The following is a 282,096-nucleotide window of genomic DNA, read 5'->3' as shown; positions in this document are numbered from 1 at the left end:
TTGCCTTTCTAAGCTCTTCATTTCGAGGCGACACGAGCACTTTCCCGGCGTTTCCTCTCACGTCTTGGAAATTCTCAAAACTTTTCTCTTGATTCTCGTGAGCATCTTTGCCCCGAATTGCCCCTATTCCACCATTACATTTACATTGCATGCCCATTTAGGCCTCACTTTCTCCTCCTCCTCCTCCTAGCTTAGTACATGTTCTTGTAACATCATTTATATGTGTACACGAATCAATGATGTAAGTATTGCTTGCACACCAATTGAAGCATAGATTTTATCACATCCATCAAACATTAGGAATTAGCTCTGCAAATTGAAATTTTAAAAGACATGTTGAATCACTCCTAAGACTTTCGGTCGACAAATTATGTACATCTTGCATATAATTTAGAACCAAGACATTACATCCCACAAAAAAATCGTACATTGTAAAGGAAAAAATAAATGGGGATGAGTCACACAAGATTCCCTTTCTCCTCTTGTTTTTCTTTTATTTTATTTTTTTACTAATACTTTATCTAACAAAATCACACCCATTCATGTTTGATACGAACTTTAACAAAATAATAATAAAAATAATCTTTAGCCAATGAGCTATAGTTTAATTGACACTAACACATCTTTCCTTCTAAATATTTTTTAGCTCAAACATCTTCTTTGTAAAAAAAAATATTTTAAAATTCCATATTCTAACTCATCGATGATCAAATACAATATGCAATCAAGTTCTTATACTTATCTTTAAATTCATCCAATCAAAAACAACTTTTTTTTCTTTTATTATAGAACTTAATCAAGAGTAATTAATTTAATGAACTCTTTGGTTTCCTATTTGAAACTTAGACAAGAGGCAGATTGAAGGGTAATATAGTAACAAACTTAAGTTATCTGGTCATAGAATGGTCAAAGTAGTGCTTCTATTTTGTGTTTTTTTGTGCAAAGCATGCAAACCGGATAATTGGCCCTCCTCCTTCCTCCTCCTATCTCTGCCATCTTTCAAAAGTCCAAGAAAACAACAACTAGCACGTGTCAGTCACATTCCTCTGCATTTGGCCGCAATATCTGAAACGACGTGAGCCCTCTCTTTGATTTAATGGCCGGTGCCTTCTCTCTTCACATTTTCCAAAACATAGAGAGATAGAGAAGAGAGAGAGAGATGAAGAGATTCTTGTTTGATTACAGGCTTTGAATGTAAGTAAATGTTTTTTCTTCTTTCTTTTCTATTAAATTACCATTTGTGTGTGTGTATATATATAATAAATAAAGAACATTTATTTATTTATTTTTGTGTATTTTAAAATGGTTGCTGGATGTATTTGGAGAGAAGGCTCAAAGGGTTAATTATATTTTTGTGTTTTTCTACAAGATTTGGGTGAAGGGTACATGCAATCTGGTTTATATATTTTGTAGGGCTTTAGGGTTGAGAAAACTTGAAGAGATAATTAGAGAAGAAGAAAGAGAGAAAGCGAGAGACGTGGGTTCTGCTCCCTTATTGTGGTGCAATTCAGTCAACGTAGTCTTATATATTTATGCTCAAGAATTTGAGGGGAACTGTGTCATCAACAATGGCAGGTGATTTTGTTTTCTTTTTTGATGATCTCTGATCTTTACAGCTTGATGTTGTAGAACGTTGTCTTATTTATTATTACTTGGATGATAGGTTAATTTAGTTCATAGAAAGTAGTACTACAGTCTACTAGAATATTATCATGATCCGAACCCTGAAACTATGAAAAGTTACAGTTTGTAAATGATGTATAAGGAATTTTCACACTTTTCTGGCCAAGAGTAAGCCTAACTTCATGTGCATATCTTGAAGCTTCAAAAAATAAAATAGAATTAGTTCTTACATTTTTTATTTTTATTTATAATAGTTCTTACATTTCTCAGTTTTAAATATTTTACAATACACACGTGATAGATGTAATTATAAAATATGCATGAATGATCTTTTGTATGTATTTATAAATGCATGTGAAAATAGATGAATGAAACCAAAGTTATTAAATCTAACCCTACTCGGCCCATGACCCAACTTCAGATTCGGGTTATGAGTTGAATAGTTAAGTCGATTAAATTTAAATGATTTAATTTTTACTTTTGTTTAAATAAACTTGAACTAGATTATTAGAAGTAAGGCATATCAAGTTTAATAACGAAACTCATGTAAATATGCTTGTTCATACATGCTAATCTTGTAACATGAACTTTAGTTTGCTCTCATTCATGCTCATAATTTTAAGTTTGAAACCACGATATGAATATATTTGTGATGTAGTCAACTCAGCTATTGAATTTGTAGCTCAATTTATGTATTTTTGTCTAAAAACATAAAATATAAAAAGTTGGTTGTGGTAGTGAAAAAATTAAAGTACCCATATATATATTAAAAACAAATTAATTGGAATCCAATTGTTTTTGTATAACTCCTATATATATATAGGCCTTGAATTTTCATCTACATAACATATTGCCTAACTGACCATCAATAGTTCGATGGATATCATCAATCAGTCATGGCTTCAGTTGATGCTAAACAAGGCACATAGACGAACAACTTTTGAGCACATACCATATAATACAATTTTTCTTAATGTGTAAAGGACATGAACAGGAACTTAATTTAATCTTTAAATTCTATCTTTTGACGGGGCACGAAGATCAATTCGGTGGTCAACAGATTTCTACTCGGGGAAACCAAAACGAAATCCTTCAAAAAAAGAAAAAAAGAATTCTTAATTTCATTTGAACCAAATTATTTTTTTAGTGGTCCAAATTTTGAACTAAGGGTAACCCTTACCCCTTTCTCAAGTACTTTTAATATTTAATATGTCGGATTTTAACCCTAAAATATTACATGTCCGTACACATGCATCTTTAACACATGCAGGGACTCGGGGATCCACAAATTTGGTTTTTGGTGATACCCAATTGTGAGAGAGATGTAAGATCTTATATGGTTAATGGGTTTGATCATCCCATATATATAATCATAGTCTCTTGAAGATGAGAGAGAGAGAGAGAGAGAGAGAGGGAAGTAACTTTGCGTAGAGTGGTCGATATTTAGAGTGAGAGATGATTTGCATAGTGTGGGAATGCTGGGCTATGGGGAGTCATACATTGCATTGAACGAGGAAGAGAGTTCCAATAAATTAACCAAGTGGGTGTGAGAGAGAATTTTTATAAAGAGTTGAGGGTGGTATTGATTGGATTTTTCCAGTTGGATTTGTGGGTTTGTCTCAATACAAAGACTGATCAAAGAAGCTCTAGCTACCTCAAATTTATATTTTAATATTTAGAACCAAGAAAATTAAAATAAAGAACTTATAGTGATAGTTTAATTTGGCACTCGTGTCCTAATTGTAGATCGATTTTGTATTATTATAGTGTGATAATGACTTGGTTTTGAAGTGTTGGAAAATGGTGCTGAGAGTCAGACCGCTTAAAATGACCATTGCAAAAGGGGTGAGAAAGGAACTACTTGGTTGGTTTGTGTGTGTCTCTGAGAGAGAGAGAGAGACATGCAGAGAGAGAAGGTAAGAAAGACTCTCGCACTTTAAGTACTTTGTATCTTTCTCAAAATTCTTTCTTTTCAGCCTCTCCTCCTCCCTTCTCTTCTCTCATGTTCCCTAAAATACTTCCTTCTTTTAGGTCAAAAGCTTAAGAGAGAGAGAGAGAGAGTGAGTGAGTGTGAGAGAGAGCACAATTGCAAACCCTAGCTACTTATATAGGTAAACATATATGTTGCTACATAGATTTGATGTCTTCTCTCACGCTGTCTTTATTTTGTTTTCTTCTCAAAAGTTTTGTTTTTGAAGCTTTCTTTATGTTATATCATGTCTTACATGCAGGAGGTTTAACCTTTGATCTTTGAAGTGCAAGCAAGTTTAACCTTTGAAATTATTTTCAAAGAATTACGGGATCCATGAATTCTAACAACTGGCTTTCATTTCCTCTTTCTCCTACTCATCCTTCCTTGCCTGCTCATCTACATGCATCCCACCCTCATCAATTCTCTCTAGGGTTAGTCAATGATAATATGGAAAACCCATTTCAAACTCAAGGTACATCTCTTATAATTTCTTCCTTTTTTTTCTTCTGGGATAATTATAAATATAGAATTCCCTATTCACTTTTTCTCTGTTTGCTTCCTTTTAGAGTGGAGTCTTCTTAACACTCATCAAGGCAACAATGAAGTGCCAAAGGTTGCAGACTTTCTTGGTGTGAGCAAATCTGAGAATCAATCAGATCTTGTAGCCTTCAATGAAATTCAAGCTAATGAATCTGACTATCTCTTTTCAAACAATAGTCTAGTACCAGTCCAAAATGCTGTTGTAGGCGCCACTAATACCTTTGAGTTTCAAGAAAATGCTAGCAATTTGCAGTCATTAACATTGTCTATGGGCAGTGCTAGTGGTAAAGGTTCTACATGTGAACCCAGTGGGGATAATAGCACTAATACTGTTGAAGCTGCTGCACCAAGAAGAACTTTGGATACATTTGGGCAAAGAACATCCATATATCGTGGTGTAACAAGGTGGACATAATCATAGTCCTAAAATGATTTTTTCTTATTTGTTTCTCTTTTCTTTCAATCTTGTGCTCATAGTTTTGGATTTTGAATTGGGTTGTTCTGCACATATATATTTAGGCATCGATGGACAGGAAGGTATGAAGCTCATTTATGGGATAATAGTTGCAGAAGAGAAGGTCAATCTAGGAAAGGAAGACAGGGTACACAACATTCAATATCGACCTTCTAGCTAGGGTTTATAAATTTTTACTTGTATCCTAATTCCAATGTTACTAACTTTCTCTCTTTATTTTCATGATGGCTGTCTTTGGTTCCATTCTTATTGCAGTCTATTTAGGTGAGTAAAGTTCACTTCTCTTTGATTATTTTTTGTTGAGAACTCTTACATATGTACGTTAAGCCTATCTTCTGTTAATTATTGTCAATGGCAGGTGGCTATGACAAAGAAGAAAAGGCAGCTAGGGCTTATGATCTTGCTGCACTTAAGTACTGGGGAACATCCACCACTACCAATTTTCCAGTAAGTTTTTGATAGTTTGAAACCATGACAAGATCATGAATGCATGCCGACTTGTTCCTTGATTTTCTTCTTGCAGATCAGCAACTACGAGAAAGAAATAGAGGAAATGAAGCACATGACCAGGCAAGAATTTGTGGCCTCCATTAGAAGGTAATTAGGATATAAATTAATAGTTATAATTTAGCTAATTGCCAAGCAAGGTACTAGCCACTGCAAATTTGCACCAGAATGATTACATTTACACCAAAAAATTGTTCTTATGCGTATGATTAAAAGTTTGAAACAGCATTACTATACATAATTAATTGTTTACTTGCTGATAAATTAATCACAGGAAGAGTAGTGGCTTCTCTAGGGGTGCATCCATGTATCGTGGAGTTACAAGGTACCGCATTTAACATCTGTCTCTCCCTTTCAGTACCCCCTTCCCTCTTTCCGATCCTGATCTCTCTCATATGAATATCATTGATTAGGCATCACCAGCATGGTAGATGGCAAGCAAGGATAGGCAGAGTTGCAGGAAACAAAGATCTCTACTTGGGAACTTTTAGTAAGTTATTTTGCTCTCCATGCACAACATTCTTTACTTTCTACTTCTTATGGTAAATTTACTATAATTTTTTTAGTAACTTTTGCAATAAGAATTTTTTTTCAAACATTTTTTTTACTAAATAAAGAAGTGAAACAAATCATGATTTTAATTTGATATGCAGGCACTGAGGAGGAGGCTGCAGAAGCTTATGACATAGCAGCAATAAAGTTTAGAGGGCTTAATGCAGTGACTAACTTTGACATGAATCGATATGATGTGAAGAGCATTCTTGAAAGCAATACTTTGCCAATTGGAGGAGGGGCAGCCAAACGGCTAAAGGAGGCTCAAGCAATTGAATCATCACGAAAAAGAGAAGAAATGATTGCTCTTGGCTCAAGTTTTCCATATGGATCAACTTCAAGCTCTAGCAGGCTACAAGCTTACCCTCTAATGCAGACACCATTTGAGCAACCTCAACCTTTACTTACTCTACAAAATCAAGACATTTCTCAGTACACTCAGGATTCCTCATCATTCCACCAAAATTTCCTTCAAACACAGCTTCATTTGCACCAGCAATCTACAGGGTCTAATTTCCTGCATAACCAATCAAACCAAAACCCTCAATATTACAATAGTTATATCCAAAACAATCCAGCTTTACTTCATGGATTGTGGAACATGGGTTCTTCATCATCTGTAATGGAGAATAATGGAAGTTCTAGTGGGAGCTATAGTACTGGAGGTTATCTGGGAAATGGGCTGGGAATGGCTTCCAATTCAACAGGGTCTAATGCAGTAGGATCAGCCGAGGAACTTGCACTTGTCAAAGTTGATTATGATATGCCTTCTAGTGGCTATGGAAGCTGGTCTGGGGACTCAGTCCAGGGATCCAATCCAGGTGTTTTCACTATGTGGAATGAGTGATCATCAGATCTTGGAAATGGAACCAAAAATGTCTATGATCAAGAGATACATGGAGGTAAAAGGACCATGCATGCATGCATGCATGATGGGGACTACATATTTACTATGCTTTCTTTATGTTTCATAAAGCCCTAGGAGTTGATTTTTAAAGAAAAACCCTAAAGAGGCACGTAGCTAGCTAGCTAGGGCCTTCTTTGATAAGTTGAAAGCTTTCTTTTAATTTTGTTAATGGTATAACTGCTCTTTTTTAGGAAATGTAGCTACGGTTTTAACCGGAGAAGATGAACTGACTTGACCCTAAATAAGATTTATAGGGTTTATACTTTCCATGTCAGTTGTTTATGGGTCTAATAAATGTGACCCAAATTTTGTACTGTGCTAAATATCCACCTTAAATTCTTACCATATCTATGAGTCTTCCGGTTCAATGGTTGCTGTAGTTTGTTTATATATATCTTTAATTATCAACAATGTGGGATATTACTCCTTGGGTTGTACTGTTCATATATATATATATATATATATATATTCAACAAATATAATTTAAATTCAAGATAAATTAATTATAAATTATACAATACAGACACAATGCAAAACAAATATAATTTTAAAATTTAAAATATTCTTAAATAGTCAAAATTAAATAGGTTTTTAACTTAAAGTAATTCAACTTAAACAAAATATCAAAATATTATGAAAATAAAATGTTTTAACACAAATATTTTAAATATAAAGTTAGGTCAATGTTATCAAGACTAATGGAATCTAAAGCATCCCTTGTTTTGCTCAAATTCCTACAAAGTATAAACATGAAAAAAAAATAACATGAATATAAACCATATATATTAGTGATAAATCTAATTTTAAAAAATTAATATCATTTTTAATGAAAATAGTAATAATAATTTTCAATATTATTATCAATATCATTGTTATTGAAAATAGTAATGAAAAAGAGTTTTTTTTATAATTGGGTGGTTTAATTAATGAAATTGAACAAGGTTCAATTTGATTCAATGGCTTTTCAAGAGCGGAACGGAACATGTGGAATGAAACCGGAACGTTCCGGGCAGAATTTAGCCAAAAAATCCGGAACGAACCAAGATTTAAAATGAGATGAAATTTGTTCCGTTTTGTTCCGTTTTTTGAATTGGTATGAAATGTTTTGGTCATTCCGAACGAAACGGAACGGAATTGACAAGGGATAAAAGAAATAGCTCATTTTCCCTTTTGTTTTGATGATTTGTTGTTAGTTACATCCATGGCATGGTAGTACCCAGTAATCGTTTCAATTAATTCGATCAGCTACTGCAACTGCTTCGGACGAATTAATTATTGCGTTGGAAAGAACCATCACTGTTGCTTTCGTGGATTTCTTGTTTGTGTAAGCCAATATGATTAAACATCGTGAGCAGTGATTCACGTTTGTAAGCAATTCTTGTTGAAGAGATATTCATCGTTCTGATGATCTCCTTCATTGCATTCTTTGATCTTTTGGTTAATCATTATCCTGGTAAACAAGCTGTATCTTAATTATGCTTTGTTCTTGATGAGCAAAGAGAAGTTAGAATTAAATTTTGCGTTGATCTTGGAAATTTAGAACTCGAAGTCTAAGGTTGATTTTTAATTGAATTAAATAAGATATTAATTTAATAAACATAATTGATTTAGTTGAGTTTTTAATGATTTAGTTGAGTAGATAAAAAAATAAAATAAAGAAACAAAAATATAGCTTTTTAATAAAAATTATTGATTTGGGTTGGCCGGAAACAGGGTAGAAGAGCTGCTGGGAACAGGGCATTCAGAAGGTGCTGGTAAACAGGGCAACCAGAGGGCGTTTCCAGCTGAAATTGAACTGGAAGAAAGAAGAACAATCATACAAGTAGGAGGAGAAGAGAAACCCAGAAATAAGAGGCATCCTGAGCGGAAGAAACACCCCTAAAGTCTGCCACTCAGCCAGCCAGGCTTTAATTCCTGAGTTAGTCTACATGAATTAGTCAAAGGTGTATGAACACTAATTCTAAGAATCAAGAAAGAAAAAAAAAAGCAAGAAATAAAATATTAAACATCTTTCAGAAACTTTTCTAAACCCATCTTTCTCGTGCTTTCATTGATAGAACCAAGCGTGGCATCCCATAAGAAGCGAATTGAAGCCCACATCTAAACTCTCGGATTGGATTTGCAAGTAGGTTTTCAAGCGAACAAAGAATGAATCGCATGAAGGAGATGCTTATGAAGCTTTTAAATCAGGGTAACAAAAAGCTCTGATCCACAAAATCAGGATCGGTGGAAGAAGACAGACCTGAAAAGTCTCCCAATCATCTTGTTGTTGACAAGCCATCAAAGATGATAACTCTGTGGTAGCTATGCATCCTACTACCATGGAAAAGCTTTAGTTTTTTGGTGATGGCACTGTGCTAATTAAGACAGACAAGAAGCCAGCCGAAAAAAGCTAGCTAGTTCTATTCAAACTAAGGGAGTGTTTATTTTTATGATTGAACCTGTTTTCTAAATTATTTTTTTCCAGAAAATGCATCAATTAATGTCAAAAACTAAAAAAAATATTTTCAATTGAAAACATCTTCCATCTCATTACCAAAAACACAAACGACAAGGTCTTTCTTGGAAGATGAGACAGGAGGATTGCCTAGCGGTAATCATCTACAGATGAGAAGTGTGAACATGCCTTTTAGGATAGAGAGTTCACCAGCAAGAAACATGTAGTGAAAGATACAGAATCCAAAAAGGCTGCTGAAAATTTTGTGTCCATGAAGTCTGATTCTACAAGCAAGAAAAAGCGTATTCCCATGCAAGAGGTAGTCCAGTCTGATCCATTGCATTTTTTTAGAGGAGCCATCACCTCTTCCAGGCTTCTCAGTGCTACCAAAGAAGTGAACCCTTTAATTCCCGGGATTTTTAGGGGCAATACTGCTACAGTTTTTGCTTAAGGGGCTCCTGGCAGTGAAAAGACCTACACTATGCTGGGGACCAACTGGCTGCCAAGGCTAATGCCAATGGCCTTGTCCACTATCCTATCTAAATGTCAGAGAACAGGAAGGAAGACATCAAAGCTAAAGATGAGTTGTTGTGTAATACTCATACAAAAAAGCAAAGCCATGTCAGATCCTATCAAGGTGGATGGTTCAACAATAGTCGTTGGCTGCCGGAAGGGTAGATCCAATTTGAGTGTGTTGGTCGCGACAGATGAATGCCAAGAATTGCTAGAAAGGCTTTCAGTTCGCATGGAAACCAAAAGAAAAAGGAAAATGAAAACCTCTTTCAAGAAAAAAGTTCAAGGTTGATGAATCTATACTTCTCAGAAGTCGACCATGGGGACAAGGATCGTCTTGAAGGAGTAGGGTTTGATGATAACTAAGGATTTCCAGGTGACAGCAAGTCCAATTTAAAGTTAGAAACAGAAGTTGACAGGATCAGAATTCCTGACTTGAGTTCTGAGTTCTAATTTGTTACAATTTTTATTATTTATTTTTTAGCAAGTAGAATAGGATATAAGACTACATAAATATTCAATCAAGAATTAAACAAGAAGAAAATATCAAGCACTTTCCAGAATTTCTTAAACCTTTCTCTTTTTGAGTTTTCATCAGACCCAGAGAACAAGCATACTTTATCCCACATCCTTGATGTTGATACTTTAAATCATAAGCTGGATCCTGAATCTGTGAAACTCTACACGACTCGGGCCATTACATGCTTTTGGGACATGGTGTTGAATCGACACATGTTAATGCCCGAACTAAGTCAATGCAACTTACCACTCGCAACATCAGTCTCCAGAAGTTCTCCAGAAGATCCCTATGATCCTCACCCGGATAATCCAAATTAGTGGACAGTATGCCAACAGGAGACTAGCATACGGATTAAACCATTATCACTTATCAGCACTGGCATCAATGGCAGAGAAGGTGAAGCAAAAATATTCCGAAAAGTTCATGCAGAACAGTGCCAAAGGTTGAAAGGTTATGGAGAGAATGTGCAAGCATCTTGAAGCTGAACCTAGGGGCTCTGTCATGTGATCTGGTCTCCTGGTTACGATTTCACTATCGTCAGCCCTTCAGGCTATGAAGCCTTTTAGACTAGAAAATACCAAGACCTTCTTAGAGTAGAAAATAATTACGGTGCTTCATGGATCCATGTGCAAATTTTGCAGTTAAATTAAGCCAGATCGGGTTTATCTATATCGTAATCATTATCTTTCATGTTAAAAACTTAGATATTAATACATTATTCATCATCGGATCTCGGGTATCCGTTATCCAAATATTATTTATTATATAATAAAAGATAAAACAGTAATATATATATATATTGATGACAATGAACAGATGGTGCTGAACAAACGTAAGGAAAAGAAAACAAGTTGTGTGGAAGATTATTTATTCATTGCATAACTCTCTATTTAGTTTTTGTCTGACAGAAAAACAATCAAATCTGCTGATTACATAGCAGACTTCTAATACAAAACCAAGAGAATAAAAACAGAATTTTATTCCTAAAGAATTGGTCTTCAAGTAGAAATCTCCCCGCGGATCTTCTCCTTGCAACACTCGTGATGTTCTGCAGCTTTTAATATCAATATCAATGAGGTTGGATCTAATAGAATATGGATTCTCTCTTCCACTGTGGAGTTAATTTAGCTAAATTATGTCCAAAAGCTTCGAGTTCTTGTTCACTTCTGCAATCACGCTTTTGGTGGAAAAACAAAATGGCCGTAGCTTGTCTTTGAGATCATTTCAGTGCGCAAACCAGAGCATGCTATTCTTACTGAAGTATTAAACTCAATGCTTGAGCAACCTGCATCCTGCTGCTATAGAATCTTTCTCCTCCATTCCTGGGACCTGTGCAGAAGTTGGTCCACTTGATAACGAAGTAACATACAAATCTAGTAGGATAATGTTAATCTTTTCCAAATATTCTTCGTAAAATAATGGGATCCACTCATTCAAAAATCCACCCCTCTTTTTCAAAGTGGTTAAACTTGGTATGTCCAGAAGGTTAGCTCAAGAAATTTAGAACACAGATTTTGATCTAATTCGAGTTTCTAATTAAATTAAATAAAATACTGACCTATAAAACCTAGTTAATCTAAACTAATTTTATATTCAACAAGTACCAATTACTAACAAGACCCGTCGAGTATTGAAGGAAACACAGCCCCCATTAAGAAATGCCGTCTTTATGGCTTGATAACCTTTCTCATATTGGCATATCATTGCCCATGAAGATAACCAACCTCCAAAGAAGATGATGTAATAAAATTTAGGTACAGCATCTGCAAATCTGAAATTAGATACCAGTAGCAGCCACACCATAAATGGGATTCAGGAACGCTAGTAATGCCACGAAAGCCATAATTAAAATTTACAAAGGTACACACGAGCGTCCATGGATGTTTTATGATACTGCTAGAGAGAAATGCCATATGAAACAGGATGACACATTACAAACTTGACCATGACAAAGTCCTTCAAACCAGAGCATAGATTAAGACTTAAAACATTGGGGCCAACATACAAACTCTCGGCAATCATAAGATATGGAGTTTTCATACTGCAGAGATGTCCTAAACTGCCTTGCTTCTCCCCATAGACGACAATTAAAAAAGGGCGCCTGATACGACACTCGGCCAACTCAGAAGCCCCAAAGATAAAATGTGCATCATATTTCAGAACATGAAACTTCATCCCATCAGATCTTCAGATTTTATCAAGCTTCTCTGCCTTGACAACAGGATTGGCTTTTGCTATTGCTTCACGGGCAGCAGTACGGTAATCAAATGGGCAGTCATGTTTGTCTGAGTAGCGATGAGATGCACAAAAGAGGTCACCACATCGACACTTAAACCCTGTTAAACCAACTCTTTTCTTGCAAGAGGTGCACCGGCTTGGCCCCTCCTTCGGCTTTGCCTCAACTCTCTCCCCTGAAACTGAAGCACAGGATGGCTGCACAGTGATGGTCTTAGGCTCCACTGCATTGATTTGGACATTAATGGTGTCAGCAATAACAGGTTCATTCACATTGCTGCTTGCCGATCCATTCACAATACTTCCAATTGATGATGCAGCAAGCTTAGTCTGCTCCTGTTTTAACAGCATATCCTTGTGGCACTTTGAACACATGTTCATAGTAGCTGCACTTCCAAAGAAGCCACAATTGTTAATGCACAAAATAGGACGTTCTGGAGGAGCTTGGCATCCTGTCTCGTCACGGTCCATTTTTTGCTTCTCCTGCATCGCACCAGAATATCAATATAAGCAAGAGAAGATGAATATTAAAAAAGGATTTCAATTTATCATAACAGTGGTTAAGAATGCATATTCAAGCACCAGGTAAATGCAAAAGAAAAGTTATCCATACAACAATGTGCCCAGTCAAATGTATTATAACCTCTCTTGCCAGAACAAAAGCTCTGACAGTAATTTCAAAAAAAAAAAGTTGAGTACACCCAAAACAAAATTTCAAAAGAGTTCCAAAAAAAAAAGTGAACCTTTAAGCTTTTGATGGATATTAAGTAGCATCAGCTGAGCAATACCAAATAACATGCACATAGACAGGGGCAAATTTGACATTTCATAATTTGAATCATTCCTTCTCAGTATGCCTTTAGATTCCTTGAAAACAAGAGTTTCATGTATAACCACCCACCCCCTTCCAAAAAACCAGGATTCTTGAGAGCAAAAGACGAGGAACCATGTGACTTCTGTGAACCTTAGGCAGGTTTTAACTTGCACAGTTAGGTATATTAAGCTGCTTTAATGTAGTAATGAGGAAACACACAAGATTTATATGATGAGGCTTGGAAGACAATAGGAGAGGAGAAAGAAAGAATAAGGCAGCATAAGCAAGGTAAGGAAAAGTTGAGGACATAAGAAAGGATTGGAAAATTTGAGGATACAAGTAGGTATAGAAACATCAAGGGAACTAAGTCATTTAATTATGAAGCAAGTGCTAACCTTAGATGATCATTGTAATATCTACAAGGTCTCACAATTCATGTGGTATCGACATAGAGCTACATCTTTCAATTCAGAAAGATAGTCACACAGGGAGAGCTATATACTTCAATGTTCAAAGAGCTAGATAAAAAGAAGGGAACATTCCAGAGGATATTAAGACCTTACAAGCTGAGATACAAGTCAATTTTGGTTTATCTAGAATGAAGATCAGAACATCTTGTCATGGCAGACAAGATCATGTAATGGTGGAGAAGGCAGTTTAGCAAGGAGTTTACTGAAGACATCTTGTAATCTAACCAGCCCATGAGAGGAGACAAAAATGTTAGCTATACAAGTGGGATTTGGACAGCATATATAAAGATATTTCTAAAGAAGACCACAGGATGTGAAATACAATTAAAAGTTTGAGTATTTGGGGGAGGTGGAATTGTAATTGGTGTTGTTGAACAAACCATTCTAGAAGATACTAAAGAAGAACAAGATGCCTGATGATCAGAGTACCGTGTATAAGGATGGTGGAATTGAAGAAAGAGAAAAGGGATCTATGTTTCTATCCCAATTAAGAATGAATCTTATTGAGGTAAATCAAGCTCATAGATATAGCTTCATGGTGATTCTATGTTTAGCCTGATTTCACAAATCACAATCATTATAAGGAAGTAAACTCATTCTTTCATGTTTACCTCTATATGCACACAAAAAAATAATTTATTTTGTCTCACACTCATGCCTGAAAGTATCTTTCTAGAGATAGATTATACCAATCTTCTTCACATTCTTTCATGTTTACCTCTATATGCACACAAAACCAGTTTTGAGGTTTGAACTGAAGACAACTCTACCAACTGGAAATGAATCTCAAAACATTTCATTACATAAGTAGACATAGTAAAATTGAATAACAAAAACCATCAAAAGTCAACAACATACATATCACAAGCGACGAAACAGCAACAAAGACCTTAACATTCATGTTCTTTAAACAAATCCTCAACCACACCAATAGTATCAACCATAACTAAAAACAGAAAACCAGACCAAAATAGCAAAACTAGAAACCAAAAGCACAACCCCAGACCCCCTCCCCCCAATAACATCTCCTTGTTTTCCCTTTTGAACATTAAAACCTGACAAAGTCCTTAAATTTTTTATCTTTTTCCTTCATCATGCCAAAACCAAACCAGAACCCATAAAAACACTCATGTCCATAATCCTACAATTGTAAAAAAAAATAAAAAAATTCAAAAGGTACCAGCAACAAATATATGCATATACATGCTCATAAACACCTCACGTGCATGATGTATGCATATCAGGTATAGAGACTAACCTGGTTAAACAATTAATGGTTCCTTTTGAGCCGATCTTAGCTCAAAACTGCATAAAAAATCCCTGCTTTTATCAAATGAAACCAAACAAACAAATAAATAAATAAATAAAAAGGCAAGAAACCCATTAAAACACTAAAAACAGAGAAAAAAATCATAACCTTGTAAGAAATGGACCAGATCACCCAGAAGAGAGAGGGGGGGAGAGAGAGAGAGACAAGCCAGTCAGAGAGGAGGGGGAGAGAGACAGACAGAGAGTTTTTTGTTTGAGTTTTCTCTTCCTCTTTTGAGATTTTCTTTTTATTTTTATAATTTTGATGGTCTCCTACTCAATAATTTCTCTTTGATTTTTGAAAGGGTAAAACTATATTTCAGTCCCTAAAGAATCATATAATTATTTCACTTTGATTTATATAGTTTGAGATTGTTTTATTTTCAATCCCATATTATGAGTAATTACTATATTTTAAAGAAAGAAATCATAAGAAGTAAAAATATATTGGAAATGGAAATAGAGAAAAAAAAAAAACAAAAGGAAACTAAGTTAATGACCTTGTCTCATATTATATCTTAATAAATCTCTTTGGATTCCACACTAATTACAATAACTATATTTATCTCAACAAATATTTAATTTATATAACATTTGTATCAATTCATTCATGAAATATATTATAACTCTCACATTAAATGCTTTCAAAAATTCAGCATGGTCTTGAATTAAATAGCAAATAGCATTTAATTATGAAGAGATTTTTGAAGTTTTTGGAGTTTTTTTAAAATAAATAATCATTTGAAATTAAAATAATATCAAAGACCCCATTAATTAAAAAAATATAATCTCATGTGGTGTGAAAATATATTTTTCTATTAAATTCCTCCACGATGAAAATTAGAATTGATACTAACTTATAAAATATTTAGATAAAAAAAAAATATTACATGTGTGTATATCTATCATATTAAATAATTTCTATTTTTTTCTGAATATTATAAAAGATATGAAAGTTATCTAATAAATAAATAAGAGATAAAGAAGGTTTGAAATAAGGAGACTTCAATAATTTTCTTTTTTAGCCATCCATGATGCCGGATTCGTAGAAACTTTCTAAAAAAGAAATATTATAAACTATATAGATTGACATGAAATAATTATAAATATACAAGGACTACAATGTAATTTACCCTTTAAAATACCAAAAACAAATAAATAAATAAAAAGATTTCTCTTTCTGCCAGCCAACCGAGCCATCTTTATTGATGGGGGTATACGTGTTGGCATTCTACTGGATGCGCGTGTACCTTTTTAGATTTCCTTTTTTCTCCTCATGATGCTTGCTAGTTAACGGCTTTTGCCATTTTAGAAACGAGACATGTTAACTCCACCTGCCTGTTGCTATACAGGGCAGGAATGTGCTGACGTGCCACCTTGGATGCTCAGACGACATGACATGCTTGAAAATGACATGTCGTTGCTGTTGTGTCACCTAATCCATCCATAATGTGACATTCCATATTCCCATGGCAAAAAATCACCAGCTTTGCCATTTTTTGAAGATACTTTTTATGCCATTACTAGACTCATATTCATATTGGGATTGGTGCATTAACTATAAAAAGATTTAATTAAAATTTAAAATAATTAATTGATACAGTTATTATCAATTTACTTAAACAAAATTAGGTTTCAAGATTTATGTATTTACTTTTATTGATTGATAATGTTTCCATATATGTGATATACTATAAATTAATACTATTAAACTTGGTTCAGTTTAAGAAGTTGATCTAGGATCTGGTTAACTCAAGACTTGGTTTCGGTTAGTTTTCAAATAATTAGATGGAAGTTGATTTAATCAAACTCGAGTGATTCAACAAGTGAACCCTCGATTTATTAACCAAATCAAAATTTAAGTTGATTTTAAAAAAAAAAATTCAAAACAACATTATTTTAACTTTAAAAAAATTAAAAAAATATTAAAAAAATTAAAACAACGAAATAACCTCAGTCAATCCACTCAACCTATTATCCAGGTTATTTGTTAAATCTGATTTAATAATTTTATCACGAAAAATTAGATGAATGTTTATGCAATATTAATTGATAGTTGGTAATGGGCATGAAAGGGTGAATGGGTCAATAATAACATGTACGTAACCATAACAAGTTAGCTTGATATATTCATTGACTTTATGATTATTATTATTATTTTTTGAAAAAATAAATATTGCAAAACTTATTGAATTTGGACTAAATTAACTCTTTCATATGTCTAAATCATGCTCCTTTCACCATCTTAGATATGAATTTTTAATTATTAGAATGTGTTCTCGATGATTCTTTACTCTCAACCTTCCACAATTGGGTCGAAGACAATATTTTAAAGCTATCACTCTAATGGAAAAACTTTATCCATTTTTTTTTTAATTTATGCTATTTTTTAATTTTTAATTTCTTTTTTTTTTGGGGATAAATACTAAAAGCGGGAGGATAAACACAAGCAAAGTTGGACCAGCAACACTTTACCACAAGACCACACAAGTAAAGTTGATTTTCGAAGGCAAGAGATTTTTCCTACTTATGAGTGCCTTTTGTTGTTGGCTTTCAGAGCAGTGCACGGCGGCGGATGTTTGAGGCGCACGCGGGCCTCTTGTCACGGCCAAAATTATGCTTTATCAAAGAGTAAACTAGGCTGCTTCTTAACTCCATTGCCGACAATGTTTGGATTTACCATAGTTCTTTTATTTAATTATACAGAAAAAGCCTTTGATTAGTTAAATAATTTCTATTTCTTATACTAGATTTTATATATATATATAATTGTATTTTAAAATTTTGGTTTTGTAGAGGTTAAAATAATTTATTTCTTATTCATGAAAACTTGATTTTTTTTATTTTACATATAAAAATCTATCTAATAACAATTTTAACCAATACACATATTTTTTAAAAACCATGATTAAAATTATTTTAATCATAAAATCTAATTATTGGGGGCAATGGGTGTTAGGTGTGCGTGTGAGAGATCCTAAGGTATTTCCTTTCCCGTTGTCTTAATCTATGGTTTTTCATGCTTCTCTTCCTTTCTTTTTCGCTAAATAGTTGTTAAATCTAGTATGACTTATGGAGTTTTTAATGGAAGTAGATCAAAGCTAAAACTTAATTTATCTGACTAAATTTTTAATGACTTTGGATAAATTAAGCTAGATTAACGTAAAAAAAAAATTTAAAAATAAAACAATGTTATTTTTTATAAAAGATAATAATTGACTAATTTTTTAAGTCAATCATGCACATGCTAGTTTCACCTCTATGATTTTCTATTAATGTCGTGCTCTCAATCCTTAGCCGCACATTTTTTATTATTATTATTAATATAGGTGTTCGGATCAGCTTATATGCATCTTTATTAATCCCATAAGCTTTAAAGTTAACAACCATGTAAGTCTCTAGTGACCATCATATTAGCAACCACAGGGTTCGAACCTGAAACCACAGGGGAAGCAAACAACTTAGTCTCAAGTTCTTACCACTGGATTACCTACTAGATGATTACACATATTTTTATTATCATGAAAAATGGTTTTGCTTAATCATCTCATGTATATCAATGAAGTGTTGGTCTAGCGGTTAATGTATTGTTATATTTCTACAAGAATGAGAATACAAGTTCAATCCCTAAAAAACACATTTATTAAAAGGGACAACCATAAAACTAATCTAATACTTTAAAAGGATATACTCGAATAAAAACAAAAAAAAATCTCATATGTACAATTTGTTTTTTTATTCCCTTGACATTATTACCAAGCTGACGCTGTTGACATAGACAGTGAAAATGTTTTTTTCTATGAATTCTTTAGTTCTAGACACCACCCGATCTGTAAATAAATAAATAAAATTAGCAAAGATACAGTTAATAGTTTTTATCTTCCATGAAAATTGGAAAACACTTTCTTCCACCTAAAGCTTCTTTTTTTTAACTGAAAGTGAACCCTGACCATATATTTACAATGTAGTCAAATATAAATAAATCAGGAGAATAATTAAACCCTTTTCAGCAAACAAATAATATCACAAAAGGTTTCTTTTTAATCCCAGTTCAATGCTACTTGTTTTATTACTATTAAAATCTTAATTATGAAACTCATCCGTCAATTTTAAACTTAAATTAAACTAAATTTTATAAAAAATATAAAAATTTAACCTTCTATAATCCTATTTTTTTAATTTTTTTTTAAAAATTAATTATAAGTTGACCCGTGCTACTCCTGAACCAAACTTTATAACTATGGATACCGAATCAGGTTAATTGAAGAATGATTAAAATGAACTTACACTGATAGCATACACCAAGAAATTATTATAAAAACTCAAAATTCAAAGTCCATTTTTTTTATATATCAGCTGCTTGATTGACCATTCATTCATATCCTTCTTAATGGGAAGAATTCCTGGAGGTGTGGCGTGTGAATCCAAGCATGGGTACAAAAAGCTATGGCCCTACCACATGGATGAAGAATTAACAAGATTGAATTGATGTCAAAATGCATGGGTACAAGAGAGGTTTTTCAGCCCATTAAAAGCTCCAAAACAGTGTAGATAATGCAGCCATGGAGGGAAGAAAAACAACAGCCAAGGCATCCTGTTGTAGCCCAGATAAGAAGAGAAAAGTTGGACAAACCAACAAAATGCCCCCTAAATTTTGGATCAGTAACAATTTTATCCTCCAACAAATTTTTGTGTCCATCTTGATTCCTCAATTAGAACTTCCGGTAGAGTACTTATGATAACATTTCTTACAAAACAAATTTCATTTTTAAGAGAAAAAGGTATGATTTGAAAGGTATCCATTATCAAATGTGGAAGAAAAGGATTACTTGAAAATATATTAAGATATAAAATTACAGTAATTAAACTCGATTTGAGATATGGATTGGACAGATTAACTGGAGTCAATCAAGACAATTTTATTTTAATTTTTTAAAGTTAAAATGATATTGTTTTTTAAAAAAATTATAAAAACAATTTAATTTTTTACTAGGTTTTCATCGCGTTGAATATTAACTCGTCAAGTTAACTAGATCAGGTCTGAGTTAATTTTTCTTGAACACCTAACCTCAATCACGGTGCGGATCAGTCAAGTCCCAAACTTGCATGTTGGGCATAGCCAGATTGGACAAGCTAAGTTTAATAATTATGCATAAAAGTGATATAAAAATCTGTTGAGGCTATCTATGTACTCAGACACATTTTTAAGTTTGTCAAAAGATGTTTGATTTATAGAATGAACCTTTAGTTAAGAGGATAGTGACCCACCAACCACTCATGGCAGTAATGATATGCTGGGAGTCCCAAAATGCAAGTAAGGCTATGCTTTCTTTTCTATTTCAAAACTGTGGTTGGCATACCTGTCACGGCAGGAAACTAAACTTTTGCCTCAAATTTGGTCCTCCTTTTGAATTTAAAATTAACATTCAACGTGTTCAGTTTCTTTCCTTACACATTTTTCTTGAGCTCAGATGACAAGTCAGGATTCTGTTTAGAAGGGGTTTTTTTTTTAACTCTTTATGGGGTAATTCTTGAGCAGTTCTGTGTGGTGTAAATGCAGAATTTATAGCACACTGTCTTCATGGTTGTAGCATGATTCCTGTTTGTGATCTCTGAACCACACAGCTTATACCGTGACATTGTCCTCTGCAAACAGTTAATGTTTCTGTTGTGGTCTTGAATTCAGTTTAATGGTGCTTGTAGCCATTTAATGTTCTGGCTTGCTTGACATGTAGCAGTCAATGAGGTGCACAGGCTGGAGGGGCTAGTGGATGATATATAGCTTAAAGTTGTGTTACTTTGCTCAGCATTGAAGTTAGTCATGGAGACTAAGAACAAAGAAATGGTATCAAAGATGGATGATTATGGACTTATAGAGCAAATTGGAAGAGGAATTTTTGGAGCTGCATTTCTTGTTCTTCATAAATTTGAGAATAAAAGGTATGGAGTTTCTCTGCCAAATCTTCCTTGCAGTTAAATTTCATCAGGTATCATGTTTGTTTCTGTTCGCGCTTCAAAAAGAGGGGTCAGTAGAAGAGAACTCTCCCCTGCAAGTTCAGGAAAGGGGTAGCCTGATGGGCTCAATTTGAGTCATGTCTTGCTCCACTAAGAAACAGAAATAAAAAGGAGAGAAGAAGAAGATACTTGGGAAGGATACAAGGGACTAAAATTGATCATTGTTTACTTAATATCATGCAGCTTTTCTGTGAAAACTGAAGAGCTGGATGTTACTGTGGATGCCTTGCGAGGGTTAGTTAATGCCAAATAAAGTTCTTAGCTCTGCCCTTTGAGAGATAATTGAAAGGATCAGTCACCTGTTTATTAAGTGTGATTAGGCCCACATATTTCATGTATTTCCTCCTGCTCTAATTGTTACAGAATAAATATGCTTTTGCCGTATAAAGCTGTTTTCAGAAATCTGACATGACATATGATCCAGCTTAGCCAAGTTATCTTGGAAGATTTACTGTCAGAAAATTATTGTTGGAAAAACTAATATGTGGATCAAAATCTATTTTCATGTGAAATGTCTCATGCAAATTCAATCATTAGTCTAAGCATGAACACATATTATCTAAACATGAATCATAATCAATATTCACATACTGAATGTATTTGAATTGCAGCGTCCGATACTTTTCAGAGTATGGAGGAGTTTTTGGTTTTCCTTCTTGAATGCCAAATTCCTTAGAAAAGTTTACAAACACTTTTATCCTCTCTCTTCTTCTCAAGTTATCGAATTCTCGGAATCCTTTGAATTATGTAAATAGTATTTAGTTACTATCTCGAGAAAAAAAAATAGTGGGGACAAAGAAATATAATTTATTTTATTTATCTATCTTTGTTCCTCCGATTAAATATATTTTTATCCCTTTTGTATATGTGTTTTCTATATTGGAACACTAACCAAATGTAACTCTAATGTTCAGTTTGTGTTGAAGATAACTTCCCTCCCCCCTTTTCCATTACATGAGATCATGATCCCTGTTGACCCGTCATGGGTGACATGGATCCATAATCCATTTCCTTCATTAACTATGTTTGGTTACAGTACACTGTTAAATGAAATCTACCTGTATTCTGTAGGTATGTATTGAAGAAGATTCGTTTGGCTAAACAAACAGAAAAATTCAAGCAAACAGCATATCAAGAGGTTACCATCAGCCTCCTGAAAACTGCTCAATTCACCATTTATTCAACTCTGCTATCTTTTCATGCATTGCACTGAGGAATATAACTTGGTTACTGATGGTATATGATGCAGATGAATTTGATATCGAAGCTGAATAATCCCTATATCGTGGAGTACAAAGATTCATGGGTGGAAAAGGTACCCCTTTAGCAATCTGCTATTGTTTACACTGGTTTTACCTCACAATTGAGGGGGAAACAGAAGAAGGAAAATTTATTGAGCAAATCATCTCTCCCAAGTACCAAAAATAGTATCATCACTCTCTGCCTATGTTTTACAGGAATCCTATGTATGCATCGTGACAAGTTACTGTGCGGGAGGAGACATGTAAGTTACTATAGTATAGAAATTTGAGTTCAATCTTGAATTGGCATGCAAGATCCTAGATATTTCAAAGTGCGTACTAAAACACACGTTGCCAATAGGGTTTTGCGTGGTGGGGTTGCGACTGCGTGGTTGCACAGATCCCCACCATCTGCGCACAGTGTGGACGACACAGATCCATGCAGTAGTAGCTACTGCCTTGCCATGCATGTTGATTTTTTATTCAATGCTTGAACCAGACTCAATTTTGTGAATTTCCTAATCATGGAAACCTATATCCTTACCTTCTATGCTTAACCTGATACTGTTGCTACAGGGCTCAGATGATAAAGAAAGCTAGAGGGACGTATCTTCCTGAAGAGGTAAAGAACATGTGGAATATCTACAAGAAACTAAAGTCCTTGGTGACAATTTTCTTTCTCATGTTAGTTTTGCATCTAATGCAAATTATTTTCCAACTCTACTCCAGAAACTCTGCAAATGGCTGACACAGTTGTTGCTTGCTGTGGACTACCTCCACTCCAATCGTGTCCTTCACAGAGATTTAAAAGTATGTTTCAGTAGCAATTTTCATTTGAAAAAACTTGTTCATAACATCATTCTGATATGAATCCACTCTCCAATGCCAGTGCTCTAACATATTCCTTACGAAAGATGGCAACATCCAGCTAGGTCAGGATGCAAATACACAGAACTCTTTAACATTTTATTTGTTTCAATTGCACAGAAACTGTATTATCTCACAGTACATGTCCAGGTGACTTTGGACTTGCAAAATTGTTGAACAAGGAGGATCTTGCATCCACGGTAATGGTTCAATTATCGATCTGGTCCGATTGTGCCAAGCTCCTATGTATTGCTAGTTCTGCCATTGGTGGCATAACAAAGAGGATCATTTGTTTATCTGAACTTTCCTGCGAAATGCTGACAGTTGACTAATACAGCTTGTTATTTCTGTAGATTGTAGGCACTCCCAAGTATATGTGTCCTGAACTTCTTGCAGACATACCTTATGGCTACAAATCGGACATTTGGTCTCTAGGTAATGAAAATCCTGCTGACACATTTGTTAAATTTTCCAACCTGGTAGCATAATCTCTTGAAATCACATTTTCTATGATTTTACAGGTTGCTGTATGTTTGAGATAGCTGCACATCAACCTGCATTTAGAGCTCATGTATGCGTCACATGACCTTGTTCGGACAAACATTAGACTTACTTTTTCTGATACATGGTCGATAACTTTTACTATGTTTATGCACAGGATATGGCTGGACTGATTAATAAGATAAATCGTTCTTCCATTTCTCCACTCCCAGCTGCTTATTCCTCCACATTGTAAGTCATACTCTCTGTAACCTCTTATGCATATGCACTATATCAAGGAAAATACAACTGAAGGGTTAGCTTCTTATCTGCAGAAAACAGTTAATCAAAACCATGCTGAGAAAGAGCCCAGAACATAGACCAACAGTGAGTCTGAGATGCCCTTGCTGCTTCTCTTCTCTTATTATGAAAGGTTATTCTCATTAATGTTTGCGTTGTCCTAATTAGGCTGCAGAGTTGTTGAGGCACCCCCATCTGCAGCCATATCTTGCTAAATGCCAAAATCTATCTCTCGTGTTCCTCCCTGTAAAGTCCGAATACAGCTTCCTGGATAAACCAAAAGGAACCCGGTTACCTAACAAGTCTAGTGTTCACAAGAATAACATAGGTTTGAAAGCAAGTCCATCAAAGGGGTGCAGATGTTTTAAGCAGGATGCTTTTGAACAAAAAGTAGCAGCCAGTGATTTGTACAACAGTGCAGAAAAAACCGAAAGTGCCAACTCTGAAACCTCTTCAGCAAGTATTGCAAGGACTCACCCTGAAGACGAGAAGACAGAAATTGCTTCTAAGAAGTCACAAATAGTCCAAGAGAAGCTCTGTGGAGCTGGACAAGCTAGCATGGAATTCAAAAATGCTAGTCTTGGGATTTGCAAAAGAATGGAAAAGCTGTCTGAAGATTCAACAGGCTATGTTGGCCTTTCTGGTTACAAAAAGGCATCGGCATCCGCGATGGGTGACAAAACTGGACATGATATGGAATTGGAACCCAAATTCTGCAAACTCCCAGCAGTAACAGAAATGAAATCAACACCATCAAAACCGCCCTGCGGAAATGATGTTGGACAAAAGGAAATGAACAGAACCCCTAGTGACATCTCATTGATCAGTTCACTGACTTCCCTACATGGTGATGAAATAAAGATTGAATGGAATCCTCAGAGCCTGCAAAGGGCAGATGCTCTGGAATCACTGCTAGAGATTTGTGCAAATTTGCTAAGACAGGAAAGGTATGAGGAGCTATCAGGAGTACTAGGACCCTTCAGCGAAGAAGCTGTGTCATCAAGAGAAACAGCAATTTGGTTGACAAAGAGCCTCATGAAACTCGAAAAAAATGGCAATGGAGCAGCTTAGCAGCACGAGATTCTGAAGACTCAGTTGGCTAATTTAACTTGAACTGACACGGAGAGTGTATACAGTAGATTGTCAATTGTCAAATTTCTGTCTTTTTTTGTGGATGCTGACAATGCTCATTAAGGAGTTCTTCAAAAATGGGAATGGAGCAGCTTAGCAACATTTTGCTTGTTTCTTATAATCATGATTCGATCTTAACCCCTGACTTCATTTCAGCTCAAAATTATGGAAAAACCAAATTAAAAGACATGCTATACAGGCAAGATCCTTTTCATTAATGTTGAAGATTGAATCTACCACTGCTAAGGTATCTCGAATCAAAAGAAATCATGATTACCTGCAGAACAAGTTAGAATTTCGAATCATAAAAATGTCTTAAATAAGATATAGTTGTAGACATCAAGGGTGAGAAAATTAATTAAATTATCCAAAATATTTGTAAAATCTTGCACGAAATTAACTAAATTAAATGGTTTTTTGAATTTGTTGGATAATTCTAGTCATTTTTTTTATAAAAAAAACCAATTTTATCTGGTTTTGGTTTCATATTTTAGAAACAATTAAAAAAAAACAGAATCAAATTAAAAAAAAAAAAAACTCCTTATAAACTAAAGACTCGTTAAATCTATAAAAAAAAACCTAACTAAAGACTCATTAATTGTATAATTTTAATAAATGTAAAAACAAACTATTCAGTTTAGTTCATTTATTCGGTTCAGTTCATATCAAAATTAGAAAAAAAATATTCGGTTAGGAATTTTTTATCCAAACCAGACCATTTGAATCAAAGATTTTTTTGTCCAGGCCAGACCATTTGAATCAATGCCCACCCCTAACAGATATTACACTTAGATTGCTTGGTTATGACATTGAGCTTGTTTATTTATAATTAGATATTGCTTAGAAACATAAAATAAAATGTCTTAAATCTCATGTCTCAAAATCTTTATCCCAATATAGCCTATCTTGCTCCCATTTCTTGTACCGTAACTGATAGCAACAATGCGGATTTCCCTTAACTATGTACATCTGATAATCCAATGTCCATAACCACAAGCACATAAATCTGGAAAAACCAGCTATTCAATATTGCAAACCTAAAATAAACACCAACTCCTTCACTTGAAACCTGGAGTAAGTTAGCAGTTCTTCTTTGTCGTTTAAAATATAGCGCCTTCATCGGCATTTTCTGATCATGCATCACCGTGGGACATATGGTGTGTGGCCCCGTCACAGGGCGATGGTTGCTGGGGCTGGATTTGTACAGGTGAGGAGTGACTTCATCTGGTGTCTGTCTTTGCTATTTATATACGCTACTTAACTGCTTATTTGTACTTACCCTCATATAGTATGTCTTTGCTATTTATATTTCTTTCTTAAAATATTTTGTACGTGTAATGGTTATAAGACCTATGATTATATGACCTGACCCAGAATCGATCCGGCTCGGGACCTGGAACACGGATTACAAGGCTAAAAAAAAGCTTGAAGCGATATCATTTTGGTTAGAAAAATGGATTTTTTTCACCAAATACACCCAGTTGAAACGTTGAAGTTCTGCCACTTGTAATGATACAATGACCATTCCTTGAATGATGTTTACCCATCACTCTGTTAGTGTACACGAGGAAAGAATAAAGAAAATCCAGAGAAAACTGCATACCAAACTTCCTCCACAACACACAAGGGCAGCATGAATTCCCTCACCTGAATATCTATCAATTTGGTTTCCAACTATCCACTGTTAACCTGATGCTCATGTACCATATGGTAGCATTTGGTTACTATATCAAAATAGAAGAGATGGACACAATGAGGATAGAGAGGACATGTCCCCTTGTCCTTACTGTTCTGAAAGAGTATAAATTCACTCCAAGAACTATCCTAGAAACAGATTTAATTTATGTCATTGTCTTCAAACCAAACATGTTTTTGTCCCTTCTATTTTCGGATACTAAACAAACACAACCTATAGATGACGAGCAAGTTGGCGAGAAAGAAAAGCAAATAAAGCCATGCTCATTAATCAAATAACACCATTTTTTCAAAATTCAAAGAAAACTACCTATGCACCACCTCTATACAAAGTCATGATCCACTAAATATCTGAACTTTCAAGCAATGCCCATCAATGAACAATCAATGATTTGTCTCCTTCGTAGACTCAGCCAGCCTAGTCTCAATAGCAGCCATAACCTCAATAACTGCCATAACCTCATCATTACGCATTATACTTCTCATCATTCTTTAGCCAAAGCTGACCAAAGAGTGATATTCCCCACTCGTGAACTTGCCAGCAATACCACCATTTATGTCATTGTTCTGAGCCTAGGTATAAAGAGCCAAATATACCAGTTTCAAATTGTGTTTCCTGGTATAAACCCAAATTAATGACTGATCTCAAAACCTGCTGATTAAACTATCTGAAATTCAGGTTTCTGGACAAAAACGGACATCATCATCTCTATGAGAAACTCAACAGCAACCACTGCAGTAATATGTTTCTAAACCAAATACAGCAAACCATATCTATGAATGTCCTGAACTTCCAGTGAGGCAGAAGCAACACTATAATGGCACGATTTAACTAAGATTTTTTTTTTATAAAATGACTTGCATAAACAATTTGGGAATGCAAAAAGGAAGCTTCAATAACAGTCATCGTAGTCGAGTTATTTGGTCATTGTTTGTATGATGAACTAAGAAACGTATTCATTTCCCCTAATTTTCAGCAGAAAAACTACGATTCCACTCTAAAATCAGGAGGGATTTCCATCCGAGATGGACTGGAATCATGGGCTCAACTTTTATCAGCCATACATGACACAGAAAAATCAAATATCGAAACATAGGGAAAAAAATCCATAACAGAAACATTAGCATAATTATTGAAAACCAATTCACACTCATCGATCCACAAGCACATTCATTCATTGATGGAGGTTATTCATTATTGCATTAAAGTGAAAGATTATTCATAAGTCAATATGCAATTACAAAAGTTGCCGCCTCAATTGATCAAATTCCCTCTCCCTCAAAATCCAATAACTATCTATCCTCTCACCTCAAAACAATGCATAGATAGATCCGAGAAATGTATTGATAGCTCCCAATTAAATCCCTCCCATTTCATATATATTCTTATCACTAAATATCAGATAACATCCGATCAAATACACTACATTACCAAAAACAAGTATAAATCATAGAATAGATCAAAAAATAAAAAATTTTGAATCATACCGATGATTTCACTTCTTCTTCTCAGCTCCACCTTCCCCAACTTCACCAGCCTCGATCAACTTCTTATTCCTCTCAATCGCGGCCGCAACTTCTTGAGGCATATACTTCTCATCATGCTTAGCCAAGACATCAAACGCCTTAAAATAACACTCTCCACTCCTCGCCTTCCCAGAAACATTCTTCAACCCAACTTCCTTCCTCACCTTATCATCCAATTCCTTCATAAACCCTTCAACAACAACAGAATGTCCTTCTCGAAACAAATCAGGCAAGGACCCTTCATACTTAACTAAAATATCTGTAATCAAATCAGTGACAACGAATTCCATTTCAGGACTTGTTAACGGATGAACTACGCTACCTTCAAGGACTAAACCACCTAATCGGAACTTGTTCTTTGATGGGTTGTTCTTGAATTTCTCAACCGCATCACTTGGTGTTATGTAAAAGACTAATTGATCTTGAAAGTTGTTAAGCACTATAACGATGAAACCTGCTATGCAGCTGAAGGTTAAGGCGTAGGTCCAGAGACGACGGTTTTGGAGTTGGCGGGCTCGAGCTCCGATGTCAACTGGTTTGGGGCGAGTGGGGCTGTGGCGGCGGGAGGCGGAGAAGAAGCGGAGAGTGGAGAGAGAATGTAGATCCGAGAGGGAGGTAAGGGTTATGGATTTTGATTTGGTGGAGTTGTGGAAGAGAGCGGTGGCTGTTGTAGTGGTTGTGGTGGCGGGGATGCGGTGGAGGAAGTGGGAGCGGAGGCGGAGGATGGAGGAGAGGCGAGAGGACATTTTTTTGGAAGGGACTGGGTGTTTGTTTCTCGGGAAAGTGAGAGAGAAAGTGGGGAATTGGTTGCGTTTTCTATTGACTATTGAGTGGGGTTTTCAAGAGGGTTCATTGAAGGGAAAAATCATATGACGCCAAGTCAACCACGTCGTCTTAATATTTAACCCTTGAGTTAATCATATTATAATTATTTTTATTTAAAAAACTGTTAAAGTTTTTTTTATTATTAAATATAAAATATTCTTAGCATGAAATTTTGAATTTTTTTTATTGTAATAATCACTAATTTTGCTTTTTGATCGAAATAATAATTATTAATTAATCCTAACAATCTATGTAATATAAATAAACATCCATAAAAATTCTACTTATAAGTTTGTGGAACCCGCGCATAATTTATATGATTGTGTTTAATTAAAAAAATAGCTATAAAAACTATAAAAATATTTAATTAAAAAGATAATAATATTAAATAAATTTATATTTGTAATAGTTTTGAAATAAATTTACAATTTTTTAAAACAAGATATACTTTTTTTTTATTTCAAAACAATAATCAAAAGTTAGTACTTAATAATTATATAGTAAAATTGTTATAATAACTATATAGTAAAATAATATATCAAAATTACCTAGTAATATTTTCATAAATGAAAATATACCTTGGATAATTCCTCTTATTACATATTTCAAAGTCTAGAAACCACATCAAAAGGCACAAAACTCAAAAGCCCGACCCATAGGCTTAAGACAAAGTTGAAGGCGAACATGTCCGAATGTTGAAAAGGCTTGAGAAGGGAAAATAAAAAATGACAAGGGTATACATGTAATTTCAATTCAACATTAATGGGACGACAGTTTCTAATTTTAATTCAATTTTGTATATCTTATAATGTCATTTATTTTGTTTCTTAATAAACGGTTTCGAATAAATATTTTGCAAGTCAAAAGTTAAATAATTAGGCTTTTTTTTTTTTTTTTACAACTTTTGTTGTATTTTATTAATTTTTTAAATCTAATTTTCTAATCATAATTATTAAAGTCGATTGATAAATTCATAACTTAAAATTAATTCAGATCGAATTTTAATCTGAACCAGTTTTGATATTATATAACTAAATTCGATGATCTGGTGAGTTGATATTCGATCTAATTGATTTGACCAAACTCAATCCAAACATAATTGGATCAAAACAAGAATTTTTTTTAAAAAAAATTAAAAAATTATCAGTTTAAATAAAAAAACTAATAAATATAGATTTACTCAATAGCTAGAGGTTGACTCTAACACAATAATTTATGGTAATATACTTCTTATCTTATTTAGAGGTTGAAAAGTGTACTAACAGTTTCTTTTTAAAATGTTTTTTTTGCTCGAAGATGCATTAAAATATATTTTTTATTTTTTAAAAATTATTTTTTATATCAACACATTAAAATGAAAAAAAACATATAAAAAAATTAATTTTAAAAAAAAATTATTCAAAATTTAGGGTAATGTGGTTTGAAACGCAACTCCAAACAAGTTTTAGATTTCATTTAAATATCTAATCTTTCAAATTTTCATTTGAATACCTAGCTATTGCAAATTAAATTATATTAAATTGATATTAGATACAACAAAACATTAGGCTAATATATTATATTGCCCTCCAAACCTTGGCCTTGCTCACAATAATGTTTAGAATAATGTCTGGATTGCTTTTCAAAGTTTGAGACATGATATAAAGTGTAAACTGCTAATTATTTATCAGAATTTCAATTTTTTTATTTGTCTAAGATTTTTTTAGAATGTGGTCTGAAATTCTTGAATCATGTATGAAAACTAAATATTTCTTAAATTAAATTTTAAATAAATAATTTACATTTAAATAATGTATAATTGTATATACGATAAATATTTTTATCCAACTCCTCTTAATTTAAAATCCAAAATAATAGATTGAAAATAAATTTTTTTATTATCAAAATATATAAAAAGATGTTTCCTAGTTGGTACCCGTCCTTCCAAAAACTTTCAGAATAGAATAGTTATAAGACTAGACATGTGACAAGGTCTGAGTTATAGATTACAAGGATAAATTCGAGTTAATTCTAATTTTTTTTTTAAAGATCAAAACAATATTGTTTTAATTTTTTTAAAAAAAAACATTAACGAGTTAAGGATTGTATTTTGACTCGGTTAGACCCGAGTCAATCACCGTGTTAACCTGAGTTTTTAATCAGGTCAATTAAGTTTGTTTTTTCATCTATTTTATTTTTATCTAGATCAATTCAAGTCTTCATCAATCAATTCTAGATAAACTTTATAGCTGTTCATGTTAAAGAGTATTTACTATTATGTATTAGTAATATTTAATTTAATTAATATTTAATTTTATTTTTATTTAAAAATATGGTAAAGAAGTTAGTTAAAGTGAATGTTTACGGGTGAGCTAAAAGTTATTTTTTATTTGAAAATATATTAAAATAATATTTTTTAAATTTATTTTGAAATCCATACATTATAACAATTTAAAAATATTATAAAAAATAATTTTAAAGCTTAAATGTTTTTTAAAAGTCTTAAAAAACGAAGTTTTACCGCATGACAAACAGATAGACGGTTGAGTAAGGAAACCGTACTTCCTTGAACATTTCATGTTCCTTTCTCTCAAACCATCCCTTTCTTTCTCCTCTTTATATTCTTTTCCTCTAAGCACAATCATTCCTTCAGTGGAGTGGTTATATAAACTAGCTCTAAACAGTACTTGGGTCATTGTCATATACAGAAAAGAAGCATTTCTTTCAATGGATTCTCAGGTCATGGTAGCTTTGGCTCTGTCTCTTGTGGGTGGATTAAGCACTTCTATAGGTAAGTTATATATAAAGCTTGCAACTTTTTATGTTTTTCTATGATGGGTTCAAAATTCTTGTTTTATTTGAAAATTTTAAGATACCATGATTAAGGATTTTTCTTTTTGTGCTGATATGGTTGCGTACGTAGTCTTTTTTAGGTTCTTGATGTTTTCACGTTGTGGACTTTGTTTTACTATCATTTGTTTTTTTTAATGGAAATATGATGTGGGGTTTAGTTGGTTCATGGTTTTTCATGCATTTTTACTATAATGTGGAAGACTCTGTTGTGTTAGTTGGTTTAAATTGCAGTTTTTGTTGTATTATAGTCGGATTAAATTTGGTCCTGATTGTTCTTGCTTGTGGACTGGTTTCTTGAATCTGAATTGTAACAAGAAGAAGATTAAAATTAAGGGATGTTAATTTAGAAGTTGATTGAGAGTTTCTGGCTATGTATAATGAAGACTAGTGATTGAACTGATAAATGGAGGGATCCTTTTTTCGGTAAGATGATTGTTGAGGAAAAGACAACGATTTTTTTTTTTAATTTCAAGGAAAAGAAGTAAATCCATTAGCCTTAATTCTTAACAATTTCTGTTGAAGATTAGAAAGTTGCCTAATTTACTTGGTCTAGTGTTAGAAGCTCATGTGAAGAGGCCTATAAAATTTACTTCCCTAAAGTTGCCTGGAATCCATAATTTTCCAAACACAAAAGGCCCTATAAAATTTATCAAATCCTCAGCACCCACTACACCTCCTACGTCCTAGCACTCATATTTTTCTATATTGTTAACGTTTTGGTCTGAGTGAGAGCATCTCCACGGACACTTTCATGATTATTGTGCTTGGCGTCTCTGTTTTGGGTGGTTCGAGTACTTCACTAGGTTAGCAACGAAAGACTTGTCTACATGAATATGGCATGAAATTCAAATATTACTATTGACTAATTGTTTTACTCTTCTAGTTTTGATGGTCCTGTTTACTTACTGAGGTGTTTTTTTGATGCTCACTGACTTTGTGTATGGACACCAGTTTTTCTTGTTTACTATGCTTAACACATTTAACCTATCTATAACTCTTTGGACTATGAAACAGGTGCACTCTTCGTAATTCTTTGTCAGACTCCCAATTTGAAGATGCTTGGGTTATTACAGGTGGTTTTCAGAAGTTGAAGTCTCCATATGCAAAAAGCTGTTTTGTTTTTGCCCTTCTTTATTGCTTCTTCTTCTCACAAGAAAAGAACGCCACCTTTTAGTGTTTTATCTACCTATGAAAGGATAGTGGCTAATTAATTTCCTGTGTCTGCTTAATTCTGGTATTAGTACATGCTTATGAGAGAATGCTGCGGCATGGAGTTTCCATGAATGATCCTAATGTTGTATTAAACTCCAGGGGAAAGTGTTTGCATTAACACTTTCTAAGCTTCTCTATGCAGGGTTTTGCTGCAGGCCTGATGCTGTGCATATCATTCCTTGATCTTGCTCATAATGCTATCAATTCAATTGGATTCTTAAAAGGCAACCTCTGGGTTAGCTATATCTTTCCTTTTCTTCATCAAATTCAAATTTTATTGCTTACTACACATTATTTATTCATTTATACCTGTCATTTTTTTTCCTTGACGGAACAGTTTTTTGGAGGTGTTGTATTCTTTGGTATCATCGCCAATTTTATCCCAGAGCCAACACTTACCTCAAGCTTAGATGTTAAAAGTAAAAAGGTTCTGGATGATACATTTTCCTAATACTTAATTGCTTTGTCACTTCAACAATGGCTGCTTTTCTATGCAGCTAGAATATTAGAAGGTAATGTGACAGTTTGGAACTTTGTTTGGTAACAGAAAAATGGTGACCAAGGGGGAAAGGAGATTTTGAAAAAGCAGCGTCGCCAAGTTTTGTTCAGTGGCATTATCACTGCAATAGGTATGACTGACCTTCTCTGGTCCTATTCTATCACTCTCTAACTTCAATTTTGCTTGCTTGTGCTCTGTTTTTTTTCTTCTTCTCTTTTTTTAACTAAACTGGTAAAGATATCAGGGCCCCAAGAGTTGAAAACAGTAAATTTAGTACCTTTTAGTTGGAAAAGTTCATAAACTAGTCTGTTCAGATTGAATCTTGTCTTTCATGGACTGCAGGAATAAGCTTGCATAACTTCCCAGAGGGAATGGCAGTGTTCCTTGGATCAATGAAGGTAGCATTAGCCTTATTTATATTTCCTCTGTAGTGTTGGTATTCTGTTCGGCTAAAATATATATGCATACACAGATTAAAGTCTAGTACTTGTGTCACTCTTAAAATACACCTGTCTTGAATGAAACTCACCCATCAAAGCTTCATCCTGAAAACAGAAACACGAAGGGTTTTTCTTAAAGTCTTAATATATGATTGTTTAACAAATTGGAGCTTGTTCAATTCAGCACCATGTTTACTGTTTAATTTCTTGAAGAAAAAGACTTGTTTCTTTAATGATATTTTTACCTTCTTTAGTATCGCGGGTTGCATTTGCATGCGATTTTACTTGTGCTTCCTGTGCTAAGAAGATTGTTTATTTGACTTTGGTATGATGAAGACGAGAAAGCGAACCATTCAGTCGCACGATTACTCAATGGCACCAAAACAAGGAGTTTAGTTCCATTTTTTAGAATCTTTTTATGAAAAAATTATAGTCCGCATCTGAAAGAATCAAATTTGTTGCTTCTCAGTATACTATTATGAATTGCCGAATCACAATAACCAAGGATCTTTGGTTAAGATGTCGTAGTCTTTTTTCATACAATGTTGCCTTCAGTCACAACCCACTTCAATACTTGTTGGTTCCTGGATGCAACCAATTTGGTACCACATGGTTTTAGAAATTAATCTTAGTGTGCATGTTATTTCCATTAAATACAATTGTCAACTGGAAGCTAACAATGATTGTTTTAATCTCGGGTCTTGAGATCCAGAAGCTATTTTCTTATTCTTTGGTAAGTCAATTCTGTAATCTTCTTTTATAATTCTATTTTAGGGCCTCCGTGTTGGTATTAATTTGGCTGTGGCAATTGCTTTGCACAACATTCCAGAGGTATGCTTACATATGCTATCAGTTCTTCAAAGAGGTTGCTTTCTTCCTGAATGATAGTTGGTTCCTTTGAACTTTGAACATTTTAAGTGCCAATTATTTATGGATTTTAATACAAAAAAATTGAGAGGATGTCTTCTGCTGCCAGCATTAATGGGAATTAATTGTGTTTTTCTTGCCTATAGACATAATATGCAATTTATCTTATGATAAGATGTGTCTAGGCACAGTGGATATATTTGGTTTTCATTTTGAAAGTTCCATAATGTCGTGCTTGAGAAGGATATTTTCTGCAGTTGGACTGTTGTGCCAATTAATATCCAAAACCTTGTTTATCACATTTTCCTGTATTTTGTTAATGCTTTTTCCCATCTACAAATATAAAATATGATGTTGTGGTTGGTCAACAAGGCTTTGTTACCATGTTAAAAAATCGGTTGAATCTAAAAGCTTAAGTTGTTGAAGATATAATTTATATTATACTCCGACAATCCTAACTTCTTTATGTTCATTTCCACAGGGTGTTGCTGTTGCACTACCTATTTATTTGTCCTAACTTTTTCATGTCTATTTCCACAGGGTGTTGCTGTTGCACTTCCTATTTATTTTGCAACACAGAGGTAAAAATTTCCCAAGGCACTGCTCTATTCAGCTTTCTAAAGCTTCAGTAAAAACCCCTTTAGAAAGAAATGGTCCGAAGCATGTTTTCTGTGGAAGTAGCCTGAAATGGTACTTTATTGGAAATAAGAATCAACAAATAGGGAGGCGATTACTGGTGATAGTGGTGGAGATAATTGCCCTGTTGACAGTCTAGAATCTAGAGATAGAACTGTAGAGTGGCAGAGTAATGAATATAGAGGTCAGGAAGCTGTGCTGGAGTTTGATAAAAAAATTTGGATATCCCATGCACTGCTGAAGATGGTCAAGGTAGCAATTTTATTCTTCTACGTTATGTCCTTGTGTTGTAGCAAAATTTTAAAGGGAGTCAGAAGTGCTGCTTTTTTATTGGGGTAGCATTAGTGCCTACCATAGTAGCCTGATCTATTCACTAACACTCTTGTTTGGCCTCCACGATTTTTCAATTCCTGAAGAAAGCAAGGATCTCAAATAAAGGAAAACAAAAAGGAAACCATAACCTGATTTTTGCACATATCATTTAATAGTATGATATAGTGCAGATACACTCAACAATTTTTGGCTCCAGACTACTGGCTCCTGCCTAAGGGGTCGGAGTGGCTAGATATACAATAGCTACCCTTATTTATGTGACCACAGTGTTCTTCTGATACCTTTGGCTATATTGTTTTTGCTTCTATGTCAACAGAGTAGAATTTATTGTATTATACCCATAATATAAATTAACTAGTTAGTTTCTGTCCACATTTCAGCAAGTGGCAGGCATTCAAATTAGCTACACTTTGTGGTTTGGCTGAGCCACTTGGTGTGGTGCTTGTTGGTATGTCAACTTCTTTTTATTGCTTATGTTGCTAAAGCATGGGAAGTCATTTAATTTCGACCAATAAGAATGTCCTTTTCCTTGACTGTAGCTTATCTATTCCCAAGCAGCTTGAGTCCTGAAATTCTTGAGGGTTTGCTGGGATCAGGTATGCAGTACCATTTATTTCTCAGTTTCTCCAGGTGTTTGGAGAAAATCAATGTGCTCTTTTAATCTCACTATAAATTTTTGTTGCATTTGCAGTTGGTGGAGTGATGGCTTTCCTCACCTTGCATGAAATGCTGCCACTGGCATTTGATTATGCTGGTCAGAAACAAGCTGTTAAGGCCGTATTCTTTGGTATGGCTTTCATGTCTGCAAGGTAATAGAACTCAAACTATACGTGATTCTGTTTCAAGATCTGGATTATTATTTTTTTTGTTAAATTATTTTTCTCACATGTATTGCTGCTGGTCTTCAGCCTGTATTTTCTTGAAATCAGCCTACCTGATGAGATGAGCTTGTAGCTATGGATCAGCCAAATCAACCTACATAACAATTTGTACATTCCCAAACTAGAGCACTAGGCCATCTTGCATGGTGCCCGCTTAATCTCGCCTTGACATCCTATAATTCGACCTCATCAGCAGGTCAAACAGGCAGCATTATACTTACAGGAGATTACAGCAGTTTCCATCCTTAATCAATAACTCAAAATTGTACTAACCTTCTTACTTTAGTTAATGTGAAAATGTAAGTGGGCAAGAAGAGTTGACAAGTGGGGAAATTATGGATTGCATAATCTTCAATGAAGTTCATTTCATTATCTCAGTGTTGCTACTCAGTGAGCTTCTATGTATTCTGCGTGATGCTTGCATGGAAAATAAGTGGTTTCTCGGCTGATTACATGCTGTAATTCTACAAATTGATCTAAAGGAAGAACACTTCTTATTTATTTATTTATCACAAACTGATATCAGCCCTTCTTTTTCCCAACATTTTCTAAGAAAATCTAGAACATACTTATTAAACCTAGTTCGACTAGTGAATCATGTAACATTTTGTAATTTAATTAAAACTAAAGTTGATCTTTTTCTTTTCTTTTCAAAACTTATTTTATTTTTAAAAAATTAGAATGATATAGTTTTGATTAACACGAATCAACTTAGTTTAGCTTGTTTCATTCATAATTTAAGCATTGGTCCGGGGCATGGGATGGTCTGGATTTCATTTCCATGATTTAGACTCATCTTGGAACACAGCGGCATAAATAATGGGAAAACAAGAACAAGAAAAGAAAAAGGAAGCAACCATGGATTTGGTGGGCATGGTCCCTAGTATTTGAGAAGAAGATTATGGTTTCTAGGAAATGTAAATCTTCAAACAAGCAATCATACAAACAAAGATCTCATCAAGAGATTCATGGGATTAGAGCTGTCTATTCCTGTCTCTCATTACAAGAGAAAAAGGTTGGCTTTTGACTGAATTGGCAAATTGAAAGAGGGGGGAATAGTACAAGGGCAGATAAAGAGACACGCACTTTACAGAAAAAGAGAGAAAAAGTGTATCATCAACTAAAGGAGAAACAAAAGAAAAGATCAAGTTTCATTTATGGGGAAGAGGAACAGCATATCTAATAGAAATTTTGATTGAATGTATTCACTAAAAAGTATACCATAAACTATATCATCCAGAAAAAGTAGTCAGCATAAGGATTCAGATTCATGATTTAGTGTCAATAATGATGAAACTGAACAAATGGACCCTTTGTTGTTGCATGGTAAAGCAGGATCCCTGCAGGCTCATCCCAGTGGCTCCCATCTCAACTCAAATTATTTGAAAAATGTAGTCGTGTATTGCCATGGCCATTTCTACTTGTTTAATTGAGATTAATCTTGAGTTGGGGATACATGCAAATGACTTCAAAGCTTGTGGAAAGCAAATAAGCTTACGGAACTTCAAAAGACTTTATACTACCTTTTTTTAATCAAGGAGACTTTGATACAATATTTTAAATAATCACTTAATCTTAAAAACAATTGAATCTTAAAAGTAAAAGTATCATTGAAACAGTTTCCTTTCATCAGGAGTAAGTTTCTTTTTACTCAAGTTTTAAGCAAAATTTGTGTTTTAAATGATAATATACATCATTATAAACCTGATCTATTACCTGCTTCGATGCCTGGATCGTGGGTTGATGGGTTAACTTAGATTAATTTAAAGTGATATCATTTTGATTTTATTTAAAAAGTTGAAATGATTTTGCTTTGAAAAAATTAAAAATCAACTTGGGTTTATATATTTGTTTTGTGATGCACTCCTGCGTTGCTGGTTACGGGCCCAGGATTCGAGTCGTGATAGTGGGACCTGAATCTTTCAAATATTCCTCAAAACCAATAAAATAATTTATAATTCAAAATACTTATTACATTAAATGAAATTCAATCTTTGAACAAAAACCTAAAATTTATTGAAAAGAATATAATAGTGGCGTGTCTAAAACATTGAATTATAAAAAATAACAAAAGCCTCGTAGAAGCAAGGAAAATATATCAACAAACAAAGTAGCAGGAACTCTTAATCAAATGTCAATATACTAACGAAAGTTAAGAATCTCAAATAATATTAAAATGAAATGGTGAGTTCAATTAACTCAGGAAGGGAATAACATTTAATATATATTTTAACTATTTATAAGTATAAGGATTGAAACAAATATATATATATATATAGACACACACACACACATTAAGTATAATAACATATGGTAATGAAATACGTGTCAGAGATAAGATGAAATCATTGGCTCAGATAATAGACAAAACCCTAAGGTTTCGATAACAATTGAGGTTTGTGGCCCTAATTATTATGGGAGGATTAATCGCCACAAGCTGGTGCCTCTCTTACCAACTAGGTATACATAATACTATGTGCACATAAACTAGATATTCTTTGTTAGCATGAAGTTACTGATGAATATACCAACATCAAGATATAATAGATATTTGTATAATTATCAATGCAAACGAATGTCATATCGAATATAATTTAATTCAACAGATTGCGAATGTGATTTCAAGAATAGATGAATATTCGGAAAATAAAGCAATAACATATATAATTATTCAAGAAATAATCAATTATACTCATCATCTAATTAGCACACATAAACCATTTATAATACATGCATATTAAAAACGACCTCACTCACTAAAAAAAGAGAGGAAAAGATAAATATAAGCAGAACCAGAGACCATTAGGAATTGCTAGTAGGAATCTATGACGAATACTGAAAAACACTAAAAAATGACTTGAAAAAAATAACATAAGAGATTGAAACACTAAGCTTAGAAACCAAAACATAATTATAAAGCCGAATTGACTCACCCGATCGATCTCGAACATACCTCAAACTGATCTAACCTAGCAAACTCGATTAACCCACTACTGGGTCAACTAGTCAACTAAAATGATCAACCAATCGACCACCACCACAAGCCAATCGATTGGGAAGTTTAGACCAACCAATCTACCAGAAACATCAAGCCAATATCAAGCAATTCAATCGATTGTTCGAGATTTCTAAAATTCTGATCTACCAGTTTTTAAATTTACAAATCTTAAAAATGATCGATCTGTTCTTCAAGACCCATAATGCCGTTCATCTAATCAGTTTGTTTTAAGCCAACCAACACCCTAAAATATCAATTAAATCTCTTAAATCATTCAATCATCAAATCATAATAAAAACTCTAAACTCTTCTTTAATCCTTTAATCATCAATTTCCTAATAAAAAACAATAAAAGAAAGAATCACTTACTTGCTTCTTCAACCCTTTTTGAAACCCAAAAGCTTAGAGAAGAAAAACAAATTATTTGGTAACTTTCTTTTTAAATACCAAGGTTAGTTTGGGCTAGGGTTTGATGGGCCAAGAATATGGGTCCCGGGTCTTACACCTACCTAATACGTGTTTGTTTTTGTGATTCAATTTGCTTTTCACCTTAAAAAAATATTAAATTGATGTTTTTTAGAAGTTTTTAGATGAGTTGATGTCAAAAATAAAAAAAAATTTAAAAAAAATTTTAATGTATTTTTAATTAAAAAATATTTTTACAAAAACACCCTACACCATATTATCAAACACACAACCAATTCGATATAAAACCTAACTTGGAGCAGCTCCTAGGTCAACAAGGAGCTCAACAATTAAATCTCCTATATTAGGTTGAATATAATAACACTGCTAATACCAATACGAATACGAGGAAGAAGGAACACATTTGCTTTACCAATCATACCAAGAATATTCAAGCTAGAAATCTAAATTATTAGTAGAAACTTCTAAAACTAATTTTATAATCTTGTATTATATTCTATGCAAGTGATGTCATTGCGAGTTCACATATATTGGTTTTAAGATAAAGTGAATCATTAATCAATTTTAATGAATCCAAATCAAGAAACTACATCTCGATCCAATCCAAAAAAGTAACAAATTTTGCTAGGCATTTACTCTCAAATTACTTGGCAACAATCAAGATGTCAGGGCAGGCATTTCCCTCCTGCAACCTAATAAAGCACTTGTATGATTGCTTGTCCAGTATGCAACTAAGATTGCCCTTCAAGAATTTTCCAGTCTTGTTTCTAACTGAAAAAAAAGGAAGATGGAATTCTCTCACACTCAGGGTTCATAAAAATGGTGAAACAAACTTCTCTTTCAAGCTTTTTTCTAGATTCTCCAACACTGAGACCCAGTTGGAGAATCTCCATAAACATCAAAGGAAACACAACGATTGCTAAAGGACATTGCTAAAGGCAAGCATATGGCATGTGTGATCATGACATTGAGAGAGAAGAGAGAGACAGTCAGTCCAAAAGAAGGGTTTTTTTTTTTTTTTTTTAAAAAAATACTATATTAGTTTCATGTTCTTTGACTATGCTTTTTTTTTTCCCTCTCATAATATATTTTTTTCCAAGAAAGAAACTTATTCTTCTCTAAATCTGGTATTAGATATAAATGAATTTGAATCACATAGTTTCTAAAAGGATAAAAAAAAGCACAGTCAAATCTTGAAAGGTTTAGCTAGTAAGCTTGGATTGTGTTCTTTATTTCCCAATTTGTTTGATTTCCTCGAATGAAAACTGTTTTTTATTTTCTTTGTTGTATATTTACTGGTTTTTCACCCATTAGATGACCGGCATAATAAAAATTCTCATCTTTCATTAAAAAAAGTTTAGCAAGCTATATAACTTTAATAACATTTGTCTAAATTTTAGCATCAATTATGGTGTGTGTGTGTATATCATTTGTTTCACATACCATTACATTTTAATTACATCTGAAACAATATTTTTAGATCTAATTAATATCGATAAAGTTCTATCATAATTGTTGTTAAAATTGCTATAATTATATTTAAAGTAATAAATAAATTTTGTTTGAAATGTCATTATAACATGTATGTATTTATAATGATATTTTACTCATAATATTGGTATATATAGAACATAATATATATATCATCAGATTAATATAAAAAAAAAACTCACTTGAAATTCAATTACTATATATAGTGGGATCGACATTTATTATTTTCTTTACATACATACACACACATATTAAACTCAACATATCCCACATGAATTAGTTTTGTAAACTTTTTTTAATAACCAACTATCATATGATTGACAATTGAGTATTCCTATACAAAAATGTTACTCAATCGGGTCCCATGTCCATAAAAAAAAGTATCCAATTAACCATATTATTAAAATTCAAAACAAAACTGATGTCTATGAAAAAAAAAAAACATTCATTACGATTTTAAAGTTAAAAATAATAATAAGTGAAGGGTACTAGTGTCTAATAAATGTGGTACTCAATTGAAATTTATTTGTTAGATGAGAAGCATCTTTTACCTTTTTAATGTCGGCCTTGATTGAAATTCGCACCCTGCAAGAATTACACAATTATTGATTCTTTTTTAGTATTTTATTAAAAAATAAAAGAAAAAAATACTTATTCGTACACCTATAGAATATTTTATCCATGAGATTACTCTATAATTATTGGAAATTAAATACCCGTAAAAATTAAAGAAAGTATAAAAAACTATGCTTAAAATCATAGTTCTACTCTTATTTTTTCTTATAAAAAATATTCTCAAACCAATTTATACATTAATTGAAAACTTTTTTCTAAGAATCATACGAATTCATTCATCATATTTATCTAGCGCAATATAAAATAAGATTTTCTTAACATTGATTTCAAAATTTAAATTTAGAAAATTAAGAAAGAAAACACGCCTCTTTGACATTAAACCAACATTTGAAGTTTAGTTCTCCTCTTATTAATTATACATGAAAGAAGTAAAATCAATACTATGTCTTGACAAACTTTTATATTTCTTCCCGTGAGATCATGATTTCTTTGAAGTAAAATTTTAGCCATTTTCATCATTAAGAAGTTAGGTAAAAAAAATAAAATCATGAGGATAGTAACTCAACTGGTTAGGTTCTGAGTTTATTCCTAAAAAATCACTAGTTCGAGTCTCACAAACCTCAAGGTCATTAAAGACTTACATGGTTGTTAACTTCAGCACCCGTAAGATTAGTCAATGTGCGTGCATGTTAACCCGGATACCCACATTAATCTATAAAAAAAGTTAGGTCAAAAACCTTTGTATAACCACACATAGCCTTACTCATGTGAATTATTTGAGAACATTTTTGTTCAAGATTTTTTCAATTAGGTCCTGTTGTAATATATCTTCACTCTCATCTCTTTGGTACGTCCTTGCACATCAAACTCCTTTTCCTTTCAATCATAGAAATACTTTTACCAAAGCCAGCCTTTAGCTTTAATCTCTACCATCACTCCATGCCACGCAAAAGGACTTTGGTTGGTGAAATAGTACAAAATATTGGACCGGTATGCATAATTAACTCGTAGGAGAAGTTTTGAAGGGAATAATTACTTCCCACTAGAGCGGGCTCACAGGGGAATGAAAGTTTCGGGGAGAATTATAAATGAGATATTTAAAAATATTTAAGAAATTTTTTTATATGTGTTAGACAAGTACTGTGATTCTAATTAGTTTTTATTTTGTATTTGGAGTGTTTTTTTATTAAGTATAGTTGCAATCTTTATTTTATAAAATATAATAATAAATATATTTTACTTATTTTCAAGGCTTTTTGATAAGTGAAGGTCTTAGGTTGTTGTCCAAGTAGCCCTTAACTCTGGCCAGCTCTACTTCCTCTACCACCAATTGTGATAGGATTGTCTTCAAATTTTCCCTTCAACCATCCTATTTTGGTAAGAGATCATTTTTCCATAGATAGACTAATTTCTTACATTATACAAAATCCTATCCACTTCACGTGATCATAACTAGCCTTATCTAGCCAAAATCATGAGTTTTACAAAAGTTATTAAACTACTCCCGATTTAGTCAAAGATCCGAATCATGGATAGAGTGAGTTAATGTTTGTTTGTTATTGCATCTTCAACTGTGTTTGAATATGTTTTAAAAATGCATTTAACTTGAAATAACATCAAATTAAATTTTTTAATGTTTTTTGATGATTTTGATGTGTTGATGATAATAAAAAATTTTATCTTAATGTGTTTTTAAATAAAATATATTTTTGAAAAGGATTTGGCACCTCAATACCAAAAACACACTTAATCTAGGTCAATTAAAATAAAATTGTTTCATCTTTATATATAAAATGTGATATACTGACTTTTAACCTAATTAATTAGGTTGAGAATGGTTCTCTCAAGTCGTTTGGATTTGACTAGATTAATTTTCATTTAATATTTTATAAAACTCATTTCAAGTTAAGTTTTGGATTAACCCACTAAACGTACTAGACTGAATTTAATAATACAAAATTTAACTTTTACCTCAACTCACTACATAAATTACCTATAAATAAATCCCAGAAAGGATAATTGCCTCTTATTGCATATATTGGTTGGAGAAGATCACGAGGCCAGAATAAATTTAATAAATTGATGATATTTACTTTTACCTCGACTCACTGCAGAAATTACCTTATAAATAAACAGCCAAAAGTGCTCAAGTTACGTTCCTTTAGGATAATTGCCTCTTATTGCATGTATTGGTCAGAGAAGATAAAAAGAAAAGGAAAAAAATGAAAAGAAGTGGGGCAGGCCTTGTTTACATAGAACTATGAAAGGATCCATCATTTGTCCATGGCTAGATGACAGCTTGGTGACTTCATTAGCATAAAAATGATGGCTTGCTATGACAAGTCACTGAATAACAAAGAAAACAAGAAAAGAATCGCAATTTTGTTATTGGATTCATCACCACCTTTTCTTTTCTTTTCTTCTCATCCTCCTCCTTTTTTCTCTTCACTCTCTCCTGTAGAATCTCATAATGTAGAGTGTAAAACCTATAACTACTTCAGCTCTGCCATTACTGAGAGAGAGAGAGAGATGGGAAATTTTTGGAGCAAAGGTGGTAGAGACAAGTACTGAAGAAACCCAACAGACATGGACTCTGACTAGTAATGTAGCATGACAAGACATGTCAAAGAGCCCTTTGACTGCTTGCACACTATGTATCTTTCTCTCAAGTCACGACAATTGTTAACAAAGCTGCCAACAAGATCCATTTCCTTCTATTTATCATGCATCCAATCCATCCTTTGTAGCTTCATCAGTCTCTCTGTTATGATCTATCAACAAAAAAAACTGTACTATGTTGTATATTAGATCACGCTCTCTTTCCTTTGCTAATCATTTGATTTGGGTTTTTATATGTTCTGTCTACCAGTGAGAACTCACCATCTACCACTAAACAATGGTGTTATACGTTTGACACTGCAGCAGTCACTGTTTTTAAAATGTTTTTTTTTCAATATATTAAAATAATATTTTATTATTTTTTAAAAAATTTGTACCAAAATAATTTAAAAACATAAAGAGAATATATTAATAAAAACAATTTTTTAAAAAACACGCAGAGAAAACAAACTAGTAAGGTGGTCCAAGTATTTAGATGTTACTACAGTTTTGAAAGGCCTTTCTCACTGCATTTGCCCCATGCACCATGTACTTATTCCCCCCTTTTTTCATCCCTCCCGGGTTTCCTATCACCTAAACCTTCAATGTCCATTTGTTAATTCATTGGAACACAAGACACTTACAAAAGGAATTATCGAGGACAAGAAATTGACAATACCACATGGATACAATAAATGGAGGAAATCATGTATTGTCTGTAAATATTATTAAAATTGGGACTCGTGAATGTACAAAGAAATAAATATAAAAGATAAAAATGTGTTGGGTTGGAGAAATAAAGACAAAAATATTAAATAAATTTTTATATAAGATAATTTCGAAGCATTAAATGTATATCTTTTAAATCAAGAAGTATAATAAGACTGTCCACTCTGTCATGACTGTTTTTATATATTTTTTTTGTTATGATACAATAAATTAACAAAAGCTAGCTACATGATCCAAAGGCATTATTCATATCCTTTTCTTTTCTGTTTTCATTGTGACTAATAAAGTTCTTGAAAGTTTTTATAGTGATATTGAATACATATTTTTTTTTTATTGAAGATGACTTTAATTTCTTCGGTTATAAATCATTTTGTTAAATAAATTTAATTCAATAAGATTAAATGATGATTTTTTAACTTCTACTTCATTTTTAATTATATGCTTGGTATTGCTGTGTAAATTGATTTTCAAAAGTATTTTTCCCATAAAAATACATAAAAATAATTATATATATATATATATATTTAATATCACTACATTAAAACTATCAATTTATTTTTTTTAAAATATCAATTTGATATTTTTTCTTATGAAACGGACATAAAAGACAAAAACTACCACTATTCTAAACATCTACTAATTATTCAGGAATGAACTAAACATGGCCAAGCATCATATGTTATATATGGGGTGTAGGGTTTTTATTCATATCAAAATATGACTTTCACCATTGATTTTTTCCCTAATTAACATCTTGAATATTTGGCATGCACTATGTACCAAAAAAAGCTAAAAAATGCATGATGCATTATCATCTATGTTTTGAAATGGGGATCTAGAGCCATCCTCTAGCTAACACAAGCAAAAAAATAAGTGATGCATATCATATATACCCACACATCAATAGAAGATACCAAGGAATGGCCTTTTTCCTTCTCTAATATAAAGTTCTACATAAATTATATTCAACCTAGTCCATGTACCTCTAGTGACATAGGCTTCATACGTTTAAAATTCTTGCGCGCACACACACACACATATAGAGAGAGATGAAGTTGCAGAAACTTAGTCTAACATTGATCAATTAATGAGGAGTCTGCTAAACTAAGCAGCTACTAAAGTGAGAAAGGGAGTAGCAGAAACACATAAAAAGAAAAAAGAAAGAGAGAGAGCATGGGATTTAAAGTAACTCTAATGCTTAAATAGGCTTCTTGCTGATCTAAAGAGCAATGGTTTTGTGTGAAAACACAAGAGGTATCAACTGAGAATTAACATGATCTTGTTTCCAACAGCTATTAGCCTTTAGTTTCGCTGAGTGGAATCATTGTCTTGCTCAATTTCAGAGGCTGGCTCATCATCTTCTTCGAAGAAATCAATGCCATTTGCTGAATGGCCATGCCCAAATGACTTGATGTGATCTTTGAGGGACCTTTTGTGCTTGAAATCAGATCCACAAGTGCAATACCAAAGCTTGCCACAATTCTTCTCATGAGTTCTCCAATCACCTCTCACAGCAAATGCCTTGCCACATTTTCTGCACATGAAAGGCTTGATTCCATGCTTTCTCTTGTAATGAGTTTGAAGCGTTCTAAAATCCTTGAGCGGCTTTGCTCTTGGATGATCAATGTTGTTTCTGCACCCCGGTGCACAGCAATAACAAGGGAGCCTAAGCATTGCTGTTGGCTGTGTACCTCTTAGAGATTCTGGCCCTTTCCTATACTGAGATCCATGCCCCCACATATGCATCTACACATTCAAGGTATACTTACATATGAAAAAACAACAGCAAAAAAAAAGCAAAAAACTTAAACTTAAAATTTAAAAGAAATACTAAATCTCTAACACACTTGGCAGCTTGACCATTTGAAAGTACAGACAGATAAAAAGGAGAATCCAAATTTGAACAGACTAGGAAAGATGCTACAAGCTTTTGACATATTTGCACTGAGTCAAAGTAAAAGTTATATACTATTCACTAGTATTCATCAAAAGATCACTCCATAATTATCATTACATAAATTTAATTAAGTGTTCTAACCTGATCATAGTTAGATTATCATAACCTAACATGGGCTTATCCTTAATTATATTTACTAGGGAAAGTTTTTGCATGTATTATGCATGAAACTTTTGTTCAAAGTCCAAAATCAATTTATTGCTTTAAAATTTTCCCACGCCAAGAACTAATGTTATTAGACTAGTGTTCAAAAAGGAAGAAAAGGGAATTCTTTGAGAGAAGGCAAGGCACTCCTTGACCCTAATCTTGCCTAATTTAACTGAAGTTTCGTTTTGCGTGTTAGAAGCAATGAAAGAAGAAAGGGTGCTTGAAAATAAATAAAATCTCAATATATTAAAGAATTGAACCAAAACCATGTTTTAGGCTTTTCATGTGCAAGCAGTAGTTTGGTCATGAGGGGTGAGAGTTCAGGTTGAGAAAATTTTCCTCTAGCTTAGCTAGGGCATTGATGAAGTTTTTACACACCTGTCAATGTGTGAAACACAAACTCCAAGGAACAAAAAGCATAATGCCTGAGTGGTTCAATCACATAAAGAGAGCTACTGATCTTATTCGCAGTTGGACCAGGTTGATTTATTCTTATTTTTAAAATCCCAAAGCAACAAATCATGCAAAAATGGAGAAGGAAAGGGGGGAAGGAGAGAGGAGAGGTGTTGATGAATAATTAAAGACTAAGAAACATAAATTAAAGGGTATAAAAGAGGAAAGATGTGTGTTAAAGTGGAGAAAAAAGAAAAAGGAAAACCCTAATAAGGTCCCATTTACTCTTCTCTTCTCAAGAGTCTAAATTATAATAAAAGTGAATTGTTGAATCAAGCAAGAAAAAGAAGTGTGCTATCAAAGGATAAGAATTGGTTCTCTCTCTTTTCCTCCAAAATCAAAAGGAGAAACATAGAAAGGGATAGGAGAGGAAGGGAAAGGTAAGCTTTTTGAAATTATCACGGGTTCATTTGATATATGAAACATACCTGCATGTTGTTGTATCTGTTGAAGGTCTTGAAGCATAGTGGACATGAAAACTGAGTAGGACCAATCAGAATCTGAGAAGGTGTGGGGATCCAATACTGACCCTTGTTAAGAGTACTGCTTGTTTGATAACCAGAAGCAGCAGTTACGTCTTCTTTGTCTGATGAGATCTCAGAGGAAGACAGCCTTGAGACCAGATCAGCAGAACAAGGACTAGGTAGCCCTAAATGTAGAGCTACAGTCACAGTTTCACCATCACATAGGCTTTCTTCTCTTTCCTTGTTCTTGTCCACTTCCATGGCACTGCATGAGGACTCCTGTTGATGTTCATGCCTCGTTGGACTTAAACTAAGAAGTGGAAGAGCTTCTCTTAGAGGAGGAGAGGGAGGTGATGAGGACTGACAGAACTGAATGAAAGAGCTGTTGTGGATAGTATTATTATCTGAGTACGTATTGCATCCATAGGATGCATATAGTGATGGATTGGAAGAAGACGCTGAGGCTGATAAATTGTGGTGGAGCTTGAAGTTATACCACCCATTGAAGTAATTGGAATAGGGATCAGCCATGATTGAAAAAGTGGGAGGAGAAAACAGTTACTTGGTAGATGGATAGGCTGTTAGAGAGAGAGAGAGAGAGAGAGAGAGAGAGAGCAAAACAAGGACTAAAGATGGCTAAAAGTTCTTATAAGGTGGAGCCTGAACAAGATCACCAAATTAAAAGAAGTGTATGAGGGAAGGGTTCAAAGAGAAATGAACAAGATCAGAGTTGATAAAGCAAACCCAATATTTGAGTAAAAAAGGAGAGACAAGATATCACTTGTGAGGTGTGACTAAACAATAGAGAAATATGCTAAAGCAAAGAGAGAGACTGGCTGAGTGATCACTCAGTGTTTGTTTGGGATATCGTCTTTTAATTTGTTTTTTTATAAAAACAAATAATTTTTTTAGTGCTAAAAATAAGTATTTTTTTAAAAAATATTATTTTAATGTATTTTTATATGAAAAATGTTTTTTAAAAAATTATTATTATATTTTTAAACACTCTAAAATATTATAAGATTGGGGGTGAGAAAGTGGAGGAGAAGAGAGTAATAGCACTGGATAATCTTGAGACTTGAAAGAACAAGCTACTTATTGAATAGTGTGTGAAAAGATGGTGAGAACAAATTAATGGCCAAGATGATGAACTAATTAATTGTGTATTTGATGAAACTGTACATAATATTTTTATAAAAAATATTTTTTAACTCAAAATATATTAATATAATATTTTTTTTCTTAATTTTTTATTTTTAATATCAATCTATTAAAATGATAAAAAAACACATACAAAATATACATTAACTTGATATTTTTTCAGGTGAATAACAGAAAACTGAAAGAATTAAACACTAAGACCTTAATTATTAAAATAAAATTTAATCACCAACCGATCAAGATCATTAAAAAAATATTGAAGCAATTGGAGTGTAAAATAGACTAAAGACAAAGTTAGAGATTAGGGTTTGAGGCTTGTCTCTCTTCATCATCCCAATCCTAGCTAGAATTAATTATAAATGAACATTTGCTTGGTAGTACAGCCCCTTCTGTTTTATCTTCTTGCATTCCTAATTTATTTTTTCTCTTTCTTGGGAAACAAACAGTTTCAAACCAGCCCAGCACTTGCTTTGGTGGGCGCGCCAATGTCGGCTTGGCTCAGTACCAGCTGAGAACCTGTCCCAACCAACCTTACTGTTCAGTGTTTAAGCTCTTACATGCACTCCACAACAAGTGGCTCTCCCTCTCTAGTCTCTACATCTCTCTCTCTCTCTCTCTATATATATATATATATATATATATATATATATATGCTAGCTCATCAGCCCCACATGGTTAAACCTCACCTTGCTGTTCAGGTCATTCTGTTGCAAATACTACTGCATCAAGCTCCAAGTCTCCATTGACCTAGCTAAGAGGCTATGAGTATGAATCACATATGTATATATATATGATACAGTATAGTACTAGCCAGTGGAAGAAAATATGTAGCGAGATCCCATTTTTTTTATACCTTTTTGAAGTAGAAATTCATGATATTGCTTGATGGGTGTTTTTCATGTGTTAAAAATATTTTAGAAAAAAGAAAACAATATTATTTATCACGTACTGTTCAAGAAAAATTCAAATGATTTGATCGTCTTTGATTGTGAAAGAACAAGAGATAGGAGCATGGATTTTTGCTATATATATATACACTCCCTAGCTCTACCATCCTTTTCCTTGCAGGCATGTGGAAGTATATCGCAAATATACAGTCTTGTCTTAATTATTAATCGGATCACTAATGTTTCAGTATATTCTCAGTTGAGTCCCCAATCCATACAATGGATTTTGTTCAAATTGCTCCTTTTTTTATATATAAGAAAATGGTTTTTAAACCTTAAAAAAAATCGTTTTGAATTCCTTCTATCGGAATATATAATATATAATATGAATCCCAATCCTCCACTCCTCTAATATATAACCCCTCTTACCATCTATCGGAATAGCGATCCTCTTTGATTCGACCTACAACTATTCGGGGGAAGTAAAAATAAATAAATTCTTTGAGGACTCAATTAAGATTTGGATCCTTTTCTGGGATTTAATTGAGATCGGGATTGTTATAACTGAGGTTCAGAGCTCATTTGGGACCTCGTTTTTCAGGGGAAAAGGTGAGATCCATATTTTGATAATTTGAGCTGCTTGCAGGAAATGTTAGGGCATGGCAACCAGGGAGACAAATTGGAGAATTGGCAATCTTTTATGACATACTGTACCAAAAGAGCATTTTATGTACCACCATATTAGGCTTTAGGACTCAGCTTTATAAAGTCGATCACCTGCAATGGTAGAAAAATGTTGAATGAAGCTTCACAGAAAATAAACCTTCCATGTAGGCCCCAATTTGGACTGTATAACAGTACTATCATATACTCTTACATTTTCTCCTTAAAAGAGCTGCAGCTAGAATGTCTAAGAAGCAGCTATCATTTGATTTTTTTCTTTTCTTTTTCCTTATTTAAACGATCAAGATAATTTGGTTTTTTTCCATTGATTCTTCACACTTGTTTTACAAAGGAAAGAGCTCATGTCAAAGAGACATGTCTTTTATCTTTTCTTTTCTTTTCTTTTTAGAAAAGTCTTCAATATCATTTCGATAAATCAGCTCATCAAAAAAAAAATCATCAAATCACCATTTATTCATCACATTTGGTCAATTCAATTCAAGTGACTAGATTGTAATTAACAAATCATGAGAATTTAAATGAGTTGAGTTACAAAATGTGATATATAGAGATGGATTTAAATGAGTTGATCAGTTACAAAATCCGAGTTGATTTGCTAAATTGACTGTGAAATCCTATCTAGTTTAATTTAAATTTTAACCTGAAATAGATTCAAGATATCAGGGAGTCCTCCCAGTTAATCCACAAGACAGGATTATGTTTGATAAAAATGACTATATATTATCTTCATAGTGTACGTGCGGGTTTGTGTGGAAACATCCCCTAGTCAAATCCCAGCAGCCACAAAATGCCTCTCTTGATGATCTTGAGACCCTAAGAGAATCGGTGACTAGGGACAAAGCTATAGAGGAAAGTTACATCCACATTGACCTTATCGTCTAAGCATATACTAGCTATATACAATGTATATATATTTGGACAAACTCACAAGTTTCTCAAGCTCAAACTTCACTGCAACCATTTTGTTTGAATTCTAGGAAGACAGGAAAAAGTAAAAGAAAAAGTTTGGCTCCACTAGCTTTGGAAAAGTTACACCTATTTTCTGTGAGAAAGATCGAGAATTGATTAGTGTTTATTCCGTACATGTCAAATTTTATAATGACCTAATCGATCGATTGATTGATTAATTGATTAATTATTCAAGTTTAAGTTGAGGTGTTTTTTTCCTGAAATATATATCTGAAAGAATACAAAGTGCTTGAAAGAGTAACATCAAGGTCAAACAAAATCAAAATATTGGAATAATGGAGCACTCTAGGGTTGCTCATGTGGTGGCTAGGTTGGGCTGAGTTGGGGAAGAACTTAATTTTGTTGGTTGTTGTAAATCTAAAATGGATTTAATTAGGGGATGAATGAATTGAATGCTGGATGAAATGAGAGAATTAGGGTTTGGAAATTTCAAATCTTTGTGGACCTATCAAGCTATTACACCCACCAAATTAAATAAAGAAAATAAAAGAGAAGCAACATCTTGGTCCACAAATCCCACCCCTGATCTAATTCACCCAATTACCCTCTCCAGCAACCCATTTACCCCCTGCATCAGCTGAAAACATTTATGCATTGTTATGTGATAAACTACGAAGAGCTTGTCTAAGCATTTTCTTGATCTTCCTGCATCAAAGAATTTTGTCATATCCCACATTAATTACAACATTTCCTTGCTAACATGATTTTATTTTTAGTTACAAGGAAAGGCTCCATTTCAAAACTTATTTTTAAAAATAAGATACTAATACCAGTTAAACTATAATTTATTTATTTATGTATTTGATAAAATTCAAGCTCAAAGATTATAAGTATGTATTTGATATTATAGTAGCTTTTATGATATACTTGACAATATTAATTGGATAGGACAAATAATTATCTTGTCATGTGTTTGATGTGCTTTGGGTTGGATTGAATAATTTGTTTTATTTTGTGTTTGCTAAACATTAATTGGATGAGATTTGACCAATCCATGTTCTAGATCTTTCCAAGTTTAAGAAAAAAAATAAAGGAATGATTGATATGACTTAACCCGGTAAAAAATTCAAGTTAACTTGCAACCTGGTTGACCCGAGATAAAACACGAGTAAAAAATCCATCGACTTTTTTAATATTTTTTGGTTAAAACAAGGTTGTTTTGATTTTTTTTAATTTGGGTCAACTCGGGTTGATTCTTGCAAGTCGTGACTCGGGCCTTACTCCAGGTCGATCTCCAAGTCGGGTTTTAAAACTATGAATAATCAGTTTTATTATTATGCTGCTTTGGGTCAACCCACATTGACTATCCCGACCCAGAGCCTTGACCCTGCCTTAAGTTAACCTATAAGTTGAGTTTTAAAATTATGATAATAATCATTTTTATTCTTACGTTGACTCGGGTCAATAGTCAACCCAGTCCATGAGTCGAGTTTGGACCTGGGTCAATCCCTGGATAGGGTTTTAAAATTATAATAATAACTATTTTTATCATTATGTTAACTCGGGTCAATGGCCAACTCGGCCTATTATGATCCGAGCCTAGCCTTAGATCAACTCTAGAGTCGAGTTTTAAAATTATGATAATATTATTTTTTTTATCTTTACATTGACCCGGGTCAATGGTCAACTCGACACGTGACCCGAGTCTTGCCCCGGGTTGGCCCTTAGTCGAGTTTTAAAACAATGATAACAATTATTTGTATCTTTATATTCACTCGGATCAACCAGATTAACCCTTGTGCAGTGAATTGAACAAGTTTGTCCTACTTCTTTTATTGAGACACAAATTTCTCTATTAGAAAATTATTGGACAAGGCAAAAAATAATTTTTGTATTGGCCAAAGATATAGCAAATAACTTCACAAAAGAATTATCATGTCCAATCCATCATTGTCACTACACCAAACACTACCTTATAATTACAGCTTGAAAAAGTAGATTTAAGAGAAATTACAATTTTTTTTCTTAACTAAGATTTTAAAAGAAAATTTTAAGTGGAATCTATATAAAATTATGATGTATATTTATTAACTAAACACTTTAAAATCTATGATTATAGCAAAATATAGACCACACCATATTGTACCACAAAAACTACAGGAGCATAAGCAAGAAGAATCAACATCCTAATCACTTCATCAAGCAATTAATTTGTTAGATGATATCATATTTAAAATTTATATTAATTATCGATATTGATAATTAATTAATTTAGGTTATCATCTTAGATAGATCAATGCAACACTATATTTAAAAAAAAATTGAAAGTTAATCATGTTCATATACAATTTAATCATGGGGATGGGAGCAAGACAGGTATGGAAATTACCAAAATCTTGCATAGTTTGGATGAATGCATGGAGAATATTAGTAGGAGACATTAAGTGCACCAATTGTTGTAACATGTACATGTGGGTAAAATTGTGTGCCCTAAAGCTTAAACTAAACTATAATAACTTTTATAGCTGAATATTATAAGTGTAATCTCTTATCTTAATGCTAAGAATATTATTAGAATATTGGAGATGTAACAAAGTAATTAATTACCAGAGAGTCCCTCCTCTCTGACCAGATTTTGGGCACCAATCCCTCGATGTTTTCCAAGACAACACGAGGGGATATTGTACGAGTTCCTTGAACATTCCTGTCTATGTCTTGTTATGGCATTTTCAAGCATCTGCCTCTGTCTCCACAACGCTACCAAAACTTTGTCTACGTATAATGTCAATTACTTTTTCTTGGGTTGTCATAATTTCAAGACATTGAATATATAATATATGACGGTGCTTTGCATGGATTTCTCCATTCCAAGAAATAAAAGCTCTAGTTCATTTGCATTAGGAGATTGTATGACGAGTGTGTTATTAAATCGAGTCTGAGTTAATAGATTAATTCAGTGATTTATTGATATAAAATCTAGTATAGATAGAGTTCTAAATAATATTTATTTGAATTTTTTATATAAATAATATGTTTAAGGTGTGTCCTGAAACTTAGCTTAGACCAAGTTTAATAACTTTGATGACAAGAGAAAGAAAATAAGGGTAAATAGAAAGCTATATCAGTCCCTATATATTCCTAAATGTTTCATTTTGGTGCTTTTATAGTTTAAATTTTTCCAATTTCAACCTCAACAGTTTTTAAAAAGTTCCATTACAACCATTTCCATTAAACGACCAATATCGGCAATGACGAGATCATTTCTGGCATTCTTTCATTGGATTCTTTTTAGACTATGAAAGTTTTGTGGGAAATGGGAAAGATGAGTATTGCTTTAGTCCCTGACAGCTATTTAACAATTAGGGACTAGCTAGTGAAATTTATGAAATATTATAATATTATGAAATATTATAAGAAATTTATAATAATCTACAAGTATCAATAGATTGGAAGTGATCTTTCAAGATGCATGTTGGCTTGAAAATATATCGATTTGATGATTTTTTTTTGTTATTTTTTATGCTTTTAATTAATACATAATTAAGAAAAGACAATAACCATGCATGCATGCATACTATCAAAATAATGTTATCAAAATCAGATCCAACCGGTCTCTTTAGTCGGAAAACTGATCTCTTTAGTCGGAAAATTGAGAACATCAAAATCGAAAGACATTTGGAAAGCAAAGATCATAATAGCTTACTCTTCGGCGAAGATCAGTAATGTGTTTTCAGGAGCAATCATTGATTAATAGCTTACTATTCAGCCATAGCCATGACGTGAGCTTTTAATAGTTCCTACTTCTTCTCTGTACAACCCAATGGATCCCTGCCATCTCTTCCACTCTTTATCTTTATTAATGGGCTGGCTTCCTTTGTCTCCATGCATCTTCTTCAATGGCAACAAGTTAACTGGAAAAGGACTCTGTTACCTTCACATGGAGGACATACCCTTTAGATGTACATCCATATTCTCTTTATTTAAACACATGCAATCGGCACAACTAATCCGGTGTGGACAATGATTATGGTATGCAATAGTTTATAAAATTATTGAAAATTATTTATAAAACACCAATAATTTAGTGCTTCTTAAGGGTTAGCCCAGCGACTCAATCCGATGACCTACTGATTAATTTGGGATATAATCTAAGTAGATTATGTATTAAAAAAACAGTAAATTCATCTAGATTAACTCATATAATCATGGTTTTGAACCGGTACAAATTTAATAATTTTGAGTTAAAAACACTTTTACAAATTCGGACGTTTAAACCAGTAGAACAATTCTTTTTATTTTTATTATTATTTTTCTGTCAAATTGAAATGACAATTTAACTGAGCTATCTGGCTAGGCTTAGATCGCAAGAATGGCTACTTGGAACTACTTGGAACGTATGGTAAAGGGCCACATCACAAGTACTCAAATCATAAATTAGACAAGTACGATTTTTAACCTAAGCCTTTCTTTCTTGCTGGTGCATGTCATCTTCTTGGGTATGGTTTGTACAGTTTCGTGTGAAAAATCAAAACTACCCTATTCATTGGTTTTCTTCCTATTTTACAGAAAACCTTTTTCCTGTTTCATTTTATTTTTACATGTATTAAAGGAAGTGTTGATTTATAGGGTGTGTATTATTATAGCAATTATGTTTTACCATACATAGTGTGTACGTAGGTTGTATCTTGTCTTTACATTAATTATATATATATATATATATATATATATATATATAGAGAGAGAGAGAGAGAGAGAGAGAGAGAGTATGATGCCTAACTAATAGATCAAGTCTCCTATTATTCTCAACTTGGCATGAGAGCTCTACATACATTAAAACTCTTTCTTCTCTTCCTATGGGTTCAATCAACACGGACCTCTTTACTGCTACTACAAATCCGATTATTAATCCGACTACTATCCGTTCTCAATCCATGGCTTTTGTGCTGGTGTTATCTTCCCTCTCATCTTCTGCACTGACCGGTGATTCTTCATTTCCTTCGACTGTCATTGTTAGTGCCATTGATCATTGTCTTGTAATTGTTGTGCCTCTCTCCAACACTTAGCAAGTCATCTCTTTAAAATTCACAAACACCTATTATCTTTATTGGAGAATACAGATAAAAGGCAAACATTAATGCCTAATTCCGAGGATAAAATGAGAGATCAACAACTAAGTCTAACCCAACTAGAGAATCATATATGGAGGCTGACGGGGCAGCAACAGAACTAGGTGGTGCAGCAGTGTCAAAACCTGAAAATTGTCCTTGAATAGGTAGAACTTGTACTTGGAGAATGGACTAGATAAAGAGGCAAGTGGGGACATATATGCAGGACTGGTAGGAGAGGTGAGGTGCAGGTGATGTAGGCAGCACGAGTATGGGTCGAGTTGCAGGCATAAGAGATGTAAATGAAGAAGAAGTAAGTTGGACAGGCTGGCAATGACACTATGATGGGGAGAGGGTGGGGAAAACGTAGTCATCTGTTCAGACTTATCAAAAGGATATGCATGTTCATGAAATCGAACATGACAAAAGATGTAAATACATTGAGATGACATGTTTAGCTAATGGTAATCTAAATGAGAGGAGCTATAGCCTAAAAAGACAAATAGAGAGGACCAAAAATCTAATTTATGAGCATTATATGGAAGAAAAAACAAAAAGCATAGACACCCAAACATACTTAAAAAGCCATAATTAAAGGTACAATTAAAAAGACACTTAAAGAGGGATTTATTTTGTAACAGAAAAGTAGACATACGATTGTGAGATACATAAAAGTCTAAAGCACATAATTCAAAAAATGCAAGGGTGTGTTACACTGACCTCGAAGAGTGAGACCAATTTCGATAATATGTCAATAACGACGTTTAACAAATTCATTTTATTCATATGTATAGGAACAGATTAAGCGATGGTGAATACCGATAGTCTAAAAGAAAGTGTTTAATCTATGGTACTGACAACCCCAATCGGTCTGGACAGCTTTTATTTTACATGAACATTGGCATTCAACAAGAACTTGAAAACGATGAAAACTAGAAAATACATCAAATTTCACAATAAGAGGATAAAACCATATATAATTAGTATGAGCATCCAAAAAAATGACAAAATAGCAAAAGCATCAAAGGAAAATATAAGAGTAGGGCCCCAAACATCACTAAGAAATAAATCAAGAGGAGCAAAAGTGTTGTGACTCGTAGGTCCTAATGACAGACGCGACAATTTTTCTAATGGACATGTTTGACATTGAAAATTGGAAGGTCTAGAATTATAAGCAGGTTTGTTATTTGACACTAATAAATTTAAAATACAAGAAGTAGGATGACCCAATCAACGATGTCAGATGTTAGTAGAGGCACAAACGCAAGCAGACCAATAAACTTGAGGAATTGACGTGGCTGAAGACTCAAAAATAACATAAAAGCCATCTTTATTATGACCAGATTGAAGCATTGTCTTAGTGATAAGATCCTTAACATAAAAAACAAAAGAGTAAAATTTAAAAAACACATGATTGTCAAGATAAATTTTTTGAACAAATAATAACAGTTTGGTAATATGAGGCATATGAAGAACATTAGATAAAGTAAAAGTTCAGTTGGATGTACATAACTTTGTATGACCAGTATGGGATATGAAGAGATCCTTACCATTGCCAACATGTAAATGATCATTATCAAGATATAGTTTTGAACTCATTAAATTCATAATATTAGAAGTGATGTGTTGATTCGCACGGGTGTCTGTATAAAACTAATTATAGAGAAAATGCATAAAAATATAGAAAGTTCCCCTATTAAAAATCTCTTAACGTTCAATAACCCTATCTAAGGTGAAATTAACCTCCAATTTGAATAACGTTGAGGTTAAATTTAATTAATTCCTCTTAATAATTCTCCCTTTCCCCTTTTTGCACCAAACAACCTTAATAGTTACTCTTATAATATAATATTTATTCCCTTAGCCATTCATGTTTTTTTCTCTTTATATGAATATCCTCTTTTGATACATATATGATGTTATTAAAAAAAATGCCCCTACAATCAACTACCAAAATTAAATCAATTGTCCTTAATTACTGAATAAATAAAACAATTAATATTGTACATGCCCCACTTAACTACTCTTGCTTTCCTCTTCAATTATTATTCCTTGGTGCAATAGCATTCATTTCTTCATGAAGCACTATTTCAGTGCTGCCTACATTAAATACACACCGTTTTTTCTGCTTTAACTAGTTGAGGTGCTATGGATAATATATTTTTTTTATATAGGAAATGGTACGACGAGAATTAAATATTAATTGAAGTGGGAGACGGACGTGGTAGGGAGCCAAATTTTGTAATTTTAAATGGAATTATAAGTAAAAAAATAAAAAATAAAAGACAATTTCTATGCTTTATATGTTTTCTTCGTGGGGAATGTGAGAGACAACGACAAATCAAGTTGATTTCAGTCTATGGCACCGTCCTCCTCATCCTTATTTTTATTGACTATGCATGTGTAAAGGAGGGTTGTGTGGTGGAAAAATTTATTAGGCAAAATTTCATAGCAACCAGATGGGTAATGCCTTTCATCCTCTAATATTCCTCCTTAATTAGTAAATATAAATAACGGTAGGATGTATTTTCAGATTAATTTATAAATTTATCGAAACTAATATTTTTTATCTGAATGATGATCAACAACGTATTCATATATTGGTTTGGTATACTTGTATAAATTTAATTAAAAAAATTATTATATCATTTAATTTATACTTTCGGTACCTTAAAACAAATAAATAACGGTAAGATGTGTTCTTATATCAATTATTATATATATATTTTTTTTTTATCTAAATGATCTTAGTAATGTGTTTATATATTGGTTTGATGTATTCATAGTAATCTATTTTTTTTTATAAAAAAAACTTGGGCAAAGAAATTGAATTTTCTGCGCTTGAAAACAAGGTCCAAAATCATGGTGCCTTAAGCCTAAGAGCCTATTTATTTTAATGTTTTAAAAATATTTTTGAAAAAAATTAAATTTTTTTATTTTTTTATTTTAAATTATTTTTTGGTATTTTTAGATAGTTTTAATATACGGATATCAAAAATAAATTTAAAAAAATAAAAAAATAAAAAAATTATTTTAATATATTTTTAAATAAAAAATATTTAAAAAAATCATAATACAAAACAATCTTTAAATAATGAAGGGTCAAATATCTCTTCCACGGGGGGGCTTTTTACCCAAGGAGGTCTTGATTGCTTGAGGAGAGAAGCCTCCTGGAGAGTCAAAGGCCGCCAATAGAAAGATGACTCTGACAGAGCTAGAAGAGAGTGAAGTTTCCCCCTTCTATTTGAGACCTGACGGGTTTAAGAAGACGACAATGGCAGGGTCTCGAGCCTCAAGACTGCACAGTGATTGACCCTCAGATGGCTTACCGTTTGAGAAAATTGTGAGCACTAACACTACAAACTTATTTTTGGATTGTAGACATTGAAACTCGAACCTTACTATTCAATAGTTATCAGATACGCAATCACGAAAAAATTTATACTGCCTTGGTCTCATATTAAATGTTTTTTTTTTTTTTTAGTTTTAGTAATTTCAATTTACATTCTAAACCTCCAACTATAATTTTCACCCATTTTCTTAATAACTCTTTAACAAGCATTTAACGATATAAATATTGTACTTAATTATAAAATTGACGGGGTTGATTTTTAAAAGAAATCAATATGGAGTCGACCTGTTTTGATATAGTCGATCCGACAAATCAATCTCATGACATAATTAAAATCCAATTTAATTTTTTAAAAAATTAAAATAATGTTATTTTTATTGACCTCAGTTAACCCGCCTAAGTCTTGGAATTTGTTTGTTTTGTGTAAAATATTCTTCAATGTTTGACTTGAGAAATATTTTTTTATAAATGTTTTTTTATGATAGTGGTGACATGACGGTAATGAAGAAAGTAGTTGTTGTGGTGGTGGTGGTAACATGTCAATGATGATGGAGGAAATGATGTTGACGTGGTTATGATGATGATGATATGGTGGTAGCGGTGGTGGTAAGATGATTGTAGTGATAGTGGTGTTAGAAGAGAAGAAGAGTGGTAACATAGTGATGAAGGTGAAAAGAGGTGGTTGTGAGGAATTTATGATAGTGATGAGATAATAATTGTGGTGATAGTAGTGGTGAAATTAAATGATAATTGAAATAATTAAATGATATTATAAATAAATTATTATTTATGAAATTTCATGAGTTAAAAATATTTTTTAACAAATAAACTAAGTTTGAAGGTTAATTGTAAAATATTGTATATCAAATAATTTTCCTGTAAAATATTGTACAAGAAACAAACACAAAAATCATTTTTCAAAAAAGTATTTTTTGAGAAACAAACATAAAAAAATTTAAAAAATATTTTATTATTAATTATTTTACATGAAACAAACAAAATTTTAGATTAAGTTCTAAATCAGGCAGGGGTATAATAATTTTAATGTGCCCCAGGTTAGCCTGATCAAGCCTCATGAGTCAGGTCAGCACTCAGCAGGTATAATAACTTTGATAAATATAGTTAGGAATGAAGGTAAATAATGTTTTTAAAACAAAAATCATTAATGAATTTTGTTATTCCTAAAAATTTGTGCAAGGATAATTAGAGGAGATCTATCATGGAAAGTTTACCTGGCACATCACGTTCATATATTAATTAAGTCTTAATCCTAAATTTATTGTTCAGGAAAATATGATAAGAAATTTTATATTATTTAAAGAATAACTACCAAGAGACAGACACAAGAAGGAGAATATATATATATATATGGAGGTTTTTTTTTGTCTATCTTTTTTTTTTTCATTTCAAGGAATTGCTTAGCTTTCTTCAACCACAGAAAAAGTTTCCCTTGCGCTTTGGTGACTGTTATCTATCCATTGAAAGGGGGAAACAGAACCACAAGCTTAGACCATAGACTTCAAGCAAAAGAAGATGAACATTGAAAGGAAAACACAAGGAGCTCGTCTATTCAATGTAAACCATGTTCCATTGTTGATGTGAAGGTGACCTACCATAAAGAATGCACAGATCAAAAATCAATCCTGACTGTTTGCTAAATCAAGATTGATGGGGTGATTAAAAAGGTCAGCGCACCCCACAGGGCCTCGAGGCCATTGATGATAGAATTAGAGATGCATAGAAATAGAAACAGAAATAATGAGCCTCTACAACAAAGCAAAAGAGTTGATTCAAAAAAAGTGCTAGGAAGCAAGCTGCCCTTAATTTCGGTGACCTACTCCAAAATGGAATCTCTTTGTGTGCCTGTCATTAAATGCATATTCAAGCCGAAGAGGGCCTAATGGTGAGTCCACACGGATGCCGAAGCCATACCCATATCCACTTCCAGGCTTCAGCCTTGCCCCAGCAGGATCACCTGCAAAGAATGACCAAAAACAGAGGTATAGGTGAAATGTGCATCATTTTAGTAAAACTCATCCCCCCAGCAATGATAAAAAAGGATACATCCTTGCACACGCAGCATATTTGAAGAACGAAAACTAATCAGTTCAGCAATCAAGCTTGATATAAATTAGCCGGCAAGTTACTCTATTAAAATAGATCATGTTGAGGTTAGAGTCACGCCCTACATAACAAGCAGTCATTAGCCTGCCCCGTATTGGACGGGGTTGCCAATCCCATCCCAGTCCAGTAGTGATAGTTGCATCAAGGGCCACCAGCTTTTAATGCAAGGAGAGAACAAATGACTCGTGCCTATTTTTCAATCCTTTTTTGCACAAATAACATATCTATACAGACAGAACCAACATCCCAAGTAGTGAATCAAGAAATCACACACACACAAAAAAACATACCAGGCACTGAGGGTCCAGATCCAAGGTCTGTTCCATAGTCAGCAAAAAAAACTCCTTCCACTGGTCCCAACTGCCAAGAAAAGAACAGAGAAATAACTAAAGCTTTCCCTTGACGTTTGGATTATGATGACATTAGTGTCAAACATGCACAGCATTCATAAAAGTAAAAAAACAAGGCCAGTACCATAATGCCAGTGGTACAACATTCATAAAGACCAAAACAAAAGTTGCCAGCAGTGACCTACCACAGGGAAAGAAATTTCACCCGAGCCAACTGCATAAGATCGACCAGAGCCCACGGCCCCTTCTTCATATCCTCTCACACTGTTTGTTCCACCAATGGCAAATGCTTCATGAGGAGAGAAATTACCCATCACATGACCACCAGACAAACTGGAAATGAGAAGCAAGGATACTTAACCAGCAGTACCAGATTATTGCTTGAACTTTGATATAAATAAGAGTACAAGCAGGAGCCAATAAAAAAGACGTATCCTATTGGCTATGATACAGAAGCATAGTGGACTTTAGCATTCTGAATAGTACACTGTAATTTACTATAGAGCTTTAAATAATTTTGTAACTCTCCCCGACATATAAACACATTTTTTTTTCCAGACAGTAAATAATTTGGTAATTTTCAATAGTCAAGAACTTCATTCAAAGCTGCTTAACGCTTTGCAACAACTGTTTATCATCTGAAACTTTCCTCATATATACCGCAGAAAGGCTATTTAAGCCACTTTACAGATTTGCTCACAGGTAAAAAGTACAAAAAGAAAGAAATAAATATCAAACCTCAGAAGACAAAGAGCAGGACCAATTTCCACACCCTTTCTAGCACGAGTATTAACTCTGTTGAAAAACAGCCACTCGGGCCAAAGAGGTAGTCCTTGTTCCATGTTAAACACAAACTGCAAAGACAAAGAAAAGAAAATGCCAATCCATAAAACAGTAAAAACCAAAACTGCAGACCTTTTCGTTCGTTTTTTTCTTTTCATTTTTTAACAAGCATATTACAATAAAATGCCAGGATAAGAAATTCCTGCTTAGTTATAAATTACTAACCATTGAAGAGCCATGGTCACCAGAACCTGTATATACACTTTCAAATTTAGCAAGCAACATATCATCATGATTCTTGCCACTGCATGACACAAATGTAAACAGAAAAAGTAAATCACAAGGCAAGTATATTCGCAATTGACAACCAATAAAACATTGGGAGTTCAAAATCAAAAGGCTTGATGGCATTTTCCACCAGAGATGTGTACCTTGCAGTGAGGGGGCTGTTGTAATGGTCTTTGATCTTAGGGTCTCCTTTTTCATTACGAGCACCAGCATGCTGAGATATTAGAAATCAATAAACAAAAATAGGTAATATAGCTTATGCCATATTGTTATCTAACCAAGAGAATAAAACTTTCAAAATTACTACAAGCAACCAAAATAACATAAAGGCATTCTATATGTTTCCCATGCAAGCCTGGTGAACATAGAAATATCTGAATTCCTTAATTATTTTGAAGCACTGATTAAAGCCATTATATAATGGGCTTTCAATATAGTTATTCCCTCTACTAGTAGAAACTGTTTTATGGGGTCACTCTACCAACATAATGTCATATTTTATCCCTGTATAACAAAGTTTTCATTTAATAAAAACCCTCCACCTATTAACACTTCTGGCACTTAATGGTTAACCAGTGAAAATCACAACACGTGGACCAAATACCTTTTTTCCAACTAATTTTCCACATGTCAAGATCTCATTAGTCAACCCCTAAGTCCTAACTGTGTTAACAGACAAGGGGTTGTGATTAAATAAAAATTGTGTTGTACAAGGACACAATGTCACATTATGTTGGTAAACAGACCAAATAAAACACTTTCTACTAGTAGAGGGAATTTGAGATGTTAACCTGGAAAAGCCCATTATAAAATGGAAAACACATTCAGAGATTCATGGACATGGACATGGAAAATATAAAATAATGAGAACAAGGTTGGTAATCTATGAATTTATGAAGACAATTATTCATAATGTCATTATTATCAAGGGAAAGCTAGAAAGCCAGATACAGCTGTTCATTTACGCATTAATGCTGCCAGTTTTCAATAATTAAGTACCTGAAAAATAAGTCCGACTGTTCCACTCCACTTTGGTCTGAGTGGTCTACTAAATTCTATACCAGCTGCAACTCTGCCAATCGTCAGGCTATTATTTACAGGTTGATTACCATGAACAAGATTCCCAGGGGTTCTTGAATTCTAGTGCAGGCAAAATCAGTTCACAAAGCAATGAGCACTTTTACATTATCACCAAAAAATTATTGCAAGTAGAGGCAACATGATAAAAGATTACCTGAACCATAATTGTTCTAGAAGTCCGTTTGTCGTCCCCTTCAATCCAGGGGTCTGTGTAGTTTATTCGAAAGATTGAGTCAATTTGGCCCCTCTCAAGGGAAATATTAAGTTTCTGGTTTCGTCCAAAAACATTCCTATGAGAATATGCAAAGCTGCAACAGATACAAAGGCAAATGTGGGGTAAAACAACATTCCTCACAAGTTTCCACGTAGTAACAAAGCCACTAATTAAAGATTATCAAGCATTTTTTAGAGGAAAACTAAACCGAGCACGTCATGTTTTTGGTAAAATTACCTTCCAATAAGTCCTGGTAGAGAGCCACTTGTAGTCCTAGAAATTGCAATGTAATCAGTATATGATGTTTCCAGTCCACCAAAGATAAGTCGATATAAATGCAAATGAGGAAAGGCATGGGATCAAAGCCCTCTATGTTCATATCACTCACCCACTTGATATCCCACCACCAGCAGAAAATCCTCCATTTGGACGTTCAACAACATTCATTATCAAATCAACTTTGCCAGTATCTAAACAAAGAGAGGGGAAAAAACAGTTTCAAGTTCAATGTTTGGGATAGAACAGCTGTATTATGTATGCACATAGGCACCTCCATTCAATTATGCTAACATAAATGATTATTCAGAAAATATGTATAACACAGAAGAGACACTCAATGACTAGCAAAAAGTATAGACCATGTCAAAAGGTATCATTGATAGAACATTGAATCTTCGGTGTTATGCTTGATACACCAATTGATATCAAATCACACAAAAACCAAATTTATTTGAGAATACTCTCAAGTGGATTGTACCCATGGTTCTCTAAACATGGGTCCAACGTTACTGCAACGATGCATGGACACACACAAATAAGCGTGTGATGAGTGCCTGCAAACAGACATATATGTGCATGTGTGAAAGTGAGTACATATATGTTCAAAGATGTATATTTCAGTTAGCATTTTTCGGAATATAATATTTCAAAATATGCATCTCATCGTGACACTAGTTACAATGTATAACATCCTCTCTTTTTTTACCTTCAGCAGGTTGGGGAATAAAGCTAACATCTTCCATGATTCCCATAGTTAACACAGTATCCACATCTCTTTTCCCTTGAAGCATGCTGTAGACCTATATGGGAGCCATTTCAAATAGAAAAACATGTCAGTGAATATAATTAAGCTAAATTTAATTTCCATAAATGACAATTTGAGTAAAAATCCTTTTAAAAAAAACTAAGGAATTGATGTTAAATAGAGTTAAGGAGGCGTTAACTTTTATTTAATAACCACAGGAAAAACATAAATGAATGCTACAAATTACAAAAACTAAGACTTTGAATGCAGAAAAATGCTGAAGCCCCCCAGTTTGCCAGAAATGATCATTATATACATGATGTAATGAGGAAATATCGTTTGAAAGGACAAAAGAAAAAAGCTATGCCAGAATTACCTGTCCCTTTTTGGTTGTAAGTTGCCTAAGTATCGTCTCGGGCTTTGTCTTCCCCTTGGTTGGTTCACCACTGGAGCATTAAAGCACATATTAGTAATGAGTCTTTGTCTCCGCATCTGGGTGCTTGTGACTGTGAATGAGATTCTGTAACAAATTGAAGGAAACCTCTTACGTTTTTCGGTCAAGAAAGCGTATGGAAATGTCATTCACCTCCGCTTCTGCAATTTGTAACCTTATAATACCCCCAGAGAGTATCTCAGCATTTGAGACCTATAAAAATGAAAAGAAAACTGATGCTAATGTAAAAGTTGTGGTCATAAATCATGGAGAACCTGATATTTTAATCCCAGGTTATCATGATGATGATATAATATCATGAAAGATGAAACACAAACCATGCCAAAAAGACCACGCTCCATGTACCAGCTATTGATGGAACTTATCACTTCATCCAATTGCTTAATATTAACCACTTTTCCTGCACAGCTTGACACCAAAAATAAAATCAATGAAAGTCTCCTATTCAAACATTTTAAGTTAGCATGACAACACCCGTCACCACGTGCCTGGATAGATACCTAAAAATCACCACAAAATAGAATCATACCATAACTACAAAAGACATGCCTATATTGTAGCATTCCCTTAGTTTGAAACATTAAACATTAGAGGAAAGAACACAGAAAACTGGAAGGGCAAAACAATCTACAAAATAATGATTATGAGAAGGGCAAGAAGGGAGAGATAAAAAATGGGCATTAGACTTGGTCTACCGCATCACTCATAGATTAAGCTAATAAACACAAAACATGTTGACAAACTCATGTGAAATGCATACATTATTCAGTGGGGACTACCATATTTTATCTAAGTATCTTGTGTTCACTGATAAGGGATGATGTGGTCTATGTAATAATTTCTCCAGCTCTACATACAACATGTATCATTAACCTCTATAAATGTAATACGAAATACAACCTACCATATCCGCCACGAAAAGCATCCTGTAAAAACTTTGTCGGAAGAACACTAGCCCCTTCGCATACTAGCCCATGAAACTCCTGGTTTGGCTCTACCTTATGCCACAACAAAGCAACATTAGCCATTAATCCAACCCATACCATTGCATTGCCATCTCCTCTTGTTTACAAACAACCTCACACAATGCACGAATGCAAGCCACAATGCTCAAAGACATTAACTTTCTATAAGCCCAACATCCCAATTATAACTGAGACTGAAAATCCGTAATTTGGTGGGTCCCACCTACCTGAAAAACCAGTCGAATGCCATCACGTGTGTCAACAGCAACAGGCATACAGGAGCAAAAGTACCCACTACTAATAACCCTATGCACATCCTCCTGAACTTCACGAACCGTAAGAGCTGAGTTAGCACGGCAAGCTTTTAACGCAGCTAGAGCTTCAGCTTCCAAATCCTTCCTCTCCAGTTCCTCCCCGTCTTTATTCCTCACCAACACTTCACTTATCAACACCCTCTCCTCATCATACCGACTCGGCCCATGAACCCCACTCGCCCCACCACTCTTCTGCTGGGCCACCACCGAGTCACTCTGAGTCGAATCACGGAGTTGAGACTGACTCAGAGACAATGACGCGGAGCAGAGGATCGGCAGGGATTTAGGGTCCGGCCCGGGGGAGGAGGGCCGAGTTAGGGAGAGCGAGGCAGAGCAGAGGAGGGGTGAGTTGGGGAACCTGGTGCGGGTTAGGAGCGAGTCGAGGAAGGTGAGTTTGGTTTGGACAAATTGAGAGAAGAAAGGGAGAGAGGGTTTAGTTTGGTGGTGAAGGAAAGGTGCGATTTTGAGAGCAGAAGAAGTGAAGGAAACGTCGTCGTTTTTTATCATTGTGGAGAGAAATTTTGCGTAAGGATGTGAATTGGTGAAGAAAAACGAAAAGACAACCCTAATTGGAGAACATTAATTTGGGGAATTTTTTTTTTCTGAAGAAGAGATGAAGATGAACCCTAGAGAGGGGTGTCAGTCACTTACAGCAGCAGGAAGCACCTGATGCTTTATTTTCGCAAAATGAATAATAATATATATATTAACAGAAACAATAAAGTGCGTAGGCTAAAAACTGTGCACAATACTGTACACACAGACACAAAAAACGACTGGTAAATTACGAGTTTGTTCTTTGAAAAATTGGGGTGCCTATAAGGGTGATTTAGTCTTTTACAAATGCATTAAAGGATTGTCGGACAATTTGTCCTGTATTTTTTTTTTTGTCTTTTCAACTTTTTTTAACAATCAAATTACTGATTTACCCCACATAAAAAAGAATTAAAGTGCTGGCCAAGTGTATTTCTGCCCTTTTGTTTTTTACAAAATAGAAAAATAACTTTTGAATTGAAAAAAAAAATAAAGGAATTATTCGGGGTGATCTCATCTTTCACATGAAAACGTTATCTTGCCCTTCTCCTCGTAGCACTGCGCGCGACAACTGTTATATGTCATCAGAGACCTTTTTTTTTCTCTTTTTTTCTTTTTTATATCCTAAAATTACACTGTATTTTAATTCCTATCTTTTTTTATTATTATTTTTTCTTAATTTTTTTATAAAAATATTATTTATTTTTAATTCAATCATTCAATTACAATTTATCATATATACATTAGCCTTTATATTTTTAGTGTTTTAATTCAAATCCTTACTCTTTTGATTTTTTATTTTTTTTCTCTGCTTGTGTATAAAAAATTTAATTATTTTTAATTTAGTCATTTAATAATAATTTTTCATGTATTATTTTTTTAAATTTGGTTCTTATTCTTTTATTTCTAATTTTTTTCCTTGGTTTTTTTTGTTAAAGTTTTATTAGTTTTTAATTTCATCATTTAATCAAATTTTATGGTGTGTTATTTTTTCTAATTTGACCCTCATTTTTTTGTATTGTGTTTTTCTATTTGTTAAAGTAATTTTTCTTTTCAATTTAACTCACCAATTTATTTATTTTTGTTGCCCTCTATTTATGTTTTATTTTGATTTTCACCTTTATTCTTTTTATTATAGTTTTTTTATATCATTTTATGTAATTGATTCTGCTTCCGGTTTCATCCTTCAACGTTTGTTTTGTTGAGAATTGAGTTTCATAATTTACCCATTTACTGTGCTTTTAATCCAATAATTCAAATCACAAATTTGAAAAGTTGATGTGGGTCAACATCTTTTTTTTTTTTGCTTATTTTCTTTTATAATTTCATCGTTTGACATTATTTTTTTAAGAACAAATCTTGTGGTTATCTTCATTTTTTTTATTGATTTATCTTAGTCTCATGACTTAACTTACGAGTTTTGCAAAAAAAATTTGAATAAAGGTTTTTTATAATTGTTTTGCATGTGTTTAGTTTTTGAAGATATTATTATGATTCATCTATGATTGTTTTTTGTTTTATACATACTGAATTTATTTTAAAAAATACTAGATATTTATTTTTAGATAATATTTCTAATATGTGTAACATTGCATGATGTTTTTCTCTTTATTTTATTCAATCATTTTATGTGTGTGATTATTTTTATTGCCATTTGATTTAATAAAAGATTAATTTTAATAAACAAATTCAATGAACACATTTGAGTAAATATCTCATGTTACGGTGCCAAATATTTTGATCTACACCTATCGTTCAATTTTTTTTAGTTAGTTTTACTTTTAGTTATTTTTAACAACTTTTTTTTGTTTATTTTAAAAAAACCTGCATATCCAAATTTTTTTTGAAAAGAAGGATGTGTGACCTGCGGCGAAGCGTGGGTCAAGTAACTAATGTGTGTATTAAATTTTTTTTGATATGTTAAGCTATTTTGGGGTGTGTGACCTGCTACAAAGCACAGGTAAAATAATTAGTGTGTGTATATATATATATTAAAATTTTTTAGGCATGTTAATTTATTTTGGGCAATTTATTTAGGACTAAACACTTTGAACCAAAGTTATGAAACCTTACATGTTCAAGATCTAAATTATGAAATGTACAGGTTAATCCAAAATAAAATCATTTCAAAACTTTTAAAAAATAATTAAAATAATAATATTTTTTTAAAATCAAACTAGATTTTCACCAAATTAGTTTTTTAAAAGCTAAGTTTAATAACAGTGCTCGAAACTTGAGAGAGTGGCTCGAAAGGTTTGGTTGTGAGCATTGTTGGCAGGGGTGCTTGGTGTCGTTTCGTTGATCTTCTACATTTTTATGTAAATGGAGAAAGAGGAGGGAGTAGAGATGATAATTTAACTTAAACGTGAATGACTTTAATTGAAATGATATTTACATGCCCTTGTCTCCCTCTCATTCTTTTGTTATTAAATAACCAAAAAAGTTTGCTAAAATCTAAAGCCCGGTTTCTCTCCTGTACACAACTCTCTGGGAATTAAATCTGCTTCAGAGGTAGTAATTGAGCTCATGTTTCTTCTCTTATTGCTGTGATTATAAACACATACATAATACATGCCCTTAGTATATACACAATAATTTAGTGTTTTCATTATAATTTATTGCTTTCCTGATTCTTCTACAAGTTAACATTCACATGAACAAGGGGAAGATGGAGTCTCCTCTTGGAAAATAAACTTGCATTTTGACATGTCTAGCTTGTATTTAGTTAATATTTTTTCGTCCCGAGATAATAACCAAACGTTATTCTAGTTCCGATATCCAAAGACGGTGTTTGAACGGTGACAATGTAAAGATTGGAAGAGCTAGAGTGGTCCTTCCTCCATGCATGTCCATTTCCAGTCTTCCCAGTTGCAAGTTGCAATAAACAGAATGGATGATGGAGATATCGAATCTACTGTCTAATTTAGTGTATTCATTGGAAGAATTATCAAATAGAAAGTGGGAAATTCATTGGGAACATAGCATGGCGTGTCATGTATCATGCTTTTCTTTCTTTTTCTGCCCCCACACAACTGTGCCCTCCCTCTTACGTGACCAAGCAAATTTTCTTTGATCACAAGTTTAGCAGAGAAAAAAGAGAATTAGCACGGAAATTACAGTAGAAGGGAGCCAAGACAAATTATTGAGATGCATTGCTGCAATTTTTTTTTGTTCATTGCAGTAGGTGGGCACATCACATATTTTTTTTTATCCGAAAGGACCTCAACGCACCTATGTCAAGGCCAAAACTTAGGATAAGTTTTGGATTGTGATTCCGGTTGTATTTTAAAGTGTTTTTATTCTGAAATGTATTAAAATGATTTTTTAAAAATTATTTTATAGTTTTCGATGGTGCTTCCCATGCTTCCTTCTTATGGGAACTGGTTAGACTACAAGATGCTCACCATTGGTAGGCTTCTGAGATGGATCCTTTGCACACCAGTGCAGCTTATTTTTGGCCAAAGGTAAATACATTAGTTCTGTTTTTCCTTTCCAAAATTTACTATTATTGGAACTGATAGGGTTATGTTTTCTTCTTTTGATTACTTTGACAGGTTTTATGTGGGAGCATTTCAAGCACTGAGAAGGAGATATGCTAATATGGATGTTCTAATTGCACTAGGCACTAATGCTGCTTATTTCTACTCTATATATACAGTGATAAAAGCATTGACTTCTGACAGATTTGAAGGGCAAGATTTCTTTGAAACTAGTGCCATGTTGATATATATCCTTTATTCTGCTAGGGAAATATCTGGAGGTTGTGGCTAAAGGAAAAACATCAGATGCTATCGCAAAGCTGATAAACCTTCCTCCTGACACAGCTTACCTGCTAATACTAGACACTGCTGGAAATGTTACTTCAGAGATGGAAATCAGTACTAAACTGATACAAAGGCATGATATAATCAAGATTTTTCCAGGGGCAAAAGCTCCTGTTGATGGGATTGTTGTTAGTGGTCAAAGTTATCTGAATGAAAGTATGATCACGGGAAAGGCAAGGCCTGTTGCTAAAGAAGCTGGTGACAAGGTATTACTCATTTGCACTGCCAGTTTCAGAAATAAAATTGTCGCAAACTAAGAACATTAAAATTTTGCCTCTCTTTCTAATGTCTTCAACAGGTTATCGGTGGGACTTTGAATGAGAATGGATATTTACTAGCCAAGGCAACTCATGTTGGATCAGACACTACACTTTCCCAAATTGTTCGAATTGTAGAAACAGCTCAGCTTGCCAGAGCACCTGCTCAGAAACTTGCTGACCAGATCTCAAAATTTTTCGTTCTTATAGTGAGTGTACTTGTGTCCTTTGAATTTTACTCTACACTTTTCTTTCATTTCCAGCAATTAATGGTTACTTACAGGATACCATTGTTTTCTTTCCATCCACAATCAGGTTGCTGCTGCTGCTGCATTTATAACATGGTTGGGATGGTTTGTCCTTGAAATTTCTGGATTTTTTCCGAAACATAGGATACCGGAAGCCATGGATGATTTGAATTTGCATTGCAGTTTGGTATTTCAGTGCTGGTGGTTGCTTGCCCATGTGCTTTAGGCCTAGCAACTCCTACAGCAATAATGGTGGCGACAGGAAAAGGTGCTTCCCAAGGTGTGCTCATCAAGGGTGGAAATGCACTTGAAAAGGCACACAAGGTATGACCATCATTTCTGGGAAAAGAAGTAGCCAGTTTCTATCCAACAAAACAAGAAAAACAAAAAATGAAACCTAATAAAAAAATAGGACTCAATTAATGTCTGAAGTTTCCCGGTTGAAAAGAATCCATTATTAAATCGTAATGTCTCTTTTGACAACCAGAAATTTAATTTTGTCTGCAGGTGACAGCAGTTGTGTTTGATAAGACTGGGACACTGACAGTTGGGAAACCTGCTGTAGTTAGTGACGTGCTGTTTTCAAGTATTTCATTAGAGGACTTCTTGTTAAGTGTGGACACAAGATGGTGGTGGTGGCAGCCATGTCAAGCATGGCTGCTGTCAAACATGGCTGCAAGGTTAGGCATGGTAGGTTGCCTAACCATTGAAAATGGTGGCTGCCATATTTGACTAAAGAAGAGTGTCTTGTTTATATATAGAGATGCTAACAGAGAGACGTAGGATGAGAAGATCAAGAGAGAAACACAGAGAGAGAGAGCTAGGGAGAGTTGAGTTGAGTAGAGAATTTTTCTCCTCCTCCTTGTTTTGTTGTTTGTATTGTTTCCAAGCTTGATTAATACAAACCAGTAGCTCCGTGGAGTAGGCAAGTTGCCGAACCACGTAAATTTGTGTGTGTTTGATTGCTAGAATGTCCCAACAACTGGTATCAGAGCTTATTCTTGACAAAGAGGGTGTTTGATCCAAACTCAAAAATCAAAGTTCTCAAAAAGTGTTTTTGAACATACCATCGTGTAGAGGACAACCGGACGAATCCACTGTTGAAAACCCGGCGAAGAACCGACGTCCTGCATGCCCGCACGCGCCCACACGCGCCCACACGCGCCCACACGCGCCGACGTCCAGACTGCCCACGCGCACCAACGCACCGTACGCGCGCCACGCTCCATCTTCGCCCGGCTTCTGCAAAACGGGTCGGGCTGACCCGCCACGTCATCACATCCGTACGGTCAGCGCCCGCGTCAACTGCCACGTCACCTGACACGTCATCATACTGAGTTTTGTTCCGATGTGTCGCAGAAGCTGATAGTCTGACACGTGGCTACATCATCACCGTTGAGGGGTTTTGATCCAGTACGACACAGGATCAATCAGTTGACATGTGGTTAAATCAGGACCACTCTTGAGTATTGATCCAGTGCGACTCAGGCCATCATCTGCTGACACGTGGCTTCATCAGAACCGCTACTGAGGTTTTGATCCGGTGCGACGCAGGCGGTACTCTGGCTGACATGCGGCTGCATCTGCACCGTCCGTTAATCCAAAACTTTGATTGCTAAAATCTGAGCCATCCGAAATCCGATTGGGGTGATCCCAGTGTCATTTCCAAGGTTTTCGGCTGTTCCGGACACATCTGTAAGGTCAGATTTGGGAAATTCGAATTGGAGAAGTAGTAAAAATGGCAGATGAAATAAAAGCAGCTGGAATTGAAAAATTTGATGGGACAGATTTTGGATATTGGAAAATGCAAATTGAAGACTATTTATATGGGAAGAAACTTCATGTTCCTCTGTTGGGGAGCAAACCAGAAAATATGCCAGAAGAAGATTGGCAAATTCTTGATAGACAGGTTTTGGGCATTATCCGGCTATCCTTGTCGAGAAGAGTAGCTCACAATGTTACAAAAGAAAGATCCACTGCAAGACTAATGGAAGCTTTGTCTGGGATGTATGAGAAGCCCTCAGCAAATAACAAAGTGCACCTGATGAAGAAGTTGTTCAACTTGAAGATGACAGAAAGCACCTCTGTGACACAACATCTCAACAACTTCAATACCATCACAAATCAATTGTCATCTGTTGAGATTGAGTTTGATGATGAGATCCGTGCACTCATTTTGCTGGCTTCACTTCCAAGCAGTTGGGAAGGTATGAGGACAGCCGTGAGCAACTCAGCTGGAAAATCCAAACTGAAATATGATGACATTCGAGACTTGATTTTAGCTGAAGAAGTGCGAAGGAAAGACTCAGGTGAATGTTCAAGTTCAGGATCAGCTCTCAACATTAACACTCGAGGGAGGAGACAGGATAGAGGCTTATCCAGAGGTAGATCCAAATCAAGATACAGAAGTAAAAGCAAGTTCGGACCCAGAAAACAGGTTGAATGTTGGAATTGTGGCAAACCTGGTCACTTCATGAGGAATTGCATAAAACCGAAAAAACCTGAAGCTGACTCTGCAAACGCTACCACAGATGAGGTGCAAGACGCTTTGATTCTTGCTGTACAAAGTCCAATTGATGATTGGATTCTTGATTCTGGTGCTTCATTCCACTGTACACCACATCATGAGATGATGCAAAACTATGTTGCTGGAGATCACGGTGTAGTCTATCTGGCCGATGGACAACCAATGAAGATTGTGGGTATAAGAGATGTGCAAATCAAGACAATGAATGGATCTACATGGATCTTGCAAAATGTAAGGCATGTTCCTGGACTAAAGAAGAAGTTGATCTCAGTCGGACAACTTGATGATAGTGGTCATTCAATTCTTTTTTCTGGAGGTATGTGGAAGGTATCAAAGGGAGCAATGGTTTTGGCTCGTGGAAAGAAAACCGGCACCCTGTATATGACCACAAGATTTGAAGACATTATTGCCTCTACTGAATCAGAAAATCAAGCACATCTATGGCACTGTAGACTCGGCCATATGAGTCAAAAGGGGATGAAGATACTTCAATCAAAGGGAAAGCTGCCAGAGCTCAAAAATGTTGATCTAGACATTTGTGAAAGTTGTGTTCTTGGAAAACAGAAGAAGCTCAGTTTCTTAAAGGTTGGCAGGACCTTAAGACCAAGAAAGCTAGAACTGGTACACACAGATTTATGGGGACCGTCTCCAGTAGCATCTCTTGGAGGTTCTCGGTATTACGTCACATTCATTGACGATTACAGCAGAAAGGTATGGGTCTACTTTCTGAAAAATAAATCTGATGTGTTTGAAACATTCAAGAAGTGGAAGGCTATGGTTGAAACTGAATCAGGCCTGAAGTTGAAATGTTTGAGATCCGATAATGGAGGAGAATACATTGATGGAGGTTTCAAAGAGTATTGTGCTGTTAATGGCATCAGAATGGAAAAGACCGTTCCAGGCACACCACAACAGAATGGCATTGCTGAACGGATGAACAGGACCATCAATGAACGAGCTAGAAGCATGAGGTTGCATTCAAGGTTACCTCAAACATTTTGGGCCGATGCAGTTCATACTGCAGTTTACTTGATCAACCGTGGACCATCAGTTCCTTTAGAGTTCAGATTGCCCGAGGAAGTATGGAGAGGAAAAGAGGTACAACTCTCTCATTTAAAGGTCTTTGGGTGTGTTTCCTATGTGCATATAGATTCTGATGCTCGCAACAAGTTAGACGCCAAATCCAAGAAATGTTTCTTCATTGGTTATGGAAATGAAGAATTTGGATTTCGGTTCTGGGATGATCAGAATAGAAAGATTATCAGAAGCAGGAACGTGATCTTCAATGAGAAAGTTCTGTACAAAGACAGATCAAGTGCAGAAACAGATAAGGCTGATTCAGATACAAGTCCACAAGGATCTGAATTCATAAGATTAGAAGGCCTTCCCGATGTTACTGAGCAGAACAACAATCAAGAGTCTTTACAAGAAAATTCAAGCACATATGTGCCCCCTGCTACACAAGAAGATGCGGAGCAAATTGAACCAGCTGTTCGCAGGTCTTCAAGGACGATAAAGCCCCCGCAACGGTTCACACTTTTACTGAATTACATTTTATTGACAGATGGTGGTGAACCGCTAACTTATGAAGAATCCTTACAAGATGGAAACTCAAGCAAGTGGGAGTTGGCCATGAAGGATGAGATGAGTTCGTTGCTGAAGAACAAGACTTGGGAGCTAACCACACTGCCTGAAGGAAAGAAGGCTTTACAAACCAAGTGGGTTTACAGAGTGAAGACTGAGCATGACGGAAGTAAACGGTTCAAGGCAAGACTTGTTGTCAAAGGGTTTCAACAAAAGAAAGGCATTGACTACTCTGAGATATTTTCTCCAGTTGTGAAGCTCACAACAATCAGAGTTGTTCTGGGGATAGTAGCAGCAGAGAATTTACATCTTGAGCAATTAGATGTAAAAACAGCCTTTCTTCATGGAGAATTGGAGGAAGACATTTACATGCAACAACCAGAGGGGTTTGAAATACAAGGAAAGGAGAACCAAGTCTGCAAGCTAAAGAAAAGCCTATACGGTTTGAAGCAAGCTCCAAGACAGTGGTACAAGAAGTTTGACAACTTCATGTGCAGTTCCGGGTATACAAGATGCCAAGCTGATCATTGTTGCTATGTCAAACATTTTGACAACTCTTACATCATTCTACTATTATATGTAGATGATATGTTGATTGCAGGATCCAGCATTGAGGAGATTGATAAATTGAAACAACAGTTGTCAAAACAGTTTGAAATGAAGGATCTGGGAGCTGCTAAACAAATACTTGGCATGAGAATCTTCAGAGATAAAGACAAAGGCGTACTAAAGCTTTCACAAACAGAGTATGTCAAGAAGGTTCTCAGCAGGTTTAGTATGGATAATACTAAACCAGTAAGTACACCACTGGGGAATCATTTCAAGCTCAGCAAAGACCAGTCACCAAAAACTGAGCTAGAAAGTGGATACATGGATAAGATTCCATACGCCTCAGCTATCGGCTCTTTGATGTATGCTATGGTCTGTACCAGACCAGACATTGCCCATGCAGTGGGAGTTGTAAGCCGATATATGAGCAATCCTGGAAAGCAGCATTGGGAGGCGGTTAAATGGATCATGAGGTACTTAAAAGGGTCATCAGAAACATGTCTCACCTTCACAGCTGGTGGTTTGAAACTTGAAGGTTTTGTAGACGCTGATTTAGCAAGAGATGTTGATAGCCGAAAGAGCACTACAGGATATGTATATACTCTAGGAGGTACTGCTATTTCCTGGAGTTCTACCTTACAAAAGATCGTCGCTCTTTCAACAATAGAAGCTGAATATGTTGCAGTCTCAGAATCTGCAAAAGAGATCGTATGGTTGCAGAGTTTTCTGAAAGAATTGGGCAAGATGAATGAAAAGGGTACTTTGTATAGCGATAGTCAGAGTGCAATCTTCCTTGCCAAGAATCCAGCATTTCACTCAAGGACGAAGCATATTCAGATCAAATATCACTTCATCCGACAATTGCTAGACGAGGAGCAACTGATGCTAGAAAAGATCTGCGGAAGCAAGAATCCAGCTGACATGTTAACCAAAGGAGTTACTCTTGATAAACTGAAGCTGTGTAAAGCTTCAGTTGGTCTCAGAAATTAAAAGACAGATCTAGCACCATTTGTGTCCAAGTGGGAGATTGTTAAGTGTGGACACAAGATGGTGGTGGTGGCAGCCATGTCAAGCATGGCTGCTGTCAAACATGGCTGCAAGGTTAGGCATGGTAGGTTGCCTAACCATTGAAAATGGTGGCTGCCATATTTGACTAAAGAAGAGTGTCTTGTTTATATATAGAGATGCTAACAGAGAGACGTAGGATGAGAAGATCAAGAGAGAAACACAGAGAGAGAGAGCTAGGGAGAGTTGAGTTGAGTAGAGAATTTTTCTCCTCCTCCTTGTTTTGTTGTTTGTATTGTTTCCAAGCTTGATTAATACAAACCAGTAGCTCCGTGGAGTAGGCAAGTTGCCGAACCACGTAAATTTGTGTGTGTTTGATTGCTAGAATGTCCCAACACTTCTGTGATGCAGTCATTTCTGTAGAGGTGAGTGCCTATGTTCTCCATGCCATTTTTTATAGGAGAAGAAGTTACGGACTTTGACGCAACTTGAAAGAGGTTTTGATGCCAGTACACAGGGACTTGGCAAAAGTTATGAAAATTTTACAAGTAAAATTGACTCTCAAATCTCGAATTATTTTGTAACATGATGAAAGAGGAAGTTGACTTCTATCCCTTGATTACACAGGCAAATAGTGAACATCCATTAGCAAAGGCTGTGGTGGAGCATGCCAAGTGGCTGTGGCAGAAGCATGGTTCATCAAGAGAACAGGTCACAGAGGTCAGGGACTTTGAGGTGCATCCTGGAACTGGGGTGAGTGGAAAAGTTGGTGACAGAAGGGTTTTGGTTGGGAACAAGAGGCTCATGAATGCTTTCAATGTATCTGTTGGTTATGAAGTTGAGAGCTATATCTCTGAAAATTAGCAATTTGCTAGAACATCTATACTAGTCGCCATTGATGGAAAGGTTGCTGGAGCTTTCTCTGTGACTGATGTGATGAGACCAGAAGCTCAGCTTGCTGCGTCTTTTCTCCGCTCACTGGGCATCTCAAGCATCATGACCAAAGGTGACAACTGGGCTGCAGCCACAGCCATTGCGAAGGAGGTTGGAATTGAGGATGTGTATGCCGAAATAGATCCCGTCGGAAAAGCTGCAAAGATCAAAGAGTTACAGGTAACTTTATTTTGAAACAAACACTCACTGTAGACAATCTGATGCCAATGAATTTTGAAGCTCCGAGTCATTCTATCTTCAGTATCCATTTAGTAGTAAGATGATAGTTTGGCCTGGAAAAGGGAATGAGGCACAAACTAATCTGAGGAGAACTCGAAAGAGCTTTTGTCGATTACATGTTTACCTAAGTAGAGTTCTCATAACATCACAAATTTCACATCAACTATCCTGTCACCCCAATGCAAATTTTGCATGGAGAAATTAAATTCTGACTTGAATTTTCTGATTGAAACTGTAAGCAGATGAAAGGGATGAACGTTGCAATGGTCGGAGACGGAATAAATGACTCGCCAGCCCTGCTTGTAGCTGATGTTGGGATGGAAATTGGTGCTGGGACAGATGTGGCTATAGAAGCAGCTGATATAGCTCTCATCAGAAGCAACTTGGAAGATGTAGTTTCAGCCATTGATCTATCCCGAAAGACCATCTCCCGAATTAGGATTAACTATTTCTGGGCACTTGGCTACAACAGGATTAGCTTGCCTATTGCTGCTGGCATTCTGTACCCTTTCACTGGAATTCGGTTACCTCCTTGGCTTGCTGGTGCTTGCATGGCTGCTTCATCTCTTAGTACGGTTTGTTCCTCTCTTTTGTAGCAGTCTTATATATGTAAAGCCTCTTCATATAGAGCACTGTAAAAGCACTAGCTAGAAGGCCACCTAGGAGCTTCAAATGTACAAAAAATGTTGACAGGCTAGCTTAGAGCTGGACTCATGACTTCTGTCGTTAATTACTTCTTTCTTCAGCTGATACACTGTAATTTACTTCATATAAAACAAAGTGAATACCTTTAGTTGCATGTTAAGATTGACACAAGTCTTTTCTCTTTGTAGTTCTAAACTAATGCACCGTTTGGCAACGCAATGCAACACATAAAAAGAATCATTTTTGATGTTTTTGCTAGCGTAATGCAGTGCACCGCGTTGCCAAACTGGCACTAACAAAACAGGGTTCAAGCGTTGGTTGCAGAAAAGGCATGAAACAAGTTTAGAGTTGAGGAGGCTTGATTAGATTATGTCCTCTTCAATCATTACTTAAGTTATTGAAGAACACCAAGTTAATAATGCCTCATTCTTCAATTAATTTTCCAAATGGAAACAGACTGAAATGAGAAGATTGAAAAGCTTTTCAAACTCGAAAGGGTGATTGAGACAAAAACAAGTTTTAGAGCTAATTTAAGAAGAATTTAAATTCAGGGGGCAAATTGAAATTTACCCTTATACAAAACGTTTGATTATCAGGAAATTAATATCATCCCTTGCCTGTGGCAAACACCCTTTTCACCGAAAACATCTCAACACGTGGCATATCTAATCATATTTTTTCTCAAAACCCTCTTTCTCTACCTAAAACCTTTCTATTCAAAGCTCTCTCTCTTTCCCACAGTGACAAGCTCCATGTGGATCACTAAAAAGGTTAGCTTGTGAAAAGAACAACCCCTTTTTTAACATGTTATATAGTACAGTTTCATTTGTACTGTGTTTTTTGTTTTAGTTCATCAAAAAATGATCCACTTTTTATCAATTTATTAAGGAAAGTTTCAACCTTTATTTATTGGAATAAAAAAGATTGGATCTTGTTGGGTTGTTTAGTTGATTTTGATTAAAACGTTTCTCTTTTTTTTGGTACATTTGCAGATTTAGAAATTATGGGTTTTTTTTATAAATATTGGAGATTAAGCCTGTAGGGTGATTTTTGATGATTGGTGATTAATCCAATGTGGATTAGGTTGGTGGTGAACCTTCTTTTTTTGGCTGGTGAGAAAATGAAGGAAAATGGGATTTTTCGGGGTTTTGTTTTCTTTGGCTGTTAAGTTTTTGATAATGGAAACTTGGTTTAGATGATCCAAGTGGTTATTAGTGGAATGAATGATTTCTTAAGCATTGAAATATATGGAATTTGAGATTGTGGTTCATTTTCTGTTACTGAATTTGCTGAGCCATTGAAGAGAACATCAGGATTTTGGAATTCAGGAATAAGTGTGTTGACATGGATAATTCGGGTTTGAGGGGTCGTTTTTTGTCTGATTCAAGTGGTGGTTTGTTAGACCTCGAGTCACCGATTCATAGACACCAACAATCTCAGTTAGGTCATCCCTCACTAGCGCACCAACATCAGATGAATGTAATGGGTTGTTTTGATAATGATCACCAACCAAGTGGGCTAATGGAAATGAAAGGTTCAACATCAAAAGGATATTTGGTGAATTTTGGTAAAGGAAGAGCTGCTAGTCCGTTTAACGGTGCACATAGTGGCGATGGGAGTGAAGATGATGACCAGAGTTTTATGGAAGATGGGAATGGTGAGAACTCTACTGGCGCTAAGGGCAAACAAGGGTCTCCATGGCAGCGAATGAAATGGACAGATAATATTGTTAGGCTTCTTATTTCAGTGGTTGCTTGTGTGGGTGATGACGATACATTTGATGGTACGGGGGGGCTTAAGAGAAAATCAGGGCTTTTGCAGAAGAAAGGTAAGTGGAAAACAGTGTCAAAGCTAATGATTGGCAAGGGGTGTCATGTTTCGCCACAACAGTGCGAGGATAAGTTCAATGATCTGAATAAGAGGTACAAGAGGTTGAATGAGATTCTTGGGAGGGGGACTAGTTGTAGAGTTGTGGAGAACCCCGCTCTTATGGACTCAATGCCTCATCTTTCAGCTAAGGCGAAGGATGATGTCAGAAAGATATTGAGCTCGAAACATTTGTTTTATAAGGAAATTTGTGCTTACCATAACGGGCAAAGAATACCCAATTGCCAGGATTTTGATCTACAAGGTTGTTCATTACCTCTTGAGAGGTGCTCAAAAGATATGAATGGGTCAGGGGGGGATGAAGTTGAGGGAAATGATGACAGTGATGATGATGAATCGAATAATGAAGCTGATAATAATGCTGATGAGAATGGGGAAAGTGTGGGCCAGTTGTGTGAAAGGATAGTGAATGAAGAGCATTCCCACCTTTGTTCTCAATCAGGTAGGCAAAATAGCTTTGGTGTTGAAATGACAGCAATTTTTCATGACACTAATGTATCGCCATGGGAGAGAAAGGAGTGGATTAAGAAGCAGAGGTTGCAACTCCTAGAGCAAAGGGTCAACATCAAGGCTCAAGCTTTTGAGCTTGAGAAACAACAGTTCAAGTGGTTGAGATACTGCAGCAAGAAAGATAAGGAGTTCGAGAGGTTGAGGCTGGAGAATGAGAGGTTGAGGCTGGAGAATAGGCAGAGTGCATTTCAACTGAGGCAGAAGCAACTGGAAATGGGTTTGAGGAGTTCAGAACCAGCATATGACCCTACTTCCCTTGGTATTGACAGAGTGCAAGGAAGAGATCAAATTGATCTGGGCAGACATCATTAGCTTCTTTACAGAGGGATTGACAGTTCGCTCCTGGTATCTTGTACGGCTATCCCACAATATTTATAGCATGTAAATGAAATAACTAACATCATGTACCACATATATTGTTTTAAATTAACCTTAGGAGTGTTAGAGACTTTCTTGTCTTTTGCTGTAAAGTGCAAAGCCTTTGTGCAACAGCTCTTTATTGCTCGTCTTCTCATCAGTGCATTCCCTTTACACGACAGAAGCTACAAGTCTGCTCATCGAATGTGAATGGCGCCAGCCCCCTCCACCATTTCATACTCGTAGGTGATATTTTCTTGCTTTAAAACTTTGTTGAATATTTCTTTTGTGTCTACCAAATAAATATGCTTCAAGCATTTCCATTTACAGGCAATGGAACATCCATTTTCTTCTTTTCTTGTCCCATGTTTCACAGGTTTCGCACTGGCCATTTCAAATCATTGTTTGTGTGAGTTAGTATCCAGGCTTCCCCTCTGATGTTTTTGAGTTGAATGTTCTAACACTCTATAGACATACTAATAGCCGCATTCACAATGTTGCTCCTATTGTGCTTTGTTATTGTTGCTGCCCCCTGGCGCTAGAACAAGTCATGATTCCTCAACTTGATGTTTGTCTTTATTTTATGTTGTTGTTTTAATGTGTTTTGTCATGCTTTAGATTTCCATTTGGAAGTCCACGTCCATTTGAATTCAACGGTTTAGATTTAATGAACATAATGATCATCATGAGAGAATCTCAATCCAGAGTAATGGCCAGGGATCAGGAGAGGGTTACCCCCATGTTTTATATAGTTCAAGGGCTCATTGTCCCTTTGACATGCTTTTTTTTTAAGTACACGAAAAGGAAGTTGCCAAGGGATGCAGACTGCAAGGAATTTGAACAGGTCCAAATTTTCTGGGCAAAAATGTTCCTCTTGTGTTTAGTGGGGCTCAAAGCAAGCCACGCTCTCATAAGAATTCTTCAGTCTACTAAATTCAGCGGATTGTATGCGAAGATGTTACCTGCTCCTATATTTAAGAGCAACTTGTCATATTGTTTTCATGGCCCCCAAAGACTTCTCAGAAAGCTCTCCCTATTCCCTAATATTCATCCTTGTTGAATAGTTGATTGCAGTCAGAACACGCAGTCTATGCAAAACTCGTTGTGACATTTTTTCTTCCGAAAATGAGGGGAGATAAAAGAAATAACTGTTACCCTTTTCTGAACCGATACAAGGTTGGTGATGCTTCTCATGTTAGGGTACGATGGAATCAAGACATGTTATCAATCTTCTTTGATTAGAAATTTAAACTATATTTAAACTCTACCTTGGTCAAATCAATAAATTTCCTAAAGCCTAAATAAATAAATCATAGTCAATACCATCTTTTCTTCATTTATCAACATGAGACCTTCCCAGATGCTTCTCCCTTCACCTACTAAATATTCAATACCCTTTGCCTATGAACAAGTCAGGACTCTTTTTTTTTTTTTCAACCACTAATTAAAGCATATTAAACATCCATAAAAGCATAGTAAACATCCATGATCCAGAAGGGTGGGGAAATTTATTTAGGGAGGCTAAAATTTAAATTTAACTAGTTTTAGAGCTAAAACTATAAATTATTTAAGGGGAAGGCTGGGATTTTTTTTTCTTACAGGAGTTGAGGCTTCTGCTAGCTCCCTTTATCTCTGCCCCTGATAATTCACACATAAAAAAAACCGATTATCATTCATAATTTATATAAATTATTGTCATATTTTTATTCATATACATTTTTTTAAAAAAATCATGTTTTTCATTTGTTTATTCATTTTTTCCTTATCTATCACAAAGAACAATTTATTGTAGTAATTCTTTTTATATTTATTTGTTTTCAAAGAAATGTTTTGAGACAAAGATTACATTTTTATTGTACGTAATAAAATTATTTTGGGCTGACCCGGCAAGATCCTGAGTGAGACCCGAGCGGGTGTGATTACTATGATTGCATGCACCCCCTCGTTCACCATTTCTTCTCTCCCTCCATCCATATATAATTTTTCATACTGCCTCTCGTCTCCCACTTTGCCGTTCCATAAGACCCTGAAGAAGACTCCTTTCTCTCTTCACACCAACAAGAAGGTATTCACTTTCTCTCTTTCTTCCTCTAAAGTTACTTCCTTTCCTTTCATTTCACACGCCACATGAATCGGTTCATATGTAACTGTCATGTTTTTTCTAGTTTAGTTCCTTGTCTTTGGTTCCTTGTATTTCGGACTTGTCTGTGTCTTGCCTGTCTTGCATTGACACCATCATGTTTATATAAAACCCACTTCACTTCTATCTTAGATCTCTCTCCCTCCCTCTTTCGGTGGGTTCTTGGCTTCTTTGTTAGATCTGTTACTTTTTTTTTTTGTTCGTTTTTTTTTTCAAGGATTGTAAACTAACAGGTTACTTTTGATATCAATATCTTTCTTTTCTTCATTGGATCTTAAAGTTTTGTTTTTTCCTTTGAAATACATGGTTAGATGAGTTGTTGTTATGATATATGAAATGGGTTGTTGTTGTTTTTTTGGCCTGTGATTATTGTTTTGTTTCATTTTGATCAGAATATTGCTATTTGTTCTGAAATATTTGTCCCGAATGATTTCCTGAATGATCCTAAGGTCTTGGTGGTAGGTTGAGGTCCACCCCATCAATGCTTGAGATGATTTGTTTAATTTATTGAAATTTTTTTTTTTTTGTATTTTAAATTAATATTTTGTTTTATGTTTTTAGATCATTTTTGATATACTAATGTCAAAAATAATTTTTTAAAAATAAAAAAAATATTATTTTAATGTGTTTTGAAATAAAAAAATATTTTAAAAAATAATCATAATCACACTTTCAAATCACTTAATTACCATTACTCTTTTGAATATTTTTGTTATTAGTGTGAATTAGAAAGATTTAGTATTTTTGGGATTTTGGAATAAGTGATGAATGTTTGTGTTACTTGATTTGGAATGGACAGTTTGATTGATTAGGATATGATACTATTGTTGATGTTGTTTTTTATTTGATTTTGATCTTAAAACATGATTTGACTGCTGTGCAAGTGGCATGTCTTCAATCCTGCGTTAGAGTGATACATGCATTCGAAGCTATTGTGGGGAGTCACTTACTTACTTTGAAACTGTTTCGAAGAACAACTGTGGTTAACTAGTCGCGTTACTAATTCAATTTGGAACAGGGGTTAATTATTTGTGTGAGGAAATGGCTGATAGGCGCCAGCAACCGTCTGTCATGCAAAAGATGGCCAGCCAGGTCCATCTCAGTTCTAGCTTTCCCCAAGGTTTTCAGAGACCTGCTTTACACCGAAGGCAGTTTGCATATGGAAACTATTCCAATGCGGGATTCCAGTATGCCATGACAAGGCCATGCCAGTCTAGCCCTGACATGTCATTGGTTGCATCATCTACTGCACCGGTATTTGTCCAAGCCCCGTCTGAGAAAGGCTTGGCTGGCTTTGCTGTTGATTTTCTTATGGGCGGTGTTTCTGCTGCCGTGTCAAAAACTGCTGCAGCTCCCATTGAGCGTGTGAAGCTCTTGATCCAAAACCAAGATGAGATGATCAAGGCTGGTCGACTCTCTGAACCATACAAGGGAATTGGAGAATGTTTCAGCCGAACAATAAAAGATGAGGGGACGATGTCTTTGTGGAGAGGGAACACTGCTAATGTCATCCGTTACTTCCCCACTCAGGTTTCTTTCATCCTGGATACTTTACTGACCTATTTGGGTTTTATTTTTGTGCTTATCTAGTTATTCTATGAACTCTCCTCCAGGCCCTGAATTTTGCATTCAAAGATTACTTTAAGAGGCTTTTCAACTTCAAGAAGGACCGTGATGGCTATTGGAAGTGGTTCGCTGGAAACTTGGCATCTGGTGGTGCTGCTGGTGGCTCGTCACTACTCTTTGTTTATTCTTTGGATTATGCCCGAACACGTCTTGCAAATGATGCCAAGGCTGGAAAAAAGGGAGGGGAGAGGCAGTTCAATGGTTTGGTTGATGTCTACAGGAAGACACTAAAATCAGATGGCATTGCTGGGATTTATCGTGGATTTAACATTTCATGTGTTGGTATTATTGTGTACCGTGGTCTGTATTTTGGATTGTATGATTCTTTGAAGCCAGTCGTCCTGACTGGAAAGCTGCAGGTTGGTAGATTCTAACATAAATTATTTAACAGTTACAATTTCATTTGTTGAGGTGAAAATTCTCATGTTGTTTCTCTCATCCTATGATTACAGGATAGTTTCTTTGCTAGCTTTGCTCTTGGCTGGGTCATCACCAATGGTGCTAGTCTTGCATCCTATCCAATTGACACTGTCCGCAGAAGAATGATGATGACATCTGGTGAAGCTGTCAAGTACAAGAGCTCCCTCGATGCATTCTCCCAGATTCTTAAGAACGAGGGTGCTAAATCCCTCTTCAAGGGTGCTGGTGCAAACATCCTCCGTGCTGTTGCTGGTGCTGGTGTGCTTGCCGGATATGACAAGCTTCAGGTGATTGTCTTGGGAAAGAAGTACGGTTCCGGTGGGGCCTAATTAAGTCTCATTCTTCTTCACCCCATACAATCATCATAGATGGTGACGAAATTCTTGGAGTTCCATTCCAGAATTTATTCTGGATAATTCTTTAGACTCATTTGGATTAACTTTTTTCAGTTTCAGGATTTCCATTTCTGTAGTCCTGTCTTTTAGGAATTGTTGCGATTGCACTACATTGATTTTGAACACATCAAAACTATAAATTATCCTTCTCGTTTTATCATTCTGGGTTCTTTACAGTCCATTGCATAAGTTATACCTTTTCTCGATCGAATAATGCGATGGACCTCATTCAGGCTTCTATTGTTTGTATGATGTTTTTCAACTCTGAAACACACCTGAGGAAGCAATCTGAAAATGAAGACAAACAGACGAATTTTTCCATTGAGGGAAAAGAGGTATGCTTTTCACCATGCTCTCAACAATGGTCATCTTGCATCTTCATTGCCCAGCTATAGAAGAATGTTATATGGCGCAACTCCTCACTCCTTACGACTTCAGTTTAGTTCAAGCATCAGCTCTAACGTACTTGACAGTCACATGGTTCAATCAACTGGTAATGAATTACAAGCAAATCCAAAATCATGAACATAAGATGAATTCGTCCCTTTTGAACTCGGTTTTCATTACAAGTTTGATTGAAGTTACGACATTCTAAAAAACCATGGACATTCTCTTGTAAACTTCAACGACAAAGAAAAGAGTGCGTGCACATATATAGTTGCAACTTGCAAGAGTGGCCCCAAGCCCAAACACCAAAAGCCTATCTATGGCTCCTATATTCTCAAGGGACTCCAAAATAAAAGTAGTTGTTCAAGGGAAATACAGTGTCTCAACACAATCCTTTCCTAAAATATGCTAGGCCCATCTTCGCAAAAAATTTCCTCAAAAAGAAAGAATGTTATTTGGAGTTAGACCGCTTAAAACATGGGTATAAAACTTTTCTTGCATGGCGAACCTTCATGGTAGGGCCAGTTTGTTGGAGGAGGCTAAAGAGATTATTAAAACAATGCCAATGGAGGCAGATGCTATGGTGTGGGGCATGTGTTCTTTGCTTGTGGAATTCACGGAAATCTTCAGATAGGGGAAAGAGCAGCTTCAAAGCTTCTTGAGTTGGATCCCCGTGACAGTGCTATATGTTTTGCTTGCAAATATGTACAGGGAAGCTGGTATGTGGGAGGAGGCACAGAGTGGTCTGTCTGAGGGAGCCTAGAAGGACTAGAAACAAGAGCCCAGAAAGAAGATGAACATAGTCCAGAGTAGGGTAAAGAGTCAAAGCCCAAAATACCTAAATTATTCTCAAAAGAAACCTTAAGAGATGAGTATTGCCAAGGGTCATCCTATTTAACATTGTTAGAGACAAATCACATCCTCAATTTGAACATGTTTATGAACGTTTAATACAATTATCCAGACAACTAGAGTTTTCTATGTTTGAATAGCAATGAGAATCAGTATCCACAAATCAGATTTTTATTATATCCTAAGTAAATAATTTAGATATTTAAACCATATTCATGCGATTTTATATATTCATCTAGTATAGAGTTTGAATCAGTTTCAATTAGACTTGATAATACATCTATTACTCATTCGAAGATAAAATAAATATATAAAAAAACAACAACCTCATTTAGTCTTTAGTCAAGTCGGTTTATATTAGTATTCATTGAGTTTGGATTAAATTACCGAGTTTCAAATGTTTTAGATGACTCTCCTGGGATTTGAAGTTCAAACCCAGTGGACATTTCTCTATTTCAGATGCATTCTTGCATGCGGGACTGAGACAACAACAGTCATGGATTGCTTAATGATGATTTTTCTCTGGGACCAATATGGCTGTGCTGAACCCACCAGGGAGTGCTAAAAAAGAAATTCCTTGAAAGAGCTATGGGTAGGGTGCAAAACATGATAAATAAGGAGGAAAAAACAGAGAGGGGGGGTGGGGGGGGGGGGGGGCGGGGGGTGAGGTGCGGCGATGAAGCCCCACATCTCTGCAAGTAGGGATCCAATGCTGGGTCTTGAGATCAACAGCAGGGATAGCCTAAAACAGAATTTAACTTTTGACAAGTGTGGAGACAAAAAGGAATGAGGGAATATATATACAATGATTCGGCCTTGCTTGCACGCTAGGTTTTGTTCATTCACATTCATGTTCTGTTTCTTTGTCACCTCTCTGCTTCTCCCACATGCCTGACAGCCTTTTAGGCTCTTTGGCCAGGCCACACTGATTGCTTGACCATATGGGCCATGACAATGGCCATTGGTGTAGCCTCCAATCATCGTAAACTTGAACTATTGGCATGCACAACCATCTGTTTCTATACTGCCTTGTAGCCATAGCTATAATAGCTAACCCAACCAGACATCTTACTCGGTGATTCGTTGATCTAGAGTTTAGCTCGAGCCAAATCAACTTTTTTTTTTCACGAAAACCAATTCGTTTTAGGTTTTTTCTAGGTCGATTCCAGAGTCGCAAAGAGTACCAATTTTTACTATCAAGATGATGAACACAAAGTGCAATTTTCACCTTTTCCTTTTTACTTCTCTGCACCATCTTGATTGCCTTTTTGCTCCAGTGATTTTGTCTCTTACCTATTTTACTTTAAACCACACATACTTAATGTCATCAACGCACTTTTCCTGGTTTAACTGCTGATCTAGTTGACATTTATCCTTCATGCCACTCTGGTGAGCCATTAGAAGGATCAAATTACAGGCTAGGCCAAGCTGGGAATGGAGCCTTGACACCTATCCTTTCAACCCAAATAAAAACTCTCTAACAAATTTGTTGAGACTTTTTACCTAAAAAGGATCCATTTATTGGCCTTTGTTCGAACCATTCACCTATCAAGCTGGTTTAGGGCAACCATTCTCATTTACTCCTCAAAAATTCTCCACCTACCTGCATTTCTTATTAGAAAAATCATACTTTAAGGTGGATGAACAAATTAGAGAAATTAAGGGTGGAAGGTGTAAGTAAAAATCCCATTCAAGTTTGCCCCATATTGTTGCGGACCTAACCACTCTATCCATACTTGTTACAAGAACTTCTCTACAGTTTTTTGGATAATTTCTCACCAACCCTAATCAATAAGCATGGATTCTCTCAAGCACATGAGAGTTCTTCTTCCATGGGGTCCATGGCAGAACACATTGTAGACCCCCCGTCGAGGAAATTCCAAACTTTACTTCATGATTTCGATCCTTTCCATGTCATCAAAACCTCAACTGTGCCCTACCTTGAGGAAGCTTTAAGCACAACTGGCCCCATTGCATAATTTTGCTTAGCAGACGACGGATATCATTCCAGCTAAGGCAAATATTTTATATCTTTAATGAATGTGTGTTTTGGAGATTGATTCCTAAACCAGCCAACCAACCTTAACTGACACCAACTTCCTCCTGAGAGAATCAGATGGTCTGGTGATCTTCCTTTAACCATATATCACATGAGGTCCATTTTCTATAACACAAGCTAACCACTCAGAGCCACCCCAAATCATGTTCCAACAAATACTGGGTCCATTGGCTCAATGTTTACCAGCCTCCTTAACAACTGCGGGCAATCCCTGGCAAGTGGTAACTTTTTTAGTTCTAACAATTCCATTTTGGAATTGAAGTATTTACTATTTATGGTGGTGGATGCATGAACCTAAGGAGGAGAACCTTTTGTCTTAGACATATCAAGTGATTTGCAAAGAGGGTAAAAAAGGGACATGGCCATGTAAGAACAATAATTTAAGTCGGCGCACCATGCTTTAAATGATTGTACGTCATGTTAATATATGCTATAGTAATTTGATGTTTGAACTATATAAAATAAGATGGAATTTCACTGAGCTCAGTCAATGTATGATGGTGAATTGGTTTTAATTAGTTGATCTTGATAACATTGCAAGGTAATATATACTAGCTTAGTATGTTTTAGGTGTTGGCTCATACACATATGAATTTTGTATAGTCATTAAACTTGACTTATAAATCTAGTGAATTGATTTAAATTAAGTTAAACAATAGTATATAATCTAGTGATTAGACAAATGGCCCATATATCTAATTAATGGAATTGATAAAAAAAAGCGATGGTAATGAGGAAGGTTAGCAAATGGTAATGGTGATTTAAGGAGGATTTTTAGAAAAAAAAATTAAAGTTTTAGTTATTATTAATTTCAATTTAGTTTAGAAAAATATATTTTTTAATTATCTTAATTTGTTTAGGAATTTTATTATTTTTCTTTTATTTTCAGGTTTCCTAATTTGTTCGAGTTGGTTTTTAAACTTATTTAAAAAGTTGTAAACCTTCTAAAAAAAACAACATATTATAGAGTTTTATCTCAAGCAATAAAATTATAAATTATGGTTCTTGTGTTCTACTCTATTTTGGCTCTTTTTTTACTCTTGTTATTGTCTCCTAATGTTTATGTTTATGCTTATACATGTATTATTTGGTATCAAAGCCTAATAATTCCAAATTATTGCTTGTTGTGTGTTGCAATCTCAAGTTATTTTCGCATTACTATATGATACTTCACAACCATGATAGAAAGAGATTGCAAAACAGAATATTAAGAAAATTTCTTTTTAGAAAGAGAAACACTCATGAGTTAACAACAATGACAATGTGATGACCAAAACTCGAGGTGAGTTTTCCCCTATCCAAATGGACTAATACAAGATGATTTTTTAGAAAAAAATATTTTTTTTAGTTATTATTATTTCTATTTAGTTTAGAAAAATATTTGTTTCATGGTGGTGATTTTATTTCTTTTCGTATTCTATTTTGAAAATCAAATATTGATTTTGTTTTTCTTAATTTATTTAAAATTTTTATTTTTTAATTTATTTAGGTTAATTTTTAAACTTAAAAAACATAACACAATAGAGTTTTCTCTTCAACGGTAAAACTACAACTTAGGGTTTTACGTATTTCTTTTCTGTCATTAATCTGTTTTCTAGTTGCTAATGTACTATACTACTATTGCTTCGCGTCAAATGGCTAAACAGTAATTCAGTAAGAAAAGTGCAACGCTCCCAATAAGGGAGCCACGACGCTCGCCCAGCCCACATTCACTCACACTTCCTCTAAGAACAGAGAAAAACAGAGAGGACAAAGGAAAGTGAGTATCTTTATCTCTAGTCTGCCTCCCCCTCTTCTTCTAAAAGCCATCACCTATCAATGTCTGTCGGTTCTTTCTTCTTTCCTTTCTTTTTTACTGCTAGTAAGAATCAGATTCTCTATCTCTTTCTTTATTGCTGATAATATATATATAGAGAGAGGTATATATTCTTGTCTTCATCACCTGATCCATTTGTTTCACATTCCTCTCCCACATTTTCTTGGATTCTTCAATTCTTGAGTAATCAGGTATCACATAAATTCTTGATTTTCTTGTTTTATTTTTACAATGTAGGTTCTTTCTTTTTTAGAGATCAAGAAATCACTTTAAAAAAACAGTTGTTTTAGAGATCAAAACCCTGTAGTAGTGAAGATAGGCGAGAAAGTTCTTGATTTGGCAAGAAATGTGAAAAAGTTTGTTCCTTTTGAGTTGATAGAGGTAATTAGAGATCACTAGCATCTGATTTAGATGCTTAATGGAAATGGGTTCTTGGCTTTTTTTGTAAAAAGGACAAGTTATGGCTGAAGTGAGCTATTTTGTTCTGTTTCTCTCATCTTTTGATGTTTCTCTCGGTTAATCTTGGCTTTATTTGAAGCCATTTTCAACAAGTTGGGATCTTTTTTTCTTTAAGATGTTTTGAATATGCAAGCATTTCTTATTTCATTGCTTGATTTATCTTGTGCTATCAAATTTTATGCTAATTTGCTGACTTATTCTGTAGGAGTTGTGAGATGGTTAGAAAGTGATTAGAGGACAGTTTATTGATGCAAAAGTTTTGGTTTTGAGAGTGAAAGTTCCAAGTTCGAAACTCTAGGAGAGCAGGTTGGTTTCTATTTCATCTGTTATTTTTGCTAAACTTAATTCTGGTTTCATATTAGTGCTTATTTGTGTGACAGATTAGTGGTTTGAAATGAATTGGAATACACTCATGGACGGTCATTCCATGAATGCTAGCTACCCATATAATTCAGCTGGAAGTTTTATTGAATATTTCGAAGGTCTCACGTATGACCATGTGAATTTCATTTTCAATGGAGCTTCCCATGTTCAGGTATCTTTTATTCGTGTACTTTGTAATTATCCAGTTAGAATAATATATGCTTTCAACAATATTTAGATCCATATGATGCAAATTATTGGCGAATCAGATAGAGGTTTGTTTTCTGGTTCTGTTATCTTTATTTTATTTTTCAATGTATAGATAATGGAGCAACAAGTGGGTTGTGGTTTTGTTCTTGTACAAATGAATATTTCTTTCTTGGATTTGCAGGATAGTGTATACCCCTCGATGAATGCAAATTTCTACAAGTTTGGCTTATCCCCACCAGGGAGCGCTTCATATTATGACCCTGCTTATGTCTATGAGGTCTACAATCATGGACTACGAAATGAAGAATATAGAAGGCCGCCCTCGGAGAATTCTTCTACAGCAACTAATGAACGGACTTCTAGAGTAAATACTGAATGGGAAGTAAATGAAAACAGGTCTTCTCATGATGACCCTGTAGAATGTAAGTTCTGAGTTCTATATTGTAGTATGTTCCCAACAAATAGTCCAATTAATATTTGTTCGCCCCTATTATTAGATGCAAGATAATTGCCTTTTCATATATAAATTACATAGAAAATTTGTTCATGAATACTTTGTTCTGAGGTTTAACATTTAAGCTCAGTTAGTCATGGGATTAATGTTCTGTTGACTTGAGTTGTGTCATGCCTTTTGCACAGTGTGATGTCTTCTTTTCACCTATACACTATTTGTGATATGGGCAGCTTTTTCTTAGCTTTGTTATGTTCTTTTGTCCAGGTTTGCGCAGACATCATAATGTTCAGGATTATCAGGTGTGGTAACTTCTGATATTTAATCCTTTAAATTTTACTAATTTGTATCATTTGCTTATAGTTTCATACAGACCAATGAAGTCCTTAAATTCAACATTTAATGCTTTCACCTGCAATGTCTCTGCATGTTGTAGCCATTAGATAGTATCGATAAGCAATCGTGCTCAAAGAGACTCTTGCATAATACCTTCGTTGATATAAGATATTAGTGCTGTTAATATATGCTGTATGGTATCCTTTCACCCCCTAAATATATTGTATAGCTGTACCCGTGTGAAATAACTGTACTGTTATTTTCTGTGTCCAATGCAGGCTATTTGGCAAGACCATGTTGATCCTGACAATATGACTTACGAGGTTAGAGCATAAATTTCTATCCCTGAAAATGAAATCTACTTACACGGGCATGATGGGATAGCATCCATGTGCAGCATAAGAAAATCTATGAACACAAATTACTGGATCAGTTTCTCAGATAATTTTAGCTTGATATAATTTCTTCGCTGGTGAACATTGTATCCTAATTCAAATTCTGTGGTATAATATAGCTCCTGTGTGCAAACTTATGGTTGAGCTGAAGCCTATATTATGGGATTCCAACATCAAATGTACTAATATCATCATAAGTTGATCATGTCGTTAACCCTTGAACCTTCATCCAAGCTAACACCATGACTTCATTAGCTGCTAGAAAATCTGATTTGTATCACTGAGATGAAATAGAGATCCATCTCCTGCTACACTCCCATTAATTCTTGTGTGTTAAATTTCCTTTGTTCGGAATTATTAAACTGTACAAACCTCCAAAGTCATAGAAAATCTTGACAATTGGAACTCTCTCTGCTCTTCTGGACATGTTGTGTTTGGTTGACAACGCTCTACTTGCATGTATTTTTATACAAATATTATTAATCAAATCCTTCCCATCCAGGAATTACTTGAATTAGGCGAGACAGTTGGAACTCAAAATCGAGGTCTTTCTCAAGAACAAATTTCTCTGCTTCCAACCTCAAAATACAAGCGCAGCTTCTTCTCAAGGAGGAAATCAAGAAGTGAGAGGTACCATTTGGGCTTGTATCTGTTGTTTATGATTGAACATTTTTATTTATGGCATGTGGTTGGTTGTCTGGTCATCTATTTTTCTTACAACTGTCATGTCTGCCGGACCTGGATTCTGTTCAAATTGTTTTCAATCAATAAAGTGTTCATGTTCTAGCCTCTTGTTTGCTCTGTTTTGTTTCATTAGCGTAGTTTTGCTTTACTAAATCCATAAGATTATTCAGATTGATTAATTAATTGGTGAATGAGATGCAGGGATGTTATAAGCAGTGATTCCCTGTTATGGTTAGTTTCATTTTTCAATTTCATGAATGAAGTGAGAATTTTGACATAATTTTCACTTACTCATTATCTTCTATCATCCTCTAGTTTGCAATCCAGAGTGCTATTAATTTCGTCCTTAATTAAATGTCTCATGGAGGACAGGCATTGAGCTTTTCCTAGTTTAACTGGTGAAAGTTTTTCTTTATTTACCTATGTTAGTGGAAATTTGGTTTTATGGACTCTAGCTTCACCGTGTTTGCTGTAGGCATTGAGATAGCACTATACAAAGTTGCAAGCATAAATGTGCTTATCCAAGTGTGTCAAGATGAATTCGAACTTTTTTTTTTGTCAAAAAAATGTTCATCTTCTCTCTGTTTCTTTACAGTCTAAGCATTTTTCTCTTGTTGGATACAGGTGTGTCATTTGCCAAATGGAATATAAGCGAGGTGATCGTCAGATCACTCTACCATGCAAACATATTTACCATGCTGGTTGCGGGACCAGATGGCTTAGCATCAATAAGGTAAGCTGTTGAGATTTTACAAGAAACTCGAGAACAAGTTTTGTGGTTTTTCTTCATGTTCTTCAAAAAGCTGATGACCATCTATCTATCAGGCCTGCCCCATCTGCTACTCAGAGGTTTTTGGTGATGCATCAAAACATTAAGGTATAATGACTGGTGGACATAAAGAAGGAATCTCTCATTTTTCCATGTTTCTCGAGTTTGGCTATTTTTCTTGCTCACACAGTTGTCTGTATCAATTTTTCATTTTCTATAGAAAGGAATGATATTAGTTTTGTAATAAATCAGATTATAAACTTTACACAAAAATGTCGAGTAGAGATGCGGGGGATTTTATTGTGTTTTTATGATCAATCCAATCTCATGGTGTTCTTAGCTTACTGTGTAATGCTACTCAAGTCGAGGGTTGACATGTGAAAAACCTAGGTGAGATCTAGTCAATGATGTCGCTTCAGATTTTTTATATAAAACATTTTTTTATTAAAAAAATCCTAATGGACCTAGATCAACTTGTTTATCCAGTTTGATCTGCTCAACTTTTAACTAGAGTTTTGGATCAAATCATGGAACAAGTAAGTCTTATAACTATGGTCCCGGTGCATTGATAAGAGATTTCTTTTTTGCACCGTTATGTTGGATTCTTCTGAGCTCAGAGCTGCTTGATGCTAGCAATGCAAGCCAGTTTTGGACAATTATCGGCTGACTATACAAGACGGATTCACATTTGCTATTGACTCTCCAGAAGCTGCTGTATTGATTCGATCAATACTTTACTATGTGGACAAGTCAAGTATTTTGACAAAGATCAACTTGTCTTTCAGAGAAGAGAGCCAAATAATTTGGTGAAGAATTAGGCATCGAATTCTCCAAGTCTTTGTTCTTATTATGTACTTATTCTTTTTGCAATTAAAGATGCTCCATAATTGTCTCTTTGTCAAACAATTTGCACTAAATTATATTAGTTTTATTAAGATAAGATTGAATTGCATAAGAATTGGTGTGAGAAATATCTAAATACTTTAATACATGAAAACTTGCATGAGAATACTACGAACCATTTCAATGAAAAGAAAATCAGCCTGTTTAGCAAATGATCATGTATAATTGGTTATACAAGGTCACAAAAGATTACGATAAAAAGGGATGGAGACAAAGAGGAACATGTCTCTCAATTACAAAAATTTATTTTAAAACTGTTTTAAAGAGATTTATTTTATATAAATAATACGATGAACACGTAGGCTTATCAATCTAACATCAAGTTGTTAAGTAATATTTATCTAGTTTTATTTATTAAGGGTAGAATAGTATTTTCAGTTTAACCTATATATAATTGCTTTGTATTTAGGTTAACTTAAGCTCTCATAATAAACATATTATTGAGAATTCTAGCCTCCTTTTATGTTTGATATGAATTACTTTAACATGGTATCAGAGCCTAGTTGATCGAACCCTTGACTTGTTAATTTTATGGAACTCGCTGCCCTTGTAGAAATCATGTTCACCAATGTCAGAGCCACTGCTCGTATCAAAATCGTTATCATCATCCACTTCATTCCATGTAGGATGTTCCAGCACGCTCAATGCATTCCTTTGAAGCTTAACTTCAGATCCATTTTTCAAAACATCAGACATGAGTTGTTTGACCTATTAAAAGATGGAGGATGAAGATCAGGTTTTGTGCTTGCGGCTGAAGAATTAATATCTGAAACTTTATTTTAGATTCTTCAGCTTTTGCAATTTGATATTTCTGTTCTGTCTCTGTAATTGTTTTGGTATTTCGTCTTCTCTTCGGTTTCTGCAATTTGGTATCAGCTTCTGCAATTTGGTATTTCTGTTCTGTCTTTGCAATTATTTTGGTATTTCGTCTTCTCTTCGGTTTCTGCAATTTGGTATCAGCTTCTGCAATTTGGTATTTCCGTTCTGTCTCTGCAATTGTTTTGGTATTTCTTCTCTTCAGTTTCTGCAATTTGGTATTTGAGTTAAGTTTCTGAAAAAAAAAGGGAGTGATATTTTGTCTTCTACTTCTTCAAAATCTGGTATTTCGACTTTCCTTCAACTTCTGCAATTTGGTATTTCTGTTCTATCTCTGCAATTGTTTTGGTATTTCTTCTTCTCTTCAGTTTCTGCAATTTGGTATTTGCGTTCAGTTTCTGCAAAAAAATAAAAAATAAAAATTAGAGTGATATTTTGTCTTCCGCTTCTGCAAAATCTGGTATTTCGACTGTCCTTCAGCCTCTGCAATTTGGTATTTCTGTCTGTCTCTGCAATTGTTTTGGTATTTCATCTTCTCTTCAGTTTTTGCAATTTGGTATCAGCTTCTGCAATTTGGTATTTCTGTCCTGTCTCTGCAATTGTTTTGGTATTTTATCTTCTCTTCAGTTTCTACAATTTGGTATTTGAGTTAAGTTTCTGCAAAAAAAAAAAATTTCAGTTTAACCTATATATAATTGCTTTGTATTTAGGTTAACCTAAGCACTCATAATAAACATATTATTGAGAATTCTAGCCTCCTTTTATGTTTGATATGAATTACTTTAACACAAGTCACCAACTTAACCCTTCTTAGATGATATAAAACAAAAGAAGTACTCTGTGTCTCTACCAAGACACGATATCTATCAACTGCTTTCACAGTGCATTATGTTGGACAAATCATGCAATCGATATTGCAAATTTGATTTCAGAAAATAAAAAATGATTTGGATTTTACGAACACATGCATCTTGTTAGCACTAAAGGGAGTAGAATTATAATTGATAAGGTGCATGCATATAAATTGCCCCCAACTCTGTCATTAAATTTCTATTAAATCAAAATGCGATGCTTCTTAAGTCGTCCAAGCATGTCTTTTTCACCGAAGACTTTTGTAGCTGCCAAGGATTTTGCAGAAACGTCAAACGAATAACTTCACATTTCAAGTGGAATTAAAATAAACTAGATTTACATTAGTTGTCATCTTCTCATCTTTTTTCCACAAATACAAGAATGAACACTTCATAATACGTTCCTTTCAATTTCTGATCCTACATTGGAGAATATATATTAACTGGGTATATATATATATATATATATACTATTCAAAGTTAGGTGAGAATTAATGATTATATTAGTTCATTCCACGTTGAATTAGAAAGATTTCTACTCGATTAAACCTCAACATTGTCATCTGTGTAACCTCAAATAGAGTATGGATGAATACTATATTATATAGTCTTGAATTGTATTGGGCAGTAACTTATTTCTTGTTCTTGTTTGTTTATTTCACCGACACCAAGATTTATGTATCCAAATATGTTACTTGGAGCTTCACCTACCTTCCACATAACTCCTTACTGCATGTTGATCATAAGCCATTTGCAAGAATTTGCCAAACCTATATGTTAGAAGACACCCACTTTCTAACGTGATCAGATTTGGAAATTTTGACTTGGAAGTACATGCTACGAAGGACGTGCAGTTCCAGAACAGCAATAGAGCACCTCACCAACTCCCTCAAGCTGGAATTTTCAAAGTTTGTTATGCACTTGATTGAGATTGTGGGGACACAGCAAAAAGAAGTTTGACAAAAGACATTAAACAATAGGAAATTTATATTTGGAGCGGATTTAAAATAATATTTTAAAGCTTAATCAAGGATATAATGATAATTATTTAACAATATCTTTGATATTAATGATTGGAGAGTTCACTATAAATAGGGCTAGCATCCGTGGTTACCATGCAAACACAAAAGAAGTGATTCTGAGGATGGGAAAACGAGGGCAACCGGGACTCTTGTCTCAAATGATTTTCGCTCTGGCATTTTGCTTGGTAGCCACTAGCGTGGCTGCTTATGAGCCTTACTACTACAAATCATCACCTCCACCATTAAAATCTTCACCTCCTTCATATCACTACTTGTCTCCTCCCCCTCCAAAAATGTCTCCTCCCCCTCCTTATATCTATAAATCTCCACCTCTACCATCTTCCTCCCCGCCACCTCCATACCACTACTCTTCACCTCCCCCGCCAAAGAAGTCTCCCCCACCTCCATACGTATACAAGTCTCCACCTCCACCATCTCCCTCCCCGCCACCTCCGTACCACTACTCTTCACCTCCCCCGCCAAAGAAGTCTCCCCCACTCCCGTACGTATATAAGTCTCCGCCTCCACCATCTCCCTCCCCGCCACCTCCGTACCACTACTCTTCACCTCCACCTCCACCTCTAAAGAAGTCTCCCCCACCCCCGTATGTATACAAGTCTCCGCCTCCACCATCTCCCTCCCCGCCACCTCCGTACCACTACTCTTCACCTCCACCTCCACCTCTAAAGAAGTCTCCCCCACCCCCGTATGTATACAAGTCTCCGCCTCCACCATCTCCCTCCCCGCCACCTCCGTACCACTACTCTTCACCTCCCCCGCCGAAGAAATCTCCTCCTCCTCCATACGTATATAAGTCTCCACCTCCACCATCTCCCTCCCTGCCACCTCCATACCACTACTCTTCACCTCCCCCGCCAAAGAAATCTCCCCCTCCTTCATACATCTACAAGTCTCCACCTCCACCATCTCCCTCCCCGCCACCTCCATACCACTACTCTTCACCTTCACCTCCAAAGAAGTCTCCCCCTCCTCCATACATCTACAAGTCTCCACCTCCACCATCTCCCTCACCTCCCCCTCCCTACTATTATAAGTCTCCACCACCTCCAACTCATTCCCCACCTCCTCCATACTATTAAGCTTCAATTGAATCAACTTGAGATACATATACACGCAACAATAACGTACTTTTCTCTATATCATTTACAAACAAATTTTCAAAATGAAGACAAGGATCTTGAATGAATGTAATTTTTTTTTTTGTACAATAAGGATCTTGATAGAGTGAAGGTCCATGGTAAAATCATTGTTTTTGTTTCATCTTGTTACAATGTAATGTAATTGTAATGGTAGTAATTACAATTCCAAAGAGAATTATATATTTGTTATGTCTTTATGAGTTCATCTTGCTTTCTGCTTGAATTAGATTCTCTTATTTGTTTGATTACAAGGAAATGCACGCCAACTTTCTCCTTGCATGAGCTAGGCAAGTCAAAGCCCTAGTCACAAACCCAATTAGACCTCTAAATATATAAAACTTGCAAGTCATAATCATTGGAATGTTTAAAAGAGTAGCCAGAATAAAATATTTGAAGATAATATATTCATGTCCCACTTTTTAATTTCTCTAAATTATGATCTCATTAGGCATGCATGCATGCATCTTAGTAAGCCACGTCCAATGTTGTTGAATTGTATTTATGCTTTTATTAATAAAAAAAAATAAAAAGTAGATAATTCATCTCATATTTTTCAATTTTAACATTATTTTCATATCACATCATTTTTTTTTATCTAAAAGAACACTCATTATCCTTATTTTAGGAAATTACAAGATATAGGATGTATATATTTAGGAAATATTAATAAGCTTAATCTTGTGTTGTAATATCTACATTAACTAATGTACACTGCCCTATATATATAAATAGAAAAGGTTGGTTAACTAATAAATTAAGCATCTTATTCTTCTTAACTTGGTATCAAAGCCTTAATACATTAAACCTAATCTTGCGACTCTAACCAGGTCTGAACCCTATCTTGGTAATAATCATTTGCATGTTGGTGATAGTAAAGGCCTTTCCATATCTAATATTAGGCATACTACGTTACATACTCCACAACGCATTTTTACATTATCTAATGCTCTTCATATACCTCATATTACAAAGCCATTACTTTCTGTTCTAAAATTTTATCGTGATAATAATATCTATTGTGAATTTCACGTGGTTGTGTTTTATGTTAAGGATCTCACCACTAAAGCAATGCTCCTTTTTAGTTAGAGTAATGATAGTCTCTATGTTTTGTCCGAGTCTTCTGCCACGTCCATTCCTCAAGCTTATTGGTCTCCTTGCGTCTCTACTTTTATTGATATTTGGCATCGTTAATTAGAATATCTTACTTCATGTGTTTTCAATTTTTTTAGTTTCCAATAATAATCTTGTTTTTACCTCTAAATGTTCACTTTTTCAATGTGAAGCTTGTCCGCTAGGTACACCGTTACATCTGTCATTAAGACCTACGGGTCACAAAACTACTGCTCCACTTGATTTAATATTTAGTGATGTCTAGGGCCCTGCTCCTATTTTTTTCTCTGATGGTTTTCATTACTTTTTTTTTAATTTCTGTTGTCACACTCAAACATCGTAACGGCCGATTAAAAATATTATTGATTGGAAAAGGAACAGATATACGACATCTTGTTCTTTAAGGGGAAAGGTATTAGTTCAAGGAGTCGCCACCTAATATTACGGTCACTAGGAACCCTAACTGGTCAACAGAGATTCTATGATACGGGACTAGTTACGTGAAAGAAAAGATACTATCACCCCTTAAGCATCCTACCTGAGGCAGACTGCATTCTTTTTTGGCTAAAATTGCTAAGAATTTGTTCTCCTTTTTTTTTTGTTCTTCCTATCATGTTCCCAACTCTGACGTTAGTGAATAATTCCTATAAATATTTTCAACTCTAGTGTTGATAAATATTGCACAAACCTAAAAAAATACGATATGCCTGACACTGACGTAAGTGAATAATTTCGTAAAAAATTGAATTTGAAGAAGAATTTTTCTACGCCATTTTCTTTTTGCTTACCCTTTATTATATTTTTTATTTTACCCTTTTTTGACTGAAATAAAAGAAACGTTGCACAATGAATTTTACATTTAATAGAGTTTGGTCCACAAATTGAGCACATAGGAGAAAAAATACAAAACACAAAGAAAAAAATAAGACAAAGTGTGAGAGGCCCACAAATAAATCTACGAAGATCGCCAAATATTTTTGGAATTTTTTGATATAAAAAACGGGCTTATTTGGCCAAATATCAAACTAGAATGGACATAAAAATTAGGGTCAAGGCGTAAGGGTGTGTTTGGCCAAACACACCCTTAGAAAATATGGACTGGGCTGGCTGGGCCCAAGGCCTAGATCTGACCTACTCTTCTTCCTCTTTTCTTTTTTTTACTGGGCCCGGATCCAGCCAACCCGCCTCGGTTGGTTACTGGTTCAACTAGTAACCCGGCTAAGTCATCTGCAGGCATACGTGAATTGTCCATGCACGTCTGGCACAGTATCTATGTAATTAAACTGCAAGAGAGGGAAAACAATGAAAGCTTACCTGTTGCTGGAGTTTTGCGCGAAGAATGGTGTGGATACTCGTTGCTGGAGTTCTCCTTCTGTCTTCGGTATCTTCCCCTCTATTTGTTTTCTCTTGTCTTTCTGCCCCTTTTGGTTCTCTCTCTCTCTCTCTCTCTCTCTCTCTCTCTCTCTCTCTCTCTCTCTCTCTCGTTTTCTCTCCTGTGTTTTGTCCCCTGCAGTATTTTTTTCGTCTGGATTTTTCTCCTCCTATGTACTCTCTTTTTTTCCTCTGTTTTCTGTTTTTTTCTTCTCTCTAGGAGAAAGCCCCTGTTCCCTTTGTTTTCTTTCCCCCCTCTTCTCTCCTGGTCCTCTCTGTCTTTTATAGGCTTTTCTCGCGCAAGGCTAATCCTTATCTTCCCCGAGCGCTGATCTTCATGTAGAGATAGAATTTGAGACTCCTTGTTTTGGTTGGATTGGGACGCCAACTGTCCTACCATTGTTGGACTACTGGTGGTGGTTTCCTCCATGCCTCAATGGCTTGTTATGGCGGCGAAGGACATGGAAATGAACTGAGAAGCTGGTGATGGAAGTCGTGGGCGTTGCAATGTGTCTGGTAGTGTGAGCTTCCTGTCTGGGTGGCGTTCTGTATTTCCTCCGCAGGTGGTCTCCTCTGTTTTCAGAGGAAGAAGAAGAATGGAAATGACAAAATAGCGTTGTTTCTGACTAAGGTGACCATTTCTCAATTTAGTCCTTAAAGTTTCAAAATTTTGCATTCAAGCCCCTGATATTTTAATTTCAAATTTTAACCCCCTTAAAATTAGATTAAAAAGCAAATGGGTCAAAATTAGGTTATAACATATGTCAATGCATATATGAAATATATATGGTATTATCCTTTTATTGTGAAATCTGATATATTTTCTACTTTCTATCTTTTTCAAGTTTTTGTTAAGCGTCAATTTTCATGAAAAATTAAAATTGTTCAAACTGATTAGGGTGGTGAATACCACAAGTTAAACACTTTCTTTCAAACTATCAGTATTCATCATCAGATAGTGTAAAATGGCATTGTTGAACGCCGGCATTGGCATATTGTCGTAACTGATCTTACTCTCCTCGGATAGTGTAAATCTCCATTATGGTTTTGGAATTATGCGTTTGAATCCGCAGTGTATCTTATCAATTGTATGCCTACTTTTATCCTCCAAAATAAATCCTTGTTTGAGTGTCTTTTTAATCATATTCCTGATTATAATTTTCTATGTATTTTTAGATGCCTTTGCTTTTCATTTCTGCATGTGTCCATATCATGCTCATAAATTAGATTTTCATTCCTCTCCATTTGTGTTCTTAGCTTATAGCTCCTCTCACCTTAGTTATCGTTGTCTTAATCTAGCATTTCAACATATTTATATCTCATGTCATATCCCTTTTCATGAAGATGTGTTTTTTTTAACAAACCTGAATAAATGGCATAACCCTACAACACATCTTTGCATCCTATCTTTACTACCCACTTGCCAAATTTGCTTAGTTCACCTTCAACCTCTCCACTCCTCACACTACCTACTATTTCTACCACCATATAACAACCTATCAGCCCTGCCCTTATGTCACCATATGTTTGTTTATCTAATGATCATTCTCTAGTTATAAGTTCTCCTCCTTCAGGTCCGCAAATTTCCAGGTTTGTCGCTACTGGTTCTACTGCTATTTCACTAGGGTCTGCTGTTGCCAAACCAGTAACTCGGTCGGTTGGTTCTCCACAACCCAATGTTGAGAAGCCACAATTTGGTATTAAAACTTAATTCAATTAATTAATCTAACAGGTTTAAAACTACTTCTTTTATCATAATAATGGTTGAAGAATTTTGTTTTGAAAAAATTATGTTACAAATCTCTAATTTTAGGTCTCTCTTTAACTATAAACTAGTAACTTGAATTTTTGATTTTGGAGAAATTGGGTTTCCTTGTTTTTTTTTTAAAGACGATCTCTGATCAGCCAGTAAAAAAAATGGCTATAGAGAGAGAAATAAACAAAGAAATAGGTATTTTACAAACCAAACAGAACTAATAAAAAAAATTGGGTTTCCTTTTTCTAATTAGGTTTCAAATGAATTTGGATATTGTTGAAGAAGTTGCAGTGAAAGCAAACTTTTCTTTCCCTCTCCATTTATTATGATTTTTAAGATTCAAGAACATGTGAGAAGAATATAAATTAGATGAGGTGCAGTAGAGAATTTTTTTATTATTTGTTCCAGTCACTTGAATTTAATTATAACTCAATTGAATCCTATTTACTTATCGAATTGAAATCATTTTCAAATATATCATAAAGTTTGATTTAACAGCTATATTTAAATAACTATATAGCTAGTTGATTGAGCTAAATACTCATTGACATATCTAAAACATCATTGTATGGAAAGCTATATTTCTGTTTGTTTTTGCATTTCAAAAATATTTTTAAAAAAATTTAAATTTTTTTTATTTTTGTTTGTTTTAAATTAATATTATTTTGGTGTTTTTAGATTATTTTGATGTGCTGATATCAAAAATAATTTTTAAAAAATAAAAATTATATAACTTTAAAAAATAACTGCAATCACATTTTAATATATTTGTAATATTTTAATATATTTGTAGGATATTGTACACATTTTAGCCTTAATTAATTCAATTAAGTACAGCACTGTAGCTGAAAAACTGGCAATTTATATATTTTCCTATACAACCAAAAGATCATTTAGGGTGATTGCATACATTACAATTACAATTACTGTATAAACTAAAACAGGAAATGGAAAACTCTATAGCATTTACTACAGCTTTCCTCATCTTTCACGGATTTCTAGGATAAATGCTCGATTTTGATACTTCGGTCCTAAAAGTTTATTTTTTTTACGTTTCACTGCTTGAATTTTGATGTAAGAAAGAAAAGAATCTCTGGAAAAGAAAGGAAAGAAAAACATTTCATTCAGCAATTAAAAAAAAAACATATTATCCATACCAATAAATATAGTTTTAAAACTCGACCCAGCCTGGTAGGTCAACCCGAGATCCGACTGACCCTGTTGACCAAAACCAGGCTGAGTTTATGAAAAAATAAAGAAAATCAAAAACCCGACTAACCTGGTTAACCTGGTGGGTTGACCCGGTGACCCAGTCAAAATCTAGTTGTAACTCATTAACTATTTATTTATTTTAATAAAAATGATATTGTTTTGATTTATAAAAAAATTAAGGTTGGCCCGGTCAAAACCCGTGACCCGGACCTTAAGCTAGGTCAACCAGGCTGGATTTAAAAACACTGTCAATAAGTTATCTTAAAAAATGAAGTTCAATATTAGTGGTTTGAGCATTCAATTATATTAAAGAAAATATATCAAAACGAAGAATGAAGTTTAATATTGGTGATTTTAGCATTTAATTATCTTAAAGAAAATATATTAAAACTTGTAAATTATTTTTAGATTCAGTTTGATTTTGAGTCTCAAGTATAATTAAATAAGGTTTTAAAGCTTGAAATTATATTATTAATGTTTGTAGGACATTATTATCTATATGCGCGCAAATTTGGATTTTGAGATCCAAATTACTCTGAACTCTAATTTTGTGGTTGGAATTTATCATTAAAGAAACATCATCATGTAGCCCGACTATTCAAGCCATCCATACATTTAAAAAAAAAAACTCAAGTGAACAACATGTTCTCCACTTGAATTTTTTTTAAAAAAAAAATAGGGGCTGAGCTTTCTGCTTTTTAGGCCAAATGTATGGGCATGGGAATGTATGGACATGGAATAGCCCTTTCCCATGCCCATACATTTGGCCTTTAAGTTTTTAATATTTTAAAATATTTTTTAAATAAAAAAATTACAATGATGTTTTAAAAATAATACAATGACACTATATTTTTCAAATAAAATTAAAGATTTTAATGATATTAATTGATATTTTTAATTTTTAATGATAATATTAGTAGTTACTTTATGAATAATTATATATAAAACAAATATGTATTATTTTAAAAAAAATTTCTCATAGATATTCAATGAGAATAAATACTTATTTCGTGAAGATTTTATGTAACTTTTTCAAATTAATTATTCTTTTATTTTTGCTTGCATTAGCATAAAAATTATTAAAACGTATGTTTTTTTTTATTTCAACTACTTTTCAAGTCATGATAAGTTTTGTTTTTTAAAAAATCATGCTAATATAAAAAATACATAAACAAAGTTGAGAAACTTTTTGAAGCGGTTTAATTACCTCGAGCAATTGTGTTTCTATGACGTCAATGATGCATTATTCTCTATTTTATCATGAAAATAATTTGTCTTTCATGTATCTAATAAGCTCTTTACGTAAATCAAATAGACTGCTTATATAAATATATATATGCAAAAATGCAAAATCTTAAAATTAAATAACACATTAATTGACTAATTAAAATAGAAACTCGGAGAGTAACGCCTGCAATTAAGCTAGTTATTATCTAAAGGAGAATTGACAACTCCCTCTTCGACTTCAACTAATATAAAACCATAAAAACTTGGTGTCCTGTAACGGAAGGTATAAAATACAAAAGATATACGTACAGCCACAACAGTTATAAAATAAAAATAAACAAAATCACAAAGATTTTTATAGAAAAAATAGCTAGCTAGTAGCTCCATGTCAAGCCAACTCTTCAAGACCTTTCCTTGCGTGTTTCCAGCATCAAATTCAGCAGCAATCCTTCGTGAGTACTTTATGCAGCAATCTTGTGTATACTCTTGCATTATACTCATTGATTGTTCAACTTTTTATTGTTGACCTAGCTGCTTCTTCTTCTTCTTTTCCCATATACCACTGGATTAGTTGACAAGAATGAATGCATGCATGTTGTGTTGTTTTCCTTTTAACAATTAAGTAATATTCTAAAAGCTACGGGAAAATACTATTTCCCTGTTCATCAAAAAATAAATTATTGTGAATGGTGACAGTGATTTGTTTTTTTTAAAAAAATGTTAAGTTATTTCTTTTAAAATTCAAAATAATTTTGGCTCGTTTAACCTTAAGTTTATTGCTGCATCATTCATAAGAAATAAATACGAGATAACTATATCCAAATTAATGGATTGTTTATATCTTTTGGTTGATGATAGAATATCTCAATAAAATGGAACATTTCATGGCAATGGCATGCACTATTGCTTGAGAGTTTCTAGCTAGAAACATTCAGCCTGGCATGCATAAATTAAATTAACAAAGTGTATAATCCAAGTTTTAACTGGTAAAAGTCGTGCATGCATGTTACACTGCGTACTAAGCTGACAGAGGCACTTTACATAAATGATCAGGTCATCGTGAAGTCGCAAGAATCGCTCAATTCAATTCAATTTTGCAAATAAGAGTTGATTTTTCTTTCCATTATTATCTACAAACTAATATAATATATGTAGATACACACACATGCATTGCATAGTTTAAACTCGGTCAGATAGATTAATCTAAGAAACCTCCACATGATCTAAAACTTAACTCAGCTCAAGTTTTAAATTTAAACAAAAAAAAAATTATTAATATGATAAGACTTAGTCAATTCATTCAAGTTGACATGAAATTTAGTTGACCAGCTAAGTTAATCAAACCAACACTAATTAAAAGAATTAAAATATATATTGTTTGAATAAAAATAATTAATTTGAATTGAATTAAAGGTTTACGGGCTGAACAGAGCCGGATATGACAGATGTGTTTGTATATTTCTTTAATTGTGCAATAGAAAATGAACCTTTAATTCAATTAAAATTAATTATTTTTAACAAATAATAATATATATTGTTTGAATAAAAATAATTAATTTGAATTGAATTAAAGGTTCACGGGCTGAACAGAGCTGGATATGACAGATATGTTTGTATATTCTTTTAATTGTTCAATAGAAATAAGAAAGTGAAGGAGGATTATATATGAAGGTAGCACTTTTTTTCCACAGATTTAATTACAGATTATTTTGATGATAATGAATTTTTTATCTTTTAATATGCAAAGTAAATATACATCATCACCACCATCACCCCTGCACAACAAAGGATTCTCAATTGTTCATTGTATAATGTCAACATTAAATTATATTAGCCTTGATTTGTATTTTATAATAAACCATTAAGAACTTGGATTGCCCTACCACCTTGTCGATCTAATAAAACTATGACAAAAAACAATTAGTTTTTTTATAAAAAAAAATTATTCAAAATAATATTATTTTGATCCTTAAAAAAAAACAGGTCAACTATGGTTGATCTCTCGACTCGTAACTTTGATCTTACTATTGATAAATCAAACTAAAAATGAAAAAAGTTTCTAATTTTCATCGAATGTTAAACAAGGCCTCTTCTAAAAAAAATGGAAGTGATTAAGCCCTATCAATCTAAATGCTAACGTGATCTGGTACAATTAGTTTCAAAAAAATTGTAAATATCCATGTTGTGTTTATTAAAAAATAAAATAAAGAAGAAGAAAAGAAAATTGATTATGCCAATGACAATAGTATATAGTTATACATGTACGAACAACATACATGGAGTATGAGCAAATCTCTTTTGACCCCCTAATCAACAAACACAACATGGGCTGCTAAGTGTAGTGGTTTATTACGTATGAAATGACCAACTCCCTTAACTTTTTTAATAGAATGGATCAATCTAAGTAATTAATTGAAGATAGAAAGCGAGTCACCATCTTTTTATTGGAAATGTTGTCCTTCATGAGTACAATTTTGCCTATTTTATTAGGGATCTCCTGTTCTTGCGTGGAATTCTGCAGAATAATTGATGAACAAACAATTTAACAATTCAAATCAAAATTGGCAATAGTTTCTATCGTAGTTATTGTATCTAAAGCTGGTACAACGGATTTACTTGAAACATTCACGTTTCAAAATCTTATTTGGATCAAGTTTTAAGTTAAAAAACCATTGACATTAGATTTTTAGTGATTTTTAGTAAAGCAGTACCTTCCTAAAAACCTAGATAAAAACTAAAAAAAATTAACTTAGTTAAACTCAGTTCAAACTGATCAATTCAGTTAATTTCAAGAATTTTATTTAAAATCATTTGGACAAGAAGCAAGATTGATATAATTTCGTGTCCTGTTGCTTGATGAAGTCAGTTATGAATGGATTAACTAAAATAACATATGATTCACTCTACTAGAGAATTTGCTGACAAATCTTTATAAATTAGTACTTGGGATTAGATTTTAAAGAATATTTTAATTTATTGTTCCATTTTGTTTATTAAATTCACCGACTGCATGTGAGATATACTACTTGATCATACATAGATTTGTTATTTAGAACTTCCTTGGATCATGGTACTGAAGTAACTTGCTACCTTCCTCATAAAACCTCAAGAATTTAACAAATCTAAATTAGAAGGCAGCAATTTTTTATTGTAAAATGGAAATCTTTGCCTTGAAATTATGATCTTTGTCTCACGGATCACTTCTCCTCGCCACCTCTATTATCGTATTTTTGTAACAAGGCTAAAACATTCAGACCAATCTGCTGTACGTAAACGCGTTTACAGTTCTTACACGGAAAATGGCATATCTCACCAGCTCTCAAGCTGACAATTTCTAGGTTTATTATATGCATTACTGATAAAATTAGTGCGAAGCCACTAATAACAAGTAGACAAAAACAATAAGAATGAGGAGGTTGCAGCTCAGTCAGATTTGGAACATATTTTTATGCTTTAATCCAGGCTGTAATAATCATGGGAAAACATGTCTTTGTCAACAATGATTGAAGGGATCACTATATAAAGGGCTAGTATCCATGCTAACCATGCAAACACAAAGCAAGAGTTCTAAGGATGGGAAAACAGGGGAAGTCGGGGCATTTGTCCCTAATGATACATGCTATAGCAATTTGCCTTGTAGCCACCAGTGTGGTGGCTTATGAGCCTTATTCCTATAAATCATCTCCTCCTTTGTTGAAATCTTCTCCCCCATATTATTATAAATCTCCACCACCTCCATCTTCATCACCACCTTCACCAATTCTCTACACATCTCCACCTCCTCCAAAAAAATCCCCTCCACCATCATATCATTACACATCTCCTCCACCACCAAAGAAATCCCCTCATCCACTATACCACTACAAATCTCCTCCACCACCAAAGAAATCCCCTCATCTACCATACTATTACAAGTCTCCTCCTCCACCATCTCCATCACCACCACCTCCATACCACTATACATCTCCACCTCCTCCAAAGAAATCTCCTCCTCCTCCATACCACTACACTTCACCTCCCCCACCAAAGAAATCCCCTCATCCATCATACTATTACAAGTCTCCTCCTCCACCATCTTCATACCACTACACATCTCCACCTCCTCCAAAGAAATCTCCTCCACCACTATACCATTACACATCTCCTCCACCATCAAAGAAATCCCCTCATCCACTATACCACTATAAATCTCCTCCACCACCAAAGAAATCCCCTCATCCACCATACTATTACAAGTCTTCTCCTCCACCATCTTCATACCACTACACATCTCCACCTCCTCCAAAGAAATCTCCTCCACCACTATACCATTACTCATCTCCTCCACCATCAAAGAAATCCCCTCATCCACTATACCACTATAAATCTCCTCCACCACCAAAGAAATCCTCTCATCCACCATACTATTACAAGTCTCCTCCTCCACCATCTTCATCACCACCACCTTCATACCACTACACATCTCCACCTCCTCCAAAGAAATATCCCTCTCCTCCATACCACCACACTTCACCTCCCCCACCAAAGAAATCCCCTCATCCATCATACTATAATTACAGGTCTCCTCCTCCACCATCTTCATCACCACCACCTTCATACCACTACACATCTCCACATCCTCCAAAGAAATCTCCCCCTCCTACACACCACTACACTTCACCTCCCCCGCCAAAGAAATCTCATCATCCACCACACTATTACAAGTCACCTCCTCCACCATCCCTATCACCACCACCTCCATACCACTACACATCTCCACCTCCTCCAAAGAAATCTCCTCCTCCTCCATACCACTACGCCTCACCTCCACCACCTAAAAAGTCTCCCCCTCCACCGTACTATTACAAGTCTCCACCTCCACCATCCCCGTCACCACCACCTCCATACCAATACACATCTCCACCTCCTCCAAAGAAATCCCCTCCTCCTCCATACCACTACGCCTCACCTCCACCACCTAAAAAGTCTCCCCCTCCACTGTACTATTACAAGTCTCCTCCTCCACCATCCCCGTCACCACCACCTCCATACCAATACACATCTCCACCTCCTCCAAAGAAATCCCCTCCTCCTCCATACCACTACACCTCACCTCCACCACCTAAAAAGTCTCCCCCTCCACCGTACTATTACAAGTCTCCACCTCCACCATCCCCGTCACCACCACCTCCATACCAATACACATCTCCACCTCCTCCAAAGAAATCCCCTCCTCCTCCATACCACTACGCCTCACCTCCACCACCTAAAAAGTATCCCCCTCCACCGTACTATTACAAGTCTCCACCTCCACCATCCCCGTCACCACCACCTCCATACCAATACACATCTCCACCTCCTCCAAAGAAATCCCCTCCTCCTCCATACCACTACACCTCACCTCCACCACCTAAAAAGTCTCCCCCTCCACCGTACTCTTACAAGTCTCCTCCTCCACCATCCCCGTCACCACCACCTCCATACCAATACACATCTCCACCTCCTCCAAAGAATTCCCCTCCTCCACCTTACTATTATAAGTCTCCACCTCCACCATCCCCGTCACCACCACCTCCATACCAATACACATCTCCACCTCCTTCAAAGAAATCCCCTCCTCCTCCATACCACTACGCCTCACCTCCACCACCTAAAAAGTCTCCCCCTCCACCGTACTCTTACAAGTCTCCTCCTCCACCATCCCCGTCACCACCACCTCCATACCAATACACATCTCCACCTCCTCCAAAGAAATCCCCTCCTCCTCCATACCACTACGCCTCACCTCCACCACCTAAAAAGTCTCCCCCTCCACCGTACTCTTACAAGTCTCCTCCTCCACCATCCCCGTCACCACCACCTCCATACCAATACACATCTCCACCTCCTCCAAAGAAATCCCCTCCTCCTCCATACCACTACGCCTCACCTCCACCACCTAAAAAGTCTCCCCCTCCACCGTACTATTATAAGTCTCCTCCTTCACCATCCCCGTCACCACCACCTCCATACCAATACACATCTCCACCTCCTCCAAAGAAATCCCCTCCTCCTCCATACCACTACGCCTCACCTCCACCACCTAAAAAGGCTCCCCCTCCATCGTACTCTTACAAGTCTCCTCCTCCACCATCCCCGTCACCACCACCTCCATACCAATACACATCTCCACCTCCTCCAAAGAATTCCCCTCCTCCACCTTACTATTATAAGTCTCCACCTCCACCATCTCCCTCACCACCACCTCAATACCACTACACATCTCCTCCACCTCCAAAGAGATCTCCTCCTCCACCATACCACTACACATCTCCTCCCCCTCCAAAGAAATCTCCCCCTCCACACTATTACAAGTCTCCTCCTCCACCATCTTCATCACCACCACCACCAAACTATTACACATCACCTCCTCCTTTAGTGAAATCTTCACCCCCTCCATACTACTATACATCTCCACCACCACCATCTTCATCTCCTCCACCACCCTACTACTATAGATCTCCACCACCCCCAACTCACTCCCCACCTCCTCCACACATTTATGCATAACCTCTACCGCTGAAACACTTCTAACCTCTTGTAGGGTCTGTTTGAAAGTGTAAGACCATGAAATAACTTACCTTTTTTTTATCTTTCTTTATTATTTACAATCAAATTTCTAGTTTCGATTCAATTTGGTGAAAGGGATTTTCTCTATATAATAAGGATTGAGAATGTGGATCCATAGTGAATTCTTTTGTACAAAGATGTGCTTGTTGTATCGTTTCTTTATATCGTATGCAATGTAATGGTAGTAATTATGTTTGAAAAGATTATACTACATTACATTTTTTTTTTCTTGGCAGCTTCCAATTAAGTTTTGAAATGTCTTAATATTAATACTTATTGGCTCGAAGTTGATACCATTTCTTAGTATGACTTTTTCAATACAAACCGCGAAGACCTGTGACCTTTTCCCGTTATCTTAGCTAGGCAAGTCAAAACCCTAGGCTAAGAAATGGGTTATTTTAAAGGTATATGTCTTTCCTAATTTATGAAGAGCATATAAAATCATATATGTGCGTCCTTACTAATTCTTCTTTTGGTGTTTTAACCTAATTAGACATGCCTATAATTAATACATCTAGTCCAGTTATACTAGATTCTATCATTTTGACATGGATATATTATATTCTATACTCTTGTAAAGAAATTACCGTTAATATTAATATTCTCACTAACTTTTAGTTACTATATCAAAACAGAAAAGAAAGAGAAAATATAAATAAATAAAAACATATCTTCACAAGTGAGCTAGTAACCTAGCTGGTAATAGTCAAGTAGTAACGAGACAACTAGGAAAATAGGACATCCCTAATTCGAATTCTACTACTTGCATTTCTCAATTCACATATAAAAATGCAATCAACCAGGGATCTTGAGTTGGCGGACTCTCCCCCATAGTTTTGCTCTTAGGAGTGGTCGCCCACCCATTAATCATGTTCAGGAGTGTGACCATGATATAAAAAAAATCAATGTTATAGGTTTTTATTTCTTAAATCACATTAATCAATCATAGCTATATACTTGTTTTTCAAAAAGGTGATTTTGTAGGAAAACAGATAACACTACCAGATTTAATAGTTTTACCAATAAAAATTTATGTCGGTATTTACACTCATAGTCCGTCAGTACGTATTTTACCAATAGGCTCATGAACAGAAATAGTTCGTTGGAAAAAATCTCATCGATATTTTATGGTCTATCGATGGGTCCGTTGGTGATAAATTTACCGATGGATTTAATGACAGACAAAGCAAGCCCAAAACAATTATCAACTCCATTCCATCGATAAATTTAACATATCACCAATAGAAAAATCGTATGTAATTCCATCGGTGTTTTTGTTTTTCCATCAGTATTTCTCAGGGTGAATATAACATATCACTGACAGAATACTATCAATAAGTTCGTTGATGAGATAACAGCAGCAGTGGTATTTGCAGTAATTGTTTTCCAACCCTGTAAAATATACCGATGGACGTGGTCCATCGGTAACGCCATCAATAATATTTTAAAATAATTAGAATAATATAAAAATAATATAAAAATTACAAATTTAAATATTTGCACTTTCAAATACAATAAATCTCAAATAGAGGCGGTGTTGGAAGAGGAGTAGGAGGCAGGTCATTGTCAGGATTGTGGGGCCAATAAGGAGGAGCATATGGACCACCCATATGTGATCTCATCTCCATCAGCATTCAGCGTAGTTTAACCATCTCAACATGAAGTTCGACTATCTCAACACGCAGTTCGGTCGTCTGAAGGTCTAACATCACCGTGAACTCTGGAGTTTGAGTGCTCGAAACCAATTGCAAGCATCTAACGGTTGAAACACTACAGGTCATCCACAAGTTTCGGGCTATAGTGTTAGAGAGTCCGTGCACCTTGTTTTTTACTTTTCTCTTAAGGTTGAATAGGTACCTGCATGGAATTAAAATGAATGTTTTGAATTATGCAAAGAAAGACAAAAAATAATAATTATGATGCATGTGTAATCTCTAACCACTCGAATGAATATGCCCATCTATATTGGACTGGGCCTCCAATCTTACCTTAAACGGTAAATATATGAGTAGATGCTCTATCGAGTTGAAAAACAATTGAGAGAATATCATCTCAAGTTTGCATATTATCTGGACGATATTCGTTTCAAGCCTCTTTGTATGTTGTGTCTGCAACTTGTTGGAGCATATATCTCTAAAAAAGTGACCGGTCTTCATAAGTGCATCTCATATCTTCTTTGGCAATAAATCCTAGTAAGCTAATGAAATAAGTGTTTACATAATATGTGGCAATCATGGCTCCTCATTTCATACAATCTGTAATCCTTCAAATTCATCAACCTTGATATGTTCGAGGCATATTTATCAGGAAAACATAGATTTTTAAGCTATTGGTAGACAAGTAAGTGTGCATTATTGTCTAAGGCAAAGTTGGCTTTGGGCTTTGTGACCCGTGACCTAACATAAACCAACTTTATATTTTTATGATGACAAAACAAAGTTATATTCATTATAGTCTTGATGTTATCCTTTGTTTTTCCCTTCACGTCCATAACCGTATTAAAATATTCTCAAACACGTTATTTTCTATGTGCATGACATCAAGTTTATAGAGGAGGAGATTGGTCTTTCAGTAAGAAAGCTCCCAGAAAATACTCCGCTTTACCTAATTGTGTGGCAAACCAAAACCAGAAAACTTTTGTTTACCGGATTGAAAATCAAACACAATGTCATCGTACTCTGACACCATGTCATACAATTCTTCACCCAAAAAAAGTGGTGGTGCAACATCCCTTTCAACTCTGCTAACTAAGAAGTCTTTTCTGTTATTTCTATACTTATGACTCGTTAGCAAGAAACAGTCAAAAAAAGATGTTTTACCGTCATTTATTAGCATGAATACCTTATTATTTTTCATATAATATGGACATGCTAATTTTACATACGTGCTCCAACTATAAATCATTCCATAAGTAGGAAAATCATTGATAATCCACATCAAAGCTACCTTCATCAAAAAATTATGTTTCCTCGATACATCATAAGTCAAAGTCTCAGATGATCATTACTGCTTCAACTCATCAATCAACGATCAAAGACAAAAATCTATATTCTAACCTGAACTATTAGAACCGAGTATAACCATAGGAAAAACATGAACTCTGTTCACTTACACATCCCTTGTGGCAAGTTGTAGAATGTGAGTATTATTGGCCAACAAGAGTAAGGAGCAGCAAATTACCTGAATGGATTGAATTCGTTTTTACATAACCCAAGATGCACATTCCTTGATTCCATTGAAAACTAAGGATGCACACTATTAAAATATTTCCAGGCTTCACCATCGAAAGGGTGCATATCACTCCATTAACTGTATCATGTGAATAGTGTCATGTTATATGCTCAATAATATTTGGTGACATGAATAACATCTACAATCTAGGTGTGATTCGGAAGTATCTAAGTTTTTTGTGTGCGACAAAAGTCCTTCCCTTGCCAGTTCTGGGTTTATAACGAGAATGCTCATATGTTCTGCACTTAGTCAACTAAGCATTTTCAAGGTAGTACAACATGCAAAAGTTTGGACACATGTCAATTTTCTAGTATCCTAGACCAAAGAGTTTCATTATGGACTTAGCAGCATAGAATTCTCTATCAACCCATTACCTTCAAGTAAAATGCTTCTCGCTCATTCGACAATATTGTCATAACTGGTCTCACTCAACCCTTGATCTAACTTGATGGTAAACACCTATACAATGACTAATAATTTACTATGATTTGTGCAACCATCCCATAATGATTCGTTAGAATCTTTCGAAATATCAAAAAACCTGGTCGCATCTGTATTAGGTTCTTCATCTATGATTGGACATTGACCAGCATGATCCTGATTCATTCCTATCACATCTTTAACCATATTCTATAAAGATTACTATTGTCATCTACAACTCCATACACATTGCTAGAACTAGAAGTTGACTCAACCATCCTTTCTACTATGGTATCGTGAAGAACATATGGTTCTTCATGTGCATTCCAACAAAGATATTTCTCCATGAAACCTTTTTATAGAAGATGCATCATTACAACCACTGGATCGAGAAACTTTTTATTTTTACACCTTTTACATAGACATCTCATACCGTCTCCACTAATATTTCTCGAATTAGATAGTGCATAATTAATAAAACTCTGAATCTCATTACAATAATTCATCCCCCGCAACCCTTAGAGTGAATCTCGATATTTCCATGAATGATCATTCATCCTTATATCAAACTTATATAAAATAATGATGACAACATGTATTAATTAACTACGTTAACTAAATAAATTTTTTAAAATATTGGTTTAGCTCAAACTTATTCAATCTATTTTAATAGTACTCTTAATTCATTATCAATTATCTATATAAATTCAAATTTCTACACATTTACCGAAAATTTCAACTCGGCAATAAAATTGACAAAATACAAAACGGACCCATTAAATAAGTCATTATTTATTTCACACAAAACCCCTAAGTCAGAAATTTGACATAAATTTCATCAATTTACCATCAAATATAATTTTACAAAATCTAAAACAAACCGCTAACATGTACAAATCATAAATTCATACAACAAATTTCTATGAGAAAAAAACTATAAAATAAGTAAACACCCAAACAAAATACATATACTACAAAATTATGCAAAAGAAAAACAACATTTTAAAATTGAGTTCAAATAAAAAAAAAGATAGATTTGCTTACTTATTAAAATGGTGAATCTTTAATAAAATTTGCATTAGAACACGGATGCTGACAAACTAAGTGTTGTGGTGGTCAGATTTATTATGGGAGGTTGAATTGTGTTAAAATTAAGGGGGAGGGGTGGGTGTTTGTTGCAAAAAAAAAAAAAATGCAGAAGAAAGAAGAGGGGAGGGGGGAGGGGGGAGGGGGTTCGATCACCAAGTCATAAATTAAATATTATCGATGGATTCACTGACAAAATAATTTTATCGGTCATTTTTTCGGTACAAATACCACGTCACCATACGATTTACCTTTTTTGAATCTCGTTGTAATACCCTCTGTAATTTCCTCGGTATATACCGAGAGAATTTTACCATTGGTATATTTACAACCATACTTTACCGTCAGGTTAACTCAATCGATAATGTTGTATGTACAAGTTACACGTCATCTTACTGTTTGGCTTTTTTTATTCCTTATTTTCCCACTGCAATTCCTTTGGTATATACCGAGGGAATTTTTCTCTTGGTGTTTACTGATGGATTCGAGGATGAAAATTCTGTCGATAAAGGTCATCTCAATATACCAATGGAAAAGTTTTGTCGTCGTTTACATTTGTATTTGCTAGTTTTATGATAGTGTAAAGCAGGTAATTCAAAATTAAACAAAACTATAATTAGAATGGATTTACAAATTATATTATATAACTAATATAATTTGTTAACTCAAAAACAAATAAGGTGAATACCCTTCTTTTACCAGGATATATTAATCCTCTTTAAACTGCTTGATTCTAGTCTACTTGTCTTCTCTTTTATTTTCCCTTCTTCTCATTGCTAATATTTTAGCAATTATAAAAGCGTAATGATCATGTTCAAACGGGATGATGCATTGAACAACTTTTACTTTAATTTGAAGACAATACCAAAACTAAGTTTCAGTGCAGTAGGAATTACTATTAATTAGGTACAACGTAATTGACTTTGTATACCCATTTTGGTCAAAGATTGCTTGATTACGTATCTTATATATGACTGAAAAACATGTGATTAATATAGTTTAATTAGCTGGCTACAAACAAAAGATAAGGTAATGAGGATATTCTTAAGAAATATAAGACAGGCCATGTACTTTGAGTTATAACTAGAGATATAATGTAGGTCGAATAATGTAGGAATTCTCGGCTGATGCCTTCACTGCTTGAGACTAGCTGCATCAAGACATGCTACGTGAGAACCAAAATCAGCAGCAAAGGAAACATCAGCCGAGAATTGGCAACATCAGAATTTCCCGAAACTAGGCTGGTTCGAGGAGTCTTTGCAGCTATAAGTCGCCAATCAGAGGCAGTTCTCTTGTGGCAACTGGACAGGAAAAGAGATTAAGTTTCCTATAATTTAAGAGGCTTTATATGTGGCAAGAACAGCCTTGAAACAGCAACTCAACCGATTTGAGAAGTTCTGAGTTCTGATAAAGATCTGAATTCTAATTTCAATTTATTAAATAAAATTAGAATTATCTTTATTGGTTGTTTTTTCGGCAAATAAAATCATTTTGAGCTATATAAATAGTCAAGAATTTATTGAATATTCATTTACGCACCAAAAAAATATCAAACACAGAAACTTTACTGAATCTATCTTTTATTTCTTTAGTTTCCATCAAGACATTACAACTTTAAAACTCAAATTATTAGATAAATTTCAATTTCTTCGTATCTGCTTATTCGGAGAGCAACCTTTGGGAAGCGGATAAAGCCATCACAGATAATGCATCTTGCCTTTCGAACAATCATATAATATTTCTCTCCTTTGATCGACAGGAAGGAAAAAAAATCCACCATGATCGACTGCACGAGTACTTGGAGGCTGTACGGTTCTCGACTTAATCATATCCTACACAATTAAATCTACTGTCATAAGTCCTGATTGGGAGGCCACTACCCCTCTCTCTCTCTCTCTCTCTCTCTCTATATATATATATATATATATATTCTCTTCCTCCTAATGGCTTGGTGGTGGTGGACAATAAAACTTAAACGAAGACATAACTATTTATTTTTATATGGTTAATACCTAAGAGCAAACTTGGGGCCGGGAGTGGAGAGGCAATTACAAACAGCCATGCATGATTGAATACACCAATGCTCATCAGGATGCTTGACTTCATCATGGCCAACATATTAACTCTCATCTTAGTTTCTGATTGGAAGCCCACTACCTAATGGTTAACATATATAAATTTGCCTAAACTGTAGGAAAGATAACTATACAAAGAGACATAGCAGCTCTATGCAAGTCACAGAACACACTTCTAAAAACCAATTTCTGGCTTTCAACTTTCATTAGCTAGAGATGGGAACCTGGGGACGGCTGGGATATTGGCCTACGCAGCTAGTCTATGCAGTGGCATTTTGCGTCATAGCCACTAGTGTAGTCGCTTACAAGCCTTACATCAATGCTTCGCCGCCACCACTTTACCACCCTCAACTCATCTACAAACACCCATCGAACAAGTTACCATTAATTCCAAAACATGTTGAGCATCTTCCACACCATTACAAATCTCACCTTCCAAAGTATGTAAAATATCCGTCATACTATTACAAGTCACCTTTATCTCCACCAAAACAAATAGTTCATCCACCATATTATTACAAGTCACCACCTCCACCAAAATATTTGAAACATCCACCTTATTTTTATAAATCACCACCACCACCACCAAAGAAATCAAAACATATTCATAAATACTATTACAAGTCACCACCACCACCAAAATATTCTTCAACACCTCATTATTATTACAAGTCACCACCACCACCACCACCACCACCTAAACATGTAGTGCGTTCACCGTATTATTACAAGTCACCACCTCCACCAAAATATATAAAGCATTCATCTTATTATTACAAATCACCTCCACCACCATCAAAGCATTATCAAGCACCACATTATCACTACAAGTCATCACCTCCTCATTCTTCATCTCCTTCGCCATCATACTACTACAAATCACCTCCTCCACCATCTTCATCACCACCACCTCCATACTACTACAAGTCACCACCACCTCCTTCGTCGTCACCTCCTCCCCCGTACTATTACAAATCACCTCCTCCACCATTGTCATCACCACCACCTTCATACTACTACAAGTCACCTCCTCCTCCTCCACCATACTATTAAAATTCACCACCTCCACCATCCTCATAACCACCACCTTCATACTATTACAAGTCATCACCACCACCACCACCATCTCCTCCCCCTCCTCTTAAAAATACCTTCCATCCCATTCATGTGACTATGTTTCATATTTCACCTTCTTCACCACCCGAAGGATACTAAGCTTGTGTGTGTTTTTTTATTGATTAATTCATTCTTCCAACTTGTAACGAGAGTAACTCATGATTTGATTGGTTTTTTTTGTGAGAGTCTTTGGGATTTCTTTTATGGAAAGTGTTTTTGTTCTAAAATAAAGGTTGAAGAGAAGATATCCTTGATGAATTCTGCAGTAGGAACTGCTTTTTGTACCATTTCTTATATTTAATGAAAGCTTCCTACCATCACGGAGGGAATTCTTTTGCTTCACCATATCCATACATTATACATGCACACACTTTAGCACGTAAAAATCTATTAGTCTTCAAAATTTTGAAGATATGAACACAATATTACATGATTTGCAATCAACAAAGAGATGATCGACTCCTACTATCTGCCAAGTTTTTTTTTTCTTCTGGCCTTGATCATCACTACTAAAAACAGGGGTCATTAGCATCTGAATTTAGCAACGGATAATTCCGTTGCTAAATTCAGTAACAGATTTGCAACGGATTATATATATATATATATTATTTTTTTAATATTAGCAACAAACTTTAGCAACGGAAAATCCGTTGCTAAAAACAACGTAAAGTTTGCAACGGATTATCTGTTGCTAATTGAAAAAATAATTATTTAAATATTAATATAAAACCAAAATTATATAGACCGTTTATTATTTTTGATATGATAAAATCTCAACCGTTTAATTTTACTGCCATTACTAATTCAACACCTGCCCCCCCCTTCTAAACAGAGAAAACAAAACCAACAGTTGACAATTAATTAATTCTCAGTCTCCTTCGTCCCTCAACCCCCTCCTCGGTTTCTAAACAGAGAAAACAAAACCAACAGTTGAAAATTCATTAATTCCCAGTCTCATTCGTCCCTAATAACATCCATAACTGTAGAAAAATCACCCTCTCTTCATCGATTTGATTTTCCTTTTGTCCCAAACTTTTCATCTTCTCATTCGTCTTCAGCATCATTAATTTTTTTTTCTTCATCTTCTTCTCCTTCATCTTAACAGTTTCAATCTTTCTCTGTAAACCACCAAAAACACAGACCCATGGCAACATTGCACCAGACCCATCATTATCACCCTTTCTCTTTGTAAACGGGTTGGGTTTTGCACTTTCTTCTTCAATAAATCAGGTAATTAATTTAGGATTTATGTTTTTCTCCGTTGCAATTTAACTTACACTAACAAGTTTTAACCTAACTTTCATAATCTCAGTTGTTGTTGTGTCGTGTAGATTCATCTTGCTCATCTATAACTGAAGAACACAGGTAACAATTTTTTTTTTATCGATACTTTGAATAATGGTTTTAGGCTATTAATTCGATAATATAAGGTTTATGAAATGTTTTTACCATGATCTATAACCTAATTATGCATGTTTAATTGAAAATTTATCAAAACCCCCAATTTAATTTTTAGGGTTACGGTTCATAAATTGAATGATTTTAGGCAACTAGACCAATGCTGGTAATTCATGTGTCTGGAAGAGAGTGATTGATGGAAATTATGCATGTTTAATTGAAAATTTATCAAAACCCCTAATTTAATTTTTAACAAGTAGTCTTATTGATGTTGGGTGTTCTTTAGGAGCAAGGTGGCTGGTTGAATTGAGTGTTGTTAATGTACTTTAGAAACGTTTTATCTGTCACAGCTAACAGCATATTTCTGTCTAAGAATTGATGTTTTTCTTACTCATTGATTTCTTGATCCAGTCATTGTTAAATTTGTCTCTATGCTTGATGTTTCGAGGTAAAAATCATTTAGAATCCACAGTTTATAAACATGGAATCTTATAGCAGCTGCTGTTTTGATTGACTTTTTTACAGAGGGTCTTATATTAACGAGAACCATTTGGGTTATGTTTTCATATTGCTCCATGGATCACATGTCGGCCAAGGTTTTACATGGTATGAACTTGTGTATCACTTCAAGTAAAAATTAACTTCTTCAATCAGGTGTTAGCTCTGCAGTTTTTTTGTGTAATTTAATTTTCATGCCTTGAGAGATCCTTTGCCAGTTTGGGCTTGTATGCATTCCTTTGAGTATTTAATGTTAGAAAATTGTTTTTATTTTATTTTTATGCATTTTTTGCAAGTAGGATAGACTCCTGAATTAATCAAGTTTAGAATTCTTTATGGTGGTGGATGGTCGATTTAGGAGCTACCAGTGCTGATATTATTTTAGTTTTTCATAGTTTAACTTGGATTTGTTTTAAAGACTAGCAATGGTTATAGCTGGATGGGTTTAACATACTGTTTATGTTTTTTATTTTTCCAGCAATATGAATGGCTTATTGGATCACAATATAAACCATAGAGTTGGCTAAGTCTGATTGGGTTGCAATAAGAAAACCTCCACCTTGGGCCATTGATTCTTGGGGCTTAGGTAAGTCTATTTTGCTCCATTTTTTAATTGTTGCTTCATTATATCATGCTTAATTTGTCTGTTGAAAATGATCTTAATTATTTTGTCAACATTTACCTATGAAGCTGAAAATGATCTTAATTATTTTGTCAACATTTACCTATGATTCCTTAAAGTCTGGATATGGCACTGAAAAGATTTTTAACTGTAAGAATGTCAAATGGATAATGGTGATTTCAAGGATGTTTAATGAGGTTGCTGAATTTATTTGATGTCTGATTGATTTTTTTCTCTCATAATAATTTGTTCCATATCATTGCAGATATCAGAAGTGGTAAATAGTATGAAAGACTTGATTGATTATAGCCGAGAAACAGGAACTGGACCAATGGGTATGTTTGACGAGTTCTTACTTGGGCTATTATTTTATTATTTTTACTTTTAAGTTGGTGATTTTTTGAAGGTGTCCCCGTGAATGTTTCCTGCAAAAATTCATGCCCATGGTGTTGTTGCTATGATAATCATACTTGTCACCATCATACCATACTTGTCCTATGTTGTCATGTTGGGCACTGAATTATTTATTTACTTATTTTGTTTCAGAGTTTGGCCAAGTTTCCTCGGAGGACAGGTTATTCATCTGGGTTCCATAGTCAAGCTCCACAGCCTGAGGGACAGCAGCAGCAGCAGCAACTGCAAACAATACCCCAGAACTCAAATAGTGATCGTCTTCGCAACCAGCATCATGATTGTATCTTTTGTTGTTGTTTTTTAATTGTATTTTGACTTATTTGTATTAATGCAAGTTTAACTAAATTTTTATAATATGAATATTATTTTTATTCCATTTTTTATTAGTGATACAGTTATTTTTAATATTAATTTATGTTGGTTATATATATTCCACAATTTTTAAAATATCCATAAATAATTAATTAAACAAATTAAAAGTTATTTTGATAAATAAATAAAAAATTAATTTAATAAAAATAATATAGTCAACAACGGATTATCCGTTGCTGATTGTAAATATTCATCAATCAGCAACGGATAATCCATTGCTGATTCACAAAACCAGCAACGGATTTTCCGTTGCTAATTTTAGCAACGGAAAATCCGTTGCTGATTGTAAGCAACGGAATTTTCGTTGCTGCAAAATCAGCAACGAACAAATCTGTTGCTAAAAAATCAACAATGACAAATCTACATCTGATATTTGTCATTGCTGATTTCGTTACTAAATTGTTTTAGCAACGAATTTTAATGTTATTTGTAAAGGAATAGTTAGTTTCTAATTACTATATTTTTTAGTAGTGAAAGATAAAATGATAGAAATCTGTCCATGATGATCTCCACAAATTACCCTCATGCTTGTTTTCTTAGATTTAAATCAACAAGGATGGATCTCTGGTCTCTTGTACTCGAGATTGAGACTGTTTTGCATTTTCATGCTTCGGGGGCCTGAGGTCCCTTTCCCACTATACCCATCTCTGTCGACACCAAGCCCATGGATGACATGTTTTGAGCCAATGGACCATTTGGGAATCATTGTAGAGTGGCCATTTTCATACTTTTCTTGATAAAATAAGATAACAAAACTACTATCTGCCTCTAGATTCTTGAGTAATTAACAACTAACTACCTAAAAGAAAATCATTGTGATCTGTTCTTCTAAAGTTTTTTTCAATTAACTCCCTAAATTTTATTTTATTTTTTGCAATCGACTATTTATTCTAGAAATGGTTTGATAGAAAGAATTCGCCTATCTTGATTCTTCTTCAACAGCAGGGTTAATTCAGGCCTTAAATACTATAAAAGTTTAGGAATTGATTGAAATAACACTAAATCCCAAGAGATTTATTGTAATTAAACTTAACAAAAATTCTCCGATAAAATTTGGGATATTTGCTAATAAATCTTGTTAACTAAGCTGCTATGAAATATCAGATTGAGATGAAAATAAAAGTTAAGTGAATATAAGGAAAATAATCTCCGATAACAACACCAAATTAAAGCTATGATCAGCTTCTTTTTACATATAAAAAAAATTACTCACATACTCAGATAACCTTTTTTAACTGGATTGGCAATTTTTCTTTCTTTCCAGATAAAATTGGGATATATATATATATATATATATATAGAGTTTTTTGGATTATTTTTTAACAGAGACAAAGTCTTTTCTTAATTAAATTTCAAAATTCGTGTTGATATTTATATTTGATGTGTTTAGTAATGCGGTGTACAATGTTTTTCAATTAAAAATGTATGTATTTTTATAATTTTTTATTTTTAAAATCAGAAAACATTAAAATCATCAAAAAAACATTTAAAAAATCAATTTGATATTTTTTCAAATAAAATATTTAAAAAAATAGTTTGAATACCATTACCAAACAAACACTTTGAATGTGTCTTTAAAATTATAAAGAATTTAATTTCTCTTAATACGTTAATTATTTAAAAACATTCATTATAGTAGAATAATAAAATATCTAAATTACAGTAGAATAATAAAATATCTAAATTGTTGATGTATTTATGAAATATTTCTTATTCACATTTATTATTTTTTTAATAACTCGAGGGAAAATGGGAATACATGCAAGCAGGGGCGGAGGTATGTTGAGGGCTAGGGTGGGTTTTAGCCCAGGTCAAAATTTTATCAATAATTTTTTATTAGTTTTATGTTAAAAAAATTTGTAATTCTTGATTGAGTTATCAAAAAATTCTGAAACTTTACATGAAACCTTCTAATATGATGCTTTAGCTTGAGTTAAAATTTCAGAATTTTTTGAGAAATTCAGAAATTTAATGAAAAATCACAATTTAACTAGTTTTACGTTATTGGACGTAATTTTCAATCCGACCATCAGATTAAGCTGAAATTTTATGAGGGATCTTAAAATATATTGAATAAAATCTGATTAAAATTTTAGGATGAACGGAGCTTGATAGTGCTAACAAAAAAAAATCATCAAATAAAAGCAAAATGACTCATTAAGAGTAAAATGATTATTTGCCATTAAAAAATAAAACAAATCAGCTTTTTTTTTTTTTATAAGTTGTCGACTGGGTAGAAGCATAATAGAAAAAGAAAGAAAAGAAAAGGTTAGAGAGAAATAGAGAAAAGTAAGGCAAAAACATAAAAAAAATCCAAGAAAAAAAATAAGAAAAGTAAAAGAATAACTTTGTAAACTTACAAAGTCCAACTTAAAAAACATTAATATAAAAAAGAATCAAGTGAAGGAAGGAGGAATTGAGAGAGGGAAAAAATTTAATTACTTTGTTTTCCAGTTGACATAGGATTGTTATTTTATCCCGGTTGAGGGGTTGTTACAATATCGATTCAGATTCGATTATAGATGAATTATATTTCATAAAATATCGAAGGATATAACTTTAATAGTGAGTTTATTTTTACTTTCACTTCAATTTTATGTACTTTTAAATTTATTTTTTAATATTTTTGGTAGTGTATTTAAATTAAAACTTTACTGTTAACTTTAAAAATTCATGTATATAAGTTAATAATTAATTTTAAAAAATATTTATATATTTATTTAATAGCCCAGGGCAGAAAAAATTCATGATTCCGCCTTTGCATGCAAGAATCACAAATTGCTGAATATATAATGTAGCTCTCTAAAATATTAAGTAAGGAGCAATGACTTTGGGAATGGAAAAAATTAATCGAAAATTGTTGTTACAACGAAAATGACACCGAACTATCCATCAATCTCAACATTCTTTGAAATTCATTACATTTCTCAATTCTTTATGTTTGTGCAGCTCAATTTGTGTCCACAAGATAACAGGGCAGTTGTCAATCAACCAATGAATGGACAAAGTGGGAAAAAACTATTTGCCGTTAGACAAATTCTACGCAAGTTGACAAACAAAATGGAAGCATGGAGAAGAACATGAGAAATGCTTCTTGTTACTCTCGGAATCTTCACTTAGATCAGGTAATAACTCTCCATCTCTCTCTAACACAGTTTCTTGCTTTTATTGATATTCTTGCACTGTAAAATCATGTTCTTTATGTGCTACCACTTGTCCATTTGAAGCTTAAGATTATTGGATTCTCTTCTGTTGTTGAATGATTTCAATGTCAATATCTTTTCTTTATGCTTTATTTTATATTCTTGTAAAGAATCTCCATCTGGGTTTTCTTTAAATTGGTGAAAGAAAGCTACTTTTTTCGTTGGGTTGAATTCACCCTCCAAAGTTTTTTACTGAGTTTGGGGTTTGATTCTGCGTATTGGTTTGAATGTTAAAAGGGTTGTTCAATTTTTTGGTGACTATGACAATTTAGGTTGTGGAAAGCTATAATGTTATGTTCTGTGTATGGACTCTGCCTTTGCATATATTCTTAAGGTGGTAGTAATCATGCAAATTGCAATCCCGCTTTTATGTTACAAGTTGGTGATTTTAGTTTATTATAAGCTTAAGTTGTTCGATTTTGCGTTAGGTTTATTGCTTTGTTAGAGCAGTAGAGGTGATTGATCAAAGAAAAGTTGGATATTTTGGTCTTGCTGATTTCCTATTTTTTGAGGTGTCTGACTGAAAGTACATGTTGTTTGGAGGAATGAATGAAAGATTATAGAATGGATGATGGGGAGGTAGAGCTTTCGGATCATGTTTTGTTACCGGATCCCGGTACTTCTGGAAGTTTGCAGTGTTCTGGGTCTGTGGATTCACTTCTTGATGAATTATTGAAGAATACGAGAACGTGTACTCACACTCACACTTGCAACCCTCATGGCCCCGATGCAATCCATACACATACATGCTACCACACACACACCCAAGTCATTGCTTCTGAAGAAGATGATAACCCAGACAATAGAGAGCATTCAAGAAAAAGGCCAGCAGGAAATAGGGAAGCAGTTCGAAAGTATAGGGAAAAGAAGAAGGCGCATACGGCTTACTTAGAAGAGGAAGTAAAGAAATTGCATTTGTTGAACCAGCAGCTGGTGAGGAAAATACAACGGCAGGCAATTCTTGAAGCCGAGGTTTCGAGGCTAAGAAGCATTCTGGTGGACCTGAGGGGAAAGATCGACACTGAGTTGGGTGTTTTTCCATTCCAAAACCATTGCAACACCACCACTGTTTTGAAGGAAGGTGAGTGTGGAGCGCAGTCCACTGGTGGGCTAATGAATCTACAGTGTCAGGCAGATTTAGCATGCTTCCATACCCCTACAATAGTAAATTGTCAAGCTAACACAAATAATACGGCAAATGCTGAAGGGCATGCAATGGACATGGTGGAAGCCTTCCTGCCATCTGCCTCTCAAGCTCATTAACTAGAGGGAAAGACAATATCTGTAAGCTCTTCAGCTCTTTTGATCTTACTGCATCAAGATATGTTGAAGTTGGGAATAATGATCGTGTATACTAATAAGGATATAGGACTTAGAATGTTGAGTGCCACACAGAGTTGTATATACGTGTTGCGCTTAATACAACTTCAGCCAAAAAGGACTATTACCATCTTTTGTTTTGATTGTCTGAATAGATTGTATGATGAATTAGATTGCAAATATTACTTTCCTGTTCTCTCTTAATGATGGCGCAAAGATGTGGAAAAGTTTTTATTAGTTTACTCCTCTTGGTAGAAATAGTCATCGTCCATTGGCTGAAATAACTATAGCTTGATTCAGTTTCTGCTTGTTTTGCTATTGAAAATATCTATTTTGATTAGTGTTCTATACATTTGTGGAATTTTTCTGCTAGTGTGGAACTTGATCTATGCTTAAGACCTTAAACAATTGCCACAAAGAACTCTCCGTTTTGGATTTTGAAGTGGTAGCTAGACACGCCAGGGACGGTCATTCTATTTACGTACATGCTTTATTGCAACATTTAACTACTCCATTCTGTGATTTCCACATTGTGAATCTGTGATGGTTGTGAAAATGGTATATGCATGCTTGCTTTGTACCTTCCTTCACATCTCTTTTAGTCTCCCCTTCAAAAAGTTAGTGCTTTTATCTGATTTCAATCTCTGTCATCTTGTTTCATCCACACCAACTTTCCTTTGCTTTTTTCTATTTTTTGCTTCTCTCTTGGTCTGTTCTTTAGTAAGTTTGAATGGTTGAAGTAAAATTGTACAGGTAGTTAATAGAGCATGCTCCCCGATTGCTATGATGCAGAGGCTGGCATCCTCCGCTTGATGAAATGAGTGAGACATTTAGCATCATTATACATGTCCACAGTAATTCATAACAAATGCAGTAGAAGTTTAAAACTAAGCCCCTGGATCCCACATTTACTTGCATGGAGAATTAGATCAAAATCTGCAAGAACAGCTACTCTTTTGCGCTAGGGTACCTACTGATTCAACACTAACTACAAAACCAAGTCACCAGTAAGATAAATGAAAGCTAATTCAAAATTGCGGCAACTGCAAAGCAGATATGAGGGTAGAGTAATGGCAGAGAGTGGGGAGAGCAATGGACGGTATTCTACTGTTCTAAATTTTAACTACATTCAACACTCAGAGGCTCACAGGGCTGAAATTCGGATGAAACAATGGACTATAGGTTTGACAGCCCACAAGGTTCAACTGTAAAGCTAGGCTAGTCCTAGGGCAAACCAGGATGGATGTTGGACTAGTTTCTTTGAGATGGGTCAGTTTCATCTGCACAAAATGGCCTTGTATAAGTTCACTTGGGAAAGGAAAACAACTTGGGCCGTTATCTATAGGTATGGAAGGGGATTCGAAGCAGATAGATAGAATCACAGATGGGATCAGAGCAGTGAATGGTACTATTTAATACCTGCACGATCTTGTCAGGTTTTAAAGATACCCTCGACGATCTTGTTTGTTGTTTCCTGATTAACAAAATGTCTGTGTAATGTTAAGGAACATGAGCAACTTGGTGGCGCCCTACTGCTAATTACTTAACCACTAACAAACTATTTGTAAAGACTTGAAGCAACATTAATAAACCCTAGGATCAGAGGTATCATCACCATCTCAGCAGACAAATGCACCAGTGCACAGTCACATCCACGAAGCCACATCTCCCTGTGACTTAATTCATGTATTGATTATTCATGTCTTTTTGACCCCACATGATATTCATTTCATGAAAATGCTTGTCCCATAAAAATCAGGTTAGACATTTTACATTATATGAAACTCAGAGGCACATGGGTTTTCCTGCCCCTCTTCCTTATCTTGTTCTTGGCTGTTTTTTTGTTTTTCACCAATTTGATCACTGTTCTTTTACCATATCTGTGCATGGTTGTCTGTTTCCTTTCCATGATTCAGTGCAGAGATTCTCCTTGCCGAAGTAGTTTGGTCCCAAACTTCTCAATGTAAAATCTCTCGCACTCGAATATTGATGCAATTTTTCAGTTCAAATATTAAAAAAAAAACCATTTAAAGAAATGTTAAACTTGAGGCTACTATCCCTAATACAAGCCTATCCATATCGTTTTGTGCACGCATAGAGGTGGTTATTGTTGAGCTATCAGCTAGGCTTACGGCCATTTAATTTCCTTAGCCAGCCGATTAGATAATGCTTTACTTATTCCAACTTTTAATTAGTGTACTCGTTTCATTAATAGTAGATGTGTTATTTTAGCATAGTTTGGTTACTGTTTTGAGATTAAAAAATTGAGACATTAAAAACAATAAAAATTAAATATAAAACTATTCTGAAAATATTTTTATTTTTGTTTGTCTTTTTAACTAAATATATTTTTATTCTTTTTTTTTTTATCTGTTACGAGATAATAAATAAACGTTATCTTAATGCTTGATAGGAGTTGAAACAACTAATGAAAACAGCGTATCAACAAATTAGCATTTGAGAAGAGGGGAGCACTATTAGCACTCGTCTTGTTGCTATCTATATTTTATAGCTTCCGAGAAATAGCCCAAATATTAAATAAATAAATAAAAACCATCCTTTCACAAACTTTTTTTTTTCTAATACTATTTTTTTTATTATTAACGTGAGTGTCCGGGTCAGCTTGTGTGTACCTTGACTAATCTCACGAGTCCTGAAATTAACGACCATGTAAGCTTCTAGTGGCCATCATTTAGCAACCACATGGGTCAAACTTGAGACAACATGAAGGATAAGCTACTTGGCTCCAAGTTTTTACCACTGCACCACCTATTAGATAGTTAAAGTATGTGCTCGTTAATAAATTTTATTTTGATAGGTTCTCCCTTACAATTTGATTCTTAAAAATGACTGTACACCAGTGAATAATATATAAAAATATATATTAGTCGAGTTGGATGCAAGCTATTCACTCCCATAAATAAAATATACACACACAAATGTGTCCACAATATTATAAAAAAAAAAAAGAAAAAAACATCCTTCTCACTTCTTTGATTACAGGCGGCGATTTAGTTTGGTTCCCTTTTTTTCTTTAATTTTAATCGTAGAAGGGGTTCCTCGTGAATTTTATGTTCATTCCCTTTTGTTGACCTTTTCAAACGCAAACTCTATCCCTGTCAATTCATAACATGGAAGGTGGGATATATAAGCCAAAACATGGCTTCAATATTTGGGCATTTTGTCGTCGAAGGAAAAGGAAAAGGAGGGCATGATTAAATATTTCTGCCTTGATCACTCGCTTATATAGCTGGATTAAAAAGGAACTTATACATGGTAATAGAGATGCATGAATCGAGCTGCGTTACAAAAAGTGTTGACAGTGAAAACAATGTGTATTTAATATTTTAGATTATCTGAAACACGATACTCTTTCTTGTCTCAAGAAATTTATCGATTTTTTTTATTATCTTGGAATTTCTCAAAACTATTGTTCTTTATTTATTTGATTTTTCTATTACATTCTTAATCCTTAATTGTAACTCGTTTTAAGCAAATATGTTTCTTTAATCCAACCACTCTTTTTTTTTTTATTAATGTCCAAAAGCAGGGTAATAATAGAAAATGATTAGAAAACATATCACATAACATGCAATTAATTGTATTTTCTTAATTTTATGTAAGAATTCAAATGGGAATAAAATTTGGATATACTTAGTTCGCTATGATCTATGATTTGTAGATCGGTAACGACAACAAAAAAACTAATAAGAAAAAATCTTGTTACGTTTTAAAGTGTTTTAAACGATGGTTAGTCGTGCAAAAAAATATAATATTTTTTATATGTCCAATTATAATTTAAAACATAAACAGTTGGCCGCGTAGATAAACACATAATTAACATATTGGCCGCAATACATATTCAAAATAAAGGTAATTGACTAAAAAAAAAACTTAAAAGGGTGGGTTTGTTAGAATACGACATGCCACCACATGGGAGATATAATTAACTTTGCCAAATTTGAGGTTTAATTTAAGGTGCTTGACAATGCGTCCTCTAGTGCTAGGTAGTAAGTCCAAGAATTTGAATAAATGGCACCGATTTGGCTTTATTTCTAATAAAGCAGATTGAAGAGATCTTCTTCGAGTTTCATTGTAGAGACGATGAGGCGTGTGTGAGCAAAACTTGAGTGTCTTTGCATCAAGATTTTGCCTCGTAGACTTGAAATAGGTTAGGAGCACAATTATTAATTAATTGCTTCACAAATGATTCTATTCTATTTTATATGATTTACACTACATTTTATTTTTCATTTTTAAAAACAACGATCATCTTAAGAGATTTAAAAGTCAAATAAAGGGATTTTAGAACCGAGAACGATACCACAGCAGTATCAATCAATAAAAAAAAATTAAATCATTTTATTTATAATGATAGGAGGGAAGCTTCTTTGCTCTCTCTCTCTCTCGGATGGCTACAATCAGTGAGGAGTAGGGTCAATAAAAGAAGCAGAAATCAATCATGCATGTCAAAAATTTGGCACCTCTTTTATGGGGCCTAGACACAAATATATATACATATATACTCGAACATTGGGGTAGTTGATAATAATCAAATTTATATTTCAAAATTATAAAGTAATTATTATATTTATATTTATTATGTGGACGGTACCGGTACCATCTCCCTTGTTATAAAGTTTTATTTTCCTGTGATCAATGAAATGGACGTTGTATGCGCATAGGACAAGTTTATTTGTCACTTTGATGATGATCTCCACTCACCCTTATACGGCCCTTCTTCTCATTTTCTATCATAGGCTATAATTAGTGGAATATGATCACATTTTTTCAATAGTTAGTTCCAAGTTAATTCTTGTTGGGTGAAAACTATATTGTGATTCTTTCTGATTGATACCATAAAATAATTGTTCAACTGTGCAAACTTTTTTTTTTTTACGATTAATTGAAAATATTTGAGATCCATTTTGAACGGAAAAAGTACATTTCTAGCTGAGAAATAATTTCATATTGTTCTTCGAAGTTCTTGTCCCTGTACTTTAAAAGAAAGATTTTAGAAAATAATATAAAATTATTTATTAAAGTTAATTTAACCTTTTAGATCAAGATCAAGATTGATTTTTTGCATGCTATGGTGATAACCAAATAATTTTTTGCATGATTGCATGGTATCACTAATCTCAGTCTTCTAAATAAATTAAATAAAACTTAGCATGAAGTAATGGTGTTTTTGTATAACTTTCGAGTACAAAACTCTTTTATTTAATAGGTATATTAGAGAACATAAAATTATTCTTTAAATTTCATTTAATATTTTAATTTTATAAACTAAGATCATAATTTTAATAAATAATAATATTTAATCAGCTTACAATTATCTTATATTAATATTTTATTTCTTTTAAAAATCTTGAGTTTGAATTAATATTATATGAACCTGTTTGTATTTTGTGTTTTAAAAGCGTTTTTGAATTTGCTTGAAATTAATATTATTTTAGTGTTTTCAAATTATTTTGATATACTGATGTGAAAAATAATTTTAAAAAATAAAAAATATATATTTTAATATATTTTTAAATAAAAAACTTTAAAAAACAGCAGCTAAAAATTAAAAAAAAAAAATTCTTTTCCCAAAATCAATTGATTGATTAATGATCCATTGCCACTGTCAATGGATCACTGATCCGCTCCCCGAGGCCAAAAACATCACAAATTTTCAAAATAGGAGCAGACACCGGCGTGGAAACTCGAAAAGAAAGGTTCCTACTCAGTTGAGAAATGGGGTCCCAACTCATTATTTCGTAACTTTTTGGAGCCGAAGAGAAAACTTCCTTGGAACAATTAGTTGGCACGCACCAGCCAGGGAGTCTTGGTGGCTAAACAAGATTCTTAACACTGTCTTGAATTTTTAATCTGTAAGTGAAGTTTCAACTAGAATTAAAAACTTAATCGGAAAAAAATTGTATTTATTAAGCTACAATGGTAATGGCAAGAAATATGCATTTTAGGATGCTTGCGAAATTAGGACCTGCATTATAAATTGAGAGCAGTTTTTTTTTTTTCTTCATAATATACGAGAAGATTTTATTAATACCTGCAATTGCGATAAAGATAATGGCCAAACTAGCCCGTAAAAAGGGAACAAGGCGGTTCCATGCAAGAAGAAAAGGGAGACATAAAAAGAAAACAAACATGAAATTAATGAGCTATATATATACTAGAAAGCATACAATGAACAAAACTGAAATGCCTTGTTGATTTGACCAAAGAAGTATCACAATTATTCCCATCTGAGCTTCCAAGCATGTTCATTCATGGGTAATGGTGGTTTCCTTCAACTGTTTTCAGCCAAAATACCAGGCCATGAAGAACCAGCTCAAAAACAATATTTCAATCAATAGAATCTTCCAAGAGCACCACTGAAAACTCATCCATTTTTTTCTAGTTTTCCATTGATTCACAATGCAAATATATAAATAACAAAGACATAAAAAGGAGGGAGGTGCAGAAATCTCATCCCACTCGCAAGAACCAAAAAAACAATAGCCTTTCTTTAGAATGAAAAGGGCAACTTTAGCACAAGATAATAGAAAGCAAATTCAAGGAGAAAAGAAAAAAGAAAGACGATGGTTTAATCTTTTCATGGCACGTGCAGAGAAACATGCAAATTGCAGAGGAGGTCCAGGAAAAATGTCTGGATGTTCGATGTTTTAAATTAAAACAGTAACCAAGATTTTAAGCATAAGACGGGATCTTTGTCTAGCAAGAGATTGAAAAATCAACCCCAATATAACTTAATTGTCCATGTTTTAAGTTTATATTTTAAAAATTATTAATTTGAGTTATTTCAAAGCTACTAAAACTTATATAATTGTTAAATTTAAAATCGTGAGGTTAATCAAAATATAACTATAATAATAATAATAAAAAAACCTTGAAAAAACAGTATCTCTCCATCATTAACAATCTCACAAATCAGTAAGTTGGTTGGGGACATAATTAAGATTAAAAGGCTTCCTGTTCCGGTAATGAAATCAATCTATTAAATGCAGAAATGTTACTCCTAAAAGATGTTAACTTCATTTTAATTATATATAATTAGTGTACTATGTTGTTGTCAGAATTTATTGACCAGTGATTTGATTTTTTTATAATAAAGTGGTTTTAGTCTTAATAATTATGCTGTTAGAAATTCAAATCACAAAACTTTCATTTTTTATGATTAAATTATAAAAATTAAATTCCAATAATTGCCTGCTATTTTAAGATTCTTATTAATTATCCATATAATATACATTAAGTATGATTTGAAGCTTGGATAATCATAATTATGATGGATTAGTGGCAAAAACAAGGTCTTTAGAGGCACTCTTCCGTGATCGGTTTTTGGGGAATAGTTGGATTTAAACATGGTAAAAAATTACTTGCAATTAATGCACAATTGACCGAGGGACAGGACCAAGAGCACGTAGTCTTCAAGATAGTTTTTTTTTTTTTTAATCTAAACTAAAATTAAACTACTAGTAAAATGTGTTCAACCCATGACCCAACTAGCTTCTTGTGGTTTTACAAGCAATTTTGATAAATGTGCACATTAAACCATAGGCTGCTCAATTCCCGTCGTGAATTTAGGATAACGTACTGGTTCCTTAGCCTGTTAGACATGGCTCGATCACCTACCATGTGTGTCTTCAATTAATTAAAGCCGCTGTTTCAAATTACCTTGGGTGGAGTAAAATTTAATTTATTTATTTAAATTAAATATTTTTTTATTTTTAAATTATTTTAATGCAGTGATGTTAAAAATACTTTTTAAAAAATATTATTTTAAAAAAAAATTAAATAAAAAATACTTTAAAAAATAATCATTATTATATTTCTAGTCACCTAAATTGATACTGCTTGAGATTGTCAGCTTCTTGTCTCTGCTCTTGTGTCTAGTAGTGTTATTGAATTTATATTTTGCTTCAATTATAATTTTAAAAATATTTATTTAATTAATACGTACAACAATTTTACATAAATTTTAAAATTTCCATGTTAACATTTTAATTATAGAAAAAATATAATTTGTAATTTTTTTAAAAATTATTTTTTCAAAAAATCAAATATAAAAACTAATAAAATAAGCTGCACGCACTTGGAATCCAATCCACAAACGAAAGCCTTTTTCTGTTATCATCAGTGTGGTCCTAGCAACGAGCTGCTCCTTTTCTCTTTTTCTTTTTCTTTTATCTTTGTGCGACTGCCAGGCCATCTCTTTCTTGAAGCATTTGGGGCAATGTGCTCGGAATATCCTTTTGATCTTTCCTTTTTTTTCATCATTTTTTTTTATAACAAGAGTGCGAATTAAACTTCTTTTTTTCACTCTACAATAAATATTTTTTTCCACTCGACAAAAAAAAAAATCCTCATACAAGTTTGAGTACATGGCCTGTAATGATACAGTAATAACTCCTCGACAATTCTTGAATGATCAATTAATATCTTGAAAATGACTAAATTTACCTCCATAACTATGTTCAGTGTTCACGGTGAAAGCTACATGAAAAGAGCAACGCATTTTATATTGTTGTTAATGTTAACATCAACATTTTAGTCGTTGTCAATCTCAACACATCAGTCATAATTGTTCATGCCACCACCTCTCAACAGGAGGAGTGCCTGAGCTAGATTTCAAAAACCTTCAGAAGGGGATGTTGCGGAGAATCTAAGGTAATTTGGATATCAAATTTCAAGAGAATATCAATTTTTTGTTAATCTAAAATCAAAATAATATAAAAAATCAATTTTAATATTACCACATCAAAATAATATAAAAAATTAATTTAAAGCAAAACAATAAATGAAAAATTAGTTTTTTTAAAAATACTTTTAAAATACAAAATAAATATACTCTAAATTTTAATTTCCAGGAATGAGAAGTGTTAGTGTTTGTCTGGCTTAGAATGATGGCAGTCATGACTTTCATTGCGAATATGATCATTTGTGCAAAAACACTCACTTCCTTTAGGAAAAGGTAAAACGAGAGATCATTATTTAGTGATTTTTCATAACTTTTGATTTTTTAAATTTTTTTTCGTTTTATTTTGATTATGAATTTTTTTTAGATTTTTTTATTTTTTTAATATATTAATATAAAAATTATAAAAATAATATCATTTTAATTTTTAAAAAGTAGCATACATCACATCACTCAACATACCCTTAATGTTTTGCTTCAATTTAATGCCCCGAGAAGAGTTTGAATGAAGCTCTACTAACTTTGAATTATTTAAAAGAAATTCAGAACAAGTTTTGGTCAAATTAAACAAACCATAAATTAATTCATCAAATAATCAAATTTAATCAAGTCAAATTACATTTAATTTCACTTAAATATAGTGTAAAACATATTTTGGGTCGACCAATTATTGATTTGACACACATACTGGTTTTAATAACAATTTTTGAAAGTGAAATCATAGTACTTCGTCGTGGAAACTCAATAGATTTCTTTTTTCTCATGAATGCCATACTTTTTAGTCCCACGATTTGTGATTCACCACCACCTCTCTGAAATTAACTGCTCATTCCCCTTTCTCTCATCTTTATTCACACATCATTCGGGTAAGTAAATTTCTAAAAAGTTGCAATAAAAGTGACCAAGGTCTGTGCTGTGAATGATAGCAGGTTAGTCGCTTGCTGAAATTGCAATGGAGAGAGAGAGAGAGAGAGAGAGAGAGAGAGAGAGAGGAAAGGTCGAGAGATTCAGTAGTATCATCTATTTATTTCGTGGGGACATGTTAAAAACGACAACTGATGGAAGAGGTGATGGGGCATGCAAGAGCCTCTGCCCCCTCTTCAAATACAGATACAAATACCAAAACCTTTTTCTTATTTTCTGTCATCATAATAATAGTTTATTTTGTATTTTCTTAACATTTTTTTTAATCATTTAAAACATGCATTGTATATTTGATTATCGATGCATATGTCAAGATCTATATTATTATATAGAACACCCTATAAGAATCTTGAAGAGTCTCAGCAAATTAATAGTTATGGTTTTTTTTTTAATTCAAACTAGTTATTCTAAATATTTTCATGACATAGTTTGTTTAGAATTGCGATAATTTTTTATTTTTATAAATTTAAAGATAGTGATTGAACTTAATGCGAGTTTTTTAATTTCGGATTAACTTTCAAACATCACCATTAAATTAAATTAAATCTATATCTATACTATGATCGAAGACAAGTAATCTACGTGAAGATTAAAAATTTATAGGAAGTCTCATATCTCATAACCTAATCAAAGATTTACCTCATTTTTCTAGTCATCATTCAAATCCTTAAAGTAAAATATCTTGAATATGACAATGATTATATTTCAGCATGGTCTAATGATTGCACTAGGGCTTTAAGCAAGAGATGGTGTGATAATTCATACACATGACACGTTGTTGCAAAGCAAGGATTCTTGACGAGGATTCCAAGCCCAATGAAAACAAGTAGCTCAATTAGCTAGATTTGGCAATCCTAGTAGTGGTGCTAGAAAGAGATGAAACTTCCTAATTATTACTACCATTTCATCAATTTATAGATGCTAAGACTTAGTGCGAATCAATTGTTACTGTTATTGTAATGTTTTCATCATTAACTTTTGATTATAATCTCTGCATACTAAACATTTAAATAATTAACTTCAAATAAATTCAACTAATAAGATAATCTTTCCACTTGAAGAGTCACTCTACCATGTCTCCCCCTCTCCTCTATTTCTAGATATTATACAATCATAATCATAATCACCAATGTTTCCATGCATATAAAATATTTTTTTTTCTATTATGTATATGTTTTTTTTTCTTGTATATCTCCCTTCAATATTTTTCTAGCAGAATTTTAGATCCTTGGTGAAGTTTTGTAATAATCAATAAAACTCAATTATTATATATATATAAAAACCCAATTAGATGACTTGCTCATGGAAGGATAAGAGAGAGGGGAGCATATGCTGGTGGGGTGTGACCAAATACCCCTCAAATGATGCATCTAGGGAATGAAGCAAAACAAAGCAAAATTCTCAGGAAGGAAAAGAATAATGATATAATTAAATTGATTGAGTTATATGGAGTTTATATTTTTATTTTTTTAAATATAGTCAAAGCTAGGTTTTATATTGATTGAATTCCAAATCAACATCAGATTAGTGAGTCAAGCTAATTTTGTTGCTTGTTTAATATTGTGATGTAAAGTATTTTTTAAAAATAAATTTTTACTTTAAAATTCATTAAAATATTTTTTTTTTATTTTTAACATTAATTTAATATTTTTAAATAAAACCCATTAAAAAATTAAAATTATTATACCCTCGATTACTCATTTAATAACTCTAAAAACAACTATCATCCTAGGAGAAAAAAAATAAAAAACAAGAAGGGTAAGTAAGAATGATGACTTCACAAGCAGTAGTAATTGATTGAGGAGATGCATTGACTCTACCATCTCCTCTCCAAGAACACACACCCAAAACATATTATGAATCAATCAAAAAGACAATAAAGGCAAAAACAACAGTGGTCACTTTCCAATCACACCACACATGGTGATCATCTCAAAAAGGTCCCACAAAAGATACCCATCAGCGCGTATGATACACAATCTATATCTTCAAGTGGGCAATCAAGAAACCAAAAAAAAAAAAAAACCCCTAAAAAATCTTCTTTAAAAAGAAAAAGAGTTTTGTGTTGTGTCAGGGGTTTAGGGCAAGAACGTGCATTATTTGAAGCACAGATCTGGATCCACTAAAAACACCCAAAAGACCCAACTTCCCACACGAACTCACCCTCCCTTCCCCTCCTACTCCCCCCACCACTCTCTTAATCACTGCCACCCTTACCGGTCCTTGTGTTTATAAACTTCAAAGGAGAGAGATAAGGAAAGAAAGAGACAGAGAGACAGTGTCTAGACAGAGAAATTGCTAGAGAGGTAATTGTAAGATAGTGTTCTACATTGAAAAAAAGAGAGGTTTGACTGTTTATTATTAGCCAGAACCCATAACACCAGCAGTAGCTGCGTCCACTGAAGCAATTGATGGTTTCCCTGCTGCTGCTACTAGCTCCTGCCAACCATCCTAGTAACAAGGCGGTGGTTTGGCTTTTGTAGCAAGTTTGAGAGGGAAAAAGAAAGAAAGAAGGGAACCCATTAGGGAGAGAGGATCACACAGACATAGAGTGTTAAATTATTAGGGACAGGTAAGAAAGAAAAGAGTTAAAATATAGAAAAAGATCCTTCCTTTTCTTTCATGGGCAAGCTGTACTGTCTTGACTATAGCTGAGTCTATCAATATTAATTTGGAAAAGAAAGAATAAGAGTTATGACATCTTCTTGCTAATAGTAATAGGTGCCTGCTAGCTACAACACACTTCTTCTTTTGTGACTGTGTCTTTGGCATTCTTGGTTTTGCTTTATAGAGAAATTCAACTACTAATTATTTTCTTTACTTCCTTTTCTCCTTTCTTTTGCTTTTAACAAAGGCAACTGCCACTGCCATCAACCACACGAGAATACTCTCCTTTTGAAAGCTTTCTTTTTTGTGTCTTCTTTCTCTTTACCTTACTTTTCTTGGGTTTTGCAGGAATGGGGGAAAGAAAATTGCTCTGCTACCACCACCACCACCACCACCACTCTGCTAGCTGCTACTGACACTCTTTCTTTCTAGTTGGTAGGTAGGGTTTGTGGTTGAGAAAGAAGTTTTACTTGTAAAAGAGAGCACACAAAACAAAAACACGAAACTTACTCTCTCACAAATCAAGGAAAAGAGAGAAAACAAGTCTCTATTAGCATAGATAGACAAAGGAACTACTTCTACAACAACAAGGTGTTGTAAGAGAGGTGGGGTTTGGTGTGAAACATAGTACCAAACTCTCTATTCACAACTACTACCACTACTACCATGGATGCTTATGAAGCAACAAGAATAGTTTTCTCAAGAATCCAAAATCTAGACCCAGAAAATGCTTCAAAGATCATGGGTCTTCTTTTGATTCAAGACCATGGTGAAAAGGAAATGATTAGGTTAGCTTTTGGACCAGAAGCACTTGTTCACTCAGTGATCCTTAAAGCCAGGAAAGAACTAGGACTAAGCTCTCCGACAAACCTTTCTACAAGTCCTTCCTCTCCTTCTCATCTTTACTCAAGCAACCCAATAGCCATCTCTAGACAAAATAGTTCTTCAACTTCAAGACTTGGGTTTAATATCCCACCTTCACTTGCTATCCCAAACCCTTCATCAAATAATTCTTCTTCTTGGAGTGACCTTCCAAACCCAGATGACTTGATGATTAGTCCTAATGATAGCTCACTCAATCCTGCTTCAGTGCCTTTCTATGCTAATGGAGTAAGAGGTGGAGAGTCTGATTTGATGGATGAGTTTCAGCTCCAAGACCAGCTTTCATTCTTAAATGATAATTCACAAAATCTCGGTCCAAAAAGTTCAGATCTTTTTTACCCTCAACTTGATGCTCTATCAAGTCCAACTGGTGCTAGTGATTCTATGATGTTTCCTTCTTACTGGGGTGGGTCTGTGCACAGAAGGAGCTGCTCTGTCAGTGATGTTTTGGGGTCTGAGGATCCAAATTCAGGGTTTGGATGGAGACCATGTCTTTACTTTGCTAGAGGGTACTGTAAGAATGGAAGTAATTGTAGGTTTGTTCATGGTGGGCTTGGAGAACTAGATGGTGCAGGTGTTGTCAGTTCACCCAATGGCAACAACAAGATTGATATGATGGACCAGTGCCATGAGTTGCTTAGATCTAAGTCTGCTCACCAGCAAAGGTTAGCTGCTGCTTCTCAGCTCATGAGTGGCTCTGCTGCTTCTTTTCCTTACTCTCCTAAAAGCATGAACTTTCTTCTTCAACAGCAGCAAAATGATAGCCAGAGGTACTAGAGTATTTTCTTTTAAAAAAATTACGTTCATTGTTTTTTGTTTTGTGTAAGTTGTGTGGTGAGCTCCATTTCTTTTTTTCCTTGCAGGGCTGCCGCTACTGCTTTGATGATGGGGGAGGACATGCACAAATTTGGAAGATCTAGGCTTGACAGGAATGATTTGGTTAATCCTGCTTCAAGGCAGATCTACTTGACTTTCCCAGCGGATAGCACTTTTAGAGAGGAAGACGTGTCAAATTATTTCAGGTTAATTTTTTCAACTTGTTTTTGTGCAAGCTGAACTTGGTGAAATCAGAGAAGTTCTTTGCTTAACTATTTTGATTTTGTTGTTTGAAGTATTTATGGGCCAGTGCAAGATGTGAGGATTCCTTATCAGCAGAAGAGGATGTTTGGATTTGTTACCTTTGTTTATCCAGAGACGGTGAAGATAATCTTGGCCAAAGGGAATCCTCATTTTGTTTGTGATGCAAGGGTGCTTGTTAAGCCATACAAAGAGAAAGGCAAAGTCCCAGACAAGTACAGGCATTCTCTCACACTTTCTACTTAACTTCAGATTTCTATAAGCTTTTTTGAAGCTCGTTTTGCTTATTCGAGTCTGTTGTTTGCAGGAAGCAACAGCAGCAACAAGTTGAGAGGGGTGAGTTCTCACCTTGCGGTACTCCTACTGGTCTTGATTCAAGAGATCCCTTTGATCTCCAGCTTGGTAATCATGCAATAACCAAAACAACCAACACTTATGTTTTGTACTTCACATATTGTTACTTAAATCAATTTATCTTTCTTTAATTCTAGGTGCAAGAATGTTTTACAATACTCAAGACATGCTGTGGAGGAGGAAGCTAGAGGAGCAAGCTGATTTGCAGCAAGCCCTTGAGCTTCAAAGTAGAAGATTAATGAGCTTGCAGCTTCTTGATGTCAAGAAACATCATCACAGGGCTCTTTCCAATGGCAGCCCTGTCCCCTCTCCTACTCACTCTCCCAATATTTTCAATCACTCTCTTGCCTTCCCTCCACTCCACAGCAGCACCGAAGTTCCACAGGGTATGGCTGTCTCTTTGTTACTCTACTCTATACAGGTGAAAATTGAGCTTTACAACCTAACTTTGGATTGTTTTGTTTCAGAGAATTGTTCTAGCTCAATGCCAGCCACGTCAGTGACTGCCCCGCCTGAAAAACAGATATCAAATGCTACTTCTGGTAAAGAATATACTAGCAGTGAAGAGAACGGCAGTGGAAAAGAGAGCTCCCATGGTGAAGACAGTGATTTACAAGAAAGGTATAAACCAACCTTTTGGCATTTAGCTATAGACAATAAACTGGCCTAAAATGGTAACCACCATACCTTTGCATCAGATTTGTATCTAATTCCTGTTTTGGTCCATTGGTCTAAATTTCTGGAAACATTCCAATTTAGGTAGATTTTGTATTTCTGAATCTTATTTTTGATGTCAGTTTGGAGCACAACCTCCCTGACAGTCCCTTTGCATCTCCAACAAAAGGCACCGGGGACTATTACTCTGCCTTCATCAATGGACTTACTGAGGCCCGTGAGAAGGATGCTAGCATCCCAACTTCAACTTCTGCTAACAATAATTTGGTCCCCTCAAGTCTAATCTCTCCTAATTCTTCACTGGAAATGGCATCCTTCAAATCCTTCAATTGCCAAATCCCTAGGTAAATTATTCAAATTTACCCTTAAAAAAAATCTTAAAAGACAAGGTGACGAGTTTGTGACAATATTTGGATCTTACTTTAGGTTTTCATCTGGGCATGGAGCAATTGGGATGTATGCCAGCACAGATGGACCTACCTGTCCCGTTGGAATTTAGCTTTGCTATGCTTATAGGTAAACTATTGAAACTTTGGATTCCTTGAAATATTTTCTCTTGCTTGCTTTATATACATACAAAATGTGATGTGTATTCTTAATGGGATTTGGTTGGTTTTGCTTTGGCTTTTTCTGCTGTATAAATTTACAGGAAGATTGAGAAGTGTAACCAAACAAAAACTCACATCAAAGATTATGTAGAGAGATTGAGCCATCGCCACCACTAGCAGTGCTACTAGCTACCTTTACCACCTCTTGCTACCGTCATCATCATCGATACTATACTACTTACTACCATACAAATTGCATACGTGAAAGGCCAGTAGAGGAAGTGGGTCAGCCATTCCTTTCTTTGTTGCACTATTTTCGTCACTCATTTCAGTAGTTGAAGTAAGTTGGACCACAGGTAAAGAAAGCAAAGAAAAAGAAGAGTCACACAATGTGTAGTTGTAAGTTGTAACTTTATGGAACTACAAAATTTCTTTCCCTTCCCTTCCCCCCTTTTTTTCACCACTCCTGTCTTCCCTAGAAGAAACAAAGCCTATATTTAGTGTTAGCTCTTGTGATGTTTTTAGGGTATAATCAAAAATCTTTGTACAGCAGAAAGCTGAACCCCAGAGATCAGAGAATCTATATACTACTTATCTATATCTATGACTATGTGAATGAAAATAGGGCTGACACTGTTCCCCTTCTGGAACTACAGTTCTACGACTTTTCTCTTAACTTTCTCTCCATTTTCATTCCTTCCACAATTAATTCCACTTAAAATGTTATAATCAATTAAAATGTATAATATATTCTCAGTGCTAGTTGGACAAAAAATTAATTTGATTTTTATTTAGAAAAAAGCTTGATTGAAAAATAATAAAATATATCAAAATATTAAAAAAGAAAACCAGCCACTAATTCAGAGGTTCTTCTAGTGAAAAAACAAGTACACATGTAATGAGCAGCTAATTATCCGTAAGGGGAAAACTGGGAGCAAAAAAAAGTGAGGCAAGGATTTAGATTTTGGTTACTCCACCTCACTTTCAAGAACCGCATGGTATTTTCGGATTTCTTTTCAAAAACATTAGCTTAATAAATTAAAAGTTTTGATAGAATGATATTATTTGAAAAATATTTAGTGAAATAGTATTTTTTTACCTTCTCATACTTCTGAAATGTGTTATTTAAAAGTTATTGTTTATGTAGCAATTCTCACGAGTAATTATGAGCAGTCAGATGTGATTCTATTATAACTAAACAAGGATCTGTCCTGGAAAAATTATATAAATGGCCTAGCCGATATATTTATGGATTAATTAAACAAGTCTAGGGTAAGAAGAAGGTATGATGGCTCAAAACGACCATAACTTTTGATTCTATCGTTGGATCGCATTTAAATTTTTACAGGAGTTTTCGAAGATCGTTTTCCTTTAAATAACTATGGAATCACTACTCTTACCATTAGATCTTTAGATTTCAAAATTCTCACTCTAGAGCTTTGATTTTGGCTGTTTTGTGATTTTTCTTGCGAAACGGTCGACCAGTTTAATAAATCAATTGACAGTTTTAACGAATAGATTAAGCATTTAGTCCTAAATTTAAATAAATATCGCGACTTTGAACTACGATATCAATTCAGATTTTGTCATGGTTGAACAATTAATTGATTTCTCAGTTTACAATTGTAACATAAAAAAAAATACTATTTGGCCAAATGTTTCTCCTCTTATATCATTTCACTATCTCCTTGCATTTTACATGCTAATAGCACAATTTAACCGGTATTTTATACCCATTATGTATTCTATATTTAAAGCTAGTGAGTAAAACCTTATACACAGTCTCAAACCCTTTCGACACAGATTGCGGAGGGATTAAAACTTAGCAAAACCCCAAGAAACATCATGATCATAAAGAGAAAAAAAGGGGGAAAAAAGTGGGATTTGAAATCTGAAAAATGGATCTCTCTCCCCCCCTCCCTCTCTCTCCCCCTATCTACTGTCCTTTTTGCCTTATTGCAAGGAGATCGAATTATCATTTGTCACCTTGTTACTACTAATACTACAAATATGTTTCCTGTTATTTATTTATTATCGAAGTATTATCGAAGTGGGGTCTGGCTTTAAGTTTCGCCATCCATGGAGGGGAAAGGAAGAAAAGATAAAGGGAGCCGGAAGGGATAACATCACATGGGATGCTGACGATGCATGTGGATGCTTCCCTTCTTTTATTTTCGTATGTTATTGTGCCAGCTTGTTTGTGGGTCCCCACCACCCCCCATGCCATGTGATGATGATGATGTCTCTCTCTCTCTCTCTCTCTCTCATATACTAGCTAGTATAGCTTACACACCTTCTCAATCCTCTCATGCTCCATCCCGTTTTACTCGTGGTTAAGTTTAAAGCGTAAAAAAGGCTGTAAATCTTTGGGATTAATTCAATTCTATTATATTTGCTACAATATTTTTTCAATACTTTCTTTAATTTTCTTTAAGTTAACTTAGATAACCGAATCACTAAAACCATGATTGAATTAATCAGGTTTTATTAGGTTAATATTTTTTTTTAATTTAACTTGAAATTTAACTTGTGTCAAATTTCAAATTTCAGATTTCATAAATCAACCTGTTTGGTTGAGTTTGAAAATTATAGCTTAAAAAACATGTTATTTTTGTTGCATCTGATATTACGGTGATTCTTAAAAAATTTCATAGAAAAGAAAAAATATATCTAACATAATGTTCTTAAATAGAAAAATGTTTAGTAAGAACCTAACTTGTCAAAAAAATTCTCTCTTAATGGTGGGTTTTAAATCTCATATTCTAGGGTAAAAAAACAAATTCTTAAAACTTTTTTATCTTAATATGAAAAATTTATTTCTGATCAAATTTGAAAGATGTGGTATTGATATTAAAAAAATAATACTGGAATATTCATGATCGCAAGATTAAGCGAATACAATTAACTCATGCTTAGTGGATGGACCTGTTCACCATGCTATAATTTAGGTTCATTCTATGATAAGTTACATACCATAATAAAATAATGCCATCAATAGACCTAGAGATTAAAATTCACATACTACAACACTAAGCTCATGAAAGACTAACTTCATATTGTAGGCTACAAGTACTATCTATGGAAAAAAAAGGAGACAGAAAAAGGAAATAATGGCATGTATCAATCATCATAGCTATAAAAAAAGATTACGGCAATGTTTAAGAAATTGCTGAAAAATAACTTTACTGTTAAAATAAAAAAAGAAAAGAGGGTACAGAGTTCTGCTTCCTTTTTTACTCTCTTATTGCTCGTAGGGCCTCGTTGCTGACAGAAAAGGACGCAGACCATAGATAACAGACATAGATGTAATGAAGGAAAAGCAGAAGTGATATAATAGCCACTCGTATGACAAAAGTGTACTGATTTGCAGGAATCTCTTGGAGTTTGTGTTCACTTGTGTTGTCGTTGTTCTTGTCAATTTTATTTTTACAGTTTCTTTTACTACGTGCATGTGTCTGTGTTTGTATTTTTTTTTACTGGGTATCTGAGTTTGATTCTGCAATAAATGGAGAAAGTGGGATGGAGGCTTTGTTCGTGTGAATTACGTTTCACATCAAAAAAAGATATTTTGTGCTTTTTAACGCAAAAACACAATTTAAACAGTCTTCGAAAGTGAGATAACTTTAATTCACAATTTAAACAATGAATTCTTTTAATATGTTTTCAAATAAATTTTTTAAAAAAAAAACACAAAAAAAAATTACATTACAAGAGCACTGCGTAGCCAAGCAAGCTTGAAGGGAAGCAGGCAGCTTTTATGGATAAAAGACAACCAGTCTTGTTGTTGTTGTTGTTAACAATGGCAGGGATCTGATCCCTTCTGCTCATTGGGCAATGAATTGAACTTGGAGATGGAGATGGAGATGGAAATGGAAATGGATCAGATGGTGTTGTGGATGGTAGATGATCAGACGGTAGATCCATTTTCTTCTCCGGTTTAGTACGAGTTTTTTTTTTTTTAATATTCTTTGTAGTATTTTTTTATATATTTATGTACGTATAAGAACGAGAAATGGATGTGCACAATAAAATATAAAAATATAATAATTTAGTTATAAAAAAATATTATTTTACTAACAAGTTGGGACGGTCGAGAGTTTCAAGTGGTTATATCATCGGATATACACAAAATCTATTTCCCCCTCTTTTTCCCTTGTATTGGGTGAAATTTAAGTTTTTTATTTTTATTTTAAAAATGATAATTTCAGAGCTTTGACCGGGTATATACCTGATGAGGTCAAATTTGGAGAAATTTATATTTTTTATATATCTTATTTTAATTTTCATTTATTTAATTATGTTTGTACGTATTTTAAATATAATATAGTATATTAGGTGTTTTATTTTATATTAACTTTTAAGAATCTTTCATTCTCATATGTCCTTGTATATTCATATTTTCTTCTATATACCTTTTCATAACTTCTTAATTAGACAACAAATGCCCTACAATATATAATAAGAAGATAAATTAATTCTAACGAGTCTAAAAATATAAATTTTTAACTTCAAATCCAAATTTAGAAAAAATTATTATTGTGATAACGGTTGTTTTTCAAAGTGTTTTTTACTCGTAAATATATTAAAATAATATATATTTTATATTTTTAATATAACACATCAAAACAATTTAAAATTATATAAAAAAACTAATTTTTAACAAAACAAATTCACATTTTTATCAAATGCACGGCCAGCACGTTGCTAAACGGGCTAAATGCATGCATGTTAGCCCTAGATAAAACAGGGAAGAACCATGCTCGTTTTGCTACAAGCAGGTCTGTACTAGCTATGACAGATTGATGCTCAATGCTCAGTGAATGGTGGAGGCTGCTCCATTACTATTCGGTGCTGTGGTGTTGTTATGATGAAGTTATATGATTAGGGTTTCTCTAATCATTGACTAGAAACCATAAAAGGATAGCATTGCATAATCTTGGTCAAATTGATGGAGACTTGTATATCAATATACACAGGATGCAATCCACTGACATTAGTTTAATGGAGATATTATAGTTTACGACTCTTTTTCATAATGGGAGGCCACGACCCTTTCTATTTTACTTGAGGTTAAGTGTTTGAAGACAATGTTTGAGACTTTCCCATGGAGGTTTTGTTGAATTTTGCTCCATGATTTGTCTTGAACTTTGAACTTAGTCATTAGACATGTGGGAAAATCTTTTCATGAATCCCTATGGCATTATTGGTGGAGAGTGGAAATTATCAACCCTAGTGGATTCTTGTTTTTTTTTTTTTTTTTTTTTTTTATCTTTACAACAAGTTTTATTATAAAAAATAATAAAAATAGCTTGATGTATAGCATCAATTACCTATACGTGATGGTTGAGCTTCTCGTGATGATGCGAAATAGATCAAACTATAAAATAAAACAAAAAATTCCCATACAATATTTCAAATATATATTTAACAATGCAGTTTAAAGTCTTTTTATTTAAAAAGATATTAAATTAATATTTTATTACATGCTTTTGATTTTATTATATAAAAATCATAAAAAACACACTTTAACAAATATTTAAAAGAGAAAAAAATAATATCAAGCAACATTCAAGTAAAGCTCTTACATCTTATCTTATCTAATCTAATATAAATATTTTTTTATTAAAAATTAATGTATGAAAATAATCTAAATTACATATAAAAAATTATCTTACTAGACTATACATGAGTTCATGATTAGACTGAAGCATTATGAAGTTTTGTAATAAGTAAATAATGAAAGTGAAGTTTGCAATTGATTTTCACCTAATTAAACCACAAGGGGTCATGTCAAGAATTCCTGAAGAAAAAACTCGGTGATAGTGTCTTGTTTGGGTTTGAGGCCCAAATCCAATTCTTGATTAGCCAAAATATTCCATCACTTCAAATAATTGAGATTTTCTTCCTCTCTATTACTAGTGGGATGCCCTGTCATTATCGGTCTCTTCTTCCATTGATAGCTACAAAGTTAGTAATGTGAAAGAAACTTCTTTATTAGTGCCAAAATTTCATGTTATTTTTAATGTATTAATTATGAATTAAGTAATCACCTGTTGGTCATAAGTTCCAGTCATGTATACCTTGATTATAGCATAATCCCATATCAACTTGATGACCATTCTAGCCACACTTCATTAAAGCAATTATATCCATTTTTTTAAAATTTAGACCGACTCCACAAGTTAATCTGTAATTTTAACCGATCTAAAAATAAAATACAATAAAAAATATTAATCATGTTACAAATCTGATCAAAATCCAAGTTAACCTGATTGATTCTATTGATTAGTGATCTACGTCTTGTATTGATCAACCTGAGTTGAGTCTCGAAATTTAATTCTATCTACTAATTAGGCAGCTGGGCAATATACAAAAGCAACAATGATCATACTAGGCTACTAATTAAGTTACTAAAACTATCATTAAGTAGATGACTACGGTGTTTTCTACTGCAGGATAAAATACAAAAAATGTCTTCTTAGTAGCCTTGAAAATCCCAAAATTAATCGAAGTGAACAACTGTTTCCTTCAACCTCCCTTTGTTTCTTCTATTACAGTTCCAATAACCGAGTACCTAGATCATTTCCGACACCATTCTCCACCTTGGAACCTGTCTGCCATACTACCACCATTAGAAACAAATTGTAAAGACAAGACTATAGTGTGCATGTTAGGAAATCAGGCACCTAAACACAGTTTTATGAATTATATTGTTTGATTATGCCTAGGGCACTAACTCCATTGCAGACAAAAAGGCTCTGAGTGATTTGAGCTTAGAAATAAAAGACTTATATATATATATATACTGAGAGAATATTTTCATTTGTGGTTAATGATAAATATTTCAAAGATATATTCAATCAAAACAATTCACTACAATTTATAAATATAAAAATTCTATATTTATTTATATTTTTTGATTTTCTAACAGTTAAATAAGAGAGAGATTTCTACACGAATAGAAATCGATCTTTGCATGGTTTCACTATCATATGTTGATGAGATATGTATTATGTAACGATTAAATACATGAAAATAACTTATAATACTTATCAAAAATTGTGATCAAATATAGAACAGATTGATTCATTTTAACTTGGGGGAAAAAACTTGGAATCATAGTCGACAAGATTTATAATTTCGTCATAATGAAAAAAACATACATCAAGTATTAGTGTCACTGCTTTGCCCGTCGAGTTTTCTACAGGCAGCCCAACCGAGTACCTGGGCCTAACATTGGGGTTACAACAACGTTGAGCCAAGTGTAGTTGGGCCTATTGGGATTCGAACATTCTCAGGTAAGCATGACGAGATCCTATAAAGGCAACTTGAGGTTTGTTTTTAAGTTTCAACTTGCCTTTTGAAAAAAATAATAATATATAAATGTTCATAAGAGGCAGTCTAAGTCTAAACCGCCTTCTCTCGACTTGGGGGCACCAATAACCTTAGGTTGCGTCATCCGATATTCTACATTTCGTGAACAAGTCTGATAGGGAACTTAACATCACAAGAAGCTACAATTTTCTATGCTCAAATTCAAAAGTATAGATTAATCAAAATTTTCTATCAGCTACATTATTGATGAGATTGCTGATTTCCCCCTCCATATATTGCCAGAGGGATCCCCTGTCATTGTCCCTCTCTTCTTTGATTAGCTACAAAGCTGACACCATGAAAGAAACTTGTTCTATAACGCCAAAATTCCTCTTCCTCTTCTTCGATCTTATTTCTTTTATGTTTATATTATGAAGTAATGATCATGTGTGGCACATAAGTTCCTATCATATGTGATTTACATGGATAAAAAGCTTTGTTAACTATTTGACACTATTTAATTTAATTATGTCATATATAGTATCATAAATAACCTTTTTGAATGAATGAAACTCGAGTTAATAAATAATATTTAGTTTTTTTTTTTTATTTATGCACACATGCATAGCATATGTTATTTATATATATATAACATGGAATTTTATATTATTTCGTTATATATTGTTTATACGATTCTAATATAGTAGTTATAATAATTATAATATATGAGTGGTTTGAGACTCGAAACTGAAACTAGAATTGAGAGAGAATTTCTATGTTAAAGAATGTATAGATAAAAAAATCCCTTCCCAATTCGTGCTTAGATGAGATTTTTACTTCTATAGGAGTATATAGTGATCACTATACGGATATGGAACATAGAAAAAGACAATCTAGATCAACCATTCTTCTCACAATCCTCTAGACCAAAACCCAGCACTTGAGCTTTTGTATCATACACAAACTTTTGCTCCATTTGCTGATAAGCACCAATTATGGTATTGGAATCATCAGAAAGCATTGACAAGCAGAAAAGAATTTTGCCCTCAAACTCACGAAACATGAAGACAGCTTCAGGTTTAACATCAAGGCCAGCATTCTCGAAATGGAAAGTAACAACAGGAAGGTTCTCGCAATGGCCATCATCCGATAGTTCTTCACAGCAAAGATCCTTGTGCAGCTTGTGAATGATACGTCTCTTCAGGTTTTGATTGCTTGACAAATGATCTGCCAAAGCTGTGTGTAGTGTATCAAAAATAGGCTTGACAAGCAATGTTGCCAGGGTACCACAGTCTATGACACATCCACCTCCACCATCTTTTTCAATGGCAAGATCAGATGTTGAGCTTGACCCCATTAACATTTATGCCTAGCAAATTCACATAATAAGCTGACGAGGGCTTGGCGTGCATAATCTTTGTACGTAGTTTGTGAATTTCTATGGTTTCACTGCGTGCTTGTCAAACCTTAAATAGGTGCTGTGTGTGGTGTTTGCTTTGATGCAGGAAGAGAACTTTCCATCACTGATCATATTTCACATTACACAGCGGGAATTATTCTACCTTCCACAACTCTTTCTGTCATTAATATCACTGTAGAAAAGAAAAGAAAAAACTATTTTAAAGGTTTATTCTTTATAAGAAAACTAGTACATGCATGAATCTGGGAGGACTTAATCAACGAGTTTAATTTATTACTATTAAGATTTCCCTTTCTTTCGACTTCTGTTCCCATCGTTTATGGTGCCAAATATTGCTATTAAAATTCATTAATCTCATGTTTAATTTAATTATTACTGTTCATTTCTCTCTCTCTTTGTATACATACACACACAATCGAACAAGATTTCAGGGGAGAGAATAGCATAGTGTTAGACGATGAATTGATTCTATAAAAATGAAAAAGAAATGTAATTTAAAATTTCGGAATAATATAGGACGAAAGTTTTTTCTTTCAAATTTTATATGTAATAAAGGAAACACTAATTTGCAAACAATTTTTTTTTTATTTTGATACGTTAATATAAAAAAAAAAAAATTAATAAAAAAATATTTTACAAAATAATTATTATCACACTGCGGAATAAACACACCCTGTCTTCCATCAGAAAAACAGAACAGGAATTGCAGTTTTAGAATCAATGGAAAAAAGGGCCAAGAAAACAACTCTTTGTCCTGATGGATTTTGATCCAACTAAAAGCAATGATCCTCTCAAACCCAACCAAAACCCACCATTTCTGGCGTCACACTTTTTTTCAACAGTACAGAACTCTCCCCTTCAACAAACCCAAAGCCAAACCAAGACATCGAAGAAAGGGTCACAAAACAAGCTCGAGAAATCGCAATGATGCACCATTTGTGAACCATGTGAAAGAAGCACGAGACCCAGTTGAGGCTTTAACTCTATTTCATGAGTATCTCCAAAGGGGGTTTAAGCCTGACTACCCTTCATACGCTGCTCTCTTATACAAACTCGCACGTTGCCAGGATTTTGGCGCTGTTGAGGAAGTTCTTCGTTATGTAGAAGATAAGAATGTTCATTGTCAAGAAACCATTTTCATTGCTTTGTTTCAACATTACGGAAAAGCCCAATTGGTCCATAAGGCTGTTGAGCTTTTTAATAGAATGACCCGGTTTAACTGTGTCCGTACATCTCAGTCTTTGAATAGTCTGCTTAATGTTCTTGTTGATAATGGTTGGTTTCTTGAGGCCAATGAGTTGTTTGATAAGGGTTATGAAATGGGGTTCCGTTTGAATTCCGTTGCTTTTAATGTAATGATTAAAGGGTGGCTCAAGAAGGGGGAGTGGGAGCAAGCGAGCAAGGTGTTTGATGAAATGCTTGAGAGGAAAGTGGAACCGAGTGTTGTGACGTATAATAGTCTTATTGGGTATTTGTGTAGAAATGGTGAGTTGGATAAAGCAAAGGGTTTGTTAGAGGATATGATTAAGAAAGGAAAACGTCCCAATGCGATTACATTTGCTTTGTTAATGGAAGGTTCGTGCTTGATAGGTGAGCATAATGAGGCTAAAAAGATGATGTTTGATATGGAATATAGAGGGTGTAAACCTACAGTTGTGAATTTTGGTGTTTTGATGAGTGATCTTGGGAAGAGAGGGAAGATTGACGAAGCAAAATCTGTGCTTCATGAAATGAAGAAGAGGCATATGAAGCCGGATGTTGTCACTTACAATATATTGATCAATTATCTTTGTAAGGAGGGTAGAGCGGCTGATGCTTATGAAGTTTTGTTTGAAATGCAAGTTGGAGGTTGTGAAGCCAATGCTGCTACTTACAGAATGCTGGTTGATGGGTTTTGCCGGGTTGGGGACTTTGAGGGAGGTCTAAAGGTTCTGAATGCAATGTTGACAAGTGGGCATTTTCCACGTGTTGAAACATTCCGTTCTTTGGTTGTTGGCCTTGTGAAGTCTGGAAACCTTGATGGTGCTTGCTTTGTTCTGGAGGAGATGGAGAAGAGACAGATGATGTTCTGTCCAGATGATTGGGAAGCCCTTGTCATGGAATCTTGTCGTGGAGATGAAAATGGAAGTGTAGGTGAACATGTAAATGAACTGGTCTTGGCCATGGAAGCGTAATTAGGGGATAAAAAACTTAGTTTAACACTCTTGGGACTTTTATCTAGCGTCACATTTTCTGTGAAGACATAGTTTCAACTACAAACCAGTGTTTAGGTATGTTCACTGATTGGGTTTGCAAGTCTGATGAGTAAGGGGAAAGAATGCAGGATTTTACATCAATGGCAAGACAAAGTTATGTCCAGAGACTAGACACATATTGGTTGGGTTCTTATTCCAACACAGACAGGGCTGGCACTTCCCCAATCTTTATAAATGTTTTGTGAGCTACTTGATGTCTGATAAAATGTTTGAAGAGAACGAGACACAGAGACGCATAGAGAGATGATACAATTAATTGGAGAGTTTGTAACTTCTGTTGATTGATCATTATCGAAACCTAATCTTCAATTATTCAGCAGTGTATGGGAAAAATACCATCCATGAAGTTCTACAGCTGCATGGTTCCATTTTTACTGGAGACATGATAGCACGTTGTCATGTAACATGGTGCTGCAGTCAATAAATTACTCTTCTTTTCCCCATCTGTATTTAGATGCTAGTTACTGTCTGTTCCAAACTTCCTTTCTCAACTGAACAACATGATTTCAGCAAGTAATCAAATGGTTCAAGAAAAAATAATAATAATAATAATAATAAAGGGTTCAAATCCTTCAGTTTTTGTATTGCAGATTTATTGTTTTCTCATCCGTCTATAAATGACACGATTTTGATAAAATGAAACTCACAATGATCTTTCATGAATCAAACTTGCAGTGTTTGTAAACAAATCCCTCAAGTTTCCTACTCCAAACATACAATTTTTTGCCGTATCTGCCATGATCTCAGCAGGCAATCTAAGCAAACTGCAATACAACAAAGATTGAGGTATTGGAAAAATGTTGGATTGGTGTTTGTCATTTCATTTACAGGACCTTGCTTCAAATAATAGAAGGAAATATGTGTTTAAGCTATACCTGCAAAGTGCAAATAAGACCAAGCGTCATCAATATTATATACAGCTTGGTTTTGGCTGCTGATTTCATTTCATGCTGCCTACAGAATTCTGCTTTAGACCCTTCATGAGTTTATCCATCATATATTCTCAGGCCATATCTGGACCACTAGGAAGAGGCTCATAACCGTCGTGATGCTTGGCAGTGTTGTCATCTTTGTTTGTTCCAACAGGAATGCACTTCAGGATGACAGAAATGACTAAACTTGCAGCTCCGATTAAGACACTGGCCAACCATAATTCCCACCTTAGTGGCACAGTATTAGCATATGTGCCCAAGAATTCAACTATTACAATCTGGAAAGTAACTGTGGAGAACATGACAGCCAAGAAAATCCAGCTACTAAAGATGCCTTTGAACACATTTATCTTCTCCATATCTCGGCTGTTTATTTCATTGAACACCTGAACATATGTTGAATATTTAGTGATAAACTTCTACGAGATGTTGTAGTGCTGAAGAAATTGAAGATCAAAGTATGGTACCTGGCAAAGCACAAAGGTATTAAATATGAAAGTATTCAGGATTTTAGTATCATCTGAATCAGAAAGCTTCAGTAGATGTTTCCCATCAAGCTGGAGGATGACAAGGACACTTATTTGATAGATGCTTTGTCCAATGATATTCCTCCACATTGTCTTGGTGATTATGTTTACATTCCTACCAATTGGAGGTCTTTTCATCAGTCCATCATGAGGAGGTTCTGTAGCCAATGCCAACGCACCAAGAGTGTCCATGATCAAGTTCACCCAAAGCAGCTGAACAGTGGTCAATGGCTCATCGCCTGCAAATTATTTCACCATTTTTAGTCATGTATCTAGAAGTGCACATGTTCAAAATCCAACAAAAATCAGTCAAAAGACATTATCCAGTTATAGTTCTGCAAAACAAGCGTCCTGGAAAGGAGAATTTAGAGACAATCTTATCCTTCAACAATTTTGAATGAACTGACTGCTCTAGATTCTCAATGCTGCATCCTTTTGATTAAAAGTTAACAGTTTGTTATTTCACCAAGCACTGGTCCTTAAGGCCTAACATTTAGAACTTAAGAAGTTAGGGATGCAAAGGAACTAGCCAGAGATGCACGCAGAAATGAAATTTATCATGAGAGCAGCAACATTGACTGTTAACTGGAACTGAACAAACTTCTGAATGTTAATATAAACTGATCGACCCCATCTTGCAACATTCACTATAGTTTTAAAGTTGTCATCCATTACAATAACATCAGCACTTTCTTTTGCAACCTGCAGGAAATAGGAGAAAAATGCTGAGTTACTGCCTAATAGAAGTACCTAAAACAGACATCAAAGGGAATGAGAAAGGGAAAATCCAGGAGGGCCAGGACATTAACAAACCTCTGTTCCTGCTATGCCCATAGCAAGTCCGATATCTGCCTCGGCCAAGGCTGGAGCATCATTAGTACCATCTCCAGTCACTGCCACAACTTCCTTAAATACACTCCTCAATTGAGTCACCAATTTATGCTTGTCCGAAGGTGATGATCGGGCCATAACCTGCATTACCGATTAAACATTTTAGAAAGTTTTACACTTGATTAAGAGTAAGTTATTGAAGCTTTGAAGAAGTTTCAAGACCTGAAGATTTGGTATTATCTCCTCCAACTCCTGAGGACTCTTACAACGGAAATCTGCCCCTTCAATTACCAGGCCATAATCTGTCAAGATGCCACATTCCCTAGCTATGGCTTTTGCAGTGTTGATATTGTCACCAGTGACCATACGCACAGTAATTCCAGCATCTAAACAAGTCTTAACAGCTTCCTTCACCTCAGGGCGTATAGGATCCTTAATTCCAACGACAGCGATTAATGTATAGTTATTGTCAGGCATGCTATTTGCACCAGAAGTATTCTCCATATCCTTGAAAGCCAAGCATAGAGTTCGTAGAGCTTCACAGGCAAAACCATTTATGACATCTGTGATTTTCTGTCTTTGCTTTTCAGATAGCGGCACAGCTTTTCCATCAGCAGTTAACATCTTGTCACACATTTTCAAAATTATTTCTGATGCACCTTTGCAGAATGCTCGAAACCCACCGTTGTTAGGAAGAGAAACAAGCACAGACATCTTCTTCTTTTCTGAGTTGAAAGGCTCAACTTTCACTATCTCAGATTCGTTATGATATGTTTTAAACTCGCCTCCTAAAATTAATCCAAACTCTAATATTGCTGTCTCCGTCGGCGTCCCCAAAATGTTATCCCTTCCATCTTTTCCCTTGGTTACCTCTGATCCTGTGTTCTGAAATATAGATTGCAAAAGGATTCCATGCACATTTTCTGAGAAAGAGGACATTAATAAATCTTTATTGCTATTAGTTTGTATTGATTTTGTTTCTTCACAGATCCATATTTTGTTCACCACCATATGATTTGTAGTCAATGTTCCAGTTTTATCTGTGCAAATGCAACAAACAGAACCCATTGTTTCACATGCGGAAAGATGCCTCACCAGTGCTCTATCGTGCATTAGTTTCTTCATTGCAAATGCAAGACTAAGTGTCACTGCTAATGGAAGCCCTTCAGGAACTGCAACAACAATTATGGTTACAGAAATCGAAAAGAAATTTAGAAGCTTCAAAGCATCACTACTAGACCATTTTGTGATCTCATGGTGGTCTGCCTTCACCAATAGAAACCGTACCAGCAGAACCAAAAAAGTTATCACAGCAAAAGCCAAACCAATTTTCCCAATAATAGTTGCAACTCCATTAAGCTTCACCTGTAATGGTGTCTCATCTTGATCCACTTCGCTCAGATGAACCATCAACGTACCCCATTCAGTCCTCATACCGACTGCTGTCACCAGCATTTTACCAGACCCATCCTGTATTTTGGTACCTGATAGAAGAAAGGGCCTCTTTTTATTTATGTCCACTAGCTCACTCTCTCCTGACAAGCTGGATTCATCAACTGATAAGCTGTGGCCTGATATAAGAATGCCATCTGCAGGAACCAGATCTCCAATTGATAGATGAACAACATCTCCAACCACCAAATCGAAGATAGAAACCTTCTGTCTGATCCCTTCTCTGGTAACCTGAACAATAACATTCTTCTTCTCCTTGTCCAGGACCTTGAATTGCAAGGCCTGCTTGTAGTCAGTGATTGCAGTGACCATCACTACTAGCAAAATGCATATTACTATTCCCACCCCATCATACATTCCATTCGGCCAACCGTCAGTTGCAATACCAACACCAATGGAGACCACAGCACACACCATCAGAATAACTAACGTCAAATCATGCAAAGCATCCCATACAAACATCCAAAAAGATCTGGCAGGTTTCTCAGCATATCGGTTGAAGCCGTATATATTTTGCCTAAGAGATATATCACTCGAGACAACCCCATCATTCAAGGAAGCAGATACTTCTCTGGCCAATCCCTCAACTCCTCCATGAGATTCCAAGTCATTGATATCATGGGACCGAGCGAGCGCTGCTAGTTCATCCGGTCCAATGCCAAAACCAGTTTGCCTGACATTGTCTGAGAGCTTGTGCTCAACTACTTTAGCAGCTGTATCAGATAAAATCATATGATTCAGAAAGAAAACAGAATTGGAATAAATAAAATGTTACTGCATCTAATAAAGATTATACCCTCGATGAAATGCAATGCTGCCTTGTTGACATAAAGAGCTATCCGTATCTTTTCCTGGCCAAACATTCAAGGATGCTTGTTAATTCAAGGAACTGTAAGATAAAGAGACAAACAGAAGTGCCAACACTCTTTCTTCTACAGTGGCACAAATCTAACTACTAGTCCAAGATCAACCAACAATAGATGAAAGAACAAGATAACTTTACAAACTACCAGTTTTCGCAGAATTTCTTGGTATTGTGTGCCTTCAAAGCTAGCAATGGTTTCTGTAACAACTCGGACACAGAGTTAAACCCTTGGCCGCCAGTCTCACTAACCTATCAAACAATATTTTTGTGGATGGATGTCATTATTTTTGAAGAACTAGTCATCCAGTACTCCTGCTTCTGTATGTTTTCAAAGGAGCTAGGAGCTGTCTTGTCTCAACAAAAACCAAGTTTATATCAGTTTAGTCATGCACTGATGATATCTACGTGTGTGGGATGAAAAGGGACGACTCCACTCTCCATCATAGTTTTAATAACCTGACATGGAAGTTGAGCTGATTTTTTTTTATAAAAAAAAATATCAGAACTATATATTTTTTATTTTTTTAAATTGGTACTTGGATTTTGACTAAATGATCTACCGGTCAATCTAGATTTATAATGGAGTCAATCAAGTTTTTTTTTTTTTTCAATCTAGACTAATCAAGCTCCGGATCAGTTAGGTCGATAAGTAAAACTAGTCTAAGTTTTAAAAATATTTTCTATATTATTGTTTTTTATTTCAACAAGAAATCTTTATTTTTAAAAAGTCAACGGAATGATATCTTGAACAATTTTAGATTAATTAGGTTAACATGGATTTTTAACTAGATAAATTGATTGATTTTTTGTTTTTTTTTAACTCAAATCAATTTAATTAAACCCTAGATATTAATTGAGTTTCAAATTAACTTATCTGTCTAGATTTTAAAACAATGCTGTTCATTATCTGAAGTACAGAAAGGTATATATGTTAATAATAAAGAAAAGCTAATTTCATTTTTGTGACCACAAAAAAGCATATTCAAGTAATAAAAGATATATATATATATATATATATATATATATATATATATATATATATATATATTCAAGTTGCTAAGCGCATCCAGTTTGGCTAAGAAACAAATGGAGGTGTACGCGTTGCCTAATATTCTTCCTTCTGATCGAGGACAAGCTGTCATTAATTTTGAACATGACATTTGCCCTCATTTCAACGTCAGAGACCAAACGGGGATATTGCATGGTTAGCACTAGCTAGGGTTAAGTTTCCAAGAAAGCTAAGAATATCGTTGGTTTACTCTTCCAATCTCTTAAAAGAATATTCACCTGCCTTCTTTATCAGCTATTTAAAACAGATTATACTAATTAATAGAGGAAATTAAAGAATACCCTCGTTCTCATCTCATCTTCTTAGAACAGGTTAGTAGCTAATTAACCTGTGAAAAGGATACATATTCAAATTAAGCTCTGAAACTTTAGCAAGCAGTTAACTCCAGAAATGTTGGTGTCATGAGAGGGAGGTTCCCTAAGATCCATATGACTTTTACAGTGATTGACGCGGAGAAAGCTATGAAGTTGTGTTTGACACATGTCTGATCAACTCTAAGACTAGATAAAAATACAATCAAAGTTGTACAAGTCTACAGTTTTATTCGGCAAAAGTCTCATCAAATATGAAAAGAGACATTCGTAAATAACTAGGAAACAACCAATTAGGAAAAATAATAAAATTCAAATCTGAAATTAAAGAAAAAGTCTAAAAAATAGTTTGAAATTTCCAAGGCAAATTTGATAGCATTGGGAGTGCAATTTGGTGAATCAGAGCAGCGGATAAATTTGTAACATCTGTAAAGGCTCAGCTCAAGTTCAATTTTGTACACTAGTAAAATTCAAACCAACCCAGTAATCAGATCAAAATTCATGGCTATTTTGAATCGGTTGTTCATATGAACAATTTCTTACCGTTTCTGTTTATATCATAGTTCCGGGGTGTAATTGTTACACATCCCTAACAAGAATGCTGAAGTCATATCTGATCAAATGAATAGATTGAGAAATGTTCGTCCAAATTTCCAAACCCCCACCCCACCGTTAAAAGGTTTGAACGCGGACTTTCCAGCGATAACAGTCATAGCGTCCCCTAGGGTTCGTTAATGCTAATTGACGACTATATAACAACTACCAGTCCGTGATAAGAAATCAAAGCTTTCAATGCATGAATATGTCAACAAAGGCATTCCCTCTTGTAAGCACCGTGCCATTAAAGGAAAAGAAATATCGGCGAAGGGTCACTTTTTCTTAGTGAACATATACTAGTCAACCAACAAAAAGCTCGAACCCAAAACTTCCATGACTTTTTCAGAAATGATCTCGAGGTAAGCAAGGGACACATCTCTGTGTGTGTTGAATAATATTCTTGCTTTCAATGATGCTGATTTTACAGAAATTGTTTTTTGGATTGTTTGCGAGTTGATATACCTCAAGGTTTATAATAAAACTAGCACGATATTCATCTTCTTCTATAAAATTTATTCACTATTTACAGTAACATATAGGAACATTTTGTCATGCATCAATCAGACTCAATTTCTTTTCATTCGAATGTTAATTAAAAAGACTTGAACCCTAAAAGATTTGCGAAATCTTCTTATATGTCTAGCTCTTAATAGGGAATAAACCCTATTAAGATGAAGGCCGAGGGTTTAAACCCAAGAATTTAATAATAAGAGTGGTAAAAACACGTACTATAAATAATTAATTAATGTTGAATAATTAATTTGTGTGAATTAGGTTAATGTCAATAAAAATGTGCTACAAGTCAACACTCAACCGTCATTTTGTTAACAACAACTTAATTTATGATAGTAACATTAACGTCTTCAAAAAAAAAATCAAACTCATAAAATAATATTTAAAAAGGAAAAAGAAAAACACGAAGAATTAAGATCACAAAAACTTGAACAGCGGGGCACTATAAAGTTTTCTGACCTGGAGATTTTTACGTTTCCTTTCAGCTTCAGCTCTTTTGGCAAGATCAGCAACCATTCGAAACCTCCGGCGAGGATTCCTGACGACTGAAACTGCAGATCTCCATCTTCTTAAAGCTTGTTCGGAGGGTCTCTTTGCATCAACTACAAAGTTTTCTTTCAAGTATTGCTCCATGTAAAGCCGGTCAAATCCAACGATCACAGAGAATAAAATGATGCATGTATCAAGAAATGAAAATCTGGAGCTAGCTAGGTGATATATTCTTGTTGAGAAAAGATTCAATCGTAGCCGTGAAGGGCGGGCGCAGGAACCAGGAGAAAAAGAGAGAGACTGAACAAGAGTACTGCCATAAACATATGGGCTTGAATATATTGTTAAAGACCAGTTGTAAAAATGGACTTGGTTTGGTTTCTATAAAATTTCAGAAGAAGAAGATTTTTCCAAGTAATTTAATAGGAAATGGAAATATATATGACAATATGTATACCAATATTATGATTGAATTCATGGGATAATTAAAGGTATAACATGTGATAAAGTTTCAAATTAACAAAGACAATTATGCATTCTTCTATCAAAAATTTATTTTTACTTTTTCAATTTTTATCCTTATTGTTTTTTTAATTATTAATTTTTTTCATTTTCACCATTTAATAAAAATATAAAAATATTTTTTTATTTTAATTTTAATCCTCAATTTTTTAATTGCTATTTTTGTTTTTAATCATTTTATATAATTGATTTTTTTTTTAATTTCAACCTTTAACATTTAATTGGTTGAGAATTGAGTTTTGTAGTTTTTTCAGATAAAGTTTTTCCAGTCTAATAACCTAGGTCATTTGTTTGAAAAGTTAACGCGAGTCCATATTATTTTTTTAATGTATTTTCTTCTTAACTTTCATCATGCGACATTAATTTTCTTAAAAAAAATTAAGTGTTGTGATTTTCTTCGTTGTATTTTATATCAAGTTGTTCTGATCTCATGACTACGCTATTGGTTTGGCGAGTTAACTCAGGATGACTCAAACGATCTTATTATTCGGGTTACTGGTTTGTGATGCTAACTCAAGTTGAATCGAGTCTTTTTTTAATGGGTTGGAAATTGAGTTACAATGTTTATTCCTTTTTGAATTTTTTTTCAAGGTTACTATGATTATTTTTTTAATTTGGTCTATGTACTATTATTGTATATTTTTTCTATCATCTAATTAAAATAAAACCAATCTATTTAACCCAATAGGTTTTATGACTCGACTCACAAATTTTTATTCATGTTATAAAATGTGTTTGCAGCACATAAGTATCAGTTTTTATGCGAAAGAAATTCTGACTCGGTGGCATAGTGTGGGCCTATATCTCATAAAAAGCTAAAAAGAGTGCAATTATAATTTCAACAAGATCGAACAATTTTTTTTGTAAAAACTTTTATCTTTAAATTTTTTAAATTTTATGTAGTGTTATTAAACTTAACCTGGCTTAACAAGTTAACGTAAAACCTGGCCTAGGATGAGTTTTTAAAAAACTAATGGGAGTTCACCGTGTTAAACCCTAATAACTCGGTAGTTTAATTTGTGACTTGACTGACCTGGTCAAAACCTGATTTAACCTTTTATTTTTTTTCAAAATAATATTATTTTATCTTTAGAAATAATTCTTAAATGATATTGTTTTGAATTAACTAGGATCAATTCATGATTCAGATCTTGAGTCAAACAATGAGCTAGAATGATTTAATAACTTTGAATAAATGCCTTGCTTATATTTTGGTTACTATAGTCATTCAAGGAAATCAAATCGACCTTATTGCAATTGCTTTTGGTAATATGGTATAGAGTGTTTTTGTAATAGTTTTTTTTAATTAAAAATATAAAAAATAATGTTTTTGTATTTTTTTTATATCAGCATATCAAAACTATAAAAATTACCTAAAAAGATCAATGTGATACTTTTTTATGCAAAAATTAGTTTAAAAAACATTTTAAAAATAGCTTGAACAAAACAAAAAAAAAACACTAAAGCTCTCACATTAAAATAAAATCTTATTGTGGCAAGAAATTAAAAATAAATCAAGAAGGAACGATTATAGCAACATTAATCATATGAACCTTTCAAGAAATGAAAGGTAATTGATTAACATATATTAAAAAACCTTTCACTTTTTGGTCTTTTTTAATTTTATTATCAAGATTTCTTTTTTTATTATTATTTTTAGTTTAAACTTAATTATTTTTTTAATTTCATCCTCTAATATTGGTTTAAGTATATGTAGAAATTAGAATATATATATATATAGCTAGATTAACAAAAAAAAAAAAAAAATTCATTTATTTAAAGATAACTACAAAAAAGTTGTGCTTTCTAGCAATTTATTTGGACTCACAACAACATTATCTTATTTTTCAACCAGTCAGCTTCCTTTTTGTAATATCCACATGTTGTTGATGCTTTTGGCCCCACTTGAAAATGGGTTCTGTACGAAGCTGATTCATCCGTACCAAACTTGAAGGTGAAAGTCTCCTCCAATACAGAGAGTATGCACGGTCTCCAAGGTTATCATCCTCAGACCAGCAATGGAGATTCAGCGGGCGGTCTTTTGTTGGTCAAGCCATTCATGCAAGAACAGGGCAAGATGCTGGAATGAAGAGGAGAGGGAAGCAAGCACACAGCTGGAAGATGTCATGCTTGCAAATTTGTGCTGGTTCAGTAGGGGGTATATATGAGCTACCTCATGATGCTGGAATTTATATAGAAAGATGGTGCTGAGGATATTAAGGCATGTTTATCTGCAAAATCCACCATTTTCTTTTATTATAATATTTAGACAAAGAAAGTATAAATTAAAATAAATACCAAACAAATAAAAAAAGAAAAAGAAAAACAAGATTGTATAATAAGAAATCCTGTTGCCTGGTGCTGTTCACTTGCAAGGGTTTAGATCAGTTAAGCAAGGTGAATTGAGTCACTGAAAACATTTATAATTAGGTGAATCATGATTTATTCACATAGATAATATCAATTCATAAACACTTAATTAATTTTTACTTGCCAATATATTATTACAATTCTTTATATATAAACAAAAAATTAATTTTTTTATTAATACTTAATAGAAATATAAAAAGAGAAAAACTATTATTTTTAAATAGAAAAACTAGAAAAGGCCTAAAATCATACATGAAATATTTTTTTTTTAACTAAAACTAATTCTAGCAGATACGTTAAAAGTTAAAACTCTTAAAGATACAAAAATACCATAATTATGAAAAGATATAAGAAATTTTAATTTTTATTTACCATTAGTCTAACTAGTCAAAATGCTATTACAACCTTTTAAATAAAAAAAATACTAGAAACTCTATTAATACTTAATAGAAAAATAAAAAAAAATCATTTTCTTCAAATAAAAAAACTAGAAAAATTTAATAATAGTGAATATGAAACTGAGAATAGAAAAAAAAATAAGAAAAAATATTAATTATTTTTCCAAAAACACTCCTGTATCAGTTTCCTTGAGTTAAAATGAACTCATCATTGAGTTGAAATTGTTTGTGGAACATCATAAACTCTTCGGTCAGAAACATCCTCTACCATGTCGATGTCTAACATGATATTTTTTAAGCATGACTTTTATGTGTGGCTCGTACCGTTGTGTCCTAATATTTTTTGTGTGGGCTATCCTGTATATGGGTCCATAATATCTTTGTGCAGACCCATCATAGGTCCCTGATATTTTTAGGCAGATGCATATGATGAGCATAGCACCACAGCTCAACATTTTCAACACAAAAAATGGCTAAAACACACACACACAGACACACAGATACACAGAGATAACATCAATCACCAGCATGGTGCACAAGGTCCTGCCCCAGTATGAAAGTTACATAACTAAAAGTAGGAATTTTATTATTGCTAGAAAATATAAACCCAGTTGCTTTCTCATACATACAGACAAAAAAACCAATTCAAGAGGCAAGTAGTTTCAAATGTCCTGAGTGATTGCCTTCTCAAGGCCCTTCCAATGGTCATCTCATGATCAGAAGCACAGTGAAGCTCAAGTTTATATATCACTGTGTTTAACCTCACGAGAAACTTCACAACATGAGGCTCCAATAGGCAGTGAACCAAAGCAATGTTCCAAACAATAAACAAAAATGAAATTCTAAATTGCAAAAGTTTCCAAATTGCAGCTAAGCATGCATGCCAGTACACAATCAACTGCTAACTTATAAAAATAGTTCTGGGAAAACATACTGGCAGAAGTTTGTTACTATAAGAAGCAAAATGCATGCAATAAACACACTAAGATGGAACAATGAGGGCACAGGTTATTGCCAAATGAAGCATAGCGCCTACAACAAACTCCACTGTTCACACAACTTTGCATGCGGCACACAGCAGACAAAATAAACAAAAAAGAAAATGAAAATCATGTAACTTTCAATGGAACATCTAGAGGCTAAATGACGACCATTCTGCAATAAATATCCAATTAAGGTACAGTAATTGAAGCCACCAGATTGCCAGTGAACAAGGTTATGAAAGTACAGGAGTTGCAAGCATGTGCCACAAAACTTTTTGCATTTATACAGGTGCAAGATCTTAGGATCCAGAACCAAGATGTTTGCACCATCATACACAGCTACGGAATTGTCACATGTCATAATAATAAAATAAGTGATCTGAAGGCATTTTAGTGAGAGGAAGGCTCTGCATGTCTTCTTACAAACAGCTTCCCTACATCTTCTGTCACAACATTACTCCTGGCAAAACCGAATTCAAATCATCAACAGCAATTTTATTTTTCCTTTTCTTGCATTTATGATATGGCCAAAATTAGTGCCTGAAAATAAAAGGAAAATTGCAGACAAATAACAAAGATCTGAGACTTATCAGTTGCAGAGAGACAACACTGAGCTTAAAAAGGTTTTAGAGGGCAAATTAATAGCCAAAAAATTTCTAAAGAAGTTGAGGAATCATCCATATGATGCAGCTTTTTTAGTGCACGCAGGTGCACCAGACATGGTCACATTACCATCCAAAACCAAATTGCATGGAAATGCTAACATCTTAATTTCAAATCTTGGTCAAGGACAAGAAGGCAAAATCACACAGAATAACATTCGTGTATGTAGTAAATAGAAAGGTCAAATGCCATACCTCCCTCAAACAAAAGAAAAATATAAAATAAAGTCAAACAGCAGACAGTCCACTAGTCTCATTCCCAGAACGGAGAAATTCCATAAACGATAGTAGGCATTAAAGACACATTAGTCTCTACATCCAAGGTCATCTATGAGGCTGTCGTTTCCCAATCTTACAGCTAAATACTCAAGTGACTTGGGAACTCTATGTAAATCAGTAGTTCTCGCAATCGCAGTCTTCTAGAGAACTTTTACTTCCTACCTTAAGTGCAAATATAGCAAAACAACCAACCACATCTGTTAAAGCTATTACTCCAGCTCAACTTCTGCTTGGCAGTCCACATCATAAACGCTGGATTTACCATTTCCGCCACAACCATCAAGTTCCATTTCAACTCACAAATCTAAAACTTTCCACAGCATAAATTTCACCTAAAACCCCAACACCACCTCCATAAATAACCTTGAAACCTCAAAATGTATCTAACTATGATTCACTAATGTACTCTCATTCAACCATTATTTTAACTTCCATTATGAACTAACGCAGAGCAGCAAAAGAACAAATAAATCTCATATAAGATCTACATGACAGAGTCCATAAAAATAACTAAAAATCTCACCTTCCTTTAAGCTGAGGAGGAACTAACAAACCCCCACCAGTATCAGGAACATTCCTAGTAGCAACCAAATTCCCTCTTGCTACTTTCCCACTACGCGAAGACCCCGCATTCAATTCTCTCTTTCGAGACGCATTCTCAGCCATTGCTGCTGATACTCGGGACGCGTGATCACTTCCAGATAATCCAACTGCCGGCGAATTCAAAAGCATTGAAGCATCCGGAAGATTAGATATTGAGGGAAGAGGGCTTGGCCCAGCTACTTGTTGTTTTGGTAATGACGCCCCAGATGACCTGAAACAAAAGGAAAGGAAACAACTTTGAGCAAGAATAAAAAAAAAACCACGATTCAAAATCTCTTCTTTTGTCTGAAACTTAGAGAATTACTGGCTATTTTGTGGCTTTGCGGCTTGTGCCTCGATTTGTGGTTTTGGTTCTTGTTCTTCATGTAGTTCTTGTTGATGATGATGGTTTTCGTCTTCTTCTTCTATGTTGTCTGGAACATCCTCGTCCGAGGAAGAAGCGTAGTCTACTAAAGACATATTTTGATTCTCTCCCTGTCTCTCAGTGTCTTGTTGTCTCTCTTTGATCTTGGAAACTACTGGCTCTGGAGCTCCTTCTCATTTCTTTTTCTTTTTGATAATGGAAGCCTCGGCTAGTGGCTGAAGAATCCAGACCTAAAGCTAGTTAGCTCGCGTGCCTCATACTATAGCTAGTGGGCTTTTCATCGTCAAAGGGATCTCTGGATGCACTAGCCACTCTAGAGTCTAGACAAACATCTAACCCCGTTTTAGATGACAAGTTAATCTAAGTTTATAGCTAAATACATATTAAATTTTTTTAAAATTAACATTATAAGAAAATTTTTATTTTATTTTTAAAATGAACAACACAATTTTAAATAAAAATTAAAAATCATTGAAATTAATCCAGTTAAATTTAGCCAAATCAACTTAATTATAATTTAACCCAATAAATAAAAAAATTTAACTAGATCAATTTCCAATCTAAATTCATCTAAGTTTATAGCTAAATACATATTAAAAAAAATTAAAATAACATTATAATAAAAATTTTATTTTATTTTTAAAATGAACAACACAATTTTAAATAAAAATTAAAAATCATTAAAATTAATTTAGTTAAATTTAGCCAAATCAACTTAATTATAATTTAACCTAATAAATAATTAAATTTAACTAGATATGATCAATAAATCCCAAGACGAGCCGGGATTCGGTTTGATATCCATGACAACAACCTGTATATCCAAATGCTAACAAATAATATTAAATATTAAAAAATTAAGGTAAGAATATGGTAAGAAAATTATAAGAATACAAATTAAACATCAGATCATGATCTTAAAGTACTAGTTGAACTCATTCTATATATATTTTTAAGAGTTTAACGTTAAGAGCAAATTCATACACACACACACACACACACACTAGTGAGTACGAGCCCGTTTGCACTTGCAGTGCAATCTCGGTTTCCAGTAAAAAGCAATGGAGCTTTTCACTAGATAAAGCTTTTCATTGAATTGAAAAAGACTGTCTTCCCCCCCGCTGCTGTGTGAGCAACCTATGAAGTTCGCTGCTTTTCACTTCCATCAGATAAGCTTTCTGCTGGGCTGTGTCTATTGTTACGCTTTACTGCCTATTTTTCAGTTTGGTAGCTGTTGGTTTTGTAGGTCAGTAGCGCTTGATTTTACTTTTAACCTTTCACTTCATTAGCCATATGCTTACTGGCTTGTTTTGTAAACTCTTATTTCCTGAAAAATAATATAACACAAAATCATGCAAAGATGGCTCGGTCAAACAAGCATATTACAAGTCTCTGTTCATTGTCATCTATGGAGTCGAAGTTCAACAAATGAAGGAATTGGGAAGGCATTTTGAATCAACAACCAACTCAAACACACAGGACAGCCTTCTTATCTTAAGAATTTAGCTACAAGCTTATGAACTAGCTAGTGGAAACTAACTCGTTAGTTTTACATCCACTGACGAGTGACAAAACTGCATGAGAAAGAGAGAGAGCACTAGCCGTCAAGGATTCTGACCAAGGAGTGATGGTCTATAGTAAACGCGGGTTTGGGCAATCTCGATGCGATCTCTTGGGTCGTTCATTGTTTCATCCCTTAATGCTTGAAGAATGGCCGGCACTGTAAACTCCCTGAACGTTCAAGCACATGAAAAGTATCAGAATGCACTTCTAGGCATTATGAAATACACGGATCCAGACAAATGGTGAGCATCAAAGAATTGCAATTCCAAGGCCAGTGTGAAGATGAATAGTGACCAAGTATACAACAACGCCCAGCATACCTTGTTATAAGTATTCCATATAGCATCTTCAATATGGGGCATAGCTCAACTGGAGCTACAGGTGTGTTTTCTTCAGGATGCAGGACGCTTAAGGCAGACTGACTTAGCAGCTCGTAAAATGCTTTCACTGCAGAAACACCCTGCAAAGGAAAAGGGTGGGCTTAGTATCTGATCAAAAGAAAAAAATGAGAACTACAAAAAACAAGCGGATCTGATCGTGCAAGGTTGAAACAAATAATAGACTACCAAAAGGTCACAAAATCAACCATGGACAACATTGCTGATGTAGTGGAATGGCTAACAAAAGCAATAAACATATCAAGAAAACCAGTTGTTTATGCACTTGGGCATAACTTAATGATGACTTGGTATTTTCTATGATTACAAGCACTGAAGCCACTCCCAAAAAGTTTTTTTGAAGGTTAATGAGTATGGAATTGTTTAAAACTGAAGATATGTTTTCAACTCCAAGTTGTAGTGGGTCAACAGTCCCTAAGTGGTCTAGGGAGGTACCACTATTCCTCAGAGATTCTCCCAGTCCCTCTCCTTCTAATAACCACAAATTTGCATGTGCAAGTTAAGAAGCACCAGTTATAACTCTCATATTATGTCTTGGGTGACTTATTACACGCATGGGTTTCAATCAAATTGCCGGTTCCGAAATTTTCACCTCCAGGAGCATGGTATCCAGTACATAAAATAAATATATGGATCTTTAAAAAGGTGATAAAAAATAATGGAAAGATTAAGATTTCTCAAGAAAACATCCTGACACACAACTTCAAATATGATTCAAGTCCAATAGGCTTGAGCATCTTTATGAACCATGCCTAAGAGTTTCAAAGATTGATACCTGAATCATTCCTTTGCCCTTGATGCTGTCCCCCATTTCAAGACTCAGCTCTCCTTTGGCCAACTTTTGACCATACCATGCATTACGACCTTTCAGTAAGGTTACATAAGTGTCAGCTAACAAGGGGCCAGCAAGTTTTTCAGGTTTTTCTGCCAACATATGTGTAATAAATATCATCTCTGATGTACAGTGTGCAAAGTACACTGATTTACTGGTTGCACTCTCATTGGTTAGAGCTGCTACCATTCCTGTAGAATCACGATCAAGAGTCAAAATTTTCAGACTGAAGACTCAAATTACCAATTCTTACAAATGGCGTTTCCTTTTATATTGAACGAAATAACAGCTGGAAGATAGAAAAATATAGCATATTACATTGCCCAAAATTCAGTATAGCAAATTACATCGCCCAAAATTCAGTCTCCCCACTACAACAGACTCCATGATTCATCTACCAAACCAGAAGCATCCTTTGTTCTACTAATGTAAGACATCAGAGAGGAAGTAGGTGATATAAACAAACTGTTCCTCTAGAGTAGCACAAATGGTGGATGCAAACACTATTCCTGGCTTCATAATTACAATGATAAAGCAGTCCCATTCTTAAGTTAATTTTCTATGACAACAGCCATTAACACATTAAAAATGTCTAAATTCATTGGTGGTTTACATTCATGTAATATGGAACCTTCAAAATGTGTGAGGCACTGTATCATAAAGCTTACATTAAATACTTTCTGGTATGATAAATTATGCGTCAACAGTGAGAATAATATCGTTGGCTAGAGTCATAATATTGAAATTTGGAGCACATAGAAATCAAAGCTTACCAGCTCCAATAGCATAGACATTCTTTAGACCACCCATGACTTCATGAGTAAAGAGATCACCATTATCCCACACTATAAAGTTTGGCTGCCTCAAAAATTTTGCCAATGGTTTCCTCCACTTTTCTGCTCCACAAATCCGAGCATTGGCATATTCCTTATTGTAAATCTCTGAGGCAATATTTGGTCCTCCAAGATAGAGAATGTTTTCCATTGGAACTCCAGCTGCAGAGGACACAGTCATCAACTATGATGTGAATAAGGTTGCTACTAGCTAAAGAACAATCACACCATTGCTAGAAAATGGGGTGAACAAAAAACAGAGGGAGAGAGAATCTTACTTGCACGGTTGATCATTTGGGTGGGGGTTATTATGCGTGGCTCGGGCTCCAACTCAGCCTCTACACCTTTTGCCAAAGAGATGATAATAGGCACTGTAATCCTCTCCTTCCAATACCTACTAATTTCCTCAAATACTTCATGGGTTTCAGTTGATGGCAATCCATTAATAACAATGTCAGCATCCCACACAGCCTCCTGTAAATTGGTCACAACCTTCAATGGGCAAAGTGGGGTGTCTATCATATTCACGCAAAATCCATCTTTCAAAAGCTCATCTGCATGTAAAATCCTATCACCTAATCTTGCCTCAACATACTTTAAATAAGCACAACGCCTAATCAATCTCCTTAACACATCTTCCCTTGAATTAATCACTTCAAATAAATGCTCAGCTGTGGACCTATCAACCGATCTACCAGGCCTTCTCCATATCCTTATTAGTACCTTATCTCTTAGATGACCATAACTATCTTGCAATAAAGCAGTAAACACACTGCCCCAAGCACCTGCCCCAATGCCAACAATCCTCAACGGATCACCTTCTGCTTTGCCTATCAGAGCCCGAAGCTCATCAAGCTTCTCTTCTAAAACCCCATTCAGGTTCTGAATTGACCCATTTGAATACACAGTGTGATTCATTTCTTCTGTATTTTCAACCATTTTCTCTTCTCCCTCAATTACAATAAGGTCAAGAATCCCAATATATCCTAAGCTTAAACCACCACAAAAGCCTACCTTGGTGATATATCCTAAGCTTCAGATACAAAATTGTGATCTTTAAACCACTGATCTTGGACAAACTAAATTCTCAAGGGATTTTGAAACAATCTATCCCTCATGCAAGTACAAAAGCTCAAATCAGCAAATCAGCTAGCAAACAGAATACCAACTATAGATTTAATCTATAAGTGGGTTTTGATAGCAAAATAAAAAATAAATCTTTCTATTGCCCGTCTAGAACATGACACAAGAAGATGCAAAATGGGTTTTGGCACCCGGTTTTTTTATAGCATAAGCACCAACTTTCAAGAAAACCCACATGAGATATAACCAAGAAATTCTAAAAAGATCCCAACTTTCACAGCAAAGTCTAGAATTTTAGCCAGCTAAGCTAAAAAAAACGATCCCAGTCAAACGTAAGCAAAGACAGGGAAATTCAAAGAAGGGACAGGGAAACAACCTTTGTGTGACGTCAGTTTTCTCCAACAAAACAACCTCTGTATTCACACAATATTGCTCCTCGTGTCTTTGGTTTTCTTAAGAGAACAGAGCAGCGAAGAAACTGTCGTCAATTTCGAAGAAGAGAAGAAAGAAAGCTGCTTTTTGACAGTTACTTGTTTGGAAGCGAGTGCCGTGGCCGCTGCTGAAATGGCACGAATGTCAAGACCAGCGTCTCTTCTCCGCTTGATTTTCAGACATCATAATTAAATAATAATCTAGTCCCTCTAGTTTGCAAAACTATATGATGGATCCTTGTAAAATCCAAAACAATTAATTAAATAATAAATTTTTGTTCCGAAATTGACTTATTTCCTCATCAAATTTTCTCATATTATATGCTTTTCCTTTTCTGTTTCTTTTATATATATATATATATATAACAGATCATAAGAATATGAAATTAACAAAAGAATTTATTTATTTATAATCTGATTGAAAAAATATATGTTTTTCAAAATTATGAGAATTAATTACTTTCATTAAAATACAAAGAAATGTTTTTTGAATAATCTTTAGAAAAAGCGCAAAAAACATTATGTATTTGTAAAATTTTAGTAATACCAGATCCCAAATGAACAAATTTTCTCGTCTTCAAAATTATTTGTTGAGTGAAGAAATCTAATAGTTTTTATGTTTAATATTGTTATAAATTCAACTAATATTTGTGGGATTGTCTATGGTTTATAGGAAAAATTCTCAGATCTTGTTTTGCAAGAGAGTTAATTATTAAAAAAAATCCTTATATTGAGAATTAAAATGATAAAAATCCTTATTTTTTTTTAAAAAAAGGTACAAATGACTCCTTATCTTTTTTAGCGAAGAAAAAAGAAAATACAAATATGCTAGGCATAATTATTAATAATTCTTATAAAAAAATTATATTTAAAAAATGTATATTTATTTTTCTCAGTTCAAAACATTCACACAAAATTCACAAGTCAGCAATTCAAGGATTTATCTTATTTGATGAATTAAATCTGTCAAATATTTAATAAATTTAAACAAAATTTTTAAAAGAATAAAATTATTTATTTTGAAAGATTATTAAATGCTATTAGTCATGGTTATACAACCTTACTTTGAATCAAATCAATTCTAGCTTTTTAAAATTTTTTGAAACGATGATATTTTTTTGATGTTATCTTTTAAATGTCTAAAATATTTGAAAGAAAAAATTAATTTTTTCATTAACCCTATCTTGATCAAGCTTTAAGTCAAGAAATTATGATGGATATATCCATCAAACTAGACCAGGTCTTATAGCTATACTTCCAATACAATATTTCTTTATTCAAAACAAAAATATATTAAAACTTACTATCATGATAATATCCACGGGTTCCACTTTGGGAAGAAGCTAAATGGGCCTCAATAGAAGAATCGATATAAAAGAATTGATACAAAAAAATCCCAGAATGAAATTTTAATCAATGACAAGACCAAGCAACAGTGGCCCAGTCCAAGGTGACCCAAGACAGTAACTGGGCTGCACCGACCACCTTGTCAATCTCATATTCTGGTCAGCTCCAATGAACAGTGTCTGTTTGGACAATGTTGGCTCTGCGGGATGAAAGATGGGTTGCAGAGAAAAGGGACCAATGGAATTGCATTAAGCACAACACTCTGATCACTGGTAACACCTTCTTTATGTTTGTTCTTGTTTTTTCTTTCTATGTGATCATGTTTTGCTGCCTTTTGAGCAAGAATTAATGTAATGTAGGATAGGACAAGGCAGAGAAAGAAAAAGATATGTTCTTGTAAAAGGGTTCTTGATTTGAGTTTATTTTCTTGACAAAAGATGTTGGCTTTTTAGGCATGATGTCTTTTCCTATGCTGTATGTTTGTAAAAAGTAATTTTTTTTCTGGAGATTGAGATGGTTGTTTGTGATTTATTCAGCACCATGCTGAATATGAGCTATAAATCCGGTGCTGTGGTCTGTGTAGGAGGGCGTGGTTGGTTGTTCTTGTTCTGTCCTTGTTAAACTGCTTAGCAAATGCCAATCTTTGTTATCTTGATAAAAAATGTCTTTGCTACTGAAGTTCTTCAAGACTATGTTTTGATTCGGTCGTCCCCTATGTTCAATGAATTTGGGATTCAAATTCTCAAAAAAGATCATTCTATTATGAGCAGAAGTGGTTGAATCTTGTTTTTTCAATGATTAATTGGCATTTGCTGGCTAAGCTGAGTCTTGGTTAACAGAAGAAATGAAAGGAGACAAGAAGTAGGATGCTAGGAGTGTATTGGTTTAACTTCAAAGGTAATCACATTATCTTTAGTTCATTGTAAGTGATTGGCATAGTTTTTCTGAGCAAATCTATTTTGTGAGTCTTGGTGTCACAAGAGGCTGGTGCATTGTGATTGTATTGAAGAACTTGCTTTTTAATACTGCAAGTCATGCATCCTCCCTGCTTTCATTTTATGCTTTTAGCATAATTCTACTTGATCACCAAAGATTTCTGTTCTTTGGACACGGACAAATCAGATCATGTATTGTTCATGACTGATATCTGCAAGAGAGCTCACTGTCTGTTTGGTCAGACATGAATGTACCGCGCTCTTTATTGGGTTTATTTCTCTTGCTCTGATATGCTGGCTAGAAAATTGAAGATGATTGGACAAGCTTTCCATAAATACAACTGGGACAAGTTGAGTTCTTCACAGTGCTTGAAACTGCCATATTGAGCACACTTAGAGAAATCTGATTGGTTTTGGAATTAAACCAATGAAACTTTGGAAAATGGATGACCTTGCATTGGACTTTATTTATTAGAAGGCTTTTTTCTGGCTTTTAAAATGATTAGCTTTTCTAACATGAAAACAGTTTTTCTTAGTGTAATTTATAGAACTAAAACAAGATGTACAGTGATCTGAAAAACATTGATCCCCTAATTTGAAAGTTGTACAGTGATCTACACAAACCCAAATTTATGTTTGATTTATAGGAAAAACATTGGTTCATGTCTTACCCTGTAATTGACTGAAACGTCTAGCATTGGCTAATTTATTTTGCATTACGAAGATACAAACCTTGTAAATTTTTGTAATGTGCATATATCTAAAGTTAATTCTGTCAACATTTATATTCTCCACGCTATTATAGGAATTGTTTTGTGCTTGGTTTGCCACAAGGCACTTAAATTAATCATCAAGTAATATTTTTCATTCTCTCTCACTGCAACAAAGCTTCTAACTCTACAAGACTAGGCCTTTTGATTTTGGCTTGATCACTTTTGTAACCCTGTTCCTTTTTTAATAATACATCAGCTCTTGCCTTGTTAGAAAAAGGAAGACCATAAAGGTCCCTTTTCAACTATGTTCTTAGATGTATTTCTTCGAAACCACTTAATTAATACAAAGAAGGGGAAACATATATTAAATCGTATCTTATTCATGTAAATATATTCTTTCAGAATATCTTAGCATATTTTCTTGCTAGCATGTAAATGTGGAATGAATCAATTTCCTCTAAGGAATAAAACTTGGCAATGAAGATTCTTGAAAGCAACTTATGTTTGAGTTTGGCTGAGCAGAGGTGGCGTAAGTTTGGCATATGCTAGTCCATTCTATCTCACATCACATAATTGTGTCTATTTCTTCCATTGTTGTTCTATGTTTTAGCCTTTTAATCTGCTCCTTCAGATGTGTTTTTGCGTGTGTTTTTTTTCTCATGAAGTCTATACGTTAAAATGATGCTAGCCTACAGAAGTTTTTTTTCAATGTGTATTAACATTAATAGAAGACATTGTGAATTGTTTTCTTTATTCATATGCTTGTATTAAGTGCATATCTTTGTAACATTCTAGCAATTTAATAGCTATATCAGATGACCATCTTTTGCCCTTCCTTTTCTCATTCATTTCATATGCTTATTCTTATACAATCTTTACTTTCACATTCTTGGTAGCCATGCTAAGGTTTGTAATTATAGTTCTGTGGACTGGATTGCTGAAAGCCTGAAGAGCTTTTAATTTCCATTGTATGAACGCATCACAGAGATATGCATCTCACTTTTGAGGGGAAAAAGGAATAGGAAGAAGTTCTAGGCCAAAATAGAAAATGCAGCGGCGATAATTTTTGGGTTCACACTGTCGTTCTAATCTCCAGCATTAAATGTTATCTCAGTATATACATGTTCTGTTGGTAGCAGCCCTAAATTGATAATTCTACTGCTGGTTTTACATTTTCATATTTTTATTGTGGACAAGATGTTGTTGAACTGCAGCCCCTCTAGATACTTATTATCTAAGGGAATACACAAGTTCTACTTGTGCCATTTTTCTTATTCCACAATTGGCAAACAGAAAATTGTCTTTTTGCACTTGGTGGATACATCTAGATGTTTATGTCACCACCAAAACTGGTTTTGTGGATTTGGAAGATCTTATAGAAAATGTGGCAGGAAGTGTTAATTTGGATAGTTACTCTGTAATCTTTTGCAAGCCATGTACAACACTAAATATATGCTTTATGAATAAAAAAATTCAAGAAATTATGTTGAATGATATGCTTTTAGTTAGTAGGAGATTGTCAGGAGCCACCCTCTTACGTGGAACATGGAAGCATATACAAAGTAGTATTCCAGAGTTTAGATTTCTTTGTAAAATGAAGAAAAGAACTGGGAAACACAGTACACTGTGCTAATCTTTTTTTAGAAACAATACTAGTACTCAATAGCGCCTAGGTATTGTATTTTCATAGAAAAGATTTTCCATTTTTGTAATTTTTTATGAATCTGTTTTCACTGTTTCAATAAATATTTATAAAAAACCTAGGTGCACTTGCCATGCTATTCAGATAGCATGCATGCATTTGTGCTTACATGTGCTTAATTAGCATTTCATTGTTAACAAGATTAATGCATCCGAAGGATTAGTCATTTAGAATTAATTTACTTTCCTAGGAACAAATGGTTTATGTGCAATTTCCAATAGAGAACTTATTGGAATAATCAATAAAATGGGAATGTAGATGTATAGTTAGTAGTATTGTACCATAGTCTTCATTGGAATTGGGACCAAACATAGCTCTCAATGTGGAAAATCAAAATAAAAACAATCCTCATGGTGGCTGCACATATTCCATTGACCACTGGCTAATGTTATCTCCTTCATGAGGCTTGTCTTTGCTACTTGATCTAGTCAAGTGTTGATTTAAATTGCTTGCAGTATGAAAGATAGTAAATGGTTTATTTGATATGTCAACTCCCATCACATGCATGCCCTATTAAATGTAGGTCCCTTATTGTGTGAATATTCTATATTGAAGGTCCTTAATGCTCAATGGAAAATTGGAGATTTACTTTATTCTGTTGCAATTGTCATTGGTAGTTTGAGTGCTTTCGAAAAACAAAAGGAGGTATTCTGGACCGATAAAATTATGGAGATGCCCATGTCTGCCTTGTAACTTTTTGCTTGAATAATTAAGTACAGTGATTACACAGAGAATGAACTGTATGAACCATTGAAAGCTATTCCCCAATAGTCTGACATATAGATATGCAAGAATCTCTTAAACAGCATGTTGCCCCCTTTTGAGTTCACTTTTCATTAGATCCTTTCACTGTGGCTGACAGTGGTTGAATGTGAAATGAAAACGGGGAATATTCATTGCACTAACCTTACCCAGTGAGAAGGCAAGCATTAGAGAATCATGGAAAATTATTTGTAGGACCATTAAAGTACAAACTTCACTCATTTTTAGAGAATTAAAGGACAGTTATATAAGGTTACAATCCCGCATCCTTGGTAAGTTATGTATTAAGGATGCTTTACCTGCATGTATAGAGAGAGACGGGTCTGTTGGAGAACAATAACTGTCAACTCTTTGCATTTCTGATGATTTTTATAATAACCATTTCCTTTTTCTTTTTCAAATTATTGTTCTGGTTAATAAAGGATCAACCATGTTTGATGTGCTCTTCTTAAAACAAATAATCTTCTGTGTGCTTGGCTGCCAATTAGTCAAGTTAGTGGCTGAATAATCATGTGGGGGATTTTGTTGAATGATATTGATTTGTGATTTTTCTCTCCAGAATGATCCCCCAAATAGAAACTTGACTTGTCTAGGTTTTTCTGTTCCTTTTTTTTGGCCACTATAGCTTGGAAGTTTGTCCTTGGATTGCAGTATTGCACCTAATAAATGATGAGATCAACATTAGAAGAAAGCCTTAAATACAGGGAACACAGGGTGAGGAAAATGGAGATGATGCATGTGCTTTATATATATACATGCTTGGTCTTGGGAGAAGTTGGATATGACCCATAGGTTCTTGCCTCTTCACAGCTGTTGCTAACTTTCTATTCTAACCCTTTTGATGTTGATGTGCAAGACATTGTATAAGCTGATGCTGCCGTAGTAAACAATGTGCGAATGGATCTAAAACTAGTACCATGCTAATATTGTTTTTATTGAATTTTGTCTGTGGCTGTAGCACAGTTTCGTGCTGCTATATGGCATCGTGTCATTGGTGTGTACTGATTGCTGTAAAAGTGGATTAAGACGTCTGAGGTATGTCCATGATAGAACATTATACCATCTACTGTTTATAGTTCAATTATTCTCTCTTATTGGTTTTCTCCATGCTTTAAATATCCGGAGCAATGGGACCTGGCACTTCTTTTGTCACACATATGTTAACTCTTTATCCAAGAAAATATATCACTGTTGTCTTTAGAATTAGATTCATTGTAGGAATAACCAACACTTAATTGCAAAATCATTACCATATACATTTCGTCTACGACTACTGTTCTCCAGTGCCTTTTACTATAAATAATAGTTAATATTGGAAATGTTTTGCTTGTTTGATGGAAAAATTTCAACTAGCTACCGCAGCATTCTAGTTACAGTTGCTGTTTGTGAGAAGACAGGAGACCATGATAGTTATCTATTTACATGGGTTAAGGCACCTTCCTCACATGCCGTAAGGGATTTCTGCTTTTAAGATGAATAATGGCCAGTGTTATGAGAAAGATATTGCCTTTTGAAATATTCTCTGGCCAGGGGCAAGTATTGCCAGGGGGTCATAAGTAGATTTTCTTTGGGAAAAAACTTCCCATTGTGGGCCAAAGTGGGCTTTCCATTCTTCATGTGTAGTGTAGTGGGGCAGATATTGCTTCATCCCAAGGCGGGCTATTTCACAAAATTCTAGAATTCTTTTATTCTGAGTTAAGATATGTTCTAAGCCATCAGTTCCTGTGGATGAGGGCACTGCAGAGGTAAGGAAAGCCACCAAGTAGAAAATATTTTCCTCTGGAATAACAGCAGAAGTTCTGTTGTCCCATCTGAAATCAGAATTAATAAATCAATCAGTCAACAAAAAGTTGGAGAATTCACAAAATTAAACTTAATTCTTTTTTCAAACCGTTACTTTTTTTTTTTTTTTTTTTTTTTTTTTACCCAAAAGCAAAACCGTTACTTTGATTTGTTAACTGGGTAGATAAGGACTGGACCGTTGCTGGTGTCTGTGAGGATATTGCCAAAGACTTCGTCAGCAAAATCGTTTATTTTGCTTTTGGGTATAAGAAGATTGAGCCATGGATGTGGAACTTCCCACAAGCCCTTGGACCGTAGTTTGACCTCAGACACATGAACTCTATCCAAGAATTCTATGTATGGAACTTCTGTTTGGAACAGTGTTGATGTGATGTATCTTAGTTGAGACAACAAATTCCCGACTTCCTGCATGATAAAAACAGATTTTGAGTAATGCCATTTTATTAACTAGTTTATGGTTTCCTAAGCAGTTTACTTACATATGACAACCAAAAGATAGTGGACCATGCGCTCACCTCATTTAGTGCATCTGCCCTGTCACGGTTGAAGTATTTGGCCAATTCTAAGCAGTATAGAGTTCTTCCATCCGAATGAAACTGGCTAGCTTGAACTGGGTCTTGGGGATTGAAAGATGACCTCCAGTTATTCAGGAGGCCAGTCCTGTTAATTATCACAAATCCTTCAATGTAGTCGAACGTGTTTTCTGCACCTATCAAACGCTCTTGGTCTGTGGCAAATGTTGTAAAATCCGAGTAGAGAACTCTAATCCATTTCACCTATTCAAAATATGAAATTGTGCTGTGAGAAATGATACTTACTACTATCGGCATAATTTCATTCTCCTGCTTTAATTTTGTAAAACTTCCGTGGATGCAATGTTTATGCTTTTACCATATCAGGTGCTGGTTCCAAGGATATTCTTGCCCGAGTTATGATGCCAAACTGACCAAGTCCTCCAAGAACACTGTGAAATAGGTCGCTATTTTGCTTCTCCGAGCAATTTAGTACTTCCCCTTTTCCTGCACTCAGTTTCAGTAATTTTACATAAGGATTTGTGCGATACACATGATTTTTTTTTTCATATTTGTGAACCCTAATGTGTTTTATTTTTGTACTTGAACATCAAATTATTGGCAATGGTCAAAGTATCTTATGTGGAACCAAGGTCTAGCACAGCATGCATAGCAAGGACGTCATAAATACTTCACTCGACCCTGGTCCCATTATGCCTAGATTGAAATTATCCATTTGTGATGCGTACTGTGTTATTGTTTTTACCTTCTTTTTTAATCTATTTTCGAAATTTTACTAATCTTACTTTAACGAACCTGTAACAACTTCCATCTGGTGGACATTACTGATCTGAGGGCCATGCCGAAATGCCTGCCCACTAACCCCAGCATTAGACAAAGTACCACCAACAGTTAAATGTAAGTAGTCTGTCCATGATTTTGGTGCTAACCCATACTCCAGGCATTCACGCAGGATATCTATCCATAACTCACCGCCAGAGGCATCCACATATGGATTGTTTCCAGTGTAGACATGCATTTTAGGGCCTTGGAGTGATTCCATGTTGATTACAACTCCTTGGTGGGCTTGTGCCTGACCCTGGAGTGAGTGGCTGTGACCTCTAGCTGCAACTGTGAGCTCTGAATTCGGACCCATCTGCCAGATATGCCTTATTGTAGTGGCAATATCAGAAACCGACTTTGGATATAGTACTGCCAAAGGGAGTAGCTGAAACCTATTGCCGAAGTCTTTGGCTGCATGGTGAACATCATCAAAGCTGAAATGACCATCAACGGATAGGGTTCTCAATGAAGAAGGGTTGCTGGAAAAACAAAGGTTAATTCTTATGGTCATGCAGCACAGGAACAAAATCATGAAGCTTCTTATGAAAAGCATATTGGTTTGTTTGAGGAAGCTCACTGGTAGATATCTTTTTTTTTTTCAGCTTGAAAGTTGAGGAGACGAAGGTGTTAAGCTGGTTTTCCTGCGCGTTTGTTAGCAAAAAGGCTAAAGGAGTGGTATGGAGGAGCCAAGGAAATGGAGGGTCGAGGGGAGAATTTAAAGGTGAAGATCTTGGATGGCTGAGTCAACCAATATTCAGTTTAAAGAATCCGTATGAAGACTGCCTACTTGTTAGGACTTGCTTTTGGTTCTCCTTTTTGTGCTCTTTTATTTATAACAGCAACCATCAAACACAGATGCCAAGTTGAAGAGAAAAGTCACAAGAAAGAAGATTTCACAAATCTTTGCACTTTTTCCCAACAGTTGCAACCACAATCTCACCTTTTCACCAAAGACAAACATGTCTCGAAATTTATCTCACTTACCATGTTAAGGAAACGTTTTCCTATATCTAGAAAAAGGAAATACCCAATGGCTTCACGGTATGCGTATCTCCACTGCCTCTGATGACAGGAATGCCCATACCTATGTCTCTCGTACATGAATTATTATAGACTATGTTTTTGTCGCTGTCGGAATTTAAGCATCGCGTATCTGCATTGAGATCAGATGAGAGCCTACGGGCCTCCCTTGGATTTATTTGAAGGGGAGGGATGATCAGGTGGGGTATTTATGGGTCCATATAACACGTGAAATGCTAATCTTTGTGTGCTTTGTGGGGTGAAGGGTTATGATTAGTCATGTTGGGACCCTTTTGAACCAGTTTGAAGAGGTAGGAAGAAGAGCAGAGTAGATGGGGAGGACAGATTGAGGGAAGCACTGAAAGACTCTTCTACTTCCTCTCCGTTGTTTATTGTTTTGAAGCCTAAGTTCCCAGCAAACGGACAAGTCCGAAGGATTCTCTTGTTTATTTGTTTGCAAGTTCAGTTAAATTACGCTAGTGCAATTATTGCCTTCACTTTTTTGCAACGAGTTGCATAACAGCACCAAGATTTGCACTTGGAGAGGGAAGCATCTTGCACTTCCCTTAGTATTGGCACTGAACTTACCGTGTCAATGGTTCTGCACTGCTGAAAAGTGGAGGCCAACTAAGCACTAGTGTAAAAGGAAAAACAGCAGTCAAATTTGAGCAAGGGGCTGTTTTTTCTAGTTGGTAACTGGTTCTCATGGAAACTGAAAGGGACGAAGGAAAGGAATTCAACATCTTCAAAATTGATACATCTTGAAAATTGATCTCCGGAAACCCTCGTGTGCTTCCACAGAACAATGTGCTTTAGAAGTTACTGCTTATAGTGCATCTGGCCTTGCATTTGATCACATTCTTGATTGGGATTAACCAAATATTAGCTCATTAAATCCTGTTAACACATTACATGATGCCAATGCGGCACCTATTAACAATAATGGGTTCCATTTCACTGCACAGGAGGGGAGCTAGCTATGATCCAAATGTTGGGGGGATAAAGGAGAAAATTTTAAGAAATGGTGAGGACAAAATATCTGAATAGAAAAGGGATGAATTTGAATTGCTAAAACTAATTAACGAGGGCTGAACTGAATTTGTTTTTGTAAAGTTTTTGGGGGCCAATTGCCCCTCCATGTCGGTATGCCCTGGAGATCGCACTGCAATAGGTGTGAGGGATTGATTTGGATTAAAAAATCTAAATGAATTGATTTGTTTTATTTTTTTAAATAAAAATTAAATCGAACCAAATTAAAGAAATGAACCAAACTGGTTAGTATGGTTTAGTTTGAGTCGAGTTTTTTGTTAAAAAAAATAATTTAAAATCATAACCGAACCAGAAATCATCAAACAAATTTAAAAACCACATTTAATTGGGTTAATTTCATATCAGTTTTTACAGATAGTCTAGTCAATCTGATTATTTTACCCACCCTTGCATCGCAACAACTAATCAGATGATTTTTATCCAAGCAAATCCTGTTTGAATAATATTTTTCCGTCGTAGAAACATCTTCTATATATGTATATGCATCTGTATTATGGAATGGTGGGGTTTCTTTTACTGCTAGAAGTTGTTTAGGTAAAGTGAACGAAACTTAAACTTAATGGGAAGAAAATGGCACAACACAATGATACGAGGAGGAAAACAACGTGAAAGAGACTGCATTGACAAATCAACTACTGACTCGCACTTAACTCCAAGTTCCTTGAAGTGGATTTTGACAACATTTTCGAATAAAACAAGGAAGCATTGTCTCCAACTCAGTGTCCTAATTAACTTGGACTTGGGTCTTCTTTTGTGGGATTATAATATTGTAATCTCATGTTTTTGGAGTAGATATTGCACTCAAATACCTCTAATTATGGGGGCTATGGTGTGAAAGTGTAGTGTGTGAACATGTTGTGACATTGTTCTTTTCATTTGTGGTGAAAAACCTAATCTTTGATTACGTGCTTTCTAGAAGGAGACCGACCATTAATAAAGAAAACCAGGCATGATTAACAGAGCTTAATGATGATTAAATGAGACACTCCCTATAGCCATAAACACTTATCAAGGGGGCCTTCATGTCCATTGATGCTTCAATCTTGCAATGCATAAGCCTCTTTACAAGTCAAAAATTGTCTAATTCTACTCGTACATTTGTCATCTGAGGATCGAGGGGACGGCTAGAGTGGTTCCCATGCCACCTTCCATGGTCATGTCATTGTAAAATCATTAATAAAACAAATTAGTGACACTAAGCATGCCACATCATACTAACTTAACGATTTGATTGGCTAGTCATATGTCGACGACAAACCAATAATAACTCGACAAGTGAGGGGAAGGCCACTAAGTTGGATGTGGTGGGTTGATTTCCACGTTAGGGTTCAACTCAGTATGATTATGATAATCTTAATCATGCCAAATAAGACTAAAACGATTGCACTTAATTAGAGGGGTTGGTAGGGTACAAAACCAAAAATTTGATTTAAACCCTAGCTAGAGGTTATGAAATCATACTTATCATGTTACTTCTTCCCACTTTTAATCCACTTTAATCAATGTTTCCTTGTCTCTCTTCTCATTCATACAAGGTTAAAACTAATAACTGTGTGTAATCTCTTGTTTTGTCGTTCATGGGCTCTAGCACTGTAGACCTAGCTAATCAATGTTGTCTAAGGTAGCTAGCTAGGTTAAAAGCAACAACAAAAGAAATCCATCCACGTGGTAAAAGCCAAAACTCATGAAATTTGTATTGTTTCCTTTGTGATATTTCACTTCTACATTCATGAATGACTTCAAGTGTGATATGTTGTTCATGCGCGTGTCTAGAGACATTGAATTATTAACTGTCACAAATTTTTTGACTTCAAATGTATAATACTTGTGAACATTGCATGGTGCATGCATCACTTAGGACTACGTTTGAAAAATCATACAATATAGGACCTTAATTGAAGGGTTTTTTTTTCATTAATGATAGGAGAATCATAATATATAGTGGAACACCAGTTTATTTTCAGTGCTAGGTTGTGGGTTAAACTAAAATTATTCTGAAAATACAAAAAAAAAAAAAAACAATAATTAAGTAGTAGGAAATTTTTTGATATTATCATTAAACCCCATCCTGCAAATTAAATTTGAAACTTTAAACTCGAGTTCTTTTTAAGTTTGGATTTTTAATTAAATCATGTGAAAATTGTTTTAATGTGACTCAATTAACTTGCAAAAAATAAAAACAAAAAAATAATATAAAAAAAGTATTGATTTCAAACTTAGTAAAATCTATTTTCAAAGCTGGATTTCCATATACTTGCAAGGTGATGCAGACTTAAAAGAAACAAATCAAAACACAGTATCATGCCAACATGTTTCCAGGAGGCATAATTTCTTTTGTGCATATATATACAAAATGAAAAGGCAAAACCCATCAATGAAGGTTTCTAAGTAACACTTTCAACAAAATGATGATTAATTTTCTATAAATCAATCTTTGCTAAACCTTTTTTATTATTATTTTGATGATTCTTTATATTCTTTTAGTACATTTCTTTCTCTCAAAAGCCAGGAAAAGTGCAGTGTACAAGTGAAGAGATGAACTGTCCAGCATATGAAGAAAACATAGACTTGCTCAGCAAGTTGGTTTTTAATTTATTAGGCCAACCTTTTCCCTTCATTTTACTTCAATTTTTTCTCAAGCAATGACGTCCGATATATATAAAATAAATAAATTAAGACTGCTAGCTAGCTAGGGTTCTATACATGCCTTTCTTAATTTAATTTCTTGTCTAAATTTCATTTATGTTGGTTTGCATGTGGATAGCTAGCTTTATGTGAACACTATGCTATTAATATTCGTTAATATAGAGAAAAAATTTAAAGAAAAGGGTTTTGTGTAATATGTTCGCCTACTTTTTATCATAAAGTCCTAAGAGAGAGGATCAAAGGAAATATAGTCGATAAAAACATGAGTACTTTAAAAGCGTATAGTGAGCTCCTTGTTAGTACATCTCAAAGTGCCTTTGTACTTGAAATCCCAAAGACAATAGAAACAATTTTCTTGGTTTACTGCTACTAATTTAATTCACATCCAACGTTTTCTTCCAACATCGTCTCAAATATGAATTTTAAATGATCTGAGAGGTGTTTAGAAATGTGATTTTTATTGTTTTTTAAAGTATTTTTCACTTAGAAAAGTATCAAAATAATATTTTTTTTATTTTAAAAAAATTATTTTTGACATTAGTGTATTAAAATATTTGAAAACAGTAAAAAATTATTAATTTGAAACAAAGAAAAAATAAAAAATTATAATTTTTTTCAAAAATATTTTTACAACACAAGAACAAACAGAGTACAAGCTTAAGAATACTTTCTTCTTAAATCAAAGGAAAAAACTTGCACCGTTTCTCTCTAGCACATTAATAAGAGATAGTAAAGTAGCAAAATATTGTGGAAACCCAATCGTTTTTTTTTTCTTGCATTAATCCAATTTTCTTTGTTATTAAGTCAATTACATATATGAATTTTCTCCTTTTCTATTCGCAATCAAAAGGAGTTAGTGATCTTTGGAATGATTGGAGAAATCTAATGAATTTTAAGAGTTAAAATCACAACACGAACTCATTTAAAAATAAATTCCAATCTCATTCAACAAAAATCAAATCTATTTGTAAATCAAAGCTACAAAGTATATATACACAAACCGAAAGGCAAAAGAGAAAGCCAATCGATCCCACCTTCAAGGGCATATGGTATCCTGAACTAGTGCAAAAGGAAGGAACCATGGGAACATGAGTTTAGGTGAGCCTCTCTTTCCATGAGCTTATCATGCACTTCTCTTTTTCAGCAGCCTCTGCATGCCCTAGAATTTAGTCTATAATGTTATAAATGGTTCTTGAATACTTGGGATTTTCTTCGTCTTTTGATCTTCACCACGAAATTCACCTTCTTTTTTCTTCTTCTAAAGTCTCTATCATGACAAGTACTATTCAACATGTAAATAGTCAACACCAACATTTGTCCTACAATGAAGTTTCTGTGCAAGTCGATTCCCTTTCCTACTAAATTAATTTATCTTTTCGGTCACATTTAAGATATAAATGATGAAAAACACGCAAGCCAATACTTTAAAGATTTATGTCAAGTTACACGTTACTATATATTATTGTATGCCCAAATAAACAAAAACAAATTTAATTTGTTGTCCTGGCTCATGAGGAGGATAATGGCTGTGTGTGTGTGTATATATATATAATACGTAAAAAAAAAGCCATATTCATTGGCTTTCAGAGAAATAAGTTAATTATATCATACAAAATGCTTGTCTAGCACAAAAGACTTATATTATTAGTGAAAGGCAAAGATAAGATCCTACGTACGTAGCAGTTTTTATGCCAAAAACCCTACCCCCACTTCTAAAAAAAGGCACCCAAAAAACACAAAAAAAAAAAAAAAACTTTAATCCCTTAAATATGGCTTTAGGAAAAGCGGTGATTTAAATTGTTACAAAGAGAGATTGCTTCCTTTTTTTTGTTCTTCTTTCACCAATGGCCTTAACCGTTCCTTGATCTTGTACACTATTCTTATTGTGGCTTATTAAAAAAAATTATTTTCTTGGATGGCAAGTAATAAATGCATAAATGTGTAGTGGATTATGCCCAACTTGATATATACCTGCAAAAAAAAAAAAAAAGAGTTTTGTGATTGATTCAACCATATATTGATTTACATGTTAATCTACTTTAAGAAGAAGAAAAATCTATCATAAAAAACAAAAAAAGAAGAAGATTATCATGGATTTATGTATAAAAGATTACAATTACGGCAATATTGGGAATTAATTCTTATTATTTGTTTATGTTTCTTTGGTCATTTTGAATTTAATTTGTCCACTTTGATTTGTGAGCAGTACTTTCTTGTTTAGCTTTCTCGTTGGAAGCTTTTTTAATTTGTTCCCTTAATTAAGTTGCTTAATAATGCTTAACACAACGAAAGAAAGAGATAAACTTGAATCTTATGCTAACATTCCAATCATTCTGAGATTTCGAACCTATTTTACCATGATTATGATTAATTAAGCAAGAGAAAATGGATCATTAATTCAAAGGTAAGCCTTTAGAGATTTGTTGCTTCTAGCAATCATTCACTAAACTTGAAATGGAAACTTACATAGAGCATCAAAAACATAACAATCAAGTTTGATATGGACTTGACCTAATCACGCCTTGACATCGGGTCCAATATAACACTACAATGACAGTACCTGATCAATTCAACCTTTGAATGTCATTTTCTTGGACCAAATTAATTTAAAACATGTCATTTTCTAACAATACAAGTGTAAAAGAGAATGATTCCCACAAATCTCAAATTGAATGTTGCCCTAGACTCTAAACACGTACCATCAAGAAATAAGAGTGCTCTCTTTTGAACCAAATAAACAGCATGGATTTGTCTGCTATATACTTGTTTGAATGACTTTTGAAAGTACTCTGCCCCCTTCAAACGCTCTTTGCATATTTAGCCATCAATATCTTTCTCTTGTTCTCTCCCTTTCGAAGTCGATTTTGAGAATCCATGTGCTTGTTTCGAGAATCCATGTGCTATCCCTGAGCATAATGCATGTATATAATTGTTTTCAGATTTGTCTTCATACACATAATGTATATACTTTTTTTGAGAGTCCATGCATGTGCTATCATCCCTGAGCATTGGTTTTAGTCGAAGACCAATCAATATTGTTAGAAATCAAGGACATCTTGCATATAACAACAATGGTGGTGCACATTCACTTTCACAAGTGGAAGCCGTGCCCTTCAATGTTAAATTCTCAAGTCATAAAACTTGATGCGTCCAAATCCTCTCGTTTTCCAAATAGTACAAACTTTAAAGGGGAGAAAAAAAGAAAAAAAAACGTGAAAAAGGAACAAATTTTTGTATAGAATTCTTGTAAGCCTCCTCCTGTCAAGCTGAGATGAGACGACTTGTCCAAGAAGTTGGAAAATAAGAGAAATAATTGAATACTCATAGGGTGTGTTTGAGAGTGTTTTTATTTTATTTTTGGATTTTTTAAAAAATGCTTTTAACCTGAAAAAAAATATTAAATTGATTTTTTTTAGTGTTTTTTTAATGGTTTTAATGTATTGATATTAAAAATAAAAAAAAAATTTGATATATTTTCACGTAAAAAAAGGATAATAATGATTTTTTCTTAAAAAATAATGTAGTATTATATATATATATATCAACTATTTCTGCCCAATCATTATCTTAACCACTATTTCCACAAATACTATATTGGATATTGGTGGTGGCTATGAATTTTTTTTAAAAAAAGATATAACATCACTATCAACATCATAATTGATGTATCAGCTTTTTATCATCATCATCATCACTAACACTTTTCCACCATCTCCATTACTTTTTTTCTCAGCACCATCTCTCATGATAGTGGCATTGATTATGTTTGTTTTGAAATATACTATTGTTATTATGACCTCATTATTGACTTATCATTATCACCACCACTACCATTATCATTTTTATTATTTGTACTACCAGTAATGATAAAATTATTTTTTAAGCACTATTTCTTTTCATCTTAATAGTGTGATGTTAAAAATAATATATTTTGTTTTGATTTTTTATTACCAGTATTGAAATTGAAATCTTAGGATTCCTTAATTACCATAATGAACATTTCCTTTTTATAATCAAAAGACACCTTATAGAATTGTTCCATCCTATCACATTCATGTGAGGGTTATTTGGAACCATGTCCCAAATAGTATTTTCCTAAATTTTAATTTTTTTTCTTAATTTTTTTTGTTTTTTAAATTGTTTTGATATGCTAATAACAAAAATTATTTTTAATTTCACAAGAATGCAATGAGAAATCACTATATCGGTCATATAAATAATCTCTGGGCCAATCATATTTCATACTCAAGATCCAATAAACTTTCCAATAAAAAAATAAAAAGAGAGAAAGAGAGATATGTGAAAAGGGTGATGTATCTGATCCATCGCTAGTTGTGGCTTGAATTGATAAAATGGAAACGACCTGACAGCTGTCGTTCGATATTCCATATGCATATGGGCTGGCAGATCAATATGTGGGCCGGGCCCAAGCAAGAAATTGACAAATCTCTAATTTCGATGCTTTACCATAAAAGTATGCATGTTTGGACCAAAGTGATTTTTCTGTCTTTTATTTTCTTTCTTGGAATACCATTTTGTTCAGTGCTATTAAATATGCCCGACAGATCGATTTGGCACCGGAGACCTGTCCTGAGCCCCATTTTTTTAAAAAAAAAAATAATAATAATTAAAGCTTAATTTCAATTTATTTTTTATTTTTTAAAAAAAATATTATCGTTTTAGTTTTTTATAAGAAATATCTTGAAATTATATTATTTTACATCAATATCTTGAATTTAATAAATTTGACGTTTGGAATCCTTACAATAGACATCACATTTTTCCAAGAACAATTATTGATCAATCATTGAAAGCCACGGAAAAATCCCTAGGCTGTTATTGCTTATGATCAGGATGCAATATTTATATGCCTTCATGATTGAAGTTCAAATAAAAGGTTATCAAGACATGGATACAAGAAAGTGATGGAAAATCCAGTCAAGAGGTATGGATTTACATATAATTAAGTTACATGTGCTCATGAGTTCCTAGCTCAATGGACGACACCCATGCATGTTCTTCTTTTTCTAGTAAATTACACAATATAAAAGTGCAACTAGTAAAATCACAAAATAATGAGGTAAATTATTGAAAAAACTTATTCTCATTGAAAAATCATTACATCCTCACGCATATTAGAAATAATAGATTTTTTTTAGGTGTTGCATGTGATTTGAAAGGGAGAGCAAGAATCGAGAAAATGAAAAGAAAACGAAAAACAAAAACTAGAGCCACACCATGGATTAATTGATGACTAGGGCGGCCCTTGGGGAGAGACTCGCGATAACGATTCCAACATCATCTAAAAAGGTCATGAAGCTGGGTGATTCAAGGGTGTCTGGGAGTGTGGTTACTGTTGCTTTTTAAAGTGTTTTTCACTCAGAAATGCATCAAAATAATATATATTTTTTATTTTTTAAAAATTATTTTTGATATCAGCGCATTAAAACAATCCAAAAAATATAAAAATATTAATTTTAAGCAAAAACAAATTCAAATTTTTTAGGAATGCGGGTTGGACCGCATTCCTAAACGGTCCAAAAGCTCTATACGGTGCTTGAATATAACGGGCTAATGTCACACGCTGGCAAATGAAAAGCACACATTAAGTTTTTTTTTTTTTCTAGTTTGGTCCCCAATCAGTTTTTTTATTTATATTTTTATTATTTGATAACTTTTTAATTTTTTTGATTTTATCCCTTGATTCTTGGATGACTCTTTAAATTAGTCCCAAATTTCATCTTATAATTAAGTCCCAACCTGAAAAGGGTTATGGCTCTAGGTTAATTATCTAGAAATGCGTGAAACTATAAAAAATTATTTATTTTATTTTTAATTATCTAGAAATGTACAAGCTATAAAAAATTCTTTAGTTTTTTTTTTTTTTTTTTTTTGAGAATGAACGGTTATATATAGTTCCTTATGTATACCAATGTTAATGTGAAAGTTATTCATATATATTCTATCATGATATACAAGAGTTGGATCTTATTTTTTAAAACAAAAAGAAGATTAAGAAGTATTTTTTTTATATTAATAATTTTATATGCTGTTCGTTTTACCTTTTATAAGTGGTACGTAATATCATCCATCATCCTTTTCTATTTTTCTATGGTATCATGAAATAACTGGTAGATAAATTTGATAGCCAGTGATAATATCAGAAAATAATTCTGGGGTTTCGAGCTTCAGTGCCCAATGAGGTTACGAGACGACCAGATTCATTGCTTTGCTATCTGCAAAGACTGGGCTTCCCTTGTCTCCAAAATTTATACTTTCTCCCGCAAACACTTCATAACAATGGAGGATGATGATTATTATCCGATCAACAATCTCCTTTCAAGAAGTTGTTTGAAAATCTTAAATCTCTTGAAGTCAAGCTGAGCTTCCGCCAACCCTATCATTGCTACATATTGATGTTTGAACATTCGGCTCTTGTATATTCTTTTCATGATCTTTATTTGTTGATAACAGACTTGTTTCCTCAAAATCCTATGATAAATAAATTTTGTTTCCTCCAAAATTTCAATTTAATTTTAACAAAAAAAAACCCTCTAAAACCGGTTTCATAGCAAACTAATTAATTCATGAAAAAAAAATTGTCGATAAAAATAATTTGCACCACTTGATAAATATTATTTTTGAATGATAAACTCACCACATATACATGACAGGTAGGTGCATGCAGCCATGCAATACGATTTGTGTTTACCTGCTCTATATTCAATGAACAAAATATGAATCCCTTTTGATTATTTATTTATTTATTTTGAAAAAAAAAATCAATCTCTCCAAAGTAGAAGCAAATTTATTTGTTTATTTTGAAAAAATAAATAAATCAATATCTCCAAAGTAGAAGCAAAGGTAAATAAATATAAAGCTTTTGTATTGAAGGTTCAATACGGATAACCAACATATTCATTAAAACCGATTCAACCTAACAAATCGAGTTTATTTATAACTCATCTACTCAGAGATTGATTTAAACTAGAATACCGCATTTTTTTATTGTATAGAATAATAACTATGATAGTAATACAATATTTTGATTAATTCTCATGTATCCGCCTAATTATAGGAATTTGTAAAATAAACGGAAAAAAAAACGTTGGAGATTTTATCTTTTTATTAGTTATAAATATGTCATATGTTTATCTGATATGAGCAAATTAACGCAAGTAACAAAAATTTTCAACCCTAGCTAGGGCAACATCCTATACATCAATATCTCCGGGGCTTTTTTCTCCATTCTCGATAGTCTCCTAACTATGACAAGATCCATTCAAACCAAGCAATGCGGCAGGAGCTTAGATCACAACTCTGACGAGTTGGAAGACAAATTCAGCGAACTACCAGAGGATATAATCTTCACAATCGTGGAAAAAATCGGAGATACCAAAACCCTAGTTCTCTGCTCAGTTGTATCGAAGCAATGGCATGCCATCGTCTCCAAAACCGAAACGATCTCTGTCAGAGTACTCCCATATCCAAGCTGCGGCGGCGGGTTTCCGTGCGCGGAATCACACAACCACCTTCCACCATCAGAAGTTCCTGGTCTCATGAAAGTGTTTGCCGAGGTGAAATCTCTCAAGATTAAGTTATGCACTTTTCCAACTCTTAACCCACGAAATCAGGTCGATAACTTGTTGATGATTAAGGCCATGATTTATGGAGATGATATCCGCATCGACAGTTGCTACGCTGTTAAGGTTGGGTTTTTACGGAGAAGAATGATAGTAGCGATGGATACGTTTTTTAACCCCATGTTGAGTCAACATCCAGTTTCATATGCAAGTGACGTATGTCTTCATGTTATATTACGGCATCGTCCTAGAACTTTGAGTAGCATAGTGATTTCTTTCGTTAAGATGCAGGATTTTTATGGAAAGAAGGTGTTTATGACCAGAAAGATGCGGGATTTGTATAATGGGAAGGTGTTTATGACCAGAAAACAGTTGGATGACTTTACCAATTTGCCACCAAACGCAAGTGTCGAAGGTTGGCTTGAGGATGCTCGGAATTCTATTTATCAGCTTAAGAGCTCTATAAATAATATTTGGTCTAGAGATGAATTGTGGCATGTTAAACATTGGGAATCATTGCATACAGGAGATACAGTGATGGGAAAAAGGTTTATTGATAACCCCACTGTTTCGGAGATGTTCGTGAAAGAATTGCTGGGGGTTGCCAAAGACGACGATTGCGATGAGAAACAGTGAATAGTAAGATTTGATCACTTTACTTTACTTCTTGTTCTATGAGATGATCATCACACACACACATATAATTATGTAACTTCAATGGAATTAGAAACTGTTTTTATTGAATATTGAATTATTTTTTACCGAATTTCAATAGAAATTAACATTTAACAGTACGAAAAAGAGAATTAAACTTTTTTTTTATCTTGGCTTGTTGGAATTCTCTGATCTCTACAAGTGCTAAGTGATGAAAATTGTAATTTTGCGCTTTGATGTTTCATTTTCGTATATGTACCTGTAGTTTTGAACTTTGATGTTTCATTTTAATTAGGGGCTACCAGGAGTTATGGATTGGAGACAATATCTACAACAAGCTAGGCAGGGCATGGCGCCGCAGTCATTAGGGATTAAAGAGAAATTCAAGCTTCACATGAGGATTTCATATGTTGTTTAAAGATTCTCATTGAATCTTGTGTTTTGACCTTATAAAAGAATAAAGCTTTAGTTTTAAGTAGTTGGAGATATATATGAAACTATACTGCAAGTTAGTATTTTATAGTTTTATATTTCATATTTTAGTTTCTATGCATGCATGCGTGTCTTGAAATTATGTATCACTTGTTTTTATACACCTAGCAAATAGTTTAGATGAAATAGATCCCATTTTCTCGTGAATTTCTCTTGAGCCGGGATCTTTTGACGTGACTTTATCCTGCTGAGACCCCATTTTTCACTTGATTAAAATATTTGGAATTTTTTACTTTTCATGAAGGATTAGACCTAGTAACTAGGATCTATGGCTGACCGATATTGCTATTGCAATTCTTTTCCTAGTAGCGGGTCACATTGCATTGAGGAATTAATTGTGGGCAAGGTGTCCTGTGGTATTTTGTGGGGGAATTTGGCTTGCTAGAAATAAATTGATTTTTGATAATAGATCGATGCCAAATTGAAATATGGTTTTTAGTTTGATTTTTCATCGTCTAGTTTGATTTTTAGTTGGATTTCTAGAGCTTTACTGATTTGTTAGACGTTGCTCTATCTTGTGCTTTATTCGTTTTACACTTAACTCGTATATTCTAGGCAGAGAGTTCATCAACTATATATGGTCGTTGAACTGATGGCAGAATTTCATTAAAAATTCAATAAGGCACAACAATATACTAATTAATAAAGCTCCACATACCGTTTTCTTCTCTGGGAATTTCTATGTTTTTTATAAACTTAATTATCTATTTTTACTATGGAATGTCCATAGTGATTTAGCAAACTTATTTTATGGACAAGATGAATAATTAAAAAAAAAAGTGTTGTGTGAAAAATAGAAGGCCATATTTAGTGTGTGTGTGTGTGACAACATACAGATAATAATGTAAACCATACTACATATAATAACTTTATATAACATACAGATAATATTATAGATCATACTACACATAATAACTCTATATAAAGTAATTATAATATTTTTTATAAGATAACACATTTCATAATACACTCCCTCAAGTTGAAGGTGAGGTGTCCACATGAAACTTGGACCGTAAATGAGTAAAGGAAAAGTGAGGCAACGGCTTAGTAAAAATATCAACGAGTTGGTCCTTAAAGGATATGAAGTGAATCTGAATCTTCTTTAATTTTGGCTATTTTATCCCGAACAAATGATAATCAACCTCAACATACTTGGCACGAGCATGAAAATTCAAATTAACAGACAAATATATAGCGCCCAAGTTGTCACACCAAATAGTAGTGACAAAACTAGGAAAAAAATATAATCTAACAAAAAAAAAAAGCAAAGTCAAAGAACTTCAACAGTGTCATCAACAAAAGCTTTATACTCATCTTCAGTGGAGAATCAAGCAACAGTTCGTTGCTTGCTAGATTTTCATGGAATGAGAGTGGTATCAAAAAAGACAAGGTAAGCCCCGATAGACTTACGATTATTAATACTACCAACTCAATCAATATCAGTAAAATCATGAAAAGATAACGAAGAACTACGGGTAATGTGTAAGCTAAAAGAAGTCGTATCTTTTAGATATCGTATCACGGGTAATATGCATGGCTAGAGGATCAATAGGTTTGAATGATGGCATACCGGTACAGTAAAGGATATCAAGAATATATTTTTGATGACTAAGCATGAAACCTATACCACGGGTGCACTAGGAGTGATGTGTCTTTTCCTTACATAATCAGTCATTTACTCGGATTCTTGTAGACCATTAGATTTTCTATTAATTTCAATACCAGGTGGCGACTCCTGAATCTTATAATCAAAATTTTATGAGTATACCTAAAAACTTTTCCCTTCCAACACACTTCTTATCATTAAAAGCGTCGTCATTCAACGTCGCCCTACGACACTTTTTTTGTTCCACATGTATTAAAGAACTCAATAAAGCTGAAATTTTGTCAATTCAAAAGCTCTTCTTTTAAAAATTGATTGTTGTTACGTATCTTTTAAGGATTGGATTGTGAAGTCCTGATTCATACAATGCAATTACTTGAATAAAATGAAGCAATAGCACAAGGTTAGGGTAGTTACAAATTGATTTTAATGACATCTCCAATTCATATAGAAGCTGCTATGGTTGATTGGTTATAGTTCTCTTTTATAGATTCATAATTTTCCTGATTTGTCTGTTTTTAGTGAGCTAACATGCCATGTTTCATTTGTAAATTTTTAGCTTATCTATAGTTATTTTTTCTCTCCTGTTTAGCATTGTTTTTATTGGCTAAATCAGTTGATTAATAAAAATATTCTCTCTTCCATAAAATAAATAAAAATTATAATAATGGTTGTAACTAGAAACTTTCCCTCGGACTTGGCTAGCTATGCATGCCAAATCATATAACTGACTTTTAACTAAAAGATGTCCTTCAACAAATTGCGATAGGATTTTTCCTGGAATATTTCACTATAATTAGCAATTTAACTGGACACAGCAAATTGCAACACATGAGCGAAAAGAATAGACATGGAGACTCGAGATCTTTCAGGATATTAATTGCCATTAGTTGTTCCTCTCTGTCTGCTTAATCTGTCATAGAAATGGCCATATATAGTAATAGGTCTAGATAATTTCTTCAACTTGGAAACCTAAAGAGAGATCATAGAAAAACATTAAGAAGAAATATTACTCTCCTAAAGCCATTATGGCTGCCACCAAAGTTGTTCTATCTCATGTTCTTATTGTTCTAAGCTGCATTGTAGCTCTTCTTTTGTCCCAAGTGAGCGCAATTGATGGATTTGAATCACAAGAACTTAAGATTTGCGGGTTTGATGCGATATATAACATTGGTGATTCATTATCAAACACAGGAAACAAAATCAGAATAAATTCTAGTATAGCGGAAAGTCGCCTTCCTGACGGCACAGCTGTTAGATCCTTGGTACCGCTTGACTACATTGGTAAGAAAACAATTTCTATTACTTTTATTCTTCTTTATTACATGTTTTTCAAGCATAGTAATAAGAATCGACCTAAACTACATAGCTATGTCGCTAAATTGTTTATGCTTCTTGATTTTGCAGTGAAGTCGGCCGGTTTTTCATCCATCAAAGCTTATTTGAATACAAATGAAACGGACTCTCACAATGGAGTGAATTTTGCATTTTCTGGTGCTTCAACTTTACCAGCGAAAGTTCTTGTGCCTAAATTGAAGGTGGATGCGGGAGTTATTGTTAATACTCTCGGCACACAACTTCAATGGTTTGACAGATATTTAGAAGGATTCTGTCGAATACCTAAAGGTTATTGCTTTCTCCTGTAGCATGGCTCTTTTGTACATGTAAAGCAATTCTTGTCATAGTTATAAGATATGATCAAGCGTCGACCGCCTCATAGCCCGAGTTGTGAGTTATACGTTGGATGAATTAATCAAGATTAATTCAAGTTTTTTTTTAAAAAAAACTAAAATAACATTATTTTAGTAAATGAAAACTAGATGTTTTCATTGATTTAGTCCTAGCCAAACCTCAGGTTAACGAGTTACTGGGTTGACCCGCATAACTTGACCCGCATAACTAAGCAATGATTCTTGTATTATCATGACATAAACTTGTCATTAATTTAAGTTAATATTATAACTAATATTAATTGTTTATATTTTATATGTCTAACAGATTGTAAGGAAAAACTCAAGTCATCTCTCTTTATAATGGGAGAGATTGGAGCAAATGACTATAACATGGCATTTCACTTTGCCAGTAAAACAATTGAGGAGGTGAATAGGATGGGCCTTGTATCTGACAACGTAAAAAGCATCAAGAAAGCCATTGAAGTAAGTCAACGTACTCGTAAAACGAGTATTTCCATATCTGTAACAATATTATTGCGTTAATTTCTTAGCTAATTTTTTACTAAACCCAACATAATCATATTTGATTCTTCAATTAATTTGTTATTGCACCTCTGGCTATACAGAAAGTCATTCATTATGGTGTCACTCGAGTTCTTGTCCCTGGAATCTACCGAGTAGGTTGTACACCAGGCTATGTTAGCAAGTTCGCAGAATCTAACACACTAGACAAATATGGTTGTGTAAAGGAGTACAATGATTTTTTCAACTATCACAATGATCTTCTGCAAGCAAAGCTTGAGAAATTGAGAAAGAAATACCCTGGAGTGTCTATAGTATATGGTGATTATTATAATGCAATGCAGTTTGTTATGGACAATTACAAGAAATTTGGTAAGTATATTTGAAATCCCTTTTCAAAACTGCGTAGATATTGAAATAAGTGGATAGAAACTGACATTTTTACTTGATCACTTGTTACTGCGCAGGATTTGAATATATAACTCAAGGTTGCTACATTGATCAAGGCAAGCCACCTTGTTCAGACCCTCAAAAGCATATGTTCTGGGATTTATATCATTCGACCCAAAACTCAAATAAGTATATGGCAAATTGGATTATTCAAGACATCGTCTCGAAGTTTGGGTGCAGGTGATCGATGAAGTTTCAAGTTCCAAAGAGAAACTTCTTAATGATTGCTCATTGTGTTTCAATTTTATTCTGTTTTCCTGCGAGAATGAGCTGAACCATAATGTACGTTAACTGATATCAGTTTTAATTAATTTACTAGGATTCTTGACGCAACAAAGTGATTTGGATCATGGTATGTTGTGATGTGTAAAGCCTCTATACACACACATACACAAAATCATTTGTCATTTGAAGGTAGTAATGTGTCAATATAAATTTCAAGTTTAAAAAGCTTTCATAATATAAAGTCATTTTTATCATATTATCTGTGATCTTATTAATGTTAAGATGGTTATTTGATGCTTGGATTATTTACTATTTTCCCCTTTTATTCTCGCTTGATTTTGATCCGATTGCAATAGCGCTCATAATGGGTCTATTAATAAACTCTTAACTATATAACTGGTTAAGACAAGAACAAGCAGCATCCTACAGGTAGTGGTTAAGGAACTTGAGTCTCTTCCGCCTTATGATGGCACTGGCTGCATGTAAATGAAGTGATCCAATTGTTATGACCTCTTCCTAGAGCATGAAATTAGCACTTGGAAGAGAGTCTTATGATTAGGACATTTGGGGTGAACTTTTCGACAAGCCAAGCCATGAACACGTCTTTAGTGGATAATTACGCACGCCAAGATTTGTTGTTCTCACAGGTAGATGAAACTTTACTGTCAGGGTTGGAAAAACACTTTCCTGAGAGATAAATTGTAAAAATGCATACCTAATCTTGAGAGATTTCACATTGACAAACACTTTCATGAGACCTGGAACTTGTGATGCTGCAAGGTGGTTGTGCGATCCCAAGCATGGAAACCTAGCGCCCCAGCTAAGATATGGGAATGCTGCTCTGATGGAGATCGTGTCGTTTTGGAGACGATGGCAAGGTGGTCTTCTTGGATTTCGCATTTGTGTGGGGAAACTAGTGCTTTAATGGGTTACAAAAGCAATGAATGGACAATGTGGGTGGACACACAAAGACGATAACAGGCTGCCACCATGTTAAAACTATGGAGTAATTAAGCTATGCATGGCCAATAATTGCAAATTTAGGTGCTCTAAATTCCAAGTAAATGGTTAAGGTTTCACATCTAGTTCTCACACCAATATAAAAATGCATTTATCTATGACTATTAACATAAAATCATCTTAATTAATGTTAAAGTTTAAGCTATTATATAAAATCTAAAATATAATTTATAATATTTAATTTTTAACACAACATGACATAATTAACACCAACAAACACAATATTTAATTTACACAAAATTAAATTATCTGTTCCAGTAACTTTTCTTTTAAGAATATAGTATGTCATTTTCTAATTTATCTGCAGTATTTTTTTTCACATAGTAACATAAATTATAAAAAAAATACAAATTATATATCCACTCCGATTGTGCCACCGAAAAAAACACGGCCAGTATCTCAATCCCCTTCTCTTCCACTCTCACACTCCCTCTCTCTACCACACCCCCTCGTGCCTTCTTTAAGCCCCCTCACCTGCCTACCTCACCTGCAATTCTCATCACCGATGACCCGAGGCGGAGGAGGAGAAGTTTGACAATGGTGACACCTGCAGGGTTAAGCTCCAACAGCTACGTGTTGGCATTCCTGCTCCATCTCTCTCTCTTTTCTGCCACTATCTTTTCTTCTATTAGAATTGCTGATATGCTTGACCAAGACTATCTTGAAGAGGTACATTGATTCTTAAATTCTCAGTCTTTTGTTAAATGGGTTGTCTTGGTTTCATGTTTTAGTGTGTTGGTTCTTTCAGGCTGTTGGTGTTTTAGGCTAGAAATAGATTAATGTTAGTAGTGAACAAGCATGGGAAATGGTGAATTTGATAGACCGTTTTACTAGCTGCCAAAAAAGTTTTGTCCATTTAGCCATTATGATTGTATATTATTGCATGAGCTAGATTTCTAATCTTAGAGTGTCGATGCAAATTGAGATGTCTAAAATGTTCAAGATGTGCCAGGATACTTGTTTCTGATTGTGGCAGAAGTAAAATGAGATCTCGAATGTCAAAACTAACACCAAGTCTACTTAGCTATTAGATGCCAACTGCTTGGATTTCTTGCCATTCTTTCTTTCTTTCTTTCCCTGTATTTCTTTTCATGTGAATGGGCAATTTCAGTTTCACTGTTAGTACTTTCTGGTGTTAGTTTTATTTAATGGAATGCAGTTTTAGATGCCTAGACTGTGTGAAGATTGATCCTATAATGCTTGTTTCAAGTATATATTTATATGTTTTGAGAGTGTGATTGTCCTTGGACAATTCTTGACTTTCGCGACTTCATCGAAAAGCTTGAAATTAATCAAGGAATCAGAAGAAGTGGATGATGACAAGGAAGAAGACGATGAGGATGACCACGAGAAAGATGATACTGTTGACATTTCTTTAGAGAAGGAATTGCAGACAGTGCTTCCATGTACAAGAACTTGCAACCGGCCTAAGCGAAAGCCTAGGCTTCATCATCCATGCTTTGCATGATTTCAGTCTGGAGTTTGGATGTGTATATCACTAGGCATAGCTATAAAGAAAGCAAATTTTAGCTTCTTTCAGTTTATTGTCCATGACCAGCTTGTTAATCCAAATCCAATAGTATAGCCATAGTAACTTTGTATCTCCAATTTTGGTTTAAATTGTTTTCTTATTAGTCTTTGCATGGTGAACATCGTCATTAGGTAATGCAGATGAAAGAATATTGTAATAGCATTGATCTTGGAGAAATAAATGGTTTTCCTCTTCTCCGCAATTGCTATGTTCTAGCAGAGCTGCACCGAGTTGTTTCAAGTCCTGCTTCCTGTAATTCAGTACGGTTCCCTTTTTTTTCTCTTCTTTCTTGAATTGTTTGCAATATATGCGCAAAGATAATCAATCAAGATCCCTACAATGAATTGGTCCATTCTTTCATTTGCTTGCTAATTCCCAATCTTAGGACAAAGATATGATATTGGATGGAGAAAAGGAATTTCAGCAAGATGAACATGAAGAAATGGGGTTGAACGTACAATCACTTTGATATGCATAATTCACTACTTAGAATCTTAGTGTATTAAAATACATGAAAATATTTTTTTATTTTTAATATTAATACATCAATTTAATAACATCAAAAAAAAATTAATTTTAAATAAAAAAAAATCATTTTTTTACAAAATCACAAAACATGGCCTTCTCTCCTGAGAGAGTCCAGCAACTATGCTTGAAACGAACAATGATACTAGCTCCAGGTGTCAATAATACAATCACATCTTAAATGGCTTGAAGTTTACAAGCTCTGCACTCAAATGATCTCATGTATTAAAATTAAAAGACAAAAATTATAGGAGTTAATCTAAAAAAATTATGAATAACTTAACATGGTTAGAGGGCATTAATCCGATTTAAAAAAAAAACATATCCATCCAAATGAACAATAATTCAGAGTTGTTTGTACTTTGTATAATATATAATTTCTTAGTTGATTAGTGATGGAAAAAATCATCTGGACACCAATTACAGGAGAATCAAGCCGCATGTGGTAAACTGGCTCAGCATGAAATTGTTTAGTTTACAAATAATAGCAGTGTGTCTGCTGAAGCCGTAGAAAGTTGGGAAGAAAGGCTATACAACCTAATCATCTGCTGAACATCAAAACCAGGTTTCTGCCTAATCTTCATGCAAGGCTGCCTGACACCACAAGTAGCTCTAATCTGGTTCTTCATACTACCAAAGGTATACGAGGATATCCGGTATTTGTTGTGCAGTGATATCCCTAGGCCTGTTTACAAGGTTGCACCAAAAGCTTTGAAGACTTGTCTCCTAGGAAGGGAAACAAAATTCTTAAATTTTCATCTGATGTCTATAAAAAAACATGTAAATCACAGAAAGAGAGGTTTCCAACTTAAGCTAAGAGTTCTGCAACTTATCCGGACAGTTGTTCAGCATTTGTTTTCTTCAAAATGCATAATAGAGCCAAGTGTTTCCTGCCTTGTCCAACATGAGATTTTTGCAGGGTCCCTGTTTTACCCACAGCTGAAAGTGATTTGATAAGAGGAAATCCATGTCCAGCCAAGTTTCCAATTCCTCATAAAAATATTTAAAGCTTTCAGCACTCCATCATCCATTACCATTACCAGATTACCATTCACAAAGTTGAACAATACATGGCTGCTTCACTGCTCCATATTACTATATAAACAAGCTCCAATCACAAAGTTAAACAATACATGGCTGCTTCACTGCTCCTATAAAAACAAACTCCAATGCTGACGGTGCATCCTCTGTAGGAACAAGGGGAGTCATCAAACCAGTAAACCACCAAATTTTGCAGTGACAAGATCTTAATCTTCTTCTCATTGTCTCAGTGTTCCTGAATATCTGAAATCATAAAGCAAGAAGGGAACTCCGCAAGCTACAGAAGCAACCGAGCCAGTGTGGAAGAATTTCTTTCACTCTTCAATCAACTATACATCCCTTTTACTTTGGTAACTCCTCAAATCAGCTACAAATGGTGTTAAAAGCAATTAAAACTTGGATGATTTGTCCTTGAGAACCTTTATAAATATAGGAACTTTTGGAAAAGAAGAGTAAGTTGATGATTGTCCTCGATCTGATGGTGTTCTTGACCCACACCAGCAACCCTCTATAGGTTTTCCTTTCCATGAAAAATAACAGAAGCAGGCAGACAGAATCTTCTATAAAGAGGCTTCCCTATGAGCAGAGACCACTGTATCCCATTCAGCTCCTTTTGAGGTGGCCTCTCCTTTTCTAAGACCGAAAATAGAGCAATCACAAGTCCAACAACAATATACACCAAATTCAGATTCCTCTCCATAGTGACAGTAACACAGCACAAGAAAGAAATGTTATTCATACTTTTGGATCTATACTGGTACAAATCTCCAGGATCTTCCCCTGGAATTGATCAATCAATCAAAAACTCTTGGATATTAACCATATTAAGTACTACTCGAATGCCCCCTCTTCTTTCATATTGTCCATAAGCACCACTCAGTTTCCTTCAAGCATCACATTGCAATATTTCCTGTCCAATGTAAACTTGGATGCAGTTTACAAAGACACTTCAGGGAATCAACAGGTAAGCGTCAACATAAAGAAGATGATAAATTAGACATTTGACCAACCAGTTAGATTACTGACTAGCAACTATCAAATGCTCCCGGACTTGAAGTTCTTTGACATTAATCTTTTAAATTACAAAATTGCACATTTTTCCTGTACATAACAATAACTGCATGAGGTAATAAAACCAAAATGGGATGAGCAAGAACTGTTTGGTCGAGAGAATTGGTGCCAAAAAAAAGGAACGACTCTGCAGGCATTTCACAGCCTGACTGCTTGATGATGAATAGAAGGCATGCTTGAGATTTGAACCCACCTATTGAGTGTTGTAAGAGCATGCATGTCCAAGTGAGACCTTGACTCCAGGTTCACCAGTCCGCTGAGTCTTATTCATCACGATGCTCACACTAATGGGCATCAGAATCTTATCCTGCAACACACGATCCATATTCCACTGGTGTGACTGCAAACAACTATTCTGTATGTTAGGCATGAATAACATTTGCATGTACATGAACATCAAATTAAATCCCCTCTCTCAAATTGTTGTGCTTTTAGGAAATGCTATACTAGGTTGCAATCAAACAGATGAAGTAAATACCTATTCAGCTTCCCAGAAGCGTGCTACCCATTGCTTTCAACTTTGACTCTAGACCAAAGAACTTTAGTCCTGCCAATACCAAGTCAGCTGTCTTCTTCTTCATGTGTTCAATTAATATTTCATCAAACACAATTGTCTTTGCTTCAGTCAAAATTTTACGCTGTCTCAAATCTGTAAACACCTTTCTTGCCTCTTCAAATGTCCCATGCTTGCACATACCAGAGATGATAGCAGAATATATAACTTCATTGGGAGTACAACCCTCCTGCATCATCTCATTTAGCACATCAATCACCTTTTCAGCACCACCTGTTTTACATGCATGAAGAATCGTGAGACTGTACTTGAACTCCATGGGCCCACTTTCAACACTGGCTAAGCAGTCACGAACAAGCATCATAGCTGCATCAATCTCTCCATTATCACAAAGCCCTTTAGCAAGAGAGCAATAGGCAGCAACAGAAGGGACACAGAACATCTCAACTATTTTGTTATGACTAACACAAGCCTCTTGGATGTTTCCATCTTCTACAAAACATATAATTGCAATGCTATAAGTTGTTGAGTCGGGTTTATTTAAGTCCTTCATTTCACCAAAAAGTGATAATGCCCTTTTCATCTCTCCAATCGTAAGGAGAGCCTCCATAAGTATATTGTAGATAGGCACACTACTATAACCTTTTACTTTCAAGTCTTCAAACACTTCCAAGGCCATCATAGTTCTTTCTGGCTTCCCAACCACATACGAGAAGAATTTGGAGAGATCATCAAAGACAGAAAATCCCAACTTCTCCATTTGCTTAAGAAGCTTGCAAAAATCATCCATCTTTTTCATCTCCGCATAAGACATCAGCAAAGGATTCACAGTCTTAAAATCCCGTTCAAGACCCTCCTGAACTGTAACCTGAAAAAGCTTATGAGCCTTATCAACCCTCTTAACATTACAAAAACCTTCAATAAGTGAATTATAAATTCGCAGATCAGCCCTATACCCTGAATCCACTAAATCCTTCAATAAATCACAAGCCAACCCAATCTTTCCATCCGCCACGAATGCCTCAACCAAAATCCCATAAATTCCTCTATCGATCAATATCCTCCTCCCCTTCATCTCCTTAAACACCTCATACCCTTTATCCACCCTCCCTCCTTTACACAACGCCGTAACCAAAGTCACATATGCCATCACATCCGGCTCCACCCCATCCCTCTTCATCTCCTCCCAAACCCTCAAACAAGCATCCAAATTCCCTTCTCCTGCCAACGCTCTAACCATTGCTGTATATGCAAAAACATCCGGTTTGCACAAATTCTCCCTCATTCTCCCTAAAACCTCCATCATTTCCTCTATCCTCCCTGCCTTACACAACCCTTTTATCAAAATCATATAAGTAACACTCTCTTCCACCAGTCCATCCCTCCTAAAATCCTCATAAACCGATAATGCCAAATCCAAATGCCCCGTCTTAATCAATGAATCCATTATCCTATTATACAAAAAAACACGCGGTTTAACCCCAAATTTCACCATCTTTTGATACACATAGTAAACTCTAAGTCCCCTATTCGCATCCGAATGCATTCTAATCAAAATTTCAAACTGTTTTTCCGTCGGTGGCTTCCCTTGTGCTTCCATTAATTCAGGCAACTGATCAGCAGCTCTAAAAAAATTGCTCCTGTTCAAATTATAAGCAAAAGCATTATAACTAGCAAAAGTATGCTTAAACCCTTTCTGTTTACCTGCCCAGTGAAAGAACTTTGTCGCTAACTGAGGGTTGTTTTCGACCTTCAGTACTTCGGCAACCAGGTCCGGTGTCACCCTCCGGAGTTTGCAGAGCTCTGTCACCACTTCTGGGCCCCACTGGTTCCGGTTCTTGCGGAATGCGTCGAGGATGAATCTGGCAATGGGGGAGAGGCGTTGGGAGAGGGCGAGGGAGTGTCGTGATCGTGGAGATTGAGGTTTGGAAGGTTGTGGCTGGTGGGGAAGGTTTTGCTGTGGGTCCCATTTGTGGAGATCGAATGGCTTGAAAGGGGTGATGGGGTTTTTTGGAGGTTGTGGTTTGACGGTTTGACGGTTTGTGAAGAGGCCACCGCGGACTACAGGGCGGTTTTGTGAGGGTTTACGGTGGCCGTAGAAGAAGTAGGGTTTAAGGGGTTTTGACGGTGGCGGAGGTGGCGGTTGGGGTGGCATTTTTTGTAAATTTCAAGGTTTGTTTGGCAGTTTACTTGTGTTCTTGTTATAGCACTTCCAGGTGTTCTTAGATGTTGGACGGTTGGAGTTTGGTAAGAAGAAAATAAATGGGCCTATTTGGGCCGGAAATAAAACCTATAATAGTCCACAAATACAACAAATTCTAGCCCTTTAAAACAAGCCCAAAGCTTAGCTTCAAGTAGAAACACGTGTCACTAACCCACTTGTTGAATTTGCTCACCGTCCGATTAGCGACCTGACGCCGGAGATCAACCCAGCCGAGAGATCCTGGATCTAGCATCTTGTATATGTCTGTCCTCCTATACTATACTATTTGAATCATTAAATCATTCGGAGTAATTTATTTGTTATTGAATTAATTTGTTTTTATTATTTTTGTGTAAAAAGATATTTTTTTATTTTTTAAAATATTTTAATTTTAACTCAACCAAACTTAATTAAATTATTAGTCAACCTGAGAGATTACCCTGATTTTTATGAATCATGCACCAAATTATAAATTTATTAAATAAATAAATTTATCATATAAGTTTAATAATTATATTCCAATACCCAATCTTAAGATAAGCTTTTCTACGTACCTCCTTTTTTATGGATAAAATTCTTACATAATAATAAAAACAATTCTTCAACACTAAAATATTTTTTGGTTTTAATATACGTCAATAAAAAAAAATTCATTGTAAATTCGCACAATGTTTTTCTCTGTTAGTCCTTTAAAATGTTACTCTTAACTGACCAGTATTGCTTTTTTTTAGTTTAGGACTAAGTTATAAATAGATTGGAACTTGAGGACTAAACATATAACTTCAAAAACTACAAAGACTAATGAATTAGTTTTGTTAAATTGAATTGAAATGGATATTAATTTAGCACCGTTTTATTTTTATTTTTTGTATTTGGAATTGTGTTTAGATATATTTTAAAAATATATTTGATTAGAAAAATTATTGAATTGATATTTTTTTTTAATATTTTCTAATATTTTTAATGTATTAATATAAAAAATTTAAAAAAATTAATTATTTTTATTTATTTTTAGAATAAAAATTAAAAAATATTTTGCACCGCTAAACAAGCTAGTTTACTTAATCATTGGTTTTTAGTGATTAATTGATCAGAATAAATCTGATCAAAATCCAATAAGATTAATATCAAATTTTAATTTTTTATAAAAATAATATTATTTTTATAAAAAATAAACTCGGTTGGTAGTTGACTCAACTTAAAATTTAGGTTATGAATTTTGATTGGATAGCCAGGTTATTAGATTAATTATAATTTGTTTTTATAAATAAAAATGACTTTATTTTTATTAAAAATAAATAAATGATCAATGGATTGTGATTAGGTTTTCTTTCCGATCTTACAAAGTTAATCCGAATTCTTGACAAGGTCACCTAGGTTTTTATCTTTTCTTATATATCCAGCTTGATCGGACCGGGTTTAAAAGAGGTGTAGGTGTTTGTCTTCAAGACATCCTCTTTTTTGTCTAGTTTTGTGGTCACTCTCTGCTCCAAACTTTTCTCTACCCTCGAAACCCTAATCTTCGAGTTCACAGACAGATTGATCACTCCATCTCTCGAGTTTTGATTCTCTAGGAACCCCAGAAGAGGTGAGATCGATGTATCATCATCCTTCGAGGTAAAGGCAGCACCTTTTCAACTGTCACTCTCTATCTCAGGTTAGGGTATTCATTTTGAGTTCATCTTAGGGTTTCAAATTTTCAATCTTTCCTTTTTTGTTGATTGGTGAGGTCTGTCAATTGAGTTTAGTCTCTTCTCTTAATTTGGAAAGTAATTCAGATAGTTAATGGAGTATTAATGTGTAGATCTTGAATATGATTGATGCTGTAGAATAAACAGTCATTATTTCTCCGATGTTCATTGTTTGAGCCTGGAATTTGTTTTGCAGGAGAGGTTATTGAAGCCTTGCCAACCATATTTAGTTTTGATTAAAACAGTATCATCTTTAATTTTAGTAGAAACCTTTTGAGTCCCATCTTCTGAAAAGATATGTCGGCATCCAAATTGACAAAGAAACGCCGTATTTCGGATGCCTCGGACAGATTCATCCAGTTACCGGATGAATTGATCATAACCATCTTGAACAAAACTGGAGACCCCAAAACCCTTCTTCGTTGCTGTTTAGTGTGCAAGCACTTGCAATCCCTTGTCTCCAAAGTGGATGCAGTCTCTCTTAGATTCTCATATCCAGGAGAGGCAGGCGAGTATCTCCCTTGCTGGAAATCACATTACCACATTCCGCAATCAGCTATCCCTGCCATTATGAAAGTGTTTGCTTATATGAAATCTCTTAAAATCAAGCTCTGCCTTTGCCCTTCACTACTCACTTGTTATGGAGTGCATCGCGGACATGCATTCAAGTACAAGCTGAAGGCAGAGGATATGAACGATAAAATGCACATTCATCTGTGTATGGCTATTGAAGTTGGACCATTGTCAAGTGATAATAGGGGGATGTTATCCCATAAACGGGACTGGTTCAATATTGAAAAGGTCAAGAATCCTCTGATGATGTCCTTTTTTCTTGTAATATTAAGTCATCGGCCTAAAACGCTGAGTAGTGTGGTGATTTTGAGTACTGGAATAGAGAGGCATGGTTTGAAACGTAAGGTGCGGCATAGAACAGAAGTAGGGAAGGTGTTTATGGAATCTGAACAGATGGCCAGGTTTTTTACTTTGATTTCAAATACAAAAGTGAACAAGAGCTGGCTTAAGAATCCGCAGAATCTGGTTTGTTGGATTAAAAAGGATGAGCAAAATAATCATCGGGTAAGAGAGATGTTGTGGCTTGTTCATAAATGCGAAGGAGAGAGATGCAATGTGAAGAAATCAAGTGTAAAGGAGAGAGATGTGCAGGAGCTGCTGGGTGCTTTTGATGAGGACGCCAACAATGATGAGAAACAATGAAAAATTAGACCTCTTCTGACAGTAGTGACATGATCACAGCCCAAGTTCTAGGTTTGCGTTCTGTCTAAAGTTAGCAAATACTCTATGCTTTAGTTGAATGGTATATATTTAATTGTTACTGTGTGGAATTTCTTTTTTCTTAATTGCAAATATAAGCATGGTTTTTTTTGTAAGTTCAAGGATGGAAGTGTGATAAATTGAAAAGGTGTGAAAGATAGTAGCTTACAGCATGAATAGCATCCTGTTGAGCATTGCATTCACGATCAACTTCCATATCAATTTGCCTCAGAATTTGCATAGCTGAACAGCACAACTGTTTATCTAACGTACTGTTCTTGGTAAAGGAAAATTGGCATGGCACATGAACGCGGCTTTGATGCGTTTTAAGGCGGGAACATTAACTTGGTAGTCTGATTCAATAACACACCGACACCATATCTTACAGCCTCGCAGTTGCAGCAAAAACAGGGGAATCAAATATATTTTTGCCTATATGATCTTGTGTTCGAGCTTCCTTTATCATTCGTATCTGTTTCCTAAAATTGCTGACACTAGATCATCATCTCTAAGAACGGGATGAGATGTGAGATTTGTACCTGCTGGCCATGGCAATTGGCTAATAGCATGGTTGGACTATGAACATGCCGTAGGGAGCAGCATGGTCTCATCTTTGACAGTGCAAGTGCAATTTTGAAAGAATTACAACTTTAAATGTTGATTTGATTCATAACGAATCCAGACAATATAATAACTTGAAAAAAAAAGAGTAAGATGCTATATTGGTGCATGGGACGCAATGCTAATTGTCATTGCTATTAAATCCCCAATCGGCCAATCTATCTGGTCTTGTCCCACTGTCGTCTCAAAAAACTAATTCCCGTCTGGTCTTGTCCCACTTTCTTCTCAAAAAACTAATTCCCGTGTTTTCACTGTACAATAACGATTTTGCACTTTAAAAACCAAAGGAGTGAACACACACGGGTAAAATATTATTTTCACACTTCTGCATGGTGTAATGACGCCCATGCTCTTGGAAAAACAAACGAGGCTGCCATTGTTTGAGGGGTGTTTTCAATTTTTCATATATATATATATATATATATATTGTATATTTTAATTACCGAATAGCTCCAGGGGTAACTCCTTTTTCCCTAAGGTCAAGAGGACTTTTTGTTTTTTTTACGTTGGTTTTTTTGCAATTATGGATTAGAATTAAGGGTGTTCTAGTTTTTTTTATAAATAAAAAAATAACATGCATAAGTGGGAGGCAATCACGCTTTTTGGGCAGCGCAAGAGGCTCATCTTGATGGTTGTTGGTTCTTTTTTGAAGCAACATTCAAAACATCGCGTCACCCTTTACACGGTGGGCTAGCACATGTCAGCCGCCAAGACACGACGAAGCTCCGATGATAATTCCCCCCTTTTTTCTCTCTCCGTTATCTGAAAAAGTGTGCTAGCCTTATAAAATTGCAAAGTGATTCTTAACTTTTTAATTATATTGAATTTGATTTATTTGTTTTCAATTTCATCCATTGGCATTTGATTTTTTATTTTTTTTATCAAATTTGATAATTATTCTTTTAATTCCTATTTATTTTGCTTTTAATCTTTTTTTTATTGGATTTTATTTTTCGATTTCATACCTAATCATTTGATTTTAATTCTTTTTTTTTTATGAATGTGATCCCCATTCTTATGATTACAATTCCTTTTATTTTGAGTTATCTTCTTGATTAATTGTTTTTTTGGCAATTTCATCACTCATTGTTTAATTTCTTTGCATTTCCATATCACATTTGGTGCTTTCTTTTATCATGCTTTTAAAACCCGGCATAGAAGTTGACCCCTGTTGTGTCCCAAGTCATCGGTGGGGTTGAATGACCAAGTTTACCGGGGTCAATTGGATTTTTTATTGTACAGGAAGTAAAAATAACATTATTTTGATTAAAAAAATAATAGCACAAAAAAAACCAATGGATTTTGACATAATTTTCTCTTAGCTAATCGCTTGATTTTTATTCAACTAAAAAGTAAAAAATAGTATTAATATCATTAAAAAAATAATGGAGAAAAAACTCAACAGGCTTAGACATCAAGTTATAAGATTCACATGTCAACCCACTTGGTTAAGTCGGGTTTTGGAAGTTTTTTTTATTTTTATGTTTTTTTTTAATTTCATCTATCGACATTTAATTTATTGAGATTCTTGTGTTGTTATTTTTTAAAAATTTTCTTCTATGGGATAATCATGTTCTGATAACCCGGGTCATGAGTTTGGAGAATTATTTCGTGTCAGCTTCGTCATTTTCTTAAACCCTTATTTTAGTTTGATTCTTCAATGTTTGATTAATTCCAAATCATCCTTTATTATTTTTTTTTCATTTCCTTCTTTCAGGGTTACCCCGATTTCATGTCTCAAATCACGAATTTGGTGAATTGACCTGGTTTGACATGAGTATTTTCTCTCTCTTTTCTTAATATTTTCCTATAATTTTGAAAGTAGCTCAATTTTTCAATTTGTTTATAGTCATTGCCTTTTCAAAAAAAAATTTTAATTAAATGCAGTCCGTTCAATGACCCAAATCTCAATCTTTTTTTTCACCTTTATAAATCAATTGAATTTTTTTAACTCGATGAACTCAATGACTTCAAACTATGTTTTTTTACTAGATTTTTTTTTTTTTTTGCAAGGGCCAAAATATATAATAGGTCCTAAAAAATAGTCATTGCAATTAAACCCCTAATCGGCCAATCTATCGTCCCACTTTCGTCTCACAAGAAAGACCTCACGTTTGCATGAAAGGTGTACATATGATTTATGCATTCAAATCCCAAATTTTATATATTTTTATTGTGTTTTCATCATGTTGTAAATGATTTGGGATATTGGAGATAAATTAAACCAAAATTACTATACCATAAAAGAAAAGATTTTTAGGTTGATATTAGATAATTGATCTAAAAGAATAAGGCAATGAAGAATGTTAAGATACAAGAATTTGTGCAAGAAGGGATGATGTTCATGACAGATGAACAAATTCGGAAGTTGCGTATAGAATTAAGTGGCTATATCATACTAGTGCTTCCATGTATCCGATAAAATAGTTTTTTAAATAATTATTTTAAATGATTAAGTATCATTATTTCAAGAAAAAATAATTAATTTTTTTTAAAATCTCATTATTTTAAATTATTTTTTGAAGTAATTAAAAATGTCATAAAATAAGTGTTTGGTGAGAGAAAAATAATATTTGTAATCCATGACATGAAATACATGTACTTCTAGGTTGAAACATATTTTTAAATTCCAACGGAAAGGCCTAAAAAAATTCAAAAAATTATCAAAACACTATAATTTTTCCAAAAAAAAATCTATAATTTTTAAATGAGTGTAAGTCGACTTGAGTTTTTTATCGGGTCAAATTGAGTCAATTAGTTCCTATTTTTTTCTTAACTCGAACTAATTCAAAATACAAATCGACTGGATCTCGAATTAACTCATCAGGCCGATATAAGTTTTATAACTAGAGATTAACATGTTAAGGCAAATACTTTTTCTTTTATTATTGTGATTATTATTTCAAGTTTCCTCCTAGGAAAATTCTGAGAAAATAAAGGCAGGTAATGAACTGCCAACGACAAATAATAACCTTTTTATACTGTCAAGACTGGTTTCTATACATGAGAATGGCAGGTAAAGTTTTCTATTTGAAAAATACGGTGGCCACGCACACAAAATGGACAAGAATCCTCTTCCTAAAGGTAAATGTACAGAGGCGCTTGGATCATGATCGGGAAGAACCAGTTGTAACTGACCACAAACACGGCGATGAGAAGCCTGCTTGATCTTTCTTTTCTCTCCTGATTCTTCCCTTCAGGAAAATCCACTGTTAAAACAGGAATGAGAAGAAGCAGCAATCACGCCAGGAATATGGATCATGCTTCCACAAGCAACCCTGGAGGAGAAAGTGGTGGAACAGCAGCTTCATGAGATGCTGCAGCAGTTTCTAAACCCAAAACCTTCCTAGCTGTTGCCTGATTCTCTCTGCTTTTGTTGGTCTTTCTTGAAAGCATTGATTCGGAGACAACTGCTCTTGATGAGTTACTACTATCCACTGATGCTAAAAACCTGTCCCTTGAAAGTGTTGTTGGAGCGGATTCAATAACAGAGCTGAAGACGCCTGACTCCCTTAAGCCCTGAATTATGACCTGAAATATACAAGCATGCATGTGCCGATAAAGAAAATGGCTAGGACAGTTGATGCGCGCGCGCATCTTTTCCCCTAGATGGAAAGGACCAGCTAATTGATTGCACACATCAATTTATTTTCCCAGATTGTAAATCACCATTTCCTCCATCTTAATTCTTAATTCTTAATTCTTAATTCTTAACCTATGAAATCCTTTTGTTCTGTTCTTTCTTTTAGCAGTAAGCAATTAGCTATCAGTTCCAATGTTCCATACAGAAAAGAAGCTGCTAAGCCTTTATTGAGTAAGCCCTCGTATGTAAGGATCAAGAAGACAAATTACCATGTAATCCAAATGCTTTCTCCTTCCTACTTATTTCTATGTTTTGGTTACTAAGAGATGAACAGTTTGAAAAAAGAAGAAGTATATTTGGTTGTCTGTCGTTTTATTCTGCAGATGTGTCTTAGTCTAGCTTACCATGGGAGAATATATGCGAGTTAAAATGCCCTTCCTCAGGAGTTTCAATTTCAAGTCTTTGTCACCCCATACGACATGTTCACGGTACCTAAAACAGAATAAAACACCATCAATGTGTTGTCATGTTTCCAGAAACGTGCAAATGCAACTAAGGAATAAGAAAAGGAAGTTTCTTACCAGTTCAGCATTTCCTCCTCGGTTGCAGTTGATGCAATTATGAAGGCCTGAAATAACATTTGCTTGCTAAGAATGAAGATTTGTAGGAAAATGGACTCCAAAACAAATGAAATTGCTCGAAAATAATGTTCTAGTTATAAACTTAGGCCCTTCTATTCTGCTATCGAATTGAGGTATGGGAGAATTGAAATAAACTGAAGTCTCTCTTGTTTATAGAAGATTTTCAATACTAAAACCCTAGCTAAGAAGCAGTTATCCAGGTTTTACTTCCCAGGTTCAAATAAGAATCAATAGTTATGAAAAAATCTGTAAAATCAAAAACACCCACACGATCAGCATTCCCTCTGTGAAATGGTACTATGATACAAACTCTTGATTAAAGAACTCAGATCTTGTTTCTTGGAAACAGACTGACTTTCAGTTTTTGCACTGTGCAATGACATCATAAGCCATAAACTACATGCCTCCTGTATCTACAGAATGCAGCAGGGAAACCCTTCTTCTCCAGAATATCATTATTAGCCAGCTATGCATCGGGGCCGCCACCCAGTATTGGGTCATGGATAAATGCAACCTGGCCTCCCAATCACTGCTTTGTATGAAATAAACAATGAACAAGAGGTAGCTCTCATCACATCACCATTATCAGAAACGTCATTACCCGACATCAATCCAACTTGGTCAGTCACTGGTAATGTATGGCATAAAGAATGAAGTAGCTGCCTGGCATCACCATTACCAAAAACATATTACTTTGTCAGCCATTTTATGTCGTGCCCCTGTAATCTGTATGCTACACTACCACCATACACATAGTGATGTATGGCAAAGAAACGCAACCCCTCAGAAATTTCTCAATAATATTCACTTAATGTTTTGAAACAAAAGGTGAATGGAACAATCCAGAACAAAATCATCCCAGCAGATTACATGGGTCCATGTCCACAATGGTTTCTCCTTTGAAACTAGATTCTTCGAAGTTATATAAAAAAGACGCCATGCTCTAAATGAAAAAACTAATCTAGTTCGATTCCCCTTGCTCAAATTGGAGACAGTAATTTCTATAATCATATTCTTACCACTACTTGTCATGAAAAGGCAGTGGCAGAAATGAGCAAACAAGAAAAGTATTAAGAGAAAGATCTAGACTTACAGATCTGTCAAAATCCAACATAAAGCATCTTTTGACATCCTCCTTAGTAGGCTTGCAGCCACACCGATCACGTCTAGAAGTCAAATCAGAAAATTTGGAATACGTGTAATGTAGAACAGCAGCCTCTTCAAATTTCACCTCACTAATAAAATTCATAGAACCAAAGACTGTTGGTTAGAAAGCAAAAGTTCTGCTCATGCCACTATAAATTATCAATTAAGGAATAGCAGTGCCATAATAAAAAAATTCAAGAGCTCAGATTCAAGGAAATAACATTAGCATAAGTTGCAAACAAAGAAACAAAAGGGGGATGTAAGACATTTAAAAATACTACTATTGCTCACAAATTACTAACATCTATCTATACATGCAAATACACAAGTGGCCCAGAAAAGGAAGAGTAAATGCCAAGCATATAAACACGCTTGCCAATGTTTGTGCACATGTGTGAATTATAAATGTATCAAGCCCTCTGGTTTCATGAGCAGGATTATATTGTTGTTTTCATTTTAATAATCCACATAAAATTATCCAATTAACATACTTTGGGGTTTTCATATAATTGTGCCATCTGTGCGCGCCATTAGGACGTAGGTGATCTTGAACTCGAGCAGCTGATTTCCCATTTCCATAAGTTAAGAAATAATTTTGATTGCCACGAGTAGATTCCTTGTACATTCCAAAGTACGTATCCTTTGGGAGATGGTCATAATTCCTCTTGAACATCGACACCTGTTAGGATAGATACATGAATTTATGGAATACATCATGCCTTTATCTTTAAATACATGCAAACATTGACAATACAAAGCGTTGTCCAAAACAATAAGAAAACTAAATCCAGCAAATTATTGTTTGAAGCTAGAACAACGCAGGGCACATCATTATTTCAAAATTTCTTAGAAAATAGAAGTCATCTACAATCATATATTCCCTTTCTATCTCTGAAGTTTACATCATTAGAAGCAATATCTCTCACATGTCAAAAGCATCAAATTGAACTTAAACCCAAAACAGAAGTACTTCTAACTTTAACCATGTATAACGATCAAATACATTAGCAAATGGTATAAGACTTTCAAGCACGTAGAATTTAACAAAACCAGAGTACCAAATACTGCATTCATGAAATTCATCATGTTCCAGTCAAACTGCTGAACCTCAACAGTAAGTTAGAGAGATTTACCTCGCCGAAAGGATCCTCAATATCATCTCGTTCAACACTGCTCTCCTGACAAATAAAACATCAACATAATTTAAAAAGAAAATAGTTGAGAAGTACTAACAGGACTGACACTTTTACATTTATAAATCCCCTAATCGGCATTATCACAAACATAACATTCCACACAGCGTGACTCACATAATTTGGAAATACGACCATATCCACATTTCCAGGAACATCAAGCAGCAACTGCCTCAAAGAATATTCACGGGCACCAGCAGGGTGAATCAGTTCATCAGTGTCAAGATGAAGTATCCAATCCATGCCTGCATCCTAAAATTTTGTTGTTTTTGAGAAATGAGTGTTAAAAACGATCTGTTATTACTGGAAATAGGAATTGTACTTCTATAGATGAGTAAATAGTGTTGCATAATGCATACCCTTGCCATGACAATTGCCATTTCCATGTTGAGAGACTGCTTCACAAAAAGCTCATAGTTGCATGGTTTGTAAAAGAAATTGGACAGCCATGTCTCATTCCATATCCGACTGATCAAGTAAAGAGGAGCATATAAACAATGAAGCTAAACATACACCCTAAATGAGGCAGAAAATAGAAATCACATGGAAAATTTTCAAGATGATTAAGTTTGAATACATCAAGCAATTGCATTTTCAAACAGACTAAACACTAGCAAAGATTTAGAAAGGGAATCATCAACATTAAATAGCTTTAAGCCAAAGTGTATCCTTTTTCTTTTGCTCACTTTTCGATGACAATGAAATAAAGATCTCAAGTAATTTTCTAACCGTATTCATCCTCCAAACATTTCCAAATAAACTTCTGCTAAAAGCCAAAAAATGGGTGCTAGATGGAAAAAAGACGAGGAAAATTACTCCCCGTTTTGCTTCAAAATGAAACAGAAATGAATGAAACATCATCATATGAAAACAAGCTGACCTTTTAGCCTGTTGCTCCTCGAGCTCTTTTGTTCTATAAATCAATTTTACTCCCTGGGAAATCAACAAATAGTTCATACCAAAAGATTCAGAACAAAAAACAGGAGAAGCTCCAATATGACAAGAAAACAAACAAACAAAAATAAATTAGTAACAGCAAAAGTTATGTTAACTCACAGGAATTGATTCCAAAACATTAGACACCTTAGGAGACGCGGCCTTCCCTTCCACAAAAAGAAAAAAGGTCATCACCCCCATAACCTTATGATAAAACATCCATGATAGAATCTGATCTAAATCAGCTGAAGTACTCGTTGTGATACATATCTGCACATTGATTAACAAGCCTACAAAATGTGAGATAAAATCATTCAACAGCCAATTGCCACAGTTCATCAAGTCTTTCATTCTCAAAATCAAAATAGCATCAACATCGTCAAAGCTCAAAGCTTTCCCTCATTTCCTTCTCTCGTCAACCAAAGTAGCAAACAGATCACAGATAATTTTACTCATAAAATAACCATGAAACAAATCCTATCACTTATCACAAATTTCAGTTCCTGAAAAGAAAAAACGAAGAAAATATTAATACTAGCATGCAAACAAGAAGAGTAAATCACTCAGTTTCATCTCCTAATTATCTTGCAAACCAGGATCAGCCAAGTTCACATCTTTCACAGCCAAAACACAAGTGCTAAGAGAAAATATAAAAACCATATAGTTAATAATTAATTATCCATAATTAACAGCAAAAACTCACAGAAGCCACCGTAATTCAATCAACCCAAAACCCAGGCCCACAAGCCAACATGACCCCAAACACAAAACTCAAAACCAATCAAACTTCAACAAAAAACCAATTAAAATTCAGCAAAAACCAAACCAACCCGGAAACAAAACAAAAAACAAAAACAAACCTTAGGCCTCAAATCATCTTGAAAATCAATCTTCCAATCACGAAAATAAGGAAAAGAAGGTGCCCCACTACGTCCAAGACTAGAACAGTCAGATGATTTGTGAGCTTTAGGCGATAAAACTGACGACTCCATGCCAGGGAAGATCTCATGGTTCTGAATGTGAGACCCTTGTGGGGCCCAACGGGAATTGGCAGTTATGGGGTCCATCATGAAGTCAGAATTCCCTTTCCATTGGAGGATGAAAGCTAAGGCTGCAAGAGAGAGAGGGAGGAGTGTCAGGAGGAGGATTAGTCTTGACGTAAAGGATTGTGTGGAGATGGTGGTGGAGGAGCGGAGGGAAGCGGTGAGATGGTTGTTGTGGTGGCTCGGCATGGTGGTTGTAAGAGAGAAAGAGGATGTCCTTGGAGTGATAAGCAGGGGAGAGGCGGAAAGGTAGTTTACTTCAACTGCCTACTGGCAGTTAAGTCATCGGGAAAATTATAATTATAATTTTTGGTGGGAGAGATTAGTGTCTGTGAATTTTATATTAGAAAAATAATGAATATTACTGTTTTCTTTTTTTGGATTTTTTTCTTACCAAGAAAAGGTTGAAAGATTTCCATTTCCTTCTCAAAATATTAATTTTAAAGAAAGTCAAGGTAAGGATTTTCTTCTTTTTTTGTTCAAGGAAGAATATTAGATTTTTTAGGTTTTAAGTATTCAGCTTTTAAATTCTTTCCATTTGAAGAATTATAATAGGTAATGTAAATTTTAAAAATATGACAAGAAAAAAAAAGAATATATATGAATTATATTTTTCTAGACTAATGGGACTTTTAAGATCATGATTCAATGAATACGATCTATGTGTATTATTAAAAAATATATCATATTTTCTTAATATTTAACATTGTTCATATTATAATACAAGCAAGGTTATTTAATTAATAAATTTAGCATTGTTCATATTATAATACAATTATGTTTGAATTTTCAAGCAATGAAGTTGTTGTATATGTTATTTAAAAGAGGCTTTGGTATCATCGCAACATTGATTCTTTTTGTCAATGAAGTTTGATAACATAGACACATTTTCTCATGAATAAATAGTGATAAAAAAATCATGCAATTAAGACAAATAGAAAAAAGTCAAAGACACATTCTTTTATTTTTTATTTTTATTTTGTTTTTATCTAAGTTGATATACATTAGTTGTCATGTAAGAAGGAGGGGAAGTCAAGCTTGATATCCACCGTGACGAGGGATTAATCTAATCACTATAGTAAAGAATAGCTATTTGATACATATTTTGCAGTGGTTTTCATAAATTGTTTTTAGTAAAAAATTAAATATATAGATTTTTTCAATATAAAAATATTTTATTCATCAATTGAAATGCTTATACGCATATCTAATTAATTAAGTCCATATATATATATATATATATATATATATATATATATATATATATATATATATATATATTTGTTTTTAATAAATTAAGATATTTGATCTTACAACACGGGTCATGTATTCAGTCGTATTTAATAAATTTATTTTTTAAAATAAATATTTTATTTAATTAAACAATTATTCATGACAAAAAAAAAAATCATGGTAACCTTAAAAAAAAATAGTTAAAGAAATGAAAAATAAGACAAAACTAAGATTCAACCAATCAAATGTTAAAGAAGAAAAAAATGATTTACACCAACTCGAGCAGGCATGTCAAATATACAAGTCAAGTTATGAGACCGATATAAGCCAATAGAAAAATACACACACAAAAACGAAGTACAACTCCAAACAAATTCAATGTAGAATGATGAAATTTAAAAGAAAAACAATAACAAAAAATCAGAAAAACACAAAGCAAGCTAAACAAGTCAACCAAACTCTGTGACTTGAATTATGTGAATGAGATATCCCAGATAAAAAGAAAATTGAAAAATATTACGAAACTCAATTTTAAAACAACCTAATATAGAAGGATGGAACATAAAGGATATAAATTTTTTAAAAAAAATGACCATAAAAAGTCAAATAAACTAGCTAAACTTATTGTCTAAGTGATGGGATTAGAATAAACAAATAGAAAGAAAATCGCACAACCCAGTATAAAAAATCCTAAACACTAAAGGATGGAACTAACATAAAAAATTGATTCTCAACTAATATAATGTTAAAGAATGAAATTGAAAAAAAATATATCAACTTAAAAAATTTATCAATGTAAATCCAATAGAAAATGACAAATAAAAAGACTCAAGATAACATGATCAATTTGAACATTCATAAAAAAAATCTTATAGAAAACAGATAAAAAAAAAAAACAAAGCCTAATCACTAATAATATAAATAATAAAGGATGAAATTAAAAAAATATAAGTTAAGAAAAAGATGAAAATATAATAGATTCTATTCTCCAATTGAATTAAAAAATAAACATGAGTTTAAAGAAAAAAAAAAGGCAAACTACCTAATCTTAGGTTAATTTCTAAAACATGCAACCCGTAACACAAACTCAGTAAATAAGCTTAATTTCCAACTAATTTGAAAAAATATCAGTTTAAAAAGTTGGCTAAAGTAAAAAAAAAGAAGAAATAATGAAAAAATAAGAATAAAATAGGAAAAACTAAAAGAGGATAAAATACTAATAAAAAAATCAATTTTAAAAATTATAGAAATTAAATAGCAATCAAAAGAATGGAGACTAAACATGATAAATGAAAAAAAAAATATAGGGTGAAATTGAAAAAAAAATCTAATTTTATAAATTATTTCAAATAAAGCAAATAGTAATGAAAAGAATAGTAACCAAATCTGAAGAAAAAACAAACTCAATGGCTGCTTATAAAAATTAAAGGATTATGTATAAAAATCGAGGAGGAGAGAAAGAAAAAAATAAAAAAAAAGAAATAAAAAAAGAGATAGAAAAGAAAGAAAAGATCGTCAACACCAAACCAGACATCCATTGCCCACATGTATCGCTAGGAGATTAAGGGGTCATTGAGACGATTTAAATGCTTCCCCATAAGCCTCTACTTGGTCGTTAAACAACACTCCATGTGACACCTAAATGATGCAGGCGTCTTCCACCACGTGTCAACCATTTTTTTAAAAAAATAATATTTTATATTTATTTAAATATTAAATTGCTTTTGATCGAAAACCAAGTTGAAAATACAAAAAAGCTCCTAGACGTCAACTTAATATTTTTTTTATTTTAAGGATAATTCGATAATTTCATTGTGCTTTAAAGGAAAATACAAAAAAAGCTCTTAGAAGCACGTTTTATATATTTTTTTGCTTCTAAAAGTAATTAAGTTACTTTACTATGCTAAAAAAATGTGAAAAAATCAATTTGTCCCAATTAATCTGATATGACTAATAGATTATGTAGAAAAAACCATATTATCCTTAATTGAGAAAGCCAAAATGGTCATTCACTAATTTAATCTACAATGAATCGTGTTTTGGTTCACAGTAAAAGACTGTATCTTTTAATTAAACACATTATTTAATTGAATAAATTTTTCATATAAATATTCATATTTATATAAAAAATTAAGTATTGAATGAACAACTAAGCTAACAATGGAACAAAAATGTGAGTGAACCTATTTTTTTCATGGTGTTCATGAATAATTGGGTTAAGTTTCAACTCATAATTATATCAAACTCAAACTCAACTTGTGATATTTTATGAATTATAAATCTAACTTGTTTAAATTTTGTTTGGACCATAGTGGAATGCATATATATTGGGTTGGATTAAAGTTTTTGTAGATATTATATATATCCATAATTTTTGCTTATGAATTTGTATATATAGATGAACTTGTAGCGTGAACTATAGGTGACATGACACTTCAAATATTAACTTTAATTTTCATATCTTGCATAACTATTAAATTTTAGATACCTTTCTTCATTTCCAACAAAGAAACAAGATTTTTTTGTTACATAAAAGAAATCTAATATAAAATTCATTGAAAAAACTTTGAAGCTAAAACATTTTTAAATAAAATAAAATGAACACTCAATTCATAGGCTATTTAATATAAAAGAAAAAATAAGTATAGAATATTCGAGTTAGGTGATCAAATTTTAAAAATCTTAACCGTTATTCAATTTATGATATTAATTTCTTAAATTTTTTAACTCACATATCCATATTATTTAATTTTAATGTATCATGCAGAGTAAAATGTATATATTACACGATGATTTTTTCTGAACACCCTAATTTTTTCCTCCAAAATTTCTAAAATTCCGAGAAACCTCGAACACGGCACCGTATCAATTGAAACAAACACACCCATCTCTTTTATTTTTTCTTTAGAACCCAAAATAACAAACCTAACCCTAACCAAGAATCAACCCATCACAAAAAACAGTCTCCCCCTCCCACCCCCCCCACCCCACCTCCCCCCCACTCTCCCTCCATCCCTCTCTCTATGTTCCCTTGCATAAGCTTCCTCTTCTTCCTTAACCAAAGAGAGAGTTCCATCATTAAATGCTCTCTCTCTCCGAGTTCTTCAAAGTTTGCATCTTTTTCATGTCTTCAATTAACCACCACCTTCTTTTCTCTTGTTCACTCTGGACCTGGTCTCAAACCCTTCTAACTCTTATCATAAGGCCTGTCGTTTTTGTTGCTTCGTTAGCCTTCCTAGTCCAGAAAGGAGACAACTTTAACACTGATTATACCTCAAAGCTTTTTTCGCTCTTTCTAGGTTCTCAAGCTCTGGTTTCTGCACAACATGAGCGACTCTAAGGTGGGATTTTTCTCTTTTTGTGTTTCATTGTCTTTTAGTGCTTAAAGTCTTGGTTTTTTTGAGGTTTTTGAATGTGGGTTTGTCTTGAATGAGGTTAAAAGAGAGAAAAATTAATGGGTTTGACTTAGTTAAAATTTGGAACTTTTATGTGTTGCAAGTTTGGTAACGAGAGAAATTTGTGTATGCCCAGATTCATTGATGATTGTTTTGCTTTAGTTTTTTTGCTTCTTTATTTTTTGTTGTGATTTGTGATGGTAACTTGTGGCATACTACTGTAGAAGGTACTGGTATTTGGTTCATTCACTGAAGATGAAACGAAATCGTTGCTGGGAAAGCAATCACCTGGCAAAGTCGAAAAGCCGGTAGAGAAGATAGAACTGCGATTTGGGTCTTTGAATTTTGGAACTGGAATAACTTTTGGTAATTTTGATACCACATTGAATACGCAATTGGCTTCTGCTAATGGAAATGTTACTTCTCAGTCTAAGAGTTTAGTTATGAAGGAAAAAGATGTGAAGGTTGCCAAGGAAGGTGATGGGGTGTTAGGAAGTCCGCGAGAAAATGGAAGCATAGGCAATTCGAACCATGGTTCTTCCCTCAGTAATGGTGTGGATGTCTTGAAAACTGAGAGTATCGATTTAACTTCTTTGCACTTGTCTGAGAAGGAAGATGGTCCCGCAAGTCCATTGCAAAGTTCGAGCTTTCATGTCCTTGATAGTGAAGGCATTAAGGATGGGGATCATGATGGGACTACCAATGATTCGTCAATACATGTGAGAAAAGAGGATGTTTGGAAAGCAAATGATGGGCCTCTTCCTGCTGTTAAGAGTTTGCTACCCCGTGGCCTGATTAATACAGGGAATCTTTGCTTTCTTAATGCGACCCTGCAGGCGCTCTTATCCTGTTCCCCTTTTGTGCAGCTATTGCAGGAGCTTAGAATCCGTGACATCCCTAAGGTCTGTCATTTTAATTTCTTCCTATCCTTTTCTTTTGATTCTTTGTGGTTTTAGTGGACCTGGTTATCATAACAATGCATAAGACCACTAGCAATAGAAAACATGCTGTCTATTTTGTTATACTGATACTAGAGCTCCTTGTAAGGCTTGTTGGAAAACCTGTTGTTGAGCTTGATTAATTGTTCTTTGTTGTTCAAAATGAATAGTTTGTTTTTGTAATTTTCTAATCGTTCCAAAATCTTATAAGTTGAATTAATCAAATTCAAATAAGTTTTGTAAAAAACTCCACATGCTTATGACAGCTATGCTTTTGTTGACCTATGATCTGCTAGGTTGGCTTTCCTACATTGACTGCATTTTCAGAGTTCGTCTGTGACTTTGACATGCCAACCAGTTCAAACTTGAAAAAAGATGCTGTTGAGACTGGTCGGCCTTTTCGTCCTGCCGTGTTTGAAGCTGTTCTTAAAAATTTCACCCCAGATGTGCCAAATAGCATATCAGGACGGCCAAGGTTTGTGCATTCACTGTTCTTATAACTTTTCTATCTTATATTCATTTAGTATATCCTTCTGCACTTACCAAGTTTTCCTGGTGGAAAATTGGAATGATAGTAAATTACGCCTTTAGGATATGATGGTTTTGAATGGCCTTTTTTATTTTCAATTTTCCCAGGAAATCATAGTACAAAGATAGGGATCGAGTTTGAAGGAACTGCATGCATTTTATGTAATGTTGATTGTGTGCCTTTTATCCTCAAAGTAGGACTTTCTTCAGTTCAATACCTCATATACTCTTTCCCTGTTTCCATAACCTCCTTTGCTATTGATTTTATGCTTGGAAATCTAAATAAACATGATTCAGTGTATTGGGAGCGAACAGAAACAAGAATTTCATTTTGTAGAATTCCTTAAGACAGTTTAATTATGGAAAGGTGATTCTGGACCCTGGAAAGACAACAAATGAAATAAAGTACAGGTACACTATCAAGATGAAATAGAAGCTGAAAATAGATGCCACAACAATTTATCATGCTTAGCATCTAGCAAGGCCAGGCCTGCTGATATTTCTTTCTATGATATGTGTTCAGGCAGGAAGATGCTCAAGAGTTTCTGAGTTTCATCATGCATCAAATGCATGATGAATTACTTAAGCTTGAAGGACAATCCTCTGGTACGAATGGTTTTAAAACCTCTGTAGTTTCTTCTACAGAAGAAGATGAATGGGAGACAGTGGGGCCAAAAAACAAATCTGCAGTGACTAGAACACAAAGCTTCATTCCTTCTGAGTTAAGTGATATTTTTGGAGGACAGTTGAGAAGTGTGGTTAAGGCAAGAGGTATCAGTTCATGCTATCTTTCGGTTCATTTTCTTTTCATTTTTTCCTTAGAAGAATCTACATATATTTAGTGTTTTCTCCTTCAGAACTAATTAGCTTTTTGGGCAATCTAAAGGATGAGAATCACCTGGGTGTTAGAATTGCTTTGTTTCCTCATTTCTCATTCTGAAGTACTTCTCCTGTTCCCTGTATGATCCTAATAAATTATTTCTTTTTTACAGTTTTATTATTAATTATCTTTTTTTTTGTCCCCACTACTCTGATGGAATAACTTGCAAACTTGTCCAAAAGGGCATGCTAGTCAACTATGAAAATTGAATTATAACTAGTGACTGCTTATAATGGCATGCACAGCTGCACAGGGCAAGGAAACCAATAGAACTGTGGTTACATGATCTGATTCAAATGGAACCATTTTAATGAAGGCAATCACTTGATTCCCTCTCTCGCTTCTTCCTCCCGTTCTCTCCCCTAACTCATCTGGCTGACCATGCCAGCTTGTTGCATGGCATTTCTTATCTCCATTCCTGCTGGATACCATATTAGATCAGTAAGGAAGTGCTATTTAAGCTATCAAACTGGGGGTAAGAAAATTAATACATAACATCAAAATGCTTTCAGACCATCACTGATTTCTATTATCCTTTTTATTTCTTTTTGGTAGGAAAAAAAATTGGCGGAATTGATTTTTGTGTAGTCCCTATGGCTTCATCCTGGTGTCATGTCCTTAATGTTTCTTTTGTGTGGTGCAGGAAACAAAGCTTCTGCAACAGTTCAACCATTTTTGTTGCTCCACCTTGATATTCACCTTGAAGTTGTTCGCACTATCGAGGATGCACTCCATCTGTTCTCTGCACCTGAAAATCTTGAAGGGTACCGGACTTCTGCAATTGGGAAGGTATTCCCTGCTTCCTTAACGAATGAAAACAATTTAAACCTGCATCATGGTTGGGTAGATTACTGTACATCTATGAAGATATTCTAGAGTGTGACATTGTTAAGCAATATCATACTGGGAGTCTTTGGATGGATGGCATGTAATTCATAACTTTGTAGAATCATTAAGATTTGTTAAGGCTCTTTCTGAGTGCATTTACATTTTCGCTCTCATTGGCTGAAGAAGAATTCCCAACTACTTGTCCTTCTGATAAGGATGATAATGTGACCTGAAAATTATGATAGAGGTTACATTTATATGGTTAGCACATTTTTTGCGATAACCAAGTACTGACCCTTTGCCATATCTCACAGAGTGGTGTGGTGACTGCAAAAAAATCTGTCAAAATACAGACACTTTCAAAGATAATGATATTGCACTTGATGCGTTTTAGTTATGGAAGCCAAGGGAGTGCCAAGTTGCTCAAGCCTGTGCACTTTCCTCTTGAATTCATTCTGAGTCGGGAATTACTTGTTTCCCCATCGACAGAGGTAACTATCTCGTATCTTTTTCTTCCTCTCATATTACATAATCTTTGGTGAAGAAATCTAGTTGCACTTTCAACAAATTACAACCCTTTTAATAGGGAACTGAAGAGTGACCATGAGTATTGTACATCGCTACAAAATACCAATTTATAATATTCATGTTTAATCTGCACACCTATAATGGATACACGATCCTCTCACAAATGGTTTACCACTTTTTATTCAGTTTCCACTTTCACCATGCAACATTTTTATGGTTGTAAGTGTCTTCCATGTATTCATTGTACATTGGTGATAGGTCAGTATCTAAAGCTTAAAGTGTTCTTTTTTAAATGCCAGTCATCTTTCTTTACTAGCATGCAGTTTCTGCAATCAGCTATTCTATTGTCAAATCAAATTGAAGTCAGAATAATGTTCTGGGTCATTTCTTACTGGATTCCTTCTGTTTGCATTTACAGAGCCGAAAGTATGAACTAGTTGCCACAGTAACTCATCACGGGAGGGAGCCTTCAAAAGGTCATTATACAGCTGATGTGCGCCATTCTAATGGCCAGTGGCTACGTTTTGATGATGCATCTGTCACTGCCATCACAACGAGTAAGGTTTTGCATGACCAGGCTTACGTTCTCTTTTACAAACAAGTTTAGAAGGCGGTGGAGGATTTTTGTCATTAATTCACTATGTAAAAACAAGAAATCTTCTGCATTCCGGTATTTAATGGGCAGTTATTGCTTACGTATAATCAGACACTTCGATGGAGGTCAGAAAATGCTAATACCCAAGGCGAATGGAAATAATAGCTGCTGTAGTGATTTTTCTACCTTTCAGCTTTATATTGTGAATGCAACTGATGTAATCTCATATGGAAATCACAAAATCATATGGAACTCCTTGCTATTTAATTTAGAGAATGATTCATATTATGAATGCCTCTAAAAGGTGCCATAACCTCTCACTGAAGCCTCGAAAGGTGATGTTCAATTAGTTTGCTTGATGACTGTCGGCTGAGAAAAATGCTAGGCTGTGATTCTGTTCCAATTCCTTTTTTCCAACAAACAAGCATTTTACACGAGATAATACTAATGATAAATTCTATTACATTCAAGTTTCGCAACCTATCACGAGCCTTACTCAACCAAATTATAAATTGAAAAAAAAAATTGTTTCTTTTCAAAAAGTGCCTGTGCTGGCTGATTGAACTTTTCGAATGGTCCCTAAAGATCGGAATAGAGATAATACACAAAGATGGTATCCGAGCTGGCTGCCTTCAAAGTTTTGCTCGTTTCTTGAATGGCTGCTTGATTTCTTCTATTATAAAACTCAGAATGAAATGTTTTTCAACATACATAAAAACATAGAGTGGTCCAGTTTAATAGGTTTCTATAGTCTTTATACTAAAAGAATAGAAAAATGGAGATGGAGACATCATATTTGAAGAAAAGTGAAATATTTCTCCAAGACGGACCTATTTAAGTCATTGCTTTAGTTTGTATCTTCCTTCCTTTCACATGAATCAATAGATTTGTTTTAAATATTCCTTTCTCTTTTATAGGTTTTCTCTCTCCCCTTGTGGTCCATTACGGTAGCAATTGTCTCAGTTTGAGCTACAATGCAAGAGATAAAGCAGTGTAGCTAAAGCTAGACTGGTTGTTGTGTACAGAACATTGATAAACTGATTGCGGGTTAAACAAGCTGAATGGTTGCTTTAAGAAGGGTTAACATCCTGCCCTTAATTTCTCCTGTTAGGGACATTTTCTGGTCCAAAGATGAATTGGAAACGGCTAAAATATTTTATATCCTGACCGACAATTGACCAACAAAACCTACTTTATTGCTTGAGACTTGTTGGAGCAGGTTCTTGTGAAATATAGGTTCTTTGATATAATTCTACAGTGAAAACTATGGGTTATGTTTGGTTAGTGTCTTAAAACAAAAGAGACATATATAAAAGAATAGAGACATGTTTAGTTGAAACTTGAAATGACAAAGACAGATATAAAAGTGAATTTGTCTAAGAAAAGGTTTTGAAGTGAGTTTTTGTCATTCTAAAATAAAAAAGCAGAAGGGACATGTAACTTTTGTTCCAAGTATCTCCCTTTCTTTATCCTGGGACAGAAAACAAATGCCAGGGGATAAAAAAAGAAGAGAAAGGGACTGGTTTCAGTTTTTTTCTCTGACTTGCATCTCCTAGCAAAACAAAGTTGAAGAAAACAAAAAGGAAATTTCTTCCCATTTCCAAGGAGTAGATTCCACTGTGGAATCTTAATTGCTGACAGATGAAAAACTTCCCTAGCTACTCAAAAAATCAAATAACTCAAATCTAATTTGTATCATCTGATGTTTTAGCGTTATAAGAAAACGCTAAGCAAGAAGATGACGGATCAATCTTATGGACAGAACCACGCCAAATCAATGTGCTAGCATCACTCTTGAAAATTTCAGTTGTCCAACCTTGTTTCTATCTGCAATATTTTTGAATCCTCTTGTTATGCTCCGTTTCTTTCAGTGGCGAATAAAAAATGGGAAAAGGGAGAGTATGGACAGCCAGCCTGTTAGACAAAGCATGATACACCAGTGTTGCAAGATTATCATTGTTAATACTGTAAAGTGCTTTAGATAATTTGTTAGTGTAGTTTGCCAGCGTTGCCACACCAAAAAGCCTTTCAATGCAGGCTGCAGAAGATCAAGAAAACCACAATGACAAGAGGCAACTGAACCGTTAAAATTAGCAACAACAGCAGGCGATGCCTAAACAATGAAGATTAGTTTTCTTTTCAGCTCTTGTTGCGTTTGGTTAGTGTCAAGGAATAGATTGTTTGATTTAGATCAAAACATAAAGTACACTAGTCTTCTCCGTTCTCGGCTTTCAGAAGGAAATGTTAATACAGATCAGGAAAATTGATCGTTCGCATCAATCTATGTCAAGGATGAAAAGAAAACAGGATAAAGTAGATACAAAATACCAAGGAAACTACACCATTAAGGCAATGAATCATTGGCTTATCTAAACCAAACTCTTTGTTGATAAAGGTTCTAATAAACTTGAGAACATATTTTAGTGTTATTTTCCTGTGTTGATTGGGTAGCAATGTCAGGTTTATGTGTAACAAAACCATGTTCTGTGGTATTTGTCCTTAGCAAAACACAGATTCCAAGTCAGGAATTTTTAACTATACTAAACCTCTGAAATCATGCAAATCAATCATGTAAATGACAAAATAAATATTTATTATTTCATTGATTGATTCCTTCAACAAACTAATTTCAATTGATAGAATGTAAAACCTGTATACGACCCCATTCAAAGGAAAAAGAAGATAAAAAAATAATTAATTCAGACCACTCTTAACATATCCCACAGACTTTTTAAGCCCCGAGAACAACATAACAAGAAATCAAAATCTGGAAAAAAAAGGAAAAAAAAATCTTTTAACTGATCCTCTAAGGTTTCAATTTTCCCTAAGCTTCTCACACTTGAATATCAATCAACAACTATAAAAACAATTTAGAAGCACTGCAAACACATGAAAAAAATACTGGGAATCAGTGCTTCAAGACTTGACCTTGAAAATCTTACGAGCACAAGCTGATGGATTTTTCCTCTGTATTCTGTGCCGTAGATTGCTTGGGAACCCACCAGACCCTTAAGCTTTTGTCAAGGCCACCACTGTAAAGCAAGAACCCGCTACCAACATTATTAGGTGATGCTTGTAGACACTTGACAGGCCCTTCATGGCCATTTATGACCCCAATTTTAGAAAGCTTGCCAAAAGCCTCTCTCTTCCATATACTAATACTCTTATCAGCAGATCCACTAAACAAAAACTCCCCCATTAAACACATGCACAAAACAGCCATTTGATGTGCTTTTGTCTCAGACACCAATTTCCAACTCAAAAAATCATAGCTCCCTTCCCACCCCATCACAAACCCATCTGATGCTCCTCCATAGACCCACTTTCCATCATCTGAAACAATCACTGAATTAAGTGAAACATCTTTATGACCCTCCAAAATCCCCTTCAAAGAATGTGAACTCTTTCCCTCTTTCCCCCAAGCCTTAATTTTCCCATCTGCAGATGCTGAATAAACTATCCCTTTACAGGCCACCAATCCATTTATAGCATCATCATGAGCCTTAATTGACTCCAAACACTTCAAATCTGATATCCTCCAAACCTTAAGAGTCTTATCCCAAGAACCAGAATAAATCAACCCATTATAAACAGTTAGACAAGAAATACTATCGGCATGTTCAATCCATAACTTCTTATGATGCCTCCTAGTTTGCACATAATTACTTTGCTTCATAAACTTCCCTAAATAATCCTTTGTAGTAGGCATTGTATCAACAAGCCTAAACACATTTTCAGACCTTCTTGACACCTTCCACACCCTAATTCTACTATCTTGATGGGCAGTAAAAACCTTACTACCAACAGTCACTAATGCCTTCACAGAACCATCACCTTGACCAAACTTTGTAAACATCCTCAAATCAGGCTGTTGCCAAACTATAATATCCTTGCCTTGAGAAGCACTCAAAATAAACTCCCCACATAAAGCCAAGCAAGAAACTGACCCAACATGACCTGATAAAACAGCCAGGGGCCTATACGAGTAAGCCCCAGATAAAGATTTGCTTGGATAACTACGACACCCCACATCTTGTAGCTCAAAGCGAAAAGATGTTGCTGGGCTATCTTCACTGCTGCAAATACTGCTGCTGCTACTAGTACTCATGCCAATGGTACTTGTAGCTGCTGCAAACAGTAATGGGGTTGAAGGAGTGGTGATTTCTGACACAAAAAGATCCATTGGAGCACTGACCATAAATGACAAACCAGTCTTGAATCTTGTTTCTTGGTCTGAAGAAGGGTGTTTCTTTGTCTTGAGAGAGAGAGAGAGAGAGAGAGAGACAGGAGCGTAGAGGGGCACGGATTTCTTGATGGAAAGCAAAAGTATTTGGTGAGAGAGTATTTAAATGGTATAAGAAGGAGGTGCAACGGCTACTTTGAAAATGTTAGTTTGATCATGAAAAGTAAGTTAAGGCCCAAGGGACCTCTGTTTTTTTTTTACTCGTTATTTAATGGTGGATTGAGCTGTTAGGGGTTTTTTTAGCAATCATGGCAATGTTGTGGGATCTCTATATTCACGAGAGACAAACCCTTGTGTTCAACTCTTCTTTGCAATTTGACAATAAATAAATAAAAAGAAAAGAATATCTTGACTATAGATACAAGGACTCCAAGGAAATTTGCTGGAGAAAGTTGAATTTATACAAAGGCTGGTGCTAATAATACAGGAAAGCATGTCACCTTGACCATTATCGAACTGGGATCCAATAGAACATCTTCTATTTTTAAGACACCATGAACTAGATTAGAATCATTCTCAACAAATCTATAATAAATTATTTTATTTCTTCGTCGGGTTAGATCATTTTCTTACAAGCAAGTTGGTAAATTTCTGTTTTTTTTCTGGGAAATTTCTGATTGTACTTGTGAACTTCCTGGTTAAGTTTTGAGACTATTCTTTATTGATGGTCAACCAGAGAGGTCCTTGCCTTCCATGGTGGGTTCATTATTCAATGCTCCTCGAATTTTTATGATTAGAAAGGAAAAAGTAAATAAAAGAAAGAAAATATAGCTGGATTGAATACAAAGCTATTTGCCCAGATCTAAGGGTAAAAAGAAACTTTAATTGGCTGTATTTATTTGTAAATAGTAAATATTTTTGAAAATATTTTTTATTTAGAAATATATTAAAATAATATTTTTTTTAAAATTTTTTTTATTTTTAACATCAGATATTAAAATAATCTAAAACAATTATATAAAATAAATAATTTATGATAAAAAACAGATTAAACCAAAGCTAGACTGAAGCCGCAGGGCCATACGACCTTTGCTGCTTCTGCCAGAAACATAGTAATCCCGACATTCTTCCTCGTAACCTGACACACTAAATCTTTGTTTTGTGCATCAAAGAGCTGCCTCATATTCTTCTAATAAGAAAAAAAGAATGTTATTCTTTTATTTTTATAATCTCTTTTGCCCTAGATAACTCCTAAAACCATAATTTTTATAGTTGATTCAGGGATTGACACAAAAAAAATCTAAATTATTGGATTTTTGAATCAATTTACAAGCCATTGATTTAATTAGAAATTAAAATGATGTGTTTTCATTCATTTTTTTTAAAAAAATTCTTGATATTAACTTAATCAGGCTTGATTGAATAGTTATGTGTCAATTTTATTTAATTAACCAGGTTTTATTAAGTTAATATATTTCCCACTTCAACTTAAAAATCATCTTGAACCATACTTTAAGTCATCGAATTTACAGGATTAAACTATGTTTAATCCTGTAAAGCATGTTTAACAATTATACATATCTGGAACCTCTCAGCAACATTCTTGATGTGGTGCATAAGTTTAAAGATTTAGAGGAGCACTAATCGTCATTACATCACACGATTCACACCAATCACATAACAGGTTCTTGATACAAAGAATCAATCATCATCGAGAGAGGGATGCTAAAAGCCCACCTAAATCCTTTAAATTCAATTAATCACAGGGAAACCACCAGCCTCTATAACTAATTTTTTGATTAATAAATCACTAATTAAGCTTGTTTATTGCACCTAACCTTTTGGTTACTTCCAAGCTAAAAGTGGTCGGTCATTAGCACATTATCTTGGAAATGTAATAACAAGACCACATGTCTCTTTCAATATTATTTTATTCCTAAACTTCTCTCACATGGATGAAGTTGTCTGTGTCCCATCAATAAGAAGTTGCTCGGAAAATCATCGCGAGTTGTCTCAGATTTTGGATTTCTTAAAAGTCACAGAAACCATATCGATCGTTTTAGATAATTTTTTTTAAAAAAAAAAACATTATAACATGAAACTAAATGGAAATCTTTTTTTTTTTTTAATTAACATGGTTGTCCGGGTTAGCTTGCGTATATCTCGACTAATCTTACGGACTATAAAGTTAATGATTATATAAGTTTTATATAAGTCTTTATGTAAGTCACAAAAATCATATCAATCGTTTTAGATAAATTAAAAAAAAAAACAGTATAACATGAAACTAAAACTAAATGGAAATTTTTTTTTTAATTAGCTGATTATTCCGGTCAGCTTGTGTATATATCAATTAATTTTATAAGTTATAAAATTAATAATTATATAAGTTTTAAATTATCCTAAAAATACTTAAACTTATAATTATTAAATAGTAAATTTATAGCCTGATTAATTAAGATATTTTTCAAGATTAAATGGATACCATCATTACATGCATGCGTGCATGTTTAACTAGGGTTGATACATGTTAAAGGGGGAAAATGAGTTGCCAGCATGCATAAATTAATTGATTTTATCACGTAAAAAAGGGTTAGCTTTCAAGGCATGCGAGAGCTGCAAAGCTGTGGCATAAGCCGTCCAAACGACGACAATGGTTACACAGTGACACATGTTTCAACCAGGGAGAAAGAGGGGTTTTTTTTATATACTTTAAATTGCGGTATTGCCATAGTTAAAACAAGCTTTCTGTTCCATGTGTTGCTTGTCTGAAAGCAAATATATATATATGTTTTGATGTTCCTTCCTGTAGCAAGTATAGTTGGTCGTGTTTGGTATGCTGGTTAAATATTTAACAAGGCATGCAAGCTTGGACTACTTGGGTATCAAGGAACCATATGGAAGATCCAACGTCAAGATTGGTAATAATTAATACAAAAATTAATCAGTCATAGTCTGAACATGTTGATCCCAAAAAACTTGAAATTTAAAGTTTAATTAATTCGGGTCAAGTTTCATGTTAAACAAGTTTGATAACCTGATAAAGCTATACACACAGCCAAGCTTTCAAGGAAGTTCTATATATATAAAACCTCGTACTAACACTCACCAACCAGTAGTTACCACCAAACTGGGTTTCTGGATTTTATTACCAACATTTATGCCATTTAGAAAGCCAAGCCCTAAATTGGCGTTATTGATTTCAAAAAATATCATTAAATTAGATAAGAGTTGACTCAATTAAATTTCGATGATCATGTCAGAACATAATTTGATTTTTTTTATTTTTTTTCAAAATAATAATATTTATTTTATTTTAAAAAAATTAAATTAAAATAATTTTGTTTTAATTTATCCATTAAACCTCTCAATTCATTTAGTCACGAGATTAGCTAAGTTTAATAGGATTAACCATCACAACATTTTGTCCGAAGATCAACATCACAAATTAATTAAAATTATTTTGTTTAATTAATCTATATCAACCGGGATAAGTTTAATAACTTAAGTATTAAGTTGGTCATATCATAGAATCTTCATGATATCCTCTTGAGAATATATGCATTATTAATCATCACAACATTTAATCCATAAAGTTTCTTCCACCTGGGTCAAAAATTAATTCAAGGCAAGACCCAAATCATCGAGGAAACCTCAAAAAAGATTTTTTTTTAAATAATCAAAACAATTTTGTTCGGATAAGAAAAATAATTAATTAAGGGTTGAGATTCGATCGGATCAAGTCTAGAATTTGAATTTTAACCAGGTGAGCCAGTGTTAGGAGTCTCAAAAAGGCACTGTAGCCAAAAACTAACAGAATCCAGAACCCATAGCAAGCAACTGATATCAGCCCTTTGGTAAAGGTCCATACAGTTTTAATCCTATAGTATTGATGGACATTGAATAATAAGTCAAAATAAACACTAAACCACCATGCAATCCACTAACAAAATGCCTGGTCAGAACAATCAGACATGATAAAGTTACATGTGCTTGCGCAGCCACCGATACACAGATGCACATTGTCGCAAAGCAATGAGAGAAGTTTTACTTTTAACAAAGAACGGCTTCAGGACCAGTTATCATAACTGTATCTCAAGAAAATGGAGCTAATTCCTCCAATGTCATGTCCATGGAAATGAAGCCCAGCTGCTATCGAGTACAGATTAAGGATAGGTTGAAATTTGAAACATGCATTAGCCAGCAATCAACATGCAGGTCACCAGCCAACCGTGTTTCGTTTCGTCTCTTGCAGATTGACTGCTGCCTCAATAGACAGACAGCATCATCCTCTACTAGCTAGTCGCTACAGGTTTCTAGTGATTAAGTTCGTAGATACGCAAGGAAATCCTGAGGAACAGAGTCCCAGAAGGGGACATCCTCTTTCCTCCTTTGGAAGTCATCGCACATCTATAACAGTAGGATATTTCTCATAGCCATGGCCATTTACAGAACAAACCCCATAGTTTTCACGGATATAAAATACCATTCCATTATGGCATTCCTGTAGTTAGATGCCAGTAAAATCATGGTGATTCTCACAAGAAAATTTAAGGATAGTATTGCTGACCTGCCACTCCTTCACAAGCTGAAGAGAATACTATTACAGGTGGTGCCTGCATATGCAAATAGATTTTGATCAGTAAATCAGTAAAAACTGTCCAATAAGAAAAGTATGTTGGACAAAGAAGACAGTCTTAAAGAAGTTTCTGCATACATGGAAAACATATTGAAGTGATCGAGCACTGAGAGAGAGCCATGAACTCAGAAATGGATTCCTTGCTGAATGTCCCTTTTATTTTTCTGGCAGTGTTTTCAAGGTTTAAGAATCAAAGCATAACGGAATTGCCTCAAGCCATGATTGTTCGAGGGTCCTTTTTTTGTAGGCATCCTAGAAAGATCATCCACTACACCATACCCGGTCAAGTGCTCCCTCTAACATTGATGCAAGACCAATAACAGCCAGTACAAGAAGATCCAAAATGTAGGTGAAATGAGGGAACACTGCCTTGAGTATGGTAAATAATTTCCCAGCATTCTCGAGACAAAGTATATGCTTATCTTAAGGGTTTTTGCAGTTACAACTACGAGGTTTTTGCCTCATGAATGAAATGCGTATTGAGTACATTAAAACACTCTTCATCAATTAGGAGAGGAAATATGAAAAGAACAGTAGATACCATGGTTGAATCCATAGAATGCACTTGTTGTCCCACAAACAGCAGAGCCAGTCTAAACCAAAAAAACATACGAAAGAATATATACTCCAGCAGCATAAACTCAATAACAGTTACTGTGCCACTAAAAGCAATCGCTTCAAATACATGAAAGTATGAAACTAGCGATTGGTTACCAATCCCATAACCCGATTCCATTAGCGCAGTAAAACCAATCGAACTTTCAAAACTCAATAAGAGAACAGTCAATTTGTGACAGCAAAAGTAACCTCAACCTGAAGTGCTACCACATGTACTTCCATATTCTACTCCCATTCTGGTCATAGACATGCCACCCACAAGCCCAATAAAATCACAACCTCAACCATGTATTTCACTCATTGGGTACAGGTCAGGCACTATAAATTTTCTTCAATTATTCTCCTGCTCTCTCTCAACGAATAAAACCTGGAGAAAATCCATTTAATTATATATTTTTAATCCAATCCAAAAGGATGCCTACCCCTACCTTCTCTTTACCTTTGATCCCGTCCAGGTGAAAATCAATTCAGTGATCCCAAATTAGACAAGGCATTCACTCCTTGTTGAACAAAATCACGGTAAAAAAATCTTTTTAATTGAAAATATATTTAAATAATTTTTTTATTTTTTACATTAAATGATTAAAATCATCCAAAATCATCAAAACCATCCAAAAACTCATAAAAAGACATCAACATGCAACCCGAAAACACTCACTGATTAATAGTCACAAAAGGCACTTCTGATTTTATTCCTTTTTTAAACATGTTCCTTTCAAATTTTACATTGAAAGCTAGACATGAACTTGCACAAGGAAAGACACGAAAAAAGGTACGACCTTGCATGTACAAAGACAGCTAAAAGCAAGTCTACTGACTCTACTTAATGTTAGCGATGTTGCAACAAATGCAACCCTGAAACTATCCAGCATTTCCTTCAGCGAGGCTGGTGAATGTACAGCGCTGTGCGCTTGGCAACAACGCAGTGTGGTGGCTTCATTTGGTACTTTGCAAGGGTTCTTGGAGATCTGGGACTTCTTTCCTTGGGAGATTTTGGAATGTTCATGTCCTTGAGCAAAGTTTTCACATCCATTATAAGACCTGTTCACACAAAAAATGATTATTCCTGAATGCCATTGCATATGTACTCTGAATGATGATGATATACAGCTTAAGAAAGATATTAATCGATCCATTGCAGTTAAGAAGTTGATAAAGTTGAACTAACAAAAACAAAGATCCATTGACTTAAGTGAATGGATTTCAATCTTCTGATCACATTTCTCAGCTAATTGGATTCGTGCCTACGAACATTGAATGCTATTAGAATTCAATCCAAGTCTTACAAGAAAAGATCTTAAACAAACACAATACCATTTGGAGGCTTCCTTTCAACTTTGGGATCGGCAGCGCTAGAGTCAGTTTTCTCTTCAGCTTCAGCCAACTTGACCATCTCCTCAAACTGAGCTTCCAAATTAGGAAACTCCTCCTCCACACCAACATCCAAATCCTCCGGCAGCAAATCTGTAAGATCATCATCATCAGCACCAGCACTGCCATCAAAACTCTCCTCTGGATGTTGACTCAACCAAAAATCCCGGAACCAAGTCGAGGTCTTCACAAGTTCCCACCATTCCGGTGAGAAATCCTCCACTTGTCGATACACATTAGGGATAAAGAGAGGTGCATTAGGATTCAATGTGGTTCTTGTTGGTGGGAGAAACCGCTGGTGGTGGCTTTGAAACACTCGGAGGGGATAAAACACACAACAGCTGTGAGGGGATAAATCTTGACGAGTTGTACGATGCCACGCAAGTCATCGAAGATACAACTCTATTTTGTTTCTTTGCAGATAATGATCCACTTAGCTTCAACAAAGCTATCACAAAAGAGAAGATAGAAGCAATGGATGAAGAAATGCATGCCATTGAGAAGAATGATACCTGGAAGCTGACTTATCCACCAGAAAGCAAGAAAGCAATAGGTGTCAAATGGATCTATAAGACAAAGAAGAATGCAAAAGAAAAAGTGCAAAAATACAAAGCCATTGAAGAGGGAAACATTTTTCAGAACAAACTCAATCCATCCAGAAGGTCAAGGAAGGCAGCCACCAGCTGTCACCGCCCAGCCACCAACCGGCCAGCCGCCAGCCGCCAGCCACCAGCTGTTTGCCGCCAGCCGCCTTCACACCACCGTCCACAGCCGCCTTCACACTTGAAGGTTGAATTTTCTTGTTTTGAATTCGTGTATAAATAGCAAGCTAAGCTTATGTTATTCTGAGTGGAGAGAGTAGAGAGAAACACTAGAGAGAAAGAGAGGGCGTGTATTGTAAGCTTTTGTGTTTGTATTAAGCTTTTGTTTCTTGAAATAAAACAGTGTGTTTTATCCCCTCCGAGTGTTTCAAAGCCACCACCAGTGGTTTCTCCCACCAACAGTTCTTCCAGAGATCAAAGTAGCCATTTCACCACCTTTATTAAATCAATCCAACCACAACAATAGTCAATTTCCCTGAAACAGCAACAATCAAGAGTCAATCTTTATCATCAAACCTAACCGGTTATCTCCAATCGAATCCAAACACCCTTTTAACAAAGAATCAAAGATCATGAATCCTAGACCCCATAAAACCACAAAACATCTAACAAATCATCCCAAATCACAAAAAAAAAAAAACTAGAACTAGAAACATCAGTCATAACAGAAAAAACAACAAAAATCCAAACCCCAGAACAAAGAATCCATCAATATCATCACAAAAACAACAGAGCAACAAACTTTAAAGCTTTTCATCACCAATTCAAAAAAAGAAAAAACCAATCAAGATATACATTAGCAAAGCAATGAGATCATAGTCATTGCTTTACCTTTCGATCCAAAAAGGGCTTAAATTTCTCCAATGGCGATCACAAAGGTTTACTGAGAGAATCTAGTGGAAGTTATTACTGTTAACGGACAAAGGAAGAATCTGGACAAGGAGGAAAATATATAGTCCGAGCCTGGTTGGTTTTCCGAACCTAAGGTTTTAAAGGATAAAGCGGTGAGTAAAACGGACACGTGGTGGGAGTCGGAGTGGATAAGGATGATACTGGAACTTTCGTTGGGGAACAGCATCGACGGTGGAGAGTGATTGGTGGGCATCGGACGTTTGATTTGAGGCTAGTGGAGAGATATTTTTGTTTATTTTCGTGTTTTTTAAGTTTGAAGTTTATCAGGTAAAAGACGGTGGAAAGGGACAGATGATTGTGACGGGGGGACAAGAATGGCAAGGTGTGTTGGCAAAATTGCCCTCCAGTACAGGGTAAAAAATCTTTGAATAAATCTGTACATCATATCACATTAATGGATTGTGTCTGAAATTGCGGTGAAAATTATTTTTTATTTTTTTATATTAAAAAAATATTAATTTAATATATTTTTTTATATTAAATGAAATTCTAAAAATTATTCAAAAATACTTTCAAACATGTAAAAACTTAGAAAACTACTTTTGAAAATGAGTTGAACGAATTCATTCGCTGATAAATAAACAATAATAAAACAAGATCTTAAACAATTTTGATTCATGTAAATCCGATTCGTGTGTTAAATTTTTATAATTATCCAAAGAAAAAAATATACTTACTTCCACATTTGGCGCCATGGGCAAGTGGTATGCCACGGGATTCAGCAACAAGAACTACTTTTGTCGTATTAGCGATAAATGATGATCGGTAATATGATAATCGTTATTTTTTAAAATATTTTTTATTTTAAAATGTTTTAAAATAATATTTTTTTATTTTTTAAAAATTATTTTTGATATTGATATATCAAAATGATCTAAAAATATAAAAAAAATATTAATTTAAAATAAAAAAATTAAAATATTTTAAAAATATTTTTAAAACATAAAAATACAAAAATTATACTTTTTCAGTGCATTGCAACACCGCGGAGATGGGTCCGTCGGTGGCCCTAGTCTTTGAACATACTTAATTAGCACACTGTGTTATGAAGCCCTGCAAGTCATCATGGCATTCTTGGCCAAGGGCTACTTTGTTATATACTGGAAATTAAGATTCCAGCCATTGCAAAAGTAGCCAACATCATGAAATCGACGTTCAAGACTGCCATGATCTCTTCGCCCTCTCCGGTGGTGGTGTTTGTTGTCTGAGTGTGAGCAAGATGGTGACCATGCATGGTTGTTTTGTATAGAGTTTTTGAAGGAGGGTGTTATGCATGCCTAGAGCTTAAGCGTTAGCATGTGAAACACTTCAAGATTCAAACAAGTTGAGGGATTAAGGAACATGAGGATTTTGGTTCTATCGAGGTGGATCATAGGTTAAGATCGTGGAACTAGCTAAGGGTTTCAAGCTTCTTTTCTTAAAAAAATGTGTTTTTGTGTAAATCATGACGCATCTTACACTTTGTTTATATCATAAAAAACATGAATTTTATATTTTTCAAGAAATATATCGGCACATTCTTAAACAAACATACTTTTAATGTTAATAATTTTATAATAGTAGCTTTCATGCATTAAGATTAAGTTTTTTTAAAAAAAAATTTAAAACATTGTTTGGTAGTATGATACTTTATGTAGCACATCGGAATATCACATACACTCTAATTAGGTTGTTTATATTCATACATGTACATCCACACAAAAAAGAAGGAGAAAAATATTAATCCTTAATATGGTTTAGCTTTAGATAATAATATAGATAACTTATCCGTTTGGCGATTGCTCGACGATAGCCAATCACTACTCCACTTTTTTGTTATGAAAAAACAAGTAAAGTGTTTGTTTACATATAATTTAATTAAGCAAAAACTCACTAAAGCCATGCAAGAAGATCTTATCCTTTTTATATATATATATAACCCGGAGTATCTAGGTCAGTTTACGCGCACCACGACTAATCCCTGAGTCCACTAAACACCCTGCAAGCCCAGTAGACAAGTAAGGCACCGCGGGGGTGACAGGCGTGCACACTGAGACTTGAACTTAGAATGTAGAGGCAGGAAAACCTTACCATCGCTGGGCTACAAGCCTCGATGCAAGAAGATCTTATCTTATTTACCAAGTTTATTTACCAAGATCTTATCTTATTTATCAAGGTTTAAGGTTTTTTTTTATGCGTTTCAAATGTTTTTCAGATATAAAAAACATTTAAAATGGTGCTTTTAATTTTAAAATGCAATTTAAAATATATAGAAAAAAAGAAAAACATAAACAACACTCTAAAAAAAAAAGAAAAAAAAAAGGAGTTTTATGCCAATTGAACACATGGGAAAATGGGAGTTATTTTGTTTCTAACTAAAACTTATAACTCCACTGGTATTATAATTGGTTGGATTTATTCCATGTCAATAAAGTGCATGGGACAGAATTGATGGAGCTAGAGAAATGAAATAATCCATAGCCATGATTCTCCCTCTTGCTTCAGGGTTGGACTTTACTCTATGTTTCTACCGTAGCCATTTCACACCATTCTAATGTACAAAGTAAAATTATTTTGTTTTATTAGCATTGATCCTTCATTCTTGTCCAAATTTAAATGAAGTAGCATTTGAGCAATTTTCTAAATGTAGAATTGACGAAAACTCATAGTTTTAAAATCTAATTAATGGTTGATTTGGAATAAGACTTGAGTTATCAGAGTTGATCTAGATCAACCATGATTTTTTTTATAAAAAAATCAAAACAATACAGTTTTGATAAAATAAATAAATAAATAGTTAACGAGTTGATGATCGAGGTTTAAATGGGTCAAGTTAGGTTGATCAGGTCACCAGGTTAACCCAAGTTTTTGACCAAGTCAACCATGTTTTTTTATTTTTATTTTTTCTTCAACCTAGATTGGTTTAGGCCCTGGATTAGTTGAGTCTTGGGTTGACCCACCGGGGCCAATCAAGGTTTTAAAACAATGCGCAAACATATCAATAAAATAATAGTTTTTTTTTAAGTTATTAAACCCGACTTGGCCCATGACTCAACCTAAGGTTCGGGTCATAGTTTAGGTGAATTAACCCGAGTTAATAAAAAACGACATCATTTTAAGTTAATTTTTTTTAAAAAATTATATTATTTTAAAATTTTAAATAGTCAAACTAGGTCTTTACCATGACACAAATTAATATAACAAATCAACTAGATCATACAAAATCAGCTTCTACTCGATTTAATTTAAAATTTAACTCAAGTTAGGGCGTGTTTAAGAATGTGGTTGCGGTTGCTTTTTAAAGTGTTTTTCACTTAGAAATGCATCAAAATAATATTTTTTTTTATTTTTTAAAAATCATTTTTAATATCAGCGCATCAAAATGATTTGAAAATACTAAAACTATATTAATTTGAAGTAAAAAAAATAAAAAAATATTAATTTTTTTAAAAATACTTTTAAAATACAAAAATAAATAAGCGATTAAAGATTATATTTGTGAGTCATCGGGTTAATGGCAGGTTTAATAATTCCTTTGTTATTCCATTTTATAGTATCAAGGTTCTAAATTTCTAGGTATGTTTTCTATTATACGAGAATAAAAAAATAAAAGTTGTACCTGCTTATTAGTTTTCAATCTAAGGCCCAATCACAACACTAGCCCAGCTAAGGCCCAGCCCATACTAACACCAATTTCAAATCCCACAGCCCCACAAACCTGGCGCGATTTCTCTCCCTCTCTGTGTCTCTCTAAGTCAAAAACCCTAATCCAATTAACCCCCAAATTCTCCCTTCAAATCCCCAAATCAAATCAAAACCTAAAAATCCAATCACCCAAAAATGCAGAACCAAAAAAGGGTACTTTGCTCTGAAAATGAAGACCTTGTATCTTACATGCTACAAAAGAGGCAAGAATTGGTAGAAAGCCCTAAAGGGTTATCAGAGAATTTGGAAATGACACTTTCCAAGGCCTATAGCAGTGTGTGTTGTTCAACGACTCCTATCAAGACCCTCAAGGATTTATCTCAAATCAAGTATGTCTGCTGTTTTGGATTGCAATTGTGGTGTTTTTGCTGACTTAAAGATTGTGTCTTTTGGGGAAAGTTGTTAGCTTTTTGGGTTTTAGGGCATGTTGGTGGGCACTTGATATCTTTTGAAAAGGGTGCGAGAATTATTTTTTTTTTAATGTATTTAGGTGCTGAAATCTGAAAAAAGATGGGGAATTTTCCCTTTGAGGTTAGTTAACTGGTCTCTCTTTGTAGATATGTTGGAAAAAAAAGCCATGCATTTTCTGTGTTTTGTTTTATGAGGGAAATGGTTAAAAAAAATGGAGTAGAGATGGGAATGGTAGATGCAAAAGCTTTGAAGTGAATGCAGACTAGAACTCTAGAAGAATTCTATGAAATTGAGTGCTAGCGTGAACATGTGTGTGTTGATTGTTGGTGATCATATTTTCTTAAGATTTCATTGTCTGAGAAAGTAAGGGTTTTCATGCTTACTTGCAAACATGATTATATTTCAATTTGTGTGCTTTTTTTCTTGGTAATTTGAATTGATGGAAAAGTCTACCTTTTGTGGAATAACTTGGTGGTATTTTTGTATAGAGGTGTAGGTAAATGGATAGTTAGGCTAATGGAAGGGTTTTTTGATAACGGTTCAGGGAGTTCTGAACCAGAAGACTTGACCAAAAAGGGTATGTATGATCACGTTCATCCCATGCTGTTTATCTATCAGTTCACTTGGGTCATTGATTTTCACTGTCCTGATTAGCTATAACGTTTTAGTTGTTTAGGTAAGAGAGCACAAGTAGCAAAACGTTATCTGCCACAAAGGAATTCTGTGTCATATGCCTTGCTTATAACCCTGTACAGGTAAACAGACATCACTTTCTCTTTTTATGTTTCTTTATTCTTTTTTTTTTAAAAATGTTTTTGAATTTTGATTTGAATATGTTATTGGCAGGGAGACTGTAAACAGTAAAGAATTTATGCATAAACAAGAGCTTATTGATGCTGCTGAAGTGAGCGGACTTTCTCGGGCACCAATTGTGTATGTTGTTATTATTATTAATATGCATTTAGATATGCTTATCATATTCTTAAATTTATTTTTGAAGCTCATTGATGATTCAGTTTCTGGTTTGTGCTTCCTTTCTTAGGCCAGATAAGGGGAAAGGGAAACCTTCACAATTTGGAAGTTCAAGGGAGTGGTACAGTGGATGGAGTTGCATGACGACATTGATAAACAAAGGATTGGTTGTTAAATCAAGTTGCCCTGCCAAGTATGGCTTTTCTTTTCGTATTTCCTTTCATCCTTTTCATCTAGGGTCTATAATTTGTTAAGTAAGATGGGCTTGAAACCAAGCAGGAAATTAAGGTAGTTGGTGTGGATTGACTTAACTAGGTGCGATTAGTTGCTAGGGTTCCACAATTAAGCATGTATGCTCTGTTGGTAAGAAATAAAAATGTAACCTATTTATGCTTTATTGCTGGTTTAAAGTTGTTTAGGTGTGATGTGATAGGTGACATTTGTAATGATTGGTTATTGCTAGACAATTTATGTGTGGACTTTGAACTCTATGTCTTTGCTGCACATGCTCTCAGAAAAATGCATTTGATGGTTATTTGGGCTGAGAGCACATAAGGAATGGAATTTATCCATGTGCCCTAGACTTTCATAAGATAAAAAATACTAGGCTGGCAACAAAAAAAGAAAGAAAAAGACACAAAACACTATTTTTTGGATATGTATGAAAACAACTCCAAAAATTTGTGTTTTTTACTGCATAAGTGGAATGTTTTGCAAATCTTGATTGAGTGGTACTTGGTTCAAGAATGGATTTAAGGTTCAGGACTTGAAAGAAAAGAGTCAATATGAATTTATCATTGAGATAATTTGATGATGTCTCATAGTGACCTAATTAGCAAATGCTGATTAATCATGCTCTGTGTGCATGCTAGTGAACATGTCTCAAAAAGTCAACATTTAATGCTTGGATCAAATTCATGAATGTGAATCTGGTTCAATTAGTTAATGCTTCATTCTTCGTCCCTGCTTATTGATGCTTTCAATGTAAAATTGGATGAGCCTCTGTTACTTGCAGATACATGCTGACTGATGAAGGGCGGGAAACAGCACGTGAATGCCTCATTAGATCTCGTATGGAGGATCCTGGAGATAATTTGGCTAATTTAGAGGGGTCTTCTGATCTGAACATGCTTAATACATCAGATATGGAGTCTGCTCACCCTGATTCAGCTAGGGGAGCGACATTTACATCCGTTGCCTTAAGTAGGCAGAAGAAATCAATAGATGTTCCCCTTGAATCACTTGAGAGGGTGTGCCTTCTTTTCTTGCAAATCTTCTTTAGTTCTGTATCACTGAATGTCTAAACCTCAATCCTTGAGCCTCTTGAAAGTCTTCTGCTCTTAGCTTGACTGTAGAACACTGTTCACCATATATCTCTGACAAATGTTTTAATAATAAAAAAGCCTGAATTTTTCATGTCCACCGATGCAATTTCTTTATTTTCAGTCTTTCATACCATATATCATTTCCAAGACTACTAGCAGTGATTTGTGGGGTCACTCTTTGAAAATTTATTTTGCTGTTTGAGTTCATTGCACAATTGTTTTTGGGGTGCTGTGTAATTCTTTCTTTTTCTTTTTTTCTTCTTTGATTTGGATTCCTGTTCTGTAGTTTGTGCGCATGGGGTACTCCAAAGAAAAAGTTCTTCTTGCTTTTTCTGAAGTCTCAGAAACTTCCCAGTACAAGGAGATATCATTACTTTGGCCAGCTGTTCTGTGTCATCTTCGAGAAGATCTCATTTATGGTGTGCAATCAGAGCCTCAAACTCTAACAGAAGACTTCCGATCAACATCAACTGCTTGCACATTTTCAAATGGTAACAAGCATACCTTTTTGAATGCTGTTATCAGTCCTGTTGAAAATGTGGAAAAAGTTTCTTATCCAAGGCTTTGTAAACATCCAGGTCAAGTTGATCTTGCTACTAAGAGCAATCAAATGGGTTCCAATTGCGACGGTCGAAATATGCCAAATCTCACTTCTGCCTGTTCCACTTCTAGTTCATTTTCCATGAGAGCTTGCTCATCATCTGTATGTGCACATCAAGATTCAATGTTTCCTTCTGTAGCATTGTTGATGCAATTTCTTTGTTTTGCAAGGCATTGAATATCTTTGTTTACTTTTGATGGCTAGCCATCCTTAACCTTGTCATTATTCTATAGGAGCATGCTATGAAAAAGTCATCTTCGGACCGCTTGGATACAAATATGAATGTTTTAAGTTTGCCACCTCTGAGCTTGGGGGAGAGATTTGAGGATGTATATGAAGTTATCCTAATATTGGATGATCGAGAGCAGTTTGCCATTCAGTGGTTAGCAACTTGAAACTGAAGCCTCTTTTTGCTTTGCCCAGACATAATTCTGCTGCTTGACATAGGTTTTAATGTTGTCTTTAAATCATATAATTACTGTTTGCCTGTCAGCTTTTTCTTCTTTTGGTCCTGGGTGGGTTCTAATGTCATGTTATTTACGGTGGTATGGTTAAACATCTATTCTCGATGCATTAGCTTACTGTATTTGTCCTGCCTCTTTGTGGTTTACAGTTCGAGGGGTAGGAAACTTATTGAGTTCATTTGCAAGGAGCATAAAATCAAAATACAGGTAGGCTTGTTTGATCTTTTTATGAAACTTCAACAAATAGCAAGGTGTTACAGTCACCAATTGTTCTAGACTGGCTTGTATTTTTGCTGAGAAATATGTAAATTCCTGGATCCAATAATTTGCAACAAGGTCCACTTGTATAAAATTGTAGTAAGGTCCATGTAATAGCACTTTGGCTTGGTAGCTTTGATGGATTTAACAAATGGAAACACGATTGATGCTGTCTCCTTTGATTTAATATTTTCTTGATGCTGGCCTTCTTGTCCGAAACCTCCTAATATATCATCGGTATTAAAAAAGGATGAAACTAAATTTTGTAGTTTCTGTTATTACCACTATGTGTGCTGTGGAAAATGTGCATGCTTGTTTTCTCCTATTCAACTAAGTGTTACGGATAAAGACAATTGTATTGACAATTCCACAGGTTAGGCGGTTACCAGTTGGAGATGGAATCTGGATAGCTTGCCATAAATATCTGCTCAGTGAATATGTTCTTGATTTTATTGTTGAGAGAAAGAAAGTTGATGATTTGCGTTCTTCAATAAGGGATAATCGTTATAGAGATCAGAAACTGAGGCTTCTTGTACGTCATTTTCCATCTCAATGTTTCCCCTATGAATTTAATGTGTTAATGCTGTTGTTTATTGATATAATGTTATCTTTTGCTCACCTTTTCCCTTATTGTAGTCAGAAAGTTTCTTACAGTAATCCAATATGAACATTGATAATCATAGTTTTGTGAAGTTATTTCACTAATCAATCTGGTAATTTGACATTCTTGCCTTCAACATATCTTTGTCACCATGTTTTATGTTGAAATAGCAAAATGTCTCAAGTAGTCAATATAGGTGCTGACTTCATGGTATAGAGCCATAGCTAGGTCAAGTTGGTTTGATATTGTTGACAAAACATGCTTCTTTGACAAAGGGTATGGGTTTGTTAGTACATGCTATCCTAGGGATAACTGTTTGAATATTCCAAACACACCTGGAAATTGCATCTGATAATTTCCGGCCAATTCCTTTTTATCTGTTCAAATTCTGAAAAAACTCGTGCAAATGTTTTTTTTTCCTACAAAATTCACAAGAAAGTACTCCTAAATCTTTGATAATTTCTGTTTAATTCGCTTACACTATCTAAAGATTTAGGAAAACTTTCTTGTGAATTTTTTCCTTTCACAAATTGTAACTGTTGTTTCAAAGAATTCCTTGGATAGTTATCTACTTGTTTGTTCTTTCAGTGGATTTTGATGAGGTTTCAGGTGAATGTTGATGGGATTCAAATTTGTGAATGTAATTAAGTTCTTTCTATGCAATTAAGTAGGAATATTGATGATTTCAAATCTGAATAAGCAAAAAGCCTTCATTACGAGCACCATTAATTAAAGCAAGGAAAATATTCTTATTGTTTATTAGTTATTACACTCACTTTTCCCTTAAAGTTTAGTTCGTATTTCATTTCTTTTTCTATAATTATTCTGTTTCCTGTGATGTGAGGGAACTGGTTCTTTATGGAATCCTCTCATTGAATTTGCTAGTACAGTTTTCCAATCATAGCACTTTACTTGTAGTACCTCAGTTAGATTCAATAATAACAATTTTTATAAAATTTGCAACTTGCATGTCATCAGAGATGTGGACTCAAGAAGCTGATATATCTTGTTGAAGGTGATCCAAATTCTTCTGAAGCTGCTGAAAGCATCAAAACAGCGTAAGACTTTTCTTTTATGTAACAGTCAGTTCTTTCTGAATTAAATTTCTCTTTTGAATTGGATATTAGGATACTCTGATGTAGGTTGTTGTGATGCTCTTGAAGTTGTCAGTAACATTTTTTACTTATCTAATGATACTGTGATGGCTTTTAGATTCTTTTCTTTCTTTTTGAATGAAAGATTGTTTTGGTTGATAAAGCCAAAGTAACAATAACCTATATTTTCCAAAGTTTTATGCAATGATGTATAGTCTGATAAGGTGGCTGTTATTTCAGCTGCATGTAGCCAATTTGATTAACATCCTATCAGTTTAGAACTCTACTAGTTTAGTTGAGTAATAAAGGGTAGTTGTTGATTCTACGGTACAGTTATCCATTTCTTTCTGGATTTTGTGATGACTGGCAGCTATGGACACTTCTAAATTTTACATTCAATAGCTGGGAGTGGTTATTGTTTTCACTTCTTGTAGCAACAATTTTTTCAATACAAAGTTCTGATCATTTTTAACCCATTTTCAACAATTTTTGTGATGCATTTTATGCCAACTAAAGTTAGGAAGTTATTTTCCAAATTCTAAATGCACTTATCTATATTCTTCAGAGTGCTTTGGATTTCATATGCTTTTGATCTTCAATTGTTTTTACCCTATCATCTGCAGCTGTTTTACAACAGAGATACTGGAGGGCTTTGATGTTCAGAGAACAAATTCCTTGCGTGATACTCTGAAGAAATACGCTCATCTTACCCAGTCAATAACCCAATATTATAGTTTACCGCTGCCTGAGGACCAGTCCAAAAGCACCAGGGTTTGTCCTCCTTTTGATGAATTTATCAAAAGGTGCCAAGATCTGGAGAAAATGACAGTTAGTGATGTATTTGCCATTCAGCTCATGCAGGTACTAAATTTTCTTGTAAGAGCTGCACTTGGAATCATTTAGATGAGTCCACTTTCTATCAAGGAACCCTTGAGCACACATACATAAAGACTTTAATTTATTGGACACCGCTGTATATTTGAAAGAAAAATGTTTATTTGTTAATCATTTAATTTATTTTTTCAAAATTTGGTTGAGTGACTTCTGTTGGTTGTTTCTTGAAATCATGCATGAAGGTTCCACAAGTGACCGAGGAAACTGCTGTGGCTGTTCTGAATTTGTATCCAACACTTCTATCTCTAGCCCGTGCCTATTCTCTTCTTGTAAGTGTTCAATTCCCATGGGACTTTGTGCAACAAAATAAAGATAATCTGACTGGTTCAGTTTGGTTTTTGAGTTAAAGAATCAAGGAAAATCCACCTGGTCACAGGAATTCTTACATAACTGTTGGGACCTTTGTTTTCTCCCTCAACAAAGTTTACATGAGAGCTGAAAAGATAAAAGATAAAGTTATTACCTCCTATAATGCAAGTGATGAATTATGTGATTTTTTTTTTTTTTGTCAAAAATATAAAATTATGAAGTCTTGCTTGGAGTCATTAGGAACTTTTTGGAAACCCTCGTCCTTGATGGAGCAAGGGTGTGAAGTGTGAACCCCAGGGCCTGGTTGACTGCAGTATTATGTACTTGCAATTTGAGTCATCTACCCCCGCGTTTTCTTTGCCTTTGCTATGTCTTAGTAGTTATTTAGGAGCTGATTCACTCATGGTTAATCTAACTCCATTAATCGTCTGTCTTTGAAAGGATGGTGATGTTTCTGCTCAAGAGGACATGCTTAGAAAGCAGAGTAGCAATGCTGTCAGTGCAGTTGCCAGTAGGAACATCTTCCAATTAGTCTGGGGAAAATGATCATTGACTTGAGTCTCGTTCCATCAAAATAAGAAACCGTATGACATGAATAAAATCAACCTGCTTCATTTGCTTCCCCATATTCTTTTATTTCCCCCCGCAATGTAATCAAATGACATAAATGTGTTTTCATCTTCTTTCTGAGCAGATACATGTACCGTGCTCTGCACTTAAAGTTGGAGCACCATTCTGCAAAATTCATGGTTGTAATCATCTCTTATCCCATGTTTAGATTCTTGTCTTTGTAAAGCTGAACATGTGATAAAGCTTCAACAACCATTGATTTAATAAGAAAATCAATGAATTTATGTGATTTATTCCATGTAATGTCAAACTCGATCTCATCTAAACTACATGAAAAAATATTAAAGGTTTTGAATGCCAAGTGGTCGCCATTTGCATGATCAACCTTACCAACCTGCAGTGGTTCTGCATGAGCAACCTTATTCTTGCCTCGTGATAAATGAATGTTACATGCATATATTTCATTTGTGATTTGTTTGATGTTGCTCCAGTCATTTCCAAATTGCTTTAAACAATGATAAATCGAGAAATCCAACCTCATTAAAGAAGTTTTAACACACAATTCAATTCTTTTATCTCTGAAATACGATTGAAATGTTGGAGGTAATTAAGACTCTTGGAAATAAAGATCATATGGAATTATAACATTACATTTATCAACTCACACAACAAGTAAATTTAAAACACGACAGTGATCTGTTGGTGATATGTCTTTGTACTACGATGCTGTTAGTAAAAGTAACCATAACATAAACAGTGTAACAAAGTCCCACTTATAATGGATTATTTTAATTTCTTCCCTTTTCTTTTTCCCATTGAGTTTCATCTCAATCTTTCATCTTAACCTTTGCCGTGAGGTCTATTTTTATATTTGAAGGGGGCTTATGTCTGAACATGAGTATTATAGTACATGTTTTTATATTCAACTTGCATTAAATTTTTCAATATTTTGTTCTTACAGTACATATATACAGGGGCGGAAGGAGGGGGGCAAGCAGGGGCCTGGCCCCCCTAAAATATTCCGCCCCTGTAATATATATATATATATATATATATATATATATATATATATATATATATATATTATTAGGTAATTAAGTGTGGAGGAGGTTTTTTATTCTACAAATATAAGTTTTTTTACTGTAATTAAGTGTGATTTTTCAATTTGATTTTTTTAAAATTAATTTACGTAGCCCTAATATAAATCCTGTAAATATAAAATCATTACTTTGCGTAATAAATTCTGCAGCCGGTCAAAAACAAAATATAAATATAAGTTATAAGTAAAATTTTTCAACGAAAAGATTGAAGCAGAGCTATCAATTAATTTATTTTTCATCAAACAAAACAAGATAACTTAAATTTAAAATCTATTTTTATTTTGTTTTGAGATTGTTAATAATTTGATGAGGTTTTTTTTTTTATAATTCTGCCATTTTTGCTTTATTTTTTTCTCAGATCTGCTAATTTTACCAATTGTTTTTTGAATTCTTGTTATAGTGTTTTTTTGTTAATTAATTAGATATATTTTATTGGTTTGTTTTGATTATACTTTGATTTTTTTTATGTTTTGTTTTTAGCAGAATCATCAAAATTATTAATTTTTTCTCACGATATATGTTTTGATTTTAGGTTGAACCATGAACAAAATAAGAAGAATTTGATTATTTTTTTTAAAAAAATATTGATAACTCGCAGCCTAGTGAACCAACTCTAATGTGTAATGTTAAAGTTATGGTTGAGCAACTCCAATGTGCCTCAGTTTACAAAGAACTCGTGTTGATTAGTGAGAATAGTTCTTTATTATTTTTTGTTTTATTTCAAAGTTTATCGAACATAAATAATGCTTCGTTTTAGCTAATGTTTCTTATATACTTTGTATGTTTATATTTGATAAATATAAAGACCAACAACATTAAAGTGATGAATATATTATGAAGATGAAATTAACTTCGTTACTTTGACTCAATTTGGTATTTCTTCGAACCTTTTACCTTATACAAAGATCATTATATGTTTATAGTAAGTTATTTGAATATAACTAAATTATACAGGTTTATTTTACAACTCATGTACAATAAAGTAAAATAAATATTATATTTTATTATATTAATTATGGCCCCCCTAACAAATAATTCTAGCTCCGCCCCTGCATATATATGATGATACTATTATTTCATATCAGCTAGGAGATGAGAGTTTTGGTCACTTATAAGCACAAGATTTAACATCTTATTTTAAGAGGTGTTTTTTCGAGACATAACCCACTATATGATTCAAGATACAAAATTGGTTATAATCGTACCTAAAATCATAATCATGGTGAGTATTTATTATCCATGATTTGTTAGTAATAATAAAACAAAAAAGTAATCAAATAACGTAACAAGAAAAAAATGAAATTTGGTTCATCATTATTGGAAATAGCAATTCGTAAAATATTTTTCATTCACAGCAGCTACTTAATTTGAAAACGAGCTGCTTTCTAAATTTTCATATTCAATCAAATCACAATTAAAAAAACTGTTTGTAATTTTGTTGAATGTTCGTGCCAATTTTAGCAGCAACTTGTTCATAGTTAATTCAAAGAACTTATAATTTTTTTTTGATCTAAATTATAGTATTTAAAAATTTATTGGATCTTAACTTAAGCCAATCGGTAAACTAAAATACAAAGCTCTCTCAATAATAATATATTTTATTTACATAGCTCGAATTTGAAATTTTATTTAAAAGAAACCATAACTAAAGCAATTAAACCAACCATAATCGATAAAGAACTGATAATTCACAACTATTAAAAATATTTTCTAAATTTTATCAAGATGAAGATGTAATAGTTGACTTGGATAACGAAAAAAACTTTTATTTATAATGAAAAGACTAAATATCATCAAGATGATGATCACTGTCAGAAAATTATTTACGAGCTGATTCACCCATGGTTAATCTAACTCCATTAATCGTCTGTCTTTGAAAGGATGGTGATGTTTCTGCTCAAGAGGACATGCTTAGAAAGCAGAGTAGCAATGCTGTCAGTGCAGTTGCCAGTAGGAACATCTTCCAATTAGTCTCGGGAAAATGATCATTGACTTGAGTCTCGTACCATCAAAATAAGAAACCGTATGGCATGAATAAAATCAACCTGCTTCATTTGCTTCCCCATATTCTTTTATTTTTTCCCCGCAATGTAATCAAATGACATAAATGTGTTTTCATCTTCTTTCTGAGCAGATACATGTACTGTGCTCTGCACTTAAAGTTGGAGCACCATTCTGCAAAATTCATGGTTGTAATCATCTCTTATCCCATGTTTAGATTCTTGCCTTTGTAAAGTAGAACATGTGATGAAGCTTTAACAATCACTGAATTCATAAGAAAATCAATGAATTTATGTGATTTATTCCATGTAATGTCAAACTCGATCTCATCTAAACTACATGAAAAAATATTAAAGGTTTTGAATGACAAGCGGTCGCCATTTGTATGATCAACCTTACCAACCTGCAGTGGTTTTGCATGAGCAACCTAAGTCTTGCCTCGTGATAAATGAATGTTACATGCATATATTTCATTTGTGATTTGTTTGATGTTGATCTAGTCATTTCCAAATTGCTTTAAACAATGATAAATCGAGAAATCCAACCTCATTAAAGAAGTTTTAACACACAATTCAATTCTTTTATCTCTGAAATACGATTGAAATGTTGGAGGTAATTAAGACTCTTGGAAATAAAGATCGTATGGAATTATAACATTACATTTATCAACTCACACAACAAGTAAATTTAAAACACGACAGTGATCTGTTGGTGATATGTCTTTGTACTACGATGCTGCTAGTAAAAGTAACCATAACATAAACAGTGTAACAAAGTCCCACTTATAATGGATTATTTTAATTTCTTCCCTTTTCTTTTTCCCATTGATTTTCATCTCAATCTTTCATCTTAACCTTTGCCGTGAGGTCTATTTTTATATTTGAAGGGGGCTTATGTCTGCACATGAGTATTATAGTACATGTTTTTATATTCAACTTGCATTAAATTTTTCAATATTTTTTTTGTATAGTAGATGTATATGATGATACCATTCTTTTCAAGAGATGTTTTTTCGAGACAAAACCCTCTATTTGATTCAAGATACAAAATTGGTTATAATTGTACCTAAAATCATAACCATGGCGAGTATTTATTATTCATAAGTTGTTAGTAATAATAAAACAAAAAAGTAATCAAATAACGTAACAAGAAAAAAAATGAAATTTGGTTCATCATTATTGGAAATAACTTAATTTGAAAACGAGCTGCTTTCTTAATTTTCATTTTCAATCAAATCACAATTAAAAAAACTGTTGTGTAATTTTGTTGAAAGTTTGTGCCAATTTTAGCAGCAACTTGTTTATAATTAATTTAAAATATTTATAAATTTTTTTTCATTAAACTCTAGTATCTAAAAATTTATTAAAGGTCGAGCCGGGTTAACGAATTAAAAGATAATTTTTTTTTAATAAAAATATATTTATTTTACATAACTCCAACTTAAAACTTTATTTAAAAGGAACAAACACCGACCATAATAAACTATATATTTTTGTATGCAGTGAAAAGACCACTTAAACCGACTATAATTCATAAAGAACTGATAATTCACAACTATTAAAAATATTTTCTAAATTTCATCAAGATGAAGATGTAATAGTTGACTTGGATAACGAAAAAAACTTTTATTTATAATGAAAAGACTAAATATCATCAAGATGATGATCACTGTCAGAAAATTAAAAAAAAGTTAAAAAACACCGATGAAATATCCTGTCGGCAAGTAACCCTATTCCATCAGCGATGTATGTGTCCGGCAGAGTTACAGATGGACACACGTCGTTGGGCAAAGTTTTATCAGGGATTTGATGTTTATCGGTGATTCTGACATAATATCGGCGCCGAATAAATAAAATCGATACAATGTTTGTATAATGGATACAAAAATTTACATCCTGTATCCTATCCTATCTATTTTGCCGTTTGGTGATGCGGAAGCTGTCCTGTACTTGCCTAGTATTTGCGTTCACAAACTGCAAAAAGTCAAAGATCTGAGTTAGATAAGATGCTCAAAAATTTTTCTTTATTTATTCATGAGGTTGTGTATACTGCTGACCTCTAAGTTTATGTCTTCCTTGGTAGCATGCCCTCTTAGATAGCCAAAATCAGAGATTCTTGTCAAACTCCAACTACCAGGCTGTTCACAGGAACACAAACAATATTATAAATTTATTCGTTAGTAATGCAATAGCATGCCATTAATGAATAGCAGAGGAACTCGATGCAAAACATTCACATTTAATCTCAGCTGTTAGAAACATTCTACGATATGATTTATAACGTATCTCGTGTCATTAGTTAGACTCGTAATCATATGAAGTTTTGATATCATATCCAAACACGTATCATTTTAATTAAAAAAATTATGCTGCTAGGAGGCCTAAAAATATGATCCTGACAACAATCTTGTATCCCATGCACCTTCCTCTGCTATTCATTAACAGAAAACATTGAATTCAATTTACCAAAGAACATGGGTGATCAGCTTACTTTTGAGAACTTGGTCAAACTGAAGCCTGCCATACCAATAACTGCCTGCACTGGAGCACTGTAATTGCTGTGATCGTATGTATCAATACCATTTCGATCTTTTGTTGGCATGGCCAGACAATTGCTTTGATAAACAGAACATGTTCTCTCATAATTGTGAACATGGCCAAAGAAAGCAAGATCAACCTGGTTCATGCACACAACATTACTGATTTAGAGAGCAGCAGAATATAGGCCTAGTTGATATTCGACCAACAAATCTAGCTAACCTTATGCTGCAGCAGTAATGGCTCTACAGCCTTAGAAAATCTGTCGTCGACGTTAAACAATCGATTAGTTGATGAGGAGTACATTGGTCTGTGTCTGCATATGATTTGTGAAAGTCTTTAAATCTATATCCGAAATCTATCAAAACCTGGGCACATAGTTCATATAAATAATGCTAAATGCAGCTTACCCAGTAAAAATTAGCCAAGGAGTTTTTGATCGATCAACGGAACCCATATCCTTCGTCATCCATTCATACTGTCAAGAGTCCAATATGTCAGTCACTCAGAGTAGAAAACTGAAGATCATGGAAGGTTAGGTTTGGCTTTACCTGCTCAGAATTCTCAGTCCAATCATGCTCGGTGGAAATGACTGTAAAGTGGATACTTCCTTGTTCTATAGAGTACCATGGTTTATCCTTTGCTGGGGTTGGCATTGGAAAATAAGTCTCATAAGGAACTCCACATTCTCCACCTGAGTCAGGGGTTATGTACACAGATCCGGAACCGATGTAATCTCTGAATAAATTTATACAGTGATTAATCCCAGAAACACAATCCTGACACTGAAAAAAGACACTCAAAAGTTCAAGTGAAAACCTTTCATGGTTTCCGATTGCGGTCATGTAGGAGACTTGAGAAGCCATAGGACTTATGAGGTGAAGGAAAAAATCCCATTCAACTAGAAATCCTGTTGCATAACTTATGTCTCCAATGTGGAAGATGGAGTCTACACTGCCGGATTTCACCTCATCGGTCACGGCTTTAATCACTGAGAGAGATCCCGGCTACATGATCACGGATTATGAACATTGGTCAATACATTGATGCCATGGATCATCTTTGTTTTCCTCAACTTATATATGATAACATTTTTCGATTTCTTCGTTACATTTCATTGTATTCTACCTGGATGTAGTGTTCGACAGAAGGATCAAGAGGGGCTTTCCCCATATCACCAAATGCAAGAAACTTGAGCTCATCAGATCCTCCAGCAGGTGGAGTTCGAAACTGGATTTTATCACTCCAGCCAACCGAATCACTTCATAGGAAGAATACAGGCCAGTTAGCTATAAATCAAAACTTTGGGACATATTCAATAGTTTACCTTCCATATCTGTAGGAGTACGTAGTTGAAGGCCTTAGTCCTGTCATGACTGCTGAATGAATGTACCCAGGGTCATGCCACCCAAAGTCATTGGCAGGACTTGGAAGAACCGAAGCTATGAGTTCCATACAATTCTCAGAAGATTCAAAATCACTACATAAGCGTTTTATAAACCAAAGAAATACCAAAAAATCAGAACAAGGAACTCACTGCACATATCATCTTGCGAAAATGTTTTTGCTGTTGATGTCAGTGTTTCTCCATCTCCATATTGTACTTGTTGAGTCTCCTCACCCCCACTAACCCATGTTAATCTCATCTGCGACATAAGCAAGAAGCTTAAACGTCAATTGTAGCATAAGCAATGCATGGAACTCCTGGACAAGATTAGTGCAGTTATGATTATTGAACTGACAAGTTTTATAGTTAATTTAAGGTAGTGTTTGGTTATTGTTTGGAGACAAAAAAAGATGAAGACACATGGGGCATGTCTTATTTGTCTTTCTTATTTGAAAAGGATATAAATTCATTCCAAAACTATTTTAGATACAAATTTATTTTATGTTTCTGCTCCTATTCTTTTAACAAAATATATTTTTATCCTTTCCGTATCTATCTTTTTTTATCTATCCTGGAATACTAATCAAATACAATCTTACGCACCGATGTTGCTGTCGAATCTATGCTTGAGATATGCCCATGTAGTGGCTGGTTTGGATTGGAAAACTTCATAGGGCCAGACCTTGTTAAAATGCAAGGAGTTTCAAATCCTCCAGAAAAGAAGACAAATTCAATATCGGTCCTGATATTGATAACATGAAATGATATTGTACCACTGCAAGCTGACACTTCACAATTAGTATTGTTGTATTTCTTGCATTCCTGCTTAGTGCACTTCAGATAGTCTGGATCATTGCTCATATATTGTGCCTGCAATTTCAAAGATTCAAAGATTATAATTATACGTTCACTCTTAATGTTATTCTAAGCTCATATATAATTTGTTTCGGATTACAAGTTAAACAGGCTAAAAAAAGGAGCACCCACCCTTTGCTTTTAACAATGTCATGGGATCTACAAACTGAATCGATCACATCAATAAACTGATAAAAATAATAATTAAAAGAAGCTGTAGCAGGCTGGTTTTAGAATCAGAATATGGCATAATTACCTTAACAGGATAGTGACAAAGTAGAGGGAGTTTACTAAGATCACCAGTCTGCACATATCTAGATTTTTTGAGAGGACAACTCTTGACACTGCAATATAGATATTTAGAGACAATATCATACATCAAAACAACACAAAAAGAATTCCATAATACACAGTAAAGGTATTCTAAGAAAAGATTAAAAAAATAATTCAATTCATGTGCATGTCTACATATGCACATCTACAAACTCTTACTCGGAATCAGAAGGTGATATCATGGCAACCCAGTCATCATCCGAAGGAAGAAAAACTCCACTGACAGTAACATTGACATATTCATTGTCTGACAAGAGGCCGTTTTCTGAGCTAACATTGATTCGAAGGTAAGGGTTGGGGTGACGACACTGAATTAAACCTCTTCTATTCAGTACTCGAAAACTCGATATTGCTGTATAATTTTGGTGCACAATGGCTGATCCTAGGACTGAGGGAGGCAAAAAATAGGAAGAAGAGAAGGGAATGAAGGCTAGTAAAATGATGAAAACGTTTAGAATGATCAAAGAAGAAGTTGCTGAGGGTTTCATGGTGAAATTAATTATGATTTCCGAGGAATGATCATCCAAGTTGTGTTTGATTGTTGTTAGGTTTTATACTAGGCGTGTCAATTGTAGTATTGGGATCTCGATGGAAAGAAATCCTAGTTGTGTTTGTTAGTAGTTCAAAGGTTTTGTAACTAACAATTAGGGTTAGTCCAAGTTTCATGTACCAACATTAAATTCTCTCTTAATTAATCAGATTTTAATTAAATTATATTCAGATTCTAAATAAATTATTTATAATTAAACAGTGTACTTACAGAAAAATGTATCTCGTGATATTTGAATCTTAAATAATAACGTGGGGCGTAAGCTTCCTCGCCATTGGGGCGTAAGCCATCAATGGTAGGTATAGTTATATAAGTGGTTTTCCCTCCGTGTATGCTTCCACTTTTCAATGAAATTCAATTTGGAGTGAATTGGGTTGATGATCGTAGTTATGAGCCATTTCATACCATGAGACCTACTGATGCAGAATCGGTTTTTTTTTTTAAGAAAAAATATATATTTTTTTTGTTTTTTCATTTTTTATTATGATGCTTTTCTATTTTAAGGGAATATCTTTTCTTGTTTTTTTTTTCTATTCAGTATTATTAATATTTTTTTTAGTATTTTCTATAAAAAGAATTGTAATAGTTTTTTTTTTTGATAAGTAGAGACATGAACTTATAGTTTTTTTTTTTAATATTTTGACATGTAACAAACTACATGATCCTTCACTCTTGCTTGCATTAATTAGTATTAAAGCCCAACAACCATGGTTCCTTTACTTTGTTGTTTGATGTAGAACAACCATAACTGAAAAAAGTTATATAACAAGACGTGTTTGTATAAAAGATGAGGTTTTTTTTTTATGGAAAAAGGATGTCCATGAACTAGTTTGTTATTTTTGTCGGTGTCAATTGATATAAGAGGCCAATGATTTTAGGTTATTGCTTGCTATATGGTACAATCCTAAGCTATTTTGTTTGTTGTGGGCTATTAAACAACCATGACTCGAAAAGAACTCAACGATCATTAATGATTATCTATACTATGTGCTATAGAAAAAACCATAGCTAGACGAGGTTGCATAATATAATATGCTTGTGTAGAATATTACGAGGAAGTTTTCTATTGAGAAAAATAAGTCAAAGAATTAGTGTGTTGTTTTTGTTTGTGTCAGTTGCTATCATTCAAAATCCTGGTGGTGGTACTAATAATGAGATGGTTTACACAAAAATATTATATTAGAAATCTACGATGGGGTGATCTACACATAAAAGAATGTTCATGATGGAAGATAATTTTTAACTGAAGACTGAACTCGAAGACGAGGTTTTCCCGACGCAGAGAGACTCAAGCAAGATCTTTTATATATATATATATATATATATATATAGGGAAATAAATATTTTTCTATTTTTTATTATGATGCTTTTCTAGGCTTTTTTTTTATTTGAAGGGAATATTTTTCCTAGTTCATTTTTTTCTATTAAGTATTATTATGGTTTTTATATTTTTCTATATAAAGGATTGCAATAGTCTTTTTACAAGTGGAGACTTAAATACATAAAAAATTAAATATTTTAGTTGTCTCCTCAAATTTATGATGTTTTTGGTCTTTGAGAGTTTTGAAATACAACAAATCTTTTTATCTTTTATTTTTATTTGCGTCAACTGGTATTGAAGTCCAACAATCTTTGATGACTATTTTGTCTTGTTGTGTGCTTCAAAATAACTATGACCGAAAGAGATTATAAAATGGAATGTGATTATATAAAAAAAGATGAGAAGGTTCTTCCATTAAAAAGACATCCAAGAACTAATTTGTTGCTTCTGTATGCATTACTTATAATAATTGAGGTTGCATGACCCTTATACTAGTTACTATCACAAGAAAGCCATACAATTGTAATTATTAAGTAAAGAGTTTTCTTAACATGTTTGTTCATGATCAAACGACAAAACAAAAAACAATATTTTTCAAGAATGAAGTAAATCAATTGTCAGTTTTTAAACTTTTTTGTGAAGTATATATGTAGTATTAAAGGAGTATGTCCAAAAAAGCCAAATAATTTCTTTCCACCATTTTAGACTTTTCCTTTCATAATTCTAATTAGTTTATTGACTTCTCATTACAAAATAGGTTTGAAATTATTGACAAAAAATAAAAAAATTGCATATCATTGACTGCTACTCAAATCAATTTTCTAGAATGCTTTCGAAACATAAGCCAAGATGAATTTGTTGTTTAACTCATATATATATATATATATTAACAGAGTTATTTATATATGATTAATTTGGTGTAAATGGCCTAAAAGATTAATTAGGCATTGAATATTTCATTGAAATTGAGGTCCAACAATAGTGCTTGTTTAACTAATATATATTCAATATAAACACAATCTTGAGCAAGTCGGAGAACACCAGGTAGATGAGTACTCAAAAGATACCGGGCGACATGCCTAGCTAAACTCCTGAAATGTCAAAGATTGCCAAAAAAAACTGGTCATTCTCTAACAAGGCTGAAAGCATGTGGCTTTCTAGATTATCTCTTCGCATGTGTTTTATAACCACTAGCTATATGTCTCCACCCTTGTTTGTTTAGTCTGATCAGTAATAACTTAGATCGGTTTAATGGGTTAGTCTAGCATTTAGATGTGCCGGGTTTCATGAAAAATAAAAAAAGTTGATTTTTAGTGTTACTTGATTAAAAATTAAGATTGACTCGAGACCTAATCAAAATCTATTGAAGCTTTTATTTTTAAAAAAATTAAAAGTAATAGTAAGCATGCTATTAAAATCGAATACATTAAGGCCATGTTTGTTTTCCGGAATTCACTTTCCGGGAAACTACTTTCCAAACTTTCCTGTGTTTGTTTGCCATTAGGAAAGTTGGTCAACGGAAAACACTTTCCGGTCAACGGAAACACTTCTCGGTCAACGGAAAACACTTTCCAGTCAACGGAAACACTTTTCGAATTTGGTTTGGTTTTCAGGAAAGTGTTTTCCCTTTTGGCTGTGTTTGTTTTCCGGAAAGTGATTTTCGGGAAACCACTTTCCAAACTTTCTTGTGTTTGTTTGCCATTAGAAAAGTTGGTCAACGGAAAACACTTTCCAGTCAAAGGAAAATTTGGCTTGGTTTTCAGGAAAGTGTTTTCCTGAAAAATTTGGGCGGAAAACACTTTCCAGAAGTTGTGAAAAATTTAGAAATGTCATTATTTGTTGATTATATCAAATTTGATCCTCAAACTTTTGATTGCTATATATAATTTGTTTTGAATATTTATTTTTCAATTCCATCTCTTAAAATTTAATTTTTATATTAATTTTGGTTCTTATTTTTATAATTGCTATTTGCTTTTTCCTTATCATTTTTTATTGAAATTTTCTATCTATCAAATTTGATCCTCATTCTTTTGATTGTTACTTATTTTATTTGAAATAATTTATGAAATGTTAATTATTATTATTTTAATTTCTTCACCTTTTATTTTTTTAATTTTTTAGATTTGATCTCTATTATTTTGATTATTATTTATTTTATTTGAGATAATTTATGAAATTATATTTTTTTTCAATTTCATTCTCATTCAACTTTTTAATTTGTAAGATTTGTTCCTCATTATTTTAATAAACTTGAGAAAAATAAAACATTAATAAGTTATTTTCCAGCTCATTTTCCATGACATAACCAAACACTGGAAAGTGTTTTCCAACTTATTTTCCATTACACTACCAAACATCGGAAAATACTTTCTCGGAATTCACTTTCCTGGAATTCACTTTCTAAAAGAAAACTACTTTCCAGCAAACAAACGGGGTCTAAGTTGAGCACTAATTTGCACTAGACGACACAGAATGAAGGGCTGTAGAGACAAAATACAAGAGAATTAGAAAGTGGGATCACCTCAGATGGGCTTTTTCTGTCAACCAATTCTCTCTTGCAAAGTGACTTAATTTCTTCTTTAGCAAGGCTTATCGATCATACTGTTATGAACACATGGTGCTACAGCTCAACAGGATCACAAGTCAGATGATGATCCACATATGCAACACCTGGAGAACCAATTAGTGAAAGTGCATGCCTACTCTCTTCAAGGCATCCTTTCCAGAAGAAAAATGAAATGTAGCCAGCACCTTAACTATTCCCAGAGTTACAGCTACGTACTATTATGCTGTATAAAGCAATTAATTGTTGGGTTAATTATAACTTAATTAGTATTTAATCAGTAAAAAAACTTAGTTTTGGTGTATGAAAACTGCTACTTCTGGTTTATCAACTCAGCGTGATTGAGTTAGAAATCATAAGGTGTAGTTAGAAAGTGCTGGTTGGAGTTGTCTCCAATACCTTTCCTCCCCTCTTATGCCATTCTATAGCTGTTAAGCTCATGATTCATAGTTTTTTCTTTTGTGGTTGGACAAAAAAACAAAAATTATCACGATACTAAACAATATCTGAATATGAACTCGATATCTTTTATTTGGATTAGGATATTTGCAATCCTCTGCTAGTTTTCTTAGTATTTTTTTTAAGGATTCTCATTAATTACCCTACCCAGATAAGAATGACAAGTAATTAGCCACTTGATCTTTGGCAAAGAGTTCAAGTTTGTCTTATTTTTGGGAGTTTCTACCTCGTGACTAACGCTAAAACGCTAGACCATCAATTGAAGACAAGGGCTTGTCCTCTTCATTAACCCTTTCTTTCTCTTGTGTCAAATATTATTCCTTTCTCGTACACCACCAAGCTTAGCTTAACGAAGAGAATCCATCCAAATTAAGATGAAAGAACTAGCCAAGCTCCTTCATCACATCACACACCATCGTGGTCCTTCACGTTTTGTCTTAAATCTCCACCTCTAATACAATCTCCTAGGTTTGGCTGAATTTCAGGTCCTTCTCCTTGCTACTAACCATGCCAGGCCACTAAGGTACAAAATGGCAACTAAATGCTTTCCCTTGAAAACACCCCCACTAAACATTGTTATGGCCGATAAGCTACAATTCATAGGAAAATCTCGATTTTTTTTTCTTGTCTTTCTAGCTCCTCTCACAAACTAATCTAAACAAGAATTGCCAAAAGAATATTAAGCGTTTCTATGCATACAATCACATGCTTTCTCTACCAAAGATAATAACTAGACGTTGAACTGACAACCCCCATGAATGAATAAAGGATATCTGATCTCAATTTTGTATTTAGTTAGTGTTTTTGATTGCCTTTTGACCCTCCGCTACTAACCTATTTTGAATAATTTGATCGATATGACCAAACCAAACCTAGTCAACTGATTTTTTTAATTTTTCTCCTTATATTTATCACTAGTAGTTATTATGAAAATAACATTGGACTTTTCTTTTTCTCATACCCTTACAAAAAACATGGTACTCAACAATATGATATTACATGGTCTTAATTCCCTTTCTAGATAAAATAAAGCAATGCTTATAAAAGAATGAAAGAAGATTGAATGTGTGTGGTAGATTCAATGAACTTTCTTTGTGCCTAAAATTAACCTCCAAAAGTATTCATCAATGGGAAGTGAGAACATCCCTCAAACAAGGAACTCACGCACAAGGGGAGCCAACACATAGACCAATGCAGGTCATTGCTATTGTCATTGATTCAATCATCATCACCACTAAATAGACAAAGATCACACAAAAATAAAGTGAGAAAAGAAGAAAATAATTAACAATTAGGTAAGTGGGTGCATAAAAATATTGCTGTAACTTCCACTTACATATATATTCAGCTTCTCATAGTGATGATGTGGTATACCACTAACCTCACAAAGGCATGGTCTATCTTTGAGGATTTGATTTTATGAGATTTATCTATAAAAAAAAGCATTTAGGGACGACTAGAAATCAGTCCCCAACTTATATAGTTATTAAAAACTCAATCCTAAACCTCTAGAATCTTGCTAATTTCTCCCCAAGCTTTGGTTAAGCATGTTTTCATCATCTCTGTGTTTGTTTTTTAAGCATAAAATTGCATCTTAAGCTCACTTTCCTTTGCTCTCCCCATTGCTATAGAGTGAATTGAAAGAGGAAGGAGAGGATGATAAAACGATAACATCTATGCTTTACATGACTTACAACTAAATATAACTAATAAAAAACTTTTAATTTCTGTTTAGTAATGTGGTTTAAGCTGTTTTTTATAGTGTTTTTTAAAATGTTTTTCATATATCAAATTCATGCCTTTTATTATTAGATATTTAGGCTTAAATATTGCATAAATTAAACATTTTTAAAAATAAAAATATATGTAAGCATAGATTGAATTGGATAACATTAATTTTCTTTTAGAGTGGATATTTTGAACTTAGATATATAAAAAGAATTATTCAAATGATCTCCATATCTCGATCCAAAATTTGGACACCCCTGGAACCTAAAATTCGTATTTCAACAAACATGACACTTAAAATCAATACCCATATCCGAATCCATTAGTCGAGTACGAGCACAAAAATCTAGGGAAAATCCGGCTTGATCTTGAAGGTTGAGAACTCATATGTAAATTAGCATATAAATTTGGGATTGAATTGTAGTTATCTCATGCATTTATTGTGAACGAGGAATGGGACTAGATATTCCAAGAACTCCCACCAAGGGTTCCACACCTAGAGTTAAAAACTTCAATCTACTTTTGGCTTTTTCCAAAGGTTTTTCGTCTCTTTGTCCTGATGCAGGAAGACAGTAACAAGTGGATAGTCTAATGGTCTAATGCCCTTTGAGAAGAAACAAATAGTGGTTTTGTTGGCACTTGTTAGGATTTGCCTTGCAATCCCCACTATTACCCGCTAAGCAACAAGCAATGGTGTTGTTTTGTTTTGTTGGGGCACCCTTGTATTCTTGTTGTGTTCGAGCATAAAACACATGCTTTTGGCCAGCTATTATTCCCATCCACTCCACACCATGACAAGAGTGTTTCTAGAGAGACTGATACAGACAACACAGAATTTAGAGAGAGAGAGAGGTAATCTAGGGGGCTCTGGTTTTCAAGAAATTCCATTATTCCCTCTGATCCCCCTCCATGGACAACAAAACAAGTAGTGACAAAAACAACCACTTGTTTTGTCTCCAAAGCAAACATGGAAAGTACCCTAAAAGTCAAGAGCTTTAATTCCCATCTCACTGCTCATTTTGTAAACAAAAGGTTAGGCCAGAGAGGAAACCTTTGTAGAGTAGAGCGGATAGCTCTTGGTTCACTTTGATGGATTGGGAGAATTGAGGGACCAAGCTTGAAACTTTCTTCAGGGGTTTTGGTGGGTTTCTTGTGAATATCAAAACCTGGATTTTGATTCACTGCTGGTTTTGAACTGTAATTCACAGGAGAAAACCAGTGAACTCTCCCTGGTAATTCTCCGCCTCTGTTTCTTGTTTTGGTACATAATTGAGCAAATTTCTGAATTCTTCTTCGTTTTTTTGTCAGAAACATAAACCAGTAGAGCTTGCTTTTCTCCGTGTCTGTGTGTTTTGTTTGGTTTCTTGCTGTGTTTGGTTACAGAGATTGCGCGGGAAAAGAATGGAAACTGGACTGTTTGATTGTGAGTGTGATTATTGAGAAAAGAGATACTTACTGGAGGGTTCTTGACGTTGTACTCTTAAGAATTGAATGATATTTATCTGGAAATTAACTGTTTCTGCTTGTTCACTGAGAAAATGTTGGAGGAAGAAATTTTTCTCAATTCCTCAGCTAAGAAGAAAGTTCTCTGAATTTAGCTTTACATAACTATTTGGCTTGTTCTGTTTACATTTCTCTGTTTCTTTGTGACAAGGAGTGTTAATTTTCTTCAGTTTTCCTGTCTTGGATCTTTTTTTCTTTTCCTAGGAATTTAACCATCACCTTATGTTTTGTGTTCGTGTGTATTTAGATATTCTAACAGGCTGTGATTAGTCATTTGGAAGATGTAAGAAAGCTAAAAATAATACTTATTAACCCTTTAACCGAGATGAGTCCAAGAATCTTACTGAGATGATGGTAGAAAAGATCATGATCTTCTGTCTCTGGACTATTTTACAATTTTTACTTAGATATATGTTATGTAGTTTATTCATCGAACATGGACTTATTTTTTAGTATGTTTCATGTCATATTTTCTTGTTCAGGGTGTTGAGTTTGGTCTCGTCGTTAATGGTAGGAATGGTTCAAGAAGAGGGATCATCATCTGTAACTTCACCTCACCTGTTCTTTCCATGGATGCAACTGTCGCCAGGGATAGGATCACCATACCCTTGGTTGAGGGAACTGAAATCTGAAGAGAGGGGTTTGTGTCTGATCCATCTTCTTCTTGCCTGCGCTAACCATGTAGCGGTTGGTAGTGTTGAGAATGCAAATATTAGCCTTGAGCACATCTCCCATCTTGCCTCTCCTGATGGCGATACGATGCAGCGGATTGCTGCTTACTTCACTGCAGCACTTGCTGATCGCATTCTTAAAGGATGGCCTGGTCTGCACAAAGCTCTCAATCCAAAACAAGTATCTTTGATATCTGAAGAAATTCTTGTTCAAAGATTATTCTTTGAGCTCTGTCCCTTTTTAAAGCTTTCATACGTGATCACAAATGAGGCCATTATAGAATCCATGGAAGGGGAGAAGATGGTTCATATCATCGATCTCAATTCTTCTGAGCCTGCCCAGTGGATCAATCTTCTTCAAACATTAAGCGCACGGCCAGAAGGACCACCTCATTTGAGAATAACAGGTATTCATGAGAAGAAAGAGGTCTTAGGGCAAATGGCTCTTCGGCTGACTGAAGAAGCTGAAAAGCTAGACATCCCATTTCAGTTCAATCCTATTGTGAGCAAACTAGAGAATCTTGACCTTGGAAACTTGCGGGTTAAGACTGGAGAAGCTCTTGCTGTCAGTTCTGTACTTCAGCTGCATGCTCTCCTGGCCATGGATGATGAGATGCATAAAAGGAACTCTCCATCAGGATCTAAGAATCCAAGCTCTAACCATTTTCAGAGAGTCTTACGGATGAACCAAAACCGACATACTCTAGGTGAATGGCTTGAGAAAGATTTGGTCAACGTCTATAGCTCTAGTCCTGACTCAGCATTATCTCCTCTATCTCTTTCTGCTTCACCAAAGATGAGCAGCTTTCTAAATGCACTTAGGAGTCTCTCACCGAAATTGTTGGTTATAACTGAGCAGGAATCAAATCATAACGAGTTTACTTTAATGGAGAGGGTCACAAAAGCTTTGAATTTTTATGCTGCACTATTTGATTGCTTGGAGTCTACTGTATCGAGAGCATCATTAGAGCGGCACAAGGTTGAGAAGATGCTATTTGGGGAGGAAATTAAGAACATCATCGCTTGTGAGGGAACTGAGAGAAAGGAGAGGCATGAGAAGTTGGAAAAATGGATCCTAAGGCTCGAGTTAGCTGGGTTTGGGAGCATTCCTCTGAGCTACCATGGTAGGCTGCAAGCAAACAGATTATTGCAAAGCTATGGCTATGATGGATACAAAATCAAAGAAGAGAATGGATGCTTACTTATATGCTGGCAGGATAGACCACTATTTTCTGTGTCAGCTTGGAGATTTAAAAGGTACGATTGAAAGATTATCGAACATATGGGGACTGTGCTTTCTATTATTTTGCTACTGTTCTTTGTATAAAGGATGATAACCTTTAACGTGCAGTTGCATAATGTTCTAACTTTTAAACTTTTACACATTTTCTCCATTTATATAACGTTGTAGTCGATAATTGTTTATGTTTATTTACTCTCTGATAAAAGTTGGATGATATCTGTGATTCTGTTCCATACATTAAACTCTGGAAGTTTGTTTGGTTTCCAGAAAGAATCATCGACTGTAAAATCAAAATATCCTGCAAATCCCGTGTCAGAACCGAAAATATCACAAATTTCTTGTAAATGTTCCTGTAGAACCTATCATTCTGAACTCTTGAACAACATTGCTAGGAAAATCAAAATACTTCTTTTCGAAAAGCAGCGGACATGTTCAACAAGTAGACACTAGGTAGAAGAAATGGGGAAAAGGAAAAACTGCAGATACCACTAATAATAAGAACATTCATTAGTGCACAGCAGTTACATTGTATTCTGTTAAAATAATTAAGCTTAAACACGAAAAGGAGGCTAGAATTCTGAATAATATGTATATTATGAGTGCTTAGTCTTAACCTAAATACAAACAAAGTATATATAGGTTAAACTGAAAGTACTATTCTACCCTTAATAAATAAGACTACATAAATATTATTTAACATCTCCCCTCAAACTCACGATGCGGCAGCTACAAGCATCGAGAGTTTGCCAACCAGAAAACGAAAACGAGAGATGGAATGCGCCTTGGTAAAGAAATCTGCAATCTGCAAGGAAGAAGGAACAAAAGGCAAAGCAATGGTGCCATGTTTGAGATGATGACGAGTAAGATGACAATCGATCTCAATGTGCTTAGTGCGCTCATGAAAAACCGAGTTATGAGCAATCTGAATAGAACTCTGGTTGTCACAATACATAGGAGTAGGATGAGAAAAGGAAACTCCCATATCAGCAAGTAACCAACGTAACCAAACAATCTCTTTGGTAGTAGATGCCATGGCACGATATTCTGCTTCGGTGGATGATTGAGAAACAATAGATTGTTTCTTGCTCTTCCAAGAAATAAGAGAATCACCTAAAAAGATACAGAATCCGGTAACAGACTTGCGATCTGTGGGATCACTACCATGATCAGCATCAGAGTATGCACGCAACTCCAATGATGAGGTGGATGAAAGTAAAAGACTCTGAAAAACTGTACCCCGAAGATATCGCAAAATACGAAGAACAGCTGCCCAGTGAACAGTAGTAGGAGAAGCAACAAACTGACTAACAACATGAACAGCATATGCAATATCTGGACGAGTAATGGTGAGATATACCAAACTCCCAACAATAGTGCGGTATAAAGTAGGGTCTATCAAAGGTAAGCCATCAGAAGAAGAGTACCTTGCGTTAACCTCAATAGGAGTATCTACAGTCTTGTTATCAGTAAGTCTAGCCCGCTCAAGAATATCTGCAACATATTTCGACTGAGAAAGAAGGTAACCTCTAGGTGAGTATGCTACCTCAATACCCAGGAAATATCGAAGATAACCCAAATCCTTCATTTCAAATCGTCTAGCCAACTCTGTCTTCAAAACTGAAATACCATCAATATCATCACCAGTAATAATCATGTCATCAACATATAAAGACAGAATGATACGACCTGCATCAGTGCACTTAATAAAAAGAGCAGAATCATGACTGCTAGAAACAAAGCCAAGAGACGAGATCACAATAGAGAATTTCTCAAACCAAGCACGGGGTGCTTGTTTGAGACCATATAATGCTTTCTTAAGCTTACAAACATATCCAGAGTCATGTGAAATACCAGGAGGGGGTGCCATATAAACTTCTTCTTGAAGATCTCCATTCAAGAAGGCATTTTTAACATCAAGCTGATAAATATGCCACTGACGAATCGAAGCTACGGCAATAAGAGTACGAATAGTAGTCATTTTTGCAACCGGGGCAAATGTCTCCTCATAGTCCATACCATACTGTTGAGAGTATCCTTTTGCAACCAGCCTAGCTTTGTATCGCTCAATAGACCCATCAGAATTAGTCTTGATCTTATACACCCAACGACAACCAACAACACTCTTACCAGGAGGTAGAGGAACCAGATCCCAAGTATCTGTCTTATGCAAAGCAGAAAGTTCCTCATCCATAGCTTGCTGCCAAAGCGGATCAAGAATTGCCTCTTTATAGGAAGAGGGCTCAAAGAGACAATGAATAGAAGCTAAAAAGGAAGTAAATGATGAAGAATAACAAGAATAAGCAAAATCTGGTAGTTTTGTGGACTTACGAATGCGGATGGACTGACGTGGAGGTGGATCCACAATCTCAGATGAAGCTTGAGGGGCTGTAGATGAGAATGGAGCTTCAGGTGTGCCAGAGAGTAAAGTACCAGTACCTGCAGAGTTATGAGTACAAATTGATCGAACATAGGGAGAGGTATCATTACCAGAATCCTCAGAAAAAGGATCTATATGAATAAGATCAGATTTTGTCAGGCTATGAGTAGTGGATGGAATAGAAAAGAAAGGTATATGCTCAAGGAAGACAACATGACGAGACACATAAAGTTTCTGAGTTATTGGATCAAAACAACGATACCCCTTTTTACCTTCACCATAACCCAGAAAGACACAAATAACGGATCGAGAGGATAGCTTATTGCGTTCTACATGAGGACGAAGAACAAAACAAGTACAACCAAAGACTCTAAATGAGGAATAATCAGGGACATGCCCATATAGCTTTTCAAAAGGAGATAGACCCGAACTATGAGAAGATGGAATTGTATTAATCAAACTTACAGCAGTAAGAACAGCTTCTCCCCAAAATTCACTAGGAACAAAAGCAGACAACAAGAGAGAACGAGCAGTTTCGACAATATGCCTATGTTTTCTTTCAGCTACACCATTTTGTTCAGGAGTATCTGTACATGAAGTTTGGTGGATGGTTCCATCTAAGGCAAGCATTTGACAAAATTTATTAGAGGTGTATTCCCCACCCAAATCACACCTAAAGCATTTGATCACAGCAGAATGTTGAGTTTTGATAAGAGCTCGAAAAGCTGCATATATCTCAAAGAATTCAGAACGATGTTTCATTAAATAAACCCAACAATAACGAGTATGATCATCAATAAAAGAGACATAATATCGAGACCCTCCTTTTGTGGAAACAGGAGAAGGTCCCCATACATCAGAATGAATCAAATCAAATGGTGAAGATGAAACAGAAATACTTCGATTAAAAGGTAAAGCAGAAAATTTTGCCAGTTTACATCCACTACAATCAGAAATGTCACAAGTTTTCAAATTTCCTAAAGCTCCTGTGGATGCCAAAAATCTCAAACGAGAAGACGAAACATGACCTAGACGGGAATGCCATAAATAAAAACTAGAAGATGAAAGACTCAAACGAAAGGAAGACAAATCAGCAGTAGCAGCAGCAGCAGCAGCAGCAACTGGCACTTTTAACTCATCCAAAATATATAGCCCATTCTCCCTACGGCCTGTCCCAATCAGCTTCTGAGACTGCAGATCCTGTACACAACAAAAAGAACCAGAAAACATGACTAAATAATCACCAGAATCACATATTTGACCAACAGACGCAAGATTCAATTTGAGTTTTGGAATAAGATAAACATTAGGGAGAGACAAGTGAGGTGTGACAACAGAACCAACACCTGCTAAGGGCATAGGAGTGCCATCAGCAGTCATAACAGGAATGGAGGAAAAAGGGGACACTGAGGTAAAAGATGAGGAATCTGGAGACATATGATGTGAAGCACCAGAATCCAAGACCCATTCAGAGTGTGACATACCTGAGGAACTATGAGGCAACTGACCTATGGAAGAAGCGGACATTGCTTGTGGCTGCAAGGAGAGAAACTTCTGAAATTGCTCAGCTAAAGTATTAGGATCGGTAATAGAGCCTGGGGAAGCTACTGCTGCAGTATTGTGGTGTAGTGGTTTATAACCCTGAGGTGATCGATGAGCATTAGATTGTGACTGACTGCCAGACTTCCAAGCTTGATTCTGCTGTCTCAACTTAGGACACTGAGCCTTCCAATGACCTTTCTGCTTACAGAAACTGCACTCATCGAAGCCAACCCTTGTGTAAGGCTTGTTCTGATGATTAGAGAATGGCTTAGAAGGTACTGCTAGTACAGAAGGATTCGAAGCAGAAAGAATTCCCTTTTCAGAATAAGACTGAAGACGTATTTCTTCAGCCAATAACTCACTGACAACAGAGTCAACAGAGGGCAGTGGAGAACGATGCAGAATTGAACCTCTAAGTCCTTCGAAATCACTGCGAAGTGCTGTTAAAAATTGTACCAATCGTTGCTGCTCTCTACGTTCAATATAAGCACCACATGCTTTTAATTCTGCCGATTCTGTAAGAGCCAATTGATCCCAAAGATCTGTCATGGCAGAATAGAACTCCTGAATACTCATATTCTTCTGGTGAAGAGCTCGTATGTCATTCTCTAACTGATACTGTTTTGCAAAATTTGATTGCGTGAATAACCGTTGCAGATGATCCCAAACCTCCTTTGCTGTCTCATACTTTGCCAACTGTGTACCTATAGAATGCTCAACAGAATTGTTGATCCAAGTAATGATCTTTGCATTGTTTGCTTCCCATGTATCTATCAAGACAGTATCTCCTTCTTCAGTATTCTTAGGTACCACATAAGTTCCACTAACATATCCCCACATCTTCTTACCCTTAAGAAAATTTCTCATTACATAGCTCCAATACGAATAGTTCTTCCCATCCAACCTCACACTCACAGACTGAAGCGAATCATCTCTTTCAGTAGCCATAATCAACAATCACAAAGAACCAGAATGCAAAAGCAGCGGAAAACAAAATACCAAATTGCAGAAACTAAACAAATATCTTCTCAAACTTATACGATTACTCCAAAACACAAAACAAATTTGCAGAAACTGAACGGAATTACCAAATTGCAAAAGCTGAAGGGAAGACGAAATACCAAAATAATTGCAGAAACTGACGAAATACCAAATTTTGCAGAAGCGGAAGACAAAATCTCACTCCAAAAAATTTTCGGGGCTCTGCCCCGAACCCCGGCAGGGGCGCGCTGCCCCCTGCAAACCCCCAGCCAACTCACCGCAGAGTTGGATCCGCGAAGCTATGTTCGGGATTAAGCCTCGTTCCATAAAACCAGCTCTGATACCATGTTAAAATAATTAAGCTTAAACACGAAAAGGAGGCTAGAATTCTGAATAATATGTATATTATGAGTGCTTAGTCTTAACCTAAATACAAACAAAGTATATATAGGTTAAACTGAAAGTACTATTCTACCCTTAATAAATAAGACTACATAAATATTATTTAACATATTCAACTACAGCATTTCTTGTCTTTGGACTGAATGAGATCTTCTTCAACAATGAATAGCCTCGAGTGAACCGGAAAAGACCGCTACCTCCAACAACCTGGCATTATCGAAGACTGGATTGTGACCTAGAATACTCAGGGCACCCCCATTGTACATACCCTCAACAAAAGCAAAATTCAAAACCATAAGCAATCCACATTCATGTTGAGAGGCAAAAACATACATACCCTGTGCTCCTCCCTCAAGTTTTTAAGTAGGTTCTGGCTCTTCAGTTAATGGATCATCCACCATGAAAGTACCCGACAAAGCTACCATTGTCTTTGCTGGTCCAGCAATTCTCATGGTTGTTTGGTTTTCCCCACTTTGAATATTGTGAAAGTAGAAATGCAGGCGGGCCATTTCTCCATGCTTTTTTCGGATATGATCATAGAGGATTGCTCAGAGAACTTGCCATTACTAGCCAGTGCCGGAAAATGTCAAGAATAAGAGAAGTGCTGTGTGTGAATAAGAAAAAAAGCCGTAGGGGAATGTTAGAAGAGGCTATTTATAGGATTGTGAGCTAGAATTGATGAATATTGTAGCGCGAGATTGGCCTTTTGAAGGGGGTTAATGTGGCAAAGTAATTATTACTTGAACTTAGTGTTGCATCGAAAGCAAGAAACAAAGTGATAGTAGAGAGTAATTTTGATGACTTTGAGAGGGCCTCAAATTTATTGAGTAATGGGACATGTAGTTTACAGCATTGAGGATGCTATCCTGTCTGAGCTGGTTCAGCTACTAAACATTACTAAGCTTTTTTACTTGAACACGATAACATACACAGCTCATTATCAAATTACAAACCATAATCTGCAACAACGGATAACAAAAAAAGAGAAAGAATAATCGATAATAAATGCAATCAGGAGTGCTTATTTTGTCGTAATAAGTTTTGTGTTAATTGTGTCCCCCAATTTTTAGAAAATTTTAATTAATCTTTACATCTATATTTGGTATGAATTCTGTAAAAAAAATTGCACTAAACAAAGTTCCCAATTGAGAAATCAAAATTATTTGGAAACAACATTAATTGATACAAAATCTTCCTTGCAGTAAAAATGATACTACTCCAATACAAGGGTCCATTTATAGGTTCGCCCACCATTTTTCTTGCTCGTTTGGCACTGTAGCTATGGCTAGAAATAAACACAGGATTGAAGTGTTTGGTTAAGTTGAATTACACTTTTATTTCATGTGAGTCCCATTCAAAAACTGAGGTACAACCTCAGTTTTTGAAAAGCAATTTACAATTGTTTATCTATCCTGTTTTTCTCTTTCTCACCGACACTGCTAATTAATTAACACAACTTTTCCAACTCGAGCTAATATCCTCTGTTTTCTATGCACGAGTTGACTGACTCTAATTTTTCTCATCACTCATCTACTATCATTATTAGTTTCTTCATTTTTCTTTGTCAACACCAATATAAGCTCTCCATTCACTATCACTATTACAAGTTGAAAAGTCAAGACCATGCCATATCTCACACATGAAAACTCCCCTATAATATATTTTGGAGTTACAATAAGGAGACAATTTTTTAAAAAAACTTAATTGCAGATTAATTTGATGATTGCTCTTTTCTTCTTTTCTTTTCTTTTCTTTAAGAAATTCTTATGCTTCTGGGTCTGAATAGTAGAATACATACTATCTAATGCCAAGCTTTTACTGACTGTCTGTACATCAAGTTCAGCAATATTAATTTCATGTTCATGGAAAGAATTAATCTCAGATACAGAATAACATATACAGCCACTAAAAATTGTATGTCAGTATAGGATAGGTTGTTCTTCATTAGAGATTTCTTGTTCATGTGACACAGGGCATTGGTAGAGTGAACTGCAACTTGTCTTGGTCGTACTGGCTTAAAGCTAATTTATTTGGGTTTTACACTTCATTATTCATGATTACAGCTGAAGTATTACCAATTTTTTATTTTTTATTGTTTCCCAGTCATCTCACAAGCTGTCTCTGCTGATCAAGTAAGCTCAGTTTGCTTGTCAGCATTCTTGCCACATTATTTCATCTTGTTCTTGAACTCCAATCTCGATCCGGTATCAACCCCTGCGGCATCTTGTTTATACATTGTGATAAGAAAGGAACATTTTTTTTTTTTTTGAAAATAGCACAACTCACAAAAGTCTTTTGCAATTTTGAATGGCTAAAAGAATTTAAAAAATCAAGTCAGGCAACCCATAAAAAATTAAGAGAGTTGCGCTACAAAGAATAGAACAACCTCTTTAAAAAAATTATGGAGATTGCGTCTACGTACATGGGTGTAGTGCAATATCCACATGTGTTTTTAATGTGTATATTGATAAAAAGCATCAAGAATATTCTTTCACTCTATTGATCTGAAAACTGTACACAAGTAGATAATTCTAATCTAGATAGGTAATTATTCTTATTCATAAATATAGCTTAATTAGAGGCAACGCCAAATCCTAAATTTCTCCCCTACAATTTCTCCTTCAAATATTCTGCAATAATTCTGCTACAATTTCTCCCTCAGCAATAACTCTCCCTCAGCAATAACTCACACCAACATATACATGTGAAAATCACAAGCTTCACTTTTTTTTTTTATATATATGGATTGCACTACTTCAGGCCTGTTTAGATAGTAATTATGATTTAAAATATTTTTTGTTTATAAATATATTAAAATAATTTTATTAAAAAAAAATTATTTTTAATACCAACATATTAAAATAAGATAAAAATATAAAAAAATAATTTATATTTAAAAATAATTTAATATTTAAAAAAACACGATCTCATAGCTTAACCCTTTCAAGTTTTTAAGAGCCGCGCGATTCGAAGGAGCACAATCTTTGAAAATTTGAATTTGAAGGGCTGCACTATTTCTAGCTGTGCAATTACATTAATTACTTTTCTAACTTTAAGGTTCTAATTTTATCCCTTGAATAATGGATAGATGACCTAAGAATTAAGTTTAGATTGAAAATCTAATCTATCAACTTCTTGTATTTGTCATAACCCAATTTTTGATCCTTTTGTTTTAATTTTATGATAAAAAGAAAAAATAATGAAAAAAAAATATATAATAATGATGAAAAAAATAAAAATGAAATAAATGAAGAATGAATTAAAATTTGGGTTAATGGCAACATGATTGGAAGCTTAAAGATTTAATTAAATTTTTGACTTGTCTAATTAATCAAATCGAGGGTTTAATTGGAGAATTGATAAGTTTTGGGACTTAATTAAGCTTGAAATTAATTTAATTAATCTAATCAAGGGTTTAATTGGAGAATTGAGACTTAATTAAGCTTGAAATTAA

At 34.3% G+C, this 282,096-nt stretch overlaps 30 protein-coding genes, 6 long non-coding RNA genes and 1 pseudogene across 109 annotated transcripts; 22 read left to right on the top strand and 15 right to left on the bottom strand.

The window, feature by feature from the left end:
- Positions 1–3,520: 3,520 nt before the first annotated feature.
- LOC7478340 (AP2-like ethylene-responsive transcription factor PLT1) lies at positions 3,521–6,944 on the top strand. Its single transcript, XM_024597236.2, has 10 exons — positions 3,521–3,734; positions 3,855–4,067; positions 4,162–4,540; positions 4,655–4,737; positions 4,866–4,874; positions 4,969–5,057; positions 5,134–5,207; positions 5,392–5,442; positions 5,531–5,607; positions 5,771–6,944. Exons 2-10 carry the CDS (start codon positions 3,929–3,931, stop codon positions 6,514–6,516), a joined length of 1,647 nt encoding a protein of 548 aa, XP_024453004.1. The 5' UTR covers positions 3,521–3,734; positions 3,855–3,928; the 3' UTR covers positions 6,517–6,944.
- Positions 6,945–11,874: 4,930 nt separating this feature from the next.
- Positions 11,875–15,146, bottom strand: LOC7493268 (zinc finger A20 and AN1 domain-containing stress-associated protein 8). Of its 3 annotated transcripts, none has more exons than XM_002304729.4 (3): positions 14,983–15,146; positions 14,824–14,885; positions 11,875–12,764 (listed from the first exon to the last, which is right to left on the bottom strand). In XM_002304729.4, the coding sequence occupies exon 3, from the start codon at positions 12,750–12,752 to the stop codon at positions 12,234–12,236; it is 519 nt and encodes a 172-aa protein (XP_002304765.3). In that variant the 5' UTR covers positions 12,753–12,764; positions 14,824–14,885; positions 14,983–15,146; the 3' UTR covers positions 11,875–12,233. The 3 variants fall into 3 exon arrangements, with proteins under 3 accessions (XP_002304765.3, XP_024453638.1, XP_052307287.1); XM_024597870.2 differs by having other exon boundaries at positions 14,824–14,870; positions 14,983–15,120; XM_052451327.1 differs by lacking the exon at positions 14,824–14,885 and having other exon boundaries at positions 14,983–15,107.
- Positions 15,147–20,196: 5,050 nt separating this feature from the next.
- LOC7478341 (serine/threonine-protein kinase Nek6) lies at positions 20,197–25,009 on the top strand. Its single transcript, XM_024597943.2, has 13 exons — positions 20,197–20,813; positions 21,960–22,026; positions 22,138–22,203; positions 22,346–22,392; positions 22,706–22,751; positions 22,859–22,939; positions 23,019–23,061; positions 23,147–23,196; positions 23,350–23,431; positions 23,518–23,567; positions 23,655–23,728; positions 23,812–23,863; positions 23,945–25,009. The coding sequence occupies exons 1-13, from the start codon at positions 20,695–20,697 to the stop codon at positions 24,845–24,847; spliced, it is 1,680 nt and encodes a 559-aa protein (XP_024453711.1). The 5' UTR covers positions 20,197–20,694; the 3' UTR covers positions 24,848–25,009.
- On the bottom strand, positions 23,455–28,992 carry LOC7460200 (cytochrome c-type biogenesis protein CcmE homolog, mitochondrial). 5 transcript variants are annotated; one of them, XM_002304730.4, is made up of 2 exons: positions 28,091–28,992; positions 23,455–24,043 (listed from the first exon to the last, which is right to left on the bottom strand). In XM_002304730.4, exon 1 carries the CDS (start codon positions 28,873–28,875, stop codon positions 28,099–28,101), a length of 777 nt encoding a protein of 258 aa, XP_002304766.2. In that variant the 5' UTR covers positions 28,876–28,992; the 3' UTR covers positions 23,455–24,043; positions 28,091–28,098. The 5 variants fall into 5 exon arrangements, with proteins under 5 accessions (XP_002304766.2, XP_024453712.1, XP_024453714.1 ...); XM_024597944.2 differs by lacking the exon at positions 23,455–24,043 and adding an exon at positions 25,035–25,184; XM_024597946.2 differs by lacking the exon at positions 23,455–24,043 and adding an exon at positions 26,714–27,254.
- Positions 28,993–31,469: 2,477 nt separating this feature from the next.
- On the top strand, positions 31,470–37,026 carry LOC7478342 (zinc transporter ZTP29). Of its 2 annotated transcripts, XM_002303855.4 has the most exons (12): positions 31,470–31,724; positions 32,801–32,859; positions 33,141–33,233; positions 33,336–33,425; positions 33,546–33,627; positions 33,840–33,895; positions 34,712–34,768; positions 35,345–35,385; positions 36,154–36,221; positions 36,313–36,369; positions 36,465–36,582; positions 36,682–37,026. In XM_002303855.4, exons 1-12 carry the CDS (start codon positions 31,511–31,513, stop codon positions 36,725–36,727), a joined length of 981 nt encoding a protein of 326 aa, XP_002303891.4. In that variant the 5' UTR covers positions 31,470–31,510; the 3' UTR covers positions 36,728–37,026. The 2 variants fall into 2 exon arrangements, with proteins under 2 accessions (XP_002303891.4, XP_024452826.2); XM_024597058.2 differs by lacking the exon at positions 32,801–32,859.
- A 9,501-nt stretch (positions 37,027–46,527) lies between these two features.
- LOC7460201 (zinc finger protein WIP2) lies at positions 46,528–49,291 on the bottom strand. Its single transcript, XM_002304731.3, has 2 exons — positions 48,458–49,291; positions 46,528–47,218 (listed from the first exon to the last, which is right to left on the bottom strand). The coding sequence occupies exons 1-2, from the start codon at positions 49,022–49,024 to the stop codon at positions 46,775–46,777; spliced, it is 1,011 nt and encodes a 336-aa protein (XP_002304767.2). The 5' UTR covers positions 49,025–49,291; the 3' UTR covers positions 46,528–46,774.
- Positions 49,292–62,131: 12,840 nt separating this feature from the next.
- On the bottom strand, positions 62,132–68,874 carry LOC7454900 (outer envelope protein 80, chloroplastic). 5 transcript variants are annotated; one of them, XM_024598269.2, is made up of 16 exons: positions 68,101–68,874; positions 67,813–67,906; positions 67,226–67,308; positions 67,003–67,100; positions 66,831–66,900; positions 66,416–66,509; positions 65,819–65,900; positions 65,668–65,703; positions 65,371–65,524; positions 65,136–65,276; positions 64,280–64,350; positions 64,074–64,152; positions 63,804–63,919; positions 63,251–63,398; positions 63,006–63,075; positions 62,132–62,566 (listed from the first exon to the last, which is right to left on the bottom strand). In XM_024598269.2, the coding sequence occupies exons 1-16, from the start codon at positions 68,692–68,694 to the stop codon at positions 62,412–62,414; spliced, it is 2,085 nt and encodes a 694-aa protein (XP_024454037.2). In that variant the 5' UTR covers positions 68,695–68,874; the 3' UTR covers positions 62,132–62,411. The 5 variants fall into 5 exon arrangements, with proteins under 5 accessions (XP_024454037.2, XP_024454040.1, XP_024454039.1 ...); XM_024598272.2 differs by having other exon boundaries at positions 67,226–67,316; positions 67,813–67,902; positions 68,101–68,250; XM_024598271.2 differs by having other exon boundaries at positions 67,813–67,902; positions 68,101–68,250.
- Positions 68,875–71,704: 2,830 nt separating this feature from the next.
- On the top strand, positions 71,705–73,802 carry LOC18097207 (copper-transporting ATPase HMA4-like; annotated as a pseudogene).
- Positions 73,803–74,323: 521 nt separating this feature from the next.
- LOC7460202 (retrovirus-related Pol polyprotein from transposon TNT 1-94) lies at positions 74,324–81,667 on the top strand. Of its 6 annotated transcripts, none has more exons than XM_052451474.1 (4): positions 74,324–79,140; positions 79,343–79,828; positions 80,131–81,303; positions 81,526–81,667. In XM_052451474.1, the coding sequence occupies exon 1, from the start codon at positions 74,789–74,791 to the stop codon at positions 78,698–78,700; it is 3,912 nt and encodes a 1,303-aa protein (XP_052307434.1). In that variant the 5' UTR covers positions 74,324–74,788; the 3' UTR covers positions 78,701–79,140; positions 79,343–79,828; positions 80,131–81,303; positions 81,526–81,667. The 6 variants fall into 6 exon arrangements, with proteins under 6 accessions (XP_052307434.1, XP_052307433.1, XP_052307437.1 ...); XM_052451473.1 differs by having other exon boundaries at positions 74,324–79,263; XM_052451477.1 differs by having other exon boundaries at positions 74,324–79,828; positions 80,131–80,458.
- Positions 81,668–83,256: 1,589 nt separating this feature from the next.
- Positions 83,257–88,028, top strand: LOC7460203 (ADP,ATP carrier protein 1, mitochondrial). Of its 2 annotated transcripts, none has more exons than XM_052451478.1 (4): positions 83,257–83,533; positions 86,446–86,957; positions 87,041–87,412; positions 87,506–88,028. In XM_052451478.1, exons 2-4 carry the CDS (start codon positions 86,469–86,471, stop codon positions 87,800–87,802), a joined length of 1,158 nt encoding a protein of 385 aa, XP_052307438.1. In that variant the 5' UTR covers positions 83,257–83,533; positions 86,446–86,468; the 3' UTR covers positions 87,803–88,028. The 2 variants fall into 2 exon arrangements, with proteins under 2 accessions (XP_052307438.1, XP_002303893.1); XM_002303857.4 differs by lacking the exon at positions 83,257–83,533 and adding an exon at positions 84,997–85,352.
- Positions 88,029–92,812: 4,784 nt separating this feature from the next.
- LOC7460204 (E3 ubiquitin-protein ligase BIG BROTHER) lies at positions 92,813–96,988 on the top strand. 9 transcript variants are annotated; one of them, XM_006385958.3, is made up of 9 exons: positions 92,813–92,925; positions 93,647–93,747; positions 93,822–93,976; positions 94,196–94,436; positions 94,733–94,767; positions 95,080–95,124; positions 95,699–95,826; positions 96,505–96,613; positions 96,706–96,988. In XM_006385958.3, the coding sequence occupies exons 3-9, from the start codon at positions 93,836–93,838 to the stop codon at positions 96,754–96,756; spliced, it is 750 nt and encodes a 249-aa protein (XP_006386020.1). In that variant the 5' UTR covers positions 92,813–92,925; positions 93,647–93,747; positions 93,822–93,835; the 3' UTR covers positions 96,757–96,988. The 9 variants fall into 9 exon arrangements, with proteins under 9 accessions (XP_006386020.1, XP_024452529.1, XP_024452528.1 ...); XM_024596761.2 differs by having other exon boundaries at positions 92,820–92,925; positions 93,827–93,976; XM_024596760.2 differs by having other exon boundaries at positions 92,877–93,027; positions 93,827–93,976.
- A 2,816-nt stretch (positions 96,989–99,804) lies between these two features.
- LOC18097206 (extensin-2-like) lies at positions 99,805–101,606 on the top strand. Its single transcript, XM_006385957.3, has one exon. The coding sequence runs from the start codon at positions 100,289–100,291 to the stop codon at positions 101,339–101,341; it is 1,053 nt and encodes a 350-aa protein (XP_006386019.3). The 5' UTR covers positions 99,805–100,288; the 3' UTR covers positions 101,342–101,606.
- A 9,995-nt stretch (positions 101,607–111,601) lies between these two features.
- Positions 111,602–114,912, top strand: LOC112327015 (extensin-2-like). 3 transcript variants are annotated; one of them, XM_052451020.1, is made up of 4 exons: positions 111,602–112,312; positions 112,637–112,836; positions 113,125–113,178; positions 113,851–114,912. In XM_052451020.1, the coding sequence occupies exons 1-4, from the start codon at positions 111,651–111,653 to the stop codon at positions 114,603–114,605; spliced, it is 1,671 nt and encodes a 556-aa protein (XP_052306980.1). In that variant the 5' UTR covers positions 111,602–111,650; the 3' UTR covers positions 114,606–114,912. The 3 variants fall into 3 exon arrangements, with proteins under 3 accessions (XP_052306980.1, XP_052306981.1, XP_052306979.1); XM_052451021.1 differs by having other exon boundaries at positions 111,603–112,135; positions 112,637–112,980; XM_052451019.1 differs by having other exon boundaries at positions 111,603–112,312; positions 112,637–112,980.
- On the bottom strand, positions 111,906–114,111 carry LOC127905042 (uncharacterized). 19 transcript variants are annotated; one of them, XR_008058661.1, is made up of 5 exons: positions 113,707–113,843; positions 113,386–113,466; positions 113,125–113,244; positions 112,813–112,980; positions 111,906–112,023 (listed from the first exon to the last, which is right to left on the bottom strand). It is a non-coding gene; the product is annotated as an uncharacterized LOC127905042 (long non-coding RNA). The 19 variants fall into 19 exon arrangements; XR_008058664.1 differs by lacking the exon at positions 111,906–112,023 and adding an exon at positions 112,041–112,140 and having other exon boundaries at positions 112,786–112,890; positions 113,035–113,244; XR_008058668.1 differs by lacking the exon at positions 111,906–112,023 and adding an exon at positions 112,394–112,521 and having other exon boundaries at positions 112,813–112,890; positions 113,035–113,244.
- Positions 114,913–124,512: 9,600 nt separating the features above from the next.
- On the top strand, positions 124,513–125,587 carry LOC127905141 (uncharacterized). Its single transcript, XR_008058873.1, has 3 exons — positions 124,513–124,597; positions 124,968–125,075; positions 125,377–125,587. It is a non-coding gene; the product is annotated as an uncharacterized LOC127905141 (long non-coding RNA).
- A 3,183-nt stretch (positions 125,588–128,770) lies between these two features.
- On the top strand, positions 128,771–130,624 carry LOC7460206 (basic leucine zipper 23). Of its 3 annotated transcripts, none has more exons than XM_024596317.2 (2): positions 128,771–129,022; positions 129,529–130,624. In XM_024596317.2, the coding sequence occupies exon 2, from the start codon at positions 129,650–129,652 to the stop codon at positions 130,361–130,363; it is 714 nt and encodes a 237-aa protein (XP_024452085.1). In that variant the 5' UTR covers positions 128,771–129,022; positions 129,529–129,649; the 3' UTR covers positions 130,364–130,624. The 3 variants fall into 3 exon arrangements, with proteins under 3 accessions (XP_024452085.1, XP_024452087.1, XP_024452086.1); XM_024596319.2 differs by having other exon boundaries at positions 128,773–129,022; positions 129,657–130,624; XM_024596318.2 differs by having other exon boundaries at positions 128,774–129,022; positions 129,644–130,624.
- An 11,494-nt stretch (positions 130,625–142,118) lies between these two features.
- On the top strand, positions 142,119–146,867 carry LOC7460208 (zinc finger CCCH domain-containing protein 53). Of its 4 annotated transcripts, none has more exons than XM_024596716.2 (10): positions 142,119–142,354; positions 143,004–144,307; positions 144,401–144,559; positions 144,650–144,835; positions 144,922–145,016; positions 145,106–145,354; positions 145,436–145,589; positions 145,766–145,987; positions 146,070–146,159; positions 146,293–146,867. In XM_024596716.2, exons 2-9 carry the CDS (start codon positions 143,322–143,324, stop codon positions 146,140–146,142), a joined length of 2,124 nt encoding a protein of 707 aa, XP_024452484.2. In that variant the 5' UTR covers positions 142,119–142,354; positions 143,004–143,321; the 3' UTR covers positions 146,143–146,159; positions 146,293–146,867. The 4 variants fall into 4 exon arrangements, with proteins under 4 accessions (XP_024452484.2, XP_002303898.4, XP_024452483.2 ...); XM_002303862.4 differs by having other exon boundaries at positions 142,119–142,620; positions 144,650–144,829; XM_024596715.2 differs by having other exon boundaries at positions 142,119–142,620.
- An 8,714-nt stretch (positions 146,868–155,581) lies between these two features.
- Positions 155,582–157,629, top strand: LOC7462764 (pentatricopeptide repeat-containing protein At1g07740, mitochondrial). Its single transcript, XM_002303863.4, has one exon. It carries the CDS (start codon positions 155,708–155,710, stop codon positions 157,097–157,099), a length of 1,392 nt encoding a protein of 463 aa, XP_002303899.3. The 5' UTR covers positions 155,582–155,707; the 3' UTR covers positions 157,100–157,629.
- A 76-nt stretch (positions 157,630–157,705) lies between these two features.
- On the bottom strand, positions 157,706–165,181 carry LOC7460210 (calcium-transporting ATPase 4, plasma membrane-type). Of its 3 annotated transcripts, none has more exons than XR_002980949.2 (8): positions 164,737–165,180; positions 161,719–161,773; positions 159,693–161,635; positions 159,453–159,611; positions 159,170–159,341; positions 158,580–158,878; positions 158,056–158,498; positions 157,706–157,944 (listed from the first exon to the last, which is right to left on the bottom strand). XR_002980949.2 is itself a non-coding variant. In XM_024597559.2 (8 exons), the coding sequence occupies exons 1-8, from the start codon at positions 164,908–164,910 to the stop codon at positions 158,184–158,186; spliced, it is 2,907 nt and encodes a 968-aa protein (XP_024453327.2). In that variant the 5' UTR covers positions 164,911–165,181; the 3' UTR covers positions 157,706–158,183. The 3 variants fall into 3 exon arrangements, 2 of the variants coding, with proteins under 2 accessions (XP_024453327.2, XP_024453326.2); XM_024597559.2 differs by having other exon boundaries at positions 157,706–158,498; positions 159,693–160,355; positions 160,566–161,635; positions 164,737–165,181; XM_024597558.2 differs by having other exon boundaries at positions 157,706–158,498.
- A 4,008-nt stretch (positions 165,182–169,189) lies between these two features.
- On the bottom strand, positions 169,190–171,256 carry LOC7462765 (uncharacterized). Its single transcript, XM_002304735.4, has 3 exons — positions 170,888–171,256; positions 170,504–170,794; positions 169,190–169,499 (listed from the first exon to the last, which is right to left on the bottom strand). The coding sequence occupies exons 1-3, from the start codon at positions 171,040–171,042 to the stop codon at positions 169,430–169,432; spliced, it is 516 nt and encodes a 171-aa protein (XP_002304771.3). The 5' UTR covers positions 171,043–171,256; the 3' UTR covers positions 169,190–169,429.
- A 1,044-nt stretch (positions 171,257–172,300) lies between these two features.
- On the bottom strand, positions 172,301–176,246 carry LOC7462766 (probable glycerol-3-phosphate dehydrogenase [NAD(+)] 1, cytosolic). 2 transcript variants are annotated; one of them, XM_052451711.1, is made up of 6 exons: positions 176,033–176,246; positions 174,852–175,680; positions 174,514–174,735; positions 173,684–173,931; positions 172,831–172,970; positions 172,301–172,678 (listed from the first exon to the last, which is right to left on the bottom strand). In XM_052451711.1, exons 2-6 carry the CDS (start codon positions 175,510–175,512, stop codon positions 172,552–172,554), a joined length of 1,398 nt encoding a protein of 465 aa, XP_052307671.1. In that variant the 5' UTR covers positions 175,513–175,680; positions 176,033–176,246; the 3' UTR covers positions 172,301–172,551. The 2 variants fall into 2 exon arrangements, with proteins under 2 accessions (XP_052307671.1, XP_002304772.2); XM_002304736.4 differs by having other exon boundaries at positions 174,852–176,246.
- Positions 176,247–177,510: 1,264 nt separating this feature from the next.
- LOC112326796 (uncharacterized) lies at positions 177,511–186,632 on the top strand. Its single transcript, XR_002980689.2, has 4 exons — positions 177,511–177,706; positions 182,505–182,581; positions 184,249–185,197; positions 185,307–186,632. It is a non-coding gene; the product is annotated as an uncharacterized LOC112326796 (long non-coding RNA).
- On the bottom strand, positions 182,759–185,311 carry LOC7462767 (cytokinin dehydrogenase 6). The gene is made up of 5 exons (XM_052451741.1): positions 184,678–185,311; positions 184,241–184,368; positions 183,865–184,125; positions 183,492–183,754; positions 182,759–183,357 (listed from the first exon to the last, which is right to left on the bottom strand). The coding sequence occupies exons 1-5, from the start codon at positions 185,255–185,257 to the stop codon at positions 183,036–183,038; spliced, it is 1,554 nt and encodes a 517-aa protein (XP_052307701.1). The 5' UTR covers positions 185,258–185,311; the 3' UTR covers positions 182,759–183,035.
- A 9,971-nt stretch (positions 186,633–196,603) lies between the features above and the next one.
- LOC7462768 (uncharacterized) lies at positions 196,604–198,146 on the top strand. The gene is made up of 2 exons (XM_002303864.3): positions 196,604–197,642; positions 197,953–198,146. Exon 1 carries the CDS (start codon positions 196,689–196,691, stop codon positions 197,637–197,639), a length of 951 nt encoding a protein of 316 aa, XP_002303900.1. The 5' UTR covers positions 196,604–196,688; the 3' UTR covers positions 197,640–197,642; positions 197,953–198,146.
- Positions 198,147–200,780: 2,634 nt separating this feature from the next.
- On the top strand, positions 200,781–203,547 carry LOC7460211 (GDSL esterase/lipase At5g03980). The gene is made up of 6 exons (XM_002303865.4): positions 200,781–201,036; positions 201,160–201,378; positions 201,751–201,908; positions 202,052–202,319; positions 202,415–202,577; positions 203,403–203,547. The coding sequence occupies exons 1-6, from the start codon at positions 200,781–200,783 to the stop codon at positions 203,545–203,547; spliced, it is 1,209 nt and encodes a 402-aa protein (XP_002303901.4).
- A 495-nt stretch (positions 203,548–204,042) lies between these two features.
- On the top strand, positions 204,043–205,375 carry LOC18097203 (uncharacterized). Its single transcript, XR_002980692.2, has 2 exons — positions 204,043–204,311; positions 204,924–205,375. It is a non-coding gene; the product is annotated as an uncharacterized LOC18097203 (long non-coding RNA).
- Positions 205,376–206,049: 674 nt separating this feature from the next.
- On the bottom strand, positions 206,050–210,537 carry LOC7460213 (pentatricopeptide repeat-containing protein At4g20740). 8 transcript variants are annotated; one of them, XR_002981011.2, is made up of 3 exons: positions 208,289–210,537; positions 208,004–208,150; positions 206,050–207,840 (listed from the first exon to the last, which is right to left on the bottom strand). XR_002981011.2 is itself a non-coding variant. In XM_024597897.2 (3 exons), exons 1-2 carry the CDS (start codon positions 210,292–210,294, stop codon positions 208,293–208,295), a joined length of 1,923 nt encoding a protein of 640 aa, XP_024453665.1. In that variant the 5' UTR covers positions 210,295–210,443; the 3' UTR covers positions 206,050–208,150; positions 208,289–208,292. The 8 variants fall into 8 exon arrangements, 4 of the variants coding, with proteins under 4 accessions (XP_024453665.1, XP_024453663.1, XP_002304774.1 ...); XR_008058796.1 differs by having other exon boundaries at positions 206,050–207,686; XR_002981013.2 differs by having other exon boundaries at positions 206,050–207,649.
- A 1,336-nt stretch (positions 210,538–211,873) lies between these two features.
- LOC7462769 (uncharacterized) lies at positions 211,874–213,606 on the top strand. Of its 2 annotated transcripts, none has more exons than XM_002303867.4 (2): positions 211,874–212,184; positions 212,415–213,606. In XM_002303867.4, exon 2 carries the CDS (start codon positions 212,516–212,518, stop codon positions 213,431–213,433), a length of 918 nt encoding a protein of 305 aa, XP_002303903.2. In that variant the 5' UTR covers positions 211,874–212,184; positions 212,415–212,515; the 3' UTR covers positions 213,434–213,606. The 2 variants fall into 2 exon arrangements, with proteins under 2 accessions (XP_002303903.2, XP_024452138.2); XM_024596370.2 differs by having other exon boundaries at positions 211,890–212,144.
- A 3,366-nt stretch (positions 213,607–216,972) lies between these two features.
- On the bottom strand, positions 216,973–222,952 carry LOC7460214 (glycosyltransferase-like KOBITO 1). Its single transcript, XM_024598218.2, has 11 exons — positions 222,471–222,952; positions 221,731–221,880; positions 221,555–221,607; positions 221,034–221,142; positions 220,792–220,926; positions 220,615–220,659; positions 219,973–220,160; positions 219,429–219,570; positions 218,276–218,322; positions 218,099–218,186; positions 216,973–217,642 (listed from the first exon to the last, which is right to left on the bottom strand). The coding sequence occupies exons 1-11, from the start codon at positions 222,840–222,842 to the stop codon at positions 217,370–217,372; spliced, it is 1,602 nt and encodes a 533-aa protein (XP_024453986.2). The 5' UTR covers positions 222,843–222,952; the 3' UTR covers positions 216,973–217,369.
- Positions 222,953–226,804: 3,852 nt separating this feature from the next.
- Positions 226,805–231,866, top strand: LOC7460215 (ubiquitin carboxyl-terminal hydrolase 24). Of its 2 annotated transcripts, none has more exons than XM_002303869.4 (7): positions 226,805–227,227; positions 227,506–228,183; positions 228,516–228,694; positions 229,271–229,518; positions 230,271–230,416; positions 230,770–230,946; positions 231,402–231,866. In XM_002303869.4, exons 1-7 carry the CDS (start codon positions 227,213–227,215, stop codon positions 231,588–231,590), a joined length of 1,632 nt encoding a protein of 543 aa, XP_002303905.3. In that variant the 5' UTR covers positions 226,805–227,212; the 3' UTR covers positions 231,591–231,866. The 2 variants fall into 2 exon arrangements, with proteins under 2 accessions (XP_002303905.3, XP_024453564.2); XM_024597796.2 differs by having other exon boundaries at positions 226,820–227,227; positions 227,509–228,183.
- Positions 231,867–234,150: 2,284 nt separating this feature from the next.
- On the bottom strand, positions 234,151–236,312 carry LOC7460216 (protein JINGUBANG). The gene has a single exon (XM_002304740.4). It carries the CDS (start codon positions 235,774–235,776, stop codon positions 234,517–234,519), a length of 1,260 nt encoding a protein of 419 aa, XP_002304776.2. The 5' UTR covers positions 235,777–236,312; the 3' UTR covers positions 234,151–234,516.
- A 5,367-nt stretch (positions 236,313–241,679) lies between these two features.
- LOC7462771 (polyadenylate-binding protein-interacting protein 2) lies at positions 241,680–243,957 on the bottom strand. 4 transcript variants are annotated; one of them, XM_024596325.2, is made up of 4 exons: positions 243,823–243,957; positions 243,399–243,426; positions 242,333–242,667; positions 241,680–242,059 (listed from the first exon to the last, which is right to left on the bottom strand). In XM_024596325.2, the coding sequence occupies exons 2-4, from the start codon at positions 243,416–243,418 to the stop codon at positions 241,896–241,898; spliced, it is 519 nt and encodes a 172-aa protein (XP_024452093.1). In that variant the 5' UTR covers positions 243,419–243,426; positions 243,823–243,957; the 3' UTR covers positions 241,680–241,895. The 4 variants fall into 4 exon arrangements, with proteins under 4 accessions (XP_024452093.1, XP_024452091.1, XP_052307570.1 ...); XM_024596323.2 differs by having other exon boundaries at positions 243,399–243,466; positions 243,823–243,905; XM_052451610.1 differs by having other exon boundaries at positions 242,333–242,671; positions 243,403–243,473; positions 243,824–243,902.
- On the top strand, positions 242,523–243,722 carry LOC127905117 (uncharacterized). The gene is made up of 2 exons (XR_008058833.1): positions 242,523–242,671; positions 243,403–243,722. It is a non-coding gene; the product is annotated as an uncharacterized LOC127905117 (long non-coding RNA).
- A 3,647-nt stretch (positions 243,958–247,604) lies between the features above and the next one.
- On the top strand, positions 247,605–258,499 carry LOC7462772 (crossover junction endonuclease MUS81). Of its 7 annotated transcripts, none has more exons than XR_008058702.1 (16): positions 247,605–247,916; positions 248,487–248,575; positions 248,675–248,753; positions 248,845–248,931; positions 249,041–249,163; positions 249,986–250,220; positions 250,582–250,786; positions 250,874–250,998; positions 251,130–251,278; positions 251,510–251,567; positions 251,992–252,150; positions 253,198–253,277; positions 253,937–254,174; positions 254,390–254,476; positions 254,958–255,122; positions 258,232–258,499. XR_008058702.1 is itself a non-coding variant. In XM_052451106.1 (16 exons), exons 1-15 carry the CDS (start codon positions 247,723–247,725, stop codon positions 258,169–258,171), a joined length of 2,013 nt encoding a protein of 670 aa, XP_052307066.1. In that variant the 5' UTR covers positions 247,605–247,722; the 3' UTR covers positions 258,172–258,209; positions 258,321–258,499. The 7 variants fall into 7 exon arrangements, 6 of the variants coding, with proteins under 6 accessions (XP_052307066.1, XP_052307065.1, XP_024452710.2 ...); XM_052451106.1 differs by lacking the exon at positions 254,958–255,122 and adding an exon at positions 258,067–258,209 and having other exon boundaries at positions 258,321–258,499; XM_052451105.1 differs by having other exon boundaries at positions 254,958–255,100; positions 258,321–258,499.
- On the bottom strand, positions 254,867–258,379 carry LOC127905048 (uncharacterized). The gene is made up of 2 exons (XR_008058703.1): positions 258,232–258,379; positions 254,867–255,122 (listed from the first exon to the last, which is right to left on the bottom strand). It is a non-coding gene; the product is annotated as an uncharacterized LOC127905048 (long non-coding RNA).
- A 1,288-nt stretch (positions 258,500–259,787) lies between the features above and the next one.
- On the bottom strand, positions 259,788–263,908 carry LOC7460217 (probable inactive purple acid phosphatase 27). Its single transcript, XM_052451631.1, has 13 exons — positions 263,459–263,908; positions 263,223–263,310; positions 262,715–262,981; positions 262,262–262,370; positions 262,052–262,166; positions 261,853–261,985; positions 261,544–261,731; positions 261,276–261,462; positions 261,135–261,202; positions 260,947–261,040; positions 260,678–260,863; positions 260,244–260,324; positions 259,788–260,160 (listed from the first exon to the last, which is right to left on the bottom strand). The coding sequence occupies exons 1-13, from the start codon at positions 263,785–263,787 to the stop codon at positions 260,095–260,097; spliced, it is 1,911 nt and encodes a 636-aa protein (XP_052307591.1). The 5' UTR covers positions 263,788–263,908; the 3' UTR covers positions 259,788–260,094.
- A 6,567-nt stretch (positions 263,909–270,475) lies between these two features.
- On the top strand, positions 270,476–273,528 carry LOC7462773 (GRAS family protein TF80). 3 transcript variants are annotated; one of them, XM_024596377.2, is made up of 3 exons: positions 270,476–271,155; positions 271,232–271,346; positions 271,909–273,528. In XM_024596377.2, exon 3 carries the CDS (start codon positions 271,934–271,936, stop codon positions 273,362–273,364), a length of 1,431 nt encoding a protein of 476 aa, XP_024452145.2. In that variant the 5' UTR covers positions 270,476–271,155; positions 271,232–271,346; positions 271,909–271,933; the 3' UTR covers positions 273,365–273,528. The 3 variants fall into 3 exon arrangements, with proteins under 3 accessions (XP_024452145.2, XP_002303907.4, XP_024452146.2); XM_002303871.4 differs by lacking the exon at positions 271,232–271,346; XM_024596378.2 differs by lacking the exon at positions 271,232–271,346 and having other exon boundaries at positions 270,477–271,155; positions 271,941–273,528.
- Positions 273,529–282,096: the final 8,568 nt, after the last annotated feature.

This window comes from Populus trichocarpa, chromosome 3 (assembly GCF_000002775.5).
Source record: "Populus trichocarpa isolate Nisqually-1 chromosome 3, P.trichocarpa_v4.1, whole genome shotgun sequence".
In the NCBI taxonomy this organism is placed as follows: Eukaryota; Viridiplantae; Streptophyta; class Magnoliopsida; order Malpighiales; family Salicaceae; genus Populus; species Populus trichocarpa.
Note: the sequence above shows the minus strand (reverse complement) of the source record. Positions and strands in the feature narration are given on the sequence as shown.

Coding starts and splice junctions, on each gene's coding strand:
- LOC7478340 (XM_024597236.2), top strand. CDS start 3,929: ATGAATTCTAACAACTGGCTTTCATTTCCTCTTTCTCCTACTCATCCT. Junction 4,068..4,161: donor AAACCCATTTCAAACTCAAG/GTACATCTCTTA, acceptor GCTTCCTTTTAG/AGTGGAGTCTTCTTAACACT. Junction 5,058..5,133: donor CCACCACTACCAATTTTCCA/GTAAGTTTTTGA, acceptor TTCTTCTTGCAG/ATCAGCAACTACGAGAAAGA.
- LOC7493268 (XM_002304729.4), bottom strand. CDS start 12,752: ATGGACCGTGACGAGACAGGATGCCAAGCTCCTCCAGAACGTCCTATT.
- LOC7478341 (XM_024597943.2), top strand. CDS start 20,695: ATGGAGACTAAGAACAAAGAAATGGTATCAAAGATGGATGATTATGGA. Junction 23,197..23,349: donor AGGAGGATCTTGCATCCACG/GTAATGGTTCAA, acceptor TTATTTCTGTAG/ATTGTAGGCACTCCCAAGTA. Junction 23,432..23,517: donor ATCGGACATTTGGTCTCTAG/GTAATGAAAATC, acceptor ATGATTTTACAG/GTTGCTGTATGTTTGAGATA.
- LOC7460200 (XM_002304730.4), bottom strand. CDS start 28,875: ATGTCCTCTCGCCTCTCCTCCATCCTCCGCCTCCGCTCCCACTTCCTC.
- LOC7478342 (XM_002303855.4), top strand. CDS start 31,511: ATGTTCCTTTCTCTCAAACCATCCCTTTCTTTCTCCTCTTTATATTCT. Junction 33,426..33,545: donor TAGATGTTAAAAGTAAAAAG/GTTCTGGATGAT, acceptor GTTTGGTAACAG/AAAAATGGTGACCAAGGGGG. Junction 36,583..36,681: donor ATGGCTTTCATGTCTGCAAG/GTAATAGAACTC, acceptor GCTGGTCTTCAG/CCTGTATTTTCTTGAAATCA.
- LOC7460201 (XM_002304731.3), bottom strand. CDS start 49,024: ATGGCTGATCCCTATTCCAATTACTTCAATGGGTGGTATAACTTCAAG. Junction 47,219..48,457: donor ACAGATACAACAACATGCAG/GTATGTTTCATA, acceptor TTGAATGTGTAG/ATGCATATGTGGGGGCATGG.
- LOC7454900 (XM_024598269.2), bottom strand. CDS start 68,694: ATGATAAAAAACGACGACGTTTCCTTCACTTCTTCTGCTCTCAAAATC. Junction 67,907..68,100: donor GCATTCGACTGGTTTTTCAG/GTAGGTGGGACC, acceptor TTGTGGCATAAG/GTAGAGCCAAACCAGGAGTT. Junction 62,567..63,005: donor ATCTGGACCCTCAGTGCCTG/GTATGTTTTTTT, acceptor CATTCTTTGCAG/GTGATCCTGCTGGGGCAAGG.
- LOC7460202 (XM_052451474.1), top strand. CDS start 74,789: ATGGCAGATGAAATAAAAGCAGCTGGAATTGAAAAATTTGATGGGACA.
- LOC7460203 (XM_052451478.1), top strand. CDS start 86,469: ATGGCTGATAGGCGCCAGCAACCGTCTGTCATGCAAAAGATGGCCAGC. Junction 86,958..87,040: donor TCCGTTACTTCCCCACTCAG/GTTTCTTTCATC, acceptor ACTCTCCTCCAG/GCCCTGAATTTTGCATTCAA. Junction 87,413..87,505: donor TCCTGACTGGAAAGCTGCAG/GTTGGTAGATTC, acceptor CTATGATTACAG/GATAGTTTCTTTGCTAGCTT.
- LOC7460204 (XM_006385958.3), top strand. CDS start 93,836: ATGAATTGGAATACACTCATGGACGGTCATTCCATGAATGCTAGCTAC. Junction 94,437..94,732: donor TCATGATGACCCTGTAGAAT/GTAAGTTCTGAG, acceptor TCTTTTGTCCAG/GTTTGCGCAGACATCATAAT. Junction 94,768..95,079: donor ATAATGTTCAGGATTATCAG/GTGTGGTAACTT, acceptor TGTCCAATGCAG/GCTATTTGGCAAGACCATGT.
- LOC18097206 (XM_006385957.3), top strand. CDS start 100,289: ATGATTGGAGAGTTCACTATAAATAGGGCTAGCATCCGTGGTTACCAT.
- LOC112327015 (XM_052451019.1), top strand. CDS start 111,651: ATGGGAAAACAGGGGAAGTCGGGGCATTTGTCCCTAATGATACATGCT. Junction 112,981..113,124: donor ATACCAATACACATCTCCAC/CTCCTCCAAAGA, acceptor ACACATCTCCAC/CTCCTCCAAAGAAATCCCCT. Junction 113,179..113,850: donor CTACACCTCACCTCCACCAC/CTAAAAAGTCTC, acceptor CACCTCCACCAC/CTAAAAAGTCTCCCCCTCCA.
- LOC7460206 (XM_024596317.2), top strand. CDS start 129,650: ATGAAAGATTATAGAATGGATGATGGGGAGGTAGAGCTTTCGGATCAT.
- LOC7460208 (XM_024596716.2), top strand. CDS start 143,322: ATGGATGCTTATGAAGCAACAAGAATAGTTTTCTCAAGAATCCAAAAT. Junction 144,308..144,400: donor CAGCAAAATGATAGCCAGAG/GTACTAGAGTAT, acceptor TTTTCCTTGCAG/GGCTGCCGCTACTGCTTTGA. Junction 144,560..144,649: donor GACGTGTCAAATTATTTCAG/GTTAATTTTTTC, acceptor TGTTGTTTGAAG/TATTTATGGGCCAGTGCAAG.
- LOC7462764 (XM_002303863.4), top strand. CDS start 155,708: ATGATCCTCTCAAACCCAACCAAAACCCACCATTTCTGGCGTCACACT.
- LOC7460210 (XM_024597558.2), bottom strand. CDS start 164,910: ATGGAGCAATACTTGAAAGAAAACTTTGTAGTTGATGCAAAGAGACCC. Junction 161,636..161,718: donor AGCATTGCATTTCATCGAGG/GTATAATCTTTA, acceptor TATCTGATACAG/CTGCTAAAGTAGTTGAGCAC. Junction 159,612..159,692: donor AGATAATACCAAATCTTCAG/GTCTTGAAACTT, acceptor TCGGTAATGCAG/GTTATGGCCCGATCATCACC.
- LOC7462765 (XM_002304735.4), bottom strand. CDS start 171,042: ATGTCTTTAGTAGACTACGCTTCTTCCTCGGACGAGGATGTTCCAGAC. Junction 170,795..170,887: donor GCAAAGCCACAAAATAGCCA/GTAATTCTCTAA, acceptor CTTTTGTTTCAG/GTCATCTGGGGCGTCATTAC. Junction 169,500..170,503: donor CCTCCTCAGCTTAAAGGAAG/GTGAGATTTTTA, acceptor CGGTTTTGCCAG/GAGTAATGTTGTGACAGAAG.
- LOC7462766 (XM_002304736.4), bottom strand. CDS start 175,512: ATGGTTGAAAATACAGAAGAAATGAATCACACTGTGTATTCAAATGGG. Junction 173,932..174,513: donor TGTCTATGCTATTGGAGCTG/GTAAGCTTTGAT, acceptor GTGATTCTACAG/GAATGGTAGCAGCTCTAACC. Junction 172,971..173,683: donor AGGGCAAAGGAATGATTCAG/GTATCAATCTTT, acceptor TTTCCTTTGCAG/GGTGTTTCTGCAGTGAAAGC.
- LOC7462767 (XM_052451741.1), bottom strand. CDS start 185,257: ATGCTTTTCATAAGAAGCTTCATGATTTTGTTCCTGTGCTGCATGACC. Junction 184,369..184,677: donor CCAGATGGAAGTTGTTACAG/GTTCGTTAAAGT, acceptor AACTGAGTGCAG/GAAAAGGGGAAGTACTAAAT. Junction 183,755..183,864: donor GGGCAGATGCACTAAATGAG/GTGAGCGCATGG, acceptor TTTATCATGCAG/GAAGTCGGGAATTTGTTGTC.
- LOC7462768 (XM_002303864.3), top strand. CDS start 196,689: ATGACAAGATCCATTCAAACCAAGCAATGCGGCAGGAGCTTAGATCAC.
- LOC7460211 (XM_002303865.4), top strand. CDS start 200,781: ATGGCTGCCACCAAAGTTGTTCTATCTCATGTTCTTATTGTTCTAAGC. Junction 201,909..202,051: donor GCATCAAGAAAGCCATTGAA/GTAAGTCAACGT, acceptor CTGGCTATACAG/AAAGTCATTCATTATGGTGT. Junction 202,320..202,414: donor GGACAATTACAAGAAATTTG/GTAAGTATATTT, acceptor GTTACTGCGCAG/GATTTGAATATATAACTCAA.
- LOC7460213 (XM_024597895.2), bottom strand. CDS start 210,479: ATGCCACCCCAACCGCCACCTCCGCCACCGTCAAAACCCCTTAAACCC.
- LOC7462769 (XM_002303867.4), top strand. CDS start 212,516: ATGTCGGCATCCAAATTGACAAAGAAACGCCGTATTTCGGATGCCTCG.
- LOC7460214 (XM_024598218.2), bottom strand. CDS start 222,842: ATGCCGAGCCACCACAACAACCATCTCACCGCTTCCCTCCGCTCCTCC. Junction 221,608..221,730: donor ATGTTTTGGAATCAATTCCT/GTGAGTTAACAT, acceptor TTGATTTCCCAG/GGAGTAAAATTGATTTATAG. Junction 220,161..220,614: donor TTGAGGATCCTTTCGGCGAG/GTAAATCTCTCT, acceptor CTATCCTAACAG/GTGTCGATGTTCAAGAGGAA.
- LOC7460215 (XM_002303869.4), top strand. Junction 229,519..230,270: donor AAGTGTGGTTAAGGCAAGAG/GTATCAGTTCAT, acceptor TGTGTGGTGCAG/GAAACAAAGCTTCTGCAACA. Junction 230,947..231,401: donor TTGTTTCCCCATCGACAGAG/GTAACTATCTCG, acceptor TTGCATTTACAG/AGCCGAAAGTATGAACTAGT.
- LOC7460216 (XM_002304740.4), bottom strand. CDS start 235,776: ATGGTCAGTGCTCCAATGGATCTTTTTGTGTCAGAAATCACCACTCCT.
- LOC7462771 (XM_024596325.2), bottom strand. CDS start 243,418: ATGGCTACTTTGATCTCTGG. Junction 242,668..243,398: donor ATGGCTACTTTGATCTCTGG/AAGAACTGTTGG, acceptor TCTCCCACCAAC/AAGAACCACATTGAATCCTA. Junction 242,060..242,332: donor TGAAAGGAAGCCTCCAAATG/GTATTGTGTTTG, acceptor TTGTGTGAACAG/GTCTTATAATGGATGTGAAA.
- LOC7462772 (XM_052451106.1), top strand. CDS start 247,723: ATGCAGAACCAAAAAAGGGTACTTTGCTCTGAAAATGAAGACCTTGTA. Junction 247,917..248,486: donor AAGGATTTATCTCAAATCAA/GTATGTCTGCTG, acceptor ATTTTTGTATAG/AGGTGTAGGTAAATGGATAG. Junction 250,221..250,581: donor CCCTTGAATCACTTGAGAGG/GTGTGCCTTCTT, acceptor CCTGTTCTGTAG/TTTGTGCGCATGGGGTACTC.
- LOC7460217 (XM_052451631.1), bottom strand. CDS start 263,787: ATGAAACCCTCAGCAACTTCTTCTTTGATCATTCTAAACGTTTTCATC. Junction 261,732..261,852: donor CTGTCGAACACTACATCCAG/GTAGAATACAAT, acceptor GTGATCATGTAG/CCGGGATCTCTCTCAGTGAT. Junction 261,463..261,543: donor GCAATCGGAAACCATGAAAG/GTTTTCACTTGA, acceptor AAATTTATTCAG/AGATTACATCGGTTCCGGAT.
- LOC7462773 (XM_002303871.4), top strand. CDS start 271,934: ATGGTAGGAATGGTTCAAGAAGAGGGATCATCATCTGTAACTTCACCT.